The sequence below is a fragment of the Spodoptera frugiperda genome, chromosome 12, assembly GCF_023101765.2.
Source record: "Spodoptera frugiperda isolate SF20-4 chromosome 12, AGI-APGP_CSIRO_Sfru_2.0, whole genome shotgun sequence".
Taxonomy (NCBI): domain Eukaryota; kingdom Metazoa; phylum Arthropoda; class Insecta; order Lepidoptera; family Noctuidae; genus Spodoptera; species Spodoptera frugiperda.
Window position 1 is genome coordinate 7,046,653 of NC_064223.1, and position 217,466 is coordinate 7,264,118.

At 35.9% G+C, this 217,466-nt stretch overlaps 11 protein-coding genes across 40 annotated transcripts; 6 read left to right on the top strand and 5 right to left on the bottom strand.

The window, feature by feature from the left end:
• Nucleotides 1–222: 222 nt before the first annotated feature.
• On the bottom strand, nt 223–60,644 carry LOC118262486 (uncharacterized). 2 transcript variants are annotated; one of them, XM_050697413.1, is made up of 3 exons: nt 60,246–60,644; nt 36,560–36,594; nt 223–7,018 (listed from the first exon to the last, which is right to left on the bottom strand). In XM_050697413.1, the coding sequence occupies exon 3, from the start codon at nt 6,591–6,593 to the stop codon at nt 4,887–4,889; it is 1,707 nt and encodes a 568-aa protein (XP_050553370.1). In that variant the 5' UTR covers nt 6,594–7,018; nt 36,560–36,594; nt 60,246–60,644; the 3' UTR covers nt 223–4,886. The 2 variants fall into 2 exon arrangements, with proteins under 2 accessions (XP_050553370.1, XP_035429789.1); XM_035573896.2 differs by lacking the exons at nt 36,560–36,594; nt 60,246–60,644 and adding an exon at nt 27,802–28,069.
• A 3,109-nt stretch (nt 60,645–63,753) lies between these two features.
• Nucleotides 63,754–76,426, top strand: LOC118262253 (serine/threonine-protein kinase mig-15). 16 transcript variants are annotated; one of them, XM_050697397.1, is made up of 22 exons: nt 63,764–64,054; nt 64,248–64,313; nt 65,778–65,985; nt 66,093–66,269; nt 66,571–66,802; nt 66,871–66,999; nt 67,128–67,361; nt 67,435–67,508; nt 67,595–67,679; nt 67,789–67,912; nt 68,301–68,321; nt 68,418–68,514; nt 68,690–68,819; nt 68,987–69,131; nt 69,781–70,737; nt 71,762–71,884; nt 73,327–73,717; nt 73,804–74,024; nt 74,460–74,650; nt 74,771–74,897; nt 75,103–75,237; nt 75,319–76,426. In XM_050697397.1, exons 1-22 carry the CDS (start codon nt 63,989–63,991, stop codon nt 75,565–75,567), a joined length of 4,182 nt encoding a protein of 1,393 aa, XP_050553354.1. In that variant the 5' UTR covers nt 63,764–63,988; the 3' UTR covers nt 75,568–76,426. The 16 variants fall into 16 exon arrangements, with proteins under 16 accessions (XP_050553367.1, XP_050553354.1, XP_050553353.1 ...); XM_050697396.1 differs by having other exon boundaries at nt 75,103–75,236; nt 75,306–76,426; XM_050697404.1 differs by having other exon boundaries at nt 73,510–73,717.
• A 1,311-nt stretch (nt 76,427–77,737) lies between these two features.
• On the bottom strand, nt 77,738–78,539 carry LOC118262481 (p53 and DNA damage-regulated protein 1). Its single transcript, XM_035573881.2, has one exon. The coding sequence runs from the start codon at nt 78,172–78,174 to the stop codon at nt 77,776–77,778; it is 399 nt and encodes a 132-aa protein (XP_035429774.1). The 5' UTR covers nt 78,175–78,539; the 3' UTR covers nt 77,738–77,775.
• Nucleotides 78,540–79,001: 462 nt separating this feature from the next.
• LOC118262480 (serine/threonine-protein phosphatase 1 regulatory subunit 10) lies at nt 79,002–85,765 on the top strand. Of its 3 annotated transcripts, XR_004782494.2 has the most exons (10): nt 79,016–79,341; nt 79,483–79,673; nt 80,089–80,208; nt 80,348–80,570; nt 80,682–80,786; nt 80,985–81,056; nt 81,316–81,450; nt 81,623–81,768; nt 85,261–85,373; nt 85,687–85,765. XR_004782494.2 is itself a non-coding variant. In XM_035573878.2 (9 exons), exons 1-9 carry the CDS (start codon nt 79,244–79,246, stop codon nt 82,902–82,904), a joined length of 1,101 nt encoding a protein of 366 aa, XP_035429771.1. In that variant the 5' UTR covers nt 79,002–79,243; the 3' UTR covers nt 82,905–83,352. The 3 variants fall into 3 exon arrangements, 2 of the variants coding, with proteins under 2 accessions (XP_035429771.1, XP_035429773.1); XM_035573878.2 differs by lacking the exons at nt 85,261–85,373; nt 85,687–85,765 and adding an exon at nt 82,894–83,352 and having other exon boundaries at nt 79,002–79,341; XM_035573880.2 differs by lacking the exons at nt 80,089–80,208; nt 85,261–85,373; nt 85,687–85,765 and adding an exon at nt 82,894–83,352 and having other exon boundaries at nt 79,014–79,341.
• Nucleotides 85,766–91,410: 5,645 nt separating this feature from the next.
• On the bottom strand, nt 91,411–93,392 carry LOC118262517 (60S ribosomal protein L30-like). Its single transcript, XM_035573945.2, has 4 exons — nt 93,274–93,392; nt 93,113–93,158; nt 92,688–92,833; nt 91,411–91,614 (listed from the first exon to the last, which is right to left on the bottom strand). The coding sequence occupies exons 2-4, from the start codon at nt 93,131–93,133 to the stop codon at nt 91,440–91,442; spliced, it is 342 nt and encodes a 113-aa protein (XP_035429838.1). The 5' UTR covers nt 93,134–93,158; nt 93,274–93,392; the 3' UTR covers nt 91,411–91,439.
• A 2,030-nt stretch (nt 93,393–95,422) lies between these two features.
• On the top strand, nt 95,423–99,984 carry LOC118262516 (very-long-chain (3R)-3-hydroxyacyl-CoA dehydratase hpo-8). The gene is made up of 4 exons (XM_035573944.2): nt 95,423–95,699; nt 96,242–96,359; nt 98,390–98,619; nt 99,034–99,984. Exons 1-4 carry the CDS (start codon nt 95,605–95,607, stop codon nt 99,287–99,289), a joined length of 699 nt encoding a protein of 232 aa, XP_035429837.1. The 5' UTR covers nt 95,423–95,604; the 3' UTR covers nt 99,290–99,984.
• Nucleotides 99,985–101,414: 1,430 nt separating this feature from the next.
• Nucleotides 101,415–106,208, top strand: LOC118263033 (uncharacterized). Its single transcript, XM_035574788.2, has 5 exons — nt 101,415–101,584; nt 103,816–103,954; nt 104,920–105,072; nt 105,404–105,555; nt 105,890–106,208. The coding sequence occupies exons 1-5, from the start codon at nt 101,478–101,480 to the stop codon at nt 106,089–106,091; spliced, it is 753 nt and encodes a 250-aa protein (XP_035430681.2). The 5' UTR covers nt 101,415–101,477; the 3' UTR covers nt 106,092–106,208.
• Nucleotides 106,209–107,012: 804 nt separating this feature from the next.
• On the top strand, nt 107,013–109,881 carry LOC118262385 (bystin). Its single transcript, XM_035573675.2, has 8 exons — nt 107,013–107,284; nt 107,628–107,751; nt 107,960–108,200; nt 108,479–108,635; nt 108,727–108,918; nt 109,030–109,238; nt 109,364–109,514; nt 109,701–109,881. The coding sequence occupies exons 1-8, from the start codon at nt 107,150–107,152 to the stop codon at nt 109,761–109,763; spliced, it is 1,272 nt and encodes a 423-aa protein (XP_035429568.2). The 5' UTR covers nt 107,013–107,149; the 3' UTR covers nt 109,764–109,881.
• Nucleotides 109,882–111,435: 1,554 nt separating this feature from the next.
• LOC118262384 (potassium voltage-gated channel unc-103-like) lies at nt 111,436–146,431 on the bottom strand. 12 transcript variants are annotated; one of them, XM_050697158.1, is made up of 19 exons: nt 146,263–146,431; nt 145,459–145,720; nt 127,103–127,189; nt 126,657–126,804; nt 126,248–126,429; nt 125,276–125,296; nt 123,016–123,170; nt 122,695–122,808; nt 122,502–122,623; nt 122,272–122,390; nt 121,707–121,897; nt 121,291–121,433; nt 120,875–121,068; nt 120,311–120,439; nt 120,084–120,228; nt 119,234–119,311; nt 118,426–118,826; nt 117,863–118,114; nt 111,436–117,773 (listed from the first exon to the last, which is right to left on the bottom strand). In XM_050697158.1, the coding sequence occupies exons 2-19, from the start codon at nt 145,522–145,524 to the stop codon at nt 117,606–117,608; spliced, it is 2,715 nt and encodes a 904-aa protein (XP_050553115.1). In that variant the 5' UTR covers nt 145,525–145,720; nt 146,263–146,431; the 3' UTR covers nt 111,436–117,605. The 12 variants fall into 12 exon arrangements, with proteins under 12 accessions (XP_050553115.1, XP_050553114.1, XP_050553109.1 ...); XM_050697157.1 differs by having other exon boundaries at nt 145,900–146,431; XM_050697152.1 differs by lacking the exons at nt 145,459–145,720; nt 146,263–146,431 and adding exons at nt 128,465–128,886; nt 131,181–131,485.
• A 7,682-nt stretch (nt 146,432–154,113) lies between these two features.
• On the top strand, nt 154,114–179,074 carry LOC118262270 (ATP-binding cassette subfamily C member 4). The gene is made up of 25 exons (XM_050697803.1): nt 154,114–154,478; nt 161,157–161,288; nt 161,672–161,876; nt 162,059–162,284; nt 162,610–162,707; nt 163,023–163,220; nt 164,419–164,545; nt 165,648–165,788; nt 166,673–166,869; nt 167,076–167,240; nt 168,760–168,897; nt 170,021–170,188; nt 170,264–170,383; nt 171,944–172,188; nt 173,468–173,517; nt 175,405–175,614; nt 175,882–176,112; nt 176,392–176,498; nt 176,580–176,703; nt 177,265–177,438; nt 177,788–177,915; nt 178,019–178,141; nt 178,222–178,344; nt 178,437–178,597; nt 178,671–179,074. Exons 1-25 carry the CDS (start codon nt 154,270–154,272, stop codon nt 178,948–178,950), a joined length of 4,080 nt encoding a protein of 1,359 aa, XP_050553760.1. The 5' UTR covers nt 154,114–154,269; the 3' UTR covers nt 178,951–179,074.
• Nucleotides 179,075–181,671: 2,597 nt separating this feature from the next.
• Nucleotides 181,672–212,757, bottom strand: LOC118262269 (uncharacterized). The gene is made up of 38 exons (XM_035573468.2): nt 212,530–212,757; nt 212,012–212,125; nt 211,620–211,745; nt 210,937–211,082; nt 210,396–210,708; nt 209,870–210,082; nt 209,448–209,684; nt 209,144–209,329; nt 206,482–206,724; nt 205,635–205,889; nt 205,322–205,550; nt 204,903–205,057; nt 204,095–204,163; nt 200,807–204,020; nt 193,002–193,227; nt 191,537–191,668; nt 190,360–190,564; nt 189,806–190,031; nt 189,495–189,592; nt 189,185–189,382; nt 188,982–189,108; nt 188,534–188,847; nt 188,284–188,448; nt 187,889–188,026; nt 187,205–187,372; nt 186,767–186,874; nt 186,179–186,417; nt 186,003–186,055; nt 185,664–185,873; nt 184,838–185,068; nt 184,582–184,688; nt 184,325–184,448; nt 183,865–184,038; nt 183,315–183,442; nt 182,987–183,109; nt 182,640–182,762; nt 182,263–182,423; nt 181,672–182,030 (listed from the first exon to the last, which is right to left on the bottom strand). The coding sequence occupies exons 1-38, from the start codon at nt 212,593–212,595 to the stop codon at nt 181,760–181,762; spliced, it is 9,615 nt and encodes a 3,204-aa protein (XP_035429361.2). The 5' UTR covers nt 212,596–212,757; the 3' UTR covers nt 181,672–181,759.
• Nucleotides 212,758–217,466: the final 4,709 nt, after the last annotated feature.

Sequence of the window (217,466 nt, forward strand, 5' to 3'; positions counted from 1 at the left end):
ATCTACAGTTTATTTGTTCCCATGTATTGAAAAGAAATGAAATCGCTTCTTGTGGATAATAAAAGTACATGTTATTATGTAGCTTGTCTCGAGTAGGTACTCACAACCTACATCTCTTGATTTTCGTCGTAAAAGTCGATAAACTGTTGCCAGCTCATACTTTACAAGCTATGTGAGGCGCATAATAAAATGTAGGGATGGAGGAAAAATAAAATTTCTGTGTTATATAAAAAAAACATTTTATTAGCAAACTAACATAGGAAAGTAAAAATATAAGAAATTCATTATAAAACTGTAAATGTTGTAAAAAATTATGGTAGCTACATTTATTATATTACACGTACCTTACGGTGTGATACTGATTTAACGTGACCAGATCTAATCTGACATTATGTCTGACACCAGCTGACCGAGCGATGCTGCTGCGCGCTTCTCTACATTATGTATTAAAACCTTTTCTCTTGTAAATGTTCATTATAGTTTCCATTCGTGTTTATTACAAACTGAGTGTTATTTCAATATTGGATTTTAACTTCCAGGAAGTCTACTGTTAATACGTGAAACACGAAGGCAAGACTTTGTCTTGCTGATTTTCAGTTCAACGGATGAAGGAAAAACCCAATACATTCTGAACTGACATGCAAAGTGTCGCTTTATCAATATTCGTAATCAATAATAATGTATGCACGCTTTTATGATCTTGTTATGTGTAACAGGTTTGTGGAGGCGGCGCAGTAGCACGGCTCGGCTCGCGCTGTGCTCGGAAGACTTCAGTGATTGAACCAGTGGCCGGGCAGCTCTCGGGCTGCCCCCGCACTGTTTAATAGATATACAGATAAGCAAAAAATCACAGCTCCGGTTAATCAAAATACAATTATGTTTTTGTTTTCATATTTTCTTCACCTTAAATATAATTCTAAAAATAAATAATGAAGTATTGTACAGGACGGCTCAGCTTAAGGGCGACGTAGATAAACCTTAACTTGACATTGTTTCGCACATTTGTGGAAAATGTTACAACTTACTTAATGACAAAAATATAAGTCCAATGAGTAGTATCTGGGTAGACATTTGCGTTTAAGTAAAGTAGGTAATTAAGATGAATTAAGATAATGTTAATTAATATGAAATAAGAGTCGACAGCGCCGCCCTCGTAAATCGAGGAGCGACCTTAAATAAATAAACAGTATTTACAAAGTATTTAACATTACGAATCATCATGCGCCGCGAGTCATCCACGTCTCCCTTACAACAACTCCGATACTATATAAAATTAAATTATCCATGCAATAATTACTCATAGAACCTTATAAACGAGACATAATTATCAATAAAATCTAATAATCAACTCAGGAACAAATGCAATAAAAATCGATCAATATTATCCTTTTCAATAATAAACCTTTTCAAAATAATGTACTCAAAAACCAACATAATTTAATATATTACATGAATATATTAACAACCATTTATGCACTCACATAATTTATGAAGGTAGCCATAGTATCTTAAAGTAATCTGGTAAATCTCTCAATGTTTCTTATTTAGGTACTTATTAAAACTATAAATTCGCTAGTAATTCAAATACCATCTAATGAGATACAAGTGGTAGAGTATAAAATTTACTTTCAAAGTCAACTTTAATATAAAATTCATTCATGATACATATTTACAAGATAATGAGTATTGTTAAAGAGTTTCCTCTGGCTTTACAACTACACTCTAAACATATTGTCGACAATCTCAGTAGAAAGCTTCATGGTACGCACGAGCCGAGGAGAGGTGTAGGTACAATGTTCAGTCTGAAAAGTAATTTAGATGTTGTACGCCGCTGCCGGCGCGGGCGCACTCGTCATACAATTCTAATGTATACAGATAATGAAAGCTTTCTTGTACTTATGTAGTTCCATCTTTGAATAGTAACATTAACTACGTATAAAGCGTTCATACTAAGTTATTATAAAATTAAACCGAAATACTTAAAGGGTTGAGATTGAGACTCAGAACTATAGTAACACTACACGCGTTCATATCCATAGTGTCACAGTCACACAGGAGCGTCAAGGGGCAGTGTTCGTTAACGAATAGCAAAATACTGAACATTCTTTGTGAACAGTATTGCTACTGGCAAGATGCATATTTACATCGGCAACTTAGGTATATAGGTACTCGTAACTGAGAAAGCTAATCCAGTTCCAAAACAGTGCAGGAGAGATGATTACACATGTATAAACTGAATCGGTAGTGACGGATACTAAGAAATGTTATATCGGTAAACGTTACAATAAGTACATTGTAATTTAATCGAATACAAATACATTGATTTGATATTCCTATCTGTATCTATAAATCTTTTAATAAAACCGTGGAGTTTAATTAATTTGTTGATTTACAATATTGTTTTATTAATGTTTTCCTATTTAATAACACGGTTTCAGAAGTTGTTACTTCATTTTAAAGGTCTATTTAATTTTGTAGTATCCGGGTTAGTGTAAATATAATTACAGCTGCCAGTATCCAAGCTACTAAAGTGGTATCTAAAATTAACAAATCGGTATACACGTAGGTAGATATTTCAGTATTTTATATAGCTTTTTACTCGGGATGGGAGGACCAACCAACGAAATCAGTTTAGTTAGTGTGAAATGGACTTTAAGTCGGGTTTTGTTCGGCGAAAACCTATAATTATGACCTGCGTTGTACACTTTCAGTGCACAAATTAGCCTGAGAACAGTTCAGGTCGAGCTAAATTGACTTCAAAAGACGCCTAATGGAATAGTTTAATGGAAAAAATGACTAGGTCGTGCTGCAATGACATTGTGTGTGATACCGCGTGCCTGACGTGCGGAGGCCGAAATATTATAACTTGACCTTAATTCCGGTGGTTTAATTTCAATCACGGTACATAATTGAACTATTGTAATAAACACTGCATGATATAGCCTATTGTATTTATTGTCCTGCAAGTAATCAAGGCACTCTGAATACTAGAGTATTTTTAAATTAACTCTCATGTTATGTTTATATTGATCAGGTTTGATAACATACCTATATAAGGAGCTACTGCCTTCGAGTATAAAAGCACAATTACAAGTACAAACAAAAATAGAGCAACAATCGGTACAATAATGGACTACATTAACGCAATGACTTCGCTAATGTCGATTATATCATTCCACGTCTCAGTACCAGCCAATTCATGCTAATTTTCGTTATGATGCTGAACTATCATGGTAATCAGATGATGATTATAATGATAATAATCGAGCACATTGTAAGAATGTATTTTGCAAATTATAGAATCAAATGACAGGAGGTTATTGCTTTTTTACATCTATGTTGGATGGAAAAAGAAAGTGCTTTCAAAAATGTTTGGGTGTCCACTACGAGATTTTATAAATGCTACTGAAACGAAAGAGGCTGATTATCAAATGAAGAAAAGAAAAATAACTATTTATTACATTATTTACAAATGGCCAGAGGACACAAAGTGACCACAGAACACCTGACTGCTTAGAAAGGTATCTGAAAATGTCAGTGAAACAGATTAGAATGATGTCTATACTCGTATTAGGTAATTACTTTCACTAAGTGGAAGGTAGGCATGCACGGTACTTTCATGCACTTTCATACTCGAGATAACTGTTTCATGGCTAATAACTGGTAACTAATAATGGGAAGACATAAAATGAGTGCTTACATAGGCGTCCGACGGTAAACAATGTCTAAGAGGGGACCTAGCTGCCTAGGTACTGACCAGTGGCGCTGCGCACGTATATAAATAATAACAGGGCGCGGCCCTGTGTTATAAACACAGACGGAACAAAGAAAGGCCAATTTGTTAGACGAGAAAGGGAGCACATTTTAAAGACCGCGATTGAAACACCACTTGTATTTATAATTTATAGCAATCTGAGGGCAATCAGGCCTCTCCCAGTATGAGGCGAAAGATGTAATATTGGGAATGAGAAACCGTTCACTGCGTCGCGTCGTCCGATATGGACACTCGAATAATGGTCCCTCCCGTCCCGAACAAGCTATTACGTTCCAATTTACGAACAGGTACATTATAATAATAGCGCAAGTATTCAACTTTTTGTACCAAGCGTTATCGGAAACATCGCAGACTTACTAAGTAAATAGAAATGTCGAAAAATAATAGTGTGGCCACGTTCGAAAAAATAAAATCGCTGTTCAAACCGAGAGGAACACAGCGAAGAGATGCGATAGTTGAACGGTGAAAGATGCTGGGTTCTGAATACTCGTTCTTTTAGTCTTTTTATTTTTATTTTAGAAAGTTCAGTCGGTCGCACAGCGGGAGAAATTACTGCGGCGACCACTAGCACCAGCGGTGCTCATCATTGTTCGCTGCTATCTGATGTTCCGACACGTCCTCCGATCTCGACTATCCAGAACTTGAACAAATATTATAATGGGCCACATCACTAATAGTTTGCGTCTGATATCTACCTACCTATACCAAAATGCAGAAACGTTGTTCAATGATATGACTTCTAACGAACATAAACTAGTATTTATGACTAATAAATATGGAATGTAAGTCAATTCTATATTTTATAATCTTGTAAAACACTTAAAAGTATCTATCTGTTCTTAGCTAAAGCTAAAATGTCTACGGTAACGGGCGGCATTACATACGAATTAACAAATAAGATTAACGGCCGAGAACCTTCACATCTCTCTTTCGTAACTGTCTTATTTCTCTATAAATTATTACGTTATTAGCACCTTACCAAATTCATCTGTGATATTTTCAGCCTTTAAGTATCGATTATAGAAAATACATTTGTAATTATATCACCATGATAAAGTTCAATTGACTATCAATGGGGTGTGAGCGGAGTGCAGGGCGGCGCGGGCGCGCGTTACCTCTGCTTGTTGGGTTTGACGGCGCCGTTGGCGGCGGCGCTCTTCTGCGCGATGTGCGTCTGGTAGTGCTTGGCAAGGTGCGCCTTCTGTCGGAAGCTCTTGCCACACAAAGAACACGTGAAGGGCTTCTCGCCCGTGTGCGTCCGCACATGCACGTTCACTGAGTACTTGTCCTTGAACCCCTTTGAACAAATGGAACAGTAGTGAAGAGATCTCTCTTTCCTCACTCCGTTCGATGTAGAGGTTGCCGCCTGGATAGCAGTACCCGACTGCGCTTGCGTCGTCGGCGCTGGATTCTTGCTCTGTGGCTTCTTGTATCGTCTGTTGCCTGGCTTTGTGCTAGTAACGGTTGGCGAGGCTGTTACTATTTGCAGGTGTTGGTTCAGCTGAACTTCTCCGGCAGGGATCATGGTTACTAGTTCACCGTTGACGTGATGAATGTTGTAAACACTTCGCGTCGGGTCAATAGGTTCCACAGTACAAAACGGTTGCATAGATTCCCCAAGTTCAGTTGCTATCCTTTTTAGCTTCTCGTAGTCTTCCGGGTAGTTAGTATCGAGCCGCGACAGTAAAATGTCGTCTACACTCTGCGTAGATGAAGGGTTTTCTCCATTAGACACGACAGAGTTACTAGGGTCTTCTAATAATATTGATATGTTCAATCGATTTTGAGGCGATATTTGCATCAAGAGCTCGTCTTTGCTGTCTTGGTACATTGACGGAACATCAGGCTTGTTGTTGTTTGTCGTAATAACTCTTTTCAGTTCGTTAGTAACCTCGACTTTTACAGGATTTTTTTGTATAGTGCTATATCTAATAAAAGCTTTTCCTTGTAACGCGCTCCTGAGCAAAGATTCATTCGATTCTGTGTTTTGATCGGTAATTTTCCAATCATTGTTATTGTTATTAAATTCTACTTGACTTTCTAATAAGGCTGGTGTTACCAGTAAAGATGAACTATGCGAATCTTCCTTTTTGTCACTACTCTGGAATTCTCCTTCTTCATAACTATAGGGTTCTACTTTCACTAAATCACTAGTACTCAAATCGGCATGTTGACTTTCTGAGTCACCATCTTCGTATGTAAAACCTTCAACTTTTGGTAAATCTTGGTTGAAGTCATTAGGAAAGCCATTCATATTCAATATAGATTCGAGATCAAGTGAATTGTGTGTTTCTATGTCTGTAGGACTCGACATAGAGACGTCTTCTTCTTTAGCCCAGTATCGGTTCGAACTGGTCTCCGTCATGTCATGATTTAATACCGTCAATGTATATATTTGTCCGTCCGTGTTGTTTATTAATTTATTAGAAATAGCCGTGTCTGCGCAGGGATGCGTGCCATTAATGTCGCTTTCCTGGTTCCAGTAAAACTTGTTGAGATCCTCCAACATGGTATTGTCCAAGCGATCACGCTCGCGGTCCACGTTCCAAATAGAGTCGAAACTCTGCAGCGTGGTGGATGTGGTGGCTGTGGCCATGCCGCTGTTGGCTCCGACCGGCGCGCCACTCACGCTGAGTAAACTGTTATTGTTCTGTTCTTTTGGCTCTTCTGAGAGCAGTGGGTTCGACCTCGAGTCGGGTGATTCCATGAACACATTAACAGAACGCATCTGTTGTTTGTACTGGGCATCAGTAACCTCGTTGGACGTCACGAAATCAAAGAAATCCGACTTTGACAGTTCTGGGGCAGTGGCCGTCATGACTACCGTTTCATTTACAACCGAGGACGACTACTCGGTTTGTTCTCGTGTCAGTTTTGCTACATCAAGCTCGTAACGTTTGTGTTCAGTTTATCTTTGTACTACAATAAATATATCTAAATTTAAATAAGTGAATAACCCGGTATGACTTGTACTTTATTGGCAGTCGCTAGAGCGTCGGTAACTGAGAGTGCAGGAGTGCGGGGCGCGGGCTGGGGTGTTACTCGGACGTGCCCAACGTGCTCGAGTCAATCGGCGGACCAATCGAGTGTGCGAACTTGATCCGTACGTTCCTTTTTCCCATTATTCACCCCAACCCTAATCCTTGATGGTCGAGAACTTAATCGCTCAGGCTCTTGGCAGAGATAATGCAATCGACCATGTCCATGATGTTTTGAGGCTCGAAGTAGAGGAGTGAAGTCAATCTGGAAAAGAGAAAAGGATATCTATACATATAATAAAATCGTAGAAAAGTGCTGTCTGTACATTGAAAATAAAAATAAAAAAAATAGCAGGGGTTATTGTTATGTCGATGTCGAACCCAAAAATGTAATTAACTTTTTTTTTGTCTGTTTGTCTGTTTGTCTGTTTGTCTGTTTGTCTGTTTGTCTGTTCGTCTGTGCGCGCTAATCTCAGAAACGGCTGATCCGAGTTGGATGCGGTTTTCACGAATATATTGTGGGATGCTTAAATTTACATTTAGTGTTTGTTTCATGTCAATCGGTTCATAAATAAAAAAGTTATGTCAAATTAAAGAATCACGTCGAACATTCTATGCTTATACCATTAATCTCCGCAACTATTTGACGGATTTGGTTGTAATTTGGTACAGATATAGTTTAGAACCTTAGAAAGGACATAGATATATTTTTATTTCAAAAAATAAAATAAAAATAAAATAAAAATAAAAATAAAAATAAAAATAAAATAAAAATAAAAATAAAAATAAAAATAAAATAAAAATAAAAATAAAAATAGAAATAAAAATAAAAATAAAAATAAAAATAAAAATAAAAATAAAATAAAAATAAAAATAAAATAAAAATAAAATAAAAATAAAATAAAAATAAAATAAAAATAAAATAGAAATAAAATAAAAATAAAATAAAAATAAAATAAAAATAAAATAAAAATAAAATAAAAATAAAATAAAAATAAAAATAAAATAAAAATAAAAAATAAATTTATTCCGGACATACAGCGCCATCTATTGTTCAATTTCGTACTTATAGAACGGAATTGAACAATGTCGGGCTGTTCCTATACTCCGTAGATAGATGGCGTTGATCGCGCAATGGTGTAATTACAATTGTTCAGTTCATGTTATTGTTTTAATTCATTGGAAATTTGTTTTTACAAAATAGTAAAAAGCAATGAAAAATATAACATAATACAACTTTTAGTACAAAGAAAACGCTCTAACGGAGTATCTTAGATAATTCTATGTCGATCGTTACACGACTTCGGTTCATGTTATTGTTTTAATTCATCGAAAAAAAGTTAACAAATAGTAAAAAGGTATGAAAAAAATTATATCAATATAATTAAACTTTTAGTACAAAGAAAATGCCCGAACGGAGTATAAATAAATAATCCAAGTTGTCTTTATCCTCGATAGATGGCGTTGGGATCGAAATAGATTGCGCTATGGTTTTGTTACAATTATTTGGTTGGGTATCGGCCGAGCGCTTCGGTACTATTGTAGAAAATGTGTATTATCAGTCGTATGATTATTTGTCTGTAGTGGTCCTGCTGTTTCGTATATTCTAAATTGGTTTCGTTGTATTTGTCAATTAATAAGTTTATTTGTTGGGTTATCCTGGTTTTCTGGTTAAACTTTTTAACGTAGGTTTAGTTTGATATCGATTATTAGTAGTTACTGTAGTTAGTTTTTTTAATAAAATTGTAAGTCTAATTTATAAATTAATTAGATAATTAGATTAGATTTAAGTCGTTTCTTTTAAATTATTTAGTTTAAGCTTGGTTATTATAGCATAAAGGATAGGTTCTAATATAATTTCTTTTTTAATTGTTATAAATTCGTAATTCGTAGCTTTCTTTAGTTTTAAGTTAGTTTTCATCTTAAGTTCGGAAAGATTATAATATTTCTTTAGTTAAAGTCCGTTTTTAAACTATTTTTTCAATGCCCTAAGTGAGTATACATCTATTAAAATCAAACGCAGAGCTCATTATGTTGATTTTTGAAGAGTTCCCTGGAATATCTTCCACATCTCATTTTTGAAAAGATCCCGCGAGATCGGGAACTCATCATCATCATCATCATCATCAGCCTATAGCTATGGGAACTATGTGGTTAAAACCAAAAAATTGCCGGAAGTCACTATTCCACGCGAACGAAGTCGCGGGCAAAAGCTAGTCATTAATAACATTGCTCAACTGATATAGTAGCTTATTGTAGTTATACATATTAACAAAATGTATTGCGTCGATTTCGCATATCACAAAGCAGAATATATCCGTATCTGCATGTTTAATTAATAAGCTCGCTGCGAGTCTTTAGATCCTGTACAAAATCAGGGCGAACAAGTCACGCGTTGCGCCTATCAGGCATCACGTAGCGCCTGCGCACTATGTACTGTCGTACAGCCGCCGCCTGCGCACTGTTTTTCAATCTAAGTCTGTAACTCTCAAATAATAAAACGGGGCATTCGAGTGATTAATATGAAAGCAGTCAGAGACACGTGTTTCGGTATACGGTTCTAGTAGTTTTTCTATTTTTAGTTTTAAAATTATCCATTTAATTTGCATTGTTAATATAACTTTATTTTAAAAAGAAAATAAAAAATGATTATGCGAATCCACCACAACTGAATATTGTATTTAAACTCCTCAATGCTTTCCGTACGAGTTCGATATACATGTCGTAAAATGAGAAAGGTCTGTCAAACGACACGATGAATTGGAGCAAGCGCGAGGGACCGAAACAACCGATATTAAGTTTCATCTGACAGCTGATACAATGGTAACTCGTTCATATTTGACGAAATATTATTTACTCGATGTATACTTTACAGATTATATTCTACGGTAATCTATCGTGCTTTATCTACTCTAAAAACTAACTTTACTGTGAGAGACAAAAGTATAGTTAGATCATGAACAATGTGAATATAAAAAAATCTTAAAATTATGATTTTATAACTCCAATACATAATATAAAAATGGACTAATACGGTTATATGTATCTTCATTAATTAATGTCAAACTAAAGTTACCTAAACTGTGCGATTTTCAATGTGTATATTTAAGTAATTCTTATTAAGCAAACGAATGTATTTCATTACCTATACAAAACTATTTATTTATCAATGTTACGCACACGGCATTCAGCGTGAAAACTAAAAACAAATGAAATATACGAGTATCGTGACGTTGTGTGATGCGTCTATAACTGTTGTTAACTTGAAAACGGAATGTAATACTTGTGAGCAATAAAACATTCTGGAACGAATCTTTAATTAAAAACAATGACGTTATTTTTTGTTTGAATATTTGTGATGATGGAGTTCGTGTATTTTGCTACGATATCTAATCAAGTATGGAATTATTGTGTTCATTGCACGCCATTCCTACGATTTATAAAAATAAATCGTATGCATGCAGGAAAATGATGATGTTATTGACCACTTTCTTATATTGTAGTTAGTCAGCTTGCATTGTCGTTGGTGGACAGCGTCGTATGTTTAGCTTGGAGAAGATCAATAAAACAATCGATTTATTTCACATAGCGAGTCGCTCGTAAACTTCTCAATTCAATCAGTACTTTACGTCATTGCCTCACAAGCATATTTTAACTGTACTAAATTGTGTACAGCCTGTCATTACTTTAAAACGAAACACTAAGTTAACATGCAAAATTGTTGTGAAACTAATATTGTTAAAAATAGTGCTTTTGGCATTACTTAAACCCTATTTCGTAATCGTGGAACGTTCGGACTAAGCGAATTAACTTTAAATTGGCTATAGGAAACGTTATCTATGGGTCTTGCCTTGAGTCATAAGTATCTATCATAAACGTAAAAATATTGGGTTAAATTGGCCGATGCAGGTAGAGTACTCTGGGTAATCCCAGACTTTGGTTGGCGGACTTGCAGGCAGCCATTATAGACGGCTCGGTAAGGTCGCCGCAGTGGTTTTTCTGAGAATCTGGTCTCGTAATAGCTTCGTAAGCTATTAACTTAACAGATAAGCGTCGATTATTGCAATTGGTTCGGGTTTGTATTCGCAACGTTGCAACAAATAGTTTGAGCGAATCATTTTAGGTATAATGCGTTTGCATATTTTAATAATAAGAGCTTAAAAATTTGGTTGAACTGGGTTTTTCTGTTTTAAATTATTTTTGCTCTGCGGTTACATTAAGAATGGGTAGGTCAAACGAGTAGGCACCTGCTGGGCAAACTTCGGGCACTTTATATTTGACCTAGATTGTTTTATGTCATTTGGGTAGGTACCCACTTACTGTAGTATTATTATGGTTATGATTTAGCTTTGGAGGCTAAATGTTGACGTAAATCTAGCGTAACAATAGTAATAAAATTGTTTAATCAAGTAATTGAGTAATTAGCGAATACAAGGTACAATCGACAGGCAAGGATGTGAATTTGATGACTTTGTATTGAGCAGTGGCAGCGCGCGGTGCATGTGGGTTAACGAGCGCGGTTGCGCCACGGACGCCGCGCCGCCTGCGCCACCGCCAGCACCGATACCTTCAGACATTAACAGCTACACAAACGTTTTATTATATTTCATATTATATTTTTGTTTTTATTCCAAAATTGTATTATACTTATAGTAACATTTTAATTGGATGATTTTGCAATTAGGTAACGTGAAAATTAAGAAAGATATATCTTTTTAATAGGCCGTTTACTAGTTTTGTTCACTAATAAGGTAATAAGTAAATCTAAGAGTCTGGTTGGTGCTTTGCACCAAGTAATAATAACATTTCTATTAGCAATTGATGCTACTAATAAGGCAGAGCACCGGAGAAACCTCACCTCTTATACCTATCTAGAAATCTTAAATTGCAATGTTCGTTAGCGCGAATACCCATTACATTTTATACCCATTTGTATTATTTCTACGTCTATACCATCTCAGGCAAGTAATTAATTCCTCTAACAGATTTATGAACCGATATCTATTAATAGCATTCTTAAATTAATTGAAAAAGATATTATTATAGACGCAGTGGACATGTTGGTGTAACATGCTTAAACTTACTTGTTTACTACTCAACCTGCCTGTTTATACAATAGCTCCGTTATTCATGCAATGACTTTGCAACCAAGTATTAAATATGTACGAAAATATTGTCGTTTTATAAAATAGTCAGCGCCGTATCGATATCGTAGATCTAGTTCGATATCTTTAATTAACACGAATAAATGGCCTCGATATCGCAACTACAATGGCCGACTTTATCTCCGCGGACTATCGAACGATGTCTACAAATTGCGTCGTATTTACGACAAAAATACGCGGACAATTAACTGTGAAGTAGTGATGTGACGATATAGTCGGAGAGCTGGTGGTGGAACTGGGACTGATCCAGCGCATGATCCGGCTGTTACACTGAGCAACCGAGCAATGCCGCGCGCCGCCCGCGCCGAGCGCGGCCAACAGATGCGGCTGCGATACCCGAGACCACATTGTGACGGTTTTAATTGGACGTTTTACATAGAATTGATTCGAAATAAAGCTGAACGTGCCGCTGGTCATTCTCGGCTATTCAAGGCAACGTTCGACTTGCAGTACGATGCCGATGTTATGATTTTGTGTCTGAATTGATTATATTGTATTTTTGTTAACAATTTCATTGAAAACAAAGAGTTGTTTTGTTCGCCCCCCACTTCAAACAATTTTGAAGGCGGGGTCGAATCTTAAACACATAATGTTGATTATTGTTAGAAATAATTATGTTCAATGATTGAAACAGTCGTTATCTTCGGCAATATACGGAATAGATATTTTGTGCTAAGATTCACTTTTAACAGTTCACTAACTACGCATTAGGCGTATAAATTATTACTAATAGGAGGCACAGGTGGCACAGGCAACTTTACAAATGTTATTATGTTTAGTATAATTGTCGCTCTGTTTCATATCAATCGGCATTAGCTAGGCAGCCGTAAATGGGAGCTGGTTGCGGCCGCATACCAGAGCGCGCATCGCCGCCGGCTGACCCCTGACATTTGGGCAGAAGATGGCTGGATGACCGCTTGCTACGTACCAACAGCCTTTGATCTCTCATACTGTTGCAATTTTATGCTAGATTATTATAACGAGTCGGACACCAGCAAAAGTGAAATTAACGTTGCGTGCGTTGATCTGTTGGCGGGCGTTACTATAAACTCGAATGACACGTGGTTAATTGCGGTTCACGCAATTAAAGGGCCCGGCCACGAGTGGGTTTCTAAGTTCCGAAGATTCTCTAACTCCACTTGTACACTAGAATATCTGAGTACTCGTTTAACATCGTCACACTTTTATAAAAACTATGCACATTGATTAAAGACGAGTTGTATGTTTCGCATATCACGAATTAACACTAATTTAAATAGGCAATCAACATTGATGAAACATTTCAGCAATTCAATTACGCCGCTAATTATGCTCGAAATCTATTTGAATAATTAATTCGGTGGGTAGTAAACGTAGCGGCACCATGTACTGGGTGCTGTAAGCTGCAAGGAGGTTATAAATGCCAATATAGGTCGATTGCGGCTTACACATTGATTTATGGCAACTGGGAGACCGGTGGCTACGCAAGGATGCACAATCTAGTCGTGACATTACTGGCGGAGATTACTTGCGTACGCGCAACTAGAGTGCGTCGAATTCTGACATAAAATATGGTTAGTATTTGTATCGAGTAGTGGTTGCTCGAGTTCCCACGCGGTGCGAGCGTTGCGCCTGCGCCGCCGCGCCGACACTGGCTCGCAAACGTTTGGACACATGCTAATGTTGTTAAGATAGATTTCTAAGATTGAGAATATTTAATATACCGTGATGTCACAGTGGCCTACTCGCACATTTAACTTATTGACAGCCACAGCGAACAGTGTCCTTTTACTGGGAATATCTGTAACATTGTAATTCTCGTTCATCGTAGCAGTCTAATAATAAATCTTTTAGAGAAATCATAATCTATAGTTCCGTCTATAATACTTAACACAACACTATTTGAATAAACATATTTTGAATACAATATAAAAACAACTGACTTTTCGCTTTCTATTGGATATCTTATTTATTTGTAACCGAACCAAGAAATGTTTTATGGATGTCTATAATCGCCAAGTATAATGAATTGTACGGTTAGATTCTGCATTTCTATGAGCGGGTGTGCCGACCTGTCGTTCAGGTTTAGCTCAATTAGGAACCAAAATTATACTGAGATGACCGCTTTGTCCTAGAGAACAGCTCGGCGGTCTCAGCTAATTGGGCACATGAACAGCGTTACGTAATGCACCTGATTTCGTGGATTCGATTCACGAACTTAATTAGCTCATCAAATTGTAGATCGTAAAATAGCTAGTAATAGGTACAGTAAATAAGTACTGTTTAATTCGATATAAGTAGGTAATACTTATTGGTTTTCTAAATATGGGCACTTGAATTTATATTGCAGCCAATTACAATGGCGGGTTGCATTTAAGTTTAGCAAATAACAAGCTTCAAAAAGATTGGTTAAAATGATTTCTCAAAAACGAGTCTCAGACTCAATGAGATTTTTACGATTGACAGTGAAGTCGTGTAAACTCGTTCGTGTTGATATATCGTAAGCAAAGTCTACCAGTATTCATCTGCATAGGACAATAACGTGTGGGATAAGAGTCAATCACGAGTTCGTGTTGCAACGAGCCATGATTGGCCTACATCACAGGTGCACTCACAAAAAAGAGAAACTGCAGTTTTGCGGCGTACGAAAGAAAATCTTATTATCGACATAAGGGGCGATATTCGAGACGGCCGCGGCCGTCTGCTCCAGTTACAGAAAACGCTCCCTCCGATTTGGATCCGGTTCGATCTGGTTTCGTGCGAACCAACCTTCACTCTCTTATGGTGTTTTAATCACTGTTATTTACGTAAGTAGGTAGGTACCGCGGATATTATCGGGAGAAAAATCGATATTGTTAAGTAAATATAACGATACCGCTTCCTTGCAATTTCAGTTTAATTTGACTAATCTGGAACACTCTTGAAAATTGGGTTAAAATTACACAAGATTTCTCACAGTAAAAAATATTGTTTTGTTTGTTTATTCAATAACTCAAAATCTTAAAGCAACTCAACTAAATTAATTCAATTTTATAAACGAGACAAAGGTAAAGCTAGTTGTTCAGTATAGCCAATTAATTCAATGTAGACACACAGTGGCATAATATTTTTTTGAGAAAGAAATATTCAATAAAAACATATTGAAAAAAATCGTTGCACACCTGTATAGATAATATAGAACAAAAGAATCTTTGAAAAAAACTTCGGGTTAAAAAGGTTTTGATATGACATTTGACACACCTACAGACCAAACAGGCAACTTGCCATTGACAGACGCATCATCGGTTGTATAGTGAAAATAAATGAAGACACTGACTAATTGGTAGTTAACATGCACGTTCGATTATGCGAAGCGTGCTAATATAATACAGAGGCAAATTGGTGTTAAACTTTTGACAGGCGGGTCAATAAGTGACTGGAAAACGAAAGTAGCACCTGGTGCAGTCTTGCTTTGTTATTTTTATCGGATAGTTTTACGAATATCAAATTACGCGGCCAGGCTTGGATGTCACGGTTCACTTTGATACTTTTTGCACGTCAGTGAGCAATATTTTTGTTCTCAACAAATTTTACAGTACGTGTACCAACAGTTAAGGTAACTATAGATTTTTACACGCAATGCAGTTAGCATAAGAAAGTGTGAAGTACTACCAACCGGATATCAACCGGATTTCTATTTTTGTTAGACTCCTCAGCGATTGCTTCCGAGGAGCTAGCATGTCCCTAATAATCAGACGTCACCTATGACTAATGTAATGTAACCGCACTCTGTGGTCACACGTATTGAACATTAATGAGACCGTCTATAGATAAACACTAAGGAGATGACTCGGCAGAAAAAATGTTCATGTGGTGAAGCTTAGCGACACCAATCATGTTCCAATCACTTTTCAAATACCTAAACAGTAATAATTTGCTCAAATGACGGACCAATATCTGACGAGAAAAAAAAAGATACTTTTCAAAAATCTTAGACGACTGTAATTTCTCTCAATAGAAGCTATAATTATGCGGTGAAGAGGTGGTATGTAATAAATAATCCCGGATTTGGTTATTATGTATAAAATAACCGAGAGCAAAAGTCAACGTAATTATTCGTTCACGTATTGATCTCGGTATAAATAAACGAGTTGTTGCAACTTGTAACTTGCCATTCGGGAAGTAAAATTATAGCGTGCATAAACGCTAATGTTATAACTCCATACACATATAATTTTAATGTATAATGTCGAGGTACCTACAATATGTGCAACGCATACTTGTAGTCATTAAAGCTTTGGTAAGGAATTTCCAGGTCACATGTTTTTCTGTAAATTTACGTACATAAACAGTAGCTTATAAAATAGTCAGTTCTAGAATTTGCATAAGGTTCTTGATACACATGCTGGTAAAAATAACATTATTTCATAATGTGTTTTGCTTTATCAGCGTGGCTTTAAATTAAAGCAAAGTAATTACACAATTTCCAAAAGCTACGACTGTCTGCTGCCTTAATAAATGATATGCATTAATAAAACATGCAGTTTCTTTTCGTTCGCGATTAGCATGAAACCGAGTCGAATGCAGTCGTTCCATGAATTCCATTTAATAATAATAAATTGAGATTGGAGCCCACGCTGATTCGAAGCTGCTGTAATATTTTAATGAGCTGTTCGTATCTATTTGATTAAAAATAAATCATATCAATTTTTGCCGAGTTATGCATCGGACACAATTAACACGTTTGTATTTGCATATTAATTCATGTATGCGTTTGGTATAAATACTAAGTCGTTCATCTATATAATGTGTGCTACATTTACGAACTGCGGTGCTGCGGGCATCTTTGTGACATGTTACCGTGCGGGTACTTTTCCCATGATACATAGTAATAGATAGACAATTATAAGCCGACAACAGTCGTGTAATAAGTTGTATCTCGGTTCGCAATTACTAACGGGTAGTAATATATCTCACATCGCGCGTAGCAATATGTCTGCCACGAATTTTAATGAAACTCATCTGTATAACTGCAATCACATGACGCTAGATAAATGTACTGAAAACATCTCTACTTGATTGCTACGGTAACCTACGTAACCAATCAATAAGCAATCAATCAATATTAAACGATTTTTATATGCACGCCAGCCAAGCAATCGGCTCCTTATTATTCTGCAAATGCAACATCATTAAAAATGGCGGAAGACTTGTATCAACTTTTGTCACATTAATTTAAAACTACGATGACGTAAATCACTTGATAGCCGTTATTGCTGGGCGTTGTCTAGCCAGTTTTTACAACAATGCTAACTTTGTCACGATCATAAATTAAAGATCTGATTAATTTTGTATGACATTAATATTTATTCAGCTAGGGGATATAGTCATCATTTATTTCACGGATGTTGAGTCCTCAGAGATATTGTGCGTATAAAAATATGAATTAACTTTTAATCACAATAATGCTGTATAAGTTAATTAAGCGAGTGTAAGTTAATTTCCGCAGAAAGTGATCCATTATATGCATTGCATATATACAATATTAAACTTCTTAACTGTTCGTTTGTTAGACAGTTACTCAATACAAACATTTACTATAAAAGGCAATGAAATGTAAAGCTCCTCTGTTATCTAAACAATGTTTAAATGAATGAATATATTTATCCAAACACCAATTTTGGTTATCTTGACACGTCCATAATTAGTTTCCAAGTTGGTAAGTAGTAAGTATGTGTGGAGAAGCGTTGGTCGTGTGGTCGTGTCCTACAACTAAGTAGGTGAGGTAGGTCTGCATACAACAGCGCGTAGATCGCTTTCCACGGTGTAAATGACTTCAGGTAAATAATTTTCAAATCGTGATCTCACATCAATTTATTTCACCATTAATAGTTTGTCCTTATTTATAGGTATTATCACGTCTATCGGAGAGCCGGAGCAGTTTCGTAAGGCTGCAGTTTAACATCATTTGCATATTCCACGGCGGTGTCGATGTGGCCCCGTGTTGTACATCGAGCGAACCACAAATAATTACAATTCACAGGCTTTATTTATTACAGCTAAAACATTTTCGGGCAACTCGTAACTAGTTTACATATATTTTACGTCTTCGAAAAGTAAATTCATGAAACTGATATAGTGAATTTGAATGCATCCAACTTAATATCAATTATAATTGATCCAGTGGGTGGCATCAGTGTTAGTTCGCCAGACATAGTATTTTATGACAGGAAAGGATTATTACATTTATATGAAACACACTTCCGTCGACTATCAGATCAAAATTAGAACATAGATATTAATTTAAGCTGTAATGATCGCTGCCAAGTCGGTTACAATTTAGCGCTAGCAATGAAGTGGTGTCGTGCTGCGTACGGGCAGAGGCTCGGCTCTCGGCTCGCGGATGTCGCTCGGGATGATCCAGATACACGACGAATCCTTTCACCGAGCGCAGCCTTGAGCACGCCGTGTCCCAGGACTGACCATTACCGACGCACCGTTGTTAATGTCCTATCGATTAACATAGATCGGTACTAAAAGATTTAGTGCGCGCACACTATCAACGTTTATAGGCTACACTATTGTGTTCGACTTCTCGCATTTAAGACATGCACAGTGTGCAGCTAGTGAATTGGGTTAGCAAATGTTATGCCGGTCCCAGGCCATCCGATGACGAAAAATACCGGACATGTCCGCCAATTAAAGCTCGAGAGACGAAGACGGTGCGCTTGCGCACCTCGCCACACAGCAACGAACCACGTGACGCGCTCTTTTGCAATTTAAATCAATAAACAAGAGATCGTTATTCTCCTTGTTAATGGCTGTTTTAATTGGTTCCACTAACTTTTTCTTCGTCCTGTTTGTTTTGTTAGGTCCGTCAGCGGCCGGCCAGTAGACTTCGCCTGCGTTTTAGTCATCCATGTCAAGTGAGTGGGCATCCAAAATGGATGCATCTCATCATATACCTGTTTAGGTTTTACTAATCGAATTTCGTACACTATAATTTACGGTTATTATGTAGCGCTTTAATGTTCTCTCATAAAGAAAGTAGGTGTTGTCTAATCGTAATACTTCACGTCTGTTGTTTCACTTGTTGAATATTTTAAATTGTTTTCCTGTTTCCAAAGTAGCATCATTTCTACTTTTATGGTTATCGCGAAACATCTTGAGTGAGTTTCATTAAAGTCTTAGTATCCATATTAAAAATGTTAAAATATCGCTTCCTGGAATATATAGTTTAATTACTTATCTTCTTCTACATTAAGTCGCCCATACATGGCTCGGTTCGTCTTCTACATAAACTGGTATAACGGATGGAATGTCAATTGCTATTGGCCCGTGTCACTGCACAATGGAACTTTCGTAATGAATATAGCCAAATTACGATTGGTAAGAAAAAGCATGCACCCAGTGTGACTGCGAAAGAAACCTGAATCGTACGTTTTAATTGAAGGGTTCATACTTTGTGGCTGTTTATCAAGGTAATTGCGGCAGGTTTTAAGTGAAAACATATTTTATTTAATAGTCTCTCTTAAAGTGCTCTACATATTGACATTTAAAAACTGCAAACTGAAATGTTGAATAATTTATTACAAAATGCAGTTGCTTTATAAGACACGATAAGAATTTAACGAACCTCCGAATTTGAGTAGAAATTTAGTTTTATTATTTGAATAAATCTATATATATCTTAATCTACATGGTGCCACTATCTATTTTAACCTAATTATTATATGAAATGCTTTCTTGTAATTTAAGATATCCTTTATTATTTTTACTTTCGTCACTCTTTTTGTTGCTTTGTATATCATTAATATTTGAGGGTCTCGCATGTAAACCTTGAAGTGCTGAGGTTCCTCCAGTCTCTTAACGAAATATTTGGATTCCGAGAACACTTCCCGTTTACCTAGAAACTTTAAAATAGCAGCAAAATACTACTTTCAAATTAAACATATTCATGGTTGTGTCGAGTTCAATGATCTGTTAGGGATTTTTTATGTTTTACGGTAAACAAAACAAATTGTTCTGTTTACTCTTGCCGTCATATTTACTTGCAAATTGTGCAGGAATATGTTCGTTTTGTAATTTCAATATTTTAAACACACAGCTAATTAATATTAAATTGTAATTTCAATATTTTAAACACACAGCTAATTAATCTATCTATACATATAATAAAATCGTAGAAAAGTGCTGTCTGTACATTGAAAATAAAAATAAAAAAAATAGCAGGGGTTATTGTTATGTCAATGTCGAACCCAAAAATGTAATTAACTTTTTTTTTGTCTGTTTGTCTGTTTGTCTGTTTGTCTGTTTGTCTGTTTGTCTGTTTGTCTGTTTGTCTGTTCGTCTGTGCGCGCTAATCTCAGAAACGGCTGATCCGAGTTGGATGCGGTTTTCACGAATATATTGTGGGATGCTTAAATTTACATTTAGTGTTTGTTTCATGTCAATCGGTTCATAAATAAAAAAGTTATGTCAAATTAAAGAATCACGTCGAACATTCTATGCTTATACCATTAATCTCCGCAACTATTTGACGGATTTGGTTGAAATTTGGTACAGATATAGTTTAGAACCTTAGAAAGGACATAGATATATTTTTATTTCAAAAATCAAAAAATAAAAATAAGAAATAAATTATTTATAAATAATTCTATGTCGATCGTTACACGACTTCGGTTCATGTTATTGTTTTAATTCATCGAAAAAAAGTAAATAAATAGTAAAAAGGTATGAAAAAAATAATATCAATATAATTAAACTTTTAGTACAAAGAAAATGCCCGAACGGAGTATAAATAAATAATCCAAGTTGTCTTTATCCTTCCGGAGCTGCGGACTACCTAGCGGGTTTACCGGGGCTCCGGCTCGAAAAGCAGGAGAAGGAACGGGGTGGTTTTTAGTCGGTAAGAGTCTGACACTCCCTCTCGCCTCGCCCAAGGTGGGAGAAGTCATTGGATGATTTTCCCCCCAGAAAAAAAAAAAAAAAGTTGTCTTTATCCTCGATAGATGGCGTTGGGATCGAAATAGATCGCGCTATGGTTTCGTTACATTCATTTGGTTGGGTATCGGCCGAGCGCTTCGGTACTATCGTAGAAAAAGTGTATTATCAGTCGTATGATTATTTGACTGTAGTGGTCCTGCTGTTTCGTATATTCTAAATTGGTTTCGTTGTATTTGTCAATTAATTAATAAGTTTATTTGTTGGGTTTTCCTGGTTTTTTGGTTAAACTATTTAACGTAGGTTTAGTTTGATATCGATTATTAGTAGTTACTGTAGTTAGTTTTTTTAATAAAATTGTAAGTCTAATTTTTTTTTAATTAGATTAGATTTAAGTCGTTTCTTTTAAATTATTTAGTTTAAGCTTGGTTATTATAGCATAGAGGATAGGTTGTAATATAGTTTCTTTTTTAATTGTTATAAATTCGTAATTCGTAGCTTTCTTTAGTTATAAGTTAGTTTAAGTCCGTTTTTAAACTATTTTTTCAATGCCCTAAGTGAGTATACATCTATTAAATTCAAACGCAGAGCTCATTATGTTGATTTTTGAAGAGTTCCCTGGAATATCTTCCACATCTCATTTTTGAAGAGATCCCGCGAGATCGGGAACTATGTGGTTAAAACCAAAAATTTGCCGGAGGTCACTATTCCACGCGAACGAAGTCGCGGGCAAAAGCTAGTATTAAATAAAAAACTAATACCATTACAGTAAGGAATGTGACCTACAGCAGTGCAATGTAAATAATGTGAGAGCATACATCATGATCGAACGATCTATCATAATGTGCACTCTCACTTGGGTACAAGTAATGCGCAGGCGCCCGGTACGGGACTCCGCGCTCTGTACCAGTGCGGTGTGGTGCTGTGTGTACCACTCAGCGAAAATATTTGTAAGTCCAAACGACACACTACACGGATAGCGAGTAGATTTATTGTAACACTGCACAGATTTATTATAGCACCTTCACTTCGCCTAGAATATGACAACATTGACTACAAATGATTTATCGTAATTTGCTTGAAAATAAAGTAGATCTATACAGTTATAGACGAATGAAATTAAGGGATTATTGTCAAATGGTCATTGCTCAGCTACCATGACAAGCACACGTAGTAAAATATTTAAAGAAAACTGAAAGTATATCTTAACAAATCGTACTTTGGTAACAAAATATAAACGCAATAGTTTTCTAAATTATTATACTAGGCATAGGTAAGTTATTCTTAAAATTCTTTTTTTTGCAACTGACACGACAGAGGTTTGAACTTTGAAAACAGCAAATAAATTAATAATCACCCTTACTTTGTTATCTCAAACATATCTATAATTTGGTTTAGAGCGCTGAAATACATATTGCACTAAGAAATTACATCACTTGTACCTAAACACAGTTAAACCAATTTAAGCGTAACGCAATGAATAACAAGAGTTAGTTATGTAAGTTCCTAACATTGATTTGTAGATACTAACTTCAGCATTGACATATACCATTTCGATATCTTTTATTTGTTAGACAAATAGAAATTAATACAGAGTATTGTTCACTGAACAACTTGTTGCCTATTGAGGCAATTTCAATTGCGAACACTTGAAATTTTATGATTTATAAGCTATTCTCAGTTGTAAGCATAGAAAGTTCAGTCCTCTGAAACGCGAACACAAAGGGCCTTTAAGATGTTTAAAACAATTCGTTGCTTGCTTGTTGCATTTAGTTTGAAAATGTTAAGGAAATAAATACCCATAAAATGAATTTCTACGATTATTGAAATATTATGAAAGCACGAGTACAAGCTATCAGTAGATACTCAATGTAAAAGTATAAAACTTCAGGATTTGAAGTTTAGTAAAAGATAATTCGAAACTAATATCAAATGGTTCTATCGCTCGACTCTGTTGAAACCTAAATTTTTGAATTACAAATGTGCGTGAGTATTTACGACGTGTACGAAACATAATTCAGTGGAAAGCGGGAAGTTTATCCGCATTATTTATGCGACAGGATTGACACCTGCAACCCGGTGGCGTACGATCGAGTGCGACGCGGCGCTGGCCTGCGATTCGCGCCGATCCTCGCCTGTTACACTGATGCACATTTGTGATAAATTAGACACGCCACACTCGAGAACCAATCTCGACGGTTTGCAATCAGTTTTGCGAAATCCTCGTTTCCTCGTAAATTGTAGAAGCCGACCGAACTAAGGTACTCTTCGAATTATTGCCGTGTGACGCTCTGTGGACATGCTATTTGGAACTGGACATACGTTTATTAGTATTGAAGCCTCCATATTATTCAAAATAAATAAAAAAGTAACCTGAACTAGGTATTCTTAAATCTCGATGCCACAGAGATGTACATAGGTCTTTTAAAATTATCATGAATCAATTGCCTATAACACATCATGTGACAAAACAATGGACACTTTAATTATACATATTATATAAATACACACTCCTACAATTTAAAACGTGTGCTACAATTGTGTACTGTTACTATTGTCTGATAAGATTCTAATCAAACAATCATTTTGACCAGGCAAGAAGGTTCGTTTCTAAATTAATTTGAGTTGAGCACGCAAGTACAAATAAAGTGTAATTCAAGTGCAAATAAACTGTAACTAATCGTTTATCTAGGGCAGAATACAAAAGCTTCTCTGTCATAACTTTGTCTGTTCCGATCAACTCAACAACCCACGTACACGGTGCTTGTGGTCTAGTTTTTTTATCCACAAAAATTTATTTAACAAATTGCCTTACACTAGAATGTATTCATAAGAAAAAAACTTGTTAGTACCTCATAAATACAATTCGGATTTTTGCATTATATGAACGTACAAATAATCTTAGAGAGTATTTGAATCGAATCAAACATTAAATCGTTATTTAAAGCGCACTATTTCGTAGAATCTCTATTGTGAGTGAAAAAAAAAATCGATTAAACCGCCAGATAGTCGTTCGCAAATTAGTCGGTAAGCGCAGTTTCACTTATGATTAATTTGCTACAATAATGACAAAGATTGAGCGGCGGTGTTGAAACGCTCTCTATTCAAATACCAACATACTTTTTGTTCACGTGACTGCAGTTAAGGATTTCTTGTATTTTAATTCCGCGATTAAAGTACACAACAGCTTTTATGAGAATATAAAAACACAATTAAGTTTACAAAAATAAGTCCATGGCTTTCCTCATAAACCGCATTCTTGGAATAATAAAGTCGTAACATGATTATTATGTTATTAATACACAATTGGATGCGGCTTTCCATTCTAAAGATTATAATTTCCATACAGCTACTGCTTAATAGATGTGGCGTTATGGTACATTTGAATAATAATAAGGAACCATTACGTAATTACTGTTTAAATTATTCGAATCAAGTGTTTGCGTTAACCAAACCTCGAACATCAATACAATTTTTTTTGCGTATTGTTGGAATCACCACTTCACGGCTTGATACAAATTCTTACAATACACACTAAAGAATGTTAATCGTGTATGAACAGTTGAACACTCTATAAAAGGTCGAACAACTAACATAACAGGCGATTCTCAGAACTGACTCGTGAAGTAACTCGGAAAAATATCCCGATTTTTTCAAATTCTAATTAAACTGAACTTGTCATAGGTTTTACCGCTCTCAGTGTAACCAAGCGGAGTAATACCCAGTGCCCGCTTGATTTCAAAGAAAAGTCATCGAGTAAAAACTGGTGATAAAAAAGATCGTAAATAAAAAATGTGTCAATTTGACCGAAACAATTCACGATACGAGAGTAAACGCAATGTCCCTTCAACCAGGATGTGGGTGAGGGTCGTTAATTACCGACATTACTGAACTAATTTTAATGAGACTTTCACCGGATTCTCATCTTCAGATACATATTTGTAAGCCATACAAAGCTCGGTAGCGAACTGTAACACTAACTTGTGCATGAGTGTATGATTTTTGAAAAGATATTATAATCAATAATAATAATATAATAATATAAGGCTTTATTATTGAGTATTTTTAAATTTTAATGAAACGCTAAATCTTTTCATACTAAAAACAACTTTAAATAAAACAATGAAGGAGAAATTTTGGACACGGCGCAATCACAGCTTTCTAATCTCATACATTTATGTATATTAGCTGAATATCGGCAAATTGGATTTGAGTGCTGTGTACAGTCGTGATCCTTCTGTTAAAGTGCTCGATATAAACAAATTGGCTGTACTAGTTGTGATGAGGTATAAAACGTGCAGCGAGCGACTGACCTCGACCCGCGATGTACGAGAAATTGAAAACACGCCCCACTTAACCTGGATACTGAGCCTGGCTGCGTGAAGAGTTTAACCGGAGAGCATCTCTAACATCCATTTTCAGTAATACACGCCATGTGAGAAACTGTTGTGACTTGCAGCCGTGTTTATTACCTCCACTGACCAGCCAAGCGAAGCCCTCACGGATAAAATATTTGAAATTCGTACAATACTCGTTGTACAGAGACAACTCGTAATGCATTTCGTGTGTTTCCTCAATAAGTTTGTATTTGTAATGCGCTCCGTTAATTACAAGCTGCAAGCTTGTTCTCTGCCAGCAATAAGAAACTTTATGATAGTCAGTTTATTTCCCATAATTATTAAGTAAAACATATAAATTGTATGTGCTTTCACGTGTGAGATGAATCGCGTCGCTAACATTGGAGTGAACGTTGCCGTAGGTTAGTACGAGTAAAGTTCCAATGCCCATCTCATGCAATATTGATGATTTTTGCTTATTTGAAATGTTAATATGTGACGACGGTGAAGATAAAATAGACCCTTTACATTAACTTTACCTTTACCGTGTCGTTAAGAATATTACCATTACAAATACGGTCGGTCATTAATATTGCATGATTTATTGGTAGTGATATCTAAATCCGTATGTGTTTTATCCATACACCACACTACCTTGACAGGGCGCCGAGTTATAATCTTCGTATAAATCCTCCATGCTCATACAGACTACGTGTATTCCTATAGACCTTATTATTTTGGCATGTATTTTTTACTTTTTTCAACAAAAGAGTTTATAATGAAAAAGAAACTCAGTAGCTAGGCGTGTAACAATGTTCGGAACGACCCACAATTTGTTGCTATGGGTTTTCCTTGTCATGTAATCGTGATACAAAAAAAAGTAGAAACGTGCGGCCATCCAATATCCCGTCAATAATTAAAGAATCGCTATTTGAATAGATCGCTAAGTTTCTCCACACGTGTACTTCATTTTGTTATAGAAAAACTTTTTACAACTAAACTAGTAAACCATAAGGAAACTGGCACAAAATCCTATATTTCTCTGAACAAAAAAATTAAGTTACTGCAGCTTTGTCTTAAGTACATCTTACATCCGAGGTTAAATACATGTAAATATCAAGATAATTTTATGTGTACGACACAAGCCAGTGCGTACAAATGTTGATGGACCGGATCAAAGCCTTTCGCCGGTGGAAGTTGGCCCGCGGGCCATACCGTCCCCATCACTTATCTAATCGGTCCCTTTAATCAAAAATTTAATTAATTTGTGACTGTAATTATGATTTATCATTAAAGTTATTGAAGATCGAAATTGTGTTTCTCAGCGTGTTTGGTACGTAATTTGAATCAGTAGCGGTCGCGTGCGCATCGGGTGCGTGTAACAAATATATGGCGGGCACATAACCAATCAATTACATTTAACTCACACATTCATTTAACTTCAGATAATTTTAATGCTCACTTACTTAAAGAGAAATGTAATAAATACTTCCATATCTTAGTCGTTTTGACATTTTTAGTTTTATACATTAAAACGTGCCCATAAAGATATTTGCAGCCAAATTAATGTAGCTACCTACTTATGTACTAGGTTTTTTCCTTACTGTAGTTTTTATAAATAGATGTTTATTAAAAAGCCTGTTTTCCTACAAACAGCTATCTTATCTACAAGAATATTTTTAAGTAAGCCGAATTAAGAATCAAATAAAACGTGCTTATATTATCAAACAGGTATCAAGTTGACATACTTCTATTTTTAAAATAAAAATAATGTTGGCTGATGATTTTAACGAAAAATCGAATATAATGGGTAATTCGTGAATTTAAAAGGTTATCTAAAAGCGACCATTGAATAGTTGTAATGATAAATAAGCATGTTGTTACGCGGCAGAAGTCCACGTGGCGCGTGAGTCCGCACTATCCGCTGCGGCAGCGTGCCACGACGTCGCCCGTCAAACTAGTACCCAATAATAAGTAAAAAACTCGAACAGGATTTCTAGTATAATCCGCGACACGATCAAATGCGGAAAAATATCAATGACAAAAGGAGACAAGCCTTTGGTTACACGTGGACAACAGAATATTTATTTAAAGTGTGCTGTCACGCTGCCGGCGAGACGCCGGCGCTTGTCGCATATACTTATGATGAATATAGTAGCATATGCAAATATTATACTTAAATACATATATTTGAGTCACATCACTTAACTATATTATGGATCGACAATTAAATATATGCAAATTCTTATAGCCTCCATAGGCGTGGATAAAATATGCATATAATATAATATGTTTGTATTTTTATGAATCTTCACATATACATAAAATGTTTGAGACTAAGCTGAAAACGTCCTAAAAGTATTTACCGAAGCATTGTATGTTAAAAATTCAATGCACGCAATATTTACCATTAAAAGCTAACACAGCGGCAGCGCGTTGATGTCTTTTGTATTGTAAAATGACTGAGAGCTTGTCATTACTGAAATGGCAATATAATGTTGTTTATTTTGAAATGACTAGTTGATAACATTAGATTCATGCAGTTATGCGGCTCTATTTGGCAGTTAAACATTGATTGTAGTCGAGCACTCTTTCGTACCGCATAAATCTATCGGTGCTCTACATAGATAAAATTAAAATGATACCTGGAAACACGCTCAGGCTGAAGGTAGTTCCGTGTCTGTTGACGTCCGGCAAACCTTCGACATTTCCGAACAAACACAGTTGAATCACCCGCTCGGGAGCAGCGCGGCGGCGGAGGCTGTGGCGCGGGGCGGGGGCCCGGCCGCAGTGCGCGGCGTGCGAACATACGCCCGCGAGGTCGCTGTCTTTTTACTCGCGTTACCTCCTGACATTCGAACTTAATGGAGTTGCCTTATTGAAATTTAAGCAGAACGACTACCGACGTAATGGAATAAAATTAGGTTATCGTAACGAGAAAACGGTCTTCGAGTGGCCATCTTTAAGCTCTCAGCGGCCCAATAGGAATTCGAAACATTTAGCGGCGGTTGCACTCTTCGGAAAGCTAGTCATCTCGCTCTCGACGCGCCAGCGACTCGTACGTCAGAAAAGAATAGATATAGGAACACGGTCCTATCGACGAATAGTCATTGTTCTTGGCCGTAATGGAACAAAATAAAGACAGAACAGCGGTTTTCGTGACTGCGAGACGAAGCTATCGGCTTGAGTGAGGGCGAGTGAGAAAGAAAATAAGGTTTTTAGGGTCGATGGCCGAGCGAAGGAACTTAAAATTGGATTTTCTTAAGAAATATGCTTCATTTAGGACACGTCTATCATAATTTCAAATGTTGTGTCATGCAGCCATGTTTATTGATGTTAGCTAATTATTATCGATGTTTTAAACACATTAATCAGCGCAATAGCATTGCTGCAATATGTTTATTATTTTTCTAGTGAGAATCTTATTGGTGAATATGGGAATGGTATTCGTAATTAATTAACTGTGTTTAATGTTACTCAAAGGTTATGGTTACGTGATCTAGTTAATATGCGCTACAGTTATGGAGCGATGACGCACCGGTCAGTATGAATCAATGCCCGGTGCATCCCGTGCATCCCGCGGGCAAGAGGTGCGCGTAGCGGGACCTCACTCCCCCTCCTCCCTCCCACTCCTCACCGCAGCCCGCGTTCGCCCCGCCCCTCCCCCCTCACACGCCGCATACGGACCGTTACGCCGGCGTCCTTGGCTGAGTTCTTTCTTGCGCGGGCGCAGCAGGTCGGTGTGAACTCGTTCCGCGCTGCCACCACTGTGCACGTGTGCTTCCCTGTGTTAGTAACCTAGCCTGTATGTGTGCGTGCACCGCTCGAATGTGTGAGTGCATTAGATTAGTCCTAACCTAACGGATATTACGGAATTTCTTAGATACCTCAAATATGAAGTAGCGATTTTAGCACAGCGTTTATATAGAACAAATTAGTTTTAGTAGTTATTTATAAAAACACGTACATAGCTAGGTATTAACATTCAGGCAGAGCAATATCTGAGCTGTAGCTAACCGAGCGTAGAGCCGACGGCGACGCCTGTTTGTCTATTATGAATCTTATTAGAAATAGCTAGCCTACTTGACATTTTCCTATTAAAGACCATTTTATCGAGCCTAATGGGTATTTTTATGTATGCTTTATCATATATTATTAAAGAGTTTCTCCTGGCAACATAAAAGAGACATAATTATGGTAATGAAATACTCGGCTGCGTTGATTGAAATAAACCTTGAGTGAGAACATTTCGTTGTGGATATAAAAGTTATCTTGGACCTAAGACGTATGCAAGCGAGAAGTATTTATACTAAAGTGCTTATGAGGTTTGAATTGAAATGTTATTGAACTTGTAATTAAGCGACAAGTTTGTATAATTATAGGAAAGATAATGAGCACGTGACCCGCGACCCCTCGTCGCAGCTATTGTGAGATTACGATCAGTTCCATCACGTAACTGACGACCTTCGTGCGTAGGCTTCGACTAACAATACTAGGGTCGGCTACAAACAAACTGACACATTTGACTTTTACTCAGAGTCGCGGTGCGACTGGAGATACACACCTACACCCTGCATCCTAGATTTAGAGTCAGTTGCTATAATAATATATGACAGACTATTTCAGTATATGCATGTGTGCACATATGTATGTTATCGATAAATAGGTGGAGGTTGCATCACACTAATAATATTATAAATGTGAAAGTTTGTTTATCATTGTGGTGTGAGCTGACTTGGGTGATAGGATACTTTTTATCCCACGAAAATGCGGGCAAAGCCACTTGGAGAAGCTAGTTGAAAAATGAATATCCAAAAGATAAGAATGACAGGACAAGACAGGTATGTACAATTGTACATTATAGGTAAAGGATATTAAATTTAGCCTGTGTTAAACTGAATTGCTCATCAAGTGATACAGTTCTATCCAAAAGCTTTACCGACAGAAATCGAGATAAAGTTGGGCTGGAGTGTATTTATTGTATTGCCACTTTCGGTTAATAAAGGAAACATTGTGGAGAGGAAAAAATATTGTCGAAGGATGAGTCATAAAGCCACTAATACAACGAATAAATATATCTGTACTCACTACCAATGTTAGTCTACTATTTGATTCCTTGCATAACTGAATATTTAAATACGGATACAGTTTCTATACACGTGATGAGCTCATGAGTAAAGTCTGCGCTATTGATGCGTCTAACTTTCGCCTACGCTGGATGCACAGCTAAGGCGGACTTACTTAATTTCCCGACTCTGCTCGAGCGTCTCTATGTTAATAACGAAAGTCAACTCACCCTTATATGAACTGGCCGTGGAAAGCGCAGCTTAACCTTACACACCGACTGACTGGATCGTGTGACTATGATCTACTCCCGAGCCTCTGACATACGTCACTAATGACATTTATCAATAAATAGCAATGCGCTCTTACGCAACATCCTTTGTTACTCACAATGCTATTCGATACAGACTCAGTACACGGCATACTTATACATATAGACGACCTACATAGTACAGCCTCAAAAAATACAACACGACAGATATTCCACGAAAACTAACAATAGCTTCAATCATAATGGATGAATGATATTGGAAAAGATAGCCTTTTTCAAGGTTTTTTTTAACGTTCCACTTCATACATTTGTTGCAAGCTAAAGCTTTTCCAATTTAGCCAGACAAAGAAGTCTCACCACTAATGTAGAACTCATAAGATATTAAATAGCTGTAGATAACAGAATCTGAAGCAAAAAGTAGTATTTGAAGTTAACGCTAATATAATGTCGTCATGGAAAACCTAAGCAACATACAGAAAGATATTTTTAGAACCTTTACTGGTACAAGTTTCGTCATACGAAGTAAAGGTCGGTGGAACTAGACGCGTTATGTCGGCGCCGGCCGCCACTAAAACTGTAACAGCGTTCTTTAATTACTTTTTGTTCTTATAATTTTATTTTGGAAGTTGAAAGCTTTTAAGATGGCGCTAATATCGTGCAGTTATCGAACGTTGAGCAACGAGCAAGGACGATCACGCGGCTGATCGTGCGTCTGTCGCAACTCGTAAGCTAGCAACACGGCGCGGCGTGCGGCGTGCAGGCCGCGAGCTCGACATCAGCGAACATGCACTACTACGTACCTCCTACTAGTATAAAAACAACGCGATACAACACCGACACACGACACTTGTGTTACTGAACTAATCGACACCACTCAGTACTAGTACTAGCTGTTTCTTACTTTGATTTGTGTACTGCACACTACATACATACAAGACAACACTTGCTATTTTTAATACTGATGCTGCGGTGTTGTAGCGACCATGTGTTGTGTGGGCCGAGTTAGGTCCGCCACCGATGCTGACGTGTCATCAGCCGACGACTGCCAAACAATCGCACGTGGCGACAAGGAAGTTACACAATATACAATAAGTTCACAATCGCGCAAACATGTGCTGATATCATGACGAACGAAAGAAAACTATTAACCATTATTATAAGACGTAAAACATTTTACAGCAACATTAAATCCAGTACAGTGTGCTGACAAACAGACATAAATGAAAACAAATTAAGGAAGTAAGAACTAAGATATTGGATAAGTTGTTAAATCGGCATTAGATTTCTGATTCTTATACGCTAATGTTGTATTAATAACAGCGAGTTATTATGGTCCTAACTTAGAACACGCTTCCCTTTAATAAATATGCGAGTTCGGAGTTACAGCGACATAAATCTTGTTTATGCGTCGACAAAGTACAAGTGAGTGCCTTCGGGCAACGTGCTCGGAGGCTCGGAGTGCCCGGAGTGCTCGCAGCATACAGCGGTGCGTCGAGAGCGGACACGACGCTGCCTGTAGTGCCTGTGTCGACTGCTTCACAAACATCAACTGACATACCTAAGCCACGTATTCGTAACATCTTAATTATTCCAATACGAAATATACCAATATGTAGTCTATCGGAATTTGAACTTTATGTGTATGGAAATTTGTAAGATATTAATAAAACGTAACGCGTGCTGCTAAACATCATGCGCCTTACCTACGTATCGCGCCATGAATCAGATTAAAGTACTTACACACATTTGTTAGTCGCACACAGCCGCGCGGCGCTGACGTGTGTAGAGTATTACAGTGTATAGCGATGTGTATGTACAGTGGCGCGGCTGTGTGCGTGCACACACACTGCGACGCCGGGAGGTTCAACGTACCAGTCGCCACTACGAGAGTTCCTTGTTCCACTTTACCACTGACACTATATTATTATTGTTCCAATGGAGTTTCCGATTCAGTCCAGCTATTTTTCAAAGTCCTTAATTTATCAAGTTTCATGCTCAGTTGTGTCAAGTAGAGAAGCTATTAAATTTTAGGATTTCATTACACTACCTGCTTTCTTTACGTCTAGTTTATAGAAGTATAATTTTTTTTAATAAATAGCCTCTAAAGGCAGCGATAAAAATCGTTAAGACTGAACCACTTTGCACTCATTTAAATAAAAACATTCCATATTAATTGGTCCTGCATACCGCGCTACAATCGCTTGAGAGTTTCGATTTCAAAGTGTTAATAACAAAATGCTTCGACCTGCCACTTTGGCACACGTCATTCTGTTTTCCCTACATCCGCTGGCCTTGGATTATTATCAACATTAATTAAAATTTCCAACTGCTGATTAAGAGCAAGCTTTCAAAGAATAATGTAAGCCACTAACACCCTTGTTACGTTACGCAAGAACTAAAATTGCGTAAATAATCTTAAAAACGTATAATTGTGTAAGCCATTACAGTACCAAAGTACGGTATAAAAGTTTACCAGTGTAATAAGTACCAAAGTCGTAAAGCGATTCATAGATACAACGCGATCATTATATCTTGTTATTAAAATAAATGTCAGTTAACTAGCTACAAAGGATAAATGTATATTGAAGATAAATGCATAACTATTTATTATGAAGTTCCATTAAAGCAGTGCCATGGAAAAGACATCAACGCGCGATACGTCTTGTATACTGTACAGTTCATGCATAGCTTATGAGTTTGTACGCCATATACATGTTCACGTCGAAAAATTGCTTACGCCCTAACTGTTTATTACTTACTTTATTTGATTGAAACGTCAAATATTTTAGGCACATTAATTAGTTGTTAATGAATTGAATGTACATAATACAATAATTTTACATCCTCTGTCGGCTTTTTGTGTATTTGCTGGGAATTTGTTGTTCATTCAATTACACGTTCAAAGAAATGATTCATCAAGAAAGTGAAAATCGTAATGATATAGACCTCTGTGAATAGTTTTCGTGGAAGTAATAAAGGTTGTTAACTGCGTTGATGTTAGCTAAAATTACATTCATATATCTGTGTCACGAGTTTATTCAACAGATTTATTTTTATGTGTGTTCCAGCAATTAACGTATTAGATTCCAGGTTTCTCGGCTATCGTGAGATTATAACTGTTCAGTGTAGGGTTTTGTATGAAATTTCACGAACTACATAATACATACAAATAGTACCTAACTGTGCGCAATACAACCTCATAAAATTTGTAAACTCGTTTTGCAACATGCCAACTTGTGTTTTTTAAGTCAGACAAAGTTTTATTTCTTTTTTATGAACGTTATTAATAGTTGTGGTAAACGCATGCTAACATGTTTGTTTCAGACTAATAATAATGCTGTTACGACATTGCGCTTAATTATAATATTCTAGAGCCACGGAGACACGGAGACACGGACACACGGTAATGTTGTAGATGTTTGCGCAGATATTGGTTGATAAACGAGCTCGTTCGCTGAGAGCTTGCTCTAAAAATAACGGTGTTACAGTAGGTCAAATAAATGGAGCGAAATCATTAAAAACAATACATACAATACTCGCACATACATAGGTAGGTGTGTATAGCCACTACCGACACTACTCGTACTACTGCGCCAGCGCACAAACTAGCCTCAAACCAATACATCATCGTTCGTAACATATTTTTTCATAAGTAATATTGCACGTCAATTTTTTATACATTTATAATACTATTATGAATGTAGACAGATAATTATTTTTACATGGAAAGTAATTGATGGCCCACAAACCCGTCGGATTTATTCGTACAATCAATAAAACTGACATCTTCACAAAACGAAACAAACTAAGCTTTTCAACTACTCGTACATACAACAAAAACCATGTTTGTCCGAATAAATTCAACAAAATTAAGTAAAACATGGCCGAATCGACTTACTACCGGAGAATTAAAACATTGCGTAGGATTACACATTTCTTTTAATGAACATTTTATATCGGAACTTTAGTTAACTGCAAAATTGTTTATATTTTTTGTGAAGTATGTTGAAATGTTAGAAAAAACAAGTATTTGTTATCAGGTCGCTAAATTGCTTTGTTACGTCACCATCGGCGACTCGTAGAAGAACAAAAAGTACCGAGTAACTTGATGCCTAAACCTGCCGGAGATTCACGGTTAAGGTTTTTTGTTACGGACCATCTAACGGGTTAATGAGTCTTTGGTCATTTAAGAAGATTTTAGAAAAAAATCGTACAAGAAAAGTCTAGCAAAGCATTAGATGAGCCGGTTCCTAAGCGATTTTTTTTAGAAAAAATAACTCTACGTAGTAATTGAGCAATTATACCTAAAAGCACTTAACGCCAACATTAAAGTACGTTGTTATCTGACTGGATATTTAATATGAATTGTTAAATGTATTAGAAATTTGAAACCTCTTGTTTTTGAGATGATTATGTATTTTCTTATGTCAAGTGCCTTTTTTATTGCTTTACTAGATACAGGTAAAAAATCAACATTTTTAAAAAGATTTTTGTAATTCAACGCTAATAATATTTTACATCGATTCTTATTGGTTTTTTCTTATGACTGATACTAAGAATCGAATAAAATTGTAATATAAAACATAAACCTGCTATTTCCATATTAAGCTAAAGGATATGAAGCATCATCATCATTACGATCGAAATGAAATTTTAATAAAAAGTGATTGATCGAAGTCTGAGTCTTATTCCTATTTCAATAAGATTTAAAATATTATGGTATGATTGCGAATTATAGCGAAAGCTGCTAGTACTAATGAAAGCAAACGTGTTTTAGTCTTAGGTATGTAAAATTATTTGAGTGCTAGCTTTGGAAATTTTAGCCTAGTGCTGACGCCGCCGTGTTTGCGGAATTACTTCCAGTTTGAACCTCAAACTAAGGCTATATGTACTTGACATCACTTGCGCGACTTGACTTTTGAAACTGCATTTTTAATACATTCATTGGAAATAATAACTTGTTCCTAGCGTGTTAAGTATTGTAATAGCTAATCAATTAATTTATGCATACAACATATTTTTACATACATTCTATTTGAATTTAATATATATACTCGTTTAGAAATTACTATAAAGTTTAGTTTTAGCTGTATAAGTTCAAGGATGGGAGCTGAATCATCAATTTATTTTTTTCTAACGAATATGCATAATTATGGCATCTATATGCACATATTGACGCAAACGTCACGTCGGTTTCACGCGAAAGGTTAACACAGGTTGTCAGTCTGCACACACGAGCACGAAGAGCTTTGCGATTTAGCGGACCACCCGGTGCCCTGCCCTTGACTCTTGCCCTACCATAACGGCATAAAATCATGGTCGAAACAGCGTCTTTAGCATCTTCGGACTCGTCTGCGGTTAATCGTAAAGTCGCAACCTTAATATTAACTAACATTACATTTGGGCAATGTCCAAACCACCATGATAATAATCACGTACAAGTAAACCCGAACAAATAAAAGATAAATTTTTAAAAGTCCAATAATGCGGTTCGGAGATGAAGTGATGTGGAAATTAGTGGCCATAAATCGACCCAATTTATGTGATTTTTTGCTGTAATAAAATCCGCGAAGCCTTAATAAATCGAGCTCAAGCCATACTTGAACAAAAGCATTGTCAACCAAGTGGCTGGCCTGGTATACTTGTTGAAAGTATTAACATATTATCGCGGAGGTATGAGGCCGCTCTCAGACATCAGGAACAACTCGTTGTAATATGTGTTTCAACAAAAAATAAAAGCGTTGAAGTGTTCATAAATCATTTTTAAAGTCGCTGTGTGACTGACAATGTTTTCCATGTTGACAGCGGCTTCAGTACTCCTCGATATGTTATTGTTCATCACTTATTCGAGTCTATTCATTAATTCAGTTCGTTGCAGATTCAATGAGCAGCAGCAGCGGCGGAGGTGCATACAGACGAGATGACTTGCGATTGACTTTCACCTTCGTTGTAAAGTCATGTAACATTCACGTCATTTCTCATTCCTGTTAGAACCTTGACAATACGACTCGTGTAAAATGTCACTTCGTCAAATCTAGTATAAATCTATAAAATTATATGATGCTCACCTCTTAGTTCGAGTTGACACCTGACGTTTTTATATCTGTAATAAAAATAAATCTATTGTTAATTTACATCGGGAAATGGTACCTGATATATTGATAAAAAAGTAATGATAAATTCTTCGCTAAAACTTTGTCGAAACCCGTTTTGTGTTGTGATATACTACTAAATGTTTTGTGTAATTGTAAAAAAAGATATTAGTGGCTTTATAAAATTAATATGTTCGACGTTGCAAAAAGGATGTTCATAAATAATAACATTGGAATTGCTTAAGACTCGATATAAAATTGTTAAAATTGGTCTTAAATGAAGGCTCTGCGAAGGTTCTGCGGATTGTAAAGCGATGATTTGCTGTATTATTGAGAATAATTTGCTTTTTATTATAAAACACTTGGGCATTACGAGTTTCAAGGGAAGTTAACACCGCAGACTTTCTCGAAGATATTATTGGCCATAACTGTGGAATGTAATGCTTTGCTCCATATTTAAAGCACAGTGGTGCTGGATTTTAAATACAGAACCTCGTATAAGTTCTTGAATGAACTTATTCCATAGATGATTTAGATCCGAAGTCTTAAGAAAATACTTTAACAGGCAAGACCCGTATCTATCGTATTCTAGGACCAATTTGTCAAATTCACTCGAATGAAAGTCATCACTTACAACAACATTATCATGTAAGATGAAGGAATTCATCCACCAGAAAACTATATAAGTTTATATGCGAGCTTAATGCATACGTGCATAAACTGGTGCCTTAAACATTAAAAGGTTGTTTGTTTAGTTTGAAACTGGTGCAAAACAAAAGTGGTGCAAACCGCAGAACCAGTCCTGCGACAGGAAGCGGCCTCGGAGTGCGCCCCCCGCGCCCCCGCGCACCCCGCGCCCCCTCACCTGCTGCGCGACCACCTGATCCAGACAAAGCGTGTCCTTCGCGTAGTGACGCATGCAAGTGCATTGCACTAATAATACCAAGTCCTTTCCATGTCCGGTAGGCAACAAGCTCGGAGCGCGACCAATAAGTGTCGTATCATATGATACGTGAGTCTTGCATAAACTCGTATCGATGCTTAACTCACTTGCATAATCGGCGCGTACAATCGCTTTACATGTTCTAATTTATATTTCAATATCTCTAACTCAGCTGTGCTGTGCATTTCCTTATTTTCTATCTCGATGAAAATGTTTCAATTAAAGGAGAGTTTGTAACGTTGCACAATAGTAAATAAATAAAATCATTCTCGAAATGTTATTCACAATCACACCTCATGCTAATTCAAAACCATAAAGTAGGTAGTTGAACATTTAACAAGTCTTGTTCTTTTGATCTGCAGTCGTAAATTATCACAAACGGTACAAATTGTAATGATGATTTAGCTAAGATGACAACACTAAAGGCCTGCGCGTGGGCACTACACTGCCTGCTTTATGTCCATAAAGCCATAATAACAAGGATGCTCCACTACGGCATAGAAACTACATCACGACGCCATTACGTTGCGGAACTAACTCATGAATGGATAGAATACAGGATTCTACAACAAATTGACATTTTCTTAGCGAAGATAATCACAATAGTGGAGAAGTATAAATTTATTAGAAAACCCGGGTACTAAGCCCTCAGACACGTAGACTTGCAATTACTTTTCATTTTATAAAATCATTAACTTTGAACTTATTTACGTTTGTATGAACGTGGCTAGTCTTAATGTTGTGAAGATCAGTGGTGTTGATACTAGGTTCTGTATTACTGTGGACACATACACACATAAATGCTGGCTTAACAAAAATGAAAGTGGTTTATGTGCATTTCAAACTAAGGTATTTATAAAAACGTATAAGCAGGTATAAATTATATTGAAACGTATAGGTACAGGTACACTAGCTAACACATTACATCTACTTTGACTACCCACGTAGACTTAGAACGGCTGACATTTCCTGCAAAGAAATCTGGTACTATGTATAGAAATCGTGACTGAAATGTATTTTATAAAATAATAGAAGTGTTATTGTGTAGGTAGTAAAAGAGCAATGTTGTGGATGCTCAAGCGACGCTCGGCGTTGCGGCGGCTCGCGGCCGGCACGAGCGCCGCAGCACAAAGCCGCGCTGCGTAACAGGCGAGTCTCATCGGACCGCCCAAAGAAACGATCTCATAGAAAGTAGAGCAACTCATTTATTTATTCAGTGCAGCGGCGGGTGCGAGCGAGAAGCCGCCGCGAAACTGGCTCATTAAAATAAAAATCCGATTTTTGAGTGCAACTTGCGCGAAGTAAAATAAAAGTTTCCGACGAATTTTGCTCGAGTTATTCCAAAAAAGGCGCGCGAAACGCCTCCGCGACGAGATCACAAGATACAAGTGCGAGGTGAAACCGACCGCGATAGCCTCCGACACACGCTCGCCGCGCAGCCTCACGCCTTTACTTTCATACGTTTGTGCATACTACGTACAACTATTGTAATTCACTAATATGACTCCTATAGCCACATCGGAAGACTAAAAACACCCTTTTGTCGTGCAGTACTGTGAAATTCTTTTCCGCGTTAGTGTATGTGTTTTCTCTGTAAGAAGCGAGCCATTGTGTGAACATTACGCAGGCCGGCGTTGCATTAAGCGCACGATATAATGCAGCTCTATAATCACAGTCACGAGTCACGTTATCTGCACCCGCATTCACTATGTAAATAACACCATACACGACATTCCATTGCTCGACTAAATATAAATCGATTCTCATTTTCCATCTATCGGTGCGAACGAGTTCCCGCGGTTTAATTAACAAAAATACATGTTTGTCGATTGCAAAAACATTACGCAGGTTTGTGGACAAGTGCTCTCGATCTGCATTCCACGATGGAGCAGGCCCTGTCCGACCCAACACGCCGCGCACCGACATGCTGTCATTATTTAATGTTATTTTCTCGAATGCTTTTCTTCATTAATGTTCGGCTATAATCTCACCGACTTGACTGATATTTTCAGAGCACTGCATGTCAATCACACGCACGAATTTAACCACAATGGAAACACGACGACGGTTGTGAAAGCTACGCAGAATCCTTCTAGTTATTAACGTATTATCGATTTATATGTTTTATAGATATATGAAAATGTAAGTTATAACCATTTAATACCGGCCATAATGACCAATAAAAATGATTTCAGACTGTAATTTCATGAGACAATAAAAAATTTAAAAATGTTCTGTGAACTGTAATAAAAGTAATTAAATACACGTATGGGAGAAATTCGCCGCTCTATAATATATATCAGGATACGTACATCATACGGTACTTGCTATTTTATCCTATGCATGGGTATCTGATACGTGTAATTATAATAATGAATCGATCGAACGTCTCAATTGGTTCCGGAGCTAACTTGTAATTAATGCAGAACTTTGAACTCTTCGTAGTTACATTTAACTTTCACAAACACATGTGTCTGCCAGGTAAAGGTATTTATCATGTAACTTATAATACTGTTTATATGATAAAATACTCGGTGGTGAGTAATAAAATGTGCCAAACGTACATTTAATCGCCAATAATACCGGAGTTAGTCGCCCTGTACACCACGGATTTTAAATACGTCGTTTGCAGCACATGAAATACGTTATTTGCGGCAACATAATCAGTAGATACCTATTTTATTGTTATTACTTATACAAGTGACTATTTATGAACATAATATAAAACTATGGCTATCGTAACTAATTGTGAAGAAAAGTAATTGACAAACATAGATAACTGGACATAACATACATATGTGTATTCCTGTATAGTGTTTATAAACTTCGATTACCAATACAGGACAAATTAATAGTACATACTTCGTATGTAAAAGTTTAAAGAGAATGTTTCATATTATATTTTCGTACAAAATATAATTTGGATCATAGTCCGACCTCCCAGCTTTATCTGCGTGAGATAAAGCTTTTGTTTCATTGGCGCATGATGCGAGCGTGCGCAAGCGCCGACCGAGCTGCCAGATCAAGTTGTCACGTCAATCATGAGGAGAAACGGACCTGCACTCGACTTACTTTTTAATTTACTTACTCACTTTTTACTTTGGTACATATCTGTCTTCTGTACTTACATTTTATGTGTCCATCTATAAGTACTTAACTTACTTCTCTTATGTCTTCGTGATAAAATATCGATATTTCGCTTGTTATAGGCCATTTTCGATTATAAATCTCGATTTTCATATCAACTGTTGAAATTTTAATCGCTTGAAAATGTAATAGATCTTGATTAGGTATTTAATTCTCAAAAGCGTGAATTCAGATATAAATGTAAAATATGTAGTAATAGTAGGTTTTATATTATTCTTAACATGCTTTATCTAGCACTGTAATCTATAATAATCAAAGCAACTAGATTCGTAAAGATAAATATTCAGTTTTGTCGAACAGTGGCTGAGCAAATATTTGTCGCCAGCTGATGGCGTGACGCGTGAGGTCGTACTGTGAAGTGGCTCGAGTCTGCGTCTGAGTGAGCAATCATGGGCAAATGTTTACAAAAGCTGCTACTGTGCGGCGTATGCGCATACTTACACCTGTTAAATGCACAATTTCATACGTATTTAAACTTTTTAGAAAGTGCATGCAATAATAAAGTTAGTTGCTTGTGGAAATATTACCATCTAAGTATCTATCTATCTACTTTTATATATCATATTTTATGGATTTTGATATCTATGTCATATTTATCGCACTTATAATCTTAAAATTAAGTTTGCAAAGCACTCTGTGGCCCTTAACCTCAGCGTCGGATTAAGTAACAAATGTAACGTAATATGAGTAGTGCGTCAAGATTTCTAAATACGTTTCATCGACAAAGTTGCGTACTTTAATAAGTATAATGAAAAGTAATGACTAATCAAATGATACTTTATAATTGTTCATTGGATATTGCTAATCAAAACTGGAAAATAACTTACACTAATCCTAGTTCCTAGTAAAATTATTTTTAATATGCAAATAGGGTACCTAACCTTTTATAATAATAATGTTCGCTTTTATAATTTTGATTCTTTATTAGTATTTTAACAGTAGTTAAAACATCCGGGGTTTGTTAATCCGTCCTCCGTAGTCAACCTACTGCACTACATCGTTGTTGAATTTCAATATTTGCCCTATCACGAGTCACGAGCTTTTCACACACAAAAAACAACTGCATCTAACATCCGCATTATATTATTTTAACTGAATGACCTATATGTGTGAGTCAATACAATAATAAGTATTGTTTAAACAATGCGCTGCGGTGGTGCTAATGTGTCTCTGTTACATTTTGCACGTAGGCAGGCAGACGAGCGACTAGACACCAGACCAGCCTTGCCGGCACTTCTCAATATTCACAAGCCGCGGAACAATTGTTCCGCTAATGAATCACACTCTGAACTATGTAGTTTCTTTCAAAATAAAAGAAATGTGTGTCGGAAAGCGAAGCGACCGCCGATCATACGTTGGAAAGAGAAACGCTCCGCATGTTAATATTGTAGATAATATGTTTGTGTGTTATGTTGCACACGTTGCGTAACAAGGCCGTCTGCAACAATGTGTAGAAATTTATAATAGTTAATTAAGTTTGGAATACATTAGCATCTTATCGTTGGCTAATAATCATCTAATTATATTATTGACCACATGGGTTAAGGCTTTTTGGTCGTATTATCAAATATTCATTGTTTCCCTTTGTTAATTACATTTTACTCAAAAGTAGTGCATGGTTCTAGTAGCCGCAACAATGAACCTTTATTGGTTATATTCTGAATAAACGGGTGCTTTCTACTTTTAAATTAATTAACAATGTAGAGCTATTGTTCATTAATCATATTTTGATTACTATCGAAGTAAATGTTACCTTTCAAAGCGAATTGAAAATTGAACTAATAGTGCGGTACTATGCTATTTATATATACTTGTAGTAAGTTTGTTCAAATTAATTAATAAGACGCCTACTTTTATAATTGCTTATTCATAAGAAAATACACTTTTTTATCTTTTTGGGATCGACGCTATTGGTTGTGTCTTTTGATTTACATCATGCATGCATGTATGCATATTACAAATACCATTTATGTCAAAAAGAACGGTAATATTTTATACACAGGTTGTACCCTAACTGGCAGTACTTTATTGTGTTCAATAAAATGACTGATATATTCCGTGACTATTTTAAACTCGTTTACCGGAAAGATTAATACGCAAAAATAAAAAATAATGTTCTGGTGCAATAAAATGAATAAACTTCCTGATCGATTGTATCAATTCCTTAAATGTAGAATATAATAACCATTTTATTGCTTTTACGTGTAACTTTAACCTCGTCGCAATGTTAGTTACACGGTATGGCAGCACACACGAGCCGGCTGTGATGACCACTCACATTACCAACAACTCTAGCCTGCACTGATGTCTTCCTAGAACTCTCCACTTTATTATTGTCGAAGCTATCAAGACAGCTTCCAAGGCAGACTAATATCTGCAATGTGTGTGTTTACTGCGAACGCTGTGTAAATACTTGCTACGAATACTATATTTTTATATGCCGTGATATATCATGACATTGCGGACACATCCGCCATCGGCCGCGATCAGGATCGGGCGAGTCACGAAGCGCGCGCCACCACATAGATACAATGCACTTAACATTGTGTTGCGTCCGGCTCGTTGCATAATATCTACCGGTAGCTAGGTACTACCTGTCACAGTGCGGGAGTTACGTCGGCTACCTACTGCCGTAATATTAAACAATAATTACTCTAGCTAAAAGGTCGAGACCGCAAGCAGAGCGCTCACTCTATTATGGACGTAATAACAGCCGCGGGCATAAAGTTTAGGGCTCTATTAACCACCGCGCACCGGCTCAAACACAACATTCATTTAATTAGTTTATATCAAACTGAGACTACCTCAACGTGTTGGACTATTAACACGAATACGCTCGGAAATACCTTATTGGTCTTGATGCAATAAACATTATATTTATGTGAACCAACCTACTTCGAGAGTAAGTAATTTCTAAAGATCCATAACGCAAATAAGACATTTTTCTAAGCAGTATTATGAAGATACCAATTAATGTCCATACAATAAAGTTTAACATTAATTTTATTTTGAAATAATTAAATTTTTCCCAAACACTTTTTAAGTTACCTGCCTCTTCAGTAATAGTAATTGATAAAAATAAAACGATATCTTCGAGTTCGAGTAATATCTGGCCGTAGACCTATAGAATCCGGCAACGTAACGGTACAAGAGCGAGTCACTCCTTGTATTTTTATTCTACACTTGTAAAAGTTTTTATATTACGGATCACGAGTTCACGATCGTGTATACATACAAGGTACCTAGGTACCGCCGTGGGCGGCTAATCGGTGCCCCGCTTCTGCATAATATCTAGGTGGATCGTAATGGCAAATTCCAGCATAAGTGAGAGTGCTTGGTATCAGATTGGTTTACCGACTTCAAATGATGAATTTACGATGCATACTATTCAATATGGACACACTACATATTGGAATTCAAACAAAAAAGAAACAAGAAGTTGATTATGATTACCAAACCACTTTTTTGCGAAATGTTTAAAGAAACAATCGTGGCTTGTCTTATATTTCATCGTAACAGTAACCAGACTGTTGTAGATGTATAACGAGAATACCAGTTTATAGGAAAAATCCATTTATCAAGCATTCAATCTGAACAAAGATTTATTGGCAACTATCAAGATTGCAATAAAACAAATATCAGAGGCTTTACAAAGTAACGCTAGCAATTTTTAAAGCACGTTCGTTTCCATTTCGAAATAGTTTTTATTATTTATTTTTTGGGTGCCGCGAGTTAGGCTGCATAGACAAAAAATAACACCAATTTAGTTCTAATTGAATAAAACAGATTTTTAAATAAAAAGATATCTAAAAACCACTAAACATAGAAGAAATTTTATACAACTGCATTGCTTATACATAAAATTATGCATGTTAAAAATCATTATTATTGAATTATGATAAATAGAAATATAAAACAAGTTCTGTCACCGTTCATTGGAAATCAATAACCTCTATTGTCCTCAACACTGGCAAGTCTTTGACCTCCGACACGAAGAGCTGTTAAGTCTGTAAAGTCAAGTAAAGTTTCACTTTCGGTGATGACAAGACGAGTTTATGTGTGCCGTAATTAACGATATTCAGATTAATCGATTGCAAAATTATAACACGACCATTAACAAGAATATGAATATTGATTGGTAATTAACCAATTAATAAAGATATCATCACAAATGTACATTTGCATAAGAAAGTTCAATACAGGAGTTGTGATTCATGTTGCACGCGTCCAAATGTCAACGTCATCGTTGCAGCTGCATAATGCGCTGTTACTATGCATAACGTCGCCAATACACACCGGACATTATCATTTAAATCGTGGTATCGTGCGCTACTCCTGAACATTCTGATAACATCTCATCTGCTGCTTTTCGTTGCTATCTTGGTACTTTAAAGTGAAAAGTTTATGGCAAGTTCAGTAGGTACGTTTTCCTTTCCTGTGAAAGGTATGAAACTTAACAGGAACAAATGAAAAAAATTACCCACGTAGTTGAATGTATCGACATTTAATTACATACTGAAATATATTTTATTCAATAGTTGACGTTTTATTTGGACGTATGTGATCGATCCAAATATGAGACTTCTTGGAGGGTCGTCTCTAATTGCACTTGCATCTTGATCGGTTCAATATATTCGCAAATGGTGAATCGTTCTCAATTAAGTGCGCATCTCCTTGTACGAAGTACGTAACATCGTTCGTGGGCCGCTGAGGCTTGTTCAAGCCCTTAATAGGTAACAGTAACACCGTTTTTGGAATTTTTGTTGGTCTGCTCGTAAACTTATGGGGTTTCAATTAGAATATGGATCATGACACACTCGTACTGTGAGTACCCTTGCAGATGATGCGACGATGTTAATCAATTCAGTTCTAGTTTGATCTCGAAAAACCTAGACTTTAATTAGTCAATTGATTTAAAACTTTTGCAATTAAGAACTTTTAAGGACTTTTATTTCAGTACTAAACCATCATCATCAAGTCAAAGCTTGCTTTACCTCCACAGGCCGCAGCGCGCTTGTGCCACGCGCCACAACCGGATGTTCTTCACCAAATGCACAATCACACTAACACAAACTCTCACGAATTTTTCTCCCAACGCTTTCACGTCTTCCACTAATTATTATCCACTTTATCGGGCATCTTCAATTTGATTTACGTCTAGCTCTTACACAGCTCAATTGGTACACTTTTTCTTTTCGACGAGATAATTTAAGTCTACATTTGTTGCGAGCGGAGTCGATACCGGCGCGGCCCCTTCCGCCCGCGAAATGTGAGCCGCGACCGCCCGTTAATTACGTACCTACCTGTATGTACTACAAGGCTGGCATTAAGACTATATTGCATCCATCACAGGATGATTACTCTAAGCTTAACTGCATTTGTTCACACAACCGAACTTAATTATTACATCAATGCTTTACTACTTAGAAAGTTTATGAGATTAATTAATCGATTTCCGTACATTTATTGTACCAAAAGTTTAAACAGTTACTTAAATTAAAGTTTCTTGGAAACTTCGTCACACGCATTAATGTTTATGTGAACGTTAATGTTTATTGGTATAGGATCACGTTTCCATTTTAATAGTATTTTACAGGAATACACAACGACACCTAATAAAGTTAGTTCTCATCAATAACCATAATAGTAGTTACTATTACAGATTTAAACTTAGATATACAATCATTGCATTGTTAACGGCATTAGACGTACTAGTGTTGCATAATTGTCATCTTTGCACAAAGTGGACACTTGTACAAACTAGTAATACTCATTAATAAAATTAAGAACTTTTAAAGAAAGTGGCACTTTTTGCTTGTTAAATATGAAGAATGCTTATAACGAACGTCTTTCAAGCCTGACCGTAATGACGGCTACCTTATAATGCGCTGTTTACAATCAATGGAGCTAATTAAAATATCAATGGCGTTTGAGATCCATAGAAAAGCTCGTATGCGCACTATTATGTGTTAAGAGTCTTACATTCAGTTAAAAATTGAATTAATTACATTACATCTAAGCGTGGCTATTTATTTAAATTATCAATTTTTAAGGTATTATGTGTTTAAAAATATGTCAAGCAGTTTTATGATAACTAAGTACCTACTATGTGCATGTTTATTAATTAATTATGCCATCTCGATTTTACAGAACTAACTTTTAGATTAAAATAAAAATGGTTTCATGGTTAAAATAATAAAAAACTACTTATGTTTTACGTGTAGTAATGCAATATTAATTTATCACTTTACCTATTTGTGTAATGCTAAAGTTGTTTAAGATTAACCTCTCCGAAACATAAATTCCATTGTTAAATTTACAATAAAACACCATTTTGGCAACATGTCTAGCAATTATCTCTGTCACAACACGAATTTCAAACAAATAATGAGACGTTCGACTTCAATTGGTCAATCAATAACCATGACAGGCGCAACGTGCGCACACGCGGCCAACGGTTGAGCGTGAGCTCACCATACATGCGGACTCGCGACAATACACAATATATTATATTATTATTCAACTTTCTTTGTTAATGAGCATAATTTAAAATTGTTATTTGTGTCGTCCATTATTGGGATTTAATTTTAATTGTAAAGCTGATTTGATGTAATTTTAATCTTGAATTATAATAGTGTCAATTCTGCAAATTTACGCTAATGTAAGGTTTTCATCACGACTTTCCTTCGTTGTCTCTTTCAGCGTCATCGTCCGCGCTGCGTGTGATGCAAGCTAACATTAACCGTAACACGAAGTCACCAGTGCGCGCACGCACGCCACACGCCACACGCCACACACGGGCGACACAAACGCCACGCCACATCAGCCAGTGACTCATCACAGACCATTGCCAGTGGCGTGAGAATCGCATCAGACAAATCGTGATTTGTCTAGATAATAACAGAAGCGCGGTTTTATTTGACATAAGTGCGAGCCATCATGTTCATTCACCATTTCAGACTTTCTTTTTCAGTTAAAATTTAACCAATTGAGATGAGTCAAGTTCGTTTCATTTTATTTTTCCACAAGCTGCAAGACTATGTATATTATATCATTATTTAAACAAATATGATTCTGGCTAGAAAAATGTTTAAGATAGGTATTTTTTGTTCGGTACTGAATTATGGTAGCGGTCACAAATGCTGACTCAACTGCTGAGGAAATTTTAGATCCCACAGAAGATGATTTGATAATAGAGCCTGATAAATGATGAATCTCCTATGAGTATGGGTGTTTGATTTCATAGATTTATCTATTGATTCACATTAAAAGACTGCAGTTCTGAACTCTCAGTTCTCACGTTGAAATTAAATGGGAAAACGTAAGCAAAATATGTACAATATAGCGCATATTGAAGTAGGGGCGGTCTGAAGTCGTGGTGTGTTACAAAACGCGAGAGTATGGCGTGACGGTATGTCGCCGAGCACCAGCGGCGCGCCACCCGGGCAGCATGCTCAGCTGCCTCGTCATATTATTGTACGAGCCAATTGTACAAATAACAAAGAACTAATTTTATATCCATACTTTTTCGTCCAATGGGTATAAGCAGAAAGCACATGCTTCTATTATTGCCTTTATATTTCAAAACATGATGAAATATGTTTATAGAATAAGTACATTGTGCTAGAAATAAATTCAGCTTCTATAATATCCTGCCTGAAATATTGAAAGTTCCTAACAAATGAAAAGAAATTGCCCCAAGTGCAGACGGAAATAGAAAGTGCAACTTATTGGGGCATTATAGTTAAAAATATACAAGTACTGATTTATTATATATGTATGTAAATCAAACATCTTATTACAGAATTGTTTCGGGCAATAAAAGTCAGGAAATGCTCAGTTAGGTACTTTCGATTCGTCTCAGATGCTAGACACGCCGCGATAGTTTCATATTAAATGGACGTTTCAGATGAAATATATCTGTAATATGAAAATATCAACAGTTATTTACATTTCAACTAATGCATCAAGTCACAGCTATTCATTTGAAGAAAGTACTAAAAGAGATACTTGACCAACATTCGTGGTTTTTGTACCGTTTACTTATTATTATTAGACTTCAGATGTTAAAGTACCTATGACTTTTTGAAATTTACATTTGCTGTTTATTTTTCACTATCGGCCGAGCAACTTGAGACTAAGTTAATATTTTATGAAAATATTTATTCGAATGTCCAATTAATCAGAGCTTTCGTAAACGAAAGTGTTTCTTTTGTGACTAATGTATAAAAATAGTATAAGAGTGTGGTAACGAGAACAAGCAATGCAGAGAGCGATCATTGCGGCGTGATAATAGAGCAGAGCAAGGCGTGGGCGGCGTGCAGCGGTGGTGGCTGCGCGAACCGGATCTAAGCTCGCGATAAATCATGGTCCGCGCGAGTCTCGCACCTCGCCCCACGCCGAGCGCCGCGCACGCCCCTAGCTCCCACTACGTGAACACACAAACTTACTTCACCCCGTATAAGGAATTACCAAAACAATCCACATTCCAAGATGCAGGACTATGATACACCGTTATTTATTGCACTTCTTTGTGATTTCACCTGCACACAACACATCATACATGCTCTGATCATAATATGTATTTAAATATTGTCCTCAGCGAGATCTCAGATAGCCTTCTTACATAGTAATGTTCTCTTGCATTCTCCTGTTTGCCGAATTATATGTCTGGCAAGACGATAAGAATTGGTGATTCCCGCTTTATCCCACGGGAACGCGGCTGAAGCCGCCAGCAGAAACTAATTTTTAATAAGTAGTACAGTTCTTTTAAGTATAGATATATTCTATCCTAATATGGTCTGTTTCTCCAGTCATACCAAGCTAACTTCAACACAGTAAGAAACACTAACAAATGTGGTCTAATTGTTAATTTATTCCGTAAAAGTGCAAGAAAAATTAACAAAATTCCATACATACATATGTTCAAACTAACATACAAAATTATAATCTGTGAAATTCCTATTATTTTAATAATTTTCGGCTTAGTCAAGATGTTCCGGTTAACTGTACATATTTAAGCAGACAATAGGAAAGCGCTACAATAGGTAGTTTTATTTAACGTCTCCCATTAGCACTGTTTCGAAATTTAATATCAATATTATGGGACGGATTTTATTACCAGTCCGGTTAGCTCTTCCCACGCAAATTGAAATCGAAAGAATAGATTCGGAATACGTCCATGGTCATAAAAATACTTTCAAATGAAGACGATTGTTATCGTTTTGATTGGGCCTATGTGATTGCTTTTGAGATTGAAATTGAATCTGCGATGTTTAATAATGTATGTAGTGTTGAGTGTAAATGTGCACGTCGTCGGGTACGAGAACAAATGCAATGGCCGGGTGACTGGGTGGTGTGAGACGTCGCGGGCGCCGGCGTGCACAGCGCCGCGCAGCCGTGCGGCCACTGCACTCGCTTCGATTTCACTTTTATTAGCAATCCACTTAATTGGATACCACAGTTGCGGTTTTATTCATTTTGCAGATTCATCTGGGACGCATTTTTAGTATTGTAATAATGACAAAGTCAGATAAAGCTCCGGTTCTCAGTGAGAGAGAATAAAGAGAATAAGATAGATAGTTAGCGTCACCTGCATTGTATGAATAGCACGTAACTAGATGCGTCAATCTATGTAATATTAATAATATATTATATTTTACATAGTCATTCTGTAACACTGTGACGGATTATGACTTAATCAGTTGATAAAAGACCAACGTACACAGAAATATTTCTTTCACTGAAATTTTTTGATGACTTCTGTGTTTTTAATGATACATTTATTTGATGGATGCACCACACTTCTTCAAAGTTCTTTACTTTTTATGTTGTTGAGTAATAGATATCTTTCAAATGGTTAAGAATGTAAAGAACATTCTGACTGTTTATCTAAAGAGATTAAGTGAATTATGGCAAAGTGTCAGAGTACAAGCGACAAAAAGTGTAAGTAGGTATATTTAGGTAAACTTCCTTGAAATGCTCCGGTTTTATCGTTAAGCGGCGAAGGTCAGTCGAATTGCTGGAAAAGTACAATGCGAATTAAATTTTAATTTATACCTAAAACTACGCTCGTAATCCCACGCTCGACAGCTCGGATTAAATGACATTCATAGTTTTTGTCCAGCGGCGCACGCGCACTGGGGAAACACCACCGTGTGCTGTGGAACCAGCTGCACCCGACCCCACGCCTGCGCAGTGCGTTTCCTACTACATTCAATAACATGCATACATCATGTACGTGACTACAATTGCACAGTTTTAATCCGTTTATTTTTACACAAAATCGCACATATTTGGGCAAAATTATTATACAGGAAATAACCCGCAAGGACGTCTGAGATGCTGCTTGCATGATTTAATACTTCCTAATGTCTAAGTCAAATCACGTACTAGAGCTAGGCTGCAGGGGTCTAACAAATGGCCGACGTAAAAATGAACCTGAGCTCATAACCCGCAGCGTGTAGAAAAGTTAGTTTAATGGGTACAGCAGTAGAACACCGGTCTGTGCATGAATACATTTGCATTGGTGCTATACGTATTGTACTATTGTGTTACTAGTTCGGGTCTGCACTTCAATATAGGTAGGTAGTAATTTAGCCATTTAATTTCCGCGTCCAAGTGTCACTGAAGGACGTTTGAAATGTCATTATCTCAATCGACGCGTGCTTTTGTACTCTTATTATTTCTTGCCGAGCTCGATTGTTGTATTATAGTATGATAGATGAATCATTGTGTTTTTTACGGCGTTAATTAAAATGTTAATTAATGTTATTCTGTCATTTATAACCGTTTGCCGTTTATAGAATCAATTCATTCTATAAATTCTATTAATATCATCTGTCGTCCATAATTCATTAATTGTTAATGTGTCAAAAACATATTTTATATTCACAAACTTAAAATTCACAATTTGCTAAAAATATATTACTATAATTAAAAAATCTTCAAAGGTTATTCCAACTGGGAATTTTTCGTAGTAGGAATAGCTACGCGCTACGGTTCTACGAACCTACGCCTTGCTACGGCTACGAACTGGGGAACCTTTGGGAATCTTCGCTCGCGTAGTATTATCATTTGTTCCAATCGCGATTAACTAATTAATGATACAAAATAAGATAAACCGGAACTGTTTATATGTACGATTTTGACTTTCACTTGCACTCCATCATAGAATATTCCAACAATAAACCAGTTTTACATTTTGCGACTAGTTAGAGTTTTAGCTAGAGCTTTACAAATTTTTTTACGCTGCATATTTAATTTGCTTATCGTACCACGATAAACTAATGGAATTCTATTCAGATTTCATTATAATAAAGAACAGGTTTATAATAAATTATGAGTTAGAAAATGAAATTGCTAAATTAATTGCTGATAATGTAAGCATATTTTTGTATATTTTCGTTAATGACATACTAAAATAATGCAGAATTCTGCATCGTTTTATACTACTGTTGCATTTGTATGACTGTTGCACAACTTTTTGTCTACAGCTATAAATATTTGTTAATTTATACTTACTTTACTATTCGACGACAAGGGAAACCCGCGCCACCACAGTTTCAGAATGTAAAATATGTTAGAGACAGACAGCACGTCGGAACTCAGTCAGCAACAACGTCCAGAGACATAAATATGCAAGTAGTGACAGTTGACATGTGTTCGGTATTCAATTATGAACCGTTCCAACACCACTTAAATTGAGGAAAATCATATAAATTGGCAAGAGTGCGCACGAGCTGTGAAACAATCACACCTCCACGTGTGCGTCCTCATTGTGCGTCTAATAGGAACACCTACTTCCTAACCGCCAAACAAACAAACAAAGTAAGTTGGTGCAAAATGCTAAACGGCGCGTCCTCATTCGGCTCTTACAAATTCGCGGCAACCTGCTTGTTGACACACTTCACAGAATAATGGCCCCGCTGTACTCATATTGATTAAAGAGCATTGTTTTATGGACTGAGATAAGCGATAAGTGCATTTAAATTCCCCATAAAATACTTAATCAGAAAATTTTCCACGTTGTTAAAAAACGTATTTAAAGTAAAATTACTAGGTATAAAATGTAGACGTACCGAATACATGTTAATTTGTTGCGGAATCCGAGAGCAATAACCGACGGCTCTGCTAGCGGTATTCGGCGGTTTCTTCGACTCTAATATTCGACAAAAACCACCGCATAGTGTGTATGTGTGCCTCTGTTTATGCACTACTACGAAAAACTTCATATGTATGTTTGATTTGAGTGTATTTCAACATATTAAGCTTAATGTGAAGATTAGTCACGCTACGGCCTTTAGAAGACGCGAGTCCGCGTATCTCGTATCGTATATATTTATTTAAATTCGGAACAATGATGCTATCTCTATGTGTGGTATGTTGTGTTCCTAGTTTTTATAAATAAAACTTAATTTTATTGGTTGACTAGCTAATGCCCGCAGCTTCGCTCGCGTGAACATTGTGACTTCATTTTCTAAAAATAGCCAAAGTTACTCCTTAGTACATCAGCTAGCGGCCAACAAAATTCCCATCAAAATCAGTGCAGCCGTTTCTGACATTAGCCGCAACAAACAGGCAAACAGACAGACAAAAATTGTATATTAATATGCACAGGTAGTTAAAAAGCGGATACTTCAATGTTACAAACAGACACTCTAATTTTATTTATTAGTCTAGATTAGCTGATTTATTTTTCACCTGTATCTTAATATAGAGACGATAAAATTAAATAAGAAGAAAATTAATTGCAATAAAATATCAGTCACATATAATGGCCACTTGGTTCTTGAGCAACAGGTGCACTGACGAACATAAAACATATACTGAGCAATGTTAATATGCTATGTTGATTGACATTACTTTAATTAAAGTTTATTTTAGCTTGTTAAAGTAGGTACTGATATGATAGGTAACCTCCATTTTTAACAAAATCTATTTAGACAAATTCTTCGGAATCTATTTAGACAAGCTCAAATATGTTAACTAATGACCTATAAGTAAAACATCATTATAATATATTGAAGTATCGTATTGGAAAAATTCCATTACGTAGACAAGCAAATATGCGCAAGTTTTCTTACAAAATTAACATGTTATCTATTGCAAATGGTTGCCTTTATGCAAGTGTGTTGTTGTATGAAATATACTTTTTATTTTTAGTTTAATTTAATATATCAATTCTCATATAGACCAGATTGGCGATATATTAAAGAAGGGCAAAATTAAAAGTAAGACTGATGACTGTTGATGAAGCGAAAGAGGTATGTAAGAGTCGTAAAAATTGGCTGTCCATTGTCTCTGCCTACCCCCATGGGAGAAAGGCGTGACGTTACGATACGTTTTGATGTTTTTTTATATTGATTATATAAACAATATGTCGGTTACTTCTAAGCAAGCAGTCAGTGTCCTTACATTCTTCAAATAACGTTTGTGAAAGCTCTTAACCACAATTTAGTCAATATCACGTACATACTGTTTTGAAGGATCTAACTGATTTTTGTTTGTAAAGTATTAGATGGCTATCGTACAGATTAATTTTCATTTATATGTCAATACTTTTTCATTGTTTTCAAAGAGAGTTTTCTAAAATTTCTATGACAATTCGCCTTTATAGAATTCGACATGAGAGAACCATGCTTAGGCTTAGGCACGAATGGGTCGGCTTAACCGGAGTGATACCACTGCGTCACAAGAAAACGGTGTAAAATATTGGTTACGCCAATTTGAACCAATGACAGGCAGCAGTGCACTCTGATAAGCCCAAATGTGCTACCCGCCTACCAAGCATGCATGATTTTAATTATGGCAATGCCTCAAACGTTCACTGCCACGTAGGTCACCTACGTTAGCGGAAGATTTGCCTTCAACAGTTTTCTGTCAGCAGTGAAAAGCTGAAAAAGGAGAGCTATATTGGACGCTCATGCTGAAAATTTTGAAATGTTAGTTTTTATTCGATTTTGAAGTTCAGACAGACAGAATATTCACGACAATTTCTACCTAATTGTTTTTGTATCGGTCAGCTTTTATTGGCATGCCGCATTTTCCTGATTGCATACGCGCCAGCCAGATCAACTAGAAACTAATGAATTAACCATCGCTTTTTGTTTCAGGGGCAAAGGTTACACGTTATACGGCAAGGACAAACACTTTCTGCGCAGGAGTGCACGTCGCGGTCGGCCGAGCACCAACCTTCCGCGTCGCGCCGCGCCTGCGCTCCACACGCGAGAGGTCAAGGCTCCAATACTGCCCATTTTGATCTAATTTACTCAACGAAACCGTTTTTTGTTCATTTGCATTTTAATCAACATGTACTTTGCAAAAGTTTTAATTAGGATAAAAACCTAGGTTAAGGCTGTATACATTTTCAAAGTCATACGTCTGCTAAGGCTTGTGATGTGTTTAACAGAATATATCACTGACGTACATAAACTAAAAAAAGATTAGTAGCTTTTTAATTACTATGTACATTATTTATGGCGAGGAGAATACCTACGTTAATTAATATCTACTTATTGGTTTGGAAAAGTTAGACCACACCTTTGCAAATTACTTCTCTGGACGCACCCATCTCTAGCGGAGGTCATTATATTATCATCTTACATTTTCCTCAATCAATCAAAGTATATTTTAACAATTTATATAAGTAGATGCATTTCTTTAACTTATGATAAACCATTCATACGTCGTTCAAAACACATTAATATTTGTAAAGTTAATAACTGAAGCGTGGGAGGTGTAAGTTTAAACAATTATCGGGCGCTCATCAAACCTTACAATAAATGTTTACAATAAAAGTTCGTGTATTACAATTTTTAATTACATAATAAACAATTAACTGAGAGAGATTTGTGTGCTGTCATTATCGCACTTTCTCCGAAAATCATAACAGACCGGGCAGGCGGAGCCGATTTACTGCTGAGTATTTTACACCTTCGAATTGGCGAGAGTTATAGATTGTTATTATATTACGTTGGCTACGTACAACATCTAGTTACGTGGCCGTCGTCCCACGGTTCTGATTTGTGATTGGCACTTATGGAAATTCAATTGGTACTTTTATTTTTCGAATGATAAACGGCCATAGCTTTGACCGAAAGAACGCCGAACTACTCCAAATATAGGAGTATGTACGTACTTACACTCCGCTTACGTATTTAAAATGCCTACATCCAACGAGCCGATACCGCGATATTGAACATCAAACATACTCTAGCATAAACATTTATAGATATACGCGAGTAAGTGAGATGATCAATAGAAAAGATACCGACTGCGCAAACGACATAACGTGTTTCTTGAGTATCGATAAAATAAGCGAAACTCCCTTCAGACTGTGTAGTTGATTCCCAACGAACGATATCAGACATTGCGTTCTGGCTTACTCCACTGAAAGGTTACTGTTTTCACATTACGTCGTACGCAGTCTTAAGAATGCCATTGTTTAACCAACCAGCGAATAGCACTCCATGTAACTATTTTCATTCGCAAAGCTCTCTAATTAATCGATTACAACGCTCAAGTACTTAATGAAGAATTTGTTTACCTATTTAGGTATACTACATTATTGTATCACTGATGGACACAACTTAATCTTTTATGGCACTTAATTATATTTGAAATCACATATTTTTACAATATCTAAATATGCATCGTATTGTAATTATCAAACTATTAAGTATTCACTTTCCAATAGTTTTCTCGTTTCTATAAAGACGGCATGGACGCAGAAATCCCAAGCCTTATTCATTCGACTCTTGAGTCGTGGACAAGATATCCTATTGTTCTTATCGTGAACTAGCGTAGTACTCATGTTATTGAGGCCGTTCGTTTGTGTAGCCGATGCCGAGCTCGATAAATAAGTAGGCATATTACTCTCAGAATGGCAACTAAATGTGAAAAGAGTAAATATATCTGCGAATACACGTTTCACTTGTTTAAGGAAAATTTTGAACAAAACTAACATTTTGGTTAGTCACTGACTTCATTCAAATACAGATTCCCATGCATTACGCGCTATCTTTTCCGAGTGACAGTTGAGAAACCTGAACTGGATAATTTTAATAGCTTTACTGAGTTTTGAAGGCATTCACGGCAGATCTTTGGCCGATATAATACATTCATGCATTAGGATGTGGTTGCAAGGTTGTTACGGAAAGCATGTCAAAGAACATTCTAGAATTATTTTCATCTTAATGTCCTCTCACGCTTCGTACACTTTCATTCAAGTTCGTGATAATTTGCAACGTACCTACTTTCAAACGCACCAGACAAAAACTAACTAACAAAACTTTATAAATGAGTATTCATCTTGATAAATTGGTTTAATTTACAAAATGATGCACGTAGCCACGTTTATTTTCTTTTCTTTTTTTTTTGTTTGACATCTTTCGTGTATTATATTCAGCCTAATTTTAAGAAAATTTAAAAAGTATTTTTGATGATTTATAAGCATCAACGATATGCTTATCTTAATTTAGTCAGTTGTAGATCTATAATATAACTGAAATAAAATATGTATAGACTTGAACATTTATAAACACTACAAAAACGGTAAAAAAAAATGTTTTTATCAGATTGTCATTCAAGTGAGATTGATTAGTCTCTGGTTTCCAACATCTATCTGGAATTGGAACACAATTAAAAGGACAAATCGTGACGCATTATAAGGTATAGTTAAGAATATCTGCGGCGGCGCAGTGCAGTGCCGTCGTGTGGAGCATTCTGATTGCGTAACGCGATCATGCGCCGACGAGCCACGACCACCGGCTCATGCTCAGCATCCACGGAGCTATTTCTATTCACTACCTCTAACAATATACATTAAACTAAACAAATGGGTAATGAAGGCACATTCAAGTTTCTGAATCGAAGCGAACAGTGTCCCTCAATGTTTAATTTTATCACCTTTTATATCTTTAAAATGTAGAGTATCTAATAATATAATCTGTGGTTTAGATGCAACACCATAGCAAGATCATAAATTAAACCAGAACTACTTAAATTGAAAGCGCTTTTAACTAATCTAGCGACCAATAAATTAAAATTAAAGTCTTTTAAAAAAACAAGCTTTTGTGCAGCTGAGCATTAATAGCCATGCAAACTAAACGTGTATACAAAATTTCAGCACAATCGGTTGAAGATTCGTATCTGCTTTAAAATTCGGTTGCCAGATTGCACTTAACACATATGTAGTAAGTTAATTAAAAGCTTGTAAAAGTGCAACATTATTTTGTAGGTATATCTCAAATGATTGTTTTCTTGAAAGCGTGTAGACGGAGAGGCGGCGCAGTGATGTCACGAATTGAGGAACAACGGCATTCGAGTTCGGCTGAAGGTAGTGCTGCGAGCTGCGAACAATACACGCTCCCCTTGCCGCCGCCTAACAAGCTCCATCACCTTCATGCCATCTCATTGTACTATCGCTACGGGCTAATTCGTACTGTGACGTTATATCCTTTGTCCAATTCAATACTACTCTCAAGGTAACGCGGCCCGCTATAAAATACTAAAGACAATAAAACACTTATCGCTGAGATATCGCTAAATGCTTTAATAACTGCAAATCTGCTAACAATTAGGACCAGAACACTTCCATCGAGATTATTGGCACAACGGTATTTTTTTTCGAAATATTTTCCGGTGTAGTGTTGGTTTTATCGGTTTTTTTAATAAAATGCCTCAAGTAATAGGGTCAAATCAGTAAATGGAATAAGTTTTATATTTTCCGATAATGCCAATACATGTCGGTACTGTTAAAACCAATGAAATGCATGGCCAAACTGTTACCGAATGATACTTGTTGTGTCATCGTGTGGCTATTTCGTGTACATATATTTTAAACAGAAATAATTAAAATATATATATTGAAAGATTTAAGATAAAAAGTCAATCGTTGTCACATGCTGATAAAATCACACAGCACACACTTAATATAAAACCCTAGACTATCTATAGCAAAGTGTAATAAAGTGAGTAAATCTTATTACTTATACCATTCAAAATTCTAGAACTATCTATAGCTTGCAAAGTCTGCAGAGGTAGGTATACAAGAAGTATTTATTATAAAGTATATGCCAATAGCCCATAAAGTTAATTGTGAACCGGATATAAGAGAACTGTACCAACAAACGCGAGTACTTGCCGCGGACCCGCTCCGTACGACGGCAAGTTTTTCTTCCGTTCATACCTTACTTGTAATTTAGCTTAAACGTTTTTAATAGTACCGACACGTATTCTGAATGACACAGAATCAGATCAGCGAAGACAAGACCAGTCCAAAGGAAATACCGTTTAATTACGAACTGTAATAAGAACGATTCTCAAAGTTCGATTGTTTCAAGTTAATAGTCACAGTCGAATGAACTTAAATAATATAAACATGAATAAGTTGTGGTAGGTACCATGTGCGCTTTATAGTCTCTAGAACAAAGCTGTGTATGTGTATACTGCTGTGTGTTATTCATAAACTCCACATGCTACATCTCCTGTTAGTATACAAAGCCACGTGCATTAATAAGTAAATTAAACTTTTTGAGTTTTTCCTAAATCACATTATCACATGACGATAATCTATTTTAATATCATAAGGAGTTTAAATCTTATTAAATATCCACTTCTCATACTGTTACTCGTCATTAGACGCGGGTAACAGTAATAGCGCGGTACATTTCCATGTAAACACGACAGTTACTTTATGATGATTCTAATTATTATCAGGCAGGCTTTATTTAACTTCTCTCACGAAATCTATGCATGTGTCCGTTACCTACATTCCGTATGGTCAATCGTGAGAAAAATATAGAGAAAATTTAACGTATAGATACTTACTGTATGTCATATTGTAAGTATGTAGTGCGCAATGTTCGCACGAACTGAATAGTAGGTGCTACTGCGCGTTGAAATCTTTTGAACAGAAAATGACACGGCGCGCAACACAATGCGGTGCGGTTAACATAAATGTGATCGCAGAATTACTCGTATGTTGTCTGATATTTACATGTATATTTGTTATTTAACTAACAAGTAACCAAAATCTTGTCAATATGTAAGATACATTGTTATTCTCTTAATTAAGTTTGTCTCATGTTCGGTATACGAGTTTTTACTAGGTACGATCAGTATAATCATTGAACTGCTTTAGTAAAATTGAACAAAACTCAGTCTTGCTTAAACATTATTATATTCTGATTATGGTAAGCCCCGGGCGTAATAACCAATGCAACGTATAAGGTAAACTATACAACAATTGCTTCACCGCCTACACTTAAACTCTCTGACTGTTTCATTAAAAAATTACATACTTTTTTCTCCATCCGCGTTTATAAATGTCAATATTTTTATCAAGCAAATGATAATTTCTTCACTCATGGAAACATTAATTTAGCAATAGTTCTCGCAACCGCTCTACCTCTACTGGTTTAATGAAAACTTAAATATTACAGCTAATACATATTTATATCAGATCCCTGCAAAGTGAAATATTCAAATACTAATATCATGCAACTGTGTTAGTGTACTTCTTGGGCACAAATGAAAGATAACAAAGAGCTAAAAGAAATTGAAACTCACCTTCGTCTATGATGAAGCGATCCAATAAGTATTCTGAAATCGGATTAACACTCCAGTGAAATATGCACGAGTCGTAGCACTTAGTCTGTAAGCAAGCGAACGCGAGTGGGGTCCGCGTGGGGAGCACAGGGTGGTGGGTCCCGAGACAGTCCAGGGTGTCGGCTGCGGAGAGCTTCGGGGTGCCGGCGGCGCGCGGGTGGCGGTCCAGCGTCCGGCCGCACTACGCGCCTCGCAACGGTAAACTGGCTGGCAGCGCCGACACAGCCTCTCCCTCGCTTGTATGAGTGCCTCCAACCTCCCTCCCGAACAAATAGTACCGTACGCCGCGCCGCGCTTGTGTCTCGCTAACATTTATTATACTTTTATTAGTGTTCGCGTGCGCGCACAAGTGTGCGTCACGCCGACACGCCGCTACGTGACGCGCCGTGAGCCTGTGTGGCTGTCGGAGTAGGTAAAGTAACTACCTATGCGTGCTTTGATCTTACGATTCGGTATGCACGGCCGCGCGGGCGCACGTACCGCCGCGGCTATACTTTACTTCTATAATATCTAGTCAATAATTTTAGTTTGGGTTTGTGCAACACCACACGTCGTGTCGACTCAACTATCTAGGCTAGTAACCGGTATACACAACCATAAGTATCTTCACTTAAGAAATACTTATTTTACGTAATAATTGTGGACTCATAACCCATCAATAATACCGCAATAATTTTAATTACACGTTGGAATTCAACCTCTTTCACAGCAAAAACAATCATCTCATAGCAGCCATACAGAGATTAAAGTTATATTATAAGTCTTACCTCGGACCTCGAATAGGTAGTTTAGATCATAGTCCCATAATATCGAATCTCATTAAAAAAGACAAGTTACTTTTCATCACTTAAAAGTTACCAATACAATGATAATATTATCTCTGAAATACGATCAATTTTTGAGAATACTTTTGTAAACCTAAACAATAGCTGAACCAGATTATAAACGGACCAAAAAAAAACAAAACATCTTTATTGGACTGAATAGATATAGGTATAAGATCTATATAGGTAAGTATCTTTGTAAATAAACAACTACATATACATTCAACATATTGTGATAGAGTTTTAGTACATTTTTACGACCCTCCCCAATCCCGGATTCCCCAACAATCCTCAAATCCGTAACCCCCAAAAGGTTGGCAACGCACTTGTTATGCCTCTGTTTCGGGTCTCCATAGGCGGCACCGATTACTTTACCATCGGGTGATCCGTCTGCTCATAAAAACAAAAACATTTTGTGTCAAACATCGAAATATCTACATACGTACTTGAATATACATTATACTTTACCAAATTATACTCTCGTAAGCAGTGCCGGCGTTAGGGGGGGGCGACATGGGCCGATGGCCCAGGGCGACAAAGTCTGAGGGGCGCCAATAAAATGAAAAACTACTACTAACACTTGATATTGCTTCCCTCAAGTGGGCGCCACAATATTTTCGCCCGGGGTGTCAGTGGCCCCTACGCCGGCACTGCTCGTAAGTTAACAAATAACTTCTAGGCGTTGGTATAGTAACAAGTATATACATAACTCCGTTAAACTCCGTTTCGCCAACAATGATTCTCTCGTTTTTCTTCCTGAATTTTCTTTGCTATAAACCTTACGGAGCCCGAGACCTTTCCAACGAATGCAAAACCAAGAAAATCGGTTCATGCGTTCTGGAATTACAGTGTCAGGAAGGAAAACCCGACTTATTTTTATATTATAGATTGACTTTTTATAATAGATTACATTAATTGCCACTAGTGTTAGTAAAATACTAATCTTCACCGACAGACAGAAAGATTGAGTATCAGATGACCTTAGTTTTATAAACGTGAAATTTAGAGGACGTATGTTACTCGTTTCATGAGTTACTCGTAGATGATACAAGTCTACATCCGATGAAAAAGTATCCCACAAGAGTCGAATAAAAAGTATTTTCTTGATCTTCTTTTTTGTATAGTTATTTATTGAGGATTGTATTGTAAACCAAGTATATGTGCAGATATAATAAATATACATATTACAATCCTGTGTGTTCACTAGAGACCTGAATAAAAATATGCAAGTAAGTAGGTCTAAGTATTTGCTTACTTCGCGGCACAAATAAATGCCAAGTACATAGCAACGTGATATTTAAAATCACTCGACCTAATCTAGCACTCAAGTGCCCGCCTACAATAATGTTTTATATCTTTTTATGAATATCGTGCCTACCTGCCTTTATGAATCATGTTATGTCGCCAAAATAACGGTAACAGTGGCACTGCCGATCCTTGATGGGTAAGATTTTGAACGTGATTCCTTTCTGATGTCCACAGATAATCGTGAGAAGATGCGGACCATACGTGCTACTATTTAGAGTAAAGTTTTCCTTTATGTGATCTACAAAGGAAATGCTAAAACTTACTTACCTAGTTACTTACTTACAATTTGCGTTGTACCTATATATCTATATACGGTACATACTAAGATATCAATTGCATTTTTGCTATTGATACTTAATGAACTTTATGTGGTCACTACTATCCTGTGGCAAAAAAGTGTGTAGATAGATATGATGGCACACCCACACAGTTCCCTTTTTTTTACTATTTAGTCAATAGTCAGCAAGTTGTATTGGTGGTAGTGCCCGTAGAGCTGAGCCGCATGTAATATAAATAAGCCAATTTGACCAGAAGCATCCTATATTCAATAATCAAGTGTTCATACGAACCTGCAAAATATCGTTGTAATATTAACAATTTTATAACGCCTATTTAGCAAATGAAGGGAAAACTTTATATAAGTTTTTTTTTTCCTTTATTCCAGAATAAAAAGAAAATTACTTCATATATCATCTCGTAGGCAGCATGTGATGGTAGTGGATATCCGGGCGAAAAGACGCTTCCCGAGCATGAAGGTGCGGAGGTTCGAAACCGGGCAAGTACACATAATCTTTTCCAAGTTTCAAAGAAACCTTGACTTAGGTTAAGCTAGACTAGACTTAGATTAGAATCCCCAATTTACCATGGGTAAGAGTGATCTTATCCATAAGAGAAGAAATGTTTGCACAGCAAAAAACACTTAAAAAGCTGATAATGATGATGAAGTTGACAGTTCTTTTTTATTAGGAAAAAAACTTGTTTTGATACAGTTTCAGCATCTTACTGACGGACTTGGTAGGTAGGTACCTAAATAGATATTTCCTTTTTATCGAGGTATGAAAGGGAAGTATCAGGAAATAATCCAAACAAAAAGTTGAGAATACAAGAGCTAGCAAAAACTAAATATTATTATTAAAGTACACCGCTAGATGGCACTACCATCGCCTCTGAATGAGACTGAGCTTTGAATAAGAATTTATTCAAATCGTAAATGTATAAGCTTATTTTACTGTAGTAAACTATTAGGATAATTTTTTAATTACAACTATTTAAGTACTCAGGGTTAATATTCAATCTGGCAATGACGAGTAATCAATTATTTTTATTATAATCTGTCTACACTTTTTTTATTAATCTGGCATCCCTGCCGGGTGTGTGAGCGACGTACGAATTGTGTATCTGTAATTTACTTAATTTTAAGTGTAAACAATGAGTTTTGTAAATTGTTTAGTCGTGCGATATTGAAAATATTCCTAATCTCATTGCCAATGTCGTAATTTAGGAGTTTTATACGATTTTTATATTGATGTGAGGTTCTCGTGCTTTGTCTTCGTGTGTGACAATATACTCAAAATGGCGCATCAACTGGCACCGTCTGTAAATTGTTCATTGGACGACATTGACCTCAGCGCACTAAAGGTAAACTTTTAAAGTAAACTATTGCTATTATTTACCAATCCTGAATATCCAGAAGGCAGGGGATCCCTCAACTTCCAGAAAAAAGTAATCAAAGGGCAATGATCTCACAGGGCGTGAATCATAAGTGAAGGTTTACTTGAAATGGCATAATATACTTTTTATGCTATTTCACTTAATTTATGTATTATTTCAGGATCCTGCTGGTATATTTGAACTCATTGAAGTTGTCGGAAATGGCACTTATGGACAAGTATACAAGGTATGTAATATACCAATAGCAATTTAGTTACAAACTATACTCGTATACATATAATTGAATCTATCAGTAAATTGATTGCTTTTATGAACTTATCCTCGGCCTGCTTACACGTTGTAACACACATATGACACGGTGCTAGTAAAAATTAACTAACTTAATAGGCTCCAATGAAAGCATTACAATTAAAGAGTACTGTCTATTAATGTCAATGAACTTCATTAGTTCCCATCAGTGGGCTCCCATTTTAAATTTTTGTACCTATTTAAATGTTTGTGTTAATGCCTCAAATCACAGTGAATATGAAAATTATTTGTAATGATGATGTTTATTTTGATGATGAGTAATAATATTTCTTAGTAGAAACCAATTGGTTTGGTATATTTATCAGAAAGTGACTGAAGTTTTAAGTATTATCTCAGGATACCACAGTGATTCATGTTTACATGTAGAAACATGGCCCAAAACAAGCTGGTCTTAGTTGACCACCATTTTAAAACAGATTATTCTTCACTTATTGATTACTTAATACATAAAATCTGTACCTATGAAACAACCAGTATGCAGTATAATAACACAAGTACCTATACATGCTTTAGTTACTACAAGTACATAGAAGGCAATTAATCAATACTTAGTACACTAGTACATTTTTAATGAGACTGTATTTACACAATAAAGGCTCATTGTATTGTAGGATTCAACTCTAGCAAAGTAACTATGTAATCAGTCATTTCACATGAATAATGTCATTTATTTAGGCCAGGCAACTGTTGACTTGCAACAGTAACTATGATTAGATTATTATCACCCAGTCATTATGCTAATATGTGAACATTTTATCTTCTGTAATTAATTGCTGTGATTATTGTACAAATTAACACCAACTACTGTATACAATATTAAGTTACTTCTAACTTGTGAAATGTAACAACTTTGTAATATACTTATAGCTTATTATTGTTTTCTCTTATTTACCTATTAAAATGCAGGAAAGTATTGTTCAGAATAATAGGTATTCAATAATTGTATGAGGATAATATGTTACCATCTTGTAGGATACATAGTAGTGTATGTGATAAATCACAAATTGTTTATATAGGACAAGAACAAAACTACAAAATCTAATAATAAGTAACATAGAAAATATATAAGATATTTCGAATTACTGCTAACAATCTAACATGATTCAAATTTAAATGAATTATTCCTCTTCTAATTGAATTAGATATGCATTATAATTTCTTATAGTAGTTTTACATTTTTATTTATACTCCAATTAGAAAACATCATAGGCAGTACTCCAAAAAAGAACCATTCAATATTGAAGTCAATACTTAAACAGAGCTAAACCTCATTCAAATTTTCATCAGTAGACCATTAGTTAGAACCAATAGTAAACACTTGTTTAGTCAATGTACATATATTATTTGGTATCAGTTACAAAATGATATGGTAAAATTGTAGGGTCGTCACACAAAAACAGGACAACTTGCAGCCATCAAAGTTATGGATGTCACACAAGATGAGGAGGAAGAGATAAAGCTAGAGATAAATGTGTTGAAAAAGTACTCAAATCACCGCAACATTGCCACATATTATGGAGCTTTTATCAAAAAGAGCCCTCCTGGGAAGGATGACCAACTATGGTTGGTTATGGAATATTGTGGAGCTGGTATGTGTCACTGTTCTTGCATTACTTATTATCTTATACAATACTTTTCATTGATTTCACATGTTTATGTAAACATCATATCAATTGGTTTCTTTTGTTTATTATAGGATCTGTAACAGATTTAGTAAAGTCTACTAAAGGTCAATCATTAAAAGAAGAGTGGATTTCATACATTTGTAGAGAAATTCTCAGAGGTCTCAGTTATTTACACTCTAATAAAGTGATTCATCGTGACATCAAGGGACAAAATGTGCTGCTAACAGACAATGCTGAAGTTAAACTTGGTATGTATCTTTAAAATGGGTACATGTGACTCTTTCAAATGTAGTTTTAATAAATATATAATGTCTTCTTACTTTTGTTCCCCCAAGGGTTTAGATGCAGGATGTGTACATATTCAAATTCAAATTATAAAGAAATACAAAAAATAAATATTGATTAATAGGTTACTCTTGGGATTTCTAAGACCTATTTCTTATAAGTCACAATATTTTTATTAATTAACACTTGGTTATCAAAAATATGAATTCTTATAAGTATGGGCATCATAATATTATGTTGTTATTATATAATTTTTGTCTGCAGTGGATTTCGGTGTGTCGGCGCAGTTGGATAGAACTATAGGTAGAAGAAACACATTTATTGGAACACCCTACTGGATGGCGCCCGAAGTCATTGCATGCGATGAAAACCCCGACGCTACTTACGATAATCGTTCTGACCTTTGGTCGCTCGGTATTACTGCCCTTGAGATGGCGGAGAGTCAACCGCCCCTTTGTGATCTTCACCCAATGAGAGCTCTTTTCCTCATTCCAAGGTAAGGAGCCGCACTCTACTTTTCAAACAAGTTAATGTTTTTTATGTAAAAGCAACATTTGATTTCAGAAATCCGCCACCTCGTCTCAAGTCCAAGAAATGGGCTAAAAAATTTCATAGTTTCATTGAGACCGTGTTGGTAAAGGATTACCATCAGCGGCCGTATACGGAACAACTTCTGAAACATGCATTTATAAGGTAAAATTTTATTTTAAATTAAAATGAATTTAAAAAATTTCCAGATTTTATTACTCATAGCTATGTTTAGAAAGCTGTTGCTGCACTCTAATGAATATTAATGAATTGCTTATTTAAATTATTTATAGAGACCAACCTACTGAGAGGCAAGTGAGGATACAACTCAAAGATCATATAGACAGATGTAAGAAGCGAAAGCAGGACAACTCAGTACGTGAGGACTACAAGTACTCGGGTTCGGAAGGAGAGGAAGAAGAAAACGCTGTCGCCGGTGAACCATCGTCCATCGTCCATAACGCAGCTGCTCACCAAGGCGGGGACACTCTCCGTCGGAACTTCCAACAAATCCAGGAAGGACCGAGGTTAGTCTTCTTTCATACCCAATGTGTTTTAGCCTTTTAACACTGTTGTGACTCTATTAATATTACAAACCAGACCTGCCGAAGCGCCTCAGCCGCAACCGCCGCCGAAACGAAACAGCAAGCGTGAGGAACGTGAAGAAATCCCAGGTAATAATAACTTTCTAACTGTACTTAGACACTTTTTGTATTAACCATGTGACATTCAATAACACTGCTATTTGTTGCTACTGCAGAGCCTGGCCCACCTGCAAGGCCTTCTATTCCGCAAAGACTGATTGTTGTACCAGATCCTCAGGCACAACAGCCTAATAGATATAGGTAATTATTTACAATTCATACTATGATATTTGAAACGAAACATTGACTGCAAAGTTCATTTGGATTAACACAAAATCGTCAAATTATCAATTACGTATTTCATTTCCAGGCCTCTACCACCAACACCAAAGTCGTCCGGGTCTTCTAACAGCTCGGGCTCCAATAATGGCACGCCGCCGGCCAGCGGACCGCAGCCCCCACAGCGCGGCTCTCACCACATGTTCAAACCCATGGTGCGTGTCATGTACACCTAATATAATTATCGTATTTCGGAAAATATGTTTTGATACTAATGTGAAATCTCAACAAAACACTTGATTTCATTAAGTCCTTGAGTGTCTCAACAAAAATAGACTCAATGTAGATGAAGTTATTTTTCATAGATATTTAATCCGCCTGATGAATGATAAGAGAGTGTGCCTCTCACAATCAACCCCTAGATAAATACAAAACTATCTTTACCTGTATCACTCCATATTTCCGAGTAGTAGTAAAGACTTATGTATCTTGCTAAATATTGTATGTAATTGTATGTTACTTTAATTTTATTAGCTTTTTGTTTTTATTTTCATGTCACGCTGTTAACTTTCTTTGCACATCCGATTTAATCTACAACTTCAGCTTCCACCGCGAAGGCCAGAGGTAGGTTCTTTGAGTTGCGTTTATTATTATGATGATTACATTGCTTTGATATTGTTAGTGATGACATTGTTTGAAATACAATTTACAACTCAACAGGACTTGGACAAGCTAGCTGCGCAACTTAATGAGCTTGGCGTCGTGTCTGGAAATGAACCACCAAATAGACCACCTCGTGCTCCCACCAATGGTCAAGGTATATACTTATTGCTCAACATTTATGTTTTTTACGTAGAAGATGTTTTTCTTTATTATCTTTTATAAGTTAACAAACAAATATACAGATGAAACCACTCAGTGGATTATTGTACCTAATATCATATATGTTATAAAAGAAAATAGTCTCAAACAATATTGCATTGTTGGCATAGGACCACCCGTCGAAAGAAACCAGCCAGAACCAGCATTTGAGGACTCCGATAGCGATTCGGACGCCGAAGAGAGCGGCGGACGAGTCCGCAATGATGGTACTCTTCTCGCCAGCGATCCGCCAAAACCCCTGTAAGTAAACTAGGAAGCCAACAATATTTTGTTAAAAATGCTGATTATTTTATGGGATATACTAACGAATGTCAATATTTTGTTGTAATTTTTTTTGCAATTTATTTTCTTGGACCACTTTTCTGTTACTCCCCTCCTATCCTTTTCGGTTATGTTTGGCCTGTCAGTCCCGAGTTCTGTTACAGGCCAGGTCTGAGCGCGGTGTCGGAGGACGGCGGCGGCGGGGCGGGGGGCGGCGCGCCCACTCGCCCACTGCCGCCCACTCCCGACGACGACGACACTCACGGCGACCGCACTCTCGTTATGAAGAGGGTAAGTCCTGTCAACTGCTTCAATACCACATTTTATATAATGCTGCCAGAATCGCGCCATACTATCATTTTATACTACTTTACATATATTACAGTATTAGAAGGTGAACCTCGATCCATGGCCCTCTTTCTTTATTCATACAAGTAAAACATAGTCAGTGCTTAAGATATTTAATAATATGCATACCGAATTGCTGAATCTGTTAACATATTAATTAAATCACCAAATGTTTCTACGGAATATTTTCACCAGATGCAATGAAATGGATGATTGTCAATAAAATAAAACTGTTCCTTTTTTATTTGTTATTTACATTTTCTCACAAACAACAAAGTAATGAAAGACTGTACATAATTTAGTTCAGTTCGAAGTAAATGATTGTATTAGCTGTTTCATTACAACTGGGAGAATGTGTGTGAGCATTTGTGCTACTTTGTGTGTTGCTTTATAAAAAATAGCATCTGACAGAATGGGGCCCCATGTGAAAGAGAAGGACTGTGTTGTATTGGATTTATATTTCATGAATGGTTTTCACGCCAAAGTAAGATCAGTGAGCATAAATTATTGCTAATACGTTTTTCTTTGTATGTTTCTTGGTTCTTATAACTTATTTGTACTTTTTATATCGGACATGTTTGACAAACATCAGAGAGAGAATAACGAAAATGACAAAAGGCAGTCAGACGTCGATGAAGCAGTATTACTGAAGGATTGGGATTTTGCCCGATTCTTTCCATCAAAAAGTTCTGAAAAAGAGGAAAAACATGACCCTCCGAAGGAGTCGGACCAAAAGAGAGCTCAACTGCAACGTCAGTCACGATTAGAAATGGAGGACGCGTGGTCTAAATATAAGGCTATAGCTACTCCTCCTTCGCGACACAAGCAGTTATTCCAGAAACCCACCGAAAAGACTACCCAAGATAAATTAGCCGATATCTTGAAGTATAAAAAGGAGGCTGAATCAGATGTTAACTCTCCAAACCGTTTCTTCCGCGGTTTCAGAAGAGAAAACTCTGACCTTTTCCCACTACCTAGTACACGTCACTCCGCTATATACTTTCCGAAGCATGAAAGCCCAGCAGGAGCTAACAAACAACTTCGATCCAGTGGAATTTTTAACAACTCTCGTAAACAAGTTATGAAATCGTCGGCTGGAGAACCTATCTTAACAGATTTTATAAAAACTAACGATAGTTTAAAAATGTCCGCTCAAAGCGATGCTAGAAAGAGTGAAAAAAAGAGAACACCTGATAGAAAATTGGCAGCTAGTAACCCCATCGATGCACTCAAGAATGTTGCGGCACTGATCCGACAAGACAGCGAAAGTAATGGGCCAAGTCGACAGAGCAGCGTAAATAGTGATTCTCCAGCAACGAGTATCTGTTTCACGAGTAGTGCATCTTTTGAAAAAGCCGGCACTCCCGACCTTACAGCCAATACTCACGAGAGTAAACTGGTTTCTGAAAATGTCAATGAAACCAATATGGTGAAACCGCGCAGAGAAAAGACTGAATCTGATATAGTTTTCCGGAGAAATTCTCAGTATAACCGGCATACAGAGCTTATGGCAAGTTGTGGGCAGGAAGCGGTACTCGCTCAGGACCAGGTAAATTGCTCCCTGCTCAGGATAGTTTGATTAATAATCTATACTTACATTTTGGTATGAGGGTTTGGTTTTCTAACATGGTTTTCACTAACATGTACTTGATATTATATGGACGCTTTTACATGATTTGTATGTTTTGTATTTAGTTGGTAGTGGTTTATAACAATGATTGCCTAATTGTATGGGAATGGTATACAGCTCTTGTTTGTTAAAACTTCACACTAAAATAGAAATCTATCTGATTTATCATAATAGGATACTAAATTGGTCGTAGGAATTGCTCACACGTCTTACATTTTGGCGTGATCATTTTCTTCTAGTTGTTATAATCGTGTTAGTTCGGATTCTGTTTGGGAAGACAAGGTACAATTATTTAGCAAGTAAGGGTATTTAACAATGTAGAAACTTAAAAAGTCTTTAGAAATAACAATCTCTTAAAAGCTTCGTCACCTAACATGTGTCTCACCTGAGAATGAATGCAACTCATCCGTGTTAACTAACCTATTCTCTCTTTGTTCATTGTCTTACCGCGATACCGTCTTCCTGCCACGAAATCAACAATTATAAAATATATGCAATACGTACTTATGCCATCAACACTTGAAAATTAACAATTTAGGAATGCTGCCTAACGACATGTCACAGAAGCTGGCAAGAAACAATCATCAACTTGTGAATGTGTTTTACTACTGCATGTTTGGCTGCCGTTGTATGTCGAGCTCTGTTATTGTCCAATTTATTAATATCGCTATTCATAAACATACGTTTGAGATAAGTCTATAGTAACATAAGGTTATTTGTGTGATTTTATGAATATGTTTTTTATTGTATCATTTTCGATATAATGACAGTTTGCTAAAGTTACTTTACTTTGAAAAGACAAGATTATTGTGTGTATTTAATGGAATGTAACTTTCGATTTACAGACTATGATAACGATAGTCTTTTTTTTATTAGAAGGATAATATTAACGAAACAGAATGGACATGTTCCAGAATGTAGTTTAATATCATAATGGGTGTAGGGTCGTTCGAGTGGTGCCAACGAAGGAAGTGGATCTCGAACTAGCTCCGTTCTTCCCGACCTGCTGAGTCAGGCTGGCCAGCCGACTACTCCGCCGCGTCATGACAAGTCTACTAGTGAAGAGGTATGTTCGTGTTTATTTTTAATTACTCTTATGCCTTCATACCCATCAAACGACATTATATGGTACATTAAATTGAAATTAATTCAAATGCAATTAAATTTAATGAAAATAATTCATAATGTGCATATTTTTATTATACAGTTAACTTTAATTCAAGACAGAGGTAGCCCCGGTTTGCTTTGTGTTCCACTGGTGGCTATTGTCATTACATAACTAGATTTTACTCACCACATAGATAGTACTATGTGAAATTTAATTTATTATTATTTTTTGCGTGGCATTCACCATACACGTGCTTAAAGGGTTAATATACAGTGGGAATTCTAGTAACATACCATGATGTATTCATCATTTAAATAAAACTAAGGTGCTTCCAACGCTAGCTGCTTCATAATATACGTACATGTATGTAAAATGTATTCTCCATACTTTCATTTGCAATGTATCCGTAACCATTATTGCAAAGACAGATAAACCAATAAAACAAAATATGATTGCTGCCCTAATAAGAATAACAAGTACGTCCGTGTCGTGTTCGATAACAACGAGTATTAACATTGGAGTGTAAAGCTGTACGTTGGAAGCTCCTGTTCCGGATCATGTGTGTGGTGTCTCAAGCTTTTGGTTTATCGTATTAATGTGATAATGGTTGTCAATCATGCAAACTCCCTGGAGCCACTGCGCGACCGGTTTGCAGACACCTGTTACCACTGCGTAAGTACGAAACGAATTGATGCAAGAGAAAATGCTTAAGGTTCTCATAGATTGTTGTTTGTTGAAAGTTAGACTTGTATCTCACTTCTTCCTTGTATTTATGCATTTTCTAGATACGCTTTCATTATGTACGAAATGTTTGGTTGATCATCGAATGCAGATCGATACATTTAATAAAGCTTTCTACAGTAGTCCAAACTACTTACTGGCTGCCTAATAACAGTTGTAACAACAGCAGAGGTCTTTCGGGTTATTAATGGATTTCTATACAACTCGTCATTTGCGGTTACTATTCATTATTGTTTTTGGTTTAAATATAATTCGCACAGTGACTAAACAAGGAATGTTTTTATCAAAAATAAAAAATAGGTTTAAGTTTGCAGAAATATCGGCATTATTGCAACCAAATTATAATTCAGATTTGTGCAAGTGATTTTGATCACGTATTCATCAAAATGACCGACATGCACAGCGATTCATGCCTGCTGCAATTTCATGTCCATTATCACATTTTATGTTATAGTCATGAATGTAGATAATAGCCATCAAGCTAATAACTTTCCAACTGTATTTGAAATGATAACTAATCAATGGGAAATGGACTTATTCAACTAACCATCACTTATTTATTTACGTGGTTAATGCTGCGGCTGATTGTGCTGCAAACAGTATTAATGACATCTACGTTAGAATTCATAAAGTAATATTTGTTATTTTTTCTGTTCCAGTATAGGCAAGCCATAGCTGGAGGCACGCCTCTTTCCCATCATCATCACCATCCACCTCCATCCTCGGTCCAATCTACGCCGTCCAAATCGTTCGTGGTGGGCGCAGCGTCTCCTCATCCCTTACAACATTCCCCTTCAAACTCGTCGGTGGGCTCCCAACAACAGTTCCTTCCTTTACAACAGAAGCAGCGTTCGTTCCTCACTTTCGGATTCGGTGCGGGCTCGACCGGGAGCGGCGGCACCGGAGGCTCCGGTGGCAACGCTTCACGGCGCGAGAGCCACGTTAACGTTAATGTCACGCCGACGGGACACGACCTGTCGTCCGACACGCCCGAAATACGTAAATATAAGAAGAGGTTCAATTCGGAAATCCTTTGTGCAGCACTCTGGGGTAAGGGAATACTTTACATTCTTTATTAATTTGTCGCGTGATCCTTCTCTCTGAATATATGTCTTACTCTAGTATTTACTTTACAGGAGTTAATTTACTTATTGGTACTGAAAACGGTTTGATGTTGTTAGACCGTTCAGGGCAAGGAAAAGTTTATCAGTTGATCTCACGACGCCGCTTCCAACAAATGGAAGTGTTAGAAGGACAGAATATTCTTGTGACTGTATCTGGAAAGAAAAATCGCGTACGTGTCTACTATCTCAGTTGGCTAAAATCCAAAATCCTGCGCACTGATGGACTTAGTGACGTAAGTAATCTCTGTTATTTTTCTATTACTGAACAAAACACCCAGTACATACCTATTATGCTAGTCTAGGCCAAACTAACAGAATAGCTTTGCAAGAAATCCTTAGCGGGACTTCTGGTTTCTTGGACTCTTGGTTTTATTAGACACTAGCTTCTGCCAGCGGCTTCTCCCGCATTGCAACATATCTAGTAACACCCTATTACTATTTATATTTTTAATGTTCTCAATTTACACTTCTACAATTTTATATGTAGTGTAGATTTCGATTTAGAAGTTATCAGTAACATCTTGTCTTACCATTTCGCCGATTATTGCCATATTTCTATTGCTAATTAAACATGTTTAATCTACTAAGAAAACCTATTCAATATATAGAAAAGTATTATTTGAAAACTTAAAACACGACACTTACTAATCTAAATGTTTAAATTGCAGCAAGCAGAACGAAGAAATGGATGGATTAATGTTGGTGAACTGCAGGGTGCAGTTCACTTCCGTATTGTCAAGTACGAAAGGATCAAGTTCCTTGTTATAGCCCTGAAGGACTCTATTGAGATCTATGCTTGGGCGCCAAAACCATATCACAAATTCATGGCCTTTAAAAACTTCGGAGATCTGCAGCATAGGTGTGTAGATATGTATTATATTAGAAAGTACTTTATATGATTTAAGTTGTTTTCTATCAAATGTTCACACTTGATCTATTAATTATCAATTATAATATATTTTCATTTTCTTATTTTCAGACCGCTTTTAGTTGATTTGACTATAGAAGACAGCACAAGACTGAAAGTAATTTATGGTTCGGCAGATGGCTTCCATGCTGTTGATTTAGATACTGCCACAGTCTACGATATTTATATCCCAAAGCATGTAAGTAAATCATTTTATTCAAGTCATACCACCTTGTTTTATTTTCCAGTTTGTTTACACAGCCAAGAAGTTCTAGGACTAGCTTTTAGGATTACTACTCAGACTATACAATCACATAAAATTTTGCATTCCAGACTTAGCAAAAAAAAAAGCTAACGCCAGTATACTTCAGCCAGCAATTTTATAATTATGATTGTATTTACAGACACAAGGAGCTATTGTGCCACATTGCATTGTACCCCTTCCAAACTCCAACGGCGTACAGTTGCTGCTATGCTATGATAATGAAGGAGTTTATGTGAACACATATGGACGAGTAAGCAAGAATATTGTTCTCCAGGTTTGTATTGTTACATCATTCGTGCTGTTGCTACGGGTATTTTAATTAAATTTTAATTGATGTATATTGGTCTTTTTCCAGTGGGGTGAAATGCCAACATCGGTAGCCTACATAGGCACAGGACAAATCATGGGTTGGGGCAATAAAGCTATTGAGATTCGTTCAGTAGAAACTGGTCATCTTGACGGCGTGTTTATGCACAAGAAAGCACAACGACTCAAATTCTTATGTGAACGAAATGATAAAGTGTTCTTCTCTTCCGCCAAAGGTGGTTCCTCTTGTCAGATTTACTTCATGACGCTCAACAAACCCGGCATGGCCAACTGGTAGTGCAGGGACGCGGCCGGCGCCGAGTGCGCCGCTCATCTGTGATTGTAACCGCACGGCGTCCCTCATTAAGTGCATGCCCGTACTGTACAAGATAATGCCAGTAGATTAGTCAATATTACAAAATCATGTGCTTTGGCCACTCGAAATTCAAAGACTTGTGATAGTGACAGAAATTAGTATATGTGCTCAAAAGACAATCCACAAAATAATATTACATTCAAGTATTCGAGGACCTTCTTAGTAAATGTGGCATTTTGTACTGATGAAGATAATTTTCATTACAAGCTATTAAGGAATATATATTATTAAGCAATAACCTCTAGGATAAATGTTTTGATATTGACAATTATGCGTAAGTAAGTTAATGTGCTTAGGTTTTATATTATGTTGCAATTGATAATTTCTAAAAGAAAATGTAATTGAAATCAACTATTAATTCATATATGCCATATTGTTTATAATGTTAAGATAGTTGGGTGATGATTATAATTAATTGGTTACATAATTATTTTTATGATATTAACAAAGAAGAAATGCCATGTTTGACAGGTTATAAATTATTATAACAAACATTAAACACAACACAATTAGAATTAATGTAAAATTACTCTTCAATTTACATTTGTAAGATTCATTCACTTAACAAATTGGCATTTAGTCAAGTCACTTTGTATCATAATTATCACACCAAACTACATTTTTATTAATGGATAAATCCTAAAAATTTGGTAATATTTATTATTTATTTGTTATGTACTATATTATTTACATGTATAAAGATATAACTGTGCATATTGAAAATATATATTTGACGACTTTTATTTTAAATCCTTAGCCCAATAAAATATGAAAAAACTTATGTAAAGTAATTTTATTGTCATTCAATCTCACAACAGGAGCTGCTAAACTAAACACCTCTCTTTAATTGTTGGCATCAGTCCAGGCCCAGCTCACTGCTAGAGACATATTTATAATTTTTCTTCTGCAAGTGCAGCAATAATCATGTCCCAGTCTACTATTACGAACGAAACTGATTTATCTGCCAGTCTGCAGAGTATCGTAAAGGCTCTCGACCCGCACTTTTGGCAGTATGTACATACTGGTATCGTCGTAGGTACGATATTGTATCGTGAGAATATTTGACGAGCGTACGATAGTGCGTCGTGTACGAGTCATAAGATGTGCAGAGGTGAGGTACTGTCCCCTGGAGTAATTTGTTTTTTTATTAAAAATCTATACTAATATTATAAAGCTGAAGAGTTTGTTTGTTTGTTTGAACGCGCTAAAGTCAAAGCCAAATAGCAAAAAACTGAACCCTTATAGATTCGTCATGTCTGTCTGTCAGTCAGTCCGTCCGTCCGTCCGTCCGTCCGTCCTTATGTCACAGCCATTCATTTCCGAAACTGTTGGGCCTACATAGTTGAAACTTTGTAGGTTGATGTATTTCGATAACCGCTATTCGAATTTTGAATAAAAAATAATAAATTTGAAAATTAAAGGGGGTCACTCCATACCTAGAACTGATTAAAAAAAAAAATTTTTCGTCTATCATATCCGTGATGGGTGTCTATGGATAGCCGGATAGGTCTTTAAAAAAGACATTAAGGTTCCTATAAAACCATTTTTGTCAAAATCAATCGTTTGAAAGTTAGACGCTTCCAAAGTGGAAAAATTAGTGTCCCCCCCCCCCTCTAACTTTTAAAATAAGAGAGTGAGAAAACTAAAAATAATATAATATGCTTTAGATTTCAATAAAAACTACCAACGAAAATTGGTTTAAACGAGTTATTATAACTTTGTCGTTCATAGAAACACTATGTAAAACCAAGTTATTTTATAACTTTTATATTACGTCATCTAATTGCTGTTACGGAACCCTTCATGGGCGAGTCCGACTCGCACTTGGCCTGTTTTTTTATTTTATTCTTCGAGGAATAGTTGAATTGGTGTATTCTTTCAAGTTGGTACTGCTGTCACCTTGTGAGTACCTAAGGATAAAAAAATTACACAAGAGCTGCTGACGAGCTAACAACTTATGAACTAGATTTCATTAGCCAACACCATTTGGGGATCATATCCACCTGTTCTTTAAATAATTTGATGTTTTAGTGAGATTATGGCTATCTTAATATAACAAATGGTAACTTTCATTTGAATAAAAATAACTCTGTTATTAATTGTACTCATAATTTATTTAATAAAATATAATTACGAAGGAATCAATTTCGAACTCGATAAACCCTCTGTTTCTTTAGATGATAGAGGAACTAACATCAACCCAGGAACAGGTTTCTGCATTTCCAGATCTCTTAGATTGTTAACTTTAACTTTGAGGTCACTTCGCAGCTTGTTTATATCAATGGTGAGTTGTTTTTGATCATTCTCTAACAATAACCTTGTGTCATCTAGGTTATGTTTTACCAAAACAGATCCTACAGTCACCCAGCATTTCTTCTGAGAGGATTTGGACAAGTCTCGTAAAGCTTCACGGTTGTGATTTCTTCTCTTGTCAAGCATAACAATTTCATGTCTATCTGATAAAATTTCATTCGCTAATTTCTCCACCGATATCAAGTGCTCCAACATTTTATCTTCATTCTGCATCATTGTTACTTTTACAAAATATACTTAATATTATTAATGTAAATCCTAGGTGGCCTTTCACTTCATGCTAAATTGTATTTGAGTTGTACCCGATAATATCATTTAATAAATGTTTGGGTAGAAGTTTGTTATTGTAATGTTTTGGGAATATTAAAAATTCATCGCAATATTATAATTTTAGTGTTTGATTCTATTTGCTATTTCTATAAAATGCTACAAGCAGTATATATTATTTATATTTAATAATATAGGTACTTATTTGAAGCACGTCCACTTAGTTTTTTATTTCTTTCAATTTTCAAGTTGATTTACTATTTTACTTGTTGAAAATAAATATCGCATGATTTGACAGTTACAAACTTTTAACCAAAGAGAAAAGTATAATAAGCCAAAGAGCATAGAGGACAAAATAAAATGGGCAGACCATTCACAATAGTATGATGATCATGGTAAAGACGGAAACAATAGTGAATAAAGTGACGTGCCACAATCACGCACAGTCGAGTCGGTTGCCTGATGCCTATCTGTATTTACCATTTGGATGATCTCTCTCTCATTCTCTCTAATCGTAATAATTGTATGAAACTAATAGGCTTTTAGTTAGAGATAGGTAGGTGAGTATTTATCTATTTTAACTGGAGTATTTATCCAAAAAAAATGTTAATGTATACAACTCTAGAACTAGAATAGATAAGTTGCCCATCTCTACTGTTGGCGCGCTACGACACACCGTGTTAATCTACGTGGCAGAAATCCACCATAGACTAACATTTAGCAGATTTTTTGCAAAGCTGAAGTGGAATATTGTCTGTGATCTGTGAATTTAGAACGGAAATCTGCCTTGGCGGACGGAAGTCGCAATCCGCCATTTTGATTACGCTCAACGCTTCAAATTCAAGTCACTCAAGCATTTGCAATTTGCAAGTCAAAAATTAATGGCCGCCGGTACCGACGCTATTCGAGCGACTCTTTGAGTCGCGTTTTGCCATTTGAGTACAATAGTTAATAACTTTAGGTTCCATTTACTGCCGTTTTCTGTGTTACCGTAAATTGTCAATTTAGATTTAAGAATATGGATGGGCCGCCAAACCGAGGCTTTCGCGGTGGTGGCCGTGGAGGACCACCGGGTCTAAATCAAAGAGGAAGAGGTGGATTTGATATGCGTGGACGGTAAGTCATTACATATTTTCAATATGAGAGAGTGGTGTTTTTTTAGTAACATTGACAATTTTAAGGTTATGTGGTGATTTTATTGAATTGTATGAATTTTCTTTTAAGTATTATGAATAATCGACCGGTGACTGATTTTAGAGGCGGTCCAGGGATGCGAGGTAGAGGTGGTCCTCCACGAGGCCTTCCTTTCCGTGGCGGACCGCGCGGTTTCCGAGGCGGTCCCATGCGAGGTGGCGGCGGCGACAGAGGTGGCCGTTTTCCTCCAGGACCACAGGGCCCAGGCCCACACCCAGTTCCCACAATTGAATCACGTGGAGCACCGCCTCAACGTAAGGCTATTACCTAATCATTTTAATTTTAAAGAATTAATAAACAAATATTGGTATAACATAACCACATTTTAAATTAAAGTTGAATTTGTATACTTAACAATACTGATGAATTTGAATGCATATAACTCTTGCATGGTCTAGCCAGAAGGTACTAATTTTATGTTAATACTTAGTTCATTATGATGCCTTTTCCAATGGAAATTAAATTAATCCTGTGTTCGGGTCAGATAGGTAGGTTCATTTCAATTCGACTAGGTAGTGTTTACGCCATAATCGTAAGTCCACTTAAACTAGTGTACAATTTAGTAACAAGCACTTCAGCATTCAAAAAGGCATAAGGCCTTTTATGACCTGAAGACACAAATTACTCTCCTTAAGTTAGCAAACAACCAATAAGTTTTTTTATGACCAGGTGGAGGATTCAATAACAGAGGTGGCCCTGGTGCCATGAGAGGCAGAGGAGGTAGAGGCCGTGGAGATTTTGGTCAACGAGGTGACAGGGGTGGTGGTCGGGGTGGTATGCCAATGAGAGGTAAATTATTTGGCAAATGTCTAGTTTTTGTTGATAAAGAGTAACAGATAATTTAAAACTGTAGTTATATTTAAAACTGTTATTTTATACTAAATATAAGTCTTCTGTGATCATAATACAATATTATTTGTTCACATAGGACGAGGTGGACGCGGCGGTCATGGGATGCCACCAGGTGGCCCTCCTGGCGGCCCAGGTGGTCCACACCCAGGTCCAGGCCCTGTAGGTCCGCGTCCTGCACCTCCCCATGTTGCTGTGTCTGCACCGCCTATGCAACCACAGCCAGCACAACCCTTCAAGAGAGGTGGTGGTCCACCTCACGGTGGACCTGGAGGACCGGGTGGTCCACCGAAAAGGCCTAGGTAAGCATAATACTTAAAAAAGGGAAATAAAATTTATGCTGTTGATCAAAAGAATTTATTGTTATTTCAGCAATTACTAGTCCTTCATACTTATGATGAATTTCTTTTCAGATTTGATGGACCACGTGGTGGTGGACGTCCTCCTCCACAAAGTGGATATCAACAGGCTGCTCCTCCACACAATGCACCCCAACCAGCCAATGGCTATGGACCATCGTGAGTATAACAAACAATTACTGTATTATTTACAATTATATCTTAAGTTGCATATTTTTACATGATGATCCAGAAAACGATAGGAATGTGCCGTCTGAAACACAGCTGACGATTTTCTTTATACTGATGAACTAAATCAATCTTTGTACTTCAATTATCCATGTGATTTGGTCTATTAACTATGTAATTTTGTTACAGGCACACTGGTTATCAGCCTTACGAGCCACCAGCAGCTGATCCATATGCCCAACCATCATACAACACACCCAGGTAAGGAAACTTATGTAGTAATGTAATTAAAACAGCACAATAGAGTTAGGTTAATGATGTATAAAATGTCTTAAAAATGTCTCTCCAAAAGAAATATAATTAGTTCACAACAATGATGAAACAAATCTATAAGATAGGAATTGCCGTCTGATACACAAATGCAGATAATATAGATTCTGAGAAACTAGTGTCTATAACTGACAACAATAATTTCAATTAAGTCACAATATTCAAGCTGTCTTTTTTTAATTTTTTCTAGTTCATATCAAGGCAACAGTTACTCGACACCAGCCCCAGCACAACCAAGTTCTGGTTATAATTCCAGTAGCTATGGCTCAGGTTATGGATACTCAACAGGCGGCCAAGGTGGTTATGAAAATGAGGGTGCATACAGGTTAGTTCACTAATTTTAATCAGTTTTTAATATATGCTTTTGTCTTATGTGTTTCTTATGAAAAGGGTTTATGGAGGTCTATTGACTTGGAACAAGAAGATGGTTTGCGGCCCTTCCATAAGCCTTATTACATAATAAGCAATACCAATAATGACATTGACTAATACTACAGTGGAGGTGGAGCTGGTGGAGCTGGTGACGCAGGATATGGTGGCGCTGAGCCTGCATATGGTGGGCAGGCACCTGCTTATGACTCTTATTCTCAGCCCTCTTACAACTCGTACCAACAACCACAACCGCAGTACAACAATAACTATGGTAAGTTTTTATAGTCCATACTAAGTTTGTGTATAGGCGCATATTATGCTACATTCTAGTCAGGGCTATATACCAAAAACAGGACATTGCAAATATTATTATCAATGAATAAACAATGTGACAAGAACCCATTATACATGAATTAACAGTACTTTCTTTAACAAATTCTTATTGGTCACTAAGGACAGGGTAAACAGCATCAAATTAGATCAAAAATTTATTGCTAAAATAAATAGGAGAAAATTGAATATTATTTTTCAGTCAAGTAAATATTTTGAAGACCTATTTTATTAATGATTTTAGCTAAATCTTATACATGAGTAAATGTAGAGAAGTAAACAAGGCTGCTGTAAATACTAGTTTGAGATTTTTAAAATATATTTATTTTTATGAATGAAATACCATTCTTGGTGACTGAACACTGATAACAAATAACAAACATGGTGACAAATATTTTCTTATTTTCTAGTATCTACTCAGATTTCAGCAATTTTAATGAACAGAAATTTTCTATGGTTGTCAAAATTAATTTTACTTAATAAAAATGTTACTGAACTAAAATACAATAGATATATTTTTAACAACAGTCTGGTATGGTGATAATTTAGCTCTGCTTTATCAATATCTAATTTAAGGACTAAAGGACATATTAAACTTACTGAATTTTATTTGCACAGCATCTTAAGTAATAATATTCATGTCCTTTAAAAAATTATTTAAATTCTGTCAGGTTAAGATACATTAAGAACCATGCTTAAGATCACAAAAGAGTAATAATCTCATCTGAAGTACAAAATTTTATTTTAAGTCACAGACTAAGGCTTATTTCAATAAAGGATTAAAGTTAATCCTGGAGGTAATTTCGAAAATATGAATATGAAGTAAACATAAGTTTACATTCCTATATCTACATCCATGAAGCTATTTACATATTTTTATGTAATGTGGCCTGTAGGTCTGTCTACAATTAATGGATAACTCCATGAAAAATTAAATCTTTTATGATATAAAAATCATAATGTGCTATGAATTTTAATATAATACAATACAATAACCTTATAATAAGTAGTAATAAATACTTTTGTGGATAAGTTTTGACGTCTATTATAATTGTTTGCATTACAGGCAGTTGGTGATCTGTTTGACTATACAGAATATCATTTACGTCTTTATGGTACACATTCAAAGTAAAGTATCTGGATCAAATTATTGAAGCTAATGGATGTACTACTAAACATTGCAGTTTTATTTATACATCATGTTTTAGTTAGGTGAGAGTTTGGACAGAATGATAAATATTATGTAAATGACTGAATGAGACCATTGAGAAGAGACAAAAAGTTGGCTGATTTCTTTTATACAATAATAATAATAAAATGAACTTGTTTCAATTTCATTACAATTATCTTATAATTTTTATTTATTATTAGGACTCATTATTTTGCCAAGCAATATTCATATTATGCAATACTAACTGTAGCAACTTCTTCTTTGGCTCATTTTTTTGTAACTGGTATGTTGAAGTACCATAATGTTTTTAGATTTAAGGACTCTATTCACAAATAAAATATGAACTAATATATACATGTGTATGCTTTATTTCAATATGGGCAAGTATATACTTGCAAAGCACCAACCAGTTGTAGATTTCAGTCACCATTACATACACAAACATTGTGCATATGCACTTGCCTCTGACAACCATTTAAGTAAGAATACATTATTTTTAAGATGATCCATGATGTGTAATATTCCATATGATTGGAATGTCTGAAATCATAATGCAATTACTATAAAGTGGTTAGTAAGTAACAGCTTAATTATTATTAATCATAAGCAGCTTACAAACTAATCTAATTGTTTTCATTTCAGTGTTTATGTTATAATATGTTTTTCTCAAGAACAAGACATAATTTATAAAAACAATGATTATTTAACTGTATAATTACAATAATAATATAAATATGAAATAGACTTTAAAGTTTAGTCTAGACAACGGAAATTGAGTAACAATTTTGCATTTAAAGTAAAAGCTATATGCATACATAAAGTGACAAGGTTCATTAATTAATAATAATAAGGTAATGAAAGATAAGAGTGACTAAAGAAGTTATAAATAATAAAAAAAAATCTATAAGTATTTTTCGTCTATAATTATACATCATTCTTAATGTTTATTTTTTAGTTATAAATAAATATATTTTTTATAATGATTGAAACATTGAATGGTGTTTTTACGTTTGATTACAAATTACTATTTTACTACTAGGAAATAATAGTACTAGGTATTTCATCTACAGCACGAGAGAACCTTATTTTCTCTATTGCCTACCGGTTTTGAAGATACATATTTAGAATACGAAATATTGCAATGCAATGTACAGGTAATATAATATTATTATTATTTATTAATTTTAAAATTTAGAAATAACAGGCCACTCATAGCTTGGTAAATTTTGTAAGTATGTAGATTTTGATATCTTTTGTAAAGGTGGAACCAACTTCATTGTTGTATTCCTGAGGAGGTTGTCTTAATCTGTAGTCATTTTAATAATTTTAGTATTAAAATATGTACGGTGCAAATACGGCAAGTACGGTAAAACAAAGTATCATCTACAAAGATTAATGAAAAACTCATTATTTACCACATGGCAAAATAATAGTCATGGTGGATAGTCACAATTGAAAATATTGGTAAAAGATGGTTGTTAATACTTGTTATGTATAAATAGGTAGGAGAATACTAATTTCACCATTTACTGATTGATTATAATATTATTATTTGAAATGCCACATATAGACAAAATAGTGGTAAAGTTTGGAAAGTAGGTACCTATTTATATAGTGATATTATTTAAAGCAGGCACGTCATTATAAAATTCCATGAAATAACATATATTTAAGTAGAATCAAAGTTTCTATAATACACAATAAGGATGAATACATGAGTCCGATAATAATATTAAAATTAAATAGCAAAATATTGCGTGGTTTTAGCAGATAGATATATTACTACGCGTACACTCCAAGTTCGCACTTGACGAAATTAATATTACGTATAATAAGAGAAACGGTAAACTATTATAGGCATAAAATTGACAAAATGTTCTCTCTGTCTGGTACACTCGTAAGAATTAATTAAAAAGCTACCTATATTACTTAGCAATTTCAATCCACATTTTAAATAGAATGACAATAGTGATTACATTTACTTAGCAAGCTAAAATAGGTTTTAGCAATAAAATGTAAATTGGAAGGCAGCCGCCAGTCTTATTAAAATATTGAAATTTAAGTACATATGTACCATTTAAATAAGTATTATGGTATAGTGCAATTTGGTGTGCATGCGTAGGTAATAAAAGCTAGTTTTAATTATGGAAATCAGATATTTTCTCTTCATAAAATAAGATGTAACTTAGTTTAATGTAGATTCGATTTTTGCTCCTATAAGAGTCCATCTTACCGTACATTAATATTTTTATGTAATTTCAGGATTTGGATGAAATGTATTGACACATTTGATCAATTGATATTGAATTAAACATTTTAATAATGTTGAAGAAACAACAGCTCACTGATTGAAGAAAAGTTATCTTCGAATTCAGGTAATTTCCATATAATTTTCTCTGATATTGTGGATGTCCTTGGGTGGCGCTGATCGCTTACCATCAAGTAATCCGTCTGCTCGTTTATCTCCTATCCCACAAAAAAGCATTACTGGCAAAATGACATAATATGTCATCACATTACTGGCAAAGTCACATATTATGTATTACGATTGAGTTTCTCCATTATATACCTTCTTGGGCAATGGGTAAGATTTACACAAGATATGACCAGTAGTTGTAAAATAAGCTTAAATATCAATATTGAACATAATTTTTATATTGTAACATTAAAATGTACAATTGTCCACAGATTGAGAGTTGCGGGTGATTCAAAAGAAGAAAGGGTGGCATTGAAAGTGACATTTACAACAATTATATTTTTACTATTATCTGCTCTTTTATTTAACCCTTAAATTGGCACTGTACTCCACTAATACCATAAACTTTAAAAAAATCTAATGACTCAAATATTTAAAAAAACCTAATTTTTTATATTAAATAAGTAGCAATAATTATCAATCTTGGTAGAAATTTATTGTAAATTGTGATGAAATCGAAAATATTTTGTCAAATTCAAAAATTTTTCGAAACGGTCTGGTGTCTCTGCGACCCGGGTAAGGTTTTTATTATTTTCTTTACTTTTTCGTTTGGGAGTTCTGGGTTTTTGGCTTTGAGGCACAAGGGGGCCTAACAAGTAACATAAAATATTCGATATTATTGCTCTAATTTACGTAATAACAATATTATAAGCTAGAATCAAAGTATGTACTCCGTGAATACCGTTGCCAGATCAGTACGAAATAGACTTTGGTATACACGAAGTACATTGCCAAATGCATAGTGTTAAACAATATGTATTTTATTTCTATATTTTATATATTATAATAACAAAAGTTGAGTTTTTTTTTTACGTTTGATGGGTTGACGTTTGGCTGCTATCTCGCCTGTTCGTACGTGATGATGCGGCCTACGATGGAGCACGTCTGCCCATAAGCAACCTATTCACTCGGGCTTTGAAGACACCCAGGTTATACCCATCAGGATACACAGATTCCGGCAAAGAATTTCACTCTCTAGCAGTTCGCATAAGGAAGCTTGAAATAAAGCGCTTGGTGCGAGTGGGTGGGATATCTACCATGAAGCGGTGGCGCTTCGCCGATTGTCTTGTGATTCGATGATTTAAAGGACTAGGGGGAATCAAGTTGTGCAATTCCACCTCGCACTCTCCGAAATAATCTTGCAGAGTATGAACGTGACTGATGACGTCAATTTCATACTAAATAATTTTTGTTTGTGATGATTTTTTTATAAATAAAGTAATAAATTAACAAAATGAGTATTAGTGATATATTGGCAATGTGCTACACGTAGTACAAACGTAGTTTACACTATAATTGGCAATGTACTCTCTGAAGTACACAGGTTTTCGCGAAAACTGTAATATACAGATTTTTTCCATAATTTTTTTCACTCCTCTGGGATCATAATAAATACAAAAATAACATTAAAATGACAAATTTAAGAAATAAAAGTGCTTGCCAGTTTAAGGGTTAAAATGTCGATTAGGGTTGCCTGATAAATATTTTACCTATAACCTTCTACATCGTCAACCTCCTATTTAGACTTACAAAGGAGATGGATCAAAATTGCTCCACGTTCTAAAACAACGAGACAAGAAATAATTAAAGATAATAATATATGGTATACTTCGGAACTTCATTTTTACACCTTCCTAAAAAAAACTGCTATGAAAATAGTTCAGGCGCTGTTAAGGTGCTCCCACACAGCGGTTATATAACAATGTGTAACAATAACATTTGTGTTTAAACAAATTATAACAGTGGTTGTAGAGTATGTTACATGCTGTTATAAATGTTACACAATGTTGTATAACGTTATATAACTGCTGTGTGGGAGCACCTTTATGAAAAATTCTTTTATATGAGTATTTATGGACCGATTTTAGAAATTCTTTAAATGTGCCCAAAAAATTTTTTTTTTTCAATTGAGGTAGCTTTTAATGTATTTTTTTTTGTTCAATTATAACGGTTAAGGTTATTTATATTATATATGGTACTATGTTTAACCCGTGGGTGCAAAGTTTGCATCAATACAAATAATTCAAGTCCAAACACGGGGTCGTTGCTGTAAATCCTTGTGGAGTACCCTCGACTGTCTCTCGGCTCATTGATCAGATCGACTGGAGACCTTTATGAAATTGGTTTAATTTTATTTTTTTAATATGTAACTATAGTGACTACTCAATTGTAGGTACCAAAGCTCTACAGTACAAACTCGCCCTCTAAGGTCTCGCTCTACGAGTCGCAGAGATCATGATAAAGTACCACTCTGTGACTCGAAACTATGTATAATATAGGAGAATTTTTTAAAAGTTCCCCTCGGTTTCTCTGGGATCCCAATATCAAATCATACAATACTTATAACCTATGAATAAAGATATAGGTAATCCTCAGTTATTAGAACAATATATATATATATATATATACAACGTGTAACAAAAAGGGGGTATACACATCAAGTGCACGGTTTCTAGATAACATAACAAACTATACGGGAAGAGTTTTTTAAACTCATGTTTGCATGGAACGAAGTTATGAATTTTTCCAATACATAAGATACATGAAATCCTACATTTGGAAATGAAATCATTACATCACTTGCAAGAAATCAGCTGATCGGTGTCAGTGCAAGTGCACTCAATGTACTTAAATAAAATCAAAATCCTTACTCCTGGTATTTCTTCGAATAAATGAAAAAAGGGTTCCGGATATTTATTTTTCGTAACATTTTTTTCTTCATAAAAATTGTTTTAAGAAGAAAGGTTTTCATAAAAAACAAAGAATATCTGGTCTTTACGTGATACAAAGAGATACCATTTTTTTGTTTTACTTGGATAAGATGGTCTCAAACAAATGAGTGAAGTAATCTACCTTTGCATGTTTTTCTCATTAAGACTAAACTAACTTGCTGAGCTTTTCGTGAACTTCTGTCAATCTCTGTCTCCTATCTCTCTGTTGTGGGTACCTCCTACTCTTAGGCCAGCCGTACACGGACGGCTTCAAGCAGTTATAACCGACTGCTTGAAGCCGCGACTGCGCGATGAACTATAGCCATTCATTCGCTGCCGTACACACGACTGCTCAAGCAGTCGCGACCGCTTCAAGCCGTCAACTGCACGATGAAATTCCATCGTGCCGTCGACCGCTCGCGAGCAGTTGCGAGGCATACACGGACTGCTCGAGCCGTTGACTGCTCTAGAGCAGTCGACAGCTCTCCGACTTCCCTCCCCCCGCCCTTTGCGGCCTCGCGGCGTCTGCTGAAAAAATCAAAAGAAAAATCAACTGCTCGAGCAGTCAACAACCGACGGGTCGAACAGTCGACGCCGACCGCTCGAGCGGTCCGTGTATGTCGCTCAGCCGCTAACTGCTCGAGCAGTCCGTGTACGGCCGCCCTTACCTATACTTTACCTAGTCTTAATGAGAAAACATGCAAAAGTACCAGGAACCCATAAGAAACGAGAATTGTTATTACATACATTGAAGACGTTACGAAAAAGGGTTTCATATCATAATATTGTGTTCAACTGAACCCTAAATATCAATTCTATGCAAGTTATGTGTGTCCTAGTACAAAAAACTCCCAGTGGGTTCCGTTCTTAAATAATTTTTTAATAAACGTTTTTACTTGGAGGCGTTTAGAGAGATTGACAGAATTTAAAAAAAAACTCAGTAAATTAGCTTAGTCTTAATGAGAAAAACATGTAAAAGTACTAGGAATCCATAAGAAACGAGAATTGTCATTACATAAATTGGAAAACGGTTGCGCACTCACAGATCCCTAATTTCATATTAAATACGATAAAATCTTGTTTCCCAGTCGCACGCGTTGCTTGAGTGTATTATGTGAGAGAGATGGAAATGTTGTCATCGTCTGTTGGCTACTCTCTTTGGATGTCTCTCTCTCTCTGTACATAGGAATTGTCATTGAGGATGTGGGACTAGCTCCGAAAGAAACCGATTTAAAGAAAATACGATTTATCGTTCTTGGTTCGATGTATTTCATAATAGTTAAAAGGACTCTGTAAAAATCAAATATTATTTGTAACTACATTAGTTAATTGTAAACTAAGGCTAAGTTGTTAACTTTTTCAGGGCTAATAAGAGCCTGTAGTCAAATTCGACGTTTATTTCTAAAATACGTATTTGATTAAATTAATAGATAAAACACACATGTTGTATTTTAATTGGCTTCTATTCAATGCATTTCTTTACAGTGGAATACATAGAAATATCATTCCTAATCTAATTTACATTACCGATTCAATAATAATGTGAACCGATTTAAAATAGGTATCAACCTTTTTGGTTCGCGGGAAGAAGATCTCAGATCGCCAGCCCTAGTTGTCAGGGTTGACATAATATTGTCATCATGAACGTTTCAGTCGTCTCAGTATTTCGGAAAAATATTAGAAATTTAATTTTACGAAAAAATATTATCAATTTCTTTAATGTGGAGTTGAATTATCTTTCGTTGGTATTGTAACAGTGTTTGTAAGAGAGAAGATTTAACGTAGCATTCAGAAGGTGTTTGATATTGTTGTGATTGTGATTGAGATTTGTTTTACAAGCTAGCAAAAGTGTGTTGTGTATTCACTATCACGGTCCACGGTAGTCACATCGAACCATATCTTTAAAAATGTAAGTTAAATAAATTTTTCATTTTAATGTTTAGGCAAATTTTAGCATACAGGTACTAGGCAAACAAAGCGTCTAATGTACCTACGCACGCACCGTCACCGCGCGAATCAAAATTAGGTAGATAGGTACTAGGCGATCAGATTTACAGAAGAAATGTCTCGACCCCTGTAGTGTTGTGACACGTTTGTATGATTTAAAATCAAGAATCATACGACATCAAGAATTTGGTACCAATTTTTTTTTTAAACGAATTTTAGGCTGAAACTTTGTGTAGAGATTCTATTAAACCTGTATTCTTCAGTGCTTCTTGATGTATATGGGTATTTTGTTACACCCTGTATATATATATCTATTATATAAAAATAAGTTGGGTTTTCCTTCCTGACGCTATAACTCCAGAACGCAAGAAGCTATTTCCATGGTTTTGCATTCGTTGGAAAGGTCTTGGGCTCCGTGAGGTTTATAGCAAAGAAAATTCAAGAAAGTTCCAAGAGAAAAGCGGGAAAACTGGGAAAATGATTGGTGGCGAAACGGAGTTCGCCGGGTTTGCTAGTATTTAATAATTATATTGAGGTAGGTATACCCTAAAAAAATAGCTTATTTTTGAGATTTTACTTTTATTTCTTCAGGCTCCTGGAGACCAGAGACCTAACTTTATGGTCAACAGATAGGTACGGTAAAATGGGGTGAATAGGGATCGAGAGGTGAAAAGGTATAGGGGAATTCTTCATAGTATCTATTCACCCCTCTTCTGTCCCTATTCACCCCATTTTACGGTAGGTATCTATATAATCCACCGTAGATAGAGAATCTAGTCTATGATCCAGAGACTAAAATTAAATAGGTATGTAACTATTTGTGTCTACGGGATCGAACCTTCAGCATATTTCACGATAGCTGGTTTTAAAGTCGCTATGCCGTGTAGACATTTTAGGCAAGTGTTTTTATTTATATCCGTGAAGCATACAAGATTTTTACAGAAGTCTGACTTGTTTTACTTCTCTTATTGCCATCAAATACATCACAACCTGGCACGGAAAAATTTATAGATCACTCAATATTATGTGTATGGGAATCGAACCTACGACATGTACAGCCGGTTGCCCAGGCCCCAGCTAATGCGCCAACAGTGCAATCAAATTACGTGAATGTTGTAATGGCGTATCCACACATGCCGCCGGCTAATATAAAAATGTTTTAGCTGGCAACCAAAAGCCGCAGGTAAAAGATGCAAATTGGGCATGTGTGGATGTGCCATGAGATAATGCAAGAATCGAAAAGGTGTGGATAGGAAAGGATAAATGAAAAAATAACGATTTGTTTTTAAATTATATTAAAAATTAACCTACACCTGCGACTCAGGCAGAGTGGTAATGATGTCAGAATCACCAGGGTCAGTAATAGCGAGTGTGCACACCCTGTAGTACTTTCCGCATGCTGTGCCTAACTCGATGTTGTTTCCACTGTAGTGGTGGACTCCGGTCTTGGCGAGGAGGGCATAGTACTCAATCTCTGATTTCCTACAACAAAAAGTCACAGTTTACATAAATGGGATAACTCTTAAGAAAATACCTGCAATAAAAGGTCACAGTTTACTTTAAAGGATAGGATGCTGGGCCCATCTCTCATTAGGAATGAGATAACCTTCTATGGTTAAGTATTATAAATAATAAAACTTAGTATTATGACTAACATAAAAACCTGTGTTTCAGGAGTGCCTAGTGCTTATTGTATTTTCAAAAATGTGATTGGCATATATGCAATATATGATTAACATTCCAAAAGTCATTGTTTACATTCCTTCAATGACTTCTACAAAACCCTATTAGGAAGCCAATTGAAAGACATCTTGGCATGACAAGTATGAATTTGTGATATTATTTAGCAACAAGCTTCTCTATTATCCTACAAGATTTTAATATTAGGTAAAAAGAACATCAATAAAGATTAAATATTAATATAATATTTCTCTAATAATAATTATTATGACCAGCTTACTCATGTAAATGGAATGGATTTACGTGAGTAAGCCGATCATAATAATTAATTTAGTATGTCTCACGAAAGTTACAATAAAATCAATAAAGATAACATACAAATCCTTAATACCTACCTTGGACTGTGACAACTTTAGGATGTTGTATTTTTATAGGTATACAGTTGTTTTACATTTTCCTTTAGGTCTAAGTAGTTATTTTTAACATAATCTACTTTATAGTTAAAACATAGAGCAAATCAAGCTTACCTGTCAAAGTTCAGCAGAGCTTTAGACTACTCCATAGGTTTCCCAAGTGGAACAGAAACAAGTCATGTTTTGTTACACTGCTTTAATGATATTGATAGTTCATATAAAGTTGTTACACACCTCACTAGTGTGATATTACAAATTATAGCATGAGTAGTAAGCTTTATTAACATCATGTATTTAAGCTTAAACAATTTAAGTTCCATGCATTGTTGTGAATGTACTTGTAACCCAACATGACAAGTTTATGAAACACTGAGGGAATCCATACTTCTTTGTCAAAAGACTCCATATGCTTCCCTTTGACGAAATAAAATACTGGGAAACTCTACTTCTCAGTAGTCTCACCTTAGAGGAGGAGCGTTCTTAGCGATGATGACCAGCTTAGCTTTGCCTTGACGGAGAGTCTTCAATGTCTGCTTGTAGCCAAGGCAGTACTTGCCGGATTTCATAACCAGAGCCAATCGAGAGTTGATAGACTCGATGGTCTTTTTCTGAAACAAAAATAAGATTTACACTATTGCCCTTAAATAACTAAATACTTTATAAATTAAACAGCCTTTTACACTAATTTTTGGGAGTTATAGAATTCATAACCTATAAATTCATTTTGTCCGATACGTTCTCAACCTTCCAAATTATGAAATGAGCAAGCCTATCTTGTATCACATTATGATCTTGGACTTATTTAAGGATTAGTGAATATAAAGTAATTTAGTAACCCTGTATTAGTCCAATAGAAAAGTCTGCAAAAACACGTGTACGACACTTACTTGCTTCTTGGCCGCAACCATTGTGTATGTTGTTTGTCACGATTTACTGAAACATAAGAAGTAATTTAAGCTTTTCTCAAAAATACAAATTATTTTAATAAAACTGTTTTGTAATTATAAGAGAATTAGAGACTTTCGAGAGAATATCCTATCTTACACACCTTCCGTAAAAACGCGTTGCACAGAAAAGAAAGATGATTAAGTAAAAATGTTGCCAACTTATAAATTATTATTTTTTATTTACGGAGTACAGGGTTTCGGTCTTTTGGCGTTAAATAAAAAAAAACTAATAGGGTAGAACTTACCCTAATTATTCTATATGTGGCAATAAAATGTACCGAACCTTGTTCATTGTTGAATATTCCTCGGCATATCAGAATCACTAAACAAAATACTTTGTTATGAAAGCCGTGACTTTGAAACCGTTACAGATCAACATCCAAAACCAACAGATAAAATGTTTTACTATTCAGTTTGATTTGATCTTTCCCTAATTACTTCTAATCCGATATCTGTTTTTATGATATTGTGATCATATTATCATTATCGTTTCCGTCGTTTATTATTCATATTCACAGGCGTTTGTTCTCTCCATACCTATTAGGTACTCTACATTTCACTGTTATAGATGGGCAATTTTCAAATAAATACATACTCAAAATGAGTAAATAGTAAACGCACACAGGAGAAAATCTAAGTGTGGGGCAACGTTTTTTTAAAAGAAATATTTACCATTGGATTGAAACTCAGACTACTCGTCAAGATGATTCTGACGAGCGCGAGCGTAAATTCGATGTGATGTGATTTTACTATGAAGTTCCTATTGCTTGGCTACCTTCTAGCTTCATCTATCAGATAAGCATGAAGTCACCATAATGTTGACACATGTATGCAAAATTTTCAGATTTTTCGAGATTCTTTTACAGACAGGCAGCCAACCAAACATACCCCTATGTTCGGTCAAAGTCACGGTTTTCATACCGTATAGGTGAAACTACATGTAAAAATAGTCGACATTTTTACCAACATAATTCCAAATTAACATTACAAGTAGGGGAGGGATGGGCACTTTTTCACAATTTAATGCATAAAACGTCAGATTTTGTAGATAATCAACATTTATTGCCACTTCCTATTGCTCCATACTTTTGGCTAGATATCTTATAAAGAACTTTCTTATAATAATAATCAGTCTCCTAATTAGGAGGTAATTAAAAAAATAAGTCATAAGTGCCCAAGGCTCCCTATGGTAGGGAGATATGGGCACACCCTGTGGGAGGCTTGGGCATGGCCTGTAAAACACTTAACATTTATAATAGACTCCAAAAATAAACGTAATAACAACAAAAAATATATCACAACTTATCTTAAATTAGTTATAACCCATAAAGGCTTATATTTATATTTATCAGCTGTCGTTATTTTTGATTCTTTTGATACCTCTTCTATGGCTCGTAATATCAAATCTTTGGGAATTTCTGGTCGCAAACCTTTCTTTTTGAATTTAAACGGCATCTTTCTGTAATTAAAAATAGTTCAAATAGTGTAATTAAAGCAGGTAATTATAATTTTCAAAAGACCTCCTGTACGCAATATAAAGAAGAGAGCATTGGACATGCCCAAACCTCCCTCACATCCGACTGCCCATTGCTCCCTCTGTACACATTTTCAACACAATTTACCGGCATTTTTTTTTTGTATAGGTATTGAAACGTGAATTTTAGTTTAATTTATTAGTTAGTAAATATACAATAGATATATAATAAAAAATACACATACCTTTCGTTACTTTTTTCTGTATGACGATCCGAATCCACAACAAAATATTTACTTTTACGAGCGCATAATTTTCAAACGTGTTTGTATTTGACAACTGACGGAAATAACAGATATTCTATGGATAAACAGTTTTGCCAGACGGTAAAGTAAACTACCAAATTAAGAAAAAAGAAAAACCTATGACAGGATCAGAATAAAAGGGGGGTGCCCAAGTCTCCCGACTGCCCATCCCTCCCCTACCTCCCCTACTAACATTACTAATTTTTGATGATAAAACATCATCATATTTGCAAAAAATATCCTTCCTTTGGATAAATATTAGATAAAAACGAGTATTTATTCAAAATAGATAAAAGCTCAAGTATTTGACTGTGGAGTATGCTATACTTCGCCCATCTATCAGCACTGTTCACTTCATAACGTAGTTACGTAAAAGATCCTCTGTCTACAGCCGTCGTAGACAGAGAACGACAGCCGTGGTCTAAATGGTTAGAAGGTAAACGTCACAGATTTGTTGACGTTTGACGTTAACCTTTAAACTTCGCTCTTCTTCGTCACGTCATTTTCGTCATTGTCATTTTATCACGGGTCCTCGGTAGAGTCAGTGCTGGTGTTCAAAAGTTTTGTATTAATTGATGACTAGAAGATATTGCAGACCTAGTTGATTTCCAATACATTTCGTCATTTACGAGAAAAATAAGACTTTGTATACTATGGCCGAAAAAAGTGCAAAAAAAGTTAAAAGTTCAGGGCCCTCTGCAATTGGAAAATTCTACCTTATAGCATATAATGCTATTCAAACTTTAGGGTAAGGAAAATTTATTAGAAGTAAATGTTTTCAATTTTATAATTACTTTGCTTGAAGTAGTAAACGTGCACCTTTTTATTGTAGGATAACTGTTGTTGAGCACTGGGCTCATTTTCAGAAATTATACATAAATAAAAACTTGGAAACCTGACTGGTACCGATAGCACATGCACTTCGAGTCTACCTGACATGGTGTAGCAATGCCAATAAATAATTTCTAACATTTTTGTGTTAATATTTTATGTTAGTCTCAGCATAAAGTGAAAGTATTAGTTAGTAATTCAGTCAGGGAATTTCCAGGGGCTGTGATTACTGTATTTTTATTATCATAAATCTAAATGTCTTAAAAAATGGTGTATTCATACTATGATTTTCTCCTGTGTCACGGTTGCAGTTATGAACATATCCACGTCTCTTTTACATGGAAACACATAAATAATTTTTCCATTTGGAAATCCCGTAACATGTTGGGCAGTAGTCAGCTACCCAGCCACTATTACTAAGTGACTACTATAATTATTAATGTTATTATTATTTTGCAGATGGTCATACATGCTGATGATATCATTTGTACACTTCCTGGACCGTGGAAGTTTGGACACTTTTTGGCCAGTTATTAAAACAACTGTTGTTATATTCCAAAATGCAGCCGTCCTTGAGGTAAAGTATTTGTTTAGTTATGACATCTTGCATAAGGTTCATTATACACAATATGTCATATTAGGATTAGTTAATTACAGTTTTTAAAACCATCCAAAAGACAAGACAGGTACTTTCTAAGGCTGTGTGCTCCATCTTCTGCCACATCTTCGCAGGCAGTAAGTGGGTTGGTGGCCAAACGCATACTTATCAATGTTAAAAAAAGACAGACATCTACATTTTCTTTAATATGTTGAAGCAGTTTTTTTTTTATAAAACAGTACAATTGATTATTTTCACAAAAGTGTTATTGTTGAATGATAGTTAACAGAATTGCACAGAGACTCAGATCTTCATCAACATCATATAAGCATATGCAAGTGTATTCCTTGTTGGAGACCCTTATTTAATAAATAAAATAAAATAAAGTTACGGTGTAATTCAAAGTGTACATTTAAATGTATGATAATTGGATGAAGGTAAAAGTGCAATGGTTATAGGTCCAGTTCAGTATTGTATTATAGTTTCTGCCAGTGGCTTCACCCACATTCCCATTAGATGAAAAGTGACCAATGTGTTATTCCAAACTATAATCTACCCTTGGTTCCAAATAATCATTTAAAGCTGTTTTAACATGAAGGAGTAACAAACAAATATGCAAAATTCTGTATTTTTATTATATTAGTAGGATGTCATTGGTAAAGCACTGCTCAAAGCACTTTTCTGTTATTTTGTTGATATTTGCAAAAAAAGTACTTGTCATAAATTTTACTCAATGACAAAGTGACTCAGGGATTATTTGAACTAAATTCTCAACAAGTGTGTACCTACTTGAAATGGGAATATAAATGATTTTACTATATTCATTGTATTTAAATCATTATGAATATTTATACTCCTCGGTACAAGGGCATTGGAATTTAGCATATCTTGGGTAAATATCTTAGCAGTTATATTGTCTAACTGTCTATTATGCCTTCATTTAAATTTAAATAATTAAAAAATATGTGCTTATTTAAGTTTTCAAGGGGTATGGGAGTAAAACTTAATGCATTTTATATTACAATGCATAAATGGTTCTGTTTTATTATAGTATGTAATTACTTGAGCGAAGTTAAGTGGTATGATGTTAAATTGAAATTGGTATTATTGTTCCTGTTGCTTGGTTGTAGGTCTGCTGATATAAAATAAATAAAAAGATTTTATTCTAACAAATCAATGAATAATTCAACTATTTTACTATAGTGTTAGGTTGGACTGGATATAAATATGTAATAAAACAGTTATTTTTATTATGACTATTTACTTTTTACATGACAAACCAAGCATAAAGCACTACCCGGTTTTCTTTAGATTCCACGATGTCGTCATTCGCGTGTTCATAAACCGGTACAAGAATATTATTTTCATATCACGCCAATGATCAGGCTATTATAGCCTTTATTTCAAAGCAGAGTAGGTAGATAGCTAATTGACACCTTGAAACATAAAGATGCTAAATACGTGTCGAAGTATTTATGTATGTACGTTAAGTAAATAATCTCAAGTCCTACATTCATCTGTAGGTATGTTAATGGCATACGTTGTGTGTCTTATAAGTAAGTAATGTAAAGCATAATTAACCCTAGACGCGGCAGTTCATTTCATACCGCCTTACGTTCTGGTATAAATAATTATTACGAATGTTAATTTTAGTCTAATGCAAATAACACAGTTTTTAGGAATGCATATAGGATAAATTATAAAGTGTAAAATTACGTACATTAAAATTAGTATGATTTTTTTCCATTAATGTTCTATTTATTTAACTGGAAGACCTATTTATATTTACGTTACTTATACATAATAATAACGCGATAGCAGAAATCGGAGAGATAATAAAATATTATAATTATTGATACTGCTCCATGTTCCAACATGACATTCTTGATATTTTGTATTCTAAGATTGTAAGGAATCGATAAGGAGAAGAAGTCTTAAATACTTGAAGCTCGATTGTCACCAAGCACACCTCCACCTTTTTAACTTTACTTATTTGTTATTTGTTTCAGGTGGTGCACGCTTTAATCGGCTTAGTGCCCTCTGGAGTCGCGGTTGTATTGCCACAAGTGTACTCACGCGTCTTTCTAGTGTGTGGTTGCCTGTTAGCTACTGAGTCCGCGCCAGTGAGTCCCGGCCTGCCGCTCTGTATACTGGCCTGGTCTATCACGGAGATCATAAGATACGCTTACTACACCCTTAATTTGATCAACAGTGTACCAGAAACACTACTATTTCTCAGGTAATTGACTGCTTTGAACTGAAGCGTTCAAAGTTCCACCTTAATTACACCCCATTCTGTTTCTGACTAAGTTACTAAATCCATAGAGATCACTGTTCACCAGTGTCATGTAATACTCGAATGCATCTTTCTTTGATATTATGTCACTTGACTTATTTATCGTTTCAACAGTTGTATTATACCTAAATTACTGTTTTCAAAATTAATGTTATGTTTTAACTAAAAATAATGGTTTACTCACGTAAATATACTGAGAAAAGCTGTACTAGTTTCGAGTCACTGAGGGACTCTTCCTAATGAGCAGCGTGCGCAGACACGGTGGAGTCTCGTAGTCTACTAAGTAAACAATAATTTTTAGTCTATTTAGCATGTTACACGATAGTTATTATAAAAATATACGTTTTTTTTTTCCAGATATTCCACCTTCCTGTTTCTCTACCCATTGGGAATTACTGGAGAGCTGTTGTGCATGTATCACTCTCTGGATGAGATCGCAGAAAAACAATTGTTCACAATATCTATGCCTAACGCGTGGAACGTGGCATTTAACTACTACTATTTCTTAGTCTTCTACATGTTCTTATACATTCCTATCTTCCCCTTCTTGTATGGACACATGTTGGCGCAACGAAGAAAAATGCTCAGCAAAGATGCAAAGAAAACTAAATAATGACTTACTACTAATATTGTTAGTGACACTTATCACATTGATGAGTTTTATAGTATTTTAGTAGTCTGTATTTTTTGTATACAGATTTACTAATGTTTTTGGAAGACAATACCATGCTACACTATCCACACGCTGCGCTTGCGCCGCAAATACTGCACGTTCTAAATAACACTTTCGTATTTTTATACTTAATTCGGAAAGCGTCCGTAGCACGTATTAGCCAATGAAAATGTATTAAGATTAAAAACGATAAAAATGTTTACCTACCCGGGCAATGAAGACCAAGCGAGATCCAATGACACCGTTCGGATACCTGCTGATACCAAAACCAATACTGATAAATATTTTAAACACGACGAACAAAGGAAAGTGCGTTTTAATATTCCAAATACCTACAGGCTTCGGCAGATTTGAAGCTATCAGATACATAGTATCTATATTTGTGTGAGGATTTTGTCATTTAACGTGTGAAACGTGCTGACGGCGCAGAAAGAATACTCAATCTCGAATTGCATTTTCTTTACTGTAGCGTAATGAGGGCTACTGGTTAGGTTAGCTAGGTGCTAGTTACTGTGGTGGCTTGGGTTAATGATTACAAGCTGTTTAATTTATTAATTATTTAATAATTTAATAATATGGTCGACTGGGTTATGGGCAATGTTATGCAAATATAATAAATTTATTTTTATGACATATTGAAGATGTTTTATTTATTCTTTGACTTTACGGTTGGCCGTTCGAATTGGGCGTTGGGAGTTGGGGTTCGACACCCGCACGGAACAACTGTTTGTTTGGAAACACACTCATGACACAGGGAGAAAATCCTAGTATGGAGTATAATATTATAATAAATAATATTCTATTCACTTAATAGAATCTAATATTTTTTTATATTGTACCTTATCACAGATTGATAAGCTGATATTTATAACACCGCCAATTCAACTATCGCCTGTTGCTGGCTTGAGAATCGCGATTATTTTAGGGTATTGGATCATGAATTTATGAGTTCACTATAACGTATATTCTCCCAAATATCTCTTATGAATGAGAGATTCTCTATAAGAGCCATGTACAGAGCACTACTATCCGTAATAAGTACCACCAAGCATGTCTACTTAGTACCTAATCTGTAAGTATCCATCTGTTCTGAGAAATGAATTACCAATAAATCAATGTACCTAATTCAACAAATCACAGTTGATGATTTCGGAAATCGATCATTAATTAAAAGTACCTAATCACTCACTCACTAATCGATCTAAAAATAATATTTCAAAAATTGATAGACATCGGTTTTGGCCCGAAAAGTATTTAAGTAGGTACTTAGATAAGTTAATCGCTCATCAACAGCCCATGATCATCCACTGAAGACTAAGCCGCGTCTAGGAAAAAGCATTTATCATATACCAGCAGGTAGATGCATATCTACCTACCCAAATAAAAGATCAGGTTAATCAAAAAGCGCTGCAGCCCGGTCTCGAGTAAATAAAAGTCCTGTAGTCCCCTTAGCCTGTTCTCATGATAGCTACCCGCGGCCGCGGGGCGGTAACAGTGAGTAGCGGGTAAAATGTTGATGGATAAAATACTTAATTGCCAGTTGCGGCACTTGTTCATTGTTAAATGTTGTTGTTCAATGTGAAGGTTTGGACAACCAAGGAATTACCTATACTCAAGATTCAGTCAGTTTGGAAAGTCAATTAACAAGAAGCACAGATCCAAAGAATTGCGTTTAATCGATTTAAGTATCAATTTTCAGGTTCAGGTTCAGGTTCACGTTAAAAACATCTAATCCGCGCATGCTAATTTGAAGTAGAAACATACCTATACATTGTAAGACGTAAATACTAATAGATAAGTGAGTAGGTACTTACTTAGATATTATTTACCTATCTATCACTATGGCTGGTACGCGCGTAATACAAGTAGTAGGTACTTTTCCCTGTGCTGTGATATTCAAATTCGTAATTAATTGATGTTATTTTTGATAATACTCCAATAACAGATTACAATAGCGTAAACCTCATCAATTATGATCTCTATCTTATGTATAATCGGCATTGATTTGTAATAAATGCTGATAATTATAGTTATTTAGTAATCTTGTTATCTACTCACCTGCCTCGCTGTATTAAAAATATTCAGACTAATAACGAAATCACAGTCGGTAGGTCGTATTTGGAGCACCATGAATAAAAAATATATAGCTTTGGCGCTTGCCTTTTTGGTGGCTGCCGCTGATGCCAACTCTATCAACCTGAAGAGTCAGCCAACACCTAATCTGTTGGAAGATGGGTAAGTTATATTTGACGACTTAGATACTTATCTAAGGTTTACTTTTTTTATCATCTCACAATGATTTTCTACTTCAAAATATTTATTATGTAGCGAATTTAATTTTACTAGGTAAAAAGTAAGTAGAGACTAGAGAGCTACCTATACCAACTTACCTCTGGGTCTTGTCTTCATTAGAGGGTTTACCTTTCTTAACTTCACCTCCACGTTTGGAAGGCGGGTTGGAAATGTTGTCCGGTCCCAGTCCCTATCAAAAATGTATAGTCAGTTGTTACGACAGCCGTGTGGAGAGTTGGTCCCTAGTAACATAGGTAGTCTACCTATAGGCGAAGAATTACGAAATCTTCAGGCCCTCGGCTTTCGAAGCCATTTGCCAAATCTTAAAAATGTACATGGGTACAAGTACCTGCCTAATCTATACATATAATAAAATCGTAGAAAAGTGCTGTCTGTACATTGAAAATAAAAATTAAAAAAATAGCAGGGGTTATTGTTATGTCGATGTCGAACCCAAAAATGTAATTAACTTTTTTTTTGTCTGTTTGTCTGTTTGTCTGTTTGTCTGTTCGTCTGTGCGCGCTAATCTCAGAAACGGCTGATCCGAGTTGGATGCGGTTTTCACGAATATATTGTGGGATGCTTAAATTTACATTTAGTGTTTGTTTCATGTCAATCGGTTCATAAATAAAAAAGTTATGTCAAATTAAAGAATCACGCCGAACATTCTATGCTTATACCATTAATCTCCGCAACTATTTGACGGATTTGGTTGAAATTTGGTACAGATATAGTTTAGAACCTTCGAAAGGACATAGATATATTTTTATTTCAAAAATCAAAAAATAAAAATAAGAAATAAATTATTTATAAATAATTCTATGTCGATCGTTACACGACTTCGGTTCATGTTATTGTTTTAATTCATCGAAAAAAGTAAATAAATAGTAAAAAGGTATGAAAAAAATAATATCAATATAATAAAACATTTAGTACAAAGAAAATGCTCTAACGGAGTATAGATAATTCTATGTCGATCGTTACACGACTTCGGTTCATGTTATTGTTTTAATTCATCGAAAAAAGTAAATAAATAGTAAAAAGGTATGAAAAAAATAATATCAATATAATTAAACTTTTAGTACAAAGAAAATGCCCGAACGGAGTATAAATAAATAATCCAAGTTGTCTTTATCCTCGATAGATCGAAATAGATCGCGCTATGGTTTCGTTACATTCATTGGTTGGGTATCGGCCGAGCGCTTCGATACTATCGTAGAAAAAGTGTATTATCAGTCGTATGATTATTTGTCTGTAGTGGTCCTGCTGTTTCGTATATTCTAAATTGGTTTCGTTGTATTTGTCAATTAATAAGTTTATTTGTTGGGTTTTCCTGGTTTTTTGGTTAAACTATTTAACGTAGGTTTAGTTTGATATCGATTATTAGTAGTTACTGTAGTTAGTTTGTTTAATAAAATTGTAAGTCTAATTTATAAATTAATTAGATTAGATTTAAGTCGTTTCTTTTAAATTATTTAGTTTAAGCTTGGTTATTATAGCATAGAGGATAGGTTGTAATATAGTTTCTTTTTTAATTGTTATAAATTCGTAATTCGTAGCTTTCTTTAGTTTTAAGTTAGTTTAAGTCCGTTTTTAAACTATTTTTTCAATGCCCTAAGTGAGTATACATCTATTAAATTCAAACGCAGAGCTCATTATGTTGATTTTTGAAGAGTTCCCTGGAATATCTTCCACATCTCATTTTTGAAGAGATCCCGCGAGATCGGGAACTATGTGGTTAAAACCAAAAATTTGCCGGAAGTCACTATTCCACGCGAACGAAGTCGCGGGCAAAAGCTAGTTGTAAATAAAATTAAGCGTTAACCCGTATACATAAGTAGGTACCTATCTACACCTACTTAGGTACTTACCTACCTACCTAGCTATTTACACAAAGACATTCGATTCATCCCTTCTATCAAATATAAAGGTTTGTTGAGCGAAGATTCGTCGATATATGTATTCAAGTAGGTAACATTTATTCTACATTCATTGTTCTCCCGTGCACAGAATACTTCTCGGGTACTATCAATTTTCTTATTAGGATTTGTATCGCAGTTAAAGTTTTCAAAATCGAATTTTTATTTGCACGCTTTATGCGATGGCTGGGCATCCGACTGCCGAGCAAGGGTTCGATTGAATGTCAAGTATTTAATGGTTAATTTTATTTGTAGCCGCGACTGGGGTGATCTTGGTCAATCAGCAACCGTCAACGAATATGTGGACAACACTATTGACATGCTAGTTCCCCTCATCGTGAAGCATGGCCTCGACCCTATGGACCTGCCCGAAGTCGTTGAGGGCTTTGAAGTTGTAAGCAGTTTCCTATTTACTTATATTTATTTAATTATTTATGTATGTTTATGTCACTTTCTGTTATTATTTACCTACCTACAGCAAGCCAGTCTTGGATTGAACCATTCGTAAAAAAATTGGTTTCGATTATGATTGACTTAAGTATATCATAATTCATGCTGCACACATCGTACCCAGCCCTGGAACAAATACATATCAGAAAAATAATTGTTCTGTGCGGGAATTCAACCTGCAATAATTATGTTGCTCTTAATGTGGATCGGAAAAAATCCTACAACCGAAACAAATAATCGATCCTAATCCAAAATCTCTGGATCGATCTACAATACAACTATTATACCTAATTAATTGTTATTAGTTTCGGCCTTACCTTTTTGTTATTTTTACAGTAGGTACGTAATTCGACTTCATTCAAAGGGATAAACTGTTTCAGCCCTTTATCTCCGCTAGGGACGTTTTTAACTTTAGATGATTAGGTGTTTAGATGTTATCTGTTATCATCCAAAGGTATTAAATAGTTTCGAGATATTCGGAAAGGAAAACTTATTTTAATAATATTTTTTATCTAATTTGAGAATCGTTTAATTACGACCCTGCGCTCAATCACAGCAATCTGCAGAGATTAGATATGGGAGGTAGCATAAATACTTTATTTGGTCGGTACTTACCTTCGTACTTTGGGTATCTAGTCTCTTAATTTCCTGTAAGTAGTCAATCAAACACTCCATGGCCTGACCAGGCTTTAGATACTCGTATTTTGTTTTATTGGTGACCCTTATTTCTCTTAGGGTATGTGTGTATGTATGTCTAGTAAGCTACAGGTACTTGGTGGGTACCTATCTAACTACTCATACAAGTGAAGCGCAATGTTCCTTTGTACTATGTAGGTACATACCTATGTGCATAGCTATTACTGAGGATTATGAAATCCGACTAAGGGAAATCAATGTATATTGTTTTAGAGACCCTTGCTGGTCACATACAGCGCGTGGCTAAAGATCTACGATGGTTACATGACTGGACTGGTGAACGTGTCCCGCTCCGGTGACCAGGAAGTCCACTACTTCGCCAAAATGCTGCGTGTGCGCGTCAAGCTGCAGTTCAGAGACCTTGAGGTGAGATTTAAGAATAAAACGTTAAGAGTCTCTCTTTTTAAGTTGTACCACTACTCTAATTTTTTTAAATTATAATTCAGCGTATAGTGATTCGTAAGTAGTAACATACGAAGTAATTATAATTAGAGCCCATGAGTCTTGATCAGTAGACCTTAACAAATTAATACAATGAGATACTGTTACAGTTTGCTCGCTAGTAGTTAGCTTTTTATTATAGTTAAATAATGGTGATTTATAAGTAGGTAAGTTTATATAAGAAATCGTTGATTTCAGTAAATTAATTTTAAAACAAAGACTAACAAGGTACTTATTTGTTTTGTAATAATTTCAGTTCATCTACAAGTACTTGGTGAAGGTTATGAACATTGGGCCCACTGGTGGTATCATTGGCAGCCTCAACCGTTTCGTGGTCATCGTTGACATACTGCTCGACTTCAACAACGACGAGATTCAACTGCAACAGTTCAGACTTACTGACATTGGGTATGTTATTTACCTTTATAGACGAATTGTATGCCTTATAGGTACTCTTGTCTATATTCATATTAAGTACTTATCAATTAAATAAGATAAAACACTTTGGCAATAACCTAGTAGATTTAACAATTTTAGGTGTAATATTTAGGTACTATCGTATCGTACAATGGTTGAATGCATCATGTGGCTACTTACATACTATCTGGCTCTCGCCTATGCCAAAGCAGTCTTTTCATGTGCCTACCTACCTAAGTACCCACATAAACATGTACCTTTTAAGTAGATAAAATAAACTCAAACAATGCCGACAACAGTTTTTAAAAACAATGTTTGTTTTCAGCCGCCTTCGCGTTCGTTTAACTGGCAACATTCTGACTGACTGGCTGATCAACCCCGTGATCAACACGTTCCTCAGAATCTTCGACACTATCATCATCAAGGTTGTGGAGATCAACATTCGTAACGCAGTACAAAGTGAAATCGATTCTATTAACGCCAGCGTTAAGGATGTTGTTAGAGAACTTGAAGCCATGAACCCCTAAAACTCACTAGACAATTCGCATTGAAAATGTACCTAACTGTCGTATTCCTACTAAGATAACGATAAAAATGTACCTAATTAAATAAATATTAAATGAATTATAATTTGGAATAAGAAATGGTTGTTTTTTTTTTGTATTTGCTGCCTCTATATACCTACTACCTAATAGTTGTCTCATTACTCTTAAGTCATTACCTACTCACCCTACTTACAAAATAAACTTGATCCCCTTGCCAAATGGCAGACAACTAGATACTGATAATTATGTTTGTCGGTTGAGTCTTCACACAAAGATATAAGTAGTTGGGTGCTATGTCCTATGCAAAGTTTCTTTCCACTTGTTTTGCAAGTTTTGTTTGTATTTATATATTTTTATATTAATGACTCCCGCTTTGAGTGAGTTAAAAGGGTATGCCAGGGTTTTTAGTGGTGGTGGTCTGATGGCTTTTCGATGTGTACAAGGAACGAAACGCGCCGTGCCGTACGCTCGGAGCCGCATTATCCAATGAAATGCTTGCTTAGGCCGCTTCCTAGGTTTAATCCGCATCGGGCGTAGAGATGGGCCATTTTTTGGATAGATATTTATCCACATATTTGGATAAATACTTGAGTAAAATCTTTACTCAGTATTTATACATTTAGAGTATTTATCCAAATCAGCTAAAAGCATTTGGCGTACCATAACCGCGTACGTAACCATAGCAAATGTATGAAATGGCTTCTGGCGCACTATGATTATAGATACATTTTTAGGATAAATATTCGAGTAAAAACGGTAAAATACTCAGTTGTTTAATCAATTTTGAGCAATCTATAATCTAATCTATCCGCAAAATTGCCCATCTCTAATCACAATTTACGAACGATTTCAATTTACGAACGAACTATTTAATGTCATTTTTGATACATGTCATTGATTGCCAAATTGTAATGTCAACGAAAGTGCACATGTTTTTGTCGTGAAGTGGTCGCTCGCAGTTTCTTTTCGTGTCGTTACAATTTATTATTATATTCTATTATCAACATATATCGCATTTTTAAATAGTAAAAAGTGATACAATGGGAAAAGCTAAAAAGTTTAAGCCGTCTCAGGTGGCTAAAAATGTAGCGTTAGCTGATCAAATTGAATCTGTAAAGAATGTGAAAAGTAGAAACAGAATCAAAGAAAGAAACAGACATGATGACGACGAGGAGGTAAGTTACCTTAAGTTTTCTAGAAGATATGGTCATACAACCTAAATCAAATGTAATTCAGTACCTACGAAGTTTGTGTAGGACTGTATAGGTTATCATGTGGCATTTATTTTCATACAATACCAAATAATGAAATAAATATGCCTTAAGAGCCTTATGTCACTTATTTATAATATTTTCTTGTGTTATTTTACAAATTATAACCATTCATTGTATGTTATTTATATTATTCTGGGTCTGTTTTTAATTTACTTTCTGAACTGGACTTGGTTTTATGTTTTTGTTTATATATTTTTTAATGGTCAGGGATTTTTATTTACTGAATATTTTTTTTATATTACAGTTTGTGAATGCAGACTTATCAAAGAAAATCTTAAAAGCAGCCAGGAGGCAGCAGGCAGAATTAGAGGATGCAGAGGAAGGCCCTTCTCCAGCCAAACATGTCACACTGCCACCAACATTCAGAGGTGAAATGACCAAACATAACATTTAAAAGAGTTCTTAAATAAAATTAAATTAGTAAAAATATTAAAACACCTAATTTATCAATGCTAATAGCTATTAATGATGTGTATGTGAATTTGTATTTTTGTAAATCTGTGACATGGGACAAAATATAAGTGTGGGTAAAATTTTTTATAAACATCTTTCTTTACACATTATTTTTTCTTATAGATGTAGATTCAGACGATGACTCAGGATCAGAAAAAGATGATTTAGAACCAGACACCTATTACGACAATGTAGAAATAAATGAAGAAGATGAGGAAGCACTCAAAATGTTTATGTCAGCCAAACCGGAGAGAACTCGTACTTTGGCTGACATCATCAAAGAAAAGATCACTGAAAAAAACACTGAACTACAGACTCAATTCTCAGATGTAGAGACATTAAAGTTACAGAATATTGACCCAAGGTAAGTTCATTTTAAACTTATACCTTTACACCATAGGAGTAGCCTAAAACTATGTTGTCAGTGCCACTTACCATGATCCCCACGCCTTCTTTATGTTCCATTACATACCATGGTTATACAAATCCAAGTTTGTTTTCTCCCTCAAAAATTGATTTAAATCAGGGACACTGTGTTTATAAATGATGCATTACATTTAAGTTTTTGACCTGTTTTGAGTTTTTTATCTAGAGCTTAACAATTTTTGCTGTTTAAATATTAAAGTTTTTTATGATTTCTAGGATAAAAACAATGTATGAAGGAGTCCGAGATGTATTACAAAAGTATAGATCAGGTAAACTCCCAAAAGCATTCAAAATGGTGCCACACTTGCAGAATTGGGAACAAATTCTGTACATTACTGAGCCAACTACTTGGTCTGCTGCAGCCATGTATCAGGTACGTTATAAGATTTTGGTGGGAGTGTGATATTTTGATAGATGTTATTGTATCTTTATAGTAGTGTAATAAAATTTCTTCTCTCTTCTAGGCTACCAGAATTTTCGCATCTAATTTAAAAGAGAAGATGGCACAAAGATTCTACAATCTAGTCCTACTGCCTCGTGTTCGGGATGATCTGGCGGAGTACAAAAGATTAAACTTTCATTTATACCAAGCTTTGAGAAAAGCATTATTTAAGCCTGGCGCTTTTATGAAGGGTATTTTATTGCCATTATTGGAGGTAAGTTAAGCATATTGCTATGCACAATTTCTATTTTATTTTCATTTATTATTATAATGCATAGTGGAGTTCTTTATTCTTTGTGATAATTAATTGTTTTTCTGTTGTCAGTCAGGTGATTGCACACTCCGTGAAGCCATAATTGTAGGCTCAGTCCTAGCTCGTAATTCAGTGCCAGTCTTGCATTCTAGTGCAGCTATGTTAAAGATAGCAGAGATGGATTACACTGGAGCAAACTCTATATTTTTAAGAATACTCTTTGATAAGAAGTATGCTTTACCATACAGAGTTGTAGATGCTGTTGTTTTCCATTTCATCAGGTAAGAATATTGCTCTATATGGATTGACAGGAAAAAAATGTTAAAATAAAATGGATATTTCTTCATCAAAATATCTTTTATGAAGTAAGAAAACTAGAAATTAATATAAAGCTTTCTCTTTCTAGATTCCAGGGGGATCATCGCAACCTGCCTGTGCTATGGCATCAGGCTTTGTTGACATTTGTTCAACGTTACAAGGCTGACATTTCAACTGAACAGAGAGATGCTCTCTTGGAATTATTGAGAAAGCAATCCCATCCCACAATCACACCAGAGGTATGATTTATGATTTTAATGTTATGATAATATACATTTTTATTAGATTGACATGTAACAAATTATGCAATAAAATGAAATAATCTAGTCAATTAAGAAATTGGGAGATGACTGATTGAACTTTCTTGGGCTTGCTCTGTGTTTAGACATTTGTAATAGGTCTTTAATAATTATTTCATGTTTCAGATACGACGAGAGTTACAAGCTGCAAAATGCAGAGATGTGGAAGGTGCGATGGTTGTCGAATAAGGTGTAATTTTATACAAATATAAGCGAACATAGATATGCATTGTTCATGTCTCACTGTGTATATTGTATTATCGTGTTAATGTTATAAATAAATAAACAAAGCTTTATTTCTAAACAATTTCTTTTATTATCTTAATTAAAGTATTACTTGTATATAAATGTGCACATTTTAAATGTTAATTGTCTTTATTTACAGCTACAATATTAAAATTTAACAGACAGATAATTTGAGATGAAATAAATATTTACAATGTATTGAAAAAGTACTTCATAATAGAAGTTAAGTGATCAAATCAAGGGCACTATTTGTTTATGTAAATTAGGTTATAATAGCAATTTTATTGGCCTATCAACTTGACTAGAAACTAAATGTATAGGTGGTAAGATTGACGTTCCACAGTCGCACTTTCTTCCCGATACGTAGTCGAATCCGCCGATCCTATTGTTACACTTTTGACAGTTTAGTTTTCCTTTAGTCCAGTCCTCACTCTCTATTTTATTTTTAATCCAATCGGGAACTTTTTCTTCACTGATGTAAATAAATCTTCTGATATCATAACTTGCACATGTCTTTGTATCACAATTATCAGCACTGTCCAGAAGGCACGTATCATCAAATAATACGTTACGGCATTTATGGCATTTCAGTACTTGTGAACTCATATTTCATGCTTTTAATATTGTTGTTTAAGTTTATTTATTTTTTTAAATAAAGAAAGAAACATGCGGTGAGAGCTCGCTCCTTTTATTAGCGGTCTGACATTGACAATTGATTGACACTGACAATTAACTTTAACGGTGTTACCAATGATAAATATTATAATTTAAATTCCCATTCACCATGTAATAAACACGAACTAAATGTTGATAAGTGTGAATATATGAATATAATATGTAAATGTACGTGTTCGTAAAAGCACTCACGACACAGGAAAAATGTTATTGTTGAGAAAATGTAACAGATAAAAAAAATATTAATTTGAGAATAGCACTGTATTGCATCTGGGCTTAGTTTTATTCCTCGACCAGTCGGATAGCATTGCTTCCAATGATTATAAACAGTCGTCACCACCGGAATCACCTGTCTAAGAATGCAATTTAAGACGTAGATAGTAAGTAATATATTAAAATACTTGGTTATTTGATTCGGTGAAACATATCTCACTCATAATTAAATTGTAGTATGTATTTATCCAACTACTACTATCCTTGTGTTGAACAATTAGTAATTACTTTAATTCATAAAAAATAAGACAAGACTAAATGATTTTTCATGACTTCATTTTGATAAATAAACTTAATTTATCTTTTAAAAATAAAATTATAATAAAGTTATGAAATAAACATCGTTTTTGATCTACATTTTATAATTGGTGACTACTGGTGTATCAACCCTTGATAGTACACTTTTTCTCAAATTATTAGAAGAGGAATATTTTCTTAATTTAAGTTTGAGACTTGATCGTGGCTACAGGGGTCTCGAGTCAATTCCAAGACTGCACGGCTGGAGCACTGGTTGCGCGACTGGCAGTTGCATAACGTGTCACGTGTCACTCGCGATACAGGAGAGATTATTAACTTATAATTAATATTTTGTTGAATGTTGAAGTTGTATTAGTAGATGGGTGACACAGTAAACCAGAAAAAGGATAACAGAAAATAAAACAATAGGTCGCATGTGCGTGATATTTTATTCCACTGAACTTATTCCACGAGAATTTTGCGCTGTTCAATGAATGCAAACTTTTGATTAACTATGTGACTAATGTGCTCTGTTTATAATGCTCTAAGTACGTACATGTAATTAACATGTACTGTTTACGCATATTATTATAACAATAATGAACAAACGTTCAATAATTTGTATAAAAAGTATACCTAAAGCAAAAATTTGTGGCTTATAAATTAACTGTCATAATATCTTTCCAGTCAGTGCTTAGAATAACGTAGATGTAAATAAAATATTGATCGTTGTCGCTATCATTATTGGGTGCACAAAATAAACAATTTGCTGTAGGAGCGAACTTTCTTAAAACAATATTTCATGTTATTATTATCTATATACACTGAACAGTAGTTATAAGATAAGTAGTATAAAAATGGAATCTGCACTAGCTGGGCAAGCTAAAAATCTTGGTATTTAGAAACTGCGTATTTTATCATTGTTTAATACAATCTATTTTATTTGAATGCTGTAATAGATGTATTAACTGATCTCCAAACGAAATATTTTGATATAGAAGCGCGATGGAAACCTATAAGTACGATAGTTACTTGTAATTCAAAATAATAATATGTCTACTTATGTTTTAATGTTTATAATAATTATTGCCTAAACCCACACGTATTTGCTTAAATGAGGATATACTTTAGTTCCAATACTCTGTAATTAATTAATAAACACACTGATTGTGCTGATTTTATGAGAATGATTTTTATGAATGCCCAGATTATTGATAAAATTATTGATAGGATGTAATCGTGTTATATCGAATTGTAAATAATACAGTAAGCACACTTTTCCAGTAGTTTGCATGCGATTCATTTACACTCCAGCTTTAATCAGAGTCATAAAGAAAGAAAGGTATCTATTATGGAAATAATATTGAACATCCTGCTGTATTAAAGGTTCATAGGACAATTGCCATATATGTCGAACACGACCATATCACTATAACGGCAGACTCACGTAATTATAGGCTTTACCTTACCACCTACCCATTATTGTTAATCATAGCAAACAGTTCACACACTTCCAATACAGCAATAACTCCACGAGTTTACTCGACTCGGTTGACACGCAACATGCTTTACAACAATGTTTTGTCAATAACAGAATTTCTTCATAACATAATTAAATGTACACTTTTCATATAATAATTAGTGAGATATTTAATAACAATAAGATATCTGAAAGTTTAGGAGATATTATACACGTGTCCCTATTTGTATTTACCCATACATTCTGTTATGCTTTTTAACACGTCTGCTATAAGTAGATAGGTATATAAAGACAAATATGAAGGCAAGGGAACTTTATTGTCGAGGTTTTCGCGTATAAAAAGGTAAAAATGTAATTTATATTTTTTTGCGATACATATATCCATTAATGCTAAGCTCATGTCTTGTGCTCATGCATATAATAAGAATTGAAAGTAGGTAATGTATGTATTGTTTATATTATAAGTACTTATTATGTAAAAAATCCGTTGATACATACAAATTAGGTATTAGAATTGAATAAATGGTTGTCATGGAATTTTAAGCAAATCAAGTTCATATAATTTGACATGGATATGATTGTATAAAACTATAATTGGCTTTACGGAATTTATAAAAGTATATATTGATCAAATGCCGTGGCGATTATCCCTGTCTATCTAAAGATAGAGAGTAGAGACTATTTCTATGATGTGTCAGGTAGCAAACTAATGTTAGTGTGTAAGCACACAGAATGTATAAAGTAATACGGTAGCATTCAAAATAATTATACGTGCGCTTAATTTTTTCAGCTTAACAATATAAAATTTTGATCACAGACAAAATTACATAATACAATGCACGCGTTAACTTTGCGCTTATGTTCTTGAAATATAAAATACTTAACTTATCGTTACAATATTCTAATATAATTGTGAGATTATTCAAAGCTGAAACAACCAGTTTTCTGTGTCTAAAATATTTCAAGGCAACAATTTTTAAATGATTAAGCGAACATCTTTTCGCAAGGTGACCACTTATCGCTACACTTACAGCTATAATTCTGAAGGGCGTCTCAGCTAAACCTCGGCACCTACATGCTATTTTATACAATTCATTATTATTACGTAGTCACAGAATAAATTATAAACAGTATTGGTATAGCACGGCTCCAAATTGCTTTCATTGACAAGTTGAGACTCTTCTCAGCGGAGAAGGTGCCGATGATTTTAATGTCTGTTGGCGGCACTGTGAGTGCTATGGAATATGTATTAAGTAGTAACTAGTGACTGAAAAACATTGAAATGTCGCAAAGTCAGTTCTGTGTAGGTTTCACAAAGTTGTAAATAATGTATTTAGGTAATAATGATACTGACGCATGTGGACGATATGGGCAACATGTATACGAGGAAGTAAGAACCCTTACGTACAATATGCCTTGAATCGGATAACTACAAGTTCATCGTATAGCAATAGTAGGCCTTAAGATGGTAAAACCAGTACGTACCGTAGTGCTCATAAGATTGATATATACTTTAAGCTCTAACCTACGCGTATGTCAAGTAAGTTGAATCAGCAACAAGTCGTCGGAAATGTGATAGAGATATCTAAGTATGTCGGAGAAAATGATCGAGTAGACTAGAGGGTACGTGTGTACTCCGTCCGAGGTGTCGGTGCACGTGTGTCGGCAAACATACTAAGCTTTCGAAACTCTACGTTTAATCAACATTAATATAGACAGTAGATACCTACGTTAACATTATAGATGGTAATTAATCATATTATTTTAGTATTAGCATTAGTTATCTAGGATCTTAAGATATTATGACTTATGAAACAAATTACACCCTGTGCTTAAGCGCTATTAGTCAAACTTCTAAATCATTTTAGCGTGTTTATAATGTACACATGTGGCGGCTCTAACAAGGTATAGATAACGTTGGAGGGGCCCTAGCTCATAAACACAATACAAATTAAATACAAATTGTGGATAGCGTGCAATCGTGCACGTTCAATAGTTTTTTATGAGATGTATTGACCAAGAGATGTGTTTAGGGCATTGGACGTTGACGAGCACGTAAATATTATTCGTTGTTGTATTTAATAGTTTATGATAACAGATATTTTTCCATTGGGTCGAATCACTTGTTGGTGGCATTTAAACAGTTTCGCAAGTTTCTAACAATGTTTTGTATTGTGTCAGCTGTTATCAAATTACATTATAATTTCTTTTTTCCATTCTATTTCGTATTATAACTGTTATGAGACATATTAAATTAATTAATTATGTTTAACGGTGTACTGTCATAAGTGTTTGTCGAGTTAACTTGACTAATCGATTAATATTTCATGAATATGAGCCCCTAGCGTGGCTTGAAACTAGTCGAGTTATTTTGACAAGCAGTTCGTGAGTAAGTCGTTAAACACAATTATTAATTCAGTTTTAATTTTAGTGCTTATTGTAATAAATTCAGTATTTTAGTCAATTTGTCATACTATTTAAAAACTATGAAATAATCTAAATGAACGGTACGTAAGTAAGGTAACAAACAAATCAGCCTGAAGCCTGAACATTTGATTTATTTTAAATTGATTTTATTATAACTTTGACTTTCCCTGTCATCACGAATCAGTGACACGTTGTTTGTGTTCGTGATAATGTTGGTGATCAATCCTAAGTACTCTTGTTAATGGACTTGTGTTTTATTTCACTAATGGTGATATTTTAACATGTCATTTATTTTTAATATGTTATAATGGTATATCATTTATTGATAACTAAGTATTTAATAACATTCAGGCAAATTGTACCTCTATAACTACTAAAGCAAATAACAATGCTTAAATGTAGATCTAGAATGCTCGGCATACAATGATGATAATTTAAAGCAAAGCTATTAATTTTGATAAACTAGATAGATTGAAGAATAAGTATAACATTTGGGAATTGACCAATTTACAAACCTAAGTCTACATATCTAATTATTTACATTACATCACCAACTACGCGCGGAAAAACAATTTATTGTAGTAATGTGCGATATTCTATGTATTTTTTTTAATCTAATGGGTCATTGTCATTATGTAAACGTCTGAACAATTCTACAACTTTATGATAAATAGGTATGTTTATAAATTAAAGCTGTTATTATAAATAATCCTTTTGGTTTTATACATCTTACGGGGCCACACATCGCACATCGCGCGTGTCTATAATGTATACTATAACAATACAACGATTCAGAGTTTTAATAGTTCCTTTTTTTTTCTAAGCAACCATGTTGATTTGGCAGTTTTAATTTCAAAACTAAGTTCTCTACCACTTGTTTCAATTTACAACTGATTTTGTTTTGCATTTCATTCGTGTTTCGTGTAGGTACAGTTACTAGCAGGCAGGCAGAGTAATATTAAAATTATTAAAAATAAGTACATCATTCGACAAATAGCGCTTGTCTTACATAAATAAATATTATGGAAAACACGCTTCAAAGAGAAAGTGTAGTAACAATTAAGTAAATATTGCTAAAAGGTGTAGCTGTCTACGAAGACCATCAGAGGGCAGAATCTCAAATAGTAGTAAATATAAAAATTGTAGTGCTGTCACTAATAAGGACTGACTAGTTTTACATTAATTGACCGGTATTCAAGTTAGACAAACAACACTTCAATAATCACAAACATTGCAGACAGGAATAACTGTGTTTGGTGGAACTTGCAGAATTGAAGGACAGTAGTAGAGTAGAACATGTAAAGTGTAGGTTGCAATGATAGAACGATATGGCGCAGAATGATATGATGATCACGTCAAAGATTAAGTATAGTCGAGAGTCCTAACGGCGGCAACAAACTGTAGCCCTATCTGGTTATACTGTACACCTAACATTTGATGTTATTAGCCACTTACGTTATAATCACGATGTACCTTAACATATGGTGGGCTTTATTATTGCTTATAATGATATATTGGCGAAATCACTTACTCCGTAACTAGGATACACATTACAACATAAAGTTACTTTGAGCCACAATTTATAGTAATCACATAAATTAAACAGAGAAACGAGACAAAGGTTGTAACATTAAGGATGAGTACTAACGCAGTGCTCGGAACCACTCGTCGTCTGGGTGCGAAGTATCGCACACGTGTAACGTGTAGTAGACAACACAAGCGACCGAAACGGTTTGATTAATGTTTATGTATTATAGTTATGCATCATTGAAGACAATGCGGTAATTAATGTGTATACTTGTGTCGAGTGAAACCTCAGAAACGCACTTCCACAAGGAGCAGTTCATATGTCGTTCATAGTAGTGTTACACATTACCTAGCTACTATGTAAAGGCAAGGAGCAAGGACGGGTACAAAGCGTTATCGTTAGGTACTCGCTTCTGGAAATACAGTTCACGGTATTACGTAGTCTCTCAGTCTTATAAGCCTCATTCTGAATTAGCTGAAGTCTAGAATAGAATAATTACGTAGATACATTAATAAGTCAATTTGGATAATACATTTGGATTCGTTAACTTAAACACTTTAACCGGAAGGGTTGATGAACGATACGGTCAGATAGTGCTATTGTACACATACCCATACGTAATACATCATGTAAAAATTTACTTCTCTTAAAAGCCTGTAAATTACATACATAAAATTAAAGCACCCAATATATCCACCACTTATTGCATTTCTAACCACTCGTGTAGTCGTACACTACCATAACATCTGAAACGGCTTCGTGTCCCTTCCTCGAATTAGCCGAATTCGGCTCGCTGGACATTCTTAAGTTTTACTAAAGCGAACATTAATGAAATTTATTACAAATGGACTCGGCACGGGCGGGAGAGGCCACCCGCTCGCGAGATCGTGAGGACGTGTTTATTTAGGCGTTAACGGAAGTACAAAATTGGTCCATGCGTCGGGTGAGGGCCGCGTCAGAGGAAGCCCCGGACGTCGTCGTGCCGACAGCGCGCAATGCGCCGGCAGAAGTGGAAGCGCGCGCGCGGCAGGGACGGGCGCGTGCCGCCGGGCGCGGGCGCCTCCCCGCCCGCCAGCGAGCCCGCCAGCGAGCCGCACGACGCGGACTCGGCGAGCGAGCGCGTCGACGGCCGGGAGCGGGGGGCGCTCGTCTCGCCCGCCTCACACTACCTGTAGAACGAGTGCGAGTGCGGCGGCGGCGGCAGCGCGGGCGGCAGCGGCGCGTGCGGCTCCGACGCCGACCGCTGCACGCCCGGCGTGCGCTCGCCGCGCTCGCTGCGCCCGTACCGCCCGCCGCGCTCGCGCTCTCTCTCCCCGTTCCAGTTCCACTCCCACTATAGTCACAAAATTAAATGGAGATACATATGTATATATATATAATAAATCGCTTTCTAAGTAATTCTAAGTTGGTGATAAAATTTACCTCGTTCGTTTGAGGTACTGAGAGAGAGGCTTTAGGTAACACCGTTGAAGGAGTGTGAGCTGGTTGCGTGTTGTGGTGTGTGGTGCCCTCGCGTGCCTGCAGTAACTGCAGGATACGTCGCACGTCTGCGGTGAGCCCAGACTCCAGCACGGCTACACGACGACTTAACTCTTCCAGTCTTGTAAGTACAGTTGCTACCGAGGCTGCCGTCGCAGCCGATCCGACATTTTGATACTGTGGCGACATACTTTCCTACAAAAGGCAAATATTTAGCATTATTTATTTACTTACGAACTTACTTACAAGAAATTTCGTTCAAAAATAAGAATGTAATATAATTTTAAACTAAATACTACATCCAAAATATAATAAATCTAACCGTTAATAGAATACGTGGTATCTTTAGCGCCACTCTGAATATGTATACCTACTTATTAATTAACATTTGTGGTGGTCTGATGGCTCTTTGAGACATACGCTGAAAGCGAAGCGCTGTACATACGGGAAATTGGCTAGTATACGTCGTATAAAAACTATAAATGAACTTTGATATCATAACGAACCTGTGCGTTTGCAGCATTTTGTGCTTTGTCTTGGGACAGAGCGAGGGCGGCTGGGCGGCCGCCGTTGCAGGCAGGCTGGTGCAGGTTGACGGCGGAGTGCGGCGCGGAGCGGCAGGAGGGCGTGCGCGCGGCGGCGGGCGCGCTGGGCGCCAGGATGTCGTCGCAGGACACGTGCTGGTGCGCAGGCGCGGCGGGCGGCGACGGCGACGCGTTCGTGTAGTACGAGCTGGGGTTGGTGCTGAGGCTGGACACGGGCAGCGTGGCGCTGTGCGCGGGCGTGCTCACGGCCGGCTCGCCCGCCGCCGCGCACCCCGTCAGCGGCGACGTGTCGTTCAGCGGGCCCACTGACGACTGGCGACGCACCCCCGCTCGACTTCTATACGTTTGAGGCGTAGATTGCGCTGGAAATTATGCACGTGTATAGTATATTAGTACGGAACTGGTTGGCAGACACACGTCATTCAGCGAATGTTATCAATTGTATTATGGTAGCAAGACTATTACTATGTTTGCTTCATAAATGGTTTATAAATGTGGATATATAAAAATGTATTTGGAGCTGCTTTTATCTATTTTGTATTTATAAGTATATAGCCTAAATTAAATGTTGGCAACTATCTCATTTATAATACATACGTATTGACTAATAGATGAAAGTTCCGGTCAAGAGTTTCGTGTCGGCACTATACAAATGATTTATACATGGAAACCATTAAACCGGTAATCTGATGACACAGTATCATTGTATAAAATTTCAGATGTCAGTTGCTGATCATGCACTACAAAGTAGTATAATATGCATACTTACAGTACTTGTTGTGCAGTGGCTGATGTGTTTTATGATGGTAGAGGTCTGGGAAGCTCCGTTTAAGTTGCGCTAGCATGCCTGCACACAAGGGCCGCGCTCAGAGCGGGGCGGGCGGTACCGGGGGTGCGGGGTGCGGGGTGCGCGGGGCCGCCGCGGGCGGGAGTCGTGCTCCGCGGCGGCCCCGCGGCGGCCCCGTGGCCACTGCCGGCAGTGCCACTACTGACCCAATACATAACCACTCCGCATCCCCTCCCACGTCACCAGTAAATAGGAATATAAATAAACAAGGAAACAAGCGAAACACATGCTGCCCTAAATGAAATTAAATTCAATTAGTAGCTAGAAATTTTGACAAATGTATTTTTTGTGTTTTTTAATGTTATGTCCAATTGATTTAATTGCAATGATTTTTGTACAATTGAATAAATTTTGCAAAAAGTTGAAAATAAATTTGAGATACTGTGGAGTGCACGTATTTGATACAGGTACGACAAGACATGAAAACTTTTTGCAAAATATAAAAATTAATGATTAAAATTAAATTATTAAAATATTTTAAACAGAAATCAATTTCTTTAACGAAGAAAAAATATATTTGGTTTTCAAAACGGACGTTAAGGTATTATAGTAAGTATAGAAGATTCTCAAACATGGCGAAGGGAGATGCATATATCGGTCATCCATTTACTATGTGTAGGTCATCTAGTCTATGAATAGAGGAGGGTCTACCACAACATGCCACCCGTGGTCTCTGTGACTTCATATTGAACTTTGCGCACGGGCGTCTGTGGTGTACGTTCATAATAATAAAGAAATAAAGTACATTCCAGTGGTACGTTGGGGGACTTACCGGTGATGGAGTTGAGAGTGGTCGAGCGCTGTTTGCTGAAGTTGAAGTTGAGCGGGGTGACGTCCTGGCCCGCCTTGTCCGCAGAGAACTCCAGGATGCCGCGGCTGGCCGGCGACTCCGTGTCGTCGTCGCTGCACTGCGAGTCCTGCAAATATTGTGTTACACCTCAAATATATGTCCCCTACACAAAGTGATCAAACATCTGTGTACCAGAAGTCGTTACTCACAACTTTTTCCGCGAACGTTTCTGTGTGTGGTCTTCGCGTAGTTCGTGCATATGCCTCCCGAAGCAAACGTGCATCGCACGGGTTCTCATAGCGCATGCGACGCTTTGGCTCAATACCACCCAACTCTTCCTGTAAAAAAACACCCCCGTACGATATAAGTACAATACAACGCTATAATAATTATAAATTAATCAAAATCTGAACATCAAAAATACAGGGTGTAAGATATCTAATATCAATTAACTAGGTAGGGGTGTAACATGTCTAATATCAATTACAATTTGTTCTAATTCCATAATATTATAATATTTCAAACCTCAAAATATTATACTTTTCAACAATATACTTTTTGTATGCTACGAAATGTCTACGTAATTGTAGATGCTACGTGGAGACTCGTAGCGCGTAGTCTAGCTACGATGAATTGCTACGATATACTACGAAAACGCCTAATTAGTTATCGTTTGGTTAGAACGCATTAAAACAGTGCAATGGTTACCCAAATTGCAGTTCTCTATCAAGTTACATAAATTATAATTGAATATTGAGTCGCGTTCTACTGACATCTCTCATATTGTATGTTATTTCGAGATTGTTGACGAAGGAGGAGCGGAACTCTGGGTAGAAGTCGAGCACGTCGAGCAGGTCGTCTCGGTGCACGCGGTGCAGGTCGCAGTAGGTGAGCGCGCGCACGCGGCAGTTGCTGCGCCCCACTGTGCCGTATATGCACGGGTTCTCGCCGAAAATGTCATCCTTACCTGAACAACATATAGAACATGCCAATATTTCTTCAAGGCAGACTCGTATTATGTATAAGTAAGTCCGGTGACATTATGTTCTATCTATGTATAAGTAAGCCTATTGCTATGTACTGTACATATTAAAAACACATGCTTTCTATATATATAGATTCCGAAATCATTACACTAATAAGATACAACTGGTTTATTTGAGTGTCAGGCTCATAGTTGAGGACTTACCTAATATAGCCATAACAATATCATCCTTCAGAATTTCTATAGACCCTCTTGATATAAAGTAAAGAGAGGTGAGAACATCTCCACGATGCACCAAGGTCTCACCAGGGGGCGCATGTGTCGTTTTAAACCTTAATGACAGGGCTCTGTAACAAATTAGATTTATTTATTAAGTAAGTAATATTAATAAACACTGAAGAACTAAGTTTTATAGTTGGTCTCAGTGTAAATTGAGTGTTAATACATGAATGGTGCGAAGTTCAAGGTTGTTGTATGTTGCTGTGAATTACAAAACAGAGAATTTTGCCACTCTGGTTTTGATACTGACACAAGCGGTATGTGATTTTTAAGGTTCTGTTATGTGTTACTTATATACAATGGGTGTTTGCTTGTCATATGAAAACTAGCTATAAACTTACCTTAAGCAACCTGGACTAGCACCATCAAAAGCTGAGCAATTCGCGAGCAAGTTCCTGTTGAGATGAAGGCAGATGTCCGCTTGGAGGCACTCCGGGAAACCTTTGAGTAAGCTGGACGTATCGATACCGTTCGTGTAGCTCCAAGCGTGTTGGAAATATTCCTCCAGTCTTTGTCTTAAAGGATTCGTTATCTACAAAGAGTATAGATTTTATTAATATTTTATAATGTGTACTTGGTGATGACTCTACAATGATGGCAGACACTACTCTTATTCTTTCTTCTAATAGGTCTGTTAGCTAAGTTAGTCTGTTAAGCTCAGCTCAGCTTAGCTTAGATCTCTGATAAATCTGAAACTTTTAAATTGTGAACTCAAGTGAACTGTCACGGGTTTTTATAATAATAATAGTTATGTAAGTTCTGCATTAAATAACCGAACAGCTTTGTACTAGTAATGGTGTCCACTATAATAATGCACTAAGAAAGAAATACCATTATTTCTATTTACTAAGTACTATTACTTAATTATTAAATTCTATCCTACGATTAATTACAATTAACTCTTACCTGATGAAAACGAATAAATTCTCGTACTCTTAATATCTGTGTATGATAACGAGCCGTTCCCGAGTACAATCTTTGTATAATAGCCGATACATTACCAAAGATACTGGCGTACATTAGTGCTGCAAGGAAAAAATATTATATGTATGACATTTTATCAAAGGAATTATAATACTGAAATCATAAATTCGGTATCAACTTAGAGATATAGGTATATTGTGGAAATAACTTACAGCCAACCAGCATAACAAATATCGTGAATCCTTTCTCCATGTCTGTGTTCGGCGCAACGTTCCCAAAACCAACGCTTGTCAGCGACGTGCACGTAAAATACAAAGCGGTTATATATCTAGATCTGAAAGAACATATTACTTGTTAGATATCAATTTGTAATGTTGACAATGATATGCTTTTAGAGTACAGTACCTCATGGATGGACCAGTAGAGTTGTCATAAGAAGCTTGGACATCATTGGCAAGAGCATCCAGCCATCCGATTGGTGCGTGGAGCTGAGGGCGTTCCCAACTGCCTATAGCATACCTATGTAGGAAGACAAACATTTAAATATGTTAGTGATATGATGTATAATATATTCACAAAGATTTTGATATTGTATTAAAGTAAGAAATGTATGTTAAATCCAATTTAGTAACTATGTGTAATTTGACTATTTTTATAAAATATTGTTGAATTTTCTCGTTATTGGTCTTGAATAGAGTTTCGCCTCGTGTAATGGGTACAACTCACCATAAGCAGGCCAACCAATGAGCAATAAGGACAAATGTGGCCATAAGGAGAAGCAGTACGGCGGTGCCATATTCGGAGTATCTGTCAATTTTGCGAGCGACGCGCACGAGCCGCAGTAGTCGCGCCGTCTTCAGCAGACCGATGAGGGTCGTGGTCTGCAAGCACCACAACCACAGCTCAGAACGTTCCATCAGCCGCTGGTGCAACGCAACTTAGCCGCAAACCCAACTCAAGCGTTATATGAATCGTTTGCTTAAAACTAAATAGCATCAACGAGGCCTCGCAGCGAAAACCACGCTAACTAAGCAAAACTGGCCTATGAATGCTGCCCAGCTCAAACTTAGACATAATATGTATGTAGTTTGCAGAATTAAAAGCGATTATTTTAAAACTATAAAATTAGCTGGCTTCGTACATAATGCGGTGCATAATACTGTCTGATAACTGTTATCACTTCGCTGTCATTACATAGTCCCGCTATCTGACCGAGCACAGTCCCCATACGACCGTGCTCTGCGACGTGAATGTATAATGGTCGTGTGAATTTAAGTTTTAAGCGAAATACAGTAATTAGAAATATGTACAAAGATATTTGTTACTTTCATACAACTCAGTGCATTTAAAAACTCTTGGCAATAATATTCTGGAAATATCCGATTTTATAACTTCGTGGACTTACCTACTATTATCAACATTTTCGACGGTCAATGATTATTAGGTATCACTTTTGGTAAGTTATTGATTCAATCATGGCCTAATTGACTTTCTAATTTATTTTATTTATAACTAAGAATTTAGATAATTTGCTATAAGTACATTAAAAATGTGTATGTAAAATTTGGAATAAAACAATATTAGTCATTCAAAGCTTCTGATTGGAGGCTAGAGAATAAAGGGCACACAAACGTATTTAGTTAAAATATAAATTTGTAAAATCTGTATAATATAGTTGTAAGATTCACACGTGAGGTTTTTGTGCTGTTTATATCATGAGAAGCATTGCCTGTGAAGTTGATGTTCTCTGTCGATGGATTACGTTCGGTGACTCAAACTATAAAATTTTGAAACGTACCGCCCATCGCGATCGCTCATGGGTTCTCAGTTTGAACCGTACACTGCGACTAGTTTAATTTTAGTTTGTTTGGATTTGGAATAAAGGAAAAAAACAAAAATAAATAAAATAGTTTCAAAACAATTTATTTTAATTTAAAAATAAAAGTAATCCTTATGTATGTAAAAAATAAATAACAATGATGATCATTAAAACCAATTAGTAAATTTTAACAAACACAAATAACGATGAGTAAAGAAATGGAAGTGGGTACAGATCAGTGGCGGATACAGTATCGTACATCAATATATTGGTATATTGTTTGATGTAAGGTGGGTGCTTCAGTATTATGTAAGTTCGGGACTGACACTATTACTTGGTGCTCTTTGTCGTGAATAAGGCGATTTATTGATCGGTACATTAAGTCTGGGAAGTGTGAGCGTAATTGCTACCAAGCTCTGTGCATATCGTGACTCTTTGTACGTATACTTTTACTAAGAAAAGCCAATGAAAAATGTTCCACCGATGTATTCTCGCGATGAAATCATATTCTCATGAAAACTCATTATCTCATTTCCAACATCTAGGTCCTACTCGATACCCTCTAATGTATCGCTCCTCGCTATTGTAGTGGGCTATTCAGTGGTACTAAGTCAAGTCCTCAACTAGGTCAATAAATATGCAAGTAATATATCATTACCAAACTAATTAATACGTTACTTGTATGTGCTAATAAAGCTTAAAAATTATGCTCAAATATAAATAAATGATGAACCATTATTATTAGTTCCCAAATGCATCTAATTCCACTTTTATAGGTGGACCGTTATCATCATGTACTAGTCAGATTAATTTCTGAGAGTTTCAGATGTTACTCGTATTATGATTGAGCAAAAAACGCTAGGCAGAGCGATGTTCTGATCGGATCTAGCCATGTTGGTAGTCGGAGACCGGCGGCGCGGCGAGGGCGCGGGCGCGGGCTGCAAGCTCGTGATACAACTAGTGAGCTTCGGTACATGTCGGGAACAGTGTTATGTACGACTTGAATGATTGACATTTTGCTCATGGGAAGCGTCCATATCTTCCATTAACGCATTCACTTAGTGGATTCAAAATGGCTAGTGGAAATTAATGAATAAAATATGTCAACTAAAAATATAATAAAATTGAGTGGCAGCAACATAAAAATAGTTCACAAAGATGGTATACCTCATCACTTTCCAGCCCCTGCTGTAACAAGAAATGGTATTACAAATTCAATACGCACCCACCTTCGGGCATTCTCCACAACGTGACTATTTGACAAATGATAAAATAAATCACGACTCTTACTAATCGTCAACAAAATCAAGTGGTAATAATAAGTAGTTGTCTTAAATCAAAATAAAATCACAAATCAACTTTGCTTACGAACAAAACATACTGGATGATATGATTTTAGTCGGTTTTACACAGTTTGGTTGTTTTAAAATAATTGACTATAAGTAGCTAATTGATTGGAATATAAAGTGGGATCTTTGAATGATCGGCTGTGGCAGCCTAGTCGAGAGTGACACTTGCATTGACTGCATTCCACAACTACGTGACTCGCTATAAAATAACCAGAACTTCATTTGTCCGAAAGAACCGTAGATCCCGAACGAGGCAGTGCCAAACTGTTCAAATACTCTATGGGTACTAATTGTTTCGTCTTGAAATGTTTATTGAGCAACCCTAACATGACCTAGTTCGCTTTCATATTCTTATGACCTATTTTACCCTTCACAATGCGGAATGTATCGTGCTTCGCCACCCTAATCTTGTTGTACTGTATGGCCTCCACTATGACCACTGCGTTATTTATATTAGAGAATAACTGTATTCATATTTTGTGCTCTCTCAACGTATAAAGTTCGGGATTCCAAGAGCTGACACCGTTTCGGACAACTGATCGTCTGGATATCCTCCGTGAAATGCAAACTTATTAAGTTCACGCTCCAAAAACGATTTGAATCGATTCTCGATGATTGGCGAGTGAATCGTGTATGCGACTAGCGATACCAGTTTGCGAATCACGGCAAGGCCGTTGGTGTTTTGTCTTCTAGTCAGCCATTCCTTTTTGTTGTCTAATTCTAAATTTAAGTTTGTGTAGGTCGTATGTGAGATGAACCAAATGTGGTGTATGTAGGTAAAGCAGCTCACTTCGTCGGTGTCGGTGCCGAAGAGTAGGAGATCGAACGGGATGGCGGCGACGAGGTCAATGAGGAACCAGCCTCGCAGGTAGTGCATGGCGATCTTGGCGGGGTCCGACTCCACTTCATCCGCCACGTTCACGTACGTGGTGCGGAAGTTTATTAGGATGTCTATTATGAATGTGACGTCCACTGCAAATAAAATAATTTCAATTAAATGTATTTTCGATATTCATTGTTTTGTTTAGTGTTTTGTTTCTATAGAATGCGTATGAATAAATGCTTCTTTTTTATAACTTTGAATATGAAGGTAGGTACACAGTTCAATAATAGTTTGTAATAGAACATGTTTTGTATAGGTTTGGTTAGGAGATTCTTTCAACAATGGCTTTACTCACAGGTACAGTGATGAACATTACCTATCATATCGATGACAACTATGGGGTCTTCGCCGAAGCTGCGGGAACGTTTATCAAAGTCGGGCTCATTTAGTTGAAAGGCGGCCACGTACGGAGTAAATATCGCCGTGTAGATCACCAATATTAGGATCAACCAATCCCAAGCGGCCTGTAATACAAGTCAGTGCAGCGATCAATTTAAATATTTTACAACAAAACTATTTGGAAGTGTAGCGCGTTGCGTGCCGGCTGGCGCGGGTTGTAGAGCGAGGTCAATGCGACGAATATAATTTGTATTTTTCTTATGTGCAAACTACAATACTAACTGTATAATGCTACATAATAGCTTTTTAGTAATTATGGAGTAGCTGTATGGAAGGAAAGAATGATTTATCGTTGTCATTAACATTTAGAATAGGTAGAATTAGAATTTGTATAAGAACGTGATTGCGTATGTATGGTCTTACCTTGTAAGGAGAATGGTGGAGGATAGTGCAGGGGTGAGAAGGCTGCGTGGTTCCCTTGTGGCCACCCGTCGCACCCAGAGACAGTACCTGCGAACAATGACGTCACTATTGTTTATGTGGGCCTGCAGGCACGACACTCATTTACTGTGGTATGCGGCTATGTTACGGAGCACGCATTCTTCTCTTGTTCGCGACAGAACGGGTGTGTTTGTACCCAGTTTTATTCTCTGTTACTGTTTATAAGGACGATGTTTCAATCGATAGATAGATTTTATTTCAACCAATAAAATTTACGTTTGAGTTTGGGAAAATGTAAAAAAATCTAAATTATTCCTCCGATAAATCCGTGGTATCAGTATATCATCCCTTAGTAAATTAAATCATTCCGTCTGTTTATAAAATATGTATAAAGACAAACTTTAATAGTTTAATTATGCTGACAATAACATCGTTTAAACCGTGTTATGAATTTATTTTCTAAAAAATGTTTTGATTTTTAACTGTATTTTAATATTTTTTACTTCATTAATGTGGCTTGCCTTCGGTTGGAACTACATTTATGTTAAACTAAAATACTAGGACAGTACTTATACATATGTTTAATAACTTTTCTTGATTTTTTTTTCAGATTTAACTACTAAAACAGCTACTACGTTATAATCACTACAAAGTTTGAATAAGTATGTTCAAGTCAAGTAAGATGCATCAAAATGTTAGCAGAGGCATTCCCGATGAACAGAAACAAAATTATTCATTCTCAAAAGCCAAGATTGTAATTATGAAACGTAATGAATGAAGTATTCGTGTATGTTCTATGTACGAGTATGCAATCGCAGATTAGTGACTGTTGAGTTCATTTCGAGATTTGTTGCATAAGATATTTCATGAAACATTTGAACAACAAACGATTTGAATTTCGTAATCTTGACATTCCTATTCTAAACGTATAAAAACCAACAAACTATCAAATGTAGTACATCAATATAATTGGATATGAATGAATAATAACGTATCGGGATCAGTCCAACACACGTTGCGTGTAGAGACCGCAGGAGCGTGAAATATGTGAATAGTTCATACGCGGGTTCACGCTGTATGCGTTATTAGTGTTAATTATTCAGTAGGTTTTACACTACCACTGCAGTCAGCAGGTCGCAGGAGGTTAATATAATACTTACACATCATTCGGCAGAAAACTTTCCAAACTCTTTGTTTTACCATATTCTATACTCACATGTTGAAATAGAACTTTTCAAAAAATGAGGATCACCTCGAGGCCAAAAAGACATTTTCAAATCTTAAGCTTAAATGTAGTAAAGACTGGTCGAAAGGCAGTATCTGGCAAAGAGATAAATGAATTACCTCCTTGCCGATGGCAGGCAACCCGTTGAGGCCATTACAGGGTGGTTCGAGGCGAACGACACTCTTGCGTGAGCCACGGAAACCGGTGTCACGCACACGCACCGAGGAGCGCCACGTGGATGGCGGCGGGTCGTCGCGAGAGCCGCGGGCGGAGGCAGCGCGCCGCGAGGTGGTGAGCGCCGCGCCGCCGGCGCCGGCGCACGGCGGCGACACGATCAGTGGCACGTCCGGCGGGCCGCGCTCCTCCATGCCGCTGCCGCGCCAACGTCCTCACCGGAACCCGCCGTGTTCCGACGCCTCCAGGTGCTCACATTCCAGCACGGCTCGCTCGAAGGCTGACGCCGACTCGAGGAGTGCGATTGCCGTGTTTTGCATAGATGATCGATTTATCCCCACGTACACTTCTTAACCCTCGTCCTCTTCTATTCCGATAATTGTATGTATGTATTAGTAAATATTCTCAGTACTATTGAATAGTATTGAGGATATTTTACGATGGTATGGCTTAGTAATGTACTTTATTACAACGAACAACAGTATGGTACAAGAATGGACAAAAAGAAACGCAGCTATGTCGTAAATAGTCGGAAGCAGCTTAAGTTTCCACAAATGTCAGCTAAGACAGTAGTTCAAGTGTATAGAGCACGTCTAATAGGCATACAGCTACGAGCGCCTGAAAGCGGAGAACGAGGCCGGGCCCCATTCAAGACACTGTGTCAATGGGGAGGCGGTTCTTTTCATCTTTTTGTGCACATGTTCAATGTGCGCAAGACGTTTCTCTCTGTTGTCGGAGCTCGAGAATAATGACGGACACGAGGAAACTGACATTGAACGACAATACAATACGAATATCGAATGAAACGTCTTGTTAGACCAGAGTGCTGCCATTGTGATCTTAGCATTATGCTACCTGACATTTTAGCCAATTTGTGAACTTCTCTGTACATTGTCATCTGTATAAATAAAGGTCAGTGTGTCTAGTGTGGGATTATGACGACTGATTAGTTACAAGTAATTTTACAAAAGCTGCGTAGCGTTAGCAAAGCTCGTGAGTAGGTGTCTACGTGTGACTCATGTACTGGGTAGGTGTAATAATGTTGCAAAATGTTCCTAAGTTGTAAATTGTAAGGTATACCTACATTTACGATTAAAAACCAAAATAAATTGACTCCCCCGATAGTTATGCCTCTATAGCTCACAGATTTTTAAATTATACGCATCATCGTAATATATATTTATTTAATGACCTATTACGAAACGCCAGAAAAGCTTAGCATTTCGACAGCCGAGAGTGTTAGTGAAGTTACGTAAACTCGCTTTACGAGGCTCTCGAGGCGGTCGGGGGTCTTGAAACACATCATAACTATATTCACGATCTCGGAGGAAACATGCTAAACACATTTATAATTCATAAACTAAGTAGATGCTTTGTTGCTGACAAAACATCTTATTGCCTTCGCAGACAATATGACTTGGATCCAACACTCCTCGGCTTAATGTTACTTGATAATGCCAATTCGCGAAACTGGGTTGTTCACGACGTTATACATAGGATTTATGAAGCTACAGCTGAGCCATAAAACTAAAGCTCGTATTTGAGTGGTCGCACGTAACAAAGCCAATGTTATTGACCTTATGGTAAAACAAAGGACGGGGTGAGAACTAATCAATCCCTTTTGTTACCAATGTTATATTTTACATTGCAGTGTTATGATGTTCTCCTAAATCATGAAATGATTGTCAGTGTCAAGATGTTAATGGCGACAAATATAACGAAGCCCTTCCAGCTGTCACTGGCGCTTCTGATTGTTAAAAATGTCACTTACAACAATCGACTCTAAGGATATATCATTATGTAATAGTGTCCAGTAGCAAAACGATCTGATGTGGCTACAGATGAATTAAAGCTGTGCATTACGCCAACAATGCGAGATCTGATGGGTATTGTATGCAGCGCAACTGAAGCCTGAACAGAACCCCTGGAATCCTTCCAGAATGCGAAGAGTCGAGGGAGGGGCTGCATGCTCTGCATAGTTTTTACAATAGAGTCGCCGCCATACTATGAATATAGATAGGTACAATATAGCGACTGTAACTCACGTCACAATGAAGCTTCCAAAGCGAGAAGCGCGGCTTTATTACAGAAATACAATGTAAACGACTAAATAACATTCAAATAACTAGTTATAGCTACTCAGATATAAACTACTCAGTCAGAACCAACAAACCCTACAAGAAATTATGAAAGAAGAATGGTTCGATGATCTTTCATAAAATGTTGTAACATTCGTTCAGTCTAAAAGCATCAATTTAATGTGATAATGTATGTGAACTAACTTCTTTTACTAAGAAGAGAAAAAGTAGATAAATAACTTAGACAAAGGAAACCATACCATGGTAGTCATAACTCCAAGCATGGATCGCGTTTTTCCCCACAAGAATATCAAAACAAAGCAAGAACCAACCGAGAGAATATATAGCGCTAAGCCCGCAACCAAACGAAGAAGGAAAAACACCTCGACGACAATTTTGACGCACTGTTCACTGAGCGAACTAAGCACAGGACGGCACCACACTCGATATCAACAGCTACTCAGTAAGTCTAAGCAATGTTTTACCACTTTTGCTTTGTGTGTAAAATTTAAATAAAAATCACCTATCGCAGCGCAACAAAATCCGCAAAGGTCGACTGCAAAACGATAATAATAATTTTTACTTTTTAATGCAGTCGATCGATTAAGCGCTCGACTCGTTTACAGCACGAACGGCCCGTTTTGTGAGATATGCGTTAGTTTCGGTGTATCGTGTTGAAAATATACGTTTTAGCAATGATTCGCGGCGGTCGTTCGCTAAAGGCGAGTCGCCTAGGAACGATATTAAGATAACAATTCGATGGCAGTGTGAGAAGCGGCAGAGTCCGCAGCGTGGTCGCTGGACGTAAACTCGATGGGGCACTGTATCGGCGCACGCAAGAGGTCGCTGTGCGCACGTCGGTGCGCGGCGCCGAGCGGCGGCGGACGCGGCCGGAGACGGCCGAGCACAGGCGTGACCTCGCACAACCTCCCCTCAGCCATCGAATATTTCAGCTGAACGCACGGTGTCACTGGAGGAACACGCCGCGCGCTGCGGCCCGTGATCACGTGACACCACCATATTACCCCCTACGACACACTGCCAACTAATCATTTCATTTACTTTATGATCCCACTGCCGCATATTTTGTAAACTATTTATTGATTTCAAGCAATGTTTTCATTTATTATTGTATATACGGTGGAAACGGGTCACTAATGGAATTTTCACTGCTGTATTGTTATGGTAAAAGTTACTTACACTGGCAGTTAATGTTTATAATTTAATGCTGATAGGTATCGGTAAAAACCAGTCCTTAGAGTCAAGTTTTTCCATTTTGTACCAATAACATAACAAAGTCAGTACAATTTTGGAACTATTTACACATTGCCCAAATTAGTATTTAAATTTTAGGAATATATTGATACAAATATTAATTTTAGTAGGCATTTGTATTACTGAACGCAAAATGTACAATGTATAAAATATTATATAACTACAGAATAGAAGGAGTTGGTAAGATGTGTTACCATCCTATGATTTATGAATAACAATGAATTCGTTTTATAGAGATAAATAAATAAGACACATTCATAAATTAAATAATAATGACAGTCTTCACCCCAAATTAAGTACTACGACATTTCGTAGCAAGCTCGTAGTCGCTACATAGACTTCGTAGCCATCGCGTAGCCGCAATATTACATTTGGTTTTCGTACTTTACATATTTATCGCCAGTGTTCAATGTAAAGTAGCTAGCTATATGCATAACATAATATATCATAACGCCTTATAAAATCACTACTTATAAAATTTATATTTTCAACTTGACTATTTGCAATAGTTATTATACATACTCATACTAAATTACAGCTTTCTGCCACTTATATATGTATATAAGTAAAACTCTGAGTAAAAACCACGGACACACAGACGGTTAGATATGGCGAAACTATAAGGGTTCCTTGTTTACTACAGAGTCCTAAAATAAAAGATATATAGGTAACACAAACGTAGCTATATAAATAAATGGATTTTAATTAATAAAAATCTGGCGTCGGTGACGTCGTGGTGGCTCGGAGGCTTAAGACGCCCGCTTCGCTTGCATGAGGGTATGGGTTCGAAACCTACCAACGGCAGGTGACAAAACGTGACACTTTCGAGTTATATGAACTTTCTAAGATTATGTAGACAAAATGTCAAAAAAGTGAAGAAAAAGATCGTGAGGAAACTTTGGCTTATAATTTCAAATTAGGTAGTATAAGTTTAGAATAGCCAATCCACCTTGAGCAATCATGGTGATTAATGCTCAAACCTTCTCCGCGCTAGAAGTGAACTTGGATCAGCAGTGGCCACTTATAGGCCACTTATAGATGATAATTGACGATGTTAGATTAAAATTCTAATTAAATAGTTTCAACACTTGACAATTATTTATTAAGATTAAGATAGATTTGAAATAATAATGATTTATTTGTTCTAAATTCTAAACCTTCGACAGTCAAAGTTTAAGTTCTTATTCCATATCTTTGGGTATTAAGTTTAAATTCATAATTATAGATTAGTGTTCCAATAACAGGGGTGCTATTTTGTAAATAGTTTATGAATTTATCAGAAATATCTTCCGACTAATATACCTAAATATGAATTGTATTTGTTACGAGTACGTATTAAGTTTACAGCTAAGTTACACGCAAACATTTTAAAGTTTATGTTATGCATCCTCGGTTTGTAGATTGACGTTTAGTCTTAACATTTCAGTACTCTGCGTACGTGCCTCTCAGCCTCTGAAGGCTCGAAAAGCTATTAGAAATGTTTACATAACGTATATAACAGTCGTTACTGAGAACGGTCCCAACTATGAGTGTCATATCACCCCGAGTCAGTCGCGGAGAGCAGATGCATGTAAATAAAATACATTTAAATGAATCTGGTTACTGAGTGAACCGGTGGGACGACATCTAGTGACGGCAGAGTAGAATACGTTTGAATATACTTCTACTTTTCCCGTGGGTGTCGTTAGCCGACTAAGAGACTGCACGTTTAAAACACACTGGGCGCTACTAGTCCTGAATCTTTTATAGTGCGGTCTCCAACCAACGTACGAAGCGTAGAGTGGCAAACCCCGCTTGTCTAGATCAGGTCCACAGTCTAGAAGTGGACTGTCACAGATTTCTGATTTGTGCGAATCTGGTTCAGATATTTTGTCGATTCTCATATTGTTTTGAGAAGTTTGAAGCTGGTGTTTAACACATAAAATGTAGTTAAATATTAGAAGGATAATTCCTAAAAATGTATGGACATCATCGCCAATTACATACATACTTTCAAATTTATGTCAATCGTGGGCCCATTTTATGAACGAAAAAAATGAAATCAAACAAATATAAAACATATAGAGGAATAATTCATTTTAATAATTCCCAAACCGATCAAATTGACTGCACGTTTGGCGCGGTGGCTGGACAACTGGCTGCCGTGAAAGCGGGTTCGGTTCCCGCACGGAGCAACTCTTTGTGTGATCCACAAATTGTTGTTTAAGGTCTGGGTATCATGTGCAAGTGAAATTGTATGTCTGTTAACGCACTCACGATACAGGAGAAAATCCTAATGTAGGGGCAACGATTTTTTCAAAAGTAAAAAAAAGTAAGTAAGTAAAAATTCCTCTACATTTTAAAGAACATTAGAAAGGCGAGGGTCAAACTCGGTTTCGTTGGTTGTAAGTGAAAGTGTTGCAATAATCTATGTAAGTAGAAGCAACTGCGTGACGGGTGAGATGGGCGTTAGATTGGCGCGGGCTGCGAACCGGCCTCCACGATTAGCACGCGATAGTTCAAGGACTCGATACGCGAGATAAGCAACCCTACGTATAGATAACTCCTTCATGTTGCGCAACTAACCTTTCCGAGTTGACTACGTATTTGATATTTGGTATTCGGCTTTAAACTTGTTAAGTTATGATTTCTGATTTGAGGCACGGTTTGGGGAACTTTTGTAAAGGGTTCATGAATAGAACTTATGTGAGTGTATCAACTGTTAATATGTGGTTTATGTTAGTTTGAAATTATAATGTGACTAGAAAAACAATTTCGGCTTTTAAACAAAAGATTACATTCAACAAAACAAAAGATAAACTATTTATTTGATTAAATAGTCACAATTCGTTGCATTAATTGATCATTCCTAATTAAACGTTAGCAACAAAGTTAGAATAGAGAACAGGGAACTTTTCCTCAGTATTCTTGGATTATCTTCCTTGAGAAAGTGCTTCAAGGAGTTTCATCTCAAATGGAATGCGTCACAAACGGGTAATCAAGAAACTTGCATTATGTAAGTAAGTAGCTACGTCGGTACGTAGATACAAGGCAGGCCCTGTCTCTGAATGTCCATTAAGAGTTTAGAGAACAAAAGTCGTAATAGAAATAGTTGTCGCCACATTACCATTGACAGAGCTTTCTGTTGCTGTGAGGGATTTAACGTCGGTTTATGTTTACCTAAGTTACTTGTAAGTTGTGTGGTTGTAATTGCATTCAATGCGAGTGGTTAGGCAAATGTTTTTTTTACAAACTAATCAGTATTTGTTTGAATCTATTTCAATTGTTCAAAATCATTACTAGTCGTTGATCTCCGTGACTCTTTTCGCGAATGTCGTAAAAATCAAGGGACTACAAATCTAACAAATATCAGGCAGGAGCGCTCCTTTGTATACCAGTATTTTTAAAACTGCAATCTCCAACCTACTTGCCAAGTGTGGAGATTATGGCAAACACCTTTTACGCAGAGGAGACCTTTAATCTCCAATTTACAGTCACGAGCTTTTGATTAACACTCCTCAAAAAAGAGTCTTGCTAGACAGGCAGACCACGTATCTGGTTGGAGTTCGTTTTTGGTTTTAAAACTACGTTACTTTAAAAAAAAAGTCAAGAAGAATAGAAAACGCGAAAGACAAGCGAGTCCATCAGTGTGATTATAATTTAACAAACAGGCGAGACTTCCAAAGCCTTCGTTCAGAATATTCGGGGCAGAAGTCTAGCTATTTTCAGTAAGTAGGCCATCAATATGATACCTCTCACTACCTGCGCTGAACGTCATCGAGTTTTAATGAAATATGTATAATTAAGTGCGGAGTGCCTCGTCTTGACGCAGTATGAATACGACTCGATGGAATTGAATTTATGCATGAATTCCTGTGTACACACATGTATGAATCCATCATGAGGCTGATATTACTCGGTGCACGGAACCTGGATATTTAGTAGTCCTTGATAGATCTGTGTTTAATTAAATGTAGGATAAGAATATTTAAAAAGGATATGGTGATAATAATAAAAAAATATATAAAGTTCGCAATCTTCGTTATCTTTTCTATTGATAATCAATCAAATCACGTGCTTTGCTTATCAATTGCGTCAAATATTTTCGTGCATTTATTTACTTTATTTTATAAAACAGTTCGCAATTCCACTATTTCAGTTGTAGTAATTATCTTATGAACGGTATTTTATTAATCACACATAACATACTTGATTGTGTCAAAATGTTGAGATAATTAAAAAACATGCTTTGTGTTTATTTTTTATTATTTATCTGGACAACCAGTAATTTTTACATTAGGACTTAAATAGTGTTTTTACTATACACAAGAAAGTTTATATGTACAGTATTTGCCATACACAATCTTGGCGAATACGAAACAAACTGAAGTGAACACAAAATGTTGATTAATTATACAAGACAAATGTCAATATTAGAAAGTAATCCAAACTAGAAAAAATCATAATAACTTTTTACCAGACATGGAAAATCAGTGCAACCGTTATGCACCGTATAAACAGTGTAGCCAGCTAAAAAGTAATTACGCATTTAATAAAATTTCAACTATATAATAAAATCTTTTAGTATGTGACCGATGTATGTCTGTGTAATGTGAACCCGTAACTCTGCTTATTACAGTTGTAACTCGGGGCTCACGTCCATCAGGGACGTGTCCTACGTGTTACCACCCAAAGCCCGTGCTTTCACAGAGTAGCACGTTAAAAACTCTCATGTGATCATAGTAGAATTAGAAAGTTTTAAATAATATCCTTAATAAACTTTTATAAATGCAAATATTTTTGTTACTTGTGTATATTCGACGTCACATTATGGCACGACTTTTGTGTGTAAAGATAGTTTGGAGGCTAGAGAGTGATATAAGCTATACTTTTTCTTAGATCTCTCCCTCAGCTGCTTCACATCATCATACCAACAGCCGATTAAGTGGCCACTGCTGACCAAAGGCCTTTTCTCGCACGGAGAAGGTTTGAGCATTCATTACCACGCTTGCTCTATGCGGGTTGGCGATTTCAAACTTATAATTAGAAATTATAGCCTTATAATTAGAAATTATAAGCCCAGGTTTCCTCACGATGTTTCCTTCACCGTTTGCGAGTGGTGTTTAAATAATCTAAGAAAGTACGTATAACTCGGAAAACGTTACATTGGACTCGCCATTGAACCCGCACTCTCATGCATGACAACCGGGCGTCTAAACCTCTGGGCAACCACAACACTTTCTTTCTGCTTGCTCTCAGAAAATTTTAGAATAAAAAAGAAACTCCATAATACTTTGACTGATTTGCAACTCGGTACTTTCGAGCAACAAGGAAGTCAGCATTTATAAATATTGTTTCTATTCACCCTAACTTTATTCTCTTTTTATGGTTAGTCGCCATCACTACGATTTGTTTTATGAGCGATGAAATAAATCTTGCAGAGAACATTTTTCTTTGAAGTAAAAGCGTTTGTCACTATTCGCCACTATAATAAAGCCAAATTAGCTTATTTATTACGTGGCAACTAATTTGAATATTATTATAATTACTTTAGTAAAATAATATTGACGAAATGTGACGATTATGATCATTAACTTGTTTGTAATTTTATTTTAATAGAAGATTAGATTTAGATTTAACCCTTCGTGGATCCACACGAGACACAATGTTTTTTCTATTGTTGTCTTACGTACGACATACGAGAAGTTAAAAATAATAATGAAATCGTTTAGAATTCATGCTATTGCTAAATTAGTCATTATGCTTTGGCAACCACGGGATTTTAAATATGAAACATATGTATCTGTGTATTACTGACTGAGTGAGACTGAGTTATGAAAAATGTAATATTGTATTGTCACCTCTTTTGTCCCAAGAGAAAGCAAGGAAGTATATGGGCCTGTGAGACTCATATTGTAAGTATGGTATGCAATAAAATTCACTTCATAGATAAATTAACAACACGTAAATAAAATAAAAATACATTTACGAAAATAAATAAGCAAATAAAACTTGTAGCACCAGAGATTTATAGTTTGGCATTTAATTTTATTCGAAATGGTACAACCTGTATACTGTTTTAAAAGAATAATGGAGGTTTAGTAGAGTAGTGGTGGCCCTCTAGCTTTACTGTACTGACCCAGAGGTCCTCATTTACGAGTCGTAGGTCGTGGGTTTGAGGTCAGGTAGTTAGTCACGCACTTGTGTGATTTATTCAATCACTGCTGCTCAAAAACGGCGAAAGAAAACAATGGCTGGAAACTATGTATTGTGTTATTCTGGAAATTGGGTTTTGTGGTATTACTTGTGTAGTGAACTTAAAGTTGGTACCGCGTGTTTCAAGACAAATTGTATTATTATTTAGTCATACACTCGTTCGAGGTAGGTAAACAAAGTTTTCATAAAAATGTCTTTTTTAAAACCCAGTTAAGAAACTGTTTCAAAAGGCTAGAATTGTTATCGGAAACTCATAGAAATTGAAAAACATGGTAAATATCCCGTTTCAAGTTTCAATTCTAGTGTTAGTGACCATGTCAGTTTAAAAACCTTGTTTCAAAAGGAACTACTTCATCAATAATACAGTTTGTTAATTCGCGCCTAAACTTAAAAGTGGAGCAACATTCACATCATATCAGTTATCGATTTTGCCGTCAATGATTTTACGTATTTACCAAGAAAATGTTTGCGAAAGCTATTATTGTAATTTCATAATAGATGAAGTCTAGCCAGTTTGCGTGTTTGTTGTTATAGAATAATATGGTTGTGTAGTCTTTTTCAAGTTAGTGTTTGTACGTTTTAAAATGACACTGAAAGCGGTTGAATGAGATTAGAACGATTGTTTGGAAGACGAATTAAACCCTTCAGGATTAATTACACGGTACTATTTTTAACTCGTCTGCGGAAAAGAGGAACGCTTTGCTTTTGAAACGTTTAGTCAATACATACCATGATAAGATTTTATGTAAAGTTTTGCTATTTGTATGCTGTGTAGAATAATAGAATCCTCAAAGAATGCGATTTTAAAACAACAACACACTTACCACGTCTAAAATACTAAGAATTTGTAAGATGCATTCCTATAAGATTACCTACCTTGGTTATCTCACAGTATGTTTACTTCTTAACTAATAAAAATTCCTTAGGACACAGGAAGCCAGTCTCAGCCAGAGAATTATTTTACTAGGTACCTAAATAAGTCAAATCACGAAGTATTTCTCGAAGAATTCCCATGGAATCCAACGGTTGGAAGTACTAAGGGTCGATAGTGTTGTCACATTTTAGGGATTACTATGGTTAAAATGCACAAATGATTAACTTTATATCAAACAATTAAATAAATTATCAGCTGGTTTCAACGAGGCACTAGTAGAGCATTTCTTCATTAATGTACGTGAGTAAACCGTGATTATAATTAATTTAGTATGTGTCACGATAGTTATTATAAAAATATAGCCTATTATGATATTCCAGACGATAATAAAGGGTGTCCCAAAATTAACGCAAGATTTGAATTAAATAGAAAACGCCGTTTTTAGTCTTTTGATAGTTATATTTTTATTGACTCGTAAAGTACATAGGATAGGGTTATATATGGAATAACACATCGGACAAATGGCCTCCACGGCTTTGTTGAAATTTGCCATGACCATTCTGCATAAATGTGGCTGAATTTCGTTGATGCAGCGTTGAATCTCCTCCTTTAATGCACGGGTGGTTGTGGGCTTGTTGACATACTTGTGATTTCAAATAACCACATAAAAAGAAGTCTAATGGTGTTAAATCACACGATCTAAGAGGCCAATTTTGATCACCGAAACGAGAGAGTACACGACCTGGAAATGTCTTTAAAATATTCTTTAATAATGAAGACACGTTGTTCTATCGTGTAACGCTCCATTTTTAATAACCCTATACTGTTAGCTGTCAAATTGCTTTTTTTTCAGGGTTGCCAACACTTCACTGCACAAATGGGGGCAAATTCAAATCTTGCGTTAATTTTGGGACACCCGTTATATCTCTGTCCTAGGTTTTATTCGGATTTGGTCGTAGTATTCACGTGAAAGAGTAACAAACTTCCACATTTAGGATATTAGAATGATGTGAGAAGTAAAATTGATACAAAATGAGACATATTGACAAGTCCTATCATCTGATATGATCTTCTAATTTATGTATTAGATACCTGTACAGACAGCTGATTGTTTATTATTGATAAAGTATTGTGACGGGCGCGCGATATCTTAGCAACGCGACTCAAAGGCACAATCAGGTCGTAAATAGATGGATCGATACATTCATACTTATTTTGCTTTGCCAACTTCATGGACACCGATATCATATGCAGCGAGGTAAGGACGGACACTTGCAAGGCAAACACATTGATTTAAGTTATAAATGTAATACGAGTACAGTAAGGAAGGAAAGGGGTGTTTGATAATCAGTTTGCAACGATACTTACTTACCTATCTTTACTTTTTCAACGATAAAGGCAATTTGGTTACTTCGTAAGGAATCAATAATGCAATGCAAATGTTTATAATGTTGGACTGTACTTTCTGCACCGCGTTTTGGTATAATTGTATCACTACATTGTATAAAACAAAGTAGCTTTCTCTGTCCCAAAGGGACATACCTTTGTATGATTAAATCTTTAAAACTATGCAACGGATTTTGATGCGGTTTTTTCAATAGATAGGGTGATTGAATAGGAAGATTTATATGTATAATACATGCATAATATATCACCATTGCACCCATGCGAAGATGGGGCGGGTTGCTAATAAAGTATAAAATAGCACGAATAGTGTATAAAGTACTATAAGGCTAACGATTTGTTTATTCGTTGAAATAAATAAGTACGTTTTAATATAATTCTGACTAAACCACAAAGTCATCCGAAGCGCGAGCTCTCGGCGCTCCACGGCTGCGCTCATTCCGGTTTTAATAATATTACCGAAGAATATAAAAGTATTCTAGAAATTTTTCATTCCTGAGCTAAGTTCAGGTAAGTCTATAAAACTATTTTCTAAAGGAATTAGAAAAGATTTAAAGTCGAACTTTGATATGAGTAAACATGTTGCGAGAGAATTTAGATGCATAAAGTAACAATATTTGTGAATGAAAATGGGGTTGCCAGTAGTTTTATGAACTGTATTTTTGAATAAAAGTCATAAATTATGAAAGGAAGTAGAAAACTGTGCGAGGTCTACCATTTAAACCCCGAATTTGAATGAAAATGTTTAACTTTCAGTGGTGAATTGTTATTATAATATTACGTCTCTGTTATTCTTAGATGGGATAGGAAGAGGTCCATAATGCACTCTTAAAACAAAAAAATTAATTAAACTTTACTCAAGTCAGGAAGCCTGGTGGTGGCTGGTTTACTGGAAAGTGAGGCGTACAGCATTTACAACTAAAAACAAGTATAATATAATATCTAAAGCCACTGAAACTAGACTGAAGGCAAACTTTTCCTAAGAACTTTGCCGGCAAAGATAAGTTTAGACGTAATATCTTATTTATTTTTATAGGAAGCACTCGATTTCCCGAATGTGGTTTCGTCGGGAAATATTTATATTGAAGACGGATATCTCGTTCCACTGAATTATCTAGTCGTGAATCGAGATGATTTTATTCCCTCCAGAACGGGATGTTGGCTTACCACGGTCGGTAGAACAAATTGCATATGTGATAGGTATAAAACCTTACTAGATTTAGTATTGGACTGGATTTTTGAATATCCGAAGATGTTACGAACAGACTGCACTGTTATTAAGTATGTAGGTATGAACATAAAGATTGATTCAGTACAGACAGTAACCATTGTTGCCGACCTATGATTAGAAAAGAAATGGCTTTATTAAAACCGTATATTGGCTTAGAGTTTCGGGTATTTTATCAGATAAATCTTTTACTTTGTTTTGGAGTGTTTAGTAATAGGTACTCAAAAACGAAATGATTAAGTGCAAAAATGTGTTGCAATGAAGATAGAAGATAGTGACGGTTAACTAAAGTTACAATCGCAAATGGCATGGGTCGAAATAGCTCATCACTTTACTGAAATCCTTATAGAGATTTGGGTAGGTAAGGTACTATAAGTACTTCTATTAGGTGCTGTTACTTCATTCATCAAGTTATCTAACTTATAGAGGAACAAAGGCAACATCATGCCTTTTATCTCCTAAGGGGTAGGTAGAGGTGCACATTACGGTACGAACTGCCGCTATACTATTTACACCCACTTTTCACCATTTGTGTTATAAGTCCCATGTAAGAGGAGGTGAGCCTATTGCCATATACTGGGAACGATTCCATACTCCGTGCTACTACTGAGAAATTTTCGAACGAAAAAAAACAATATACACTAATATATAATGTACTAAGAATAAAATGTACAACAATATACAATAGAGGAACATAATTATACAAAACCCTAAACAACTTCAATAGCTAGAGTTAACAAAACACGTGCATTGAAGATTCAGCTTATCGATCCTAATGTACCAAATTGAGTCTAAATTGATTAATTGAACAATTGATTGGCATATTAAGCTCAGTGTAAGTGACAGAAATGTGTAATTTGCTTGTACGACGTAAGGTTTCAAGAGGGATCATTGGGAATTTGACTTGAAACGGGTCGAAATTGTAAACCACATAGTCACAGCCGACAGTGAGAGCTAGTGATTGATACAATCCACATGATGAATGATTGAGAGGCTGTAGGCGTTTATCACTGATTGCGATACCTACGCTAGCAAATATAGAATAGTAATGTACATCATTAACTTAAACAGTGTCTTATCTAATATATAAAATTCTCTTGTCACAGTTTTCGTTGTCATTCTCCTCCGAAACGGCTTGACCGATTTTCATGAAATTTTTTGTGCTTATCCGGTATCTATAGAATCGGCCAACATCTATTTTTCATCCCCCTAAATGTTAGGGGTAGTACAACCCAAAATTTTTTAATTTTCCGTGGACGAAGTCGCGGGCGGTGCTAGTATAATTATAAGACATTGTTTAAGTTTATGTAGAAAAGTGAAATAATTAAGGTAACATGGAAATTGCTTATATAAAGACGTTATTGCTTTGCTTCTGTAGTTTTTTGCATTATGAAATAAATATCAGCTTAGACTAGTTGGAATTTACCGTGTTTTTTATCTTTAAAACTTCTTTATTCTTAATTGGTCGGCAGTTAAATTAATCTTCATACATTGAAACGATTTGACAAATATTCTCTTTTCTATAGGGAACTATGGCAAAGACATAATATTTACGTTACAAGCTGTCGTTGTTAAAGTCTTAAACTTGATGGTCATAACTCCGGTGGGACGCCGGCAAAATGTCATAATCCAGAGGATTATATACCTAATATCCGTAGCAGAAAGAGATAAATTAAATTATTTCCCATTTTTGCAGACTTTGTGTTTTGTTAATGGTGAAGAAAAGATTATTGTGACAACTTATTTGCTCATTCAAAGGATTTGTTTTGCATCTTATCTGTTCATTAACGAGAAGATATTACACAATATCGTAATTTATTTATTTTGAATTTTTTTTTTTTTTTTTTTTAAATACGTTGCCCCACATTAGGATTTTCTCCTGTGTCGCGGGTGCGTTTACAAACATACAATTTCACATGCACATTACACCCAGACCCGAAACAACAATTTGTGGATTACACAAAGAGTTGCTCCGTGTGGGAATCGAACCCGCTACACGTTGCACGGCAGCCAGTTGCCCAGCCACCGCGCCAACCGTGCAGTCATAATTAATAATTAAGTTAAGATGACGATGACTAATGATAATAATACAGTCTGAATCGAGGATGACATAGAATGCCGTAATAGCACAAATACTTGTATTTTAATTATTATTTACCATTAGAGTAACAAAAGTTACCAATGACGTTCGTTAAAAGTATAAGAACTACAATAAGGATATTACGTTATTCTGCTATAAAACACGAAAATAAATTCCTTTATCCGTGCTCTGAAACTAGTTTTCCTTCAATATCTTTTACCCGGCGGCCGCGGGTCGGCTCATCCGTTCACTAATTAAAGTTATTACTGTTTTATTTCACGAAGAATGAACGAATAATGGATAACAAATTGTTAGCAACAGTGGCCGCAAATGAAGAGGCTAACGTACTAAAGTAAATGGCAAACTGTTGTAAGTGCATCAGCGCCGGTTAAAGCCCCGCGAGACAGCTCTAATATGATTTGTTTTTAAAATACACCGCAAGTTTGTACGGTTATTTTTGTGATGGAATTTTTACATTTTTACCTCTTTTATTTACGTTCTGAATATGATATTTAACTTGGCATAATACAGTTTTAAATGTGTACTGTGAATGATTAAGAAAACATTTGCGTAGATCTAAACAAATGTCAGCGACTACGAGCGTAGGCGCTTGGCTACGAGCGTAGCAGCGTCTACGCAAGTTCGTAGGTCAAAACTTCTTACATTAGCATAATGAATACATACATGGTTTAATATTTGTTGTCATTACAGAAATTAATGTAAATATTGTATATTCAAAGCAGTAAAATATTCCGAAGTAATATTATTAATGTCTAAAGATACAGTAGAGGCATAAACGCATGTTTTAACTAATTAAAAGTAAACAATTGTGTTCTATTACTATTATTATTGTAATAACAAACAGCTTGCTCTGTAAACGTAATAACAGTGTTTTATGTAATTGTTTGAGATTAATATGAATGCTATTTGTCACTCCGTTTTACTTTTTTACGGCGGCACTTTGTGTGTAGTGGTTTATCATTTCTAATTAAATTAGAATTTGTATTGTAGAGTAAAAAATTACTAGGTAAACAAGAACTGCTTTGTTTTTTAAAATATAATAGAATATTTTTTGTTAAAAATTAACTAATTGTTATATTTATATTTGTATTAGTTTATTATAAGTTTGACTGTTGAGTTTTTAAACCATAAACAATATTTTGAATAAGAAACTATTTTAATAAAGATTTCTTTTTATAAAAAATGACGTTGGCTGGTGAGAGGTAGGATATTTAAAAAAAGGAAAACATGGAGAATTCGAAAATTGAATTAAAATGTGAATTATTGTTTTATTTAAAGTAAAACAGATTAAAGACGTTTTGATTTGATTTTCAACTAAGGAATAATAGATAAATAATATTATAAGAATATTTTCCTTTTATTATGCGTTTTTAACATAATTATGTATTTGTAAATCATGATTTAGGCGGTTAAACTTTAAAAGGGATATAAATCTTAATATATCCAATCATAAACAATCATTTTGCATCAATTAACATATCTAACAGTTACAAAAGTAAATTACACTAAGAATTAACTAACAAGCTCTAGCGGGAATCGAACACAGGAACATAGTGACACGCTGTAGATACCCGCGTATATTTGTGATTAGTTGAAATACGGGTTCTGTCTGGCATAATAACCAAAAGCTAAGACAATTGTTATTCTAAGCATGCGACAATCGACATACAGATTATATCAGTAACGTAGACTATATTTTGTTTTTTTCTAGTTTGGTGAGAAGACCACTTGTCTTTGTCCGAAGAGGTTGAACGTGTGGAGACCGTAGCTAACGAAGTACTCACCACTTTTTCCTCGACGATATCATTGTTGTTGTTGTTGCTCCCATATTTTAAGGCACCGTTTTCCATGTCCACAACTGATCGTCGTGTATTTAACAATATGTTTAACACTATATGTTCTCATTTACTATACATTTTTACTATTAGGTATATTTACATATGTTCATTGATATTAAATCAGACATCGTCTTAAGTCTCTAACATTGCTTATGTCGATGATATTTTGTTTCTTTATCAGTTAATTGCATTTTATTTTGCATCGAACCTGAAATACAATTTTTGACTCATTAACTGTCGTTAAACCAGTATTTGCAATTTTAACTGGAAAATATTAAAAACATCTTAAGATTGTAGTGAAAATTTACATTAATTAATTTGAAATGGATCAAATGTTTACAGTTGCGTTACGTGACAAAGTATATAAACAATTAGAACGTTACTCACAAGTAGTTCGTAACCTACTTTTACTTAGTTTTTCGGTTACTTTAGAAATATTTCCATTATTATAATTTGACTACTTAACCAAATGTTTTTTAATAATACGTCTTGCTGAATTAATTAAAGACGTTACATAATTTTACTGATATTAATATGACATCCGTTGCTATGTTACTTTTCTTTGTAAACACATTTCTTTGTTCGTGAAATCACTTCGATAAAAAGATCAGACAGTGATTTATAGGGTGTCTTAAGACAGTTTGCAATATTCCAGTTCAAGTTTATAATTTGATTAGTCTTTCAAACTCCACTGATGAACATTCACTTTTACGAAAAGTTCTCACATCAAGAGGTACACAAAAGAGTTACCTAACAATTATAATTTTAAGTCGAAAGGCACGATTGTTTTAGGACACATGATATATGTTTAGTATATGCAGTTTGTTGAGATCGTGTCCGGACGTGTCGCGGTGCAGGTGGGCGCGCGGCGCGGCGTTCGCATGGGCGCGGGCGGGCGACTCGCGGGCCGCGTCATACTGCGGGTGCGGCGGCGGCGGCGAGCCCGGCCGCGCCGCATACCCGCACTCTGCGCTCGCCATCGCCGACCACCATACCACCGCCAGCGATACGCACCATCCTTTATTATTGACAGACGACCTTGCCCCACATTATATTTTCTCCACTAAAAGGATTTATTAGGTCAATGATGGACGGATGTTGAACATTTGTGTTAAATGGAAAACAATGACTGGCTTGATTGACCCCACGTGAAATGTTACACCGTCTAGTTCTTGCCCTGCTTTCCTATTGATATTTTCTCTTCAATGAAAAGTATTATAACTGTTTATTTCTTTTCGCGCATGAATAAACGGTGGTGTACATGGACGTGTGTGGTTTTATGGTTTCATTGTGTTAACAAGTACATTATATCAATTATAATAAAATAAAAGTGTTATATATTTAATAGCGTAATTACACGATTAAGTAAGTAATATTATGACTAAACAAGATAAGACAAAATAAACAAAGACTGCATGAACGACTTGCAAGGTGAATATTTTTGTTTTTATGGAGTCAATAAAGGCGTCGTAACTTTTATAGACTCATAAGTATTTGGAACTGGATTCATGAAGTGAGGACAACATTAAAAGACACTCCAGCTATAACTGTTTACTTGTCGATCTTTAGACATGGTATCACATTGTAAAGATTGCGTTTAGATGCTGTATTGCGATGCCGCGTGTCCCGACAATTGCAATAAAGCTGTGTTACTCTATCGAACTCTCCGGTCTACTACTTCCAAATCTCCGGTCATTGATCTCACTAATGATACCTACATCTGTTTATTTGTAAGCAATATTACAATAAAGAGATGATAATATGAGTACGTGGTATTATTTACAAATATGATGTGGTGATAAAATTAGTATGAGATTCTTGCAATTAAAACGTTAACGACAGATTTTCTTCTACAGTATGTTTTATAAACATTGTTTGAATACTGGTGTAAACTGGTCTCAATTTGATTCTTTGTTTTGTTAAACAAGCGTTACAGAATGTGTAAATAAAAATTTATAAGATAAGATATTAAATAATCTTTCTTTTTGTCACATTCTTACTACAAAATTCAAATATTTTAATATGTATTATAATCAAATCGTTTCCATGTTTCAGTTAGAGGTCCTACGATATACGATACGATTAAGAAAGGAAATGTAAAACATGCATCTATCGTACGTCATTAACCATCATATTTTCAGCACCGTTCAAAATTTTGTACACCATCACTTTACTAGTCAGAAGTGAACATTTTTTTCTAAGGCGCCGGCCCTACTTGACCATTGCGCTGCGTTGCGTCGCGACGACGCAACGGTGTAATATGTATATGGAAAATGACGCTGCGACGAAGCAGCGCAGCGCAATGGACAAATCGGGCCGGGACCTATGTCACCATTAATTTGATGGTATCATACGATTAATACTCTGATTACTTGAAAATTTATCTTAAAAATGGAATTGCTTTCGGAAACGCAACCAATCACCGCTCTTTTAACCATAGTTGGAGGTAAACAAAGCTGTTACTCAAATAAGTGCAATTATCTTTCCTTACCCGTTCCTTAAGTCAATAATTTTGAGTAGAATCGCACCGTCTGATAGTAAATTAATCTCGTGTAGATACTGCGGGTAAATAAATGCGATTAGTCTGCTGTTTGTCAGCAGCGTGAGTTAAAACTGATTTGATGACAGGCTTTCATCACAGATAATGTCGTCATATAGTGTGTCAAATCCCCATGTTAATTGTTATAATGAACTTAGCACCATGGAACAAGTACAAAGAGGGGATGGCATAATGTATTTGTGCACTGTGACACAAAATAATGCTCGTGCCCAATGATACTATAAGTAAAAAGGTGTAGATAGTTTATGCGCGCTCAGAAAGTCTGCCACTTAGTGACATTTTAAAATGTGGACAATTGACAACATTTTTGTTAGATGGGACCATTATAATTATATAAAATATAGAGAGGCGTGGTTTATAACATCACGTGGTGCCCGAAAAGTGGCAAAAAGTCAATATAAATACATTTATTGGATAAAATAAACATAATTACTTGCTTGTAACTCGGTGATTAATTAGTGAATATTGTAATACAACTACAATTATATTTTCATGCTGTATGAGTGTAAATATTACTAGCTTTTTAAGTAACAAAGATTATAAAAATGTTCAACCTTGTTTGTAGTTTAAAGTTAACGAGCACACCTGGATTGCGTGTTCATAAATACATACGTGCCTACTTTTTACTTTATTCTCTTTATCTGTGCTTCCTTATGTTGCCAAAACATTTTTATAAAAAAATAATGGTTGTGTGTAATTAGAGTCTTGTTAAGAATAATTTGGGCAACATTCAAATGTTGCTGTTACAACTGTTGTGGTTTACATTAGGTACAACAGACGCAAAGTCTGAGACTTTAAATGCCTTTTCCTCAAACATTTCCCTCTACCATTAGCTTCCGAATTCTGTAAACAGTATTTACTTATGTTATTTACTTTTCCGTACCCTTATGTGTTCAGCCAAATGAAGGTCGATTAAACGTTTAATTAAAATGCACAAACCATTTGGTTTTATGTTTATACTTATTGTGTCGCGCGTTATTGCGTTCGCTTCCCGAATGCGTATCGCTTTCCTCTAAGGGCGTTATTTATTTCGCGGGTTTTGTTAAAAGTACATCGACATTCAGCTGACCGTCGCTCCCTGTCAACGTTATTACAAACAACGCAAAAAAAACGAAATGAACTTTTTACGGCCCGCGAGACGAAAACATTTTTAAATTGTTTACGTTTTGAGCGCATGGATGCGAACTTATGAGGTTAGGGCGCGCAATTTGTTTGTAGAAAATGAGTAATAAGTGTACGTCTCGTTGGTCTAGTAATCTTACTGTTCTAGACGGCCATTGGTTTAAACTCTTGATTCTAAATCGCGGCATTTAAGTTGTTGCAGCTCGCTTATTCAATCTTTGAATCGGCTTTAAGACGAGATCGCTCTTTATAAATTAATTCCAAGTAAAATAACTAATGATAAGGCTGTACAGTACTGTTACACTTTCAGCCTGTCTTCAGTGATAGTAACGAGTAGATATAATGAATTATATGATGTGTTGCAGTGTGATGTGTTATTATGTATCGTCACGGTCTCTTCGCCCGCTAAGTGAGCAGAAGCCTTAGTGATACGAACGAGAGTCGCGGTAATACCATTTCTAGTCACGTTCAGCTGTAAAACGTGTAAAGCTATATAATATGAAAGTATTTGCATTATGCAACTAACTGTGTTAACGTAAATACTTGCTATTTCTTTCTTATCTATTAACCTTATGGGGAACCTGATACATTATTAGGTATTACTGTTCAAATATAGTTTTTACAATGCATATACAAAAGGTATTAAGTGTAACTGTCGTACTCAGAGTCATTTAATGATAACTTAGGTATTCCTTCGTAACGATTTTGTTCTGAAAACAATTCCTAATTACTGGGTTTAGTAACCATTAAAAGACTTTGAGTACGACTGTTAGTGATCTAAATGATTAAAAAAAATATCATACCCGAAAGAATATGCGTATAATTATACCGATTTGCATGTGTATCCTATTATAGTAAAATAAAAATAAATAAAGAAAATAACATCCCACTTCTTTTTTTAATCTTTATTATTTATTTTTGTACAACAAGGAACATCCCACTTTTTGTATCCGTACGTATTAAATAGATGTGATATTTAATGATTTCTTCGGCTAGTTATATTTTCGTCTCATATATTGTCATACACTGTTCACAAACGAAATATGAATTTAATTTAATTATTAAAAAAATAAAGTGCCACTATCACTATTATACTTACAAGACGGTATGTAAAATGCTTGTTTATTGCATAACTGAAGGTATGTGTGTATAATTTTTTATCTTTAGTATTGTATAATTATAATTTAGATAATAAAATAATCATAATCACAATGAGTCTGCAGTCTTTTTTACATATAAAGATAAAACTAAACATTCGTTATCGTAAACTAGCAATAAAATGATAGTTAAATTCTTTTCTTATTGAAATCAGCATCTAAATGTTTAAACTTATCTCATATGATGAAAAAACCTGTATAACCTAACCTTTGAATGTGAAAAAAGATCATACAAAGCAAGATCATGATATATTAGTTTATAGCTTGATGTGTACTATGTAGCCGTGTGTATAATTGACACTACCATTGTTAAACTTATAAATAAACAATGCTGAATGTTTTCTAACATGAGCCGATATTGTGTAAGTTGGTTTACCACCACAGTGATGATAAAAGAACGTATCAATGCCCTGCATCATTCATCTCTGTGCAGCTTTAGTGGAAACCCCCACCTATTTACATGGCCACGATTCTGTGCCGCTGATCTCCGCACATCTCCGCTTCTGTGGAAACTTTGGTTATCTTTTGTCTTAGTTCCTAACAGTTATCTTTATTTTTCTCGAGAACAATAGGAAAGTATACGTACTTTGTTGCAAATACATTGTACTCATAATCATTATACGATACATTTATGATAACGTTTGTCTCTGTTATCAGTCACATAGTAAATTGAGTCATAAACTGAGCATATATACATATACATATCCCGACAACGTAACTCTTTTTGTTCCTGAAGAGGTAGCAAATAGGTATCCTTATAGTACAATATTTAAATACTAACTTCTGCCAGTGTCTTCGCCTTCGTTGTCGTGGGATCAAAGGCAAAATATGTGTTATTACAAACCATAATCTACTCCTGTTCCAAATTTCATTGCGATCCCTTCAGTCGTTTTGTCATGACTGAGTAACAAATATACCTATCTACACATAAACACACAAGCTCACAAACATTTGCATTTATAACATTAAATAAGATTCGCGCCTTTTCCCGTTATAAGTTATACATATGTGTCTATAGAAGACGATCTATAGTATAAGGACACTATTCCAAAGTCATAAAATAAATATATGTTACTTTAATAAAAACGATGTAAACACTCGTCCTAATTCATAAAAAATATACAAAAACATGTCACTATACGTACCACTAATATTATCAACTGCCTCGTTGGCCGAGTGGTTGCAAGTGCGACTGCCGGGCAAGGGGTCTCGGGTTCGATTCCCGGGTCGGGCAAAAGTATTACTGGGCTTTTTTCGGTTTTTCGAAAATTTCTCAGTGGTAGCACGGAGTCTGGAAATGTGCCCGGTATATGGCAATAGGCTCACCACCTATTACATGGGACTTACAATATAAATTGTGAAATGTGGGTGTACACAGTGGCATTACATGCCATAATGTGCACCTCTGCCTACCCCTTCGGGGATCAAAGGCGTGACGATATGTATGTAATATTATCAAATCCTTAAATCATGCAGATAACGCTAATCTAAATAGAAATTGATACCAGCCCTTAATATTGAAGTAAAACTATCCAGGCCAGGTCAAATAGTCGAACGCACTTATATCTTAGTTGTAATGACGCATTAAAAATATTATACTATACACACTAGCCATTGACTGTGTCTTCGTGCGTTGAAATAAGTAGGCACGCGCACCGTATTTGTTAATTGGATAAAGAGTACTATTCTTCTATTCAAGACTATAACTTAGTTAACTCTAGATTTTAGATTACATTAAAATTATTTTTATTGATTAGTTAGTTTCCATCAGCCAAGGAAAGTCGAAGGAAGTGGTCGCCTAATACGTCCTCCCATATCGTCTCTACTGTAGGTCCTGCCTTAAAGGAGGTGCAGTTGTTATAGTGCACGAACGTAAAATAACATCCATACAAATATATAAATATGAAATGATTTTTGACCAAAACTCCTATGTACTACTTTTTATGCCCTGAATCCTCAAGTCATCCAATTCCCAACCGCCCAAAAGGCAAGGCGATGGTAATGCGCTTGTAACATCTCTGGTGTTTCGGGTGGACATGCGCGGCGCCAATTACTTATCAGGTGATCCGTCTGCTACGAGTAGTTTGCCGAAATGTTTAGTTTCTTTGTATACAATGTGCACACCATTTGTACAGATTATTCCATAAATAAAAAACTACTAAAAACGTCAAAATTTTATCTCGGTTTAAAGATTTTGGATTAAGATCAGTAATTAATTTTGGACATTACAGCAGGGCTTGTAAAACTTCTGCCTATCTATACACTCAAATGAACGTTTAGTCAGTATGAGTGTATATTAATATACTATCTACCAGTTTTATAGTTGCCTTACAGGTTTTAGATCGGTAATAAAATTAAGTAGCTATAGAAGTTATGTTAAATGCACTTTAAGTGGTTTCCAGAGAAGGATGCTGTACTTTTATATGTAAAAGGGTTTTAATTCGCAAGTTTACGAGATTATTATAATCAATGATTTATTATTCTTATGAATATTTAATATTCTTAGTAATAAAAATTTTTAAAAGAATCTATTAAGTGGAAATTGACCGTTTTAATTGTTAAATAACCTACGTATTAATAATTTCTGAACAATAAAATATATTATGACCTTACCTACTGGTCAAGTGACAGAAGACAGAAGTTGCACATAGACGATAGACTTAAAAATCAACCGATGACTTCATAAATCCTACATCGCACATATGAAGTTTACATGTGAATAAAAATGAACCACAGATGGGTCGAATCCCCGCCAAGCACGATCACCTCGCCTGGTCGGAGGATTCTCTTTTTAGGGAACTTTACTTATTGTTCCCTAAATTACTAAGTTCACAAATAGAAGAATACTAATTTAATAATTAAATAATGACATTAATAGTCTATTTCCTTCTACCGCTGGACATAGTTCTCTCTGATAACACTGTGATGAGCTCGATATTCAGCTCTTTACTATCTGCCATCATTCAGATATTCGCACTCCTCCTGGCTGCAGAGTAAACTATAGTATGTGTTTGCCTTTTGATTGAAGTTTAATCCAGTTGTACCTATAATGTATAAGGTTTTATAAAGATTAGTTACTTAGTTTACTGTAGACTTAGTTTACTATAGGTATTACCTATGGGTACTTTCATATTTATTACCGTACTTCACTAAACCATTCATCACGAGACGTAAAATAGAATATTGGCGGTTTTTTTTAAAGTAAAAAAATACTCATTTATTTTCTCATAGTGACGTATAAAGTCCAAAGTACAATTTTAATCTCTATTCTATGCTATCAAAGGTCACTTTTAAATAATCGATACAAAAATATTGTTTCTAAAACGACTGTTGTTTTTACAATTACTTGTAAAATACATACCTACCTATAGTACACACAATGTCATGCGATTTAATTTATCTTTCACGTTTTAGTATCTCGTGGTAATCACACAAAATTACGTGTGTTATAAATGAAAACTGTTTGTTACACTTTATTAGTTGATTATATTATCTATACTTAAAGCGTTACGTTAATTTGCTATAATATTAGTTCCAGTAAAAAAGTTACGGACTATCAAATTACATGAGAATTTGTACGAATCATGTAACTGAAACCAACAAGAATGTGAAGAATGGAATACTACCTAACAATTTCGTCACAATTTTGAAATAGTTTTTATTATAATTGATCTTTGGACTTCAATATTAATCTGTTAATAAAGACAATATCTGTGTTCACATTAAATAACGATTTATCACTAAACTGGAGCGTACCGATCGTGATTCAGTTGAGCGATACCGTCAGTACGTACGAAACGCGCATAGCGTGCGCATGGGCACTGATGTGTGTGTTACTGTACTCTATACTCGTCAATACAAACTAACTTGTTAAGTGTTTAATTTATTCTTTAATAAAAAACTTTAGTGAATACAAAAATGGATACAAAGAAAGGAAGTAAAAATGACTCAAAATCCAAACCGCCGCCGCCTAAACCAAAGAGTGTGCCAAACGTGTTTAAGAGGACATTGTTCTGCTGGATGCTGCCTATATTTTACTTTGGCAACCGCAGAGACCTGGAGGAAAGTGATCTTCCACCTCCCAAGAATATGTATCAATCCAAGATGCTCGGAGATAAATTGGAAAGGTGAGTCGGAAATTGTCACCATGCATATTATGTAGGCAGGGGGCTGCTCCATGTGTGATGTTTGATTGTTTTCTGATTAATGTAACTTTTTTATTTTCAACTAGTTTCCGCCCGCGACTCCGTCCGCGCGGACGTCGGTCTTCGCGTGGAAGTTTTATTTCTCCATTTTGAGTAACTCTGACAATGGCAACTTATAAATATCTTTTGGACCCAAATACGGCGAGGCCCATAATAATTAAGGAGATCCCTCTATTGAGCTACTGCTGTTGAACTCGCGTTCTGTAGAATAAAACTGAAATATAAACATTGTTTTTTTCTACGTATTTTTCCAGAATAAAAAGTATCCTATTTTATGCCCATAATTAGGTATAATTATACCAAGTTTCATCGAAATCGAACCGTTAGTTTTCACGTGATGCCTGAACATATAGACAGACAAAAAAAAATAATCACATATTTGGGCTTGGTATCGATCCAGTAACACCCCCTGCAATTTAATCTTTCAATATTTTCAATGTACAGAATTGATTATAATATGAATGAATGAATGATTGAAGAAAGCTCCGAACTGCTAAGCTATCGGGAATTATATGTGTTATTGTGAGTCAACCATAAAAGATAGACATTTGCTGTCGTGGCATATTTTTTAAACAATTTTAAGGAAAATATTTCCGTCATACATGATTTCTGTGTAGCTTTAACCATTAAGGCTGCACACGCGACGGAAGCTTCAAAAATGGAGTAAGTTTTCCTGTTTTCCCAACATTTCCCTTCACTGCTCTGCTCCTATTGATCGTAGCGTGATGAAAAGTATACTATAACCTGCCCAGGAGTATGAAGAACAATTGTACCAAGTTTCGTTGAAATCTGTCGAGTGGTTTTTGTTTCTATAAAGAACATACAGACAGACAGACAGACAGACAGACAGACAGACAGACAAAAATTTTTCTGATTGCATTTTTGGCATCAGTATCGATCACTAATCACCCGCTGATAGTTATTTTGGAAAAATATTTCATGTACAGAATTGACCTCTCTACAGATTTATTATAAGTATAGATTACATCAATATCAATGTCGTTTATGTTGTTATAATTATGTTTGTTTCATTAATTTATTAAAAATTTGTACATCCGTGAGTCACCTAAGGGGCTAGTAGAATACCAGCGCAAGGCCCTGTCTTGCACATGCTGAAGTCCCATTTCACCGCAAACTTGGGACATTTTTATAGAATCACATGTATCAACAAACAAATTTTTGTGGAAACTAAACTGCATGTCTATTTCGCACGTGGAATAATTGTTTTTTCTTTCTTACATAAAGATCTTTTCTTTTAAATTATTTCACAAATTCTAAATTATACATATTAATATAGTAACGTGTCTTAACAAAACACTATATGTATTAAGGAAATAAATAACTAAAACTTAGTCCAGGAAACAAACGTTGGTTTATTACTCGTATTTATTCTTTATTGATATACGTTTAGTAGTAAATAATTAATGAATTGTGGAATAAAAACGTAAAACGTCCTTACTGACACGGTCCATGTTGAGCGAGGTTAGCGGAGAGATTTGCTTTTAACAGTTTCCTGGCACGGTAGTTAAACTATTAATAAGTAAACCTAACATTGAGTGATAATAAAATCAATCTCAGTAAATAAATAAATTCGTGTAAACCTAATACTTCTAACATTACTATGCAGCTGAAACAATCACATACAAACTGAAACTTACATATTTATATTAAAATGTCAACGTATAATATTGAACACGGTACAAGTTTAACTTGTATTTTCAAGTACGTGATATGAAATCCTAATATAAAGTAGGAAAGTAGAGTTTTGTTTGAAAGTGAAAAACGCTGCGCTTCGTCGCACTCGTGTCCGCGCGGGTACCGTACTGGAGACTCGTCTTCTATTTACTCTACATAATATCAGTAGCAAGTACATTCATAACAAGGAAGTAATAGAAGATAATATAATAATTGATTTATTTTTTAAATAAATAAATACCTAAATATTCATCAAAGAGTAAAACAAATAAAACCATGGGCAAACAGTTATTATTGGAGCTTCAAACAATAAATTTTATCTCCATATACATAAACGTTTGAGTTGTCTTTTCAGAAACATCAATGCTAAATAGTGTTCTAAAATTATAGGATTCAAGTCTAGTTTATATTAATTCTCAAGAATCATTTCCTCTCTACATAAGGTCGTGTCTATTTCAATATAACATAAACAATGAACATTAAATAATTACTTTTATTTAACCTATCCTACGCCAAATACCTTCCCAATCACCTTATCAGAGGGGTCAACAAAATCCTCCCACACTATTGTATACACAGGTCAGGTGGCATGTCCTCATAGCCTTAAATTACACAAGTAAAGGTTAAAACTATCGATTTTGTTCATTAACCAAATTAAGGCGCATACTTACATCTCTGGCGACGTCATTTCGTGGTATGCCAATTTATTTTTAATTAGAATTCCATTTAAATAGTCGCCGTTACATATTTAACGTGCTGGTAATGGTTTACTTAACCATTGCTTTCATATTAACGTATACTAACTTATATCTACATGGAATATTACTTCAGCAGCTTACCTTCAATGAAAATAGAATTATATTATTGTTATTAAGTACCTTTATATTTGTACTGTTATAAGCTAAAAATAGGACATTTATTTTATTCGTCTAACGAACTCTTGTGGGTTAAAATTAGTCAGGCACAATATTTTAGACGATATTTCTGGGTCGAGCTAAATATTTTCGATATATTGTTTAGTATACAAAATAAAGTATTCTTATATATTACTACTTGCCTCCTCATACAATAATAGGTAGGTGAGATACGATGTTTATATCATTAAATACTATTAGTACTAATGGAAAGAAAACTTGAGGGTTTGCTACGAATGTGTTGGCATTTGAAACCATTCATTGAGAATGAATCCACACATTAAATATTTACGAGCGATAATTTGCTTTGCGTTCAGATAAGTAGCAGTCTACGGTGGACGTTGAGGGTACCTGCATGAACGTCAATGTATATACATAGGTTCCATTATTTACAACTACATGTTATAGCATACTAAATTGTTTACAATATTGTTGTTTATAATAAGTATTTTAAATAATAAGGTACATTTTTCGCCAGTTATGTTATAAGCTGCGCAAGGTATGCGCATAAGCAAAACGGTGCAATATAATTACCAAAGACTAGAACTTAATGTTGAAAATGTAGTTCAAAAATATCATTACGTTTCTTCAACAAAAAGCCCCAAGATAAGAATCAGTTTATTGTAACTCTGAAAAGGCTGTTTATGTCTGTATTTAAAGCCCTTTGACATGTGTACAGTGGGATGTGAAGTATCTAGTAATAGAAGCCGTTCTCAACAAAGCCGTCCCTATGATACACGAGTGAGTGCAGCCCAAAGGCTTCCTCTTGGTATACGGAGAAAGTATTACGTCGTGCATTATAGTTTTAAGAAGGGCATTTGCCTTTGAACGGGTGAACACAGGGTTTTATGTAGATACGTATCATTTTATACTTAGCTGAAACTGTTATTGTTACTTATACAGTAAATACTTTGGTTATAATTATCAATTTAGAGAGTAAAGTACTGAAAACATGTAAGACTATATATAACAAAATATGACACTGCAATGTTTCATCATCCAGTATTTAAGTTCCCAAAACAAGGTGACTAAATTAACACTTCAGCAGTGTTCTCTGTCGAGTCATCAATCCACGAATGACTTATTGTGGTCAATTAAATGTACCGTGATTTCTAAATGGGGTTTTACCATAGAGCAACGTATAGAGCAATGTATAGCAATGTATAGAGCAACGCGGGCCTCGTACGAGGCCCGCGTTGCTCTATGGGTTTTACAGACACAGGTAGGCAGTGTTATGTGAACCCTATCAATATTCATGTTAAAGAACAGAGTCAATCATACTATACATATTATGTACCTAATAATGAGTTTAGTCTTACCTAAGTACAAATATATTTTATATCAGACCAAGTCAAATGGAATTTAAATTACATCAATTATACATAGATTACGTAATTATGTAACACATTATATAATTTAGTCTCTTTAATGAAACAAATAAGTAATTTTACCGTAAAACTACTAGATCTATTCAAATTCCCTGTAAGTAAGCTGATTAAGTAAATAAAAGCTCTGTTACTCGTGTAAACCGATTAATAGTAAAGACTGCGTCGTGCGTGTACACAAAGTGTATCGGAATCGTTCGAAGCCATATAAATAATTGTGTACCCATTCAGTTTGATCGGAGTCAACTTGTTTGTAAACTGTAGCCATTACTTAGTGGGATGTAGCATTAGCTTCGTGTAAATCGCGATAAGTACTAAGATTAATATTTAGAGGAGTGCCAGCGTGTTGATCTCTCAGACTTCGTATTTTATCATAGATTTGAAGTTTTTTGTAGAATTGGTTGGTTCGGTAATTATTCAACCCATAGTATACCGGAACGCAGACCTACGCTAGACACAATGTGGTTTCTTTAAGTCTCATATCATATATCGGTAGACAAGAGGTTAATAAGATCAAAATTATGCAATTTTTATTGCTGAGGAAGCGTGAGTTTACAACTGATAACGAATAAAATATAAACAAAAAGAGTGTAGCGATAGTAAATGGGTATACATAGATGCATACTACGCAGAACTATAGGTATATGTGAGGGAAGTATGTAAATTTATACAGGTAAGATCACATAGCAACAGAGCACCTTTATTGATTTCATAATAATTTTGAATCATACGTCATTTCTAATTTTTCGAATCATGCTGATATTTTATTAACCTTCACGTACATAGGTAGTGTAGTGATAGGTTAATCTATAAAACCGATTATAGTGCGCAAACAAGTTATTGCGGAAAGATGTGAAACATTCCATGGACTGTCTCCTTATATGTAACCAAATAAGAATGGAAATGGTCCGTCAGCTGTTTGTTTTATTTTTTTATGACATCATTTTTGTAATCGCCTTATCAAATTATTGATAAAATGTTTCAATGATCGATTGTACACGAGTACTATCTTAATCAATATGACTGGAAACTAATTATTATCGGAATTCATCGTTCCTATGGATGATCGGCAATTTTTGAGGAAAATATGTATCCTATATAGGACCAAAGTTCATACACCACGGTTTACCACGGGGCATCCCGTACAAGAATGCGACAGGGAAGTCATTAAAACATTAGAGTCTATTTCTGTGTCACTAAGTACTGAGAATTTTGGAAAAACTGATTCAGCGGTAATATTAAAAGATTTCTTCGAAGGTTAACTATTTATTTATTTAATCTTCATCACAAAATAGTGAATGGCGGACTTAATGCTTTTTGGCATTCTCTAACAGTCAACCATAGGGTAATGCAGAGAAATGAAGCTAAAACTATCATATAAATCTAAATTGTTAGGACTGATGCACTTTGTAGGAATGTAGGTAACACAGTGCTGGAAATAAATCGAAACGTCCGAATGATTAAGAAGGGCAAAGTCAACAATTCAAGGAAAAATGTACCTCGTTCTATTTTGTTAGTTAGCAACATCCGAGTAGCGTGCTCGCGGTCAATTTCAGTAGGTTTACTATACTCGTACTGTGACTCATTCACGTACCTGTTGTTCTTAATTACATATCACATTATTTCGAAAAACATCTGCACTTTACGTCACAGTTATAGGTACATTTGATTGGATTTTTATCAGTTTATTCCAAGCAATTAAGGTTTCTGTGTTATTTATTAAATATTTATACAATCATTATTAATTTAATTAATTGTATTAAATACAATAAAATTGAGAGGTTTGGTTTAGGTACTTTTTGAATTTGGATTATGTACAGTATAATACTTAGAATAATATGAGTACTTCATTGATACCACATTTCAAAAACAGTAGAAGTTGTTTTTTTACAATATATTCATAAAGATTATAGAAAAATTGCCATGGTAATAACCAAAACAGAACCAATACTTTATTACGAAGTATAATTGCATATCATTTGATTAAGTGTAACTAAAACAAATAATCGGTGATAAGATAAAAATGTGAAATATGGTTTAGGTACGATATACCTACGATTAAACTAGATCACTGGAACACATAAACATTTTAAACATGTAATTCGAATAATTTGGTATAATAACAGGAAATAATTATAGGAACTAAAAATACAAAGAATTATACTTATTTGTATTTTATTCTTCTAAAATTAAGTGGTACTAAATTAAGGGCTCTAAAGCTATAATTTTAATTTATCATAATAATATCCTGTAGCGTCGGTATCTACAAAATAAAAATACATTGTATTGTTGATCCACTCATTTTTGAACTAATTGTTTTGTAATGATAAAATCCAACAAAAACATAATATCTTTAATTTTAATACTTTGGGTGTATTTACTATTCTTTTAATTATCATATTAATTGAGGCCTAATTATTTTATTATGAACAAAAGAAATTAAATTTCGAACATCAGGCCGAAAATAAATTCCAACATAAAAAGTTAAACTATTTTGACAGAAATTGTGGCGGGAAATGAAAAAACGATTGCAGGAAAAAATGCACATCATAATTTTAATGTACCGTACTCATTCATTAAATTAATAATGTGTTATTTTTATGCAGGAGTTGGCTGAAAGAAGAATATGAAGCGAAACTAGCCGGACGAAAGCCGAAATTTACGAAGGTTTTATTCAAAACATTCATTTGGTCTTATATACCGGGCGGTTTAATGCAGGCTACCTCAATTGGCCTACGGTGAGAATCACATTAAAAAATATTTTAGTTGAAAGATAAGCTTTTTTTTTTGAAATGTCACACCTTTTATCCTCGAAGCGGTAGGCAGAGGTGTACATTAAGGCACGTATTGCCGCTATACAATGTACACTCACTTTTCACCATTTGTGTTATAAGTCCCATGTAGGTAATAGGGAGTGAGCCCATTGCCATTATACTGGGTACAATTCTAGACTCCATGCTACTACTGAGAAATTTTCGAAAAATCGAAAAAAGCCCCGAAATACTTTGCCCTACTCGGGACCCCTTATCCCCTTGCCGGCGATCACTCGACTAGGGAGAGGCAACGGGGCAGTTCACTCCACATATTTTGTTAAGTAACATTTAGTAATATTTTATTGCAGCACGGCATCTCCGCTGCTGTTCAGCCAACTGCTCCGATATTGGGCAGCTGACTCCCCGGTGGACCGGGAGACGGCCATGTACTACGCAATCAGTATGATCCTCGCCAACTGGGCGTCTGCCTTCATGAACCACCACGGAGTACTGTTCTGTCAGCAGTTTGGTATGAAGCTGAGGTGTGCTGTCGGATCCTTAATGTTCAGAAAGGTATGGATTAATGGGATCTTTTTTATCTACCCACAGTTTAAGGTTTGAGAAATTATTGAAAAAAAAAAACTGATGGATCAGTTCTGAATAACCATCCCCAGAAAATTTTGTAACTTGTCGTTAAGAACTCTAAAATATGATTTATTCTTTATTTTTGTATACAAAGATCTAAATGATTTCAGATAATGCGTATGAGCAACGGGTCTCTAGGTGACACTGCGGCGGGTAAGGTAGTGAACATATTATCGAACGACCTGCAGAGGTTCGACTTATCAATGGTGTTCCTCCACTACGTATGGATTATTCCGCTACAAATTGCCGCAGTCATATATCTGGGCTACCTACAAGCTGGAACCGCGGCTTTCATTGGATTCGCTGCCTTAATCATCATAGCGTTACCATTCCAAGGTATTTATGTGGAACAAATTGTCTTGTTGAACTTTGCCACGTTAGTTAGATACTTATATAACATCGCCCATTAAATAAAAAAGAGCACAAAAAATATTTGCCCTAAATTAAAAGTCAACATCTTATATAATGTCGAAAGTAATGTTATATTTAACATACATATGTACAATGCACGTATATATTCCTGTATTTTCATTGTGTTAACATTACCTATACTTAAAATATAAATAAAATAAAAGCCACGTTTAAACAGTACGATAAAGCCGTATAATGTAATACTCGTATGTACCGGAAACAAAAGTTTCAAAGCATAAATAATTTCCAGGTGGTTTGGGCCAGTACCTAGGTAAAATTCGACTCCGCACCGCTGAAAAAACAGACAACAGAATTAAAATCATGAGCGAAGTTATAAACGGAATACAGGTCAGTCATTTTGTATGAATGTACTTTGTGAAAAAATGTAATTAAAATGTGGAACACCATAATCCACATCCTCTAAAGACGTAGGCAGAGGTGGACCTGTAACAACCACTCTAATTACTAACATGTCTTATGTGTGCTTATTGCTGTACCTACAGCAGACAAAATTTCAACTCCATATTACTGAGAATTTTCCAAAACCCGAAAAAATCTCAAAATTAAATTGCTTTATTCAAGAACATTTGTTTGGTAATCCTTCTTGCGGTCATTTGACCAATGAAATGGTCACAGGTTTTTAAATATACAATATGTTTCTAGGTGATTAAAATGTACGCATGGGAGATTCCTTTCCAAAAAGTAGTCGGCCAGAAACGTGCGGAGGAGCTGAAGGAAGTGAAGATTGCAACCATTCTGAGGACCGTGTTCTTAGGATTTATGATGTTCACGGAAAGAGCTGCGCTTTTCTTCACCGTGCTCACTTATGTCTTGTTGGGGAACGTTATGTCTGCTAATGTGGTAAGTATTCAATTCAAAGGCTTTTCTTGATAAATGATAAATTATATTTATTTTGCAAATAGGTTACAATGTAACTCTTTTACACGTCAATCTCTTAAATAACTAGATGAAGCCGGCTCTTACCTCTATAATTTAGAATGAAACATTACAACTTGTTGTGTATTATAAGTTTTTAAACTGACATGATCACAAGTAATATTTAAACTGACATGGCGCTTGCAACAGTGCCGAAATATTGCAAAACAAAAACTAATAAACATGGTAAATATCCCGTTTTAAGTTCTAATGAAATTTGTGTATTATACTGCAGAATGTATAACATTGTTTTAAACGATTAATTGATGAATAGAGGCTCTATTCAGCAATTGCTCTATTATAGAACAATAAATTTGTCGGAATGTGTTTCAACAAGCTTGTTCCTGTTCCTCTAGCCTCAAAAGCTTCATTAGAACAGCTAGGGACACAATTGTTAGTTGATGAGCTGCCAACATCGCCTTTGTTTCTGCCTCTCTTTGTGCAGGATTCGTAATATGATCATTCTGCACAGACATTACAATAAAATCACAAATCCCGTTGAACATAAAACGTTATCTGTGGTACATTTCCTACTCCAGATTGGCTGCATTTTATTGTCTTCATTGAAATCGCTACCGATTTTTGGCACCGCAACCTCTTTCATTTGAACATGCATTTTGTGCACACAAAGAGTGGAAATCTCAAAATTGTAGCATAAAGTGAAAAAAAAAATTGTTTTCACTGGTGAATCAAATTAATGAGACGTTGATTATAGTAACGTCACGCCTTTTATCCCCGAAGAGATAGGCAGAGGTGCACATTGCCATACACTGGGCACAATTCCAGACTCCGTGCTACCACTGAGAAATTTTTGAAAAACTGAAAACAGCCCAGTAATACTTTGTCCGACCCACCGACGGACATCGAACCCGAGACCACTCGACCTACGAGACAGAGCATGTTGATTATATTACAGCGAAAATCTTTTAAAAATTTACACAGCGTTAACCAGTTACAGCGATTATGATCAAACCCTCCTTAGGAAATAAAAAATTAAAAAACAACATTTACCGAGCCTCTTATTGCGCAGCATCTAATAAGATGTTTGTCTGATGGATTACGTTCACACATCGTGGAAATGATTGCATTGTATGAGATTACTGCATTACTTTGTATCTTTCAGTTCTACCCGCTGCAGCAATTTATGAGCGCCGCTCAAGTAAACATTACATTAATCTTGCCTATGGTGCTATCGTTCACTGCTGAGCTCTTCGTGTCCCTTGGAAGAGTCGAGAAGTTCCTGTTACTAGGTAGGCCTTTTATATTACTATTTCTTTGTATACCATTTAAAATGTATTCGTATAGCTATGCAATAAATAAAACAAAGCAACGCTTCTAAGATAAAAATAAGTCAGTGCATTATATTTTTGGCACTCATTTTAAACCCGCGAAGTTTTCTAAAGAAACTGCGAATGTAATAAAGGAGTCCCTGTGTTCTTGGTACACAATTGTCTTAAAGCTTTAAAACCACTACTAAATATATTTAAACAAGCGTTAGATTTTTATTTGTGTAAGTAATAGCATTGTGTTATCAGTTAGGTGTCACCTGTAGGTACTCAGTAGTTTAATAGACTTAAAAGTAAACACGCTACAAATTACGTTTCTAATAAAATATCTTGATTGTATTTTGTAACTTTGAATTCAATATCTTAATGGCACAGCTATTATCTTATTGCCCAATGTTGAATTTTATCAGAACATATTATCTATAGCAGTTATAATAATACATGGACGTACATGCCATAATTTAACATTAATATAAAAATTATTCTGACTTTTTATTTTAGGTAAATTAAGAATGGAATAAAATGTCTATTATACATAATGTACGATACATTATAACATACAGTCGTTACGAGGGTTCACACTTAACCATTTCATGTTTTTTTCTGTATGAGATTTGACCCAGATTATGAATTTCGGGCGTTATGCGTCATTATAAGCCTCGCGTTCCACTGTGCCGGTATTCGACGCATGTTGGGAAAATATGAGTAGCCTTGGAACATGAAACAATTCTTGTACATTTTGTAGCTTATAGTTAACTTCGTCGTCATTCATTCGTAGAATTGGAAATTCGTCATCATTAATAATATTCTGCTGTTTGTTATTGTTACAAATAGTGTTACACATTTGTACCTAAATATTATATTTTTACAACAAAGTCATACTAAAGGACTAGCAAGTATAGGCAGTGTCATTGTATGTACCTGTAGGTAGTAACTGATTGGCTTGACAATATAACTTTCTTAACGATCATAGAAGTACTTAAAACACTTAATTTTTTGTTACACTGTAGTGGTTCGTAGACCTAATTGTGATGGTTGCCAAAACTGTACATGTTTTAATTCACAGAGGACAGGCCAGACTTGAAGGGGCATCCGGAAGAAACATCGTCCAATTTATTCCGCAACATGTCGGCCGATGGCATTCCGGAGACCAACGGGTCTATCCGACCGCTCTCTTACCACCGGAAATCTGAAGCATCACCAATAGGTAAGACTATAAAGAGTAGACATTATATTCAAATCAGCATCAGTTTATAGAAGTCCAGGACTCTCTATAAGCCTCTTCCATGGGGCTCCCAACCTTTTGCAACCAATTACTCCTAGAGTTAGCGTGAACATATTTCAAGATAATCCCAGACTACAAATTTTGAAATCGAATAACTCAACTAATTAATACTTTGTTTGACACGAGGATCAAGTTCGAGATAAAAGTATACTTGCACCAACTAGATTAACAAATCTACCGATTATTATCGCCCACTGGTAATTACCGATACAGTTTATACAATAATCGATATACTCGTAAACGTTTATCAATAGTTAAATAATAAATACATATGAGTAGTTCAGATACTGTAGTAGCGATCTGTTTGTGCACCTGTTGGCTTGAACGTTGAAAACTTTTAACTTTTAAAGGTCAATAGAATCGTTCAAACTTCATGTCATATGTATGTTGTGTTCAATTTCTATTACATTTATAAAGGTCTTTTGTTTTTCGAAATAAGAATTTTATTTGAGAACTGTATTGAATTTAAAATCAACTTCTTTTATGCATTAGCTCTAGTAAGTTGTAAGTAATTGCATTGCGAATTGGATGATTACATTTAGGATATTGAATAAAGATAGTCTGTCTAAAACTACGCTTCATAAAGTACGAACTTAATAAAACACGAAATCATTCGTGTAAGTAAATAAATAACACTAACTTATTTTTTTATTTTCCATAAATCAAGTTAATAAACTTTATTACTCTTTTTTATTATTTTTCTTTTTACCATCCGATGCTGTAAAATAAAACGAATCATGTATTTATTATATTGTTTAACTACTACTTCATAATTAGCAGCTACTAAGTGCTATATCTCCTTTCAGAGCCGGGTAGTGAGATACAGCTGAAGGTTCCTAAGTTTACACGGAGTGTGTCGTATCAGGAGGACTCAGCGCTAGTGTTGCACGATGTGTCGGCGAGTTGGACCGGGGACCCCAACATGATGGCGCTGAAGAACATCTCCATGCGACTGCGGAAGGGAAAGCTGTGCGCTATCATCGGTGCAGTCGGCTCTGGGAAGGTAATGGCAGATACAGATACTCAGTAAATGCTTAGCTATAACAATGATCATCAATTGTCTGTCTGATCATTAAATGTTCAAAACAATCGTAATAAAATTGTATGAACAATTTTCAGCGAAGGAATCTTAATCAAAGTAACTAAGTTAATACTTACTTGGAGTTCTAGCCATAACTTGTTCATATAAGATTTGTTTTTCATTCTCAGTCCTCGATTTTGCAACTACTACTAAAAGAATTGCCTTCGGCGACTGGCACTATTTCAATATACGGCAAGATGTCGTACGCTTGCCAAGAGGCGTGGCTGTTCCCCAGCACTGTCCGGGAGAATATACTTTTCGGTTTGCCGTTTGAACCCGGAAAATATAAGAAGGTACGTAAATAAATCGTGATTTGCATATAATTCGTATTTTTCCCTTATTTGTTGACTTTATTAAGGCCATCGTTGGGTTCATAGATACGTGAATCGTGTCATTGATACGCTCCTAAAGTCTGATAAAAGTAGTTAATCACAGCAATAAAGGTTACAAATAGATTAAAAACATATTGTTATTTCTTCGTCTGTGGCAACATTCCAAGAGAGAACAATACGAGGTGCCATATTGCCGCTTAACGCCCCGAAAAGCAATAGGGTGCCGAGTTAAAAATTGTAGTACCCTAGGGTTTAATTGGGGCATTTCAGTGTAACAAAATTTGAAAATATACAGGATAAGTGCAGTTCTATGTTTTTTTATTTCTCTCACAAAAGAAAAGTAAAACAAACATTGAGACTTATTGATTAACCTCGGCAGTTTGTTAAATGATAAATGATAAATGATAAATGATAAATGATAAATGATATTTATTTCTGTAAATAGATTATAAAATAACACTTTTACACGTCAATATTTCAAATAGCTAGATGAGGCCGGCATTTCCTATCCGACTACTCTGAGAAGAAATGCCGAAACAAACTCAGAGGTCATAGTCTCTTTTAAAGTCCAGACAAAATCAATTAAAGATGTCGGAGAACCGTGCAAGTTTATTCTGTAGTGGTCTTTTGAGGAAAGAACCACAGCAGTTTGAGCGGACCTGTTCAGATGGCAGCACGCATGTGTCAGTTTACAATCAGCTCAGCTGACGGCTGTTGCTGAATGATCCGACGAACATTACCTACCAAAAGAACATTTGGGTAGGCCACACAAATGCTCACACTGTCAGAACATAATTAACTAAAAGTAAAATGACTAGGCAAACTCTCGCACGGTCCTCAAACTAACAATTTTAAAAATAATATGTGAAAACAAAAAAAATATCGAATGATATTAATGTATATCATGTCAAATTGTATAAAAATGTAACTTGTGTTACAAACATGTCAACATGACCTGTGTGGACATTGTAGCGGCTCACTCCCAAGCCTGACTATCATCTAAGTAGTCTTTAATTTTATAAAAAGCTTTACTATACAGTTTTTCTTTAATAACATTTTTAAATTTATTCAGGCTCAAACTTTGAATATCGCTGGGAATTTTATTGTAAAAGCGTATGCATTGACATCTGAACGAACCACTTATTTTCTTAAGTCTAGTAGTGGGAACAATATATTTGTTTTTACTTCTAGTGTTTATATTATGTATATCACAATACTTTTTGAATAAATTAATGTTTTTGTGAGCATACACTACATTTTCATAAATGTATTGAGAAGGAACAGTCAATATATTAATTTCTTTAAATAGTTCCCTAAGAGAGTGCCTCGGACTAAGATTATAAATTGATCGAATGGCTCTTTTCTGCAGCACAAAGACAGACTGAATGTCAGCAGCATTTCCCCACAGGAGGGATACTTGGATGTTGGTATACCTATAGTATGTACCTATTTGTTACAAACTTGTATCTGTTGGCCGTAGGTGTGCCGAGTGTGTGCACTCGAGAAGGACTTCAAGCAGTTCCCGTACGGGGACCAGACGTTGGTGGGGGAGAGGGGGGTGTCCCTCTCCGGAGGCCAACGTGCCCGAATCAATTTGGCGCGCGCTGTTTACAGAGAGGTAAATTGATTTCTATTTTGTTGCACAAATATTGAACTCATAACGGCTGCCAAATGAACAAATTTTTGTCGGGCTATTCAGGTTTTATACAATTATTTTCCTTTTACTCAAAAGGCAAGTTTTCTTTTAAAACGTAAGATATATTTGCGCCTTTGGTTAATACATTATTTCTGATATACTAATCTTGTAAAACTAGGTCGCTTATTAAAGTATCTTTTGAAAGAAATTCACTGAAAGTAAGCAAATAGCGCCTATTTTTAGCTTACAAACCTTGAACACACGCAAAACAATGGAAATGCGAATAATATCCATTCAAAGTGGAGCGCACTTTCTATGCAATTCCTCATTAAAATATTCAGCTTGAACGAACAACAATACATAAGTTCACATTTTGATTTCGTAAAGTATCCTCTACCTGTAATGACACCGTCGTGTTCGTAAGATTTATTTATATTTTGCGTTTTATATATTCAACATTACCTAAGTATTATCCTATGTACTAACATAGGAGATTCAAAGAAACTTTTTCTTTTGTTCCCTCACAGTCTACAGAGCATTCGTCTGTCGGCACTCACCACTGCGGGTGTGAGTGCCAAAAGTTAACTACGGAACAAATGTACCTACCGAACTTTAAAAACTCAAGGAGGATATATATTTGTTTCAGTGAAAGATATACTTCGTACAACATAAGCTTTGTTTTTATTCCAAGAAGTTTAATTTAGCCTCTTTTATGCCTTTAATTCGAGGGTTCCCCATCGACTTTTAATATTGCTCATTTTAAATATGTATGGTGTACCTTTGCGCGGAGTTCGTTTCCTCAATCGCTTTTAATGATTCGCTCTGGAAAATGAGAAGAAAACATCGTGTTTTTTCCTTTTTATTTGGGCTTAAGGTCAAAGCTTAAATGTAGGGCGTTTTACTATTGCATGTTCGCCATGGTATATTCATAGAGTTGATCAAACACACATTTCTTAGAAAGTAGGAGTACATTTCATCAATAAGAAATACACCAACTTCGTTTTGTTTTATGAACAAATGTTTGCTGTTTGTAATTATATTCAGGAAATTGTTGTCAAGAAAAATATTATGTTTTTGTTCTTACATTTGACTTGTATTGTTGTAGGCCGATATTTACCTTCTCGATGATCCGCTGTCGGCTGTCGACGCTAACGTTGGGCGTCAGCTGTTTGAGGGATGTATCAACGGTTACCTGCGTGGGCGCACTAGGATCCTCGTCACACATCAGATTCACTTCTTGAAAGCTGCTGATTACATCGTTGTATTAAACGAGGTTTGTAAAGTTTTAGATGATGACAATTTTTTATTAACGTTTTCTTTGATAATAATATATTTTATCAATATTTAGGGCCGTATTGAAAACATGGGAACATTTGACGAATTGGTTTCGTCCGGCAAAGAATTCTCAATGATGCTCGCTCAGCTACAGGAAGGCAAAGAAAAGGACACGGAGAGTGTTGGCTCACGGGTATGTTATCATTGCTACATAATCTATCATAATCTCACTGCTACTTATCGTGTGATGACCTGTATTTATTGTATTATAATTGGATCAAGTTTCACAATTCGTATTAAACTTAATAATTGTACTTAGAGAACAATGGGAGGTATTCACAGAACTATTTGAGTTATGCATTCCGATCAGTAGAGTTGGTTCAAGTTTATCGATTGCGCTGACTGGACGGCCGTGATATCGACCCACTCAACCATTAAAGCTACGTTCCATTGTCGACTCTTCAATATGGTAATTTATGTAATTGTGGTCTCCTTTGATCATTCAACTGTATGGCACTTAATTTCTCAATTAGTATTTCTCATAATAATTTTAATTTATATTCAATTACGTTTTGAGCGGGCTTCTTATTATACTTTGAACGCAAAAAAGGATAATATTCACCGATCTTTCTGACGACGGTCACTTTTACGCGTAGAAATAAATCTTATATTTCAAAGTTAGAGTTTGCGAACAATTGCTCTTAAAGAGTATCCGCGTTGTGTTTGGCAGTGCGCACTGTTTACGTCTTCATCTTTTATGAACATCTCGGCCGCACTTCGTAAAAATACAATTTATGCCAAGGGGTCTGAGAATCCCTTCATAGTGGCTACTAGCGTCTTCAAATATGTAAGAGGAGTAACCCTCGGGTATCACATACCTATATAAAAATGAGTTCAAGTCATTTGTTTACTGCTGGTGTTTGATTTTTATATTTTTTCGGTATTTATGCGAGTTTTACGGCCGCAGTTTGCTATAAAATATTGGAGGTTTGATGCATCTGTAATTTACGATAGGCTTTAAACACGTAAAACACGAGGAGTGTTTAATATTAAAAATGTTATGTTTTTGTCCGAAATTTTTTAGGTGTTAAGATTTATGTAAAATTTTTAATAATTTCAAATTACACGACCTCTAAACCAGATATACTGTCAGTGGCAGTATAATTATAGCAGAGTGGATTTTTGGATCTTATTGTTTACTGTCTGTGTCGAGTCCATCTATTATACAGTTTCCCGGACTTTTTCCACTTTATTGTTGTCGGCCTTACGAGATGAGGTTGGCTATCGCCTGAGGCTTGACAAAGAAACAACACAGAGTGATGAACAGACGTGAAATTCATAAAACCGTTTATCCTTACTATAAGTCAGTTGCGTAGAATACTCCAATAGTCTAGTTATTTGGTTGATAAAATGGGTTACCTGATTTATTTTACAAGGAAATGATATGGTACAAAATTAAACAAGAGAAAAAAATACTTTTCGCGTAGTTTCGGCTTACAGTCACTAGGTATTAAGGAAGTGAGATACACGTATGTGTAGTAAAACGTAATCAATATAAAAACTTGCATGGTTATGTAACGAATACTTAAAAAGGTTATTTTTTTTTAATTTTCTAAGCAGGGCTATGAACAAAATTAACTTTTTGTGATAAATCTCTAAAGCTTGTATCAACTAGCAAATACGAGTAGTATATTTCGTCATTGTATCTTGAGTTACAGTTAATAGAAAAACATTATATTTTATTTGTGAACAGAGTATCGAAGAAAAAGAGAAACCAGCTCTAAAGACCATGATCAGTGTGAACGAAGGCGAGGAGGTACAAGAGTTTGAAGCACAGAAGATGAAGGAAGAAGAGAGACAATCTGGCAACCTCCGCTGGGAGGTGATCTCTGCGTACTTCCGATCGGGAGGGCACGTCTGTTTCATCTTATTTGCACTCTTGGTCGTTGTACTGGCCACTACCTGCGCCGCTTCTGTTGACTACTGGGTCAGTTATTGGTAAGTCAATGCTTTTTTTTATATTATGGAATAGGGGTCACCTGATGGTAAGCGATCAGCACCGCCCATGGACATCCGCAACACCAGAGGAGTCATAGGTGCGTTGCCGGCCTTTTAAATATGCTCTTTTCTTGAAGGTCGTATCGGTTTGGAAATAATGCCGACGCGACGACAGCTCATTCCACAGTTTTGCTGTGCAAGACAGAAAGTTTCGTGAGAAGCGCACAGTTGTGGCCTGCCATCCATCCACCATCTATATGATGGGGTTGTTTTACTTCTACGTTAGGCATTCATCAACATCGAAATTAATTTTGAAACTTAATCCCGATCTGTTGCCATTTGCATAAACGAGGTTTTAAACATAATTATACATTTCTGTAGGTAACAATAATTTATAGCTGCGATTGCAAGCGAGCTGTATTGCTTCAGTACAAAAATGAACAACTTTATATGACTTTGTTGCCACTGTATCCTGTCTGATCTTATTGGTGCAGTTTTTTTTGGAAGTAAGGATGTTACTCGCGTAGATTTCTAGTTTTTAGATATTTACTCTGTTATAAATAAATGCTAATTAGTTATCAGTACTATAAGTATAGTATTAAATAATATAAATATAATAGATACTATACTTATCAGTGAATGCAATTATCATTAGCAGTAACGAAACAAAAAACATATGTATAGACTGATACGATAGTCAGCGAAAGATCGTAGAGATATTACTCCTAATATTTATTTGTCTGTGAAATAATAATTTAGCTATTATTTATTAACATATAAGGAATAAATAAAAATATTCGAATGTTTCTTGCATTGTTGTCATTTGGAGTAAATATTAGTAGTGTATAATTCAAAGCGATTACGATATGACCTCTAGAATGTAGCTAGGTAGCTAGTGTAAATTATGGTGTTCATGATTAGACTCATTGTCAGACTTTGGCCGATCGATCCACACAGCTGTTACCTTCGTCATGACCTCCACAGCTGCCCTTTTGCATTTTTAGTCTGCATTGCTTACTTACCTAAGCCCTCTATCCATGAAAAATAAATAGTGTAGTATTAACTACACATAAACAGCGGCTACACTGTTTATGTGTAGTTAATACTACTTGCATTATACTAGACTACTATTAGACTAATAATTTTTAATAACTTGATTTTCGATGCAGTTTTATTGGTGCATAGATATGGTTACTTAAGTAAAAATAATACTCATTAATTTCAAAATAAATAAATTATAATGGTAATAAAATAATAATTTCAAATTGTTTTGTTAAAGGACCAATCAAATGGCTGCATACGAGGAGTCCTTGGGTGGAGAAAGTATCGGTATGTATACCTACAATATGATTGTCACGCGATGCATTGCACAAGATAAGATTAAAATAACAAAACAATGTGTTTATAAAAAAATAAAAACATTCCATATTATGATAGGAGTTGGCAGTATTCGAATATTGGAAGGAAAGTTGCATCTGTGGTACTGAGACTGAAATATCTTTGTTATGAAACAAAAACAAAATTTTCTAGAAAAACTTACTGTAAAAACTACTATCTTTGTAATAATCAGTTGAAATATAAAGTACACGACACACGTCCCAAGTGGTAGGTAATAATTAAAGCAGCTAACTACTAGGGACCACTAATTAATTACAAGCATCGTTAGGTAACTCGATGCGCGCTATAAATCCTTGAGCTTAAGAGTCAAGTTGTAAGATCGAATGTTAAACTGTTAGGGACGCCTTAATAGTAACATTAATTTAGCAAAATGTGTTTATGCTATCAATAACTAATACGTGCATTGGTTATATTCCAACAACCAAAAGTTTGGAATGGTAATGGTAAAGCTTATTACATAAATACAACGTAATTTTCTAAATAGTGTGTCGATGATAAGTAGGCCATAGCTATATTCTTATATAATACAGGATTTCCTTCCATTAAATTTTGTAGGTAACATAAAGAGACATCTTTTCGTCCTCAATCTTTTACTGAATTAATACGAGTTTCTAGGTTACGCGACTTAACAGACAATCAATATTGAACTGGATCTTTAATAGCTCACTGAAGTAATAACTGCGTGGGACCCAACATTTGTGCTACACGTTGCTCTTATAAAAGTTTCAGTGTAAATCGAATGTAATGACAAGACGATGCCACGATGACTCATTATTACTTTTTATTTTTCTATGTTCTAGATATTTTATATTAATTACTACATACTAAACTTTAATCAGATCTGTTAAATACATATAATCTTTAATACATATTCGATTGACCTCATTTTTATTTAATACATATTTTATATTAAAATCACACGTCACTGTAGTTAGCAGAAGTTAAATACAGTCTAGATATCTTGAAATAAACTTAAAGATTTGATTCGCTATCAAAATATATGCAGGACACATAAACGGGATGATTGCAATTGCGTCATAAGCTACTAAACTAATGAGTTGCGTGGTTTTATTTGAAATTCAAATAGGTTTAAGGAATGCAGCCAAATCTGTGCTGAAACCACGTTCCAACTATAAAGAAACACACATATGTATCTGGCACGAGCTGTAGCACTGTAGGGGAGCACTCCGCACAACTATCTCTCGAACTATGCGAGCCAAGCTACAGGGAATAAATACTGCTTTTTATGTACCTAAATATCCTTATAGAATCCGATTGGTTTCAGCTCAACGATTCCAATTTTCCTCTACACTAAGCCATGTTTAAGGCAGTTATATACTGTGCCAGTTTACTTATCTATTTCTATACTAGAAAAAAAAGTATATTAAAAATTGCAACTGTCGCATCGTAAAAAATAATAAAAACTGCAACCGTGACATTAATTGTCTATTCTAAAGTTTGAAATGGTCAAAGTACCTATATTGAATTTAGAATGCGTCAGTTTCTGTAATCCAATTAAAACTTTCAACATAGAATGTGAACTGTGATCTAAATTAATTAACTAAGTAACAAAAGAATGTATAAAAACCGATATTCAGATGCTTTTTTGTGATTTTTCTTCATTTGTTTAATAGTTATATTAAAAGAGTTATATCGTATTTTACAGTTTTAGTTTTATTAAAACAAACACTATTCGCATGAACGTTGACTAAAACAGTATCTGAATAATATTTTAGATAATCATCATGTAACTCTACAATCCATATTTTATCAATATCGTAAGAAACGCCTAAACAGCTTATAAATCTTTGTCCTCAGAGCCTGGCTTGGACGTGCAGGCGGGTCGGTTCACAGTGGGACAGTATCTGATAATCCACGGCTGCCTGGTGGCTGCCTTGGTGTTGATGGTCAACCTGCGAGTCTTCCCCTTCGCCTACCTCTGCGTTTCCGCCTCAGCCAAGCTACATAACCAGATGTTCTCGACTATGCTGAGAGGAGTCATGAGGTTCTTCGACACCAGTTCCTCAGGTAATGTTTCTACTTTTTAATTTTAGTTAGTGACTGCAGGAAAATGTGTCGTAAGAGCCAACTATGGGTCAGTGTGGATATGCACACACGCACAAAGATTGCAGTTTAAAGAAATAATATTTATTCTGATATTCTGCTTACTCTACCTGGAGATTATGGCTAACGCGTATTACGTAGAGAAGACCCATAGTCCAGCAGTAGAATACCATGGATTTTCTAAAGGGATATTAATAGAGTCACATTTTAAATTGCTGTCTTTGTTTGCAGGTCGTATCTTGAATCGTTTTACCAAAGACATGGGTTCTCTCGATGAGATCCTGCCTCGTACCTTACTGGATGTACTACAGATCTACGGAACCTTGACTGCTATCCTGGTACTCAACGCCATTGCCCTATACTGGACCCTGGTACCTTCAGCAGTACTCCTAGTGTTATTCGGCTTTATGGTACGAATATACTTGAAGGCAGCTCAAGGCATTAAACGATTGGAAGGCACAAGTACGTATTGATTACTTAAAAGGTGACTTGTCTCAGTGAGAAGTGTTCATAAATCTTATTTAAACGTTATAAATGGTACGATCTCTTCCTAGCCAGGCGACATGTGGCACATAAAGTTTTTACGGTGCAATACTGTTCCAAGGGATCCTTCAACAAATTATATCAAAGCTTCACAACTTTGAAAAAGAAAGTAAAATGGGAATAAAATAAAAATAGGTTGAGTTGAGCCTAAGTAATGTTTTGCCACTTATAAAATACATTATGAATGTTTCCTTACAGCAAAGAGTCCAATGTTTGGAACAGTGACGTCATCGTTGAGTGGTATTTCCACTATCAGGGCATCCAATGCTCAAGAGAGATTGATAGAACAGTTTGACATCAACCAGGTAAATCATATCACAACGTTACGAAACTATATGTAGTTAAAAATATTATTGTATTGCTTCACACAAATTTCTTTGTTTCAGGATCTGCACACTACTTCGTGGAACAGTTACTTGAATGGAGGAACGACGTTTGGTTTCTATTTAGATACAATGTGCCTGGTATACATGACTACTATCATATTCGTGTTCCTCTTCATCGATTTCGGTAAATATACAAGATACCTAATAATTACTTTTTAGATAAAATGTTTCATATAAAACAATATCTCAGTGATTAAATAAATAATTAATTAGTTACCTGCAGAAAGTGAGACCGTTGACAGTAACAATAATATTGGCGAGCATCGACCGTAAAGCGAATGGTCGGCTAAAGTTCAATTGGCAAAGTTTGAAAATTTAGCGACGATGTTTGAACCGTACCGTGGGTATAACTTACACCTTAGGGGCTGCATTTGATATTTCACTGGTCTATGTCATGGATTTAAACGTAGAATATTTGACCGGGAGACATTTTCTAGAATTTTCATTTACATTTAATTTAAAAGGAACGTAGTTTTAATTTGATTTCATGCGTGTATATTTAGTTACATGTAGAGAAATATAGTTTTGAGTTTCATGTTATTTTTTTTTAGTCTTACTCGATTACGTTTCTTTTAATTGTCTTTGTCATTGATTTATTAAAATTTATATTTTTTTAAGTCTCGTCTACGCTTTTTTCTATTTATCTTTAACATTGACTTAATAAAAATGTAATATCGTATTATAGGGGACGCTATCCCAGTGGGAAGCGTAGGGCTAGCGGTGACGCAGAGCAACACGCTGACGCTGATGTTGCAGCACGGCGCGCGGATGTTGGTCGAGTTCCTCGCGCAGCTCACCAGCGTCGAGCGCATCCTCGAGTACACGCGCATCGACACCGAGCCAGACTTGTTCCAAGGAAGTCAGTACCACTCACTATCAAGAACTTACATCATACTAACTCACACACACCACTCAATATTGTAAACTCAAATGTGCTCACACACAGTACACTTTTTAAATAAGATACATATACATATGTACATAGTTTCTAACTTTGTTATTATGTTGCTGAGTAGAACCACCAACTATCTGTAAATTGTTCCTTTCAGGTATATGTATTAAAAAAAACTAAACTCAGTAGAATGTTCTTGTTGACTAAAGACAGAAAAGAACTGACGTAATTCATTCACTAATTCATTTACTTTTATGAAGTAGCTCAGGGACTATTCATAACTTAAAAGTTTGTTAAAATTATCATTTGTCCCCAGAGGTTGAAATGCCGCCAAATTGGCCCTACCAAGGAAGGATCGAGTTTCAAAACGTTTCTCTACGGTACGCGCCAAACGAACAACCCGTCCTTAAAAATTTGAACATTGTTATCGAAAGCGGAAACAAGGTAAGCATACCTACGCTTTGCTACGAATTACGATCCGTAGTAACTTTGTGTACCTCACAATATGTCGTGAATTTCAGTAATAATATACTTACTGTGCGTACAGATCGGGATCGTGGGGCGGACGGGCGCCGGCAAATCTTCTTTGATATCAGCATTATTCCGATTCGCCTACCTCGACGGATTAATATCCATAGATGGACTCGATACTTCGCTGATTTCGAGACAGGTACGAATTTCACGGTTACATTATTACTTATGCGAGACCGTGTAGGCGGCCATTATTTTCTAACTTATGGTTATTTGCAGGGACTGCGATCGAAAATTTCAATTATTCCGCAAGAACCGATCCTGTTTTCTGCGACAATCAGATACAATTTGGATCCGTTTGACATTTACAGCGACGACGACCTCTGGAGAGCCCTCGAACAGGTGAGAGTCGGCAGTAAAACGATGTGCTTTGTTAGTCATTTACAGCAGAGTTTATTGAGATATTTATAATTTATAACATTTGATTGTGGCAGGTTGACTTGAAGTCTGCTGTACCGTCCTTGGACTTCAAAGTAACAGAAGGAGGTTCTAATTTCTCAGTGGGCCAGCGGCAGCTGATGTGTTTGGCGCGCGCTGTGTTGAGATCCAATCAGATCTTAATTATGGACGAAGCTACGGCGAACGTAGATCCTCAGTGAGTATTTGGAGTATTACATGCATAGTTCAGTGGAGGTCGGCAGTGATTGACAGTGTGGTTTGTATTGCAGGACGGATAACTTCATTCAGGAGACGATTCGCCGGCAGTTCGTGTCGTGCACCGTGCTGACGATAGCTCACAGGTTGAACACGATCATGGACTCCGACAAGGTGCTCGTGATGAGCAGCGGCCAGGTGGCGGAGTACGACCACCCATACGTGCTGCTCTCCGACCCTAACAGTCACTTCTCTGCCATGGTGCGGGAGACCGGCGAGAAGAACAGTGCTAACTTATTCCAAGTAGCCAAAGACGCTTACTTCCAAAGTAATCTGAAAGAAAACGCGAGATAAATTAATAATATAAAACATGAGTTACTATTAGGACAAATTTGTATATATTTGTGATAGATCCAGTAGATGCTAAGTACATATTAGAGTATTGTATTGTAATAAAAATATTTTTTATCAAATATTATTACTGCCTTTCTTTACATTCATGGGAACACTGGGCCCCGGTAATTTGGAAGGCATACAAGAAACTGGAGTCAACTCGAAGAAGCCCGTTAAACAATTTTGAACTAAGTAAAATGGGAAATCGTTATGGTATTTTATTATAATCAACCTTTTTTTAAAATAGATTGAGACTGCACAGCAGGCGACGTCGGGGATGTTGGCAGCGAAATAGTTTGTAGGCCAGGAGGAGCGCGATACATAGTAATCCTAGTAGGAATCCATGTGCTTTGTGGTCGTCAAAGAATACTTCCCAGCTATCATCGGTACAGCCGTGACAACAACCCATCTTACGTTATACGTATTATACATTGTTCTTCTAGCCTATCTTCATTATGATCACTGTTTCATTGTTTTTATTTCGTATTTTGATAAACTACGGGACGACATAATTTTGGTGTGACTTTGTCAAAACTGACAAACATTCTTTATGATAACAAGAAGTTTTATTTATCATAACATGCAGAAAGAGGACTAATATGGTGTCCACAATATTTCTCGACTTTTATCCATTTACATAACATTACGGGAATTAACACTCATAAGCATTAGAAGGTTAGATTATAATACAACGAAATATGATCAATGATAAATTTTGTTGAATTAATTGAGTTTCTCAAAATAGTCCAACAGTTGTGTAAATCTACAGCAGAAATTGTAGGCATTGTAATTAAAATACAGGCCATTAAACGTTACCCTAAAATGAATTTAATTACAAACTCAATAGGTATGAATGTGGAATGTATCGTCGCTGTAGTTTGAACAACTCACACGGCACGCATCGCTAGCGATGCAATGACTGTGAGCTTAACCACAAATTACGCCTCAATAATAACGATGCATTTTGTAGGAGGCTTCACGCGTCCATACGTGTATCAATTTAGATTCATTTACATTATTATAGAAAGATTTATAAAACTGCATAAAGGAGAAGAAGTATGCAAGATCGAGGCATTTCGGTTTGTACGGCCTCTACCTAGCTGATTAAACGCTATTAACTATGATGGTGAATTAAAATATCGTACGTAAGTATACGTTCTTATTAAAAAAATTATATGGGTTCTTCTGGTGAATTAAGCTGAACTACGTGAAAAGGAAATTTTTCTCCACATTAAAACTCCGCAATATTCAACGCAATGCAACGCGTAACCTCGTGGGAGAACAAAGACGAGAGGGCGTGGCGGCCTGTGATGGAGTTCACTACTCATTTTGTATTATAATAAAACTATTTTTAAGGAATATTTTAAGGTAGGTAAGTATTTATTGCTAGTAAGTCCAGTATGTATAAATGCATGCAGATGAGGTTCTCAATTCGGTAATGTTGTCGAACTTTTACCATGTTAAGTGATCGAATCATTTCACGGCCAAGCGGTGTACAAAGTTAAACGTACACAATACACAAGATTTGTAAAAATGAATTAATAAAAATTTACTCATTCGTTCAAGCTTGAGTTGATTTAACGCCTACGGCATGGATCACAGTACTGGCACTGGTAGAGTGCCCACGATAGGTAGAGGATGACCATGACGAGCATAGCTGCAATGTATGCCACTTTAGGGTTCTTGAACAGGGAGTTGTCGCAGCAAGGGTTTGGGCCATCGCAGCAACCCATGATTGGAACTCAAACAACTTAAATGTATTATCAATCCATACTGTTGTGAAAAGATGTGTGTAAGTACTATTTTTCAGACGGAAATTGTTAGAAATGTTACGGTTACATTTTAACTGACTCTTTCTGAATGACTATTATGACATTTGTCAACATTGTACAGAGTATAAACGCATCTTATGAAAAGTTTTTATGATTTTTTAAGATCATAGATCTTCGGCTTGGCACTGAAATCCTTCATACTTCACGCGGTTGAGTCTATGCATAGGTAGCAATGCAGGAAAAATGTAAATTGGGTAGGTATTTCCCCTATGTTTATTATACTCTTTGGGTAGGTACCGGTACTATGTTACGTAGCATGAAATAATGTTACTTTACTTCAAATTCTATACAACGATCGACGTTTCGAATTCACTTATCGTGGTCACGACATTAGAAACACAACACAACAACGGTGTAACGTGAAAGTTTAAGTTGGGAATATTGTTAGAATAGCTTTGATCATACTCCGAGATTCGATTTCGCTGTGAAACTAAGAAGCAGTAAAAAGAAACGACTTTCGGTAATTGTGTAACAGTTAATGTAGGTAAAGCCAGGTAGCATAACGTTATATAGGTATAGAACAGGAGCAAAGTTTAGCTCCTGCGTACCTGAGCCAGAGAAAGTTAGATTGTATTTACAAAACAGCTTCAGCCGAGAGCAGCTTGCGCCCGGGGTTAAATACTTCCTCACCTGCTAATGTATTTGGAACTGCCATTCATTATGTACATGGAAATATAGCGAACCACGTATACGTTCCTACTAACCTACTTACTTAATTGACGATTAATACTTTCAAGGAGTTTCTTAAATGGTTTATGTGAATAGGGAATTAAGTACAATCTTAATTCTCACGTTGATCCATAGGAGTAAAACACCAATTTCACCAGGGATATTTTGCAATGAAAAACAGTTTTGTCATTGTATAAAAATAAATAAATTTACTTAGCTAACTATATTACAACTATATCTATTACAAACTAAAAATTTATTATTCGTTACTAAGCGGTTTTGGAATCACTTTCATATTTTGTTTTGGCTACTTCGAACAAGATTCTGGACATGTTGTCGCCTGTTTCTTTCACCATTGAGGAGAACTTGCTGTTGGGGTTGGACAGCAAGATGTAGGGGTGGTCGAACTCCGCGGCCACTCCCTGGTCCATGACTAGTACTCGATCTGAATCCATAATGGTGTTCAGTCGATGCGCGATCGTGAGCACGGTGCACGTTGCAAATTGTTTACGAATTGTTTTCTGGATCAAAGCATCCGTCCTGAAATAAATAAATTATTGTAATGAGTTTAATATCTAGAAATTATAACTTAATCAAAACGAGCTTATATTTGTTTGAATGATTCAATCGTTGTAATGTCTCTGTTAAGAATGTGACAATAAAATTATAAAATCTAGCAGTGATTTTACTAGGACTGGGCAATATTTGAGATACTAGGCTTAATTTGTATGTATAACATGTTTCGTGACATAAAATCAATATTTAGACTTACTGAGGATCGACGTTAGCGGTAGCTTCGTCCATGATGAGAATTTTATTTGAGCGGAGGATGGCGCGCGCCAGGCACACCAGCTGACGTTGTCCCATTGAGAAGTTGGTGCCGCCTTCCGACACTTTGTAATCGAGGGCTGGTATACTCTCCTTTAGTTCCACCTTTAATGATATAATTTAGTAATTAGTTTACTTCACACACAGGCAGGAAAGTTTCTCTTCAATTGTTCACTTAGGGTAACATTTCAAAATAGATGACACAAAGGGTCATATCGTATTCCCTTGTATAGTTACATTATCATTGAGCTTGATTTGTATCACAATAGAAAATAAAATATGGACTTTAAGCCATCACTAAAATTAATGTTAGCATCGTACCTGTTCCAATGCTCTCCAAATATCTTCATCGTTGTAGTTGTCGAATGGGTCCAGATTGTAACGCAGCGAGGCAGAGAACAACACTGGCTCTTGCGGAATTATTGATATTTTTGATCTCAAAAGCTGCAAACATAAAAAGTTAGCACTGCATTAATGTTCCAAATTAAGCCATGGATTCGAAACCTGTTTTTTTATTATCGCTTTAGTCTAAATTAGCGATGTAATAATTAAAAACTGCAAATATCGTATACAAAATATGTGTATGTACCTACACATAAAGTAATCCAAAGGAGAAAGTGCAATTAAGTACGTAGTTTAAAGAATTTACAGATAACATGATTCCTCACCTTCTTGGCAATTCCTTGAGTATCGAGGCCATCAATTTTGATGCTGCCTGTAATGTCGCTGAGCCGGAACAGAGCTGATATCAACGAGGACTTGCCAGCACCAGTTCTACCAACTACTCCGACCTGTACGATAAATATTGTTCATTAAATATACATAATTAATGTTCTATTTTCTTAATGTATTTTAAGAAGTGAAAAGAAACAAAGATCCAACCATTTCGAATACGGTCGTTTTAGACAATTTAATTTTCAAAAATAACCATTAGAACAGTAGGTATTATTAAGTAGTTTAAAAGTTTATATAAGACATAGTATTACGTGGTATTACCTTCCATCCACTCTTGATTGCAAAGTTCAGGTCCTTCAGTACAGGTGGGTCGTCAGGAGAATACTTGAGGTACACGTTTGAGAACGTCACCTCTCCAGCACTTGGCCAGTCCTTTGGTGGCGTTGTCGCTGTAATCATAAACTCAATTAGTAAAAGAAACTATATACACATAATAATTACATAGTTTATTCCGCACGTTTCGATATTTTTTTTAAACGTTGCCCCACATTAGGATTTTCTCCTGTACCATGGGTGCGTTTACAAACATACAAGTTCACATACACATAACACCCAGACCCGAAACAACAATTTGTGGATGACACAAAGAATTGCTCCGTGCGGGAATCGAACCCGCTACACGTTGCACGGCTGACAGTTGCCCAGCCTCCACAACAACAGTGTTGTCAGTCATTTATTTAGGTACTATTTTACATAAGTCAAAAGCAACAGGTATCTATAAACAAACAATTCTCCAACCCAAAGAAGTCTCTAATAATATGCAATGCCAATTTCTACCTCAAAATAAGTTAGTAATAAAAGTATCTCTTACGTCCAGTCTCCATGTTTTCTTCGGTAGGTAGCTTGGTGTACTCCAGGACCCTCTCGACGGCTGTCATCTGTCCCAAGAAGTCGGCAGTGAACTTGGCGGCCATTTGCAACATCATGGTCAGCACCATGGACTGACTGACGGCCAGACCGACGCTACCCACTGGTATCAGCTCACCTGCGAGAAGAATCAGATATACTCATTATTAATCTGTCTACAATATCTAAATCTAAAGTCCACCATTTATTAAATAACTTGACGATTAATATGCTATTAGCAACTTTATTATCAAATCAAAATAGGTTATTATTTCAATTAATGTCATTTCAGTCTAGAAATCACATAATAACATGTGTTCAGTCACATTAACCCTAAAACCCTTTAATTAATCTTTTTCAACTACTAGTACTACTTAATATGATAACACCATTCATTATAAGAATATTCGTAAAGAATCACTTACCGAAATCACCAAGAATGAAGATGGACATGATAATTCCGAGGTAGATTAAACAGAGGGTGTCCAGGTACAGACCGAATGCGGTTGAACCACCCAAAAACGTGTAGAAAGCGCTAGTATGGAGATTCTGAAAAAATATTAATACTATTAAGAAAACTAGTACATCACTGACCCAAAATCATAACTCATTCTTAGATAATTTCAAAGGAATTTAACCGAATAAGTGGTCATTAAGAATTTAACATAATGGAAATGCTCACCTGTGCATCATCAAATGAGTTTAGAAGTCGGTCCTGAGAGTTGGAACTTCTTATGGTGGAGAGTCCAGAGATAGTAGAGTTGATCATTCCAAACACTGGACTCTTTGCTGGAAATTAAGAGATAAATATAGTTAATTTTGAAAAAAAATAAATGTATATAAATGAAAATAAATCTTACCAGCGACAATGAAAGCACAAGTAATAAAAAATTTTTAACATACGAAGAACTACTCGTTTGTAAATATGGAATACTTACTTGTTCCTTCCAATCGTTTCACAGCTTGAGCGGCATTAATGTACCACTTCAATAGGAATACAAATATAAACATCAACACTGTGGTGGGTATCAACGTCCATGGTAAGGCTATCGCGTTCAGCACAAGGACACTGGCTAGAGACAGGTACATCTGAACAGTCTCCAACATGCTTCGCGGCAACAGCTCATCCATTGCACCCATATCTTTTGAGAATCTGTTCAAGACACGACCTGTGAGACAAAAACATTTTTATGAGTATTTGTTACAATATAGACCCCATACAACGTAAGCAAATACCACGTCTATTTTTGCCTAAAGCGGCATTCTTTTCTGACATAATCATTTCAAGTGAACATTGACAAAAGATTATGGTATTATTTTCATTACTTAGTTAAGTGCTTTAAGATTTTTTAAGTTGAAAAGCATTAGATATTTTACTTGTGCAGTGTAATAACCTTCGTTATTTGGCCTCTGCATTCATTGGGCACTGCAATCGCTTTGCATAAAAGTTAAGACTCAATGACAGTAAGGTTGGCGTATCGCCAGGTATCATTACTGCTAATTAGGTACGTATACCTCTGCCACTTAAGCAATTGTAGATACTTAAAACTATAATGCTGGCTTAGTTACTGTTTAAATGGAATGGAGAGATGCTATAAAAATGTGTATCTTAAAATTATTTCTACTTGCAGTTTATCTTATTTTTAGTTTTATAAACAATTCCCTATTTAAAATTTTTATCCGTCAGATGTCAGTCGTTAACAAATTGCTTAACCTACAAACGTTAAAAGAGCAAAGTTCAATAGACTATTGATTTGCACTTACCCGATGGATTGGTATCGAAAAATCTCATTACAGCCACTATCAATTTCTCGTAAATGGTGTTATGAAGATTTTCCGAAGCTCGCATAGTCATCACTACGAAGGAAAGTATTCTGACTTGCGTCAATATTATAATGGCTAGTACTACACTGCCGTGCACAATGAGGTACTGTCCCGTGGTTAACAGACCAACTTGAGTGTTCAATTCAGGATCTGAAACATAATACACAAATAAGTTGCAATATTGTAACAAACAAATTATTTATTGCATTAGTAATTTGTAATCTTTAGAAGTAGAGAATAAGAATCTAATAGGTTGTGACACAATAAAATTATAATTACTTGGACTTTCTCCTTCGGGTAGAGTTTGTATGTATCCATCCACCTGGTTAGTCCTGAAATCAGATTATTTCAATTAGAACAAAGAAAAACTAATTATATTTTTCATTTATACTCGTATTATATAAGACTTTTTTTAAATGAGGTTTTATGAAAAGATTTACGAAGAAGCTTCTTACCAGAAACTAAGCCAGTAGTCGGTAGTGGTGGCAGCACCCTGCGTGATCACCAACACGAGGAATGCCATTACCACCATGCACCAGGAGTTGACTGACTTCATGTACCTCCCAAGCACATCCCACTTCAGACTGCCCGACTGTCTCTCTTCGGCCTCCAATACTTGAACCTTCTCCTCACCTTCCTCATCGTCACTCTTGACTGACATCTTTGATATTCCTCGCATCATTGCTGGCCGTTCCTTAAAATATACAAAGAAAATCAATATTAGCTAAAGCACAGGTCAAACAAAAGGCCTTCAATTACTGCAACGAAATAGATTCGTTCTCAGTCCCAAGGTTGAACTGTTACCTCGGGCATGCAGACTGTACGCTACATAATAAATAAGTATTCCGTAATGGGAAATATTCTAATTTTAAAATACCTGTATGTATGTGTTTGTTAGGTAAAATACGAACGTTTATTTTATTTGTTTGTGTGTTCGAAGCTTGTTCAGCGATGTAGACAAGATAATGTTGAAAGCTGTTTTCTGGCAAACGTTCAAGTTTACAGTCGAATTGGAGTATAGCTGGTATTAAGCGAGCACTTACTTTTTTGTCAGTGTCAGAGCCTTCACTAGCTTGGTCAGAGAGCAGCATCGAGAATTCCGTTCCAGTTTTCATTAGTTCATCATACGAGCCCATATTTTCGACGGAACCCTGTGGATATAATTATCATACCTATACATTTTCTTATTTATACGTCAGAATAAATTACTTATGCTGTTTACCTACGTAGAAGGGTTTGGTAAAGATTTAAGTCACTATGGAGCCTTTTTAGTACATAACAATATACGTAGAATTTCCTTATGAGTGAAACATTACGAGTCATTATTCTTATTTCTAATTCCACTAATAATATTTGTCATTGAAACGAGCCGCGTAAGAATGACTCGTGTTTTAGATAATAGTGTTTTTACAGGTATTGAAAAGATAAGTTTAATAAATTAAATTGTTCGCTTATCTTATGTTTGTAGGAGTCAGACTTACCTCGTTTAGGACTACAATAAAGTCTGCAGCTTTAAGGTAGTGAATTTGATGGGTGACCAGGATGCATGTCTTGCCGCTGAGGTATCCTTTGATGCAACCGTCGAATAGTTGCCTGCCGACGTTTGCGTCTACAGCCGATAGAGGATCGTCAAGCAAGTAAATGTCAGCCTGTAACAAATCGCCTAGAATTAGATAAAAATGCTTTGTAAACTCGACTGATCTGTAGATGTGCATTGTGCCTAGTATGAATAATAGGGATAAGCTTTTGCATCTTCTAGCAAAATGCGGTTTCATATCCATCTAATTTAAGACAAATGATTTTAAAGCATATCCTTGTTTTATTATGATATTAAGGTTGCCTTTTTGCGCGTGTTTCAACGATTCTGTTATTATTAAATCAAAGATTAACCTTATCAGCTAAATACCCACTCCATACTATTGAAGGAGATAGCGCAATGTTCTTGTAAGATTACTATATAGCAATTGCATATCTTCTTGGTAACTATCCGGCATCACAGCGAATATGATTTGATTTACAAAACAACAAGAATTCAACCCTAAGATCGACTGGTAGAGAATGCCATACAACGTTAAGTTCGCCTTATGTACCACTATTTAATTGTATTGTGTACATTAAAGATTAAATAAATAAGTAAGTACACGTGTTTATGTACTGATACTCACCTCGCGGTAGACAGCTCTGGCTAAATTGATCCTGGCCCTCTGACCACCAGACAGTGACACACCTCGCTCCCCAACCAGAGACAAGTCACCGTACGGGAACTGCTTAAAGTCTGGCAGTAATGAGCAGACTTTACAAACCTACGCAAAATGAAAAAATACATGAAAAATACACCGTGCCTGCTGGCTTCCATTGCTGTGAATTATATATCAGCGGGAAAATTGACTCTTGCCATAAAATGTTAATGGCCTTCATACAATTTTCGCCTGGCTGTTGCATGGCGAAATTTTTATACTTTACAGTTCAGGGAAGCCGTTGCCTACATTATATTATACTACTGCAGTTATTTGAAACACCATACATTCAACAACAACAAAAAAGATTTGTTAAAACTTGCCTCTTTATATTTGGCGACATTATATTCCAAACCAAACAGAATGTTCTCCCGCACGGTCGCAGGGAACAGCCAAGGCTCCTGACTAGCGTAGGATACGGTACCAGATATGCTGAGGTTGCCACTAGTCACTGGCAACTCTCTCAAAAGGAGCTGAAGAAGAGAGGTCTGAAACCGAGGAAATAAATTAAATACCTTGTGAAGAAAATAAATAAATAAATGAGACCATTTTGACTTAGGTATCGAGCATTACCTTTCCTGATCCCACAGGTCCAATAACAGCGCATAGTTTATTTTTGCGAACACGTAAAGATATATTCTTGAGTGTCATCTCTTTGTTATCATTGAGGTCCGCCCATGTTGCATTAACTTTGTTAAGTTGCACAGGATAGTCGGCCATGTTAGGTTCATCCTGCATGGGTCTGGCAATATTCGCTTCGGTGGGTGAGTATTTTGTTGGCAATACAATGCCAGTTTCGAGGCCTCCCTCTTTCTTGGAATTGTTGAACAATTTACTTCCAGCACCATTCACCACTTTTGGTGTAATTTGAATGTCTGAACGCTCGTCTGTTAACAAAAATACAATATTTATAATACCAATAGAACAATGACAATCTCAAGTTTCATGTCGGAATAAAAACTAATCTCGTACTGGTGTAAATCAAAAGTATATACTTAATATAAGAAAAAGTAATATTTACCCAAAAGGAGGAATCCCTGAATACGTTCCAAGGATATCAACATCTCAGAGAAACTTGCAAACGCCATCGGTAAAATAAGGGTAACGTTCATTGTGATAATACCGAAGTACTGTTGGATGGGATAAATCTGGAAACAAGAACACCCCGTTAAAAATATACCAACACTTTCAAAGAACAACAGTCGAATAATGCCAATGACTTACCAGAGTGGCACTAATCATGTTTCCAGTCAGCGCTAGAGTCAGCACAGTCAGAAACATAACACTTCGCTCAGTGAACAACATGAACCCGAGGAACATACTCCTGATGAAGATGGATTTCCTAAGAGCACTCATTTCATACGCACGAGCTGCCTTCACCACCAATTGGAAGGGTTTCTCCCAAGCGTACATTTTGATGACCTGAAATTAACATAATTCTTCATTATACTCTACATAAGCCATCTCCTTATAAGTATGCACTTTCGTTGAGAAGTAGTAGTCAATACAATAATGTTCCAAACCCCTAACTTACCTGTATACCGTTGATAATTTCACTCATAAGCTTAATTCTTTTGTCAGTCCTCTTAGCTGTCATCCGTCTCACAACACCCGTGAGTTTAGTTAGACCAGCTGCAATCCAAATCAGATAATTGTATAAGAGGTCATATATTTTTTGTAGTAGTTTTAACTAAGTGAATAAAACTCTTTTTCATTTCAAAAAAAAAAAACTCATACACATTTTAAACTCTAAATAATTAGATAGTACCTAACAACTTAGAAGAAGAAGGAGAAGATTCAGGGCAGTAATTAAATTACACAAATTGAGTCATAACTATCTAGTACCTTGAAGTGGCATGATTAATATAATCACTCCAAAGAGACCGACATATGGCGCCCACCCAGCAGCATCGTACACGAAGTACAGGACAACTCCGACTTGCAGCGGCACCACCCACAGGTAGTGTAGGAACATGAACGCATAGTCAAACCTTGCGACATCGTTGGACAGCAAGTTCACTAGCTTTCCACCAGCGACATCGCCCACTGACACTTGACTCATGCGGAGCAACTGTAACCAATGATACGACTGGTAGAATCAATCTGGACAGAACATTATGATGTGCTGAGGGCTTAGAACGAGTTTATTTAAAGTTTCACGAGATCGAAACGAGAGCACGTTCAGCGCTCTGATTGGTTGGTTAATTTGCACCGGCCAATCAAAGCGCCGAACACGCTCTCGTTTCGTTTTCATTCAACATTAAGCAAACTCGTACTAAGGGTACTGATCAAACACTAATGTCTTTACTTACCTACATCACTCATGTAACAAATATGTAATCAATGTCTAAGTACATAATCAAGTAAACGATGTAATAATATACTTCTTAATCCCTCACCTTTCTAAATAAGAGTGAAGAGGCGGCGATTTTGACTTTCATACTGAACCGCATGACGAACAAGTTGTTGTGGTGTGTGCACATCATGGTGATGAAGTTGATCCCCAGCATAGCCAGGGCATAGAGACCAGCATCCTGCTGCGACATCTCGCTGTCCACCGACCAGTAGGACAGGAGCTGAGAGAACAGCAATGGCTGAGCTGTCCTGTTAACGTATAATTATGACGTTGTTACTTTATACAGTACCATTATTCATTTATTAACTAAGATAAATAAAATAATTCTTTGATAAATAAATAATTCTTCGATATATAAAAAAAACAAAGACCTTTTTTTACATCTGCTTATATCATCAGGGAAGGCGAGTAAAAATTAATTTACAAATAGGTTCACGTATTTATAATAACTAAATGAATTTTCAGCCTGCTTACTGATAGTATTTAATCAGGGAAATACTATTGTGATCTGGCCCGCTACTGAGCCCGATACGACATGAATTTTACAATTCACTGAGAAAAAAATATTTTATACTTAATTCCTATTATTATCTAAAGAGAAACAACAGCAAATTATTCATAGGTTCACATTATCCTGCGTATTGTGAATAAGGATGAATTATATGTGACCAAAATATATGTACCTAGTTACAATATTACCAAATTACATTTTCGTCTAGTATCTTATCAAGTTTATAGATATTTTATATAATTAGACATGTATGAAAGTATTTCGTTAAGACCTGCGTTCCGTTATTATTGTTATTATTGCACTATCGAAGAGATCAAAATACTGTTATCTCTCTGATATGAAGGATATGTAACTATATACACGGTTTCGTCATGGACAATACAATACAAACACAATCGACACATTTGTAATACAAAAGCCTACACATATTTATTTATAAGCCTACATATACTTATTCGAGTAATTAAACAATTTAACATTTTATATTTGTCGATGTATTTTCGAAGTGATGGTATATTGTACCTTACCTATCTTTCGATATAAGAAACAAGGTGTCGTCCAATTCAAATAACGAATATAGACTTCATAATTTATACTCGTATGCTCTGTGAAACAACTAACCTAACCTAACCTTGTTTTTCTAAGCTTTCCTAGCCAAAGAAGCGATACAGTTTAGGGTAGCCGGTATCTCTTAAAACAATGTGTTTACCTTAATCCAGAAATGAGCAGCACGAAGATAGCTCCCGGCATGTATTGCAGCCAGTAAGCGCGGCGCATCGCTTTCCATAACGAAGGATCTCGGTCTTCTCTCTCAGCAATTGCTACCTCCTCGAACCAATATCTATAGAATTGAGAGATGGACAATATTATAAAAAAATACCATGAGTACTTACATTACAAAATGTTGTTTATATCATCAAACAAGAACTTCTAAATGTTTTGTAGCATGAATTTGAATAAATATTAAAATCTGTTTAAACTACGAAATGACTTCAATTTAATCATATTCCATGAAAACCTTTACAGCACTTCTCAAATATTATTACTTTACAGCGAATTTTCACAAGAAAATAAAGTTAACTATTCCTGGAAATCGTATTAGGTAGGAGTACATCGCTAAAGTAAACACGAACAGATTAAATTTTTTCAACGTGCTACGAATTCTTATTTCCTGAGTTATTTCTTATAAATATCGCGAAGGTATTACGAAGCTTTTAACTAATTTATAAAGTCTTACAAAGGCAAAGAGAGACGAATGAAATATCTTTCCCTGCACTCTCGTTATCGTATGAAAACACGTGCTTAGTTAAATTACGACGACAGACAAAGATTATCTTATATAGTATTGTTATTTAGGTACAATTTATGGTCACTGTAACTATTTAGTACAAGATTTAATAGTAGAAGATTCAATCAAAAGTCTAAAATCAATTACTTCGTTCATGAAGCATACTAATCTATGTAGTGCATATCAACAGTTCGTCAATCTATACAATACATACATTAGATTACTTGATGCAAAAGCAATTTCCTACGCATCTTAAATCTATCTACTCATTGCGTTTGATACATCAACGACATAAACGCACAGAAGCCAAAGTCCAAGTTACGATAGCCCAAAGTCCATTTCTCCTTAATTTTACGCTGAATGTAAAAATATCACGTTGTCGAATCATTCCATAATATATAAAACATGTTGTACTTGATTAGTATATCGATAAAAACAATGGACTTACAAATGGCAGGTTAGATAAATACATTATCAACTGACAGAAATTAAATCACTACTAGGTAATTTATTTCATAAAATTGTGATTATAACGCAGTTATCCTATATCATTCTATTTTAGTAGCCACATTAAATTTAACCATGGTAACTTTCCTACTAGGCAGTTTATCCTGTAGGAAGTACGAAAAGACGCACAAAGAATAGTCTGCACAAACATTATATTACATAGTGCAGCCGCTCTATACAAATATTTGTGCAGATGAAGGGACGAATCAATGAATGGAGACAAACACGGCATGTGCACGGAACGGTATCGATTCAATGGACAGTAAGAACCGTTTCATGTCAAAACGTATTCTGCGTAGCCGTAGGTACACGGAACCTTCAAAATGACAAATAATAATTTTCTTATTTAAATATTATACTGAATTAAACAATAACTTACCTTTCAAAATATTCTCCTTGTCTTTCAGAATTGAATTTTTTACTCGGAACAATTAAATCGTCTTCTTCTACATCACGCTTGTTGCCAGTAATGAGCACAGGGAATATCCACCAAACGAATATACGTGACAATATATTTGGTTTCTTTCTTACTCTCTCCTTTGGTTCGCCCACAGCCGTGCCATTTGACGCGGTATTTTTATTAGATTTGTCCATCATGAATTTATATTAATTAAATATTACACTAACACTTTATCCTACAACTATACATTTGCACAATTACTTTAAATTAATTTTTATATTAACATTGCTACAGTAACGTTGGTTTAATGAGCGCTGTTACGGCAAACTAAATATTAAATAGTCCTGCCATCCGACTAGGTGTCTAATCGTGAGCTATATAAATGATAACAATCATAAAGATATACAAATACACGGCAGTTATCACCTTTTAATACCTAAATTATGAATGATAATCGAGTGTTTATCGCAGTGATTAGCCTAAATAAGAATAATGGGACTGCGCAAGCCAGCTGTAGGAATCAATTACATTCTTGGTTTAACGAATAAATGTAGACTACATACTCGTATTCTTTGAAATAATTATTTTTGTGAACGCTGCTACAGTTATGTTTAAAATATGGTGATAACATAATCATGTAAATATTTAAGGACGTCATATTACGTACTCGGTGTTTATGTATGAAGAAAAACTGTGATCTTAAGTAATTACATTGTTTTAAAAATATTGTGTGCTGTATTTACACATCGGCGTTTTCTGCACACAATCCTTATCTAATTCGTGCAGAGAGAACGACAGTTAATTACGTGAATTAAAAGAAGTTACGCAACTATTGAAGGCCTAACTTGGGGCATGCATTTTTTATTTAGTTATGTAGATATTATTTCTAGTAGTAGTTTGATTACCTTGCAGAATACAGGATATTCAATAAAATCTTTATTTATCTTTTCGAATTTCCTTAAAACTGTTGGATGTTTGCATAGCGCATAAACATTACTATTACCGTCCAATAGTATGTACTTCACCTTCTATCATTGAATTTTTTTTTTTTTTTTTTTTTTTATATTGAATGGGCCGACGTTTGGCCGCTATCTCGCCTGATGGTAAGTGATGATGCGGCCTACGGTGGAGCACGTCTGCCCATAAGCAACCTATTCACTCGGGCTTTGAAGACACCCAGGTTGTACCCATCAGGAAACACAGACTCCGGCAAGGAGTTCCACTCCCTAGCAGTTCGCACAAAGAAGCTTGAAGCGAAGCGTTTCGTGCGAGTGGGTGGGATATCCACCATGAAACGGTGACGCCTCGCCGATTGTCTTGTGGCTCGTTGATGGAAAGGACTAGGGGGAATCAAGTTGTGCAGTTCCCCTGCACACTCTCCGAAATGTATCCGGTAAAAAACGGAAAGGCTTGCGACCTTGCGCCTGTGTTCAAGGCTTTGAAGCCGGGCCTCCACAAGCGCATCATCATTGATGAGCTTCTTGGCACGCCTTTCAATGCGCTCGAGCGCATCCAACTGGTGTCTAGCCGAGCCGTCCCAAAGGTGAGAACAGTACTCCATACATGACCGAACCTGCGCCTGGTACAGGCTCAGTAGTTGTTTCGGTGTGAAGTACCGTCTCACCTTCGAGAGGATACCCAACTTCCTACCAGCCAGATGCGCCTTCGACTCTATATAAGAACCGAAGTTTAGCGTTGGCGATAGAGTTACGCCCAGAAGCTCAAGATGATCCGATATTGGAACGGATACATTTCGGAAAGTAGGAGCCAGCGGAAATTGACTCCGTTTGGCAGAGAAGAGACACGCCTGGGTTTTGGTAGCGTTGAACCTGACCAAGTTGGCGTCACCCCAATCGGAGACCGCCTTCAAGGACGAGTTCAACCGTTCGACCATTGATTCTCTTAGAGACTGGATCTGTGTTCCGCTAGTCCGCGCATCGGACACATACCTTTCAACAACTGTGCTGTCATCCGCATACCCAAAGATACCGGGCTTAAGCAGGTCGTTGATGTGCAGCAAAAAGAGCGTTGCTGAAAGTACTGACCCCTGAGGGACTCCGGCGTTGATGCCAAATTGGTCAGACGAGCAGCCATCGATGACTACTCGAATTGACCGATCCGTCAGGAAGTCTGCAATCCATCTGCACAGATCAGCGGGAAGTCCATACGCAGGAAGCTTGCCGATAAGACTGTCGTGCCATACCCTGTCAAAGGCCTTAGATATATCGAGCGAGACAGCTAATGCTTCCCCGTGCTTCTCGATGGCCTCGCTCCAAATGTGAGTGGCATACGCAAGAAGGTCCCCAGTAGATCGGTTGCGGCGAAACCCATACTGCCGATCGCTGAGGAGGTCGTTACCTTCAAGGTATGCCATGAGCCTGTTGTTAAGCACACGTTCCATACTCTTGCAGAGTATGGACGTGACCGAGATAGGTCGGTAATTATTGGGGTCGGCACGACTACCTTTTTGGGCACAGGCTGCACGTTGGCCAGCTTCCATGCAACCGGCACTTGACCCGTCTCTAAGGAAAGGCGGAACAGACGTGTCAGGATTGGAGACAACTCAGGCGCACAGGTTTTTAAAACCACGGCTGGGATTCCGTCGGGTCCACTGGCCTTATTCACGTCGAGATTACGCAACGTCTTATATACCTCCTTCTGTCGGATGCGAATTTTCGACATTTTTGTCTCGCAAACGTTATGTAGAGAAGGAGGCATAGCGCCACCAGTATCAAGACGTGAAGACTCCGCAAATAGGGAAGCAAACAAGTTCGCTTTCTCTACTGCGGTGTGAGCCAGCGTCCCGTCAGGCCCCAGGAGAGGCGGAAGTGAGGGGCGGCAGAAGTTCGATTCAACCGCCCTGGCTAGGGACCAGAACGCTTTACTCCCCGCTGGGTAGGAAGCCAGTTTGTTCCCTATTCGGCAAAAGTGGTTGAACCGAGCCATCCGCAGTGCCTTTTTGCATGACTTGGCAGCCCGGTTGAAGGCTCTCTTCTTCTGAGGAGTGTCGCCAGCCTTACGGCGCCTGGCATCCGCCCATGCCAAGTATGCCGCATGCTTTCGCGCCTCAGCACGTCCGCAGTCGGCACCAAACCATGGACGAGTGCCACCGGAAGATGCTGCGTCCGAGAATGGGATGTAGTATTCCATGCCCTGACGCAGCACCCCCGCTACGGCATCCGCACAAGCTGACGGGTCACTGGATGAGAAGCAAACAGGCCGCCAAGGATAGGATGCAAAGAAAGATCGCATCCCATCCCAATCTGCTGACTTGTACCGCCACATCCGCCGAGATCCCCTGGGACTAGGATCCTGCGGCGAGTGTGCGGATACAGATTTCACCAGACAGTGGTCAGAACTACCCAGGGGTGATGAAACTGACACTGTGTAGCTGTCTGGATCTGTTGTCAGCAGAAGGTCTAAGCAGTTGGCAGTTTGTGTATCGACATCAGGCACCCTTGTGGCCTCATGGACCAGCTGGGTCAGGCCAAGCGTCAGCGCAAGCTTACGCATCTCCCTCCCAGCATGGTCAGTGCACTGGTATGGGAACAGCCACTCCTGGTGATGGGCGTTAAAGTCCCCAGTAACACCAACTGGGCCGAAGGGTACCTCTGCCGAGCTGCATCCGCCGCCTCCACTAGGTATTGCGCTAATCTGGTCGTCTCCAAATCTCCGCTGTGCGACCGATAGACACAGGCATAGAGAATTTTCTCCATACCTGTGCTCATCAGTATCCACAATGTAGAGTAATTGGGGTCTTCAAAGTCTCGGAGACGCCGGTAACAGACGCCGTCCTGGACGTACAGGCAAACGCCTGCACGGGCAACAAAATTGTGCTCCAGGGTAAAACCTGGGTAGTTGAGATAAGAAACGTCGGACGGACATCTGATCTGGGTCTCCGAGAGAAACAAGAGTGTAGGGTACTCGGTCTCAAGATGGTGATGGACCGCATTGATATTTGAGTGCAAGCCTCGAATATTCGTGAGGTGCACTTTGAGGGAGGGAGTGCAGCCGCTGTTGTACCCTTTTCTTTTCTCTTGTTCTCATGGTAGGAGTGTAAGGTTGCGGAGAGGATGGCAGTGAAATGTTCCTCCACACAGGCGACCCCAGACGCGCACTGCAGTTAGCTACATCATTGGGAAACCAGCCTGGAGACTGCGGGGACGCCCGAGCCCCCCATGAATATCCATCGGGCCCTCTCGTCCGGTCGCCAACCGGCACGATGGCGTATTCATGGGATTTTTCGCTAGATGGCGGGGCAGCCTTTCACGTGTGGCTAGCACGCTAATTGGGCCCCCAACTATCTGCGGTCGGCCAGCGGTGCACCGTGCCTCGGATCCCGCTACCCTCCGCGACTGGCCACCCGATGCAGCCACACCAGCGCGCGCCAGATCGGTCTACCCATAGTGGAACAAACACTTCGACCCATCCTCTCATACGGCGTCACCGAGCATCGTGGCGGAACACGGCTAGGCCGCTTGGCGACACGGTTTTGCTCGGTGGGTGGTCATAATGCCGTCGGCCGAAGCCTACCACCAAATGAATTTATGAATGAGTTATGTTCTCAACTTCCATTTTAATTTTGACACTGATAGTTTTCTTGTTATACGCAAGACACTCACTCTCCGTGCAGAAAATAAACGATTAGCTGATAACAACAAGATTTATTATTTTCTAACTAAAAATTCCGTGCATTTTTGTGCAATTTTATTATGTGCACTCAACAATAAAAATCACGGCCGATAACGGAGACAAGTAGGAAGATATCGAGAACAAAGTAAACATTAAACTTTACTTAGTTATCAATGTACCATCACTGGGAGATACGACCTGATAACCTAGCCAGCTGCGTCTATTGTTTAGTGTCATCTCCGCTATTTATATCTACTTATACAGTATAGCGATCACTCATATGATTTAAATGAAACTAAAAGTATGTAGTACTCGTCTACAGAAGCATAATACAACTAAATATTTCAATGAGAACAGAAAAATTAAAGTATGGAAGTATGGAGGATAAGTATTAAATTCTGTGTGAACAGCTCCATGTAGCTGTAATGTTGCAGGTTGTCTAGGAATGTTACGGACACGCCGCGCGCTTCTGTTCTAATGCCGTATTTGTAAAGAGTGTTCAAATTAACTCATAGAGAATAATGCATTTTTGGGCTTACCTAATCGTAATATGCTAGTATAACATGTAAGGATGAGATGCATATTTTTTTTTGTAATCTCAATTACAATACTCACTTTTTATCAACGAAGTGAAGGTCGTAGATCTATTGTATTTTTTTTAATTAAATTCCTAGATTTTGAATAGCGATGCGACAATATTTTTATGTTATCCACAAATCTGGATAGGGGTCAGACCTTTTGTGTAAACTAGGATACAGTAATCAACTCCGCTGACGCAGTGCAGATTGGTCTATTCAAACACTATGTTCGTTGCTCTGCACAGCCAGTATTTCCAGATCTATTGCTGATATTTTCGGCATCCACTGTAGGTAAAGCTAAAAATTGCCGGATTAACCATGTTGTACAAGTTTTCTCCCAATTGTTTTTGCTACGTGTTCCATCTGCGAGTTGATTGTAGTCATATACACACTTCTTATAACAAGGTGCAAATGGTTAGTTTTAATAGCCTCTTTTTCACTACTAAATATAAATCAATGCAATGTACCTAAATATTATCCAAAGCGACCAAGTATCGACCAACAGCTGTTAATCAAAAGTATGTTTTCTGTGTTAAGAATACGCTTACAACTTAATTTTAGCACAAAATGCTATTCATCAGCAGCCAGATGTCATCCACTGTTTGCGATAAATACCTCCCTTGTAGGGGAAGTGAGTTTGCCATATGGTATGCACGATAGCAGGTCATTGAAAACTCAGGAGGGTCCTGCAACTCGGTGTTTGACCTCTTGTCGGTCAGTATATTAGACACAATAGAAAACACATTGTGTCTCGCCAAGATCTGTGTTCTACGATCTGCGATACCACAGGATAATCGCAGTTATAGAATTTGCCTAGTTAAAAATATTAACTAAAACATAAAATATAATCTTTTCTGCATAACGTCACGTAGTACACTGATTCTTGAGTATGCGTGTGTGGATGTTATAAAATTGAATGGATGATTAAATCTAATTGAATTAAATGATAAATATGACAACATAATGACGTCAATAAGGGAGAATAGTAAAAAGTACATATTGGACAGACTTCAAATAACTTAATTAGGATAAACAGGTACCTCTTACAAAGAAGGAAGTTGGATAATGTAAATGGTGGTACAACACTTTAGTATAAGGTTTACCATACATTCTTTCATCATTGTCATATTAATCTGTAGTTTAATATTGTATTAGAAATTTCGTAAAAGCCTGACAATTAAGATGAAGGCTTTTTAAAACAATTGATGACTAATTCCAAACTATACGATTGCGAGATTTCAATCGGTACCAATATCGATAGTCATTCAAGAAAGTTAGATAATGATTAAAGCATTAAACGTAATAATTTATTTAACCTATCTGAACAGAAATACGCAAAGTATTTGCTGACTCAAACAATTAATCATATTAGGCATATTTTTACGTAATTCAATATTGTTATTTTTTAAAAGATTTTATTTACCGCAGATTTGTAAGAGACGAAAATAGTTTAATTAATACCAAGTAGAGTTATACAAAAAATGTCTCATTGAATACTCAATATATTTTGATCAAAACCAAAAATCGGACTCATTTACAACTTAGGAGCTACTGAAACTTAACAGTCGTACTCAGGGTCATTTAATGGTTACTTAATATAATGTCCTTAGCAATTGTTTTCGGAACAAATTCGTTACTAAAGAATAGTTTAAGTAATCATTAAGTGTCTCTGAGTGCAGCAGTAAGAAAATAGTATAAAATTAGAATAATTAAGTACCTACATGATGTAAGTAAAACGTAAAGTTCATCAGCCTGTTATAAATTAAGTATCAAGTGGACGTTCATCAAGGACATGAAAATAAATGCATAGAAATCGTGACGAAGCGAAACGAAGCATATTACTAGCTTGATATCAATAAACGTGTTATCTTCAGATAACCGTGACGCAGAGGTGCTAAATGTATAATACCTTTAGAAAGTCTTCATTACGAAATGTAGTAACTATTATCCTAAGAATTGGCTACACAGGGAGCATTCGTCACGATGGCCCACCATCACACCCATTAAATTTTGCATTTAAGAAGGACATGCTTTTAAACAGACCGTGAGTTTACAATAACAGTAATGGGCCATAATATAATACATAAATAATAATAATAAATACGTAATAAAATAAATGCATGGGGACATCTTATCATCATTAATTTATAAATAGTGCATTTATCCTATATCTTATATTTAACGACCATCAACTTTGAAAATAATATGCACTGTTTAATGTTAAAATTCCGAAAAGTCAGGATATAGTTGTGTTTGTTGTTGTTAAATGTTTGTTACCTTTCACAGTTTTTCTGAAGGGTGGGAAAATGTAAAAGCTATATGATAGGAGGTAGCCTACAAAATGCAATTTAAAAAGAAATATCATTGAGATAATATGTTACTAGATATTTTATTTAATATTTTATAATGTCAAAAACGCAAGGAAACAGCAAAATGAAACTGATAAAATAATACAAATGACTATTGTAACATTTATTTTAGGCTTCAATCATAAAATTTTGGAACAGGAGCTATAAATTAGAACATTAATTAATTTAATTATCCATAACAAGACACTATAGAAGCAATCTTAACAATTTTTTTTGGAATGCACTGGGCATGCTTTTGATATCAAAGAGTCACACGTGCATTTGGATTCTATGAGATTTTTCTCGATATTCTCCACCAACATTTTGACGTGGCAAATGGGAACCTTATCACAATCACAATTACAAGGTTGAGGCGGTTTAAAGGAGTCGTTTACATTAAGTGAAGCATACTTATCATAATGACTGTCAATGGGTTGTCCCGGGTAGAAAATAGAATTCGCGAGCTTAGCGGCATTTGATCTTCCTGACGACATTGGAGCGGGGTATTCATACCATTCCAATACATTTTCATTATAAGAGTAAAGAGTTCCTAAGCTCATATTTTCTTCAAATGTATTAGCTGTAGCGTTAACAGATTCAAGATTCTCATGAGAATATTTCAAAACCAAACCATCTCCAGCTTTTGCGTTTACTTCAGTGTCACGTGTAGTTATTTCATAATTTTGTTCTAATGAGTTTGGTTCTTCTTTTGTTTCCGTCTTAATAATTAGAGGACAATTTACACCAGCATCATTACGTTTGTTTTGGGTGCCGTTCATTATGTAGGAATAATTTTGATCATTGGTCTTTATATCTAGGAAACCTTTCCAAAGACTATTAATTTTATCATGATTTGCGTTTACAACGGACTTCATGCAGACACACGATCCAAGGTAGGCATCACAACAGCAATCCACTGTATAGCCTATATAAGATGGACGAGGAGCTTCTTTGTTTTCCTCCAGTACTGTATGTTTATTCTCATTTTCATTCGTTTCTGTACGTTCTAATTGTGGTATAGGTTTTGTGCTGTTTATTCTGCGTGAGACATTTACTTTTGACGGCTTCTGGTCTGTGTCACCTTGAGCTATATCATCCGTATCAACCATTTCATCCGCAGGTAGATCAACAAACACCCCTTTAGTTCCAAACCTATCCGGATGTTTAAGAAAATCTACATGACCTGTGTTGAAGCAACAGTCACATGTATTAAATATAACTCCATTAGATTTTGTATCGGTATCGATATAGTCCGTTTCCGTAGTTTGTGCGTTTTTACAGTCTATTTCCATGGCGTTACACGATTTGGCTTCCATTCCGAAATAAGGAAATACTTGTAACGATGTATTTTCTGTAAGAATCATAGACTTGTTCGAATTCTGTTTTGATAATTTTGGAACAACATAGCAGTTTTGAATTTCTTTATCATACATTATTTGTTCAATATCTTTTTCTGGACATTCATTAGTTGATACTAGAACGTCTTCGATGCGTACGGTTTTTTTATGAGTGTCAGTAATATTTTTACATTTACAAATATCCTTCAAACGTTGGAAATCACTTTCTATTAAGGTACAAACTTTATCCAAAATTTCTGGTAATATAACTTCTTTTTTATCGTCTAAAATACAGAGACATTGAACACGTTTAATTTTAATTTTTAAATATTCTTGTAAAAGACCGTAAGCTCTGTTCCAACTACCATTATTGGTCATGCCTGCTGGACAAGCGCATTTCATTTCATTGGCACAATCTGAAATTACTTGCTTGACTCTCTGTAAAATAGCTGAAAAAAGTTTCTCTTCTTCTTCCGGTGGTATGCACGAAGATTTACAAGAAAATGATTTGAATTCTTCTAATTTCCCTTTCAGATGGTCCTCCAATAAATGGAAAGCATTAACTTCTAATTCCTTAGAATCATCTATATTGTATGTATTGCAACATACGCAAGGTTCCAAATTATTCTCGTTGGATTTAAAACTTTGTGAATCAAGGGCTTCATCTTTATATCGAAATTTCGTCTTATGAGTGAAAAAGTTAGTCATAAAACCTTTAATTTCTTCAAGTTTAGCATTACATTCACACTTTGCACCATTGTTACACCCATTCGCTTCGCAATTCATCTTTAGTTTTGGTTCAAAATTTGATGACTTATTTGATACTTTTCGTCGATGTTCGTCGTATTTATCCCTGGAACTTAATCCGTCATCGGGATTATCTTTTATTGTCCTCTTTATTTTCTTATTATTTAAGTCATCTAAAGTTACGCCCAAAAATTGTATGTAATATTCACCATTATTCGATAATAATTCTGTGTTTGGTGTATGATCATTCATGTCTGACTTTCGTTTCATGTCGTTTGGGGTTCTTGCTTGAGTGCAAGTTTTTGAAAGGTTATTTTTCGTTAATTCTGGAATATCTTTTGTTTGAGCCACTTGACACTGATTGGTTTCTAATTGTACTTTGAACATTTCATCTGTCTGAGATCTTTTATGATCTTTTTGCATTTCTTGGTATATTCTACATTCACAAGCAGTGTGTGTATTTATACATGTGTATTCAGAATTGTCTGTAGTTGCTCTACTTTTTTTTTGATTGTTGGTCAATGCAAGTTCAATATTAGGGATACATTTGCAATTTTCGTTACTTTTATCTAAATTAACAGCTCCCATATATTCTGATTCAGTATTTAAAATGGACTCTCTAACCTGTTTTTCATGTTGTTGGTTGGCAGTTTCTGCAAGTATTTCTTTACGAATATGACTTTCCTTTTCTTGATTTTTGTTACTTGCATTTGATGGTGATAAATTAATTTTAGAGTCGTTATGGTTACTAAATCGCATAGAGTCCTTGATGGCTGTCTTTGAATATTCACTTAAACTGCTTTTAATATTTTTCATGTCTTGAGTTTCAGCCAAATCACATTTCCATTTGGCTAATGTATCCAAAAGTTTATCTATTGAAGTAGTGGATGGTACATTGTGGAAACATTTGCATGTGTTACCACAAGGTCCTGGTGTCTTCTTAGAGCTTTCGTCCAGTTCAGGGGCAAGAAGGTCTACGTTAATCGGTTTTATGTGTTTGGCAACAGAAGCTTGAGGTAGTATTTCTTTAACTGGATTTTGTCTCCATGATTGAGATTTTACATCATTATGGGAGTTCTGGAATTGTTTACTATTTTTTTGTGATCCACATAAACATAAATTAACTGCAAAAGATTGACTGTGAAGATGCTTTTTACTTTGTTTGGTAGGTTTTTCATAAATAGATGTTTTTCTAGAATAAATATTTGGATCAAAATTCTTCTTTTTTACGTTATTTCGAACTATGCTTTTCGGAGAATTGTCTCTGGAGTGGCCATTTTTTTGAATTTTAGGCTCCTTTTTATTAGTATTTCCGGGTAAATTGGAGACAAGTGAAGAGTCTTCGTTTTCTATGACCTTAAAGAATAAATAATGTGGTAAATGAATATACCTAATTAATAAATTAAAATATGCTATAAATTATAGTTTACCGAAGCTTCTTTAACTATTTTGAAAATTTTCTCTTCCATTTGTTTCAAATCTTCCTTCTTTATGCTGTCCTGTAATTATAAACAAATATAAAAATAAATTACATTTGTGTCTTCCTTGTTAATTTGTTTGCTGTTTAAAAATAACGAATGTTAGGATGAAAAGAGATCCCAATATTCTTTGAAATAATGGTCAATAAAACTGGTTATTTCCTGGACGGAAAACTTTAAGTTAATTCTAATATAATTATTATATCTCAAAAATAAAATTGTATTTAATTAATAACGTTATTTGATTGATTATAATATGAACTAGGCAAGTGTGTTATCACAACATTTTGCTTGATATAATGGTGCACGTGTTCATTAATTAACATGTGAAGGATGAAAAGATGATGGCTGTCGTGATGGCCCGGAGGTTTAAGACGCCCGCTTCTGTGACTTCCGAGTTATATGTACTTTCTAAGATACTGTGATTTGTAACGTGAAGGATGAAAGCTCAAGAACGGAGGACGGTATTCATATCTGCTGGAATTTAGAAATTGAATTGAAAACCATTCAAGATGATCGTGGGACTGTCCTATTTTTTAAAATCGTTAACTCACTCAGAAGGAAGGAAACCATCTTTAGGAAACTATATTTAAAGTTGGTCACATGACTTATTGACTTCAATTTTCCAATAGAACTTATGAGATAGTTATCTTCGTATACTTATAGATATTAGTTTAAGTAATAGTAATAGATATAAGTAGAACCATTTATTTTGTTTTCTATAGCGTTCACCGTTCAAAGTTAATGAATGGTTTCTAACCTTTTTAAGGTCTTCTATTTGAAGTCTAAGCTGCGTTACATCCTGTATGGTGCGCCTCCAGAAAGCTGGTGTAGAGTCAGTAGTCTGTCGATTGACGACAAGATGGCCAGGGTTAAACGGCGAGTTCGGTGGCATCAAGCACGGGAAAGCCGCAGCTAGAAATAATTTCCCTAAATTAGTCATAGTAATTCGTTCAAAAATGCTCTGTGCACTTATTTTTGTCGGTCAGTCAGTCAAATATTAATATTTAATGTACGTATTACGCCAAGGTTTACGATTATCGTATTTTCTTATCCCTACAGAGGTCGTCTAGAAAACTGTTTTGGTGATAAGGTCTGACATTATCATTGTATCATAATTGCTTCTCTTTCTTGTTAATTAAAAGTTAATGAGTAGAGTATTATGCTGTCAGCATTCACCTTCTGTTTTAATACGTGGGCCACATTCACATGGCGGTGGGCCTGACGTAACAATGTCTTTGGCTTTCTGAGTCAGTTGTTCAGCTCGTTCTTGGAACAATTGTTCAGCAAGTTGCGTTGCCATCTTCTGAGCACGTTTCTCTAGCGCCCTCTGCTCCCATCCCTCGGTCACGTCATCGTCAGGACCCGGTGTCATCTTTGCAACGTCAGCACACGATTCACCCACCCACTGCAGACATAAAAATAAATAGTGTAACTTTTTATAAAATGTGAGAGACAATAAATGAGACTCTAATATCAGTACATGTTTTACCTTTGCATGATAATTTTCAATAGATGTGGCAATAGCAATATCAAGTTCACCCATTAATAATTTCGAGAAGAAATTTCTTAAATTGGTCTTGACGGTGCTGGCTTTATCCCAGTTATGTTTGTCATCGAGACACTTGAGCAGTTGACACGGCATCTGTGACCCCGAGCCGCCTAGCTCGGTCTGCAGGCCTCCGAACAAGTCGGCCAACAAGTTGGACAATAACCTGCTTCGCAAAGACGTGCACGAACACGATTCCTGCATATGAAAATAATGTAGTGTTAATACATGTTTATTGGTTTACAATAAGAATATTTAATTTTTCTTCATTGTCTACAAAAATATTCTAACTTATAAATATTCGAAATTTTGTTAGGCCACCTAATAGTTTTGTTTAATTAATCAATACGACGGACAACAGTTAGTCATCATCCATTCCAAACAAAAGCAAATGTCACGATGATACACCCTTTTTGCTGAAAAAGGAAAGTGAACTAATTGTGAAATATTAAGATTATTTGTAAGAAGTAGATAGGTAGGTAGGTAGGAACCTAGTATATAATTTAAAGTACTTATTTCCTATATAAGAGTAGAAGTCACGGGAGGTAGTAGAGAGGTCATGACATAACATCTATGTATAGTTTAACTGTACAATGTATTGGCTTAAGATGTAAGATTATGCATGTTTTTAACCCCCAATGCTAATAGTATTTTTTTTTTAAATCCTACTCACATCATAATTTCTTACTTAAATTACATAATGAAGAGTTTTATAAAAGAAATAAAGACATGAATAGTTTGGACAAGCCGAACGACATAATGACATTTTGATAAACAAAATATTATTTACCAGTAACTTATCTTCAGGTGCGCATCGGCACATGGCGACTAGAGAGGGCGTGCGCTTTACTTCCACGGTCTCGTCGACCGGCAGCTGGCACCGACATTCCAACACTTGTTCCTTCACTCCTTTTAACATCTCCTTCTTCTTCGCCAACTCATCCAGCCGGTCCTTCATCCTATTCTCGCACAAAACCTTGCATCCCTCTAAATCTTCCACCATTTCCATTTTCTCTTGTCGTAGTTGCTCATTCTGAAAAATTAATCCTTCCTATAACGATCGCATTTCATTCCCATACAGAGTTCTCTCAAAATTCCTTTATATTTTTTTATCTTCTGATAACAGATAGCGACATATATATCTATGTATGTAGTATGTATAACAATATAATATTAAAAACGCAGAATCATGCTTTAATGACAATAATTTAATCTAATCTAAATAGCAGCACAAGGTTATTAATTACCAATTAGTCGCTATATTTCGACGGCTGACTCGTCTGTGAATTGTTTACGGTAAAGAAATACATAACTCATTACCCTGGGGACTCTGGGTACGATTTATCGCTGTTAAAAAGTCAGGTAGATAGGTACAGCGACATTTTAATTATGGCTTATATACATTTTGTTCACTGTAAGGTGGAAAATTCCCATTATGTGATTAAGGTGTTAGACACATCACATCAACAGCCTATAAGTGGCCACTGCTGATAAAAAGTCTCTTCTCACACGGAGAAGGTGTGAGCATTAATTACCAGGCTTGCTCAGTGCGAGCTAGTGATTTCAAACTTATAATTAGAAATTTTAAGCCTAGGTTTGCTGACCATTTTTACCTTCACCGTTTCAGTGGTGTCAAAATCATTTTAGAAAGTTCATATAACTTGGAAAATGTGACATCGGTATTGATAGGTTTTGAACCCCTCATATATGAGGGTATGCAGTTTTAAACCTCCGGGCACCTCGACGCCAGCGACGGCAGATTCTTATCGATTAAAAACCATTTATATACCATATAACCATTTATAACTTCCTTTACCTATATATTTTCATTCTTTTGCAAAAAAATCCATGCTCAAATAAATTAATACTAGTTCAACCCTGTGATTTTTCTTAAACTGGTTTGTTGATTTCGGAGATTGAGAATTGGTAATATCTATACAAATAAATATATTCAAGCTATTATAGTATCAAAACAAATAAAACAGCGGTGTTCTGCATGATTCATCAGTGTATAAAAATAGATTTGGTCGGTAGATTAAATATTTCAATAATCTTAACTAGGTATAATTTTGGTAACGCAGGTACGATTGTCATATGAAGCTTGTTTCTCAAAACATTAAAGTTTTACTGTTTTATTATAAGATAAATTGATATTTTACAGGTAAAAACAGAAGTGACAAACTATTAGAATCCTACTTCGTATAGTAGTGGGGTCGTGGGTAAGTACTGAGTAAAATGTATTCATTTTATTTTTGATTTATGTTTTTCAAGTCGGTTTTTTAAACCATAGTTTTATCATTATTTATTATACCATTCAACCGATTTAAGATATAGTCTACAACACAAAAAGTTCGATAAATAGTTTTTCGGAAATTCGACGGGAACGGGAAATATGCGAATTGAACCACTGAACCTATTTGATTAAAATTCGTCATAACGATGCTATGAGACCTACGGAAGGACATAGGATAGTTTATATCGTACTTTATGTTTAAAACCCTGTGGGATTGTTTATTTTTTTTAACCACGGAAAAAAATTAAGTTCTCTATAAACATAACTTCGTACTGAGTCCTTTCTGATGATGTTTGCTGCAGCTGTGGAATATAACTTAGAAAATATTTTTTCAAAATGCCAGAATTCATCATTCCAAGCACACCAAGTCGTGGGTAAAAGTACATCAAAATTATTGAAAGCCACCTTTTACCAATGACAAGATCGAACACGAAACCTGACACATTGAATTCATACGCATATAAATTAATTTAATAGTATGGTTGCTATGTAATTTTGATCAGGCACCAAAGAAATATATTCCGTCGTAGTTAATTCGAATGCGAAAACAATATTATAAAAATAATATAAGTCAAGCCTGTTTTCTTGCGAAATAGCTAGACGAATATAAAATTCCCTTAATGGCAGTCATTCTCAGCCTTTGAAAGCAAGAAGGATGTGTGTAACACCTTTAAAAATACTTTTTCCCACCTTTCTCAATATTAACTTGATCGATTTATAAGTACATTTATGTAAGAACAACAACGAAAATTGACAAAGAACAGGGGTGTTACAGAATAATGATAAGAAGCTCCATACACGTGAATTGTTATTAGATTCTGAACAGGCGCAGACGAAAATCAATGACGTTAAAATAAAGTAGCATAACGAATATGATATTTACCAAAAAGACATTTTTCTTGCCGTGTAAAATGATTCGACTTTCTTTGGTTCGACAATCCCATTTACAACTACTAAACTAACAAAACCTAGGTCTTAGGACAAACCGAATTAGATGTTCTTGGCTAAAACGAAATTTTAATTATTACCTACCTATGCATTGCAAACAATGATATTAATTCAGATACCTTACCGATATTCAGATACACCGAGGTACTTACTCTCGTAGACTTACATTTTATGAGTCATACACATAATTAAAAAGTTGTATAAAGCGTACCTCTTGGTTGATTTTTAAATTCTCCTCGTCCACTTGCAGTAGCTCCTTAGAGACCTCTCCTATTTGCTCGCGCAGCGCGCTCAGCTCCGCGCGCATCGCCCGCTCCGCTTCGCAGGTCAAAGCACGCGCAGAGTCAACTTCGTTCTCCAACGTTAGTAGCTTGCGACGAGTTTGTTCTTCTTTGAACTAAGTTAAACCACACAAATAAATACTGGTATTGATCAGACGAAAACAACATTGCTCGGTCAGTCAATGTCAAGTTCGTCTACTCGTATTTTAGTATAGAAGGTCAAGAAATCTTTACCAAAAGGTCTCGTTCGTATTGCGTCAATTTGCATTGTTCTTCCACTAAGACAGCTTCGCCTTTTGCTGCCTCTTCACTGAGTTTCAGCTTCATGCAAGCTTTTTCGCATATTTCCTTCTCTAAATTTGATAAATTTCCTCGCATTGACTCAACAATATCTCCCCTTTCTTTCAAGTCCTTCACTAAATTATTAGAAGAAATCTTATATTCGTTCCTATCATCCATTAATTTTTGTATCTGAAAGGATGTCATATTTCATATTATAACAATGTTATAAACTAAACTTCTGATTTCGCAATGAACTCAATAAGTTTATCATCATACATTTTTAAAGTGCTTTTAATTACACATTCGCCCCCATCATAGCTAAATAGACAGGTAAATATGTATAAGCAACCACTACAGTATTAAAATTCTCAAACTTGTTTGGCAATGTCCTCTTCTCTTTCTGCAGCTAGTTGCAGCCGCTTTTGGTAGCCTGACTCAAGGTCCCTCCATGCGGCTTCAGCGCGCTCCAGCAGCTGGACTCTCTCGGCTTCTCGCTGAGCAAGCTGACCAGCGCGGATACGTAGCTCATTATTCGCCGCACCTAGCTCAGTTAACCGTTCAGAGCATTCAGTGTCGAAACAACAAGCCTGTGGAATCAATTATTATAAAAAAATTATGGCCATGTCTATGCCTTACCTACATAAATCTGCAGAATATATTTAACATTAGCTGCGGTTTGACGCAACAGACCCACACCGTCCGGAACACTATTGACAGTTAATTTCCTTTCGAAAAAAAATGATAGTTTACCCGAGCCGAAATGAGGCTGCGAATTTTCAATACAGAACCAATAGCTGAGGATAATTGTTGTTTTATATTATTTACTATCAGGCAAAATAGATAGGTATGTAGGTATATATTGTTTAAAGTTATTTGCTCTCTTGTGTGACTATTACTTACCAAGTCAATTTTATTCATCGTGTCTCTTTCCGGTCGTTTTGGACTCTTTGATACCTGTCGATGTGAGCCTTGACTTTCAAATCGCATAACACATTTTGTGTCCTGTGGTAACTTCACCACTGGGCCACTTGTGTGTGACCCAAAACTCCCATCAGTTGAGGGCTTCATACCGAACACTTTTTTAATGGGCCCTCGATGTATATTTGTCGACTTCATTGATTCACGTATACCACTAAATGGTTTTTCTCCAAGGTTCTTTTTATCGACACGTTTATCTGCACAGCAAAGTGCAACTGTCGCAGGTTCAACAAATCTAAAATATTACCATTGATTTTTAGAATTTTAAGAATAGACGTCATAATTATATCTTCTGCGGTGTAGAATCCACACTGATATTACAAAAAGAAAAGATTTGATTTTTTGTTATATAAACGTCCAATCTGACAATGCAAACTGGCCAAAAGTAGAGACAAGTACTTAGGTCAGCTATCTATTACATCTACTTCATACAAACAAGCAGATATGTTGGTAGCTGTCACACCTGTAGAGGCTGTCCGCATCGCTGTGTCCGAGCTGCTGCCAGGCGAGGATTGCGCAGACCAGGTGCTGCTGCTCCGGGTGCGAGCTAACGGAGCTCAGGTCCCGGGCATCGCTGTCCAGGCGCTGCTTCGCTGCCTTAATCGAACCCTACACATTGATACCAGGATGTAGTTATACTTACGTAACTGAAGATAAATTATAAAGATATATCATAATATATTTTAGTTAATTATTATGTTATCGGCTTACTCACGTAATGTTTTGACGAGGAACTCGAATAGTTTCACGACGCGGCGATTGTCGCGCTGCTACTGTCGATGTCGATCGCCGCGTCGTGTGTCGCGGAATGCTGCTCATGAATATGAGCCTCTAGCATGGCTTGAAACTAGTCGAGTTCCTCGTCAAAACAGTACGTGAGTAAGCCGATAACATAATAATTAATTTAGTATGTCTCACGAAAGTTACAATAAAATCATAATATATTTTAGTTAATTATTAAATAGATATGTGGGTTTTGACGTTCAAAAGTGACTTCCTGGTCTATTTGAAATAAATAATTTTGACTTTGACTTTGGTACTCACTACTCTTGTCCTGTCTTTTTTTACACTTGAAATAATTCAAAATTTCTTTCTTACTTGATAAAGAAGAGTTTTCTAAGACTTCTTTAAACAGAGCTAACTTACCCTGAGGTCCATGTCAGGGTTTATTTCTAGTGCTTTAGTAATATTCCAAATAATGAGACTGCGCATGGATTCAGACTTTGGCAGTGATTCATTCCTGGGATCCCTCCTCCTGGAGGGACTCTCATCCTAAAAAATATATAATATTTGGTAATTTGATATTACTTTTCAATATTTGCTAATTACTGCCATTATTATTATCTGGATCGACATTCAGCTAAATCTGTTTAAGACATCATACCAACTCCAAAACTTAAGAAAAAACCAGAGGAAAAACAATGTTGAAATAAGTGTTGTAAAATTATTTACTTGATACAAATCAAAACATTGTCACAATACATAATTCAATTTTTTTGTATTTTTAAATAAGATATAAATGCTCTTTCATATCTCACCTTATTGGATTTTTTTATTTTAATACGTTGAGAATGCATGTTTCCATTCAAATCGTCCAAAATTTTACGCAAAATACTCTTGGATATGCGACGGGCATCAATTAGTCGATCTCTCTAAAACAATTAAATAGAATAAACTATAATCCATTCCTCCACCCATATACAAGTATACAAGATTTTAATAATATTTGCAATACTGTTAAAAAGAAGGAATTTTAGTCAGATCAGTAATCTTGATAACATTGTTTTTCATGTTTGTTGACTTCTAATGAATGCAAATGAGGAAACGAAAGGCCTTTTATACATCTTTATTCATAGTGTAAAATGTAATCGCCAATTTCGTAATTATTTTAATTTTTAATTGCTGTAATATTAAGTATTAGTAGGTAGATAAAGAATACAAAGCGTCGCTTAACACGCTTCGCCAATTCTTTCAAGCAAAGAATTTTGACGAGTCAAAGAAATACCAATTGTATTTCATCTGGATAAAGTAGATAATGAGTTATAGCTAGACATACACTTTCCACACCTTTTCTACTATAAGCACCTTTGTTACTTTTTGTGCCTTCTTGATTTGTTCCCATTGCAGATGAACCAGGGTTGATCACATTTGATTTTTCAGTTGTAAAATCCTAGATTTAATTAATTCATTAGAAGTTTTGTTTTTAAAATAATACGCACGTAAAAAAGGAAAATAACATTTTAAATTTCACACATGTTCAATTTTATTTCCAAATTCACTGAGATTGTCAGATTTGACTTTCTTGACGTATTGGTTGCGGTTCTTTTCTGTGACACCAAAACATGACGTACCTCTTTGAATTTAAAAGAGTTATTAACCCTTTAAAATTGGGTAACAAGCATTTTTTAAGAGACTTCTAGTATTATGTATATGTAGATTGTAGATACGTGTATTTAACACGTTGAAGTTCATTTACAAAATGTGTAAAAGTGTAATTAATGCCTCTAAAGACATCATCTGCATCAAGACAACGAACAAATCGTTTATTTTTTGCAATACTTAAGAATACTTAACTTAAAGTAAACAGCAAAGACAGCTACATTATAAATTTAAATAGGTTATGAGCCCTAAAACCATACCAGCAATCAACAATCAAAATATAACCAACCATAAAAAGTTTTATTACAAAAATTCCAAGCCAGAACAGATTGTCATCGGAGTTACATACAACGATTACCTTTATACATTCTCGTCGTTACAAAATATCGCAAAGGTGATTCACCATTACGTGCATGCGGGCACAATGCACCGTGGCCCGAAGATAAAACGAGAAAGAGTGATCGCACCCCGTCGGCGCCGGCGCCGGCGCTGGCTCCCGCCGCTAACGGTGCTGCCCTTCCAAGTACACAGCATTAACTACTCCGCGGCTATATTTAGCCCAGTCACCATGCCATCTACAGCACTTACCTGCATCCAGTACTAGTCGCGTCTAAAATAGAAAAACTAGACTGCGGACTACTGCAGTCACAAGACTTCGCTATGCGATTTTAATCACCTACCTAACCCCTAACCACTAGCCACTACGAGGTACGGAGAAGTCTAGAGTTATTTTAATAAAATCAGCAGGCGAACTGTGAGGAAATCTCACGGAGTTCCGGTTTTATAAATAGATGCGTGTGCAGATGTAGGCTCTGATGGTATTGTTCCTGCATGAGAACCGAGACAAACCGTGTTGCTTCCACGCATAAATCACAATTTTAATACAACTTGCAAATTCAATTATTGTTTACAGGAAACGTGTAAATTCTTTTTAAACAATGTCCAGAACAAAATAAAGTAAGGAGTGGTTTATTTAAGATCTATACAATATACTTACCTATAAAAGAATAAATCAAACGAATATTTAAACTTAATAAAAAGTGAACTTTAACATGTGTACACATAAAAACTATTTTAATTAAACTTAGCTTCCTATTAGACTAAAAAAAACTTAAATAAATAATTATAATTATCCGAGACACGGCTCTTAATACTTGTAAATAGTAATTAATTGACAAATGCGGAACTACCTACTGGTATTATGTATTATTTTTTGTGTAATTATTTAAAGTATCCTACTGCCTCGAGTCGAGTGGTCTCAAGTGTGAGTTTTTAACGAAAAGTCTCGATTTCAGTTCTCAGGACAAAAAAAAATTATTAGACGGCCTTGAGGATAATCTGAAGGCCATTCTTGAAGTGACTGATAATTACACAAATGTGTAAAAAATGTAAAGGTACTAGTCATGCTGATAGTGAAATGGAAAGTAGGTACGCTATATCGTTAGGATAAGCCATCATTAGTAAACTATTTGCACTATACAATCGGACTACAATATCCTTCATTGATACATTTAAATTACAGTAAATAACAACATTTGCAATTCGATAAGTGTTTATTTTCCACACTTTTTTCTAATTATGTATTATTTCGTATTCTTATGCAATACATCGACTTAGTTGCACAGACTGCTATGGTTTTTTCCGAAGTCTATTTATTAGCGATACCATGTTCTAAGTATATTGTACAAAAAAACTTCGCTCATGGCTTCATCATAACATATCTGTTTAAATGTACATTAAATAGAATACATTCGGGAATTCATTGGTGGGATTCTATTTTTACGAATGTAGAGCTAGAACCATCAATATTACGTATTTACTTTGTAGCATTATACGTGCATATGTTATAACAATCGTGTCACAGTCGACGAGCAGAGTAACCAATTGGATTAACTTGACAATCGAGGGCAAAAATTAATCAACGTGAAGATCCGTTATTTGAGAACGAACAAGTACCAATACTGGGTCTCGGTTTTTTCCAGTTCGATTGTATGTATGTATGTGCGTACTTATCGTTTCAATACCGCCGTCAGTGTGCACGGTGCAGTCGCGACGCCGACCGTACGTCGAAATCGGCCACTCGTTCAGACAAAACGAATTACGAAGGCCTCGATGTAACACCGACTTGTTTACCTTTACTACTGACCACATTTCATTAAAAACTACTACTAACAAAACAATATTTTACTTAAGATTATCTTATTTATAAAATGTTTGTTTAATGTATTCTATCGACTCTTTGTCGTTCTCGTGAGTTAATTTATATCAGTTTCGAACAAGTCCTTACTAAAAAGTATTACATCTTTAATTACAAAACTTTACTTGACTAGGGATAATAGTAATTACGATTATCTTAAACGTGTGCGCTCTTGTTGCAAGTGAAACATGATTATATAAATACCACATAATGGAATAAAATTGCTGATGCAAACTGTGATGATTATTTGTTTCAGAGTTACATTTGTAACGTAGTCTGAGTATAACACAACAGACGTCTATTTCCTAAAGGGATAACCAAAGTACAATAGATACATAATGTTCTCACTCATTACTATAAACCCAGAATCCCAGGCTCAAAACTTCAACAGTACCCAAATAAAAATAAATACATAATTATACAATGATAGGAATAAATAACGATCCATTAACCGTCTTTCTCACAAGTCACACATTACAATTTTGGCAAAAAACGGGTACAGCAATTAATTTGGCTACCTCTCTTCGAAGATCAAAAAGCTTTAGCATTAAATATAATAAATATATCATAAAAAAGTAAAGGAAAAAATCGCAAGGTGTTTAAATGAACCCGTTTGTGCGTGAGTCCAGGGAACGCGTCGGGCGGCGGCGGCGTGGTGCCGCGGGAGAGTGCCGGTTGCCACGGCACTAGTCCGCGTCAATAGAGCCACATATTGTGCGCGTATTGTTGCCACTGGTCGAACGACCAGTGCGCGGTACAATACCCACCGGAACAGATCTACTCCGTCAATAGCGTCAGCGTTGTTAGTCCCACAACATTATTACACGATGCGTAGCGTACACTCTGCCTATCAACGTGAGAAGCTTGGAGGCCGGTGACGTAGCACCACGCCTCTCGTGTTACCTTCTGGAAAAATATATGATTGCAACGTCATCGCCTCCGTTCTATTGAGATTTGAATACTTGCACTTGGCATACTTTATGAACGTAATACATTGCGAATTCTCTTTCAATATAATTAAAGAAGGGTAATAATATCTTTATAATACGTATTGCCTCGTCTACCGATGGCCTCAAGTTCGATTTAAGAAACGGAAAAAGTAATGTTGAGCTTTTTATTTTAGTGACTAATAAGCACGTGCCATTTGTGCACCTACAGCTCGGTAACACACCCATTAAAACGAACTCTACAGAAGTTATACGTATACTTTCGGACGTAATAGGTTCGATAATAAGTATAGGTATAGAATGTAATTAAAAGTCAGCATTGGTATTATTTAATAACAAGCGTGTTAGTACAAATCAATTACGGTATATAATAACGCAACATGATCATCTAGAGGGCCTTGACGAGTGCCCTCAGACATCGATGTGGTGCTCCGATGGTGGTGGTAACTTTTGCAATCGACATTTCAAGGCTTTCTAGATTCATTTTCTATGCATCAAATAAAAATGAATTGTATTTGTGTTGAGTAGCAGCTGTACATACACGGCTCTGCAGAAATAAAGACTCTAAGAATTAAACAAACAGCCGCCATGTTGTGCCATCTTGAAGAACGTTTAAAAGTCACCAAATTCTTAGGTAGGTCTTTGAGTAAATGGGTACGGCTGTGAAACACCATCATCAGATGTTGTTTTTTCTAGATGGTAATTGACACTATCTGATTCAAAAGATTCAAAATTTATCAAACAGTATAAGTATCGAGTCGTTTCCTTAAAAAATAGTAATCAAAATAATGCAGTGAGAAACAGATATAATACAATACGAATATGCGACTATACCCAGTAAAAAAAAAAATATTTTAGAAGCTGCACATAGATTCACCAAAAATTACATCACACACGAAAATAACAATATACGGAATCGACATTCAATAACTACTAGGATAAATCATCATCTTCATACATACTTTATAACTATTATTTGATTACAACCCTTTCTTTCTCACAGTCGTAAAAATAAAATCTCAAGTAGCCACACAAGTATCGTAAATTAAATCTATTTTTGCGATTCACCTTGATTGACTGCATACCACGATGAAGGGATTTTTTACCCCTATATTCTTGCTTGAGAAATAAGAAACAGTGAACTTTCAACCGGTAGGGCAAGTAGACACAGGTTTGTCAAGTTTAGTAGGAGTTTATCATCGAGTCGTGAAATGAAACACAACGAAGGCGATAGCTATAAACCGGAATAACTAGACCACTAAGTTCACTGCCGAGAGCTTCGCTTGCATACTGGGTTCAAGTGAATCTGAAACGGCAGTTCTATTCATTAATTAAACTAAACTAACTTTTTTAGAATCTTTATTATCGATTGTTACTTCCATATTAGTTGTTAACCTTTTTTCTTCATCATTCGGTTTTACTATTGTTTTTTTATGCAATGAAGCATGTTGTATACAATATTCTAAATGT

Excerpts from the sequence above, each read along its gene's own strand:
- LOC118262486 (XM_050697413.1), bottom strand. The coding sequence starts at position 6,593 with ATGACGGCCACTGCCCCAGAACTGTCAAAGTCGGATTTCTTTGATTTC.
- LOC118262269 (XM_035573468.2), bottom strand. The coding sequence starts at position 212,595 with ATGGGAACAAATCAAGAAGGCACAAAAAGTAACAAAGGTGCTTATAGT. Across the intron at positions 205,058-205,321 it reads CCCACGTATTAAAACAGAAG|CTGCGGCTTTCCCGTGCTTG; the intron begins GTGAATGCTGAC and ends AATTATTTCTAG. Across the intron at positions 183,110-183,314 it reads CAATCAAGAGTGGATGGAAG|GTCGGAGTAGTTGGTAGAAC; the intron begins GTAATACCACGT and ends TTTATCGTACAG.
- LOC118262253 (XM_050697396.1), top strand. The coding sequence starts at position 63,989 with ATGGCGCATCAACTGGCACCGTCTGTAAATTGTTCATTGGACGACATT. Across the intron at positions 64,314-65,777 it reads CTTATGGACAAGTATACAAG|GGTCGTCACACAAAAACAGG; the intron begins GTATGTAATATA and ends GTAAAATTGTAG. Across the intron at positions 68,515-68,689 it reads TGCTCCCACCAATGGTCAAG|GACCACCCGTCGAAAGAAAC; the intron begins GTATATACTTAT and ends TTGTTGGCATAG.
- LOC118262480 (XM_035573878.2), top strand. The coding sequence starts at position 79,244 with ATGGATGGGCCGCCAAACCGAGGCTTTCGCGGTGGTGGCCGTGGAGGA. Across the intron at positions 79,674-80,088 it reads ACGTGGAGCACCGCCTCAAC|GTGGAGGATTCAATAACAGA; the intron begins GTAAGGCTATTA and ends TTTTATGACCAG. Across the intron at positions 81,451-81,622 it reads GAAAATGAGGGTGCATACAG|TGGAGGTGGAGCTGGTGGAG; the intron begins GTTAGTTCACTA and ends CTAATACTACAG.
- LOC118262385 (XM_035573675.2), top strand. The coding sequence starts at position 107,150 with ATGGGAAAAGCTAAAAAGTTTAAGCCGTCTCAGGTGGCTAAAAATGTA. Across the intron at positions 107,752-107,959 it reads ACTGCCACCAACATTCAGAG|ATGTAGATTCAGACGATGAC; the intron begins GTGAAATGACCA and ends TTTTTCTTATAG. Across the intron at positions 108,636-108,726 it reads CTGCTGCAGCCATGTATCAG|GCTACCAGAATTTTCGCATC; the intron begins GTACGTTATAAG and ends TCTCTCTTCTAG.
- LOC118262481 (XM_035573881.2), bottom strand. The coding sequence starts at position 78,174 with ATGATGCAGAATGAAGATAAAATGTTGGAGCACTTGATATCGGTGGAG.
- LOC118263033 (XM_035574788.2), top strand. The coding sequence starts at position 101,478 with ATGAATAAAAAATATATAGCTTTGGCGCTTGCCTTTTTGGTGGCTGCC. Across the intron at positions 101,585-103,815 it reads CCTAATCTGTTGGAAGATGG|CCGCGACTGGGGTGATCTTG; the intron begins GTAAGTTATATT and ends TTTTATTTGTAG. Across the intron at positions 105,073-105,403 it reads TGCAGTTCAGAGACCTTGAG|TTCATCTACAAGTACTTGGT; the intron begins GTGAGATTTAAG and ends TAATAATTTCAG.
- LOC118262516 (XM_035573944.2), top strand. The coding sequence starts at position 95,605 with ATGGCCGAAAAAAGTGCAAAAAAAGTTAAAAGTTCAGGGCCCTCTGCA. Across the intron at positions 95,700-96,241 it reads AATGCTATTCAAACTTTAGG|ATGGTCATACATGCTGATGA; the intron begins GTAAGGAAAATT and ends ATTATTTTGCAG. Across the intron at positions 96,360-98,389 it reads AAAATGCAGCCGTCCTTGAG|GTGGTGCACGCTTTAATCGG; the intron begins GTAAAGTATTTG and ends TATTTGTTTCAG.
- LOC118262517 (XM_035573945.2), bottom strand. The coding sequence starts at position 93,133 with ATGGTTGCGGCCAAGAAGCAA. Across the intron at positions 92,834-93,112 it reads TGGTTGCGGCCAAGAAGCAA|AAAAAGACCATCGAGTCTAT; the intron begins GTAAGTGTCGTA and ends TTTTTGTTTCAG. Across the intron at positions 91,615-92,687 it reads AAGAACGCTCCTCCTCTAAG|GAAATCAGAGATTGAGTACT; the intron begins GTGAGACTACTG and ends TTTTTGTTGTAG.
- LOC118262384 (XM_050697152.1), bottom strand. The coding sequence starts at position 128,713 with ATGGAGGAGCGCGGCCCGCCGGACGTGCCACTGATCGTGTCGCCGCCG. Across the intron at positions 121,434-121,706 it reads GCTAGTCCAGGTTGCTTAAG|AGCCCTGTCATTAAGGTTTA; the intron begins GTAAGTTTATAG and ends AATTTGTTACAG. Across the intron at positions 117,774-117,862 it reads CAGTACCTCAAACGAACGAG|TGGGAGTGGAACTGGAACGG; the intron begins GTAAATTTTATC and ends TTGTGACTATAG.
- LOC118262270 (XM_050697803.1), top strand. The coding sequence starts at position 154,270 with ATGGATACAAAGAAAGGAAGTAAAAATGACTCAAAATCCAAACCGCCG. Across the intron at positions 162,285-162,609 it reads CATAGCGTTACCATTCCAAG|GTGGTTTGGGCCAGTACCTA; the intron begins GTATTTATGTGG and ends AATAATTTCCAG. Across the intron at positions 167,241-168,759 it reads AACCCGGAAAATATAAGAAG|GTGTGCCGAGTGTGTGCACT; the intron begins GTACGTAAATAA and ends TGTTGGCCGTAG.